Below are 260985 nucleotides of genomic sequence, written 5' to 3' on the forward strand. Positions count from 1 at the left end.
GTATGGTTAGGGTATGTTAGATTATGTAAGTTTATGTTAATTTAGGGCAGACTAGCTTAACCTACGTACGAGAAAGAAAAGTTCTTAGCTGTGGAGCTCCCCCACCGCCTCAACCATCGCTCTTGAAATCCCTTGAATTATGTTAGAGACAGACAAAAAGTTAGGTGTATGGTTAGGCTAGATTAAATTATGTTAGGTTAGGTTAATTTAGGGTAGACTAGCTTAGCCTACGTACGAGAAAGAAAAGTTCTTAGGTGTGGAGCTCCCCCACCACCTCAACCATCACTCTTGAAATCCATTGAATTAGGTTAGAGACAGACAAAAAGTTAGGTGTATGGTTAGGTTAGGTTAGATTATGTTAGGTTAGGTTAATTAACGGCAGCCTCTTTTGTTAAGGTTTTTTATTTTTGGGAGGGGCTCCGCCCCTCAACAAAAAGTTAGGTGTATGGTTAGGTTAGATTATGTTAGGTTAATTTAGGTTAGACTAGCCTACGTACGCCCCCCCCCCGGGGGCCACGGGGACCGAAAGCCTACCACGGGTGGGACCCCCACCACCAGGTTAGGTTACCTAACATTTCAGGTGACCCCCCCCAACCCCGGGGCCATGGATCGAAAGCCTGACACGGGTAGGACCCTCACCACTAGGTTAACTTACATCAGGTTAACTTACATTTCTAGGTTAACTTACATCAGGTTAAGTGGCGCGCCACTTAACCTGTTGTAAGTTAACCTAGAAATTTTAGGTAACTTAACCTAATCTAAACTAACCTGACCGTGGTGGTGAGGGTCCTACCCGTGTCAGGCTGTCGATCCCGTGGCCCCGGGGTTGGGGGGGGGTCACCTTGAAATTTTAGGTAACCTAACCTTGGTGGTGGGGGTCCCACCCGTGGTAGGCTTTCAGTCCCCGTGGCCCCCGGGGGTGGGGGGGCCGTACGTAGGCTAAGCTAGTTTAACCTAAATTAACCTAACCTAACATAATCTAACCTAACCTAACCATACACCTAACTTTTTGTTGAGGGGGGCGGGAGCCCCCCCCCAAACTTTTGTGTGTTTTTGCAACAGAATGGCTCATATTTAAAACACTTACCCTTAGCTAGTTGAAAATGTGTATGAATTCTTCATTTTTAGCCGTTTTGCAGAGGTAATAAAGGAATATTTTGTATTTTTTCTAACTTTTGTGTGTTTTCGCAACAGAATGGCTCATATTTAAAACACTTACCCTTAGCTAGTTGAAAATGTGTATGAATTCTTCATTTTTAGCCGTTTTGCAGAGGTAATAAAGGGATATTTTATATTTTTTCTAACTTTTGTGTGTTTTTGCAACAGAATTACTCATATTTAAAACTCTTACACTTAGCTAGTAGAAAATATGTATGAATTCTTCATTTTTACCCTTTTTGCAGATGTAATAATGGAATATTTTGTATTTTTTCTAACTTTTGTGTGTTTTCGCAACAGAATGGCTCATATTTAAAACACTTACCCATAGCTAGTTGAAAATGTGTATGAATTCTTCATTTTTAGCCGTATTGCAGAGGTAATACAGGACTAATTTGAATTTTTTCTAATGTTTTTGTTTTTTAGCAACGACTTGCACATAATAAAAACACTAACACTTATCTAGTAGAAAATGAATGTGAATTCTTGATATTAATCCGTATTGCAGAGGTAATAAAGGAATATTTTGTATTTTTTCTAACTTTTGTGTGTTTTCGCAACAGAAAGGCTCATATTTAAAACACTTACCCTTAGCTAGTTGAAAATGTGTATGAATTCTTCATTTTTAGCCGTTTTGCAGAGGTAATAAAGGAATATTTTCTATTTTTTCTAACTTTTGTGTGTTTTCGAAACAGATAGGATCAGCAATATAAAAATTACCCTTAGCTAGTTGAAAATGTGTATGAATTCTTCATTAAAGGAATTGTCAATGAAAGTATCATAAATAAATCTCTTAATCATGATTTTCATTGTTTTTCCAACGTAAAAATGAAAAATGTGACGAAATTATGGTCGCATGACTTGATTTCTTAACCTTCAATTATGGGGGTCAGGTCTAGGTATGAAATTGATATATTCTTTGAAAGACTCATTAATATAGCTCTTAATATGGCTTTTCAGTGTTTTTTTCCAACGAAAATAAGGCAAATACAACGAAAATACGTTCCCATGGTTATAATTCATAACAATTAATTATGAAAAAGCTTGAAAAAGTGATTTTACGGTAAGATTTCAGCTATTATTTGCACCACAAGGACAAGATACATATCAAAAGCACAAAAATTAAAAAATGAAAAATGTATTTTCCAATGAAATAATAACCTCCTTAATAATCTAAAATCCATAAATTGAGTGAAGTAGTTTTCATTACTATCTTTTTTGACTGATTAAAAGATGATGAGCGACAGAAAAAATTTGAAACTAAACGAAACTTTAAATTTGGTAAATTGGCAAATGTTGTCAAAATGCAATTTTTTCCTAAAATTTAAACCTCTTAGTTTAAATTATGTATTGTATCTTTGGTAGATATAATGGTTTAAAAATAAACCATTCCCGAACTACAGAAAATTTAAGTTTGCACAATTATTCTTTATTAGTTCATCATGTCTATTATTTAGTATGATAGCTCTTTATTTCTACTCAAAAAGTGTCATCTTGTGAGAAAAGTTTTTTATCACTCTAATAATTTTTTCGCTGAACATAACTTTACGTTTGAACGATTATTAGCTATTATTTAATCATATCTTTGATTAAGTATCTGTTTAATTTTAGATTAAAATTGTCATATTGTGGGACAGTGTTTTTGTCACTTTAAGGAGTATGGAATTGGACATAATTTTAAGTTTGAACACTTACTTAATTTTATTTCTGCTCATCTTTGATTTAATGTAGTAGCTCTTTACTTTTCTTTGAAAAACTTATTTTGTGGAAAGTTTATATATATATATATATATATATATATATATATATATATATATATATATATATATATATATATATATATATATATGATATAGTAGTGTGTGAGTTTTCGTGTGTTTGTGTGTGTAAGTTTTGTGTGTGTGTGTGTGTGTAAGTGTTTGTGTTAATGTAAGTTTTTGTGTGTTTGTTTGTTTTTGTGTGATTGTGTTAGTTTTTGTGTGTGTGTGTGTGTTTGTTTTTTTTTTTTGGCGTGTGTTTGTAATTGGTGGCGTGTTTGTGTATTTGTTCGTGGGTTTTTGTTGTTGTGTTGTGTGTGTGTGTGTGTGTGTGTGTAAGTTTGTTTGAGTTTGTGTGTGTGTTTTTTTGTGTTAATGTGTTAGATTGTTTTTTTGTGTTTGTTTTTTTTTGTGTTTGTGTGTTATTGTGTGTGTGTGTGTGAGTTTTGGCGTGTGTGTGTGAGTTTTTGTGTGTGTGTGTGTGTAAGTGTTGTGAGTGTGTGTGTGTAAGTTTTTGTGAGTGTGTGTGTGTGTTTTTTTGTGTTAATGTGTTAGTTTTTGTGTGTGTGTGTGTGTGTTTGTGTGTGTTTGTGTATTTTTTAGTGTGTTTTTTTTTGTTGGTGTGTGTGTGTGAGTTTTGTGTGTGTGTGTGTGTAATTTTTTTGTGTGTGTGTGTGTAAGTTTTTGTGTGCATGTAAGTTTTTGTGTGCATGTAAGTTTTCGTGTTCATGTGTAAGTTTTTGTGTGTGTGTGTGTGTGTGTGTCAGTGTGTGTGTGTGTGTGTTTTGCGTGTGTGTGTGTGTTTGACGTGTGTGTGTAAGTTTTCATGTGTGTGTGTGTGTGTTAGTTTTTGTGTGTGTGTCAGTTTTTGTGCGTGTGTGTAAGTTTGTGTGTGTGTGTATGTTTTTGTGTGATTGTAAGTTTTTGAGTGTTTAATTTTTTTGTTTGTTTGTGTGTGTATAAGTGTTTGTGTGCATGTAAGTTTTCGTGTGCATTTGTAAGTTTTTGTTTTTGTGTGTGTGTGTGTTTGTGTATGTTTGGTTGTGCGTGTATTAGTTTTGTTGTGTGTTCTTTATTTTTCGTGTGTGTGTGTGTGTAAGTTTTTGTGTATGTGTGTGTAAGTTTTTTTGCGTGGGTATAATTTTTTTTGTGTGTGTAAGTTTGTTTTTGTGTGTGAGAGTGTGTGCGTGTGTGTGTGTGTTTTCGTGTGTGTTTTTGTTTGAGTTTTGTGTGTGTGTGTGTGTAAGTTTTTGTGTGCATGTTTGTTATTGTTTGCTTTTAAGTTTTCATGTGCTTTTGTTAGTTTTTTTTTTTGTTTGTATGTCTAAGTTTTTGTGTGTGTGTGTGTAAGTTTTGGCATGTTTTTTTTATTTTTCGTGCGTGTGTGTGTGTGTTCTCGTGTGTGTGTAATTTTTTGTGCGTGTGTGTAAGTTTTTGTGTGTGTGTAAATTTTTGTGTGCATGTATGGGGACGGGGCGCGGGCCTTTGGGGCACAGGGAGGGCTTTGGGGGTTCCGGGGGGGCAGTCGGGACCCTGGGGAACATTTGGGGGCCGGGGGAGGGCCTTTGGGACCCCGTTGGTCCTTTGGGAGCTCGATGGGCTTTTGGGGGGCCCGGGGATGGCCGTTGGGGGTCTGGGTAGGCCTTTGGGGGCGCCGGTGGCCCTTTGGGAGCTTGGGGGGCCTTTGAGGACCGGGGGCTTCCTTCGGGGTTGGGGTAGGAGGATTGGAACCCTTTGGGGTTGGGTTAGAGGACCTCACAACACTGTTCAAATGAAACTTGTGTATTATAACGACCATAGAGTTTCACCATTAAATTCTCTTCTAAAATCTCTTCAAAAATCATCTTTTAAAATGTCTCTAACTGTTTCGCCGAAATAGTTCCATAACCTGTCTAAAACAGTTTCGCCCAAATAATCCCTAAACGTAATTCAGCGTGTTCCTTTTGTTTTTGGCATCTCTGCGCTAATGCATTTCAAATTAATAAGAACCCTGATTTCCGTACTAAAACAATTCATCGCTAAGATGTTTCTTGGGGAATTGTTTCCATGGCCTTTGGCTATTAATATCCTTTGGAGTTCGATCAAAAGAGTTGTTTCCGAGGCAATGTCATTAATGACTTGGATCTATTCCTTGAGAATAGTTTCTGGGCGAAAACTTTTAAAGTCTGACAGATGATGTAATTGGTTGATTGATCTGTCAAGAAAGGGGAATTAATTTTTTGTTTCTAAGGGGAATTATTGATTCACGATAGGTGAATTGAGGTCGACAGCAAAGGTGTTCCCCGGTCGATGTTGTTGTTGTTGTAAGTGCACGCTCTCAGCGAATGTCAAGGTCGTTGTCGTTGTTGTTGACTTTGAAAGTTCGGTCATTGACCGATTACACAATCAAGTTCTTTGGAATTCACTTACCCCTTGAGTCCTAGATCAATAACATTGTTCCCGTTAGAATTCAATGCGCATGTGCAACCTTTGTTCCGGAGTTATTACACTTACAACAACAACAACATCGACCTTGGAAAAAGAGGTCATTGACCGATTACGCAATCATTCTCCCTAGGGAGGCTATGCCCATATTTGGTGTACGTACGGGACTGACATTACCACATGTTGTCCCTAATGACTCTATGCCCATATATGGTGTACGTACGGGATCAATAGGGTCACTTCTACTCAAGTTTTGAAGTTTCTACGACAACGCCTTCTATGAAAACCTTATATGCCCCCAGGGCATAACTTAAAAACCTTGCCCTGAGGGTTTTGGGGGAGTATCCTCCTCAAAAACATATTTTCTATCTGGAAATCAACTACGCTGAACAAAATGGCTATCTCAAAATTTTGATTGGCTGTGTTTTGGGAAATGATGGGCGTGGGGGGGGGCTGGGTGCCCTCCAATCTTTTTTGACTATTAAAAAGGGCACTAGTCCTTTAATTTCCAATCGAATGAACCTGTGTTGAAGTTTCTACGACGATGCCTTCTATAAAAACCTTATATGCCCCCAGGGCATAACTTAAAACCCTTGCCTTGATGGTTGTGGGGGAGTATCCTCCTCAAAAATATATTTTCAATCTGGAAATCAACTACGCTGAACAATAATGGATATCTGAAAATTTTGATTGGATGTGTTTGGGGAAATGATGGGCGTGGGGGGGGGGGAGGGGGCTACTTACACTCCAATCACTTTCGACTATTAAAAAGGGCACTAGCTCTTTAATTTCCAATCGAATGAGCCTGTTTTTGAAGTTTCTACGACAACGCCTTCTATAAAAACCTTACATGCCCCCAGGGCATAACTTAAAACCCTTGCCCTGAGGTTTGTGGGAGACTATCTTCCTCAAAAATATATTTTCTATTTGGAAATTAACTACGCTGAACAAAATGACTATCTCAAAATTTTGAGTGGATTTGTTTGGGGGAATGATTGGCTTCGGGGGGGGGGGTAGTTGCCCTCCAATCATTTTCGACTATTAAAAAGGGTACTAGAACTTTCGATTTCCAATCGAATGAGCCTCCTTTGAAGCTTCTACGACGACCCCTTCCATATGAAGTGCCTCTGGGAAAAAAATAAATAATAATAAAACATTGGAGCCGTATGTCCTTTACTATAGGCAACGCTACAGAGTTGCCTCTGAAAGATCGATGTGGGTATAATGTATTATTTTTTTTGTATTTGTTGTTGTTTAGACCAGGGCACTTCGTATCGAAGGAGTTGTCGTAGGAACTGTGAAAAGGGCTCATTCGATTGAAAATAGAAAGGGCTGATGCCCTTTTCAATAGTCGAAAGTGATTGGAGGGAAACTAATCCCCCTCCCACATCCACCCTCCCATTTGACTTTATGTTTAAAAACCAAATGTTGCCGTAAGATTAAATCAAAATGCACTGTGTTAATGCTAATACGCAATAAGGCACCTCAGAAGTTCCCAAAAACGATTGAGGGTGTTACGTTCAAACTCTCATGGCTGCTTATGGTCTTAAAATTTAACTAAATCAATATAGTGTGCAGGAATCTAAGATATCAAATAAAGTAAATAGATTTTTTTGCGAATGGTATCAAGTTCAATCCACAAATAAACACAAATCAACCACAAATCAACATCGATAAATAAATGAAACCCAAAACGAACAGAAATTACAATAAATAACCGAGTCAAACTCAAAATAAGCAGAAATTAACATAAGTAGGGCTCAAAACCCCTATGCCTTCTCAAGGCCAGAACATAATTTGCACTTAACTGAAAAAAATATAAGTGTTTTTACTTTTATAACTTTAATAAATCAAATAATATTAACACTTTTGATTACTAAATATCAGTATATGTATATTAAACTGACAATGCACATCCATTTGTTTTCAAATGTTATGATTTGAGATCAATTTAACAAAAAAAAATCATCTCCTTTAACTACCTACAAAATTTTAATACAGAAGTAGATTTAGTGTTAAGACCTTTAAACCACGAAGCGACGATTTTGCCTGGGGGGCATTCAGTTCAGAGGGAGAAGACATTCTGATTCAGAGAGATTGATTATTAAGTATTCAGATTAGTTCATTAATAATGGTAACTTGTGTCTTATGTTTCCAAAAATATTTAAGATAGTTTATTTTTATAAATACAAAAAAGTTTGGTAAAATTCTACGGTACCATTCTATTAGCTGTAAACCATGCAAGAAGTGAAGTTTGATTAATGCTAATGAAATAAAACAAAATAGGATACAAATATAATAGTTTAGAAAAAATTTGGTCATATATTTGCTCATTAGGGGGGGGGGGGGTAAAGCATTGCATATATTAAATACGTAACCTAACGTAGGTACCCTTTCCCTCCCCCCTCTGAACCGCAAAAAACTAAAGTTTAAATATTGTAAACACAGTTAGAAACCACTGTTTACAATCCATGTCTTTGTTGAAAGAACCTGTTTGACTAGTTTCTTTTATCATATATCTTGCGTGGCTTACAACTAATAGAACAGTACCAGTTCTACTTTAGCTACTTTTAGCTATCTTGGAAAAGGGTTAAATTAGGAAAATAAAACTTTCAGGGGCGGGTCTACAGGCTAAAGTATGGGTACTTATCTACTATCTGGAACACACTCGAAAAGTGAAGTTTGGTTGATGCTAATGAAGTAAAACGAAATAGGATAAGAATATAGTAGTGTATAAACAAATTTTGGCTATATATTTGCACATTAGGGGGGGGGAGGAGGTGGAGGGTAAAGCATAGCATATATTAAATACCTAACCAAACCTAGGTACCTTTTCCCCCCCTAAAACCCAAAAACCAATAATTTAAATATTGTAAAACCAAATAACAAACCACGCTTTACAATCCATTTCTCTATTGAAAGAAACCCGTTTCGAAAGAAACCCGCATCTCCCCTATATAATATTAAATATAAAAAAAACAAGTTTTTTCAACTGAAGGTAAGGAGCAACATTAAAACTTAAAACAAACAGAAATTATTACGTATATGAAGGGGTTCACCCCCTAGTCAATACCTCGCCCTTTTCACTAAAGTTTTTTTTAGTACTTTCGAAAGAGCTATCTATCCTAATTAACCGGCCTTTGTGATTCAGGGGTTTGTGATTCGAACAAAATTCGAAATTTAGCGTAAAGAGCGAGGTATTGACTAGGGGGTAAGCCAAAATCAAAGCTGCATTAATTCAAAAACGTTCAGAAATTAATTTTAAAAAATACAAGTTTTTTTTAACTGAAAGTAAGGAGCGACATTAAAACTTAAAACGAACAGAAATTATTCTGTATATGAAAGGGGTTGTCCCATCCTCAACCCCTCGCTCTTTACGCTAAAGTTTGACTTGTCATACAACTTTATTTTTTAAAACAATAAACAAAATTTAGCGTAAACAGCGAGGCGTTGAAGAGGGGACAGCCCCTTTCATATACGGAATAATTTCTGTTTTTTTTAATTCCTGATCGTTTTTTAAATAATGCTAGGAAATCCGGCTCCCCCTTCATAGAAATGTCCCTTCCCCCAAGGAAATATCCTCCATGGAAGGATCCTCCCCCGTAACCCCCTCTTCTGACCCCTCCACCAGAAAAAAAATCCCTCCTGAAACGTCTTTATACTTCCTATTAACCAATACTATATGTAAACAATGGGCAAAGTTTATAACTTGCAGCCCTTCCTCCGGGAACTGTGGGGGTTTAAGTCATCCTCAAAGACATATTTATTAGATTTTTGACACTGCTGAACAAAATGGCTATCTAAAAATTTTGACTAGGTGACTCTGGGAAAAAAATGAGCGTGGGAGGGGGCCAAGTTGCCCTCGAATTTTTTTGTCACTTAAAAAGGGCACTAGAACTTTTAATTTCCGTTCAAATGAGCCCTCATGCGATATTCTAGTACTGCTGGATCGATACGATCACCCCTGGGAAAAAAACAAAAAAAATAAAATAAAATAAACACGCATCCGTGATTTTTCTTCTGACAAAAAATGCAAAATTCCACATTTTTGCAGATAGGAGCTTGAAACTTCTACAGTAGGGTTTTCTGAAACGCTGAATCCGACGGTGTGGTTTTCATTAAAGTTCTTTGACTTTTAGGGGGTGTTTCCTCCTTTTTTTAAAAATAATGCAAATTTTCTCAGGCACTTAACTTTTGATGAGTAAGATTAAACTTAATGAAACTTATATATTTGAAATCAGCATAAAAATCTGATTCTATCGATGTATCTATGGGTATCAAAATTCCGATTTTTAGAGTTTCAGTTGCTGTTGAACCAGGTCGCTCCTTACTTACAGTTCGTTACCACGAACTGTTTGATAGCGCGTATGTTCCAGATAATACATAAGTACCAAAGTATGTCCCGGGAAGGTATTTTGAAGTACCTACCTCCACTCATTCTCCCTCTAGATGGTCCTTAAATTTGCCTACATGATAGGTCTATACTTATTGAAATACTGACAAACAACATTTTACCCTAATTTTCAGTTATCAGTTTCTTTTTCTCAAGGTTTAATTCCGAAAATGCAATTCCTGTTATTTGAGTAGAATTTTAAGCCATATCAATGTTTTTTTTTTTCTTCAAAATTTAGGAAATGTATTTGCATGTCTTTAAAACCTTATAAATTGGGATTGAGCAAAGTTGTGAAGCTGAAAACAATTTTGTTGTACTTCACCTAAGCAGAAGATGTACTTTGCAACGTTTCAATTTTATAACACAGATTTGATGAGGTGGCGAACAAGAGATTTGATTTGATCTGATGAGTAAGTCAAAGGTGTTCAGAAAAGGCAGGATTCGTGGCATTATTATTGCAACCATTCAGCTCTAGAGGTAGAAAAAGGGGGGAAGTCTTTATTATATTTGTCGCTCGATTTGATTTCATCTTCATTTCGGGTCCATGTGTCACTGTTTTCCTGATTGGAAGATATTTTTTACTCAAGTGTCTTCTGTCGGCCTGCTACTCCACCATTGATTTACTGATTTCCACCATGAAAAATGCAGCCGTTAAGAGGTGTCATATTGTCTCGGAGAAATTTTTTGTTGTAATTTTCTGTTCTTGTAAAATAAATGTGATTATTTTTTTTGGCATTTATTGATGCTTCAGAAAGAGGAAAGGGAAACTGAATCCTGAGAACTAGATATTAGACTGTAGAGCTAGGAAATTGAACAACGCTAGTGATGGAATTCCAATAAGAGAACGGGAAATCCAGTAAACAAGATGGAAATCCAATAAGGATCTTAAGATCCAACATGTTGTTTTGTCAACAAATTGACAATTCAAATCTGGTATGGCAATTCAACTTTTTTGTTTCTTAACGAATTGAAAATTCAATAATGAACATGGAATTCCAAAATGGTCTCCAATATTCAATTTCAGCTGTTGAAATTCCAATTTTGTTATTGATAAATATTACAAACAATTTTTGTTTAATCACAAACAATTTTCTTTACACTGTGGGCTATTCGGTTAGCAAAACTTACAAAGGTGATGTTTAATGACTCATTTGAAAGCTATTGCTATTATATACGTGTTTGTTCTTCCAATTTTACATTCGTAAGTACGATATAGCGCTGAAAAAAAAACTTATGGTGCCACTTCTCAAGTGGAAAAGCTCTGAAATACAAAACAGGTATCATTGTAATAGTTATGTTCCAGAACCCTTAACTGGATGTTCACAAGAGCCCCTCCCATACACTCCCCTCCCAGCCTTCATAGTAAGTTTCATAAATCGTTAGTTCATCAGTGAGCTACTGAAACATTAGCAGGCTACCACACTGTCGTTGATATATGTTTAATGGCTCAATTAAAAACTATTGTTTATATTTACTAGGTTTTTAAAAATTCTACCATCTATTAGATTTCACAGATTTTAATATTAAGTAGTTTCTGAGGGGAATTTGTAATTAACTCTTAGTCATGGTTGAAGCATTAACTGCAACCTAGCAAAGAGCGAACAAGAGCGCATAGAAGCTAAAAGTTAAAAATGTTAAAACGTTCGTTTTTTCTTCTTTATTCCACACCTATTGAGTTATAATATCAGCATAGATATATACTTATGAACTTAATCGATGACTATTACTCATATTCGCTGGGCTTATATAAATTTCATCATCTAAAAATGTCACAGGGCATAGAACCGGACACTTTATATGTTTTGCCTTAAGGGGTAGGGTTAACAACTTACTAGAATATCTTATATAGATTTTTCGTAGCTCATATAAAAAATATTGCTCATTTTTACGTTCTTCCTTTAACTTCCGCTATCTGCAAGTTTCAAATAGCATCAAAAACGGCACTTTTGGTGCCATGTCTCAAGTGGAAAAGCTAGGGCGAGTGGGCGACTAGAACTTTTTAGAGTGATGTTTAATGGCTCATTTGCAAACTTTTGCTCATATCTACGTGCTTTTTATCAATTCTACCATTCTTAAGTGAGATATAGCACTGAAAAGAACAAATCTTGGAAGCATAAAACGGTATCATTGTAATAATTACAGGCCAAAACCCTTAACTGGAGGTTTGCGAGAAAACCTCCTGCAACTTCCTTCTCCACTCCTCCTTAATAAGCTACACAATTAAAGTCCTACAAACACCAATATTATCAGAGGCGTGGTTCTGTCAATACAGCACTGGACTTCAAATTAGATTATCATGCTTTCGATTCCAACTTGGATTTGTTTTCAATCATGGTTTGTCCCTTCTTATGATTTCTTTTCAGATAATCGACTTTTTTTGTAAGCGTGATGCACTCATTTTATAAGGCATATCCCGGGACGGCATATTTTAAACGTATTACTCATATGTTTTTTTTTTCAATTTTACCATCCAAAAGTGCCATATAGCACTAAAAACGGCACTTTTGGTACCACTTCTTAAGTGGAAGAATTTGGAAGCATAAAGTGATACCATTGTAATAGTCACGGTCCAAAGCTCGTAACTGGATGTTCATAATGTCCCTCAAATATACTCCCCCTCCAGACCCTTTTAGTAAGTTTCATAAGTCAACTAGTCATATTAAAAGTAAAAGATTATTGCGAAAACAAATTAACTAAAACTAAAAACTTTTCAACTCAACATCTACCAAAAATTAAGCTCGATTGATCTAACAGTTTTGAATTGAACCTTCAAACTTCACTATGTGAGGAAGCCTTTGTACTAGTTCTAACGGCTGTAATTGAGGGGAAGGGACGTCCTTGCCCCCCTTAGTTTTTGCTCTTGCCTAGGTTTTGAAATCACCTTTTTTTTGGTCATTTCATTAGAAAAGGCACTTGTTTCATTTAAAAAAGTTGGGGAAACAACCGAAAGTGAACTTTGTGGGAATGTTCTATCAAGTAAAATTTATAAAAAGCAATTAAGTATAAACATAAGCTTCTAAATGAGCCCTTAAACAGCTTTCTTTTGTTACAGTAGCCTTCTAGTTTCGGCTTGTCAGTAGATGATTTGATAAAACATAAAATCGCAAAGAAATGAAGAAAACTAGTACAATTAACAGCCAGTGAAAAAATTAAAAAACTATGCAAATGTTTCGGTCAAGACCTCCGCTTGACCGTCCTCAGTACAGGGGTTTGACTCATCCTCAGTGGTCTAATTTTACTTTTGTGTTTTTATTCTAAGGTTTGGTTTTTACATTTTTATCAGTCTTATTCTGCACTGAGGACGGTCAAGCGGAGGTCTTGACCGAAATATTCGCATAATTTTTCAATTTTTTTTCACTGGCTGTTAATTGTCCACGTTTTCTTCCTTTCTTCGCGATTTTATGTTTTATCATGATTAGCCAGTTTGGTCTCAGAAATGATTTAGTAGGTGATTTTTAAAGCCCTTTCTTCATTAAGACTTTTTCAGGCGAAGTCGGCCGAGTAAAAACATCTTTTTGCTACATGAAAATCCACCGTTCCCGAAAACATGCAGCGTTTTGCTAAGCGGGTATTATGAAGACTATTTTGCAGACTGAAAGTTTTTCGTAGCTGCCAAGGTCGCTCACGGCATATTCTATAGGTGCTTCATCTCCACTAGATTGGTGACAATTAGAACTTATATTGAAAATAAGTTTTCAACTGAAGTTAAGAAGTGGCATTAAAACTTAAAACGAACAAACATTATTCCGTATAAATAAGAAAGATCATGGTAGCGTTGTTTCTGCATTAAATTTTAATCAAAAACGAACAAAGATTAATTTCAAAAAACAAGTTTTTCCGAGGGAATTCGAAACTTAAAACGGACAAAATTACTACTTCACAGCCTATTTAATATATATTAATATAACTAGTACAAATAAACCAACTAATTATGTTTCCCTATGCTTTTATGATTATACCAAACTAGCGCTTTACTGAAGACACAAAATAATTTAGGAGTTTTGGTACAGTAAAAGCAAACCAATTATGGACACTTTTTATAGAATCAAAATATTATCAATCCCTTTGAGGATCAATCCCTTTTAAAATAAAGCAACAATCAATTTTAGGATTTTGCTTTATTTTCTGTTTTACGTTAAATTTGGCATCACTTCTGCACAATGGCAAAGTTCAATAACTGACTCTCGTTTTGGTTCTTAAAAGGACATGTCATGATTAGTTTTTACACAAGTTCAAATTAAGGCCATCTTGATAGTATTAGGACTATAGACTAGCTTTAGAATTTGTATCATAGCTTGAAATTCACTCTCGTTTAGAGAGAAATAATTGAATTTCCAGAGTTCATATTATATCTTCATTTCAAGTGGTACTAAAGCATATTTCTTAAAATTTAAGACTGTATATTACTCACTATTGGTATTAAATCTGGTGAGAGAAAAATGCTGCTTGATAAATCAAACAAATATTTCTGTATGCTGTTCAATTACTTCGCGGTTATTAAAAAATATTCAGTTTTACGCTTATGTTTTTAAGATAATTTTTATTTTATACTGAAAGTTACTGATGGCACGACTGGTGTAAGACTATGAAAAGCTTTATAGATTCGTTTAGTGTTGTCAGGCTACATACTCACTTTTGACTCTTAAATCAATAATCCTATTTTTTATACTTGACTTCGGTGTTTTCAGTAAAGCGCTAAATATCTTTCCCAGAAGGCAGAGTTGGATTCAATGCATCAACTAGGACAGGATCTTTTGCTCTCTAGACATAGGTTGCCAAGACTAGTGATATTTTGCATTGTCTGTAGAATTTAAAAAACTAGTGCTTTACCGAAAGCACAAGACTGACACACCTCCCAAAAAAACAGGAGACTGTCTGGTTGGACTAATCCGCGTAAAAAAAAGATTACAAATCTTTCAATAGTCCTTCAATAACAATGATACCCATAACTTTCAGAGTAAAATTATAATTCTCTTAAGAATTCAAGCAAGCTCAGTTTTAGCAAAGAACTAGTTTTTAGAATTTTACAGATATTGGAAAATAATACGAGCCAGTTTATTTGAGAAAGTTTTTCAGATGTATCTTACGTAATCAGAGAAGCATTAATTTTTTCTCGTTTTTCTTTCAATATACATAAAAAAAGCTTTAAAAAGATTTTAGTTTAATTGATGGTGAAACTAAACAGGTGATCATAAATTTTTTAAGGTAGCTAATTGGGGTGGGGTTGGTTTTGGTGCCATATGACGGCGTGGCACTTAAAGGAGGAGTTATAAAGACCAATTTACACAAGGCAGTACCTTTAAAAACTAATACCGTTTTTTAAGATGGGGGCATAAATCTTCTATTTGGAGTTTAATACCATGAAAAATTGGGCCTAAAGGAATTGACATTCTTCAGTATTTTAACCCTCTTTAATGAATCATTAATATTTTATGGTTCAAAGTGGCAGAAAATACCACCTTGCTGTGGCACGATCTCTTTTCTTACTTAAAAATGTTAATATCAGATGATAATTGATAAACAACCTGGGTAGTCACTGCAGCACGCAGGTCAATTTCAGCTGACAACTTATGAAAAAACATAGAACACACACTGACATTCAGGTCATACTGTAAGGTTGAGTCGACACAATCTAGTTCCATTTTCCAAGAGGTGGACAGGGACTTAAAACGTCCTACTTAGACTTTAGGACATTAAAATTGGTTGCCCGTTTTAGAATATGTACTTCCTAGCAACTTGACCCTCTTTGGCCATAAATAGATGTTTATGGTACAAAGTAGCAGAAAACGCGATCTTAAGGCGGCATGATCTGTTTTATAATTTTAAAGTATCAGCATCTGCTGGCGATCTATAAAAAAGCCTTAGGCATAACTACAGATTCAAGTCATTATCAGCAGACAGCTTATGAACAAATGCAGAGATCAGTGTAGTCATATTTTAGAGGCATTTTTCAATATGGGGGGAAGGGGCGGGGGAACAAAATTTCCTATTTAGGTTTCTAGACCAAAAGTTGCATTTTCAGTAATCTGACCCTGCTTAGGGAGAAATGATGTTTTGTAGAAAAAATGGCAGACACCACTTTGTTGTTGTTTTGGCAAGATGGGGGACTCAAAACCTCCCATTTAGGGTTTTGGACCATGAAAAATTGATAGGCTATCTCAAAATATCTATTCTCTGGGATTTAATCTTTGGTGGTACGAAATAGCAAAAAAATACTTTGCTGTAATGTTGGTGGAATTTTTAATTCTCATTGGAAGAAAACCTAAATTAAAGGAACTGAACTGAACTGAAAGGTGTAGTAAGGTCTAAAAAAATTAGAATAAATATAATTTATTTTTTTCAGTCATCGGGCTGCATACTTGTTGAAAATCTACAATGCCATTTTTGGTTCAATTTCCACAATAGCAAAGAACCCTAGTATGTAGAAGATTGGATGGGTGAAAACCGGGACTCTTGCCCAGAATTAAAAACCACAAAATACTTTGTTTAAGCGATCTAGATCCCGAGAATGGGATGATTTTTTTGTTTGTTTTTGCAGCATTTTTGTCAAAATTCCCCTTCCCAGGGGCACTTGAATTATTGAGGGGGGGGGGGACACGAAACCTGAAAATTTCGATTAAGATATATTGGTATAATGAAAAATAAAGAAATATATATAGCCAGAAGTTAGAATCAAACAATAAGAATGTAACGTTTATCTTCTCTTCTTGTAGCTGAACTTAGTTTTCAATAAGTATTGCATATTCACCTGGGCAACATCATATACAATGAACCTGAAAAAAAAAAAAAAAAAAAAACAATCAGACTCAAACTTCACTAAGGCTGTAAACTTTCTTCTTTTTCTTCTATGTTTTGTGAAATGACCAGGGAATTTTTAATTTTGCAACACTAAGCAAGTCATTTTTAAAACCTAAAATCTAATACTATTATCAAACAACCGGTTACATCTCTGGTAAACCCTATTTTTAGTAGGACATTCTTTTGTAAATATTATTTTTATTTAAATGTGATAATTTAATGATTTCAATATAATAATACGATTTTGTATTATTAGTTAAATTTCATTACATTAATAAAACATAATATTGCAAGAACTAAATGTAATCATAAAGCATAAAAATATACCTATTTAAAGTTGATACTATAAATACAATCTAATAAAATAATATATCTCTGCTTATAATTTGCGCTAATTAATCATCTATCCAGGACTGGACTGTGGATGCAGCTGCTTCATTTGGTGCTGAACAATCATATGAAAGTAGCCCCCCCCCCATTACGATGCATGATCGTGGTTGAATCAACAAGAGAAGCAGTTCTTTCTCTATTGCAACTTTTTTTCTACAAAAAAAAAAAAAAAAAATCATTTTCTTTTCTCCATTTTACTGTTATTTTTCGATCGTCCAATCTCAAAAATTAGTTTCTGCTAAATACCCATTTTATTTTAAGGAAAAGCTGCGATCTAGTTTCGCATTTATAAATCAGAGCCACTCGGTAATTGCAGGAAAAGGTCCCTGAAATACAGCATATTTTAATCCTGGGTACATTCTGTTTTCAAACAGTATGTATATATTACTATGAATGTCCAAAATTGGAGTGTCGACATTCACCGGTGAACGTCCGAAATACCTTTTTTCTCCTTGGATTTAGTTAGCTTTGTCAGTTTTATGCAAGGTTTGATGATGACAAGTTAGGCTAGGGAAGGTTGGAACTCTAACCCATTTCTGAGATTTATAACCTGGCCTAACTTTAACTTTTGCCATCAAACCTAGCATAAGACTGACAAAGCTGATTGGATCCAAGCAGAGAAAAAGGAATTTCGGACATTTATCAGTCAATGTCGACAACTACCAGTTTTCGAACATTCACAGTGATTATATATATATATATATATATATATATATATATATATATATATATATATATATATATATATATATATATATATATATATATATATATATATATATATATATATATATATATATATATATATATATATATATATATATATATATATGTATATATATATTGATTTTGAATTGAAGTTATAAATTATTTTGGGCAATAGGTTGCATCAAGACTGGGCTGGGTAATTGTAGACAGAGAAAAGCAAAGACAGATAGTCCAAGTAATTGCGAGGCAAATGTTTAAATGGCTGGGGCACGGGTAAATGGCAGGAGTATGAATGACTCTCTTATTGGACACATACTTGTCAGGTTAGTTTTTGGAAAGGCATGCCTGCCTAGAGTCTTATGCATGCTGATCAAGAATTTAAAAAAGAGGCAAACAAGGCACACCCGCCTAATCGTTTAAAGCCATTTTTGTCTTTCAAATAGTACCTATTCGTTGCCTAAGCTTATATATATATATATATATATATATATATATATATATATATATATATATATATATATATATATATAGCAAGTGCGGCCCTAAGATATAACTAGTTATTCGTTCGCTACAATACACCACTCCAATCTCCACTCTAGTCTGTTATGACAAGAAGTCAACAAAACAATGGATGACAAAATCAATAGAACTAGATCGAAGTGATGCCTATACAGGCATTATAGTAATAAGTGTTCTTTTTTATTAGAAGTAAAGAGAGATGTTAAAAAGAGCAGAGATTCCCCTTGATAGATAGGTTTCAACCCTCTCGCAAGGTTAAATTATTGCTTGCTTGCACGTTACAGAAAACACACTTTCGACAAGTCCATTGAGAACATGAAGCTACTTCATTTGAGGGACCTCAGATAAAGCCCCCTCCCCTAAGTGCTAAACATGTAAGCCATGGTGTAAAATATTAATGCAATATTATTGATAACTAGAGCCCCTACAACTAACAACTCACTGCAGCACCAAGCTGCATGAGGCGCTCCACCTCAGTCTCACAATTGCGCACACTCTTCCTCCACCTCAGTCTATAGAAGGTTTCACTCTTTACCCCCTTCCTTTAAAATCCTCTACCCTTTCCCAACCTATTCGGGAACGATCTCCTTTTTCTTTGGAGATACATGGATGGTCTAAAAGCATAAGCTTTAGCAATTCGTCATCCTTCATCCATAAAACGTGTCTTAGCATTATATCGCCAGAAAGTAGAATGGAACCAGATATGTCGTAAACTTGTTGTTTGACACACGGTCAGTCAAACAGGTACCTAAAACCGTCCTTCGACAATTTCTCCATAAACTACTTAACAAACCTCCCGTCTGTCAAAGCACCCACACTTCAGAACCATAATTGACCACAGTTATTACCGTGTTGCTATTTAAGTAGCTTCTTTTAAATGCATAATAGAAAGTTGGAACCTACTCGTTATACAGTAGCTGCGATTTTTTCACACCCGATTTGACAGCTTTACCAAGTGGCACTTCTACATCCTTCTTTATCTTCATCGATTCAGCAGGGTCTGGCTCAGTCTGTCCGAGGCCTTTGACACTTTGATATCCTTTGGGAAGCTTCTCAATGTAAGTGGCGTCCGTTCGCTCATACCTTAAATAGGACAAAAATCACGTGGCTATAATTTGAGCCGTCCAAAATCGAAACAGAATATATGACATTTTCATAAATTCACAGGAGAACTTGAATAAGGTGTTACAGACTTACCAAAGTGAATGAGAAACCAATTGGGAAATCAAGTTTGTCTTTAAAAAACATAAAAAAAAATACTCTAAACACTGTTAATCACAAATTTGATTGTAAAAACATACACAAAAATATTAGTTGCATTTGTATATTATTTAATTTTTTTTCTTTTGCTTTATATAGATCCGAATATAATACCATATCCCTCAATATTTTGTAATCAGTGAATACAACTCGGTAGTTATCAATAAAAAGTAACAGTATCACTTTAATTTCAGAAAAGTTCAGGTTAGACCTTAAAGTGATTGATAAAATTAATCCCTATACAACTAAATTTTATCCCTAACTGATAATTAAATTGATATAACTGATAATTAATTAATTAATATTATAGTTAATTATAGCTTATACAACTTATTAATTATAATTAATTACTGACTATTCAGTTAATTAACTGATAATTGAATTTAATTCCTATTATAATAAATTTTAAGTACCAAGAAAAGTGAAAATGAAACCTGATTGTTTGACGGTTCAGTTAAACCTACACTAGCATGTACTATGTCTTGAAAATTAGGAAAATTAAGAGAATCCAATTGTTTATGAAAAAGACTTCCATAAGCAGAAGCAGTTATACAGTTTCTGGTACTAGTGCAAAAACAATTAAAAAAAAAATAAAAAAATAAAGGAGAGAAACGTGGTTGACAAATCAGCAAAAAAAGATAAAAACATATGGGACCTAAAATAAGCTAACATTTATGTTTTAGCAAAAATAAGCAAAGACATTTTCTTTGAAGGAGAAGTTGTCTTTGAAAATAAACAAAGTTTCGCTTGTTTATTTTCACAGGGCAACGTGGCCGCACTGCATAAAATGAAACTTCATAATTTTGATACAATCAAAAAGAGAAGCAACAAATTGAGAATCTATTTTTAATGAAAGAATTCCACATTGACGTATGTAATTTTTTGAATTAGCGGGTACACAGTTCAGAAAAAGAAAACGCGGGTATAAAACCAAGAACATTAAACTAAAAACACATGGTAATTGTCTTTGGTACTTCAAATTCAGTTTTTTTTTTTGCTTTTTCTAGTTCTTCTGGGTTATCTATTAACAAGCGAAAATACATCATTTTTATACAAAGCTGAAGAAGGCTTATGCCAGCTTTGCCTCTCACTCAGACTATCTTGATTTTTTCTCCAGTTAGCAGGCTCTAAACTTTTCATCACATTCCACCAAGTTGATTTTAATCCAATTTGACCTGGACACAATTGAGTCACCTTTTGCAACTGCCAGATTCCAAGTTTTTAAATTCAAGTGAATCAAAATCCTCATGGTTGCGATTTCATTTTTCATGTTGCTAAGCCAATAGATTTTTCAATTTATAATGTTTGTTTTTTTTATGCAGAAGTCATAAAAAACATCCTGAAAAGTTCTCACTCCTACCTTCACTACTAAAAAGCACAAGAATACAAGATGGCTTAACTTTGCAATTGAGGCAACGTGCGATTGAGCTGCCTCCTCTAGCTTGCAGATTCTACAAGACAGCCAAGATAAATAAACCAAAAGTATTACGATTTTAATTTCATTTTTCGTGTATTAATTCAGATTTTTTTTTTAAGTGAAATTTTTCTTTTCTGAAAACGAAATAATCATTTCTTATTAACAATGTCTTTATTAATTGCACAACGTTAAAACATTGGTCTTCAACTTTACTAGCTTTTCGGATCAATCGAATACACTTCGGAATAAAATCGGCATTTTCAAATTACACAAAGGAGAAAAAGGTTAGACTCAAACAACATATATAAAAAAGATTGTGATTATGATCTTTATTTAAGGATACATGATTTCTGATAACCCCATACCGAGGGTCGAACCTATGTGTACGGTATATATGCATTAATATTATTCAGTGGGTCATTCGCTTTAATCAAACAAGGATGAGCATACACGCAAAAAAGCAAAAAGGGGGAACAGGGACACTTACATCCAAGGCCGTATCCAAGTTTGGTCTAAATGATCTACCCAAGAGAATCTTAAAGATATTGGTACCAAACAAATTTTTTATTCAATATCCTATAACCCGCAAAATCCTTTTTGACAAACATCGAGCCCATTCACAACAAAGTTTACTTGTTATAACTTCTAAAAATAGAGTCATATCGAACTAAAAAGTGCACCATTAGAACCGCCTTGTCTGAAACCCCTATAAAGAAAACTTACAGCCCCTTGGTTTGAACAATAAAGAAAATCCATTGACTTGAAAAACAAGGAAAGTGCTCATTATCATGATATTTTCTATCAACAATCTTTTTTTTTCTTTTTTTCCCCTTTTTTATTGTTCTTCGCAACTAGCTAGGAACATCATAGAGAGCTGTTAAATGCTTCATTTTAAAGTAAATTGCCACATCTAGTGCATTTTGTTATTAAAAAAAAATACTTAAAATAAAATCAATATCTTTACAAAAAACAACATTTTCGTATACTAGATGATGAATGTCGTCATAATTATAGATCACAACCATATATGACATATAGAGTAAATGCTATGATATAATGACGTCAGTATATTATGACGTTATGCCAGTAACTTACAAGATCATACGAGTACTTACATTTTACCAAGTGCCACTTCACAGAGTAGCAAAAATCCAAGAGAATTAGCACGAGACGTGTAACAATAATTAGCTGACTTCGACACCATATCTGCAAAATAGATACCCTTTCCGAACATGTAACCCGTAACTGGTGCTTCTGGCGGTGCAATTTTCAAGCCTTGAGACATTATACCAGCCATATTCGTAAGTCTAGAGCCATGCCAAAGAAGTTTCTTGTTGTCCAGCTTTGAGAATGGTTTGTAACGTTTGTCTTCACCGTTTCGTTGGACTTTAAAGACATCTTCGATTTCCAAGCTGTACTGCGAATGGGTCTCAGCATGTGTGTTACGAAGGTACTTTTCAATAATTTTAAATTCTTCTGTGTCCTTCTCAAGAACCTAAAAAAATAAAATAAGAACTTTCTAACGCTTTCAGAACATCTGACCAGGGAAGTCTAAAATCTTTTATTAGCTGGGACAGGGGATTGAAAAGTTCATCAGAATATGTGCGTCCCGAAGTTGCAGTCACAAATTTTATCAAGACCTCATCCTTTGTCTAGGGGGTTTTCTCTTATTCTCAACTTGGCTAAGAAATTTAGAGCATTCGTCAATGATTATTGTCAATTCCTAAATATTATCAATCATTCACGTGGATAATGCGGTGGGGTGTCAAATCTGTTAGTCATCATTACACCTTTTTCAGGCAGTCAGCCGAGTGTCCTGTCAGTAAGAACAACCTTTTGATTGCAAGATTTGACTTTTCCTGGAAAAATCCATTTCAAATGTGCTTGATTTGCGTTTTGAGGAATTAAAAGTCCCATCCCCCTAAAAATATCCCTTAAAAATCCCCCCTAGAAATCGGAGGAGCCAGAAAAAGTAAGAAGCATCTCAGCCAATTTCACCTGAAGAAGTCATGACGAAAGGACGCCTATATCTGCTTGAAGAATTTTTCGGTGTCGTAGGGACTAGCTAGGGGAAAAATTAGTACGAGTGAAGTAGTAGTTATAAACACTACCAACTGGTCATCATCAGAAGAATAATTAAAATCTTGTCTTCTACTGACTTCTTCGGGATTCTCTTCATTTAGATGTCATTTGTTTCAGTGCTATAGAGAGCTAGTGAATTTATGGAGCATGAAGACTGGCGCACAAGTTAATTTACACGCACCAAAGCACTGTCATTCCAAATATCCTTAGTTTACTCTTTATATCGGCCAATTTAAAAAGTTACCTCTGCATTTACACTAGAGTGAGTGCACAAAGAAAAAACCTAAACCTAGATGATTCATGATGGGTTTGCGCTTGGGATGTTTGATATGAAGCAGACTTTCCTACCACACTGAGGGTGACATGCTTTCAGATCTTAAAAGAGGTTTTTTTAATCTCAAAAGCATATTCCCCAACCAGAAAAAACTTATGGTATCATCAGCCACTGCCATCTACCACTGATACTCCACTCCGTTATGGACCTTTTCTAATCCTGTCTGAATAAGACCCAACTCTACCACTAAAGCTAAAGGGACTATAGCATTGACAGCGCCATCTAAGACGACGTTCAGGAACGGATATAGATACAACACTGATTTCAGGGCTGAGTACTATTCCTTTGTTTGACTTTAAAAAAAAAACTGACAGGGAATGGATTTTTATTGATTAAAGAAGAAAGTGCTTCAAGTCAAATTTAGCTTTCACAAAGCTTATAAATACATATCATTTCAGCTTGGACTGCGGTTATGATTCCAATGCACTTAACCTACACCTGGGGTAAATAGAAAGGGTATCTAGAAAGAATTAAATTTTAGACAGAGGATATAAAAATTAGTTTGGCCTAATTTATACGCCTGTTCTCTTTCTTCATGGCTAAAAGAACTTTCCCTCTTTCTTAGATTTTTTTTTCAATGCAAATACCAACACGAAAAGCTATTTTTCAAAAATCTCAGGGCAATGGCAAAAAATCGAGGGGAACAATTGCCACTTGTTAGGGGGAAAATTTCAAAATGATGAGAATCAAAATTGGCTTAATATCACAGTACCTCTTACAACGAAAATTTGGCAGAATAAAATATTTACATGGGAAAATTGTGGGAAAATCTTGGTTCTAAGCAGAGATGTCAAGTACAAACACAGATAAGTGTTTTTTTCTTGGTTTCTTACAATCTAACTGTAGGATAAGAAAGAGGAATAATGTTGCGATTGACAATATAGGTGATTGGTATTAATGAACAATTCGAATTACCACACACATTTTTTTCTTCCATGACTGTTGCTGCTGTTAAGATAAAATTCAAAGCAACAAATTACTAAGTTACCAAAGCCAAATTCCGAATTTTAATTAAAACTACTTTACAAAATCTTTGTAAGTTCAGTATAATCGTGGAACTTTCCATGTCATAATAATAATTAATTTCAACCCTCCTTACATGCATGAAATGCACTTAGAGGAGTACAAAAATGTAGAAAAATAAAATAAAATGGAAACAATAGACAAGAAAAAACTCACCAAAAAAAAATAACATCTCAGCTATTTAAGGCAACACAATTAAGCTAAACAATTAAGTGGAAAGTCGACAATATTTTCTCGACGCTTGCGGAACCTGTCCACAAGCTGATCCATTTTTGAAGAAATATCAAAAACGCCATATCTACTCGAAATGTATTGCGAGTCAATTGCAAAAGACATTTGCAAAAACGGAAGAATAGAGAGAGATTTGATTTTCTTCCGCTAACATATTGTGAAAAAACTCCACAAAGGGACCAAGAAGAAGACATGCAGTGCAAAAATAGCGTTGTCAAGTCTGCCCACGGTTATTTTGTTAAACTGGCCTTTAACTCGAGCTAGCAGCCTTTATTGAAAAATAGCTTTTCGTGTTGGTATTTGCATTGAAAAAAATCTACGAAAGAGAGAAAGTTCTTTTAGCCATGAAGAAATAGAACAAGCGTATAAATTAGGCCAAATTAATTTTTATATCCCCTGTCTAAAATCAAATTCTTTCTAGATACCCTTTCTATTTAACCCAGGTGTAGGTTAAGTGCATTGGAATCATTACAGCAGTTCAAGCTGAAATGGTATATATTTATAAGCTTTGTGAAAGTTAAATTTGACTTGAAGCACTTTCTTCTTTAATCAGTAAAAATCCATTCCCTGTCAGTTTTTTTTTTATCCAAACAAGGGAATAGTATCCAGCCCTGAAATCAGTGTTGTATCTGTATCTGATCCCGAACGTCGTCTTAGATGGCGCTGTCAATGCTAAAGACGATATCCTTCGATTTTCAGATGATCTCCAGGTCCTCCAAAACACAGTTCATACAGTTTGCTCTGGTCTCAATGAGATTGGGCTTCTAAGAGTCGCCTCCTCTAAAACTGAGCTTTTTGTCTACGGTCCGGCTCAACAACCTTCCAAAACTATCAATGTTGGCCCAGATACTATTTCTGCATCGTCCTCTCTGACTTATTTAGGTCTCCCGTTTGGATCAAATGTTCAAACTACTAAAACACTTGTCATCTCGACGTTGAAAGAAAAGCTTAGAAAATCGTAAGGGATGATAGATAGATGGATAGATATTTATTGGCAAAGAACTATCACAAACCCTAGTGGGCCGAATTCACATTGCTTAGTAAAAAACTATAATCACAAAATAGTAGAATAACAGCACATAGTTACCACTGTAACGAAAACACAACGATCAACTGAAAATCCTTCGATTTTCAGATGATCTCCAGGTCCTCCAAAATACAGTTCATACAGTTTGCTCTGGTCTCAATGAGATTGGGCTTCTGAGAGTCGCCTCCTCTAAAACTGAGCTTTTTGTCTACGGTCCGGCTCAACAACCTTCCAAAACTATCAATGTTGGCCCAGATACTATTTCTGCATCGTCCTCTCTGACTTATTTAGGTCTCCCGTTTGGATCAAATGTTCAAACTACTAAAACACTTGTCATCTCGACGTTGAAAGAAAAGCTTAGAAAATCGTAAGGGATGATAGATAGATGGATAGATATTTATTGGCAAAGAACTATCACAAACCCTAGTGGGCCGAATTCACATTTCTTAGTAAAAAACTATAATCACAAAATAATAGAATAACAGCACATAGTTACCACTGTAACGAAAACACAACAGGTAACAGTCAGAAAAATACAAAATTCAAAACTCAAATATAGGTCATAATTATAAAATATTTTATAAGTCATAATACAAAAAGATAAAAAGGGTAACAAATAAAATAATCAAATGTTCAAAAATGAAAAAATAAACTATACAAAACAGTTTAAATTTTTGGCAAATTTACGGGTTGTGATTTTGTTTGATTTTATTTTGTAAAAGAGGGAATAAAAGTTTTTTTTAAACGTAAGGGAGAAAAGGATATGGGAGAAAGGATTGGGATGGGTTCGGACACTATACGGGGGTGGCGATTTCTTATGGGTGAGTGGCGGCTAGGAAAGAGGTTTTCAGTACGGGGGTTTATTTGTGCTGACTTCCCAAAACCGAGGCATAAATTTTTTCTTCTCGACTCGAGGGTATCAAGTTTTGAAGATTCAAGGAGGTAAGAATAAGGGACCTTGCCTTCCTTATAAACAATCCTCAGGGCTCTTTTTTGAATATTTTCAGTTTTTTTGTTGCTTCAATTGAGAGGCCCGGATGTCAGACAGGAAAAGTGTACTCGACCGAAGGATGTACAAAAGAAATATATACCTTTAGTAACTGAGAAGGGGAGCAACTAAATTTATTTAGAAGAAAAAGTGACAAGTTTGCTTGACGGAGGATGTTATTTACATGGATGCCCCACTTCAAATCAGAAGATACGGTAACACCTAGGAGTTTAAAGGAAGAAGCTGGAATATCAGGAGGAATAGGATGAAGGAAAAGAGGAGGGGACTTTAGGAAACTGACAGATACTATGGTGGATTTACAAGGATTAACCGTCATATCAAACGAAGAAGCCTCGTCTGCAATATCACGGAGGATACCCATTGGATTGCTATAAATATTTTTATAACAGGTCTCTACAACTGTTCGGTCGTCGACAAATTTCCACCTGTCAGGGCAATCCATTTTAAGAGAGAGAAAGAGAGAAAAAGGTTTTATTAAAAAAAAATACAACACATTAACAACAAAACCCGAAGTTTATTAAACTTGTATGGGTACACATCACCTTTTACAAAACCCTACATACACAATTACTACCAGCCAGCCTTAGACCCCCCCCCATTGAAAGGCTATTGATCATGACGGAAAACAGGTGGGGGCCAAGAATATTACCTTGGGGAATACCATTGTGAATACGAAGGTGGCTGGAATAGCAATCTTGATATTTGACTGCCTGTGATCTGTTAGAAAGGAATGAGGCAACGAGCTTTACTAAAAATGTCTACACCTGGAATTCTTCGATAGGTTTTTCTATCAAAATATTATATTTAACCAGATCGAAAGTCATTTATAGGTCAAGAGAAACTAGGTTTAGCCAGGGGTTTGGTCTCTCAAATAGTCTCCCAATGGAGTCAACGAGGTGGATAACGTAATGTCAGGTTGAGGTAGATTTAACATTTCCAAATTGCCTAGGATCAACAAGGGGATGGACTTGGTCCCTAAGCCAGTCAGCAAGAAAGCTTTCATATGATTTCGAAAAAATAGAAGTCAGAGAGATAGGACGAATGCCATCAAAGCCAGGCTTACCCTTTTTCTTTTTTATTGGAGTTATGAAACATTGTTTCCAAAGGGAAGAGACAGTCCAAATTGAGTGCATTGATTGAAAAGAATAGAAAGGGGCTCTGAGAGGTAATCACTAAAGGCTTTAATAAGTGGGACAGGAATATCCAGTGGGCAAGTGCTTGTTTTTTCCAGTTTTTCTTTTTTTTTTATCACGTCAAATGGGGAAATGTTAGGGAAATTAAAGGGGGTTGCGACACTAGGAGTAACATAGGATAGGGGAGGGGAGAGAGGCTTTGGACAATTGAAGCAAGGAACTCCTTCAAATTATTTGCTGTTCTCTTTGGAGGTTCAGCTAAATTAAAGTTTAGTGGTTCTGGTGAAAAATAGCATGTGAATGGATAATGCGTGGAAACATTTCCAAAAAAAGATTAAGTACGGAATTTTCCAAGGAATGCATGGAAATATTTCCAAAAAAGAGTTAAGACTGAATCTCACGGAATTTTTCGCAGAACTTTCCATGAAATGCGAGGAAACATTTCCAAAAAACGAGCAATAACACAAAGATTACTTAAAAGGAAGCGCATGCATAGTCTGATATTTTCATATTTTATTTCCCTTTATTTTTTATTGATTCTTAGTTTATTTTTAAAGGACAAATTTAAGAACGTGGAGCTGATGAGTTTTCTTTGTACCAATTAACCAATTTTCCATGTAATTAGATCTTCCTAATTAAAAAATTTAAAAACTATTAGAAACTAAGTAATTAATAGCTACTCGCGTTTTATATTAATTTACGTATATCACAAATGTATAAACACATTATTTCTATTACTACTTCCTCGTTTTTATTAGGAAAAGAAATTAAATTACTACACAGGGTTAGAAAAAAGAAATTATACATATTACAGAAGTAAGTTCGTTACAGAAATAATTTCATCTTTTTAATATAGTAATAAAAATTAATCATATTGCCATTTTCATTGTTTTGTCTTAGACACAATCATTACAAACTTATACAAAAGTTATTTAAAAAGAAATCAAGAAGAATGCTGTTGTGACAGGTTTCCTTTCTACCAATTTTTTCAAGCATTGAAGTAATTTTTCTAATTAGAAAGTCAAATAGTTAGAAGATACTATAAGTAGCAACCCTTTTTTCAATATTAATTTAATCTAATATATATCATAAATGTATAAACAAGGTATGTCTATCAAGTCATTACTACTTCTTGGGAAAAGAACTTGGAATACTTTAGGAGGCTAAACAAAAGAAATTATGCATATTTCATGCAAATTCGTTACAGAAAGAGTTTACACTAGTGATATATTGATAAAAATTATTCTTAATGCCATTTTTTCTGCTTTGTTTTAGACATAATTGTTTTGTTTTCCAGATCTTGCCAACGCTTGGCTATTCTATGACTATCCCGTTTCCTTTTGAAGAAGCGTTTTCTTGATGATGGATAATCACAGCCGTTCAGAGGGGGGTGGGGATGGGTCAGCTACCCCGGGAATCGCAGCTGGAAGAAGACGGGGGGGGGGGCACATCGGCCAGGGGATTGCCCACTTTGATAAGATTTTTCACTTTGACTTGACTATTTTTGCTTATATTTGAGTTGAGAGAGGAGTCATGTAAATAATTTTTTCAGGGTGCCACCGACACAAGGAAAGGCTCTGTGGATAATTATGTAGGGGCACATTCAAGTAGGCCTACATGTCTTTTCTAGTCAATAAGAGCGTACGCTTGCTGCAGTAACAGAAACAGTTCTATCCATTGTCGGGGTTTTCTTCAACTAATCCAATTGCATACCTCTCTGTGGGTTATTTCTGATTTCTTCTTTCTATACACATACTTGTTAATTCATTTTTCAAATTATTTTGAAATAATAATATAACGAACTTTCCGTAATAGTTTTATCGCAAATTAGATGGAAGTGACAAACACATTAGGCCCCCCCCCCCGAAATCCTAAATTTATCCAAATATCTGAACACTTCATATTAGGATTTTTGGAGTAAGTCGTTTTTAATATTACATATCCCCCCCCCCCCAAAGGAAATCCTGCATGCCTGCCTGAAATAGAAATTTCTAGTTTTTGTTTTATTACGTTATGCAAACACGTTAACAACACGTTATGCAAACACTATGTTTATCAAGCCATTACTACTTCCTCGTTTTTTTGGGGAAAAGAAATTAAAATTGTTCTTTTTACGCAAGGTTTTCTTTAAGAGATCAAAATTGTTTTTTTTACGCAAGGGTTGCATTGTAATAAGGGTCTGAAGATCAAAAAATCATCTTATATCTCGACAATTACATTCTAATATTACTATGTCAAAGAAAATTAGTGGCAGAAGTTAAGAAGTTAAGACCAAAAAGAATTGCTTCAATAATAGCTAACAAGAGGATTATTTCGCAACATAATAATTAACTTCATTTCAAGTTTTATACTTTTTTACTCAGTTGCTTTAGTGTTCTCATCGAAGTAACTCTAATAGCTCTGTGACCTCCGTAGATCAGTTGTGACAATTCTATTTTATTAATATTGGTGGTGTTTTTATTTGTTTTTAGTTTATTTTAGCTTAATTTCTATTCACAGAAATTAAGAGGAGGAAAATGATTTTTTTTTTTTCAAAATCTAGGGAGAAGGGGGTAACTTTATTGCTTTTACAATTATTTTAATTAGAGCGCAAAAAAGCAATTTTTCAGTTGAAATACCAAGAAGTTCTTTCCAAAATCTAGGATTGACAAAAAAACTGAGGTGGGAGGGGGGGAGGGGAAGGCAAGTCTTTAATTCTAATTATTAACGTTTTTGATTATTTATGATTAAATCAATACAAATTTTTTACCGTATTTTAGCACACCCTAAGAAGACAAAACTTGTCTGAAACTAGAAACATCTTTTTATTTCTTGATATTTTTTATTTTAAACAAGTTTTTCATTTTAGCTTAAGAATGCGGTGTTTAAAAATTTACCTTTTTAAGATCACTTTTCGAACGGACTGACACTTTTGATTTAAAATCAAATGTCATTTCTCAAGAGCGAGGACCGAGTTTATTTTCCCGTTTGTTAAGAATGTATGAGTGAGATCAAGTTTCAGGTATCAACTTCTTTTCATTGCGAATAAATACTACTACAATTACTAACAATTCATCGCAGAACCAAGCCACCTGAGTCCAACACAGCTACGCTCACACCTTTGCTATCCCAATCTATTCAAAGCCACCCTCTTTAATCCCTCCCAAGAAGTTCCATTTCCCTTAAATCTTTCCTTATGGCATCCTCCCACCCCATTTGGGGACGACTTGCTTTTGTTTGGCTCTAGACGGTTGGCGGAAAAGGACAATCTTTGGCAATCTGTCATCCTTCATCCACAAAACGTATCTTAGCCATCTCAACTCAACCTTTCTCTTATTATAGCCCTAGAAAGCGGGATTGAAAAGCATTTTTCGTAAAGCTTACTGTTAGTGATACAGTCAGTCAGTCGGGTACCCAAAACAACCCTTAGTCAATTTTTCTAGAAAACATCTAGCAAATTCTCCTCCGTCTTTCGGAGAGCCCACGTTTCAGAACAATACTTGACCCCTTTCATCACTGTAGCTTCCAATATTCTAATCTTGGTTCGCGGACTTGTCTTCCCGTTCTTCTAAACTATTTCAACAGTGAAAAAACAAATTGGGTATTTAAAGATGATGGTTCTTCCAGCTTGCAATAGCGAACTATTCTAATATTTTCTATGTTTTTAGAGATTATCACACCTATCTCCAGTTACCTTTTTTTCTCCAGTTAGCCCCCCTTCGCCTTCTTTTCTCTTCTTTTTGTTAAATCTTAGTTGTCGGTTTATTTCTTGTGCTAAATGAGACGAATTGAATTTTACCTCACTGTCTGCCTCGTATGTTAATTCACTGTATTTGTTAATTCAAAAAAGAATTAGATTATTAAATTAAGTGAATGCTAAAACTTGATAAAAACGAAGCAGAAATAAAATTGAGACCAATTAAACAACATTGATTCACTTTTTCCTTTATTTTTGATAAGTAAAGGAAAACGACTTACCTCAATTTTAGAATTAAGTTGTTCATAATGCCTGTCAATAGGATCCTTGGTTTTGTCTTCCTCCCCACTCTTAAGCAGCTTATAGGCAACTTCAATCTCCATCAGACTATCCAGCATTTCCAGCTTGGACTAAATGAATATACATATATAAACATATTTACAAATATGTACATACATAAATACAAACATTATAAAATATACAATGTACACATGTGTTTCTATATATATATATATATATATATATATATATATATATATATATATATATATATATATATATATATATATATATATATACATATATATATATATATAGTATTTGTATACGAATATAAAACAAATAAACATATATAAGGATATTTCCTTATAAAATAAATTTGGATTAAAAAATAATTTTGCTCACAATTCAAAAAACTTGAAAAAACAAAACTTTCAAATTAGTTTATTTAAGAAAAAAAAACTGCGGGAAAATATTTTTTTTTAGTTTTATATTACACTTATTTATTCAGACCAATTAATACATTTAAACTAAACCTATATATTCCATGAATTGCTAGAAGCAAAGCTGTTTTTGTGTTCTGTTTCTAGGAGCAAACAAAAAACTATATCTTTATAATAATTAAAAAATTAGTGGTTGCTTATTTTTTCGACAGTAATTTACTTCTCATGTATACAATAAATGCAAGAAAAAATATATGCCTAATTTTTTCATTATGATTTGTTTTCATTAAAAATAAATTTTTTGGTATTTTAGGTTAAAAAAAAAAGAAAAAAATCCCTTTCCCTTAATTTTTGAAAAATACATTTAACCCCCCCCCCCCAGTTTTCTTGAATTTGCATCGCTGTTAACCCTATGGATCCCATAATAAGGCTTAGCATACCCTCAAATAATTTTGTAATTAAAAAATTAGTAGTTACACATTTATTTTTTCTTATATTAATTTACTTTGAATAATAATTAATTAATTAATTACTTATAATTATTTTTACTTTTTTTATCAACCATTTGCTACTTCTTTGTTTTGATGCGAACGGGTTAAAAAAAAATCTTTCATATTTCATATCTTTTGATCTTTCATCTCTTTGGAGAGCCACGGTTTGCAAAAGAAATCTTACATCCAATATGAACCAGCCTTAGTGTTTTTGAATTAGAACAAATAATTCAATGTTGAAAAATTCAGAATACACCCATTTTTACTTAAAAACCCCAAGTTTAAAAGAATTTCAATCCCAATTAAATTATGAAAAATTATTAATATACGAACATATGTATTTTAATATATGTACTCTTCTCAAGATCCAAAGTTCAGGACATAAATCCCGAGATCTTTGGAGAAAAAAAAATCTCAAAGAGTGGCAGTCCTATTTGATATCGTATTATCAACCATGGGTTCGTGGATCAGTCTGCGCCAATTGTATATATATATATATATATATCTTTTTTTTGTGGTGGTTTTATTGGTTTTTTAGTTTTAGCTTGTTTTTTTTTTATCTTGTTCCTCTTGTGTTTCTTTTCCGCGTTGTTTTTACATTTTTCGTTTCTTTACTCTCCACTGACCGCAGTCTCTTTTTTTTTTTCACTGAGATTTTTCTCTTTGTTGGTTTCTTGTCATGGCTGGCCAGTTCGGCTTAGGATCTTTCATTCGTTAATTGCAACTGATCCATAGTGGAAATTGTCAGTGTCAACGAAAAAACACCAACACCATCTAGCATTTGGCGTGATATGGAATTTTTTCACTTACTAACAAAGCAAACTTAATGTAGTGAAGTCTCTAAAAAAACACAATTAAGGACCTTGAAAAATGCCAAGAAACACCAAAACTAGATGGCGTTAATTTTTCTTCCAGCCCTGCAAATTGCCAAAACTGCATGGGTTGATAGGAGAGGATCTCGTTCCTTGACCTTTTAGATTCAGAATATATAAGACTGAAAAAAAATACGGTTTTGAATTTGGTGAAAACTTTTTCAACAATGAAAAGTTTTTTTCGAAAAACGAAAAATTTTCACGATAAACCTCGTTCCTTGTCCTTTTAGATTCAGAATATGTAAGACTAAAAAAAATACGGTTTTGAATTTGGTGTAAATTTTTTCAATAATGAAAAGTTTTTTCCGAAAAACGAAAAATTTTCACGAAAAACCTCGTTCCTTGTCCTTTTAGATTCAGAATATGTAAGACTAAAAAAAAAATACGGTTTTGAATTTGGTGTAAACTTTTTCAACAATGAAAAGTTTTTTTTCGAAAAACGAAAAATTTTCACGAAAAACCTCGTTCCTTGTCCTTTTAGATTCAGAATATGTAAGACTAAAAAAAAATACGGTTTTGAGTTTGGTGTAAATTTTTTCAACAATGAAGTTTTTTTCGAAAAACGGAAAATTTTCACGAAAAACCTCGTTCCTTGTCCTTTTAGATTCAGAATATGTAAGACTAAAAAAAATACGGTTTTGAATTTGGTGTAAACTTTTTCAACAATGAAAAGTTTTTTCGAAAAACGAAAAATTCTCACGAAAAACCTCGTTCCTTGTCCTTTTAGATTCAGAATATGTAAGACTAAAAAAAAATACTGTTTTGAATTTGGTGTAAACTTTTTCAACAATGAAAAGATTGCTTGGATACTCGGACTAACACACTCATGCCTTTACGGACTGGTATTCTAAATGTCCATCTAAAACACATCCTTACATGCTCAAGGAATTCAATACAGGCTTTAACTGAAGAAATCAGTGGAAAATAAGGGGAAATACGAATAAACTCAATAGCATGTAAAACAGCTTGCGTTAAAGTAATTTTTACAAAAAGTGAGTACTTAGGGTAGGTAGATTATGGTGAAAACATATATAAATAATAATTTTACATAAACGACCATAAACTTGCATCATCGAAGCCGTTTGTTGTTATTACATATTCTCTTTTCTCCAGGGAGAAACTTTCTAGGGCTTTAATAAAAAAGCGTTAAGATGGATAGGCCCAGTTTTACTGATGATGATAGATCATCAAAAATCGTACGGTCTGGCCATCTATCTGGGGCCAAACGAAAAGCAGGCCGTTCGCAAATGGCATGGGAAGAGGCCATAGCAAAGAATTTAAAGGAAACTGGAAAGCCATGGGAGGGAATGGTGAGCTAAGTTTGAATAGCAGAGGCGCTGTCTACCTCATGTGACAATACTTCAGTGTGCTGTTAGTTGCAGTCATATCCTGCAGCTACTGTAGTTACAGTAGAAATTAATAGCCTTGCAGATTATCGTCCCATATCTCATTTATCAGCGTTTAATAAAATTTCTGAAAAGCTATGTTTTCTTGACTTCTTGATTTTCTTTATTCTAAACATTTCTTTCATGAATGTCGGTTTGACACACGTTGTCGGATAAACACACTATTTCGGATGGTAATGTAGGCCCAAAATTCGGATAAACATTTCGGGGGGAGGGGGTCAAACACCCTACCCCCCCCCCTCTCCCTGGATACGGCCTAGCTTATTGATTTGTCCATTTGAAAAGATTAGTATTACATTCGTCTCAAATTTGACCAAAATAAATACTGGGTATATTTTATCTAAATTTTTAAATCAGACACGTCATTTGCATTGAACCCATTGGGAGGTCATAAACTCGAGCGTCCACCAGTTTTGGTTTAAAACATATTGAAATGAGAATGGGGTTCTTTTGGTAACCTTCTCTTGGAATACGACTCTATTGAGTTATGTGCGAAGACTTATATTTAGTAGATTCTCAGTTATTTCTAGTCTCAGTTTTCGTGCCTATCTCGAAAGCTAGAAATATAGAAGTAAAGGAAGAATTTGCCCCACCTTGACTATTTCATGATTGTCCAGCAGAGGAGGTTGATTCAGCCCAAAGTCATGCGGAATAAGGGTGAAGAAACGGTTGGAGGCATCAATAAACTTCGCATTTCCCTTATTTGATGATTCTGCGTCACCTTCTTTACTTTCCAAAAGCTCTTCAACTTCTTTAAGAACGGAGTAAGCCTGTTCAATTTGTTTGCGACTTAATTTGCCAAGTGGCATTTTGGTGAGATCAAGCTCAAACTCAGCCATTTGTTTTTTCATATTATCTATATCAAATAGGAGGCAGATAAGTTCTTTAACAGGTTTTGGTAGTGATGACTTTGAAGCTTCAACAGACATTTTCTCAATTGAATCCGTAACCTGGAATGATAACAATAGTGAGAGGCAACAGCTAATACCTGAGTCCAAAAGTTCTTTATATCTAAACTATCTGTTTCTTTCGGAATTTAAATCTATTTTTATATAATTGTTTTGATTATTTTTATCATTTTACTTTTTTATAACATGCCCACATAAAAAAATAAAAGTGGATTAATAAAAAAACAAGATAAAAACATACCATCAACAAAAATTGGATCAGAAGATGGTAAGGGGACAAATGCACTCACGACATTCCCGAAAGTTTCCTATGGCTTCGAAAAAATATTTGAAACACTAAAATCTTTCACCAGGAATCGTTTTTTGTTCACAGTGGAAGATAGAAAAAATATTTACATCCCTGTTAATCCTTTGAGTTTTAATTGTTTTATATTTTTTAACATCTTTTATAGCCTTGACATTTTGAAAATTTCTTCTTTTTTTTGTTTTAATTATAGTTTTTTTGGTGTTTATTGACTCGAAAGTGCGAATTGGGCCATCATAAGAAATGGTTATAAAATAAAATGACAATATTAAGGAAAGGGAACCTGAAGATAAAGGACTTGAACCTGAACGTAAATGACCTGAAACATAAAAGACATATTGGTCACAAAAGCTGTCCAGAGTACAGTTTGTTTAGAGCACACCCGTCATAGCCTACCTACATTTCCACGTCACGACCATAAGAAATGATGATTCATTTTTTTGACAACTGTTATCTGTTCCGCATCGCCGAATTCTAAGAACCGAATTCCGAACCATAAGAACATTTCTATTCCATGTTTATACAATAATCCATGATTTCTGACTCTTGTCGGAAGGCGAATTAAAAATGTGCGGGATCAAAGTAAGTCTTAGCCAAATGGAAAGTTGACAGAACTCTGTGTATAGAATATTTCTGTCAGTAAAATTAAGAGCACACTTCAGTCCTACAGTGACGCACTGGGTTTGATCTGAGCTTGGTAATACTGGACCAAGAGTTCAACCTCAACTGCAGCAACACAGCAGGGCTCGGAATTCGATTACGGTGACAGGATTATATTATGCGAAAGCATTTCCATATTAGTCTAAAAAAGAAGAAGAATGCATTACAGGGCTTGGAATTTGATCTTGGTGATGGAATTATGGGGAAAGTGTCTCCATATTAATACGAACAAGGAGAAGAGAATCTTGAGGTCCTATAGGTTCGCAGTGGGATTGGTCTCAGCAGCAGCAACACACTACAGGGCTTGGAATTTAACTTCTGTTATGAGATTAGCTGAAAGTGTCTCCATACTAGTCCAAATAGATGATGTTGAGGTCAAAAAGTTGAGGATGATGTGCTAGATGTTTTCCAGAGATGTTGACTAAGGATAGACTCTGGTATATAAATATTGACTAAGGATAGAAAAGTTGAAGATGATACGCTAGATGTTTTCCAGAGATATTGACTAAGAATAGTCTTTGGTATAGAAATATTGACTAAGGATAGAAAAGTTGAAGATGATACGCTAGATGTTTTCCAGAGATGTTGATTAAGGATAGGCTTCGGTATAGAAATATTGACTAAGGATAGAAAAGTTGAAGATGATATGTTAGATATTTTTCCAGAGATGTTGACTAAGGATAGAAAAGTTGAAGATGGTATGCTAGATGTTTTCCAGAGATGTTGACTAAGGATAGACCTCGGTATAGAAATATTGACTAAAGATAGAAAAAATTAGGATGATATGCTAGATGTTTTCCAGAGATGTTGACTAAGGATAGTCTTCGGCATAGAAATATTGACTAAGGATAGAAAAGTTGAAGATGATACGCTAGAGGTTTTCCGGAGATGTTTACTAAGAATAGTCTTCGGTATAGAAATATTGACTAAGGATAGAAAAGTTGAAGATGGTATGCTAGATGTTTTCCAGAGATGTTGACTAAGGATAGACCTCGGTATAGAAATATTGACTAAAGATAGAAAAAATGAGGATGATATGCTAGATGTTTTCCAGAGATGTTGACTAAGGATAGTCTTCGGCATAGAAATATTGACTAAGGATAGAAAAGTTGAAGATGATACGCTAGATGTTTTCCGGAGATGTTTACTAAGAATAGTCTTCGGTATAGAAATATTGACTAAGGATAGAAAAGTTGAAGATGATATGCTAGATGTTTTCCAGAGATGTTGACTAACGATAGGCTTCAGTATAGAGATATTGACTAAGGATAGAAAAGTTGATGATGATATGCTAGATGTTTTCCAGAGATGTTGACTAAGGATAGGCTTCGGTATAGAAATATTGACTAAGAATAGAAAAGCTGAGGATGACATGCTAGATGTTTTCCAGAGATGTTGACTAAGGATAGGCTATGGTATAGAAATATTGACTAAGGATAGAAAAGTTGAGGATGATATGCTACATGTTTTCCAGAGATGTTGACTAAGGATAGGCTTGGGTATAGAAATATTGACTAAGGATAAAAAAGTTTAGTATAACATGCTAGATGTTTTCCAGAGACGTTGACTAAGGATAGGCTTCGGTATAGAAATATTGCCTAGGATAGAAAAGTTGATGATGATATGCTAGATATTTTCCAGAGATATTGACTAAGGATAGGCTTCGGTATAGAAATATTGACTAAGGATAGAAAAGTTGAGGATGATATGCTAGATGTTTTCCAGAGAAGTTGACTAAGGATTGGCTTCGGCATAGCGATGTTGACTAAGGGTAGAAAAGTTGAGGATGATGTGCTTGATGTTTTTCAGAGATGTTTACTAAGAACATGCTTCGGTACTAGAAGCTTCGGTACAGAGATATTGACAAAGAATGGGCTTTGGTACTGTAAGCTTAGGTACAGAGATGTTGACTAAGGATAAACAAGTCAAGGATGATATGGTACATGATTCCCAGAGATGCTGTTAAAGGACAGGTTTCGGTACTTCTTTGAATGATCTTATATCAAACAAGAAGCTATAAATAACTTTTACTCTTCTTATTAATTCAGTTATTGAGGTTAGTTTTGCTTTTATTTTACCTTTGAGACTTTTATTCGTAATTTTTTTAGTCTTTACGTACTTTTGTACACTGTAGACGGTCGAGCGAAAATCTCGACCTAAATGTCTGCATTCTATTTTTTGCTGACTGGACTTATCCTCGTTTTTTCTTCTTAACATTTGTTTTTTAATTAATCTGTACAAAACACGTGATTGAATCTCGATTTCTAGGGCTATACTGAACAAAAGGTCAAGATGGTTGAGTCGCATTTTGCATCTAGATGATGATAGCCCCACCCTCCCCCCAAAAAATACTTTTAGCTGCAATCCATCTGGGACCAAACAAAAGCAAGGAGTATTCAAGCATGTAAAGGGGGTCACAGAAAAGGATTTAAAGGAAACAAGAAACCGATAGGAAGGAGCATAGATAAAAGCTCTGAATTATAATACATAAGGAGTATGAAGCATAAAGTAAGAGTATAAAGTATAGAAAGCATAATTAGGAAGGTGTAAAGAGAGAGGCTTTGAATAGATAAGATTGGAGGAGGAGCATGTGTAGCTGTGTTAGCCTCAGTTGGCTTGGCGCTGCACTAAGTTGTCAGAAGGAGTAGTAGTAGAGAAGTGCATACAGCAGTTTTGGTCTCATGCCTCTTAGTGCTGTAATTATTTCTTGTGGTAAACATTTCAGAGGAGAAGAATTCTGCTAAAGACACGACAACTGCGAGAAACATATCAACTACGAGAAAGAGCTACATATTTAAAACATGTTGATTAAATGTGACATCAAAAAGCACTTAGACGCATTACGTACAATATGCTTACGAGGGATGGCGTCATAACATCTAACCGCCAGGACCATTAACGTCAGGACATCGACAAAATCCGTCATAACATCGACAAAAATATCCATCAGAACCACTAACCGTCATAACATCTAAAATCTTAAAAGTTTAGTTTTTTGAGGTTTAGGGAGGAAAAGGTACCTATGTTAGGTTAGACTACGTATTTAATATATGCTATGTTTTACCCCCATCCCCCTGATGCGCAAATATATAGCCGAAATTTGTTTTTAAACTATTATATACTTATTACTATTATATGAAGTTATAAATTTTTGTCGATGTTATGACGGTTAGATGTGATGACGTTTAGTGCTTGTGACGGCTAGTCGAAATGGTAGCACCCTGCTTACGAAACATTTCTCATTGTAAATACTGCACATGAATATCATAGTACAAAATACAAACAGAAATATAAATGGAGTAAAATTAATTATAATTATTATTAGAGCAAATTAGAAGTTTAGAACCCAATAACTAGCTACTGTTTTCATATTTTAAATGTATTAAGAAGAGGAAAAAAAATCTTTCATTCCACTTTTCATTCCTTATTTACGCTGAGAATCAAAGCGGTATTTTGCACACCTTGCGGAAAATTCGAGCATAGGAATCAAAAGCAAAAAAAAGCAATAGTATTATGACAAATTTAGGGTCATATTTACTGACATCATTTTAGAAACACTAAGTTGATTATTTAACTCCCCTTCCTAATTGATCAACAAGAATATTTAAATTATTCAAAATGTAAATTCAATGGACTATCACAAGCATGCACTTGACTCCCCCCAAAAGCCACACTTTTCTCATTCATCATCAACGTTTTCAATCAGCAAATCTCAACGAAATCACAAAAATTTCGATGTACCCTAACCAAACAGCAACAAATGCAACTGCCAGAAGGTATCTTAAATACGAAGGGGAGAGCCAACACTGAAGGGAAAAGATACATAGTGAAATAGATAAGGAAAATAAATGAGTAAATAGAGAAGATAATAGAAAGAAGTAAGGAAATATACCTGTAAAGACGTTTTAACTACAGGTTTAGTTCATGGCATAAACAAAAATCCAACTTACATTTAGGCAATATTAAAGAAAAAAATTACAACTCAAGACATTGAATGAATCCTGTTAATGAACTTTCTCATAGAGATCTAGTGAATGACGCGGAAATTGTTTGTGACCTGAAAGTAATTATTTTGTTCGTTATAAATACGTTTGTTTTAATTGTACGCTTTGGTTTATCCAATGATAATGACCACTGGTATATTTGGTAAAAAAAAATCCAGATTTTTTGTATTCGTTTCCACTGTCTAAAAAACCGCTTATCACCGTTTGAACTTTTATTAATAAAAAAAAAAAAAAAAAATAAATAAAAAAAAAAAAAACAAAAAACTGGTCTGGTGAATTTCTTGAAAAATAAATTGAGAAATCATAACCACATAATCTAATCTTACAAAGCATGATACATTTTTGTGCCAATATTTTTCTGACTGTAGTTCCATTTCTCCAGGTGTAAAGGTATACCCAGAAGTTATACTTTCTCTTCGTTCTTTTTTTCCAGTAAACGAAGGGAAATTGAAATCATAAAAAAAGAAAATTGAAATGAATGAAGATCCCTTACAAAGCTTTCGAAACCAAAAAAAATATAAGTAAAACGCTTAAATCGTCTCCTTACTCTACCTCTCGGATGAGATTTGGTCAATCTAAAAAAATCTGTTACCGTCAACAGCTCCAAGAATCTTATTTTCGCTTATCTATATTTCTTTTAAATGACAAATATGCTCTTAGTGTTTGAATATGACGATTTGGTCGGCATATTAGCTAGTTAAGTAGTTTTATTTTTACAGGAAACTTAGTTTAATTGAATATTTCACTCATTTATTTTACTAACCATTGATTTTTTTTTAATTTAATTACAAAAAATAGTAGGCCTAGAATTACTTACATCAGCGCCGTAGTCCAACTCCAGGGGGTACATTCTATCAGGTAACTTGACAAAGTTATGTCTATCGCTCCATTCATTGCCACTTTTCTCAGCATACAATCTTTCAAAATGCTGCTTGGCTTCGAAGACTGAATCCATTTCCTCAACCTTGTTGCCACCAATTGTGGTTCCAATTCTTCCCCATGAACGGAAGACCCAATACTTTCCACCTAAAGGAGAAAAGAAGGTAAAATCTGACATTATTGCCAAAAAAGAAAACCTGATGAGGTAAGTTATGATAATAGTTTGATAGCCCACAACAACCAAATATTAAAAAAAAATTTTAAAATAAATTTTCAGATAAAAAAAGAATTAACATTGGACACTGATTAAGGAATGGTAGCTCTTATCCATTACCATTCTTAAGATAAGAAGTAAAAAGTAGTAACGAAAACAAAACTTATGGTAATTTCGGAAGAGCTGAAAATAAATTTTCAGATAAAAAAAAGAATCAACATTGGACACTGATTAAGGAATGGTAGCTGTTTATCCATTACCATTCTTAAGATAAGAAGTAAAAAGTAGTAACGAAAACAAAACTTATGGTAATTTCGGAAGAGCTGAAAAACCTATCGATACATGTGTATCGACATAAAAAGCATACCGTTGGAATTAAAAAGCATAACCGTTATCGTATCAGAAAGGATATATTGCCCAAGTAAATCGATATTTCTAGATTTAAAAAACCGAGTAAGCCAATATTCACTAGGCCATCTTTTGTGCATTTTTATGATCCACATAACGGATTTTCTAAATCACCTTAGATTAATATATTGCCTCATTAAATACTTAATCGTTTTGATCGACTGAGTATGTGATAATCCCTGAATTTAATCTTCATTGAAACCCTTTGAATTATATAAGGTCAATTAAAATTCATATCGTTAAAAGGGATCTTACATTTAAATTTCAACCCCAAGATTGGCTAACTACAGGACCGACCTTGAGTGCTACACCCCCCCTCCCCCATTTTTAAAAATCCAAGTGTTTTAACTTAAGGACTTTGAATAGAATATCCCTAGAGTCCTAATATAACTTGATCTCTGTCGTTTTGTGTTCATGCCCAAAGGCTAGGGCAAGCAAGCCAGGAAAAAAAAAAAGCGCAATGGAAATCCTAGAATTTCAGAATAAAATTGAAACGCTGAATCCCGGAGTGGGGGTGTGTTTTCATTAAAAATTAAAATAAAAATGTTTTTCTTGAATAAAGAAAATTTTTTTTTTTGTTTCTTTGTCGAAAAGAGCCTTGCCCCAACTCTATATTTTCAAGAATTAGTGCCCCACCACTGAATACGAGGTTTTTTCATGGTCGCAAGTAATGAAATTTTTTGCATTGTCGCATCTATGTTGTTTTGTATTCATGCCTGATAACTAGAGCAAGCGACTGTGCAAAAAGGAAAAAAGTCCTTTAAGAAAAGCAGGACCTTGGCAATGGGGTTGCATTTTCATTAAAAAACTGAGAAAAAAATGCTACTAAAAAAAAAAAATATTTTTCTAAAAAAAAAATTGTATCTTCATCGAAAAGATCCTCTCCCCCCCCCCCCTAAATTTTCCCCTCCACTGAATGCAAAGTTTGCCATTGTCACTAGTATCCGCAACTTCCTCAATGATTACATAACTTGCAAAGCCACTGGTCTCATTGGAAAAATTTCAGAGAAAGCAAGCATAGAAGTTGCAACAGAAATATGTTGAACTTACCTTTGTCACTTTGAAGCACCTGAAGCTTATAAAATGAGTTTTTATCTCTTTGTATATCAACCTGACCTAGAACGGCACTGTATAAGGTCCCATCTTTATCTTTGTAGACATGTGCAATGCTGTCTAATCCAGATTCAGGATCAACGACACCTCCTCCTTTCAGGTGAAGACGAACTCTCTCATTTTCTTTAGAGTACTTTGCTGAAAACAAAAGGTAGGGTGATCTTATGCGTATCATAAAGTACTAGTAGAAGAAAACGGTTCAAAATTATTTTTTTAAAGATATCAAAATGCTGTTCAATTGACATCTGCAATTAAATATTTGTTGACTTTGATCAAAGCATAATATTGGCCATTCGTTCAAATGTAAACAAGTAACTTGAAAAAACGATATTCACAACTTTTACATAACTTATTTTGATCTCAGAGGGTCGTTGGACCCTAATAAATGCAGTTCGTCTTGCTAAGAACTGTGGGAAGGGGGAACCAATTTTGCTCAAATAGAGACTTTGATGTTTGGCAAGCCACTTTGCAAATATCGAAAGAAAGTTAGTAAAATCGTTTGCAATTACTATCACGTGATATCGAACCTAATGAAACCAATGACTTTATTCTAGGTCTATTTTTAAGGATTTAGAGATAATATTGAAAATTTTAGCAACGTTTTCACGATTTTTGAACAGAATATGCAGCGTAATTCAGGTGTTTTACCTAAATATTGGCGAGAGGCACTAAATTTTCTTGCTCTAATGCAGGAGTGAGGCATCTTACATATCACTTTACGTCTCGTATTATCGAATTGATCTTCCAACGTAATTTAAAAAATTTGAGTTAATTACTACAACTAATAATAACATATAACAGTAGCAAGCCGTTCGAAACTAATACAGCTGTGCATGCTCCTTACCAGTCTGTTCAATGCCTCACTCTTTCCTCCCTCAAATAAAAGTCATAATTCCTTTAAGTTCTTTTCTTATGACCTGTTCCCACCAAATCCAAGGATATACTGATAGCAGCATCTGGATTACCAAAATCACGACCTATGGTAGACTTCATCGGTAAAAAATGACCAAACAATTTCAGCCATTCTTTGCTTATAGCCTTATACAGTCGGAAGGAACCAAATTTCCTGAACGCTTACTGTATGATACATAGTCACTCCAACGGGAAACCTAGGATCATCCTTGAACAATTCCTCTGGAAAACAGCACAACTTCTTCAAGTTTTTGGGGCATGCACGCTTCAACGCCATATTTGAAAGCAACGTTTACCACAGCTTATAGCGTTATTAATTAATAATTAATTAATTGCGTTATTAATGTCTTAATTATTAATTAAATTCATTAATTCAATAAACATTAGTTAATTAACCAAAACAGTAATTAATTCTAGGATTGGTCTTCCTATCTGTGTTGCCACTTATACCGCATTTTGCGGTATAATACCGCAATTTCGAGAGAAATGCCGCACATTTTTCTGATAATACCGCATACCGCAATTATACCGCGAAATGACTGATCAGCGCATTTATGCTGCGAAATGACTTTTATGACTGAATTTATCCTAAGTAATGTCACCGTACGGGAAAAGGGACAAATGTTTCCTCTCTATTTCTAATGACATATGGCTGGATAGGTTACTGCGGAACTCGCGAAAATTCAAACTAGTAATTAACGTGCTTCCAAGAGCAAATATTTTACATATCAGTCAGGTGCCAGAATGAAAGCAATTTTCAACCATTGGTATGGTAAAGGTGTACAGACACTGCAAAGCAGAGCGAATACTATAGTAGAATTGAGTAAATAAGTAGTCCTGGGCTATCCTATCTTGCTTCTTTTGGGAATTACCTTTCCACTTTTACAGCCCAACAGACTGAACAGTATACAGTAAAAGAAGTTAAAGCTTATTAACAAAGAAATAAAGTTTCTTTGCTTTGGGGCGAGGGAAGGAATAAAAATATGCTGAACAATTAAAAACCGAATCATACTGAGGATTTTTTAAAGCAAGTAGATAATATGCTTTCTCGAAAAGTTAAAAATTGTAGAAAGGCATCACTACAAATTTTATTATTCATTACATTAATTTTTTTGAAAGCGTAGTTGTTCAGCGTTCAGCGTAGTTGATTTCCAGATAGAAAATATGTTTTTGAGGAGGACAGTCCCCCAGGGTATATAAGGTTTTTATAGAAGGCGTTGTCGTAGAAACTTCAAAACAGGCTCATTAGATTGGGAATTCAAAGGGCTAATTCCCTTTTTAATAGTTGAAAGTGATTAGAGGGCAACTAGCCCCCACATCCATCATTCCCCCAAACGCATCCAATCAGAATTTTGAGATAGCCATTTTGTTCAGCGTGGGATAGTTGATTTCCAGATAGAAAATATGTTTTTTAGGAGGACGCTTCCCCAGAGGACGCTCCCCCACAACCCTCAAAGCAAGGGTTTTAAGTTATGCCCTGGGGGCCAATAAGGATTTATAAGAAGGCGTTGTCGTAGGAACTTCAACACAGGCTCATTCGATTGGAAATTCAAAGGGCTAGTTCCCTTATTAATAGTCGAAAGTGATTGGAGGGGAACTAGCCCCTCCCCCACGCCCATCAGTCCCCCAAACCTATCCAATCAAAATTTTGATATAGCCATTTTGTTCAGCGGAGTTGATTCCCAGATAGAAAATATGTTTTTGAGGAGGACACTCCCCAACAACCCTCAGGGCAAGGGTTTTAAGTTATGTGGGGTATTTAAGGTTTTTATAGAAGGCGCTGTCATAGAAACTTCAAAGGGGGCTCATTTGATTGGAAATTCAAAGGGCTAGTGCCCTTTTTGATAGTCAAAACTGATTGGAGGGCAACTACCCCCCCCTACGTCCATCATTCACCCAAACACATCCAATCAAAATTTTGAGATAGTCATTTTGTTTAGCGTAGGCTAGTTGATTTCCAGATAGAAAATATGTTTTTGAGAAGGACACTCCCCCACAACTCTCAGGGCAAGGGTTTTAAGTTATGCCCTGGGCACATATAAGGTTTTTATAGAAGGCGTTGTCGTAGAAATTTCAAAAAAGGCTCATTCGATTGGAAATTCAAAGAGCTAGTGCCCTTTTTTAATAGTTGAAAGTGATTGGAGGGCAACTAGCCCCCCACGCCCATCATTCCCCCAAATGCATCCAATCAGAATTTTGAGATAGCCATTTTGTTCAGCGTAGGCTAGTTGATTTCCAGATAGAAAATATGCTTTTTAGGAGGACACTCCCCCAGAGGACACTCCCGCACAACCCTCAGGGCAAGGGTTTTAAGTTATGCCCTGGGGGCATATAAGGATTTATAAGAAGGCGTTGTCGTAGAAACTTCAAAACAGGGTCATTCGATTGGAAATTCAAAGGGCTTGGCCCTTTTTAATAGTCGAAAGTGATTAGTAATATTTTTTGTTGTTGTTGTTGTTTAGACCAGGGCACTTCGTATCGGAAGAGTTGTCGTGGGAACTTCGAAAGGGGCTCATTCGATTGAAAATAGAAAGGGCTGAGGCCCTTTTTAATAGTCTAAAGTGATTGGAGGGCAACTAATCCCCCTTCCACTCCTACCCTCCCATTGGACCATTATGTTTAAAAACTAAACGTTGCCTTAAGATTAAATCAAAATGCACTGTGATAATGCTAATTCCCAATAAGGAATCTCAGCAGTATCCCAAAAACGACTGAGGGTATTATGTTCAAACTTTCGAGGGTACTTCTGTTCTTAAGATTTAACCAAATCAAAATAGTGTAAGTGTATCCAAGCTATCAAAGAAAGGAAACAGATTTTTTTTTGTGAATGGTATCAAGTTTTCCATTTCAGGTCAAGTAGAGGAGGTATGAAACTAAGTTAAACATTACTATTTGTGTCCATATTTTTAAAATGGTGTATGTTGTTAAAAATTGCTGAAAATTTTTCTCCAGCATACAAATAGCAGGCCAAACTATGAAGTCTTAAAAAACGAAAAGATTTAAAGTGTTATTTTCTTTTTCCCTGAAAAGACTATGTCAATATATAACGAACAGAAAATAATTTAAAATTTTTTTTCCAAAAAACAAGTTTTTCAAAGAAAAGTAAAGTACTCAATTCAACAAAAAATGAGCAAAAATAAAATCAAATAATCTACCAAGCTCGAAACTACCACAAATCAGCATCGATAAATAAATGAAACCCAAAACGAACAGAAATTACAATAAATAAGCGATTCAAACTCAAAACGAGCAGAGATTAACATAAGTTGGCCTCAAAACCCCTATACTTTCTCCATGTCAGAACAAAATTTACACTTTACTGAAAAAAAAATACAAATGAATGTGAATTGTAAATTTAATTTGCAAATACTAATATTTATTAGTAGAAACCTTAATATTATTTGAATTACCAAAGTTATGAAACTAAAAACATTTATATGTTTTCAGTAAAGTGCAAATTATGTTCTGGGTTTCATTTCTGTTCGTAATTTCTGTTCGTTTTGGGTTTCATTTATTTATCGATGCTGATTTGTGGTAGTTTCGCGCTTGGTAGATTATTTGATTTTATTTTTGCTAATTTTTTGTTTAATGGAGTTCTTTACTTTTCTTTGAAAAACTTATTTTTTGGAAAGTTTTTTTAATTATTTGCTTTTAAAAAGCAAGTTTTTTTGTTGAAACTAGTGACAACGTATTTGCATTACTGGTATCAAAATATACCATGAATTGTGCCATGTTTCGGTAGAAAGGATACCGCAAAAACACCACTATTATCATCGACCGACACCGCTTTTTGGTATCGGTCAAGTGGCAACACTGCTTCCTATCTAAATTCAGTTCGAAAAACATACCTCACATTGGCTACTCTACATTTCTTCCTTCACTATATCTAAGTTCAGTACTAATCATACATCCTAAGTGAAGAATCAACTCACTAAGTGAAGAAGCAAATTTTATCGGTAAAAAAAAGGTTTTTTTTTATCTTTATTTGTTCATAATTTAAGCATTTTAGTCTTCTAACACAAATTCTTGAAGCTAACCACCTAATCCTAGACTTTAAAAACCTCGAAATTCAAGCAGTTTGATAGAACTCTTACCTAAGATACTTCAACCGTCTCCGTAATATAGCCCTATGAGTGTTACATACCCATAAAGAAAGAAAAACGAGCAAAAGGTTTTTAAAGGCCAAATGAAAATATTGAAAAAACACAACAAAGTGAATATTTCGAGAGGACAAACGCCTCTCTTCAGCGCGAAACGAAAATGTATCTAAGGAAATATTCGCTTTGTTGTTTTTTTTCAGTATTTTCATTTGGCCTTTAAAAACCCCATTTCTGCTCGTTTTTCTTTCTTTATGTGATGTCAGGCCGATGTGGTTTAAGAAATTATCTTTATTACATACCCATTTAAACCCAGGTTCTTCCTTTGTCTTTGTTGCGTTTCCTGTGACGGAATTCGTGAAGTAATCCGTACAAATAGGAAGGAAGGACAACCCTGCTTAATGCCTAATTCCCCACTAAACAAAAACTAACCTTGCTGTCCCCCTTAACATCAACAATATTACTTTCGTGCACAACCCCAAACACTTTTAAGTATCTGGTGTACTAAATGATAATGATAAGACCTCCAATAAAATTTTTGTATCAGCTGAATTAAGCATCTGTTTATTGTCTATAGAATTCCTGATACTTTACGTCCTTCTTAGTTATTGATCTAAGCCTGAATTTTAATAATTTTGCTAAACTTAGATCCCTTACCATAGCATACCATAGATCCCTTTAACATACTTACCTAGTACACTTAATAAGGACAAGACGACGAACTTATTTTCTTAATCTAAGATTAACCTATAATAAATATCCTTCTTCCTATAACCACTGTTTTTTTTTTTTTTTTTTTTTTTTTTTTTTCGTCTACGGAATCCATTAGTCCAGCCAGTACCAACATATTAAGTAATTTATTTCCTACTGAAATCAAGCTAGTATCTCTAGAAACAACATATTTGTTTTTATTCCCTTTTCTAATAAAAAGGTACTGTTTAAGCTGCTCTTAAATCCCTAGCCACTCCGATTTACCGAAATCATATTCAATTCTTTCAGCATTCTATCTCTAGCTTCATATACCTAAAATAAAATAAATAAATAATAGCATACGATAAAGAACAGCAGATTTACTAATTTGATTCTTTTAGTACCTTTTCTAACTTTTCCTTAGTAAATAAATGAATCTTCTCACTTCTACTACTAACAACTCACCACAGCACCAAGCCGCGTGAGGCCAACACAGCTACGCACGCTCCTCCTCCATCCCAATCTACGCAAAGCCTCCCTCTTTACACTCTCCCAGGAAGTTCCTATTTCTCTTAAATCTTTCTTTATGACATCTTCCCGCCTCAACCGCGGACGACCTGCTTTCCGTTAGGCCTAGACGGTTGGCCGAAATGGACAATCTTCGGCAATCTGTCATCCTTCATCCACAGAACACGCCCTAGCCATCTCAACCCTTCTCTCATTATAGCCCTAGAAAGCGGGATTGAACCACACTTTCCGTATACGGTCAGTCAGCCGAGTATCCATAACAATCCATGGACTTCTTCTTCAAGGACTTCCCCTTCTCTCATTATAGCCCTAGAAAGCGGGATTGAACCACACTTTTCGTACAGCCTACCGTTTGAAATACGGTCAGTCAGCCGAGTATCCACCACAATCCATGAACTTCTTCTTTCTTCTTTCAGCCTTGAAGTTTTTCGTTAATACTCCTAGCTGCTTTTGCAACCTTCGTTCCACCATCGTCTGCTACTTCACATACTATTTCCTTAAAATAGTTCTATCCCTGCAATGACAGCACTCCTGCATATCTTAGTCTCTTGTATCAATCCTGTCAGCCTGTCAGTTCAATAATGAAAATGTTTTTTTTTTGTCATGACCCAAGTAAGCTTTCTTGGGTCATGACCCAAGGAAGTGGACGTGCGCTGGGTTGAGAATTCTTTGTCCAATGGGCACGAGTTCGATCCCTGGCGTGACCAGTTATTTGGTTTGGGATGCGGGTCAGTGGTGTGACTCTGTAAGCTTAGCCAGAGTCGACCCAGCTCTAAATGGGTACCTGGAGAAATCTGGAGAAGGTAAGCAGGAAGGATGTGCGAAAGCACAGGATGGCTGGCCTCCAGCCCCCCATTGCACTTCCTGGCTGAAGGGCCACGAAACGGAGATCAGCACCGCCAGTTTGGATCTTAAGGGTCTATTACCGTCATACTTACTTTTTTTTACTTACAAGTAAGCTTTTGCAATAAATATATATCTATCTATCTAACTATCCTAACATACTAGATGACACCATACCACCATGCGACAGCCATGTCAGTTTTGGACCAGACATCGCATTAGTTAATCTAATACTATAAACAAACAATAATTTTATATATGTATATCTATTTATTTATCTGTGAATTTTTTCTCGAAAACAATACTAATATTTTTTTCCCCTGAAAATTGGGTTACTATAATTTTTCAGCGTGAAAAAAAAAAAAAAAAAATCTAGATAGGTTATAAATTAGGCGAAATTCCTAAACGGCCTTAATTACGGAGAAATGGTTTTTATATGAATGACGTCATGAATACCCAGACGACCAATACCCTTTACAACGAAAAAAGTAGCTTCGCGAAATGGATTAAATAACTTCTTTTTTTTTTTTCTTTTTTTCACTGAGCGAAGCTCAATCCCCTGGTACTATACTTAAACTATAGTAGTCTATTGCCATCGACCCCCCCCCCCCCAAATTGGACTAGGCTAGGATACCATCTATCCCAAACTGTGCCAATTGAAGTTTCCTAATAAAAACATCGCATTTCTACAGTCACTTCTATAGAGATGCACTATTATGACTACTGCCTTACAGTTTTTAGTCATAAAATGTTTTAATATTCATGATGAGTCCTCCTCCCCCAAACACCCCATCTTCTTAGTGAGCTTATGACTGACTAATTCCGAAGTCAAGTCAATTGATTTCCACTTTCTATTTTTTTTAAAAGCAACTAATTGATTCACAAGCATATTCCCTAAAACGGCTAATACCCCCCCCCTCCTCAGCATTGATTTAAAACAACGAAACACGATGAACGAACACGATGAAGTCCTACATGCTATAATAAACACAGTGAACCATGAAAATTAGTCTTTGCATGAGATGATCCATGCATCAATTATTTATAATATGCGATTTAAAACAACAGGCAAATAATGAAATAAACTTACATTTCTTTTCAATTTTGTTTTTTTCTTCTTTCAAACTTAGTCTCATTTTTACGTTTGCTGTTTTCCATGTTGCAATGTTCTTTTCCTCTAACAAAGCATTAATATTATCTGCTTTCGGAATGTCGTCTAGGAAATCTTCCGTAACAACATAAACGCCTCGACTTTCTGCTTTGTCAAACACTTTATCTCCTTCTTCAAGCTTTCCTGCAAAAGAAATATTTATTAAAAGAGATGTTTTTCCGATGGAAATTGCCACAATTTGTTCTGGGTACCCGACTGACTGACCAAAACTCAACTAGTAAGCTGTATGAAAACTATAGCGCAATTCTGCTTTCTAAGGTTATAATGAAAAAAGGTTCAGATGGCTAAGATACGTTTTACTGATGAAGGATGAAAGATTGCCAAAGATTGTCCTTGTCGGCCAAACAAAAAGCAGATCATCCCCGAATGGGGTGGTGGGATGTCGTAAGAAAAGATTTAAGGGAAAACCAACTTCTTGGAAGGGTGTAAAGAGAGGCTATGAATAGATTAGGATGGAGAAGGAGCATGCGTAGCTGTGTTAGCCTCAAGTGGCTTGGTGCTACAGTGAGCTACTAGTAGTATTACAATGCTGTCATTATTTTATAAAAGAATAAAATTTTCAACATTACAAAACTACCAGCTATCATTAAGTGTTTTTCAATTCAGTACCAAGGACAGTGAAATAAAGATTGGTTATTTGAAGTTTCGTTCCTGGATCAGAGTCCTTCTTCTTCTTCTCCCCTCGTTGTTATGCGCCATTCCAACGCCATACGCCATATACGTTGTTATACGCCATTCCAACGTTTTAGCCGATGGAGGAGTTGATGCTAATAATACTCTATTTTGTAACTCTCAAATCCAGCTTCAAACATCTTATCAAAAGGTTTATCCTTCAATTTTATCCATCAAAAGTTTCTGCTTTGCACAAAAATAGCTTTCGGCTGCTCCAGCTCTTTTTGCAAATTTATAATTTTCCATTTCTTTCTTCAATTTTTCTGTGCCTGACAATTTCTTTGTCCCTCATTTGTCGATGCGCCATTTGCTTTGCTTCTTGCTCAAAGAAAGCCCAGTAGCTCACCCTTGCTCCTCTTAACTAACTGAAGCAAACTTTTTATAAGGAACATTCCCTTCCCCAAAGATATTTATACCAAAGACCTTTATAGCTTGCAAAACTCTTTTAAAAAGCTAAACTAACATTAGAAGATTTTCAGAAAAAATTGGAAATCACCCCTGCGGTGAGGCATTTTTCTTATGATTGTTTTACTAATCAGGAGAAAATGAGACTGTTTAAAACTGTTATTGCTCACAAATTTCAAACTATATTGAAAGATTGCCAAATATGAGAAACTGGCAAGAATTAATAATAATAATAAAACAATATATTAAGTAATTTACTTCTTTGAGTTGACTCAACCATTGCTTTTATTCTAGACACCTGAGCTCACAGTGACATGTAGCGAGAATTATCATTACTTAAGCGGGAACTTATTTCTACTTGTTAATCTTCATATTATTGTCGAAGCTCACCCTAGCAATGAAATTGTTACTGTGTTGCGGCTATAGTACGAGTCAGAGATACATGCAGAAGGGAGGGGTGGGGTGCTCCCGAAATTTCCACCGATTTCTAGGCACTTCTTGTTCATACTATCATTCTTTTTTTTTATTATTGAACATCCAGCGAACAAATTCCTGCGCATATTAGTTCTGAGTCACAACCGAAAGCATATTTGGTAATCATGCGCCTGGTATTAGTTCTGAGCTCTTTTACTTGCCAATAGATTTACAGCAAAAGCCTAACAATCTCACCCATAAGGCTCGATGGCCAGGAAGGAAAAGAAGATAAAAAAAAAAATCCAGAATCCAGTCGCTTTTCTCAACAATCGCTAAAATCACAAGCCAGGCAGGGGAGTAGCGCATGATTTTATCAACTCAATCGAAAATCATACCCAATCCAGAGCCATTCAGTTCAAGGAAAACTTAATTATTCACTAGAAATTCTCCAACATACTTTTTGAAGATACCAAGCGAGTAGCAGCTTCGTGCAGACTCTGGGAGCATATTCCATATAATGTCGCAAACTATCGGAGGGTTGAAGTCAGACCGCATTGATTGAGTGTGAGGAGTCTGTAAGTTGTTGGAAGTGCGGAGATTATAAGTCGATTGATCATAGGCAGCGCCCTAGCGCTGCCTAAGTAAAGAACGATGCGGGCAGAATGTGTTTTTTTTTTGTGTTTTTTTTTCTCCATACCCGGGCACTTCGTATCGGAGTTATCGTAGAAATTACGAAAAGGGCTCATTCGATTGGAAATTGGAGTGCCTTGTGCCCTTTTTAATATTCGAAAGTGATTGGAGGGCAACTAGCCCCCCCCCCACGCCCATCATTCCCCCAAACACATCCAATCAAAATTTTGAGATAGCCATTTGTTCAGCGTAGTTGATTTCCAGATAGAAAATATCTTTTAGAGGAGGACACTCCCCACAACCTCGGGGCAAGGGATTTAAGGTATGTCCTGAGGGCATATAAGATCAATGTTGACACAATGTACACTTTATTATTTTTTCTTTAAAGCAGGGCACTTCATATAGAAGGGGTCGTTATAGAGACTTCAAAAGGGGTTCATTCTATTGGAAATCGAGAGTTCTAGTGCCCTTTTTAATTGTCGAAAGTGTCTGGAGGGCAACTAGCCCCCCTCCCCACGCCCATCATTCCACCAAACACATCCAATTAAAATTTTGAGATAGCCATTTTGTTCAGCGTAGTTGATTTCGAGATAGAATTAAATAAAAAAAAACAAGTTTTTTAAACTGAAAGTAAGGAGCGACATTAAAACTTAAAACGAACAGAAATAATTCCGTATATGAAAGGGTACATCCCTTCCTCAACGCCTCGCACCTTACGCTAAAGTTTTTTACTGTTTAAAAAAATAAAGTTGTGAGACAGAGTCAAAGTTTAGCGTAAAGAGTGAGGCGTTGAGGAGGGGATAGCCCCTTTCATATACGGAATAATTTCTGTTCATTTTAAGTTTTAATGTCGCTCCTTACTTTCAATTTAAAAAACTTGTTTTTTTTATTTAATTTCTGATCCGTTTTTTAGTTAATGCAGCTTTTATTTTGGCTCACCGTCATTGAATAAGTGAACAAAATTTGCATAAAAATTTTACTTTTCTTTTGCAAAATGGCTGTCGCTAAATTTGGTTCTGACGTAATTTACAAATTAACTTACGTATCTTCTGGCAAAAAATACAAAGTTGCAGATTTTTGCAGATATGAGCTTGAAACCTATGTAATACGGTTTTTTGATACGCTGAATTTTACGGTGTGATTTTCATTAAAATTCTTTCACTTGTAGGGGACGTTTCCCCCCTCTTTAAAATATCAGGTTTATTTTCTCAGGCTCGTAGCCTTTGATGAGTAATACTAAACTTAATAAAATTTATATATTTAGAATCAGCATTATAAGCCCATTCTTTTGATACATTTATTGACATCAAAATTCCGTTTTTAAAAGTTTCGATTGCTATTAAGCCGTATCGCTTGTTTTTTTTATTGTTTTGTTTATTACGTATATGTTATTACATATATGAGGGGGTTCTCCCTTTAGTCAATACCACGCTCTTCACTTTAAAATTTAAAAAAAATTTAATTCACAAACCCCAGAACCACAAAGGTCGTTTAATTAGAATAGATAGCTCTTTTGAAAGTACTAAAAAAAACTGTACTATAAAGAGCGAAGTATTGACTTGGGGGAGACCCCCCTCATATACGTAATAATTTCTGTTCGTTTCAAGTTCTTATCGTTTTTTAAATAATGCTTGAAAATCCGGCGCCCCCTTCATAGAAATGTCCCTTACCCTAAAGAAACATCCTCCACGGAGATTCTACCGAGTAACCCCCTCCTCCAGCCCCCCCCAGCCAGAAAAAATCCTTCCTGAAAATGTCTGTATACTTCCCAAAAACCAATACAATATGTAAGCAATGGGCAAAAATCATAACTTGCAGCCCTTCCACAGGGAACTGTGGGGAATTAAGTCATCCTAAAAGACATTTTTATTAGATTTTCGACTAGGCTGAACAAAATGGCTATCTCAAAATTTTAATTGGGTGACTTTGAGAAAAAAATTAGCATGGTAGGGGGCCTAGTTGCCCTACATTTTTTTGGTCACTTAAAAATGGCACTAGAACTTTTAATTTCCGTTCCAATGAGCCCTCCTACGATATTCTAGGACCACTGGGTCAATAATATTACCCCTGAAAAAAAAAAAAAAAAAAAAAAAAAAAAAAAAAAAAAACACGCATGATCTTTCTTCTGGCAAAAAATGGAACAATTTCACATTTTTGTAGATAGGAGTTTGAAACCTCTACAGTAGGGTTCTCTGATACGCTGAATATTATGGTGTGATTTTCATTAAGGTTCTATAACTTTTAGGGGTCTTTCCCCCTTTTTTCCAAAATCAGCCAAATTTTCTCAGGTGCGTAACTTTTGATGGGTAAGATTGAAATTGATGAAACTTATATATTTGAAATCAAAATTAAAAACTGATTCTTTTGATGTATCTATTGGTATCAAAAATCCGTTTTTTAGAGTTTCGGTTACCATTGAGCCAGGTTGCTCCTTACTTACAGTTCGTTACCACGAACTGTTTGAAATGTGTTTTTGAGGAGGAGACTCCCCCACAACCCTCAGAGAAAGGGTTTTAAGTTATGCCCTGGGGGCATATAAGGTTTTATAGAAGGCGTTGTCGTAGAAACTTCAAAAAAGCCTATTTCGATTGAAAATTTTTAATAGTCGAAAGTGATTGGAGGGCAACTAGCCCCCCCCCCCCCCCACGCCCATCTTTCCCCCAAACACATCCAATCAAAATTATGAGATAGCCATTTTGTTCAACGTATCTGATTTCCAGATATAAAATAGGTTTTTGAAGAGGACACTCCCCCACAACTCTCAGGGCAAGGGTTTTAAGTTATGCCCTGGGGGCATATAAGGCTTTTATAGAAGGCGTTGTCTTAGAAACTTGAAAACAGGCTCATTCAATTGAAAATTCAAAGGGGAAGTGCCCAATTTAATTGTCGAAAGTGATTGGAGGGCAAACTAGGCCCCCCCCCCACGCCCATTATTCCCCCAACACACGTCCAATCCAAATTTTGAGATAGGCAGTTTGTCAGTGTAGCTGATTTCCAGATAGAAGATAAATTTTTGAGGAAGACACTCCCCCACAACCCTCAGGGCAAGGGTTTTAAGTTATGCCCTGTGGCCATATAAGGTTTTTATAGAAGGCTTTGTCGTAGAAACCTCAAAACAGGCTCATTCGATTGTAAATTCAGAGGGCTAGTGCTCTTTTTAATAGCCGAGAGTGATTGGGGGGCAACTAGACCCCCCGCCCACGCCCATTATTAACCCAAACACCTCTAATCAAAATTGTGAGATATACATTTTGGTCAACATAGTTGATTTCTAGATAGAAAATATGTTTTTGAGGAGGACACTCCCCCACAACCCTCAGGGCAAGGGTTTTAAGTTATGCCCTGGGAGCATATAAGGTTTTTATAAGAAGTCGTTGTCGTAGAAACTTCAAAACAGGCTCATTCGATTGGTAATTCAAAGGGCTAGTTCCCTTCTTAATAGTCGAAAGTGATTGGAGGGGAACTAGCCCCTCCCCCAAATTCAAAGGGATAGTGCCCTTTTTAATAGTCGAAAGTGATTGGAGGGCAACTAAACCCCCCCCCCCCACGCCCATCATTAACCCAAACACATCCAATCATAATTTTGAGATAGCCATTTTGTTCAGCGTAGGCTAGTTGATTTCCAGTTATAAAATAAGCTTTTTAGGAGGAAACTCCCACACAACTCTCAGGACAAGGGTTTTAAGTTATGCCCTGGGGGCATACAAGGTTTTTTATAAGAAGGCGTTGTCGTAGAAACTTCAAAACAGGCTCATTCGATTGGAAATTCAAAAGGCTAGTTCCCTTCTTAGCAGTCAAAAGTGATTAGAGGGGAACTAGCCCTTCCCCACGCCCATCATTCCCCCAAACACATCCAATCAAAATTTTGAGATAGCCATTTTGTTCAGCGTAGTTGATTTCCAAATAGATAATATGTTTTTGAGGAGGACAATCCCCAAAAACCCTCAGGGCAAGGGTTTTAAGTTATGTCCTGGGGTATATAAAGTTTTATAGAAGGCGTTGTCATAGAAACTTCAAAAGGGGCTCATTTGATTGGAAATTCAAAGAGATAGTGCCCTTTTAAATAGTCGAAAGTGATTAGAGGGCAACTAGCCCCCCCCCCCACGTCCATCATACACCCCAACACATCCAATCAAAACTTTGAGAATGCCATTTTGTTTAGCATAGGCTAGTTGATTTCCAGATGGAAAATATATTTTTGAGAAGGACACTCCCCCACAACCCTCAGGGCAACGGTTTTAAGTTATGCCCTGGGGGCATATAAGGTTTTTATAGAAGGCGTTGTGGTAGAAACTTCAAAAAAGGCTAATTCGATTGGACACGCCCATCCTTCCCCCAAACACATCCAATAAAAATTTTGAGATAGCCATTTTGTTTAGCGTATTTGATTTCCAGATAGAAAATATGTTTTTGAGGAGGACACTCCCCCACAACACTCAGGGCAAGGGTTTTAAGTTATGCCCAGGGGGCATATAATGTTTTTATAGACGGCGTTGTTGTCGAAACTTCAAAAACAGCTCATTCGATTGGAAGTTCAAAGGGCTAGTGTCCTTTTTAATAGTCGAAAGTGATTGGAGGGTAACTAGCCCCCCCCCCCCACGCCCATCATTCCCCCAAACATATCCAATAAAATTTGGAGATAGCCATTTTGTTCAGCGTAGTTGATTTACAGATAGAAAATATGTTTTTGAGGAGGATACTCCACCACAGCCCTCAGGGCAAGGGTTTCAAGTTAATCCGTGGGGGCACATAAGGTTTTATAGAAGGTGTTTTCGTAGAAACTTCAGAAAAGGGCCCATTCGATCTGAAATTCAAAGGGCTAGGGCCCTTTTTAATATTCGAAAGTGATTAGTAATATTTTTTGTTGTTGTTGTTGTTTAGACCAGGGCATTTCGGATCGAAGGAGTTGTCGTGGGAACTTCGAAAGAGGCTTATTCGATTGAAAATAGAAAGAGCTGATGCCCTTTTTAATTGTCGAAAGTAATTGGAGGGCAATTAATCCCCCTTCCACGGCCACCCTCCAATTCTCCCATTAGGAGTAAAAACTAATCGCTTCCTCAAGATTAATACAGAAAGCATTTTGTTCGTTCTAAATCTCAATGTCGATTACATCCCGTGTCGCCAGGTCAACTGGAGGCATAGTGTTCCATCTTTCGACGCGACTTCTGCTCTTACGACGCAATCGAGTCGAAATTGCGCAAATTTATCAAATCTCTCAAGGAAAGTAAACAGATTTTTTTGTGAATGGTATCAAGTTTTCCATTTCAGGTCAACTAGAGGAGGTATGAAACTAAGTTAAACAGTACTATTTGTGTCGAGATTTTTAAAAGGGTGTATGTTGTTAAAAATTGCTGAAAATTTTTCTCCAGCATACAAATAGCAGGCCAAACTATAGTCTTAAAAAAAGAAATTATTTTCTTTTTCCCTGAAAAGACTATGTCAATATAAAACGAACAGAAATTAATTTAAAAAAACTTTTTCCACAAAATAAGTTTTTCAAAGAAAAGTAAAGAACTCCATTAAACAAAAAATTAGCAAAAATAAAAAATAAATAAATCAAATAATCTACCAAGCTCAAAACTACCATAAATCAGCATCGATAAATAAATGAAACCCAAAACGAACAGAAATTGCAATAAATAACCGAGGCAAACTCAAAACGAGCAGAAATTAACATAAGTCGGGCGCAAAACCCCAATGCCTTCCCAAGGCCAGAAAAAAATTTGCACTTTACTGAAAAAATAATAATGAATGTGCATTGTCAGTTTAATATACATATACTGATATTTAGTAATCAAAATGTTAAAATTCTTTGATTTATTAGAGTTATAAAATTAAAAACATTTATATTTTTCTCAGTAAAGAGCAAATTATGTTATGGCCTTGGGAAGGCATAGGGGTTTTGCGCCCGACTTATGTTAATTTCTGCTCGTTTTGAGTTTGACTCGTTTATTATTTGTAATTTCTGTTCGTTTTGGGTTTCATTTATTTATCGATGCTGATTTGTGGTAGTTTCACGCTTGGTAGATCATTTGAATTTAGTTTTGCTCATGTTTTGTTTAATGGAGTTCTTTACTTTTCTTTGAAAAACTTATTTTGTGGAAAAAGTTTTTTTTAATTAATCAGAAATAAAAGATATATTGCTACATAGGACAGCAAGAAGGTGACTATGCAGCTATAAAAAAGTGAAAGAAGCTCAAGCCAGAATCTAAAGCAATTTCAAATCAAGCAAGGGTTTAAGCAAGAAGCGGTTAGTGCCCTGTATAAGAGTCCTTGCTTTACCAGAAAGTTTTAAAAGTAGCCTCAGTGACGAGAGAAAAGTTGACATTCTAATAACAGAACAAGAACAAACATAATGAACTAAGCTGCATTATCGAATTCTAAGAATCGACCCTGGAAATGTGTGAGATTTTTAGAGATCCCGAGACCTATGGAGACTTTCATCAAGCAAGATGCCTATCGATCGAACGTATCGATCCTTAGGTCTATTAAGGGAACCTCTCGATACATGTATTCAATTTAAACCAGAGGAAGCCTTTGAAACTCTTGAGAAAATGAGAAAACATGACTTTTCAAAATTAAGAGAAGGTAGTTAACATCAAACTACTGAATAACTCTTTCAAAAAGGAATATGATCTTTGATCAGAGATCAGAATCAGTTCTACCGATTGTGCAAAGAGTACTATCATCAGCAAAAGCAATAAGTGTATCTGAAAAAGACGAACTCTTTGTCAAAGTTAGTGACAGGTGCTGGTTAACTATTGCATTTAACTATTTTTAGTTTTCCTTTGTATTCTTCCCCCACCAACCCTCTTCCTTCTATGCCCATTGCATCGATCTTTTCCTCAATACAAATTTCGTTTTTATGAACTTCACCTCCTCCAATTTCATAGCGGATGGCCAGCAAAAGTATGGCTTCAAGAAAAACCTCTTAATATTTTTTTATGAACGGGGAAAAAAAATTATCACAGTCATAGACCCTTTAAAAACAATTACTTTGTATGATATTCATTATAAATACGTTTAAAAATCCCAAAATCGTAAGACTAAAAGGACAATTGACATGCAAACTACTTTATCTTGAGTGTTTAATCCTCATGTCACTTATATTTATGCTCAAAATTAACACTAACATGGTTTCCTAGAAAAAAGAGGTTACTTAACCTATCTTATAGTCAGAAGCAAAGAGTATGGGTAACTTATAATAGCGGAAACTGGCGCTAATGTCGGCAAAAAACCATCGACGTCATCTAGCGTTTGACGATACTTAGCATTTTTCAAGCTTTGATATCGTTTTTCTGTCAGGAACTGAGATCAGACACTCAATGCTACACTAATTTTACTAACTACACACATTAAATTAATTATAGTTATTATTACACTGAAAAAATGCCAACTGTCTCCAAATTCTAGATGGCGTTAAGGTTTTTTTTTTTATCGACACTTAGCATCAGTTTCCACTCTTTAAATACTCATACTCTTTGGTAAAAAGAGGAGGTTTGAAAAGGTTAATTATGATACAAAATACAATATAGCATGAAAAAAGGGTACATGACAAAAGAAACCCAAGTATATAAGACTTAAATAGGCTCTATTAATTTACAGCATCACAACAAAACATAGGATAAAAAAAATTAAAGTTGCCTAAGAATTTAAAGAATTGAAATGGAAAGGAAGGTTACAAAACTTACATTTACCATATACATTTAAAATATCAAAATGATTACAAAGGGTACAAAGCTTAAAGTTACCATATGAATTTAGACCATCAAAGTGAAAGCAAAGGGTGCAAAACTTAAATTCACCTTATACTTTTACAGCATCAAAACGAAAACCTTGGGTACAAAACATTAATTCACAAAATCAAAACGAAGGGTTCAAAACTTTAAATCTTCCCCTACGAATTACAGTATACCTTTCTATTTCATCCTATACCCCACATACCCTAAACGTATATTGTACCATACTTTAGGGTACAGTACACCCTATTGTTACAGTAAACAAACCTGGAGAAGATATAACAGCCACACAATCAGCTGTCATCCTTGTAGTAACTTTACCCCCATATTTGACAATAATGTCTTTTACTTCTTCCGCTTTTCTAGAAAGATCTCCAACAATCATAAACGACATTTCTTTCAAAGGCTTGGAGCTTTTTGGAGGCCTAAAAACATTTAAAAGAAAAATTACCCTAGTGACTGTAATAACATAATCGACAATATTATCAATTTTTAATGACAGTTGGCTTAAACTGCTAAAAAGATCCAATTTTCACCTGCATCCTTCATTAATAAAGAATCCGAAAAAAATCCTCTTCCGAGAGGAAAAATATTAAAGAGAAATTTCACTTATAACATCAAATTATAATACCATAATATAAAAAATTGTTAAATGATTTCCCTGAAACAGTTAGTTTGAAGTTTTCTTAGTTAAGTTTTCAATTGACGGTTTTCACTTGCTCGCATCTAATTGTGCTTTTTCAGATATATTAATATCAAACAGTTCGTGGTAATGAACTGTAAGTAAGGAGCGACCCAGCTCAATGGTAACCGAAACTCTAGAAAACGGGATTTTGATACCATTAGAATCAGATACCAATAGATCAATGAATAGATCAATAGATATTTGATACCAATAGATCAAAAGAACCAGATTTTAATGCTGATTTCAAATATATAAGTTTCATCAAGTTTGATCCTACCCATCAAAAGTTACGCGCCTGAGAAAATTTGGCTGATTTTCGGAAAAAGGGGGAAAGACCCCCTAAAAGTTATAGAACCGTAATGAAAATCACACTATCATATTCAGCGTATCAGAGAACCCTACTGTAGAGGTTTCAAGCACCTATCTACAAAAATGTGGAATTTTGCTATTTTTTGCAAGAAGACAGATCACGGAGGCGTGTTTATTTGTTGTTTTTTTTGTTGTTTTTTTCCAGGAATGATCGTTTCCACCCAGTGGTCCTAGAATATCGGGAGGGCTTATTCGTATGGAAAATAAGTTCTAGTGCCCTTTTTAAGTGACCAAAAAAATGGAGGGCAACTAAGCCCCAACGCTCATTTTTTTCCCAGTCATCCGATCAAAATTTTGAAATAGCCATTTTGTTCAGCATGGTCAAACATATTATGTTTAAGAGGTAATTACTTGGCAAAAAAAAAAAAAAAAAAAAAAAAAAAAAAAAAAAAAAAAAAAAAAAACTGCCGTCCTAATCCATCAATTGAAACAAATGTGCACGTGAACGAGGCTCTCACCTTACACATCCATCCAACTACCTAGGAACAAACAGTATACCCAAACCATCAACCAAATAGAAAAGTCCAAATCCATGCACAGTTGTCATCAATAAATGTAAGTCGTTGTAAAATTACCCGCAAAAGCACCTTAAATCTAGCAAAATATTTCCAAGTAAAACCTTCCATTGAGGGCTCATCAGAAGAATACCACCGGCCTTAACGGGTTTCGAGGCTTTACATTCTTTACCCAGCACGGTGGCGCCTCTACCATAAGATCTATATGGTAACCCTATGTCAGGTCAAACCTGTGAAATACATGCATACTAGTCAAACTATTAGAAATTACATACAAAAAGTGTTTCAATGCTTCCACAATCCCCTCCCAGAGGTCACTGAGAGGCATTTCTGGAACAAAAGAACACTTACAGATGTATCTTTTATTGGTATCTTGAACCAATTACCAATTTAAAGAATCTGAAGTTTGACTGAAACCCCTAGAAACTCAAACTGCAAGAAATTATATTAAAATATCTTTCAGTATTTCCTTATAATTTTTTGTATATTTACTTAAGAGTTCATGATACATGAAACTAAATTTTTTGAATTGCCAACTATTTTTTTGGCAGAAAAACCTCTTAAGATCAGTTTTTCGCTCACCTTTTTACATCTATTTTTAAAAATCTGTGTTATTACTGCATATTTTTGCATACCTAAATAATTGGGAATAATAAGCCGAATAAGTAATATTTGAATGTATATTACTTTCAAGATATGGAAAATTAATTACTTCAAAATTAAAATCATCCGTTTTATTATATAATTTAAAAACTAATTTATTATTATTTGAAATATTAATGTTTAAATCTAAGAAATGGTCGGAGTATCTCATCCCATAGCTAGGCTCAAGAATTAACTCTTGTGGATAAATATTTTTTGAAATCTCAATAAACTCTGCACAATTTATTACCAAGAGATCGTCCAGATATCTTTTATTATTTGAAAGGTTATATTTTACATTGTTTGAGCTATTTTTATTTATCATATATTCATATTCTAATTGACTTAAAAACAGGTCTGCTATGAATGGACTTGCATTCCCACCCATAGGAATACCTACAGTTTGTTTATATAAATTCCCACTAAATCTTATAAATGTATTAAATAGAACAAATTCCAATAAATCGCATACCATATCCAAGCTATAACATCTTGAATTAATAGTGCTTCTAAAGAAATTCGTCCATCGGGCTTTTTTATTAAAAGTATCAATTTTCAAAAATCCGATATTAGACAAAAGAAAAGATTTCTTTATCACCGTTTTCAATTTTTCTAATACTAAATTTAGTGAAAAATTTGTATACAAAGTAGTAAAATCAAATGCCTCGACTCTTTTAGCTGAAACATTCACCTAAAAATCTATCCCTTGTAACGAGTTATTAACACTCCAATATGGGTTAAAGTTGGAAAATTTTTTTATTCCAGAGCAAAATGTTTTAAATTGATTTCTAATTTCACCTAAAATTAAATATAAATCAGTAGCCACAATTCTGGTAGGACACCTGGCTTCCCCAGCAATAAAACGTGGTTTTGGTGGATTTTTGTGAAATTTTATCGTCCAATATAAGAAAGGAAACTGTTTGTCATTATCATTTATTTTAATATTAAAATTTCCAAATTGATTTCCAGTCCTTATTAAAAAATTTTATTACATCTAGTCCTAAGCATCAGATTTCCGTTATGAAAATTTCATAAGTTATGAATTACTCAAACAGGTTATGTTAATTACCGAGGGATAGCCTTTTGACTAACCCCTTTGAAGCTGCGACTACACCCTGCGTAAAAATCGTTGGTTTTCCATGTAATGGGGATTACTCAAAAATCATGCGGATTGACCAAATATTCAATTAAAAAAGGCAGATAAATTATGTTATGATTTCAATCAAACATTATCAGAGCCTTGACTTCATTATCTGCAGCTAAAAGTATTTAAAATTATTATCAAATATGTGATCGTCCTATATATGCATGCGTTTTTTGCACTGCTAGAGTTTTTCTCTAGCAAGAATCAATCGTTGCGTTTTGTCATGAAGTTTTCTCGAAAAGGCATGGTTTCACGCTCCGTCAAATAACACAAAACCCCAATTTCGAAAACTGAATTGAAACAGTACTATGAAAAACCAGATCATTGATTTTTGAATTAAAATCAAGTTGCCATAAAGCCATGGTTAATCAGAGGCAGCGCTATAGCGTTGCCTATAGTAAAGACCATACAGCTCCAATTTTTTATTAGTATTTTTTTTCATAAACTTCAGATAAACGGTCGTCACATAAACTTCAAAAGGGGCTAATTCGATTGGAAATCGAGACTTCTAATGCCCTATTTAAGAGTCAAAAGTGACCAGAGGGCAACTAGCCCCCCCCCCCCACGCGCCCTTCTTTTCCTAAATGCAACCGATAAAATTTTGAGATAGCCATTTTGTCAAAAATAGTTCACAGATCATATAACAAAAACTCCGGTGTCGACACAAGCCCCCAGGGCCCGGGGGCAGGCGTTGTAAGTTATGCCCTGGGTGCATATGTGGTTCTTATGGAAGGAATGCTCCTTTAAACTTCAGACAGAGGTAATTAGATTGAAAATTAAAAGTTCTAGTTCACTTTTAAAGAGTCAAGATATCAGAGGGCAACTAGCCCCCCCCCCCTCCACACCTATTTTTCCTGAAGCCCATCCGATAAGAAATTTGAGATAGCCTTTTTTTAAATAGTTCAAAGATCATATAATGAAAACTCCGGGGCAACACGACACCCCAGGGCCTGAGGGCAGGCGTTGTAAGTTCTGACCTGGGGGATTTATATAATTCTTATGGAAGGGATGCACGTACAAACTTCAGATAGGGCTCATTTGATTGGAAGTTGAAAGTTCGAGTTAAGTTCCAAGAGTCAAGAGAGGTCCGAGGGCAACTAGCCCCCCACCCCCACGCCTTTTTCCCAAACCCATCCGATGAAAATTTTTAGTCATTATGTTAAAAATTATTCAAACGTCAGATAAGAAAAACTCTGGGGGCATATATGGTTCTTATGGAAGGGATGCTCGTATAAACTTCAGAGAGGGCTCACTTGATTGGAAACTGAAAGTTATCGTTCACTTTTTAAGAGTCAAAAGATATCGGAAGGCAACTAGCCCCCCCCCCTTTCACGCCCTATTTTCCTAAACCCATCCGATAAGAATTTTGAGAGAGCCATTTTTTTAAAATGGTTCAAAGATCATATAACGAAAACTCCGGGCTCGACACAATCCTTCAAGGCCCGTGGTAGGCGTTGTAAGTTATCCCTGGGGGGGGGGATACATAGCTGTTATGGAAGGGATTCTCGTATAAACTTCAGAGAGGGCTCATTTGATTGGAAATGGAAGTTTTAGCTCAATTTTTAAGATTCAAAAGAGATCAGAGGGCAACTACCCCCAATCAATGCAAACAAACATTAATTTAAAAAAAAAATTCCGAGGGAAGTAAAGAGTGAAGTTGAAACTTAAAACGGACAAAAATTACTTCAGAGCCTATTTAAAAATATATATATATATATATATATATATATATATATATATATATATATATATATATATATATATATATATATATATATATATATATATATATATATATATATATATATATATATATATATATATATATATATATTAAATAGGCTGTGAAGTGATAATTTTTATCCGTTTTAAGTTTCAATTTCGCCCTTTACTTCCCTCGGAAAAACTTTGCTTTTTTAAATTAATCTTTGTTCGTTTTTGATTAAAATTTAATGTAGAAACAACGCTGCCATGATCTTTTTTTTTATTTATAAAGAATGATGTATGTTCGTTTTAACTTTTAATGTCACTTCTTGAGTTTCAGTGGAAAACTTATTTTTAACATAATGTCTAATTATCACCGATCTAGGGGAGATAAAACACTAACAACCTTGACAGCTAAGAAAAGCTTTAAGTCTATAACATAAATTTCATTTACAATGTTTCACAAAACAATACATGTGAATGAAGACAGGGCTTTTTAAATCACCTACTGACTAGCACTAGCAGAAACAAGCAGACTATTGTAACAACAGAGCTGTTTAAGGGCTCATTTAAAAGCTGACATTTATACCTAATCGCTTTTTATAAATTTTAAGTTTCAACTTCGCTCTTTACTTCCCTTGGAAGATCTTTGCTTTTTTAAATTAATTTTTGCTCGTTTTTGATTAAAATTTAATGCAGAAACAACGCTGCCATGATCTTTTCTATTTATACGGAATAATGTATGTTCTTTTTAAGTTTTAATGCCACTTCTTAGTTTCAGTGGAAAACTTATTTTTAATATAATTTCTAATTATCACCGATCTAGGGGAGATAATACAGCTCTAAAAAATACTAAAAACAACCTTGACAGCTAAGAAAAACTTTCAGTCTATAACATATTAAATAAAAAAAACAAGTTTTTTAAACTGAAATTAAAGAGCGACATTAAAACTTAAAACGAACAGAAATTATTCCGTGTATGAAACGGGCTGTCCCCTCCTCACCGCCTCGGTCTTTACGCTAAAGTTTTTTATTGTTTTAAAAAATAATGTTGTAAAACAGAGTCAAACTTTAGCGTAAAGGGCGAGGCGTTGAGGAGGGGACAGCCCCTTTCATATACGGAATAATTTCTCTTCGCTTTAAGTTTTTTATGTCGCTCCTTGCTTTCAGTTTAAAAAAATTGTTTTTTTTATTTAATTTCTGATCGTTTTTTAGTTAATGCAGCTTTTATTTTGGCTCACCGTCATTGAATAAGTAAACAAAATTTGCATAAAAATTTTACTTTTCTTTTGTTAAATGGCTGTCTCTAAATTTGGTTCTGACGTAATTTACAAATTAACTTGCGTAACGAACTTCTATATTCGTATATTTTTCTTCTGGCAAAAAATACAAAGTTGCAGATTTTTGCAGATTTTTGCAGATATGAGCTTGAAGCCTATATAATAGAGTTTTCTGATACGCTGAATCTGACGGTGTGATTTTCATTAAAATTCTTTCACTTGTAGGGGATGTTTCCCCCCTCTTTAAAAAATCGGGTAAATTTTCTCAGGCTCGTCGCCTTTGATGAGTAATACTAAACTTAATAAAATTTATATATTTAGAATCAGCATTATAAGCCCTTTCTTTTGATACATTTATTGACATCAAAATTCCGTTTTTAAAAGTTTCGATTACTATTGAGCCGTAGGCTATCGCTTGTTTTTTTTTATTGTTTTTTTTTTATTACGTATATATTATTAGGTATATGAGGAGATTCTCCCCTTGGCCAATACCATGCTCTTTACGTTAAAATTTAAAAAAAAATTAATTCACAAAACCCTGAATCCCAAAATCCTTTTAATTATAATAGATAGCTCTTTTGAAAGCACTAGAAAAAAAAACTGTAGCGTAAAGAGCGAGGTATTGACTTGGGGGAGAACCCCCTCATATACGTAATAATTTCTGTTCGTTTTAAGTTCTAATGTTGCTTCTTACTTTCAGTTGAAAAAACTTGTATTTTTTAAATTTAATTTCAGATCGTTTTTTAAATAATGCTTGGAAATTTGGCGCTCCCTTCATAGAAATGTCCCTTGCCCCAAAGAAACATCCTCCACGGAAAGATTCTCCCGAGTAACCCCCTCCTCCATCCCCCCACCATAAAAAAATCCGTCCTGAAAAGGTCTATACTTCCCAATATAATATGTAAGCAATGGGCAAAGTTCACAAATTGCAGCCCTTCCCCTGGGAACTGTGGGGGATTAAGTCATCCTAAAAGACATATTTATTAGATTTTCGACTCTGCCGAACAAAATGGCTATCTCTAAATTTTAATTGGGTGACTTTGAGAAAAAAATAAGTGTGGGAGGGGGCCTAGTTGCCATCCATTTTTTTTGGTCACATAAACAGGTCACAAGAACTTTTAATTTTCGTTCTAATGAGACCTCCTACGATATTCTAGGACCACTGGGTCAATACGATTACCCCTTGAAAAAAAAACAACAAAAAACAAACAAACAAATAAACACGCACCCGTGATGTTTCTTCTGGCAAAAAATGGAAAATTCCACATTTTTATAGATAGGAGCTTGAAACCTCTGCAGTAGGGTTCGCTGATACGTTGAATATGATGGTGTGATTTTCATTAAGGTTCTATAATTTTTAGGGGGTCTTTCCCCCTTTTTTCGAAAATCAGCCAAATTTTCTCAGGGGCATAACTTTGGATGGGTAAGATTAAACTTGATGAAACTTATATATTTAAAATCAGAATAAAAATCTGATTCTTTTGATGTATCTATTGGTATAAAAATTCCGTTTTTTAGAGTTTCGGTTACAATTGAACCTGATCGCTCCTTACTTACAGTTCGTTACCACGAACTGTTTGAAAGTTCATTATCCATACTTCACAAAACAATACATGTTTTTCAGGAAAGTTGGTTTTTCGATGAGAAAAAAGTTGTTTTTACACGGCCGACTTCGCCTGAAAAAGCCATAATGAAGACAGGGCTTTGTAAATCACCTACTGACTAGCAGAAACTAGAAAGCTATTGTAACAAAAGAGAGCTGTTTAAGGGCTTATTTAAAAGCTTATATTTATACCTAATCACTTTTTATAAATTTTACTTGATAGCACATTTCCATAAAGTGCACTTTGTGGGAATTCTAAGAAAAAAAAGACAAGATCAGTACTACCGATGCAAGTGATTTTCCTTGTTTTTTAGGGAGGGGGATTGTAATTTCCCTGTACACAGTTTTTAACCATGCTGATTCCAATGGTACACTTTTCATTTTGATCTGACACCATTTTCGAGGGGTTTGAGGCTTTTTTTTCGAAATCACTATGAATTTCTTTTCGCAATGAACTTTTACTTTTAAGACAAACCGAAATAAAAGTTAACGTTCCTGAATCAGTGCAGATGACAATTTTTTTCACTAGGTAGTTTCTTTTTCAAAACGCGCTTTTTAGCTTTTGCTTACTATGAGCTGTGGTTCATTCTTTACTTGGTTGCAGCTACCGCTGCAACCATGATACCTTGCCGGGACAAGCTTTGAAAACTGGGCCTAAAAAATGAATGAAAAAATAACAACGGATAACGCTACCGATATTCCCGATACGATACGTGCGATACCATATACAGCCCTTCCCCAGGGACTATGGAGGGCCATATCATCATCAAAACCATATATATATTATATATATATATATATATATATATATATATATATATATATATATATATATATATATATATATATATATATATATATATATATATATATATATATATATATATATATATATATATATATATATATATATATATATATATATATATATATATATATATATATATATATATATATATATTTGACCTTTGAACTATGATAAACAAAATGGCTATCTCAAAATTTTTATAGGGCTAGTCTCAGAGGAGGGAGCCTTTGGGGAGGGGGGGGGGGCTATTTGCCCTCTAGTCTTTTTGGTAACATAAAAAGTCCCCTTGCAAAATTATTTTCCCTTCGAATGAGCTATTACACATCTCTGTATGATGTTCTGGTCGCCCCCTAGCCCTGCTAGAAAAAAAAGGGAGACAGATCAGTGCTACCCACGCAAAAGTCATTTTCTTTGTTGCTCAAGGAGGGGGACTGTAATTTCCCTGTAAAAAGTTTTCGACCATGCTCTTTTTGAAATCACCATAAATTTCTTTTCGCAAGAAAATTTGACTTTTAAGATTAACCGAAATAATAGTCACCATTCTTGATTCAACTTCAGATGGGAATATTTTCTCACTAGGCAGTTTTTTGAAGACACAATTTATAACTTTTGGTTACTATGGGCTGTGGTTCGCTCTTTACTAGGTTGCAGCTGCCGCTGCAACCATGATACAACGTATTCTAATGTAAAAGTATAAATAAATCTTAAAACGAGTGAAACTTAAATTGAATATGCAAATCAAGCTTGAAACTAACAAAAATAGCTACAAACTAAAGTGTGGGTATCGCCTTCTTCTCTCACTGTAAAAGTCTAAAACCTACTGCGTCATTGGTGCTTTACTGAAAACTATATGTGTCTTGAACAGTCTTGGAAAGTATAAACAAAATCAAACTGAATATTTGACATATAATGATATTAATTATTGAATGATCCATCAGTTCAAGATTTTTTTTTTCACTGTAATTTTTATTTTCATTTTCAATGCTGTAAGAACTAGAAAAGAGAATATTTGTAATATAATTCGTTTCAGTGAAGCGCCAACGACGCAGTAAGCTTTAGATTTTTACAGTTAAGGAAGGGGGCAGTATCCAAACTGGTGTTTGTAGCGAAACTATATTCGTCTTTAACAATCTTACAGAGAACTAATAAATTAAACCAAAGATTGGATGTGTAACGATATTTATTGCTGAAAGCTTTCAGTTCAAAATTTTACTGTAATCTTAATATTTTTTTCAATATCAAGTACAAAAGAAAATATTTGTAACATAATTCGTTTTCAGTAAAGCGCCAATGACGCAGTAAGTTTTAGACTTTTACAGTGAGAGGGGCCGATACCCAAACTCTTGTTTGTAGTTATTTTTGTTCGTTTCAAGCTTGATTTGCATATTCAATTTACGTTTCATTCGTTTTAAGATTTATTTATTCTTTAATATTAATAACTATTGTATGTTTGTTTGCATTGATTGTTTATTAATTTCTGTTCGTTTTAAGTTTCATTTATACTTTAATAGCAAAATATTTCTTTTTCGTTTTAAGCTTCATTTGCATATTCAATTCAAGCATCACTCGCTTTAAGATCTATTTATTCATTAATATTATTACTTGTTGTATGTTTTTGCAATGGTTGTTTATTTAATTTCTGTTCGTTTTGGGTTTCATTTATTCTTTAATAGTGATTTCTGGTCGTTTTGAGTTTGAAATTTAACAGGTATTTGTATATGCTGATCTTAAATTTAAAATGGCCTTTTCTTTTCTTTGAAAAACTTCTTTTTCGGAAAGTTTTTATTTTAATTAGTTGGAGAAAAAGCCAGGACGGAAAGTCTGAGCGGAGGCACAGCTGGCATAAAACTTTTTCAGATTTGTATAAAAATGATGTCATTTCACTTGTTGAAGATACATTTTAAATTAACGCTGACACCGAGTTGCTTTAACCTAAGTCCATATAATTTTTCCATATAAGAGAACTCATCAAACTACAAAAAAAAATCTGAGCAGAAGATTCTCTCCTTTTCCGCTCTGTTTAAATTCCCTCGCTTGTTGACTCTTGTCCTAATTTATATATATATATATATATATATATATATATATATATATATATATATATATATATATATATATATATATATATATATATATATATATATATATATATATCTATCATCAATGCGAAGGGAAATTAGTTGATGATACCAAAATATACCAGAAAATTTTTTTTTCAGTTTTCTAATCAGTCTTTTTTAAGGAAAGTAATTTATAAAAAGACAAAACCATAAATAGAACTAATAATTGCTGAAACTGTGATGATCTATTTAAATTTAGAAGGACAACATGTTCCGTGGTGACATACACGTTCCGTTACGCTACGTTATGTCATAGTTCGGTTCCAATGTTTATTATTAACCGCATGGAGATTCTTTATACAAAAATTAAGAAAAACAATAAGATCGACATTAATAGCGACATTGTTCTTGATAATAAATTTAAACAAGCAAAGAGTAGAGATAAACTTCCTCAACTAATCATTCATTATACAAGGATATGGTTCTCATTTTAATTAAAATACCTGTTTCTGTAAAAAAGATGCATCAACTTTAACATCGATTCGACACCCTAAGCGCCATCAATGGCTTCAGAAGATCCTAATACATAAACACACAAGAAAAGGCCAGCGGCTTTTCTTATTTTCTTCTTTAACTATATGTGTCTTGAACAGTCTTGAAAAGTACAAATACAATCAAACTGAATGTTTGTTATATAATGCTATTAATTCTTGAAAGATCATCAGTTCAATATTTTTTTTTTCATTGTAATTTTATTTTTATTTTCAATGCTGCAATGACTGGAAAAGAAAATATTCGTAATATAATTCGTTCTCAGTGAAGTACCAATGATGTAGTAGCCTTTAGACTTTTTACAGTTAGGGAAAAGGGCAGTATCCAAACTTACAGTTAGGGAAGGGGGCAGTATCCAAACTCTTGGTTGTAGTGAAACTATATTTGTCTTGGACAGTCTTGGAAGATTAATTTACTCATTTATATTAGTAACTATTGTTTGTTTATTTGCTATGATTGTTTACTTAATTTCTGTTCGTTTTGGGTTTCATTTATGCCTCAATAACAAAATATTTTTGTTCGTTTTAAGCTTGATTGGACTTAAGCTTTACTCGTTTCGAGATATATTTATTCCTTTATATTAGTACCTGTTGTATGTTTTTTGCTATGATTGTTTATTTAATTAATTAAAAAAACTTTTTCCACAAAATAAGTTTTGCAAAGAAAAGTAATTAACAAGTAAAAGAAATTAACATAAGTTGGGCTCAAAACCCCTGAGCCTCCCCAAGGACAGAACATAATTTGCACTTTACTGCAAAAAATATAAATGTTTTTACTTTTATAACTTTAATGAATCAAATAATATTAACATTTTGATTACTAAATATCCGTCTATGCGTACTAAACTGACAATGAACATTCATTTGTATTTTTTTCAGTAAACCGCAAATTATGTTCTGGCCTTAGGAAGGCATAGGGATTTTGAGCCCAACTTATGTTAATTTCTGCTCGTTTTGAGTTAAACTCGGTTATTTATTGTAATTTCTGTTCGTTTTGGGTTTCATTTATTTATAGATGCTGATTTGTTGTAGTCTCACGATAGGTAGATTATTTGATTTTATTTATACTAATTTTTTGTTTAATGGAATTCTTCACTTTCCTTTGAAAATCTTATTTTGTGGAAAGTTTTCCTTAATTTATTCTTATTCATTGCATACTGACATAGTCTTTTAAGGGGAAAATTCAATGATAGTTCCAATATTCTAGTTTTTTTAAGACTTTATAAGTTTGCCTGCTATTTGTATGCTGGAAAAAAATTTTCAGCAATTTTTAAAAACATACTCCCTTTTAAAAATGTGGACACAAATAGTAGTGTTTCATTTAGTTTCATACCTCCTCTAGTTGACCTGAAATGGAATACTTGATACCATTCGCAAAAAAAATCTGTTTACTTTCTTTGATAGCTTGGATACACTTACGCTATTTTGATTTGGTTAAATTTTAAGAGCAGAAGCAGCCCCGACAGTTTGAACATAATACCCTCAGTCGTTCTTGGGATACTGCTGAGATGCCTTATTGGTAATTAGAATTAACACTGTGCATCTTTATTTAATCTTATGGCAAAATTTAGTTTTTAAACATAAAGGAAAATGGGAGGGTGGGGGTGGAAGGGGGATTAGTTTCCCTCCAATCACTTAAAATGGGCATCAGCCCTTTCTATTTTCAATCGAATGAGCCCTTTTCGAAGTTCCTACGACAACTCCTTCGATACAAAGTGCCCTGGTCTAAACAACAACAACAACAACAAAAAAATAATACATTATACCCACATCGATCTTCACTATAAAAATGTTATAAATGTTACAAGAAATTGGATAGTGTTAGTCACTATCCAGTCACTTTCAACTATTAAAAAAGGCACTAGCCCTTTCAATTTCCAATTGAATGAGCCCTTTTGAAGTTTCTATGACAGCGCTTTAAATAAAAACTTCATATGCCCCCAGGGCATAACTTACAACCCTTGCCCTGAGGGCTGTGGGGAGAGGGGTTGTCATCCCTAAAGACCTAATTTCCGAAACTTTACTACGTTGAATAAAATGGTTATCTAAAAATTTTGATTGGATGTGTTTGGGGAAAAGGTGGGCGTGAGAGGGGGGTTAGTTGCCCTCAAACCACTTTCGACTATTAAAAACGGTACTAGTCATTTAAATTTCAAATCGAATGAGCAACTTTTCAAGTTTCTACGACAAAGATTTCAATACAAACCTTATATGTCCCCAGGGCATAACTTATAATCCCCTGAGGGTTGAGGTATGAGCCCTGAGGGTTGTGGGGAAGTATCCTCCTGAAAAATATGTTTTCTATCTGGAAATCAACTACCCTGAACAAAATGGCTATCTCAAATTTTTATTGGATGTGTTTGGGGGAATGATGTGTGTGGGGGGCTAGTTGCCTTCCAATCACTTTCGACTATTAAAAAGGGCAGTAGCCCTTTGAATATCCAGTTAAATGAGCTTATATTGAAGTTTCTACGACAACGCCTTCTTTAAAAACCTTATATACCCCCAGGGCATAACTTAAAATCCTTGCCCTGAGGGGTGTGGGGGATTGTCCTCCTCAAAAACATATTTTCTATCAGGAAATCAACTACGCTGAACAAAAGGGCTATCTCAAAATTTTGATTAGATGTGTTTGGGGGAATGAAAGGCGTGGGGGGAGGGCTAGTTGTCCTCCAATCACTTTCGACTATTAAAAAGCGTACTAGCCCTTTGAATTTCCAATCGAATGAGCCTATTTTGAAGTTTCTACGACAACGCATTCTATAAAAACCTTATATGCCCCCAGGGCATAACTTAAAGCCCTTGCCCTGAGGGTTGTAAGGGAGTGTCTTCCTCAAAAACACATTGTCTATCTGGAAAACAACTATGCTGAACAAAATAGCTATCTCAAAATTTTGATTGGATGTGTTTGGGGGAATGATGCGTGTCGTGGGGGGGGGGCTAGTTGCCCTCCAATCACTTTCGACTATTAAAAAGGGCACTAGCCACTCGAATTTCCAATCAAATGAGCCCTTTTCGTAGTTTCTACGACAAGGCCTTCTATAAAAACCTTATATTCCCCCAGGGCATAACTTAAAACCCTTGTCCTGAGGGTTGTGGGAGTGTCCTCCTAAAAAACATATTTCCTATCTGGAAATCAACTACGCTGAACAAAATGACTATCTAAAAATTTTGATTGGATGTGTTTGGGGGAATGATGGGCTTGGGGGGCTAGTTACCCTCTAATCACTTTCGACTATTAAAAAGAGTACTAGCCCTTTGAATTTCCAATCGAACGAGCCTGTTTTGAAGTTTCTGTGACAACGCTTTAAACAAAAACCTTATATGCCCCCAGGCCATAACTTAAAACCCTTGCCCTGAGGGTTGTGGGGGTGTGTCCTCCTCAAAAACATATTTTATACCTGAAAAACAACTACGCAGAACAAAATGGCTATCTCAAAATTTTGATTGGATGTTTGGGGGATTGATGGGCGCGGGGGCGGGGGGGGCTAGTTGCCCTCCAATCACTTTCGACTTTTAAAAAGAGTACTATCCCTTTGAATTTCCAATCGAACGAGCCTGTTTTGAAGTTTCTGCGACAACGCCTTCTACAAAAACCTTAGATGCCCCCAGGCCATAACTTAAAACCCTTGCCCTGAGGGTTGTGAGGGAGTGTCCTCCTCAAAAACATATTTTATACCTGAAAAACAGCTAGGCAGAACAAAATGGCTATCTCAAAATTTTGATTGGATGTGTTTGGGGGAATGATGGGCGTTGGGAGGGGAGCTAGTTGCCCTCCAATCATTTTCGATTTTAAAAACGGCACTAGCCCTCTGAATTTCCAATCGAATGAGCCTGTTTTGAAGTTTCTAAGAAAACGCCTTCTAGAAAAACCTTATGTACCCCCAGGTCATAACTTAAAACCCTTGACCCGAGGGTGGTGGAAGAGTGTCCTCCTCAAAAACATATTTTCTATCTGGAAATCAACTACGCTGAACAAAAGGCTATCTCAAAATTTTGATTGGATGTATTTTGAGGAATGATGGGCGTGGGGGGGGGGCTAGTTGCCCTCCAATCCCTTTCGACTATTAAAATGGGTACTAGCCCTTTGAATTTCAATCGAATCAGCCTGTTTTAAAGTTTCTACGACAATGCCCTCTATAAAAACCTTATATGCCCCCAGGGCAGAATTTAAAACCCTTGTCTTGAGGGTTGTGAGGCAGTGTCCTCCTCAAAAACATATTTTCTATCTGGAAATCAACTACGCTGAACTAAATGGCTATCTCAAAATTTTGATTGGATGTGTGTGGGGGAATGATGGGCGTGGAGGGGGGGGGGGGCTAATTGCCCTCCAATCACTTTCGACTATTAGAAAGGGCACTAGCCATTCCAATTTCCAATCGAAGGAGCCCTTTTCGAAGTTTCTGCAACGACTCCTTTGATACGAAGTCCCCGGGTATGGAGAAAAAAAAACAAAAAAAAAACAACACATTGGGCCCACATCGTTCTTTACTTAGGCAGAGCTAGCGCGCTGCCTATGATTTCTGTTTGTTTTGGGTTTCATTTATTCTTTAAAAGTAATTTTGGTTCTTTTGAGTTTTAGTTATTGTAGGTTTTTATTGCTTCTGATCTTAAGTTTAATATTGCCTTCACTTTTCTTTCGAAAACCTTTTCGGAAAGTTGTTTTTTTAACTTAATTTCTGTTCGTTTTTTACTGCCAAAGTTTCAAGTTTTTCAAAATTCCCTAATCCATAAGTAGAAAGGGGGGTACCAGTCGTGACCCCACCACGTGGTTTATGGTTTTCTCAGTGAGAATGAAAAAACAGGAATTTTCTCACATGGAAAAACAGGAATTTTCTCACATTTATGTCTGTTTTCATGGATGGTTATGTGTGTTGATCAATTTATTTGATGTTTTTCATGGTTGTCAACATCAAATTATGGATGTTTTATGGTTTTTGTCAGTGAGAATTTGAAAAACAGGAACTTTCTCACATTTATGTCTGTTTTCATGGATGGTTATGTGTGTTGTTTGATTATTTGATGTTTTTCATGTCTGTTTTATGGATGATTTATGTGTGTTCGTTGTCAGTGAGAATGGACATGCTCGACGCGAATGCTATGAGATTGTTTGGCTAACCTAACCTGAGAACTTGATTTACATAATCGATGTGGGAATTATTGGTTCACGAAGGAGGAATTAAGAAACAAACATGGCTTCATTGTTGTTTGGCTTGCCTAACCTGAGAAATTGATATACATAATCTGCTGGGAAATTATTGATTCAAGAAGGGGAAATTAAGAAACACTCTGGCTTCTTTAATCTTAGGTCTGAGGGATAAACATTCTTTAGGTCAGAGAGAAAAATTAATATTCTATTTTTAAATTGGGCTTCATTGATCTTTATTGTCAGGAATTATAAATGACATAACATGTTATCTTGGAATTATGAGGGAGTCTAAAGAGATAGAAATTCTATTTTTAAATACGGCTTCACGGAGCTTTAAGTCGGAGAGATAAATTGATATTCTACCGAAACCCTAATAGTTTAGCTAGGAAAATTTATGAGATGAAGAGATTAACGTAGGAAAGGGTTTCCTAGAAATTTGAAATGCGTTAGCGCAGAGATGCCAAACAAAAGGAACACGCTGAAATTACGTTTAGGGATTATTTGGGCGAAACCGTTTTATCCATTTTATGGGATTATTTCGGTGAAACAGTTAGAGACATTTTGAAAGAAGATTTTAGGAAAGGTTTTAGAAGAGAATTTGAGGGTGAAACTCTGTGGTCGTTATAATACACAAGTTCCATTTGAACAGTGTTGTGAGGTCCTCTACCCCAACCCCAAAGGGTTCCGATCGCCCCCCCCAACCCCGAAGGAAGCCCCCGGTACTCAAAGGTCCCCCAAGCTCCCAAAGAGCCCCAACCCCCCAAACGCCCTCCTCAGACCCTCAAAGGCCCTCCTCTGGTCCTCAAAGGTCCCCCAAGTTCCCAAAGGGCCACCCGGCCCTCAAGGGTCCCCCAGACCCTCCGGACCCCAAAGGGCTCCTCCCCCCCCTTGACCCCCAAAGGGCCCCTTCCCCGCCCTCTCTCTCTCCTCCCCCTCCTCAACTCCCCCCTCCCCTCCTCCCCCTTCCCCACATCCCCCACCACTCCTCCCCTCCCCCTCCCCTCCCCATTCCCTCCCGCATTTTTTAATATTTTTTTGTGCATTGAGACACAGAAGGACCCCCCCCCCAGAAAATTATGATTTGGGATTTGTAGTTTGCATTTTGGACTTTTCAGAGCTAGGATTCTTAGTCCCTCATAGGTGTTTGTTGTCTGAAGCCTATAGTTTGGGGTGAGTAGTTTGCTATTTCAGACTTTTCATAGCCAGATTTCAGAGTCATTAGTAGCAGTGCGTTGTCTGAAACCTATGATTTAAACTGTGTGGATTTCTATTTTTTTACTTTTCATAGCCAGATTTCTTAGTCTTTCGGAGGTGTGTGTTGTCTGAGACCTATGATTTGGATTGTGTGGATTGCTATTTGTTGACTTCTCTGAGCTGGATTTCATAGCCTTTCGTAGGGATGTGTTGACTGAAACCTATGATTTGGGATGAGTAGTTTGCTTTTTGGACTTGTCAGAGCCGGATTTCTTAGCCGTTCATAGGTGTGTGTTGTCTGAAACCTATGATTTGGTATGGTTAATTTGCTATTTTTGACTTTTCTGGGCTAGGTTTCATAGCCTTTCATAGGTGTGTGTTGTCAGAAAATTATGATTTGGGATGTGTAGTTTGCTATTTCAGGCTTTTCTGAGCTAACGTTTCCTAGTATTTCGTAGGTGAATGTTGTCTGAAACCAATTGTTTGGGATGAGTAGTGTGTTATTTCAGAAATTTCGGCACTAGGTTTCTTATCCTTTCATTTGTGCGTTTAGTCTTTTACATGCGTTAGGGATTAGGCACTTTGATATTTCCATCAACACAGTAAAGTACTCCTCTTCCATCAGTAGGTGTGTGGTGTCAGAGAACTCTGATTTGGAATATTCAGTTGTATATTTTTTGACTTTTCTGATCTAGGTTTAATAGCCTTTCGTATGCGTATGCTGACTGACACTTATGATTTGGGATGGTTAATTTGCTATTTTTGACCTTTCTGAGCTAGATTTCTTAGCCTTTCATAGGTGTGTGCTTTCAGAAAATTATGATTTGCGGGGAGTAGTTTGCTATTTGGACTTTTAAGAGCTAGAATTTATAGTAACTCAGAGGTGTTTGATGTCTGAAACTTTTAGTTTGTGATGAGTATTTGGCTAATTCAGACTTTTCTGAGCTAAGTTTTCTTAGTATCTCTTAGGTGAGTGTTGTCTGAAACTTATAATTTTGGATATGTAAATTACTATTTCAGGCTTTTCTGAGTTCGATTTCTTAGTCTTTCATAGGTGTGTGGTGTCTGAAACCTATGATTTAGGATGAGTGGATTGTTTTTTGGACTTTTCTGATCTTGATTTATTAGCCTTTCGTAGGTGTGTGTAGACTGAAAACAATGATTTGGGTTTTTTAGGTTGCTTATTTTAATTTTTTGATCTATGTTTATTATCCATTCATATGTAAGTGTTTTCAGAAAATTATGATTTGGGATATATAGTTTGCTATTTCAGGCTTTTCTGAGCTAAGGTTTCCTAGTATTTCGTATGTGAATGTTGTCTGAAACCAATAGTTTGTGATGAGTAATTTGCTATTTTTTACAATTCTGATCTAAGTTTTCTTAGTCTTTAATAGGTGTGTGTTGTCTGAAACCTATGATTTGGGATATGTAGTTTGCTATTTTTGAATTTGCTTAGCTCCATATATTAGCCTTTCCTAGGTGTCTAGTGTTTGGAACATGTGACCTGATTTAGTGTTGTGACATTTTTGACATTAATTTGCTAGATTTCTTAGCCTTAAAATGGCATGGGTTTTAGGAAATTTATTTAACTGGCTGGGTCGTTTGATACTTTAAAATGTAAGATCTAGGTCTAATTGTCAGTCGTTTGCGGGTTATTACTGAAAATTCTTGTTTGGGATGAGTAGTTTGATATTTAAGGATATTCTGAGCTAAGGTTTCTTAGTCTTTCATAGGTGAATGTTGTCTGAAACCTATGATTTGGGATATGTAAATTACTATTTCGGGCTTTTCTAAGCTAGATTTCTTAGTCTTTCGTTGGTGTGTGTTGTCTGAAACCTATGATTTGGGATGGGTGGATTGCTACTTTTGACTTTTCTGAGCTCGATTTCATAGCCTTTCATAGGTGTTTGTTGTCTGAAACCTATAGTTTGAGATGACTAGTTTGCTATTTTTGGCTTTTCTGAGCTAGGTTTATTAGCCGTTCATAGGTGAGTGTTTTTTGAAACCTATGCTTTGGGAATATGTAAATTACTATTTCGGGCTTTTCTGACTTGGATTTCTTAGTCTTTCATAGGTATGTGGTGTCTGAAACTTATGATTTGGGATGTGTGGGTGGCTATTTTATTACTTTTAAGAGCTGGATTTTTTAGTTGTTCATAGGTGAGTGCTGTCTGAAACTTATGATTTGGGGTGGTCAATTTGTGAATTCTAGCTTTTACTAGCTAGGTTTCTTAACCTTTTATAGGTGTGTGTTGTCAGAAAATTATGACTTGGGATATCTAGTTTGCCATTTGAACTTTTCAGAGCTAGGATTCTTAGCCCATTAGAGGTGTTTGATGTCTGAAATCAATAGTTTGGGATGATTAGTTTGCTATTTCTGGTTTTTCGGAGCTAGTTGTCTAAGCCTTTTATTGGTGTATGCTTTCAGAAAATTATGATTTGGGAATATGTAAATTACTATTTCGGACTTTTCTGAGTTGGACACTTCTAAATTTTTCCGTAGAAGATAGGAAAAGTTATACTATGATTATGATTATTTTCCATGAAGATATAAAGTTTCGCTTTAATTCTAAATTTTCTTACATTCAATTTCAACCTTTCTCATAGAGATGAAGAAAATTAAAGTTATGTTCCAAATATTTCACCGGAAGAAGAAAAGTTCAACTTCAATTCTGAATTTTCTCATTGAAAATGAATTAAGTAATTGATCAAATCAATTTTCCCAAAATAATATAAAAATTTCCACTTCAGTTCAGATTTTTTTCTGAAAGAGTTGAAGAAATTTTAAGTTCTGTTCCAAATTTTTCATAGAAGGTAGGAGTTATACTTTGAACGTGAATATTCGAGCTCTATTCTGAATTTTACCAAAGAACACAATTTAATTCTAATTTCCCCAATAAAATATTTAAAGTTCAATTCTAAATTTTTCGGTGGAAGATAGAAAAAGTAATACCATACATGTGAATATTTTCCCGGAAGATAGAAAGTTCTAGTTCAATTTAAAATTTTCTCAACGAAGTGAAGAAGAATTCAAGTTCTCTTCTGAATTTTACCAAAGAACACAATTCAATTCTAATTTCACAGAGAAAATAAAAATCTTCCACTTCAGTTCCTTGTTTCACAAAGACATAAAGAAATTCAAAGTTCAATTCTAAATTTTTCGGTGGAAGATCGAAAAAGTAATACCATACATGTGAAATAGTTTCATGGAAGATAAGAAGTTCTAGCTCAATTTAGAATTTTCTCAACCAAGTGAAGGAAAGTTAAAGTTCTCTTCTGAATTTTCTCAATAAAAAACAAATTAGTCATTGATCATTTCTGTTTTTCCAAATAAGATAAAAAGTTCCACTTTAGTTCAGATCTGACTCAAAGAGATGAAAAATTTAAATACTTTTCCAAATTTTTCACTGAAGATAAAAAAGTTCAAATTCTCTTCGGAATTTTACCAAAGAACACAATTCAATTCTAATTTATCCAGAGAAAATAACAATCTTCCACTTGAGTTCTTTATTTCACAAAGACATAAAGAAATTTAAAGTTCAATTCTAAATTTTTCGGTGGAAGATAGAAAAAGTAATACCATACGTGTGAATATTTTCCTGGAATATAAAAATCTCTTGTTCAATTTAAAATGTTCTCAAAGAAGTCAAGTAAAGTTCATGTTCTCTTTTGAACATTACCAAAGAAAAAACTTCAATTCTAATTTCACCAGAGAAAACAACAATCGTTCACTTCAGTTCTTTATTTCACAAAGACATAAAGAACTTTGAAGTTCAATTCTAATTTTTCGGTGGAAGACAGAAAACGTAATACCATACTTGTGAATATTTTCACGGAAGATAAAAAGTTCTAGTTCAATTTAAAATTTTCTCAACGAAGTCAAGGAAAGTTCAAGTTCTCTTCTGAACTTTACCAAAGAACACACTTCAATTCTAATTTCTCCAAAGAAAACAAAAATCTTCCACTTCAGTTCTTTATTTCACAAAGACAAAAGAAATTTAAAGTTCAATTCTAAATTTTTCGGTGGGAGATAGAAAAATTAATACCATACTTGTGATTATTTTCATGGAAGATAAAAATTTCTAGTTCAAGTTAAATTTTCTCAATGAAGTGAAGAAAAGTTCAAGTTCTCTACTGAATTTTACCAAAGAACACAATTCAATTCTAATTTCTAAAGAGGAAGTCAAAATCTTCCACTTCAGTTCATTATTTCACAAAAGAAATAAATAAATTTAAAGTTCAATTCTAAATTTTTTGGTGGAAGATAAAAAAAGTAATACCATACTTGTGAATATTTTCGCGGGAGATAAAAAGTTCTAGTTCAATTTAAAATTTTCTCAACGAAATGAAGAAAAGTTCAAGTTCTCTTCTGAACTTTACCAAAGAACACACTTCAATTCTAATTTCTCCAGAGAAAATAAAAATCTTCCATTTCAGTTTTAAGTTCCCCAAAAAAATAAAGAAATTTAAAGTTCCATTCTAAATTTTTAGATGGAAGATATAAAAAGTAATGCTATGACTGTGATTGTTTTCCATGAAGATCAAGTTTCACTTTATTTAAAATTTTTCTTAAATTCACTTCTAATTTTTCTCAAAGAGATGAAAAATTTAAAGTTCTGTTCCAAATTTTTCATTAAACATAGAAAAAATTATACATTGATTTTGAATATTCAAAATGAAGATATGGAACTCCATTTTAATTCTGAGTTTTCTCGAAGAAGTGCAAATTGTTCAAGTTGTCTTCTAAATTTTCTTAAAGAAGAGAAAAAATTTAACTCAATTATGAATTTTACAAATGAAAATGAAAAAACCTTCCACTTCAATTCCTAATTTCTCAAAGACATAAAAAATTTATATTTCAGTTCTAAATTTTTCTGTAGAAGATAGGAAAAGTTATACTATGATTGTGATTATTTTCCAGTGAAGATAAAAAGTGTCACTTTATTTATAATTTTTCTTAAGTTCACTTCCGATTTTTTGCAGAGATGAAAATTTAAAGTTCTGTTCCAAATTTTTAAGAGAAGATTGCAAAAGTTATACTTTGATTTGAATATTTGACATGAAGATAAGGAGCATCACTTTAATTCTGAGTTTTCTCGAAGAAGTGCAAAATGTTCAAGTTCACTTCTTAATTTTCTTAAAGAAGTGAAAAAAGTTAGCTCAATTCTGAATTTTACCAATGAAAATTAAAAAAGCTTCCACTTCAGTTCTTAATTCCTCAAAGACATAAAAAATTCAAAGTTCTCTTCTAATTTTTCCAAGAAAATAAAAAGGCTCCACTTCAGTTCTGGTTTTTTTTTCTCAAAGAGATGAAAAATTTAAAGTTCTTTTCTAATTTTAAATTCAATTTTAGCTCTTTTGTCTTATGAATTTGCCCATCAAATTTTTAAATTACAAAATGAATGACTCGTTATATTATTAAAGACAATCGTGCAAACTCGGTCATCTAACCATCAAAACAATAGATTCGGTTAGATATAAATAAATATTGATAAATAAATAGACACATTTCTAAATGTTTAAGTTAGGTTAGGGTAGGTTAACTTATCATGAGTGCTCATGATAAGTTAACCTAACCTTTTCCGGCGAGTATGGTTAGGTTAGGTTAGACTAGATTAAGTTAGGTTAAGTTAGGTTAGCACACGTATGGTATTACTTTTTCTATCTTCCACCGAAAAATTTAGAATTGAACTTTAAATTTTCTATTGGGGAAATTAGAATTGAAATGTGTTCTTTGGTAAAATTCAGAATAGAACTTGAATATTCACGTTCAAAGTATAACTTTTTCTATCTTCTATGAAAAATTTGGAACAGAACTTAAAATTTCTTCATCTCTTTGAGAAAAAAAGCTGAACTGAAGTGTAAATTTTTATATTATTTTGGAAAAATAGATTTGATCAATAACTTATTTCATTTTCATTGAGAAAATTCAGAATCAAAGTTGAACTTTTCTTCTTCCGTGAAAATATTTGGAACAGAACTTTAATTTTTTTTCATGTTTTTGAGGAAGGTTGGAATTGAAGGTAAGAAACTTTATAATTAAAGCGAAACTTTTTATCTTAATGGAAAATAATAATAATCATAGTATAACTTTCCCTATCTTCTACGGAAAAATTTAGAAGTGCCCAACTCACAAAAGTCCGAAATAGTAATTTACATATTCCCAAATCATAATTTTCTGACAAGCACACACCAATGAAAGGCTAAGAAATCTAGCTCAGAAAAGACTGAAATAGCAAACTACTCATCCCAAACTATTGGTTTCAGACAACAAACACCTATGATGGACTAAGAATCCTAGCTCTGAAAAGTCCAAATAGCAAACTACTCATCCCAAATCATAATTTTCTGAAAGCACACACCTATGAAAGGCTAAGAAATCTAGCTAATAAAAGCCGGAAATAGCAAATTAACCATCCCAAATCATAAGTTTCAGACAACACTCACCTATGAACGGCTAAGAAATCCAGCTCGGAAAAGTCAAAAAATAGCCAACCCACACATCCCAAATCATAGGTTTCAGACAACACACACCTATGAAAGACTATGAAATCCTAATTCAGAAAAGCCCGAAATAGTAATTTACATATCCCTAATCATAGGTTTCAGACAACACTCACCTATGAACGGCTAAGAAACCTAGCTCAGAAAAGACAAAAATGGCAGACTAGTCATCCCAAACTATAGGTTTCAGACAACAAACACCTACGAAATGCTAAAAAAACAAGGTCAGAAAAGTCAAAAATAGCAAACTACCCATCCCAAATCATAGGTTTCAGAAAACACAAACCAACGAAAGACTAAGAAATCTAGCTTAGAAAAGCCTGAAATAGTAATTAACACATCCCAAATCATAGGTTTCAGACAGTATTCATCTATGAAAGACTAATAAACCATAGCTCAAAAAATCCTGAAATAGCATACTAATCATCCCAAACTAGAAGTTTAAGACAAAAAACACATATGATGGACTAAGAATCATAGCTCTGAAAAGTCCAAATAGCAAACTACACATCCCAAATCTTAATTTTCTGACAACACATACCTATGAAAGGCTAAGAAATCTAGCTCAGAAAAGTCAAAAATAGCAAATTAACCATCCCAAATCATAGGTTCCAGTCAACACACACTTACGAATGGCTAAGAAATCCAGCTCAGAAAAGTCAAAAATGGCAAACTACATATCCAAAATCATCGGTTTCAGTCAACACACACCAACGAAAGACTAAGAAACCTAGATCAGGATGGTCAAAAATAGCAAACTACTCCAGCAATCCAGCTCAGAGAAGTCAACAAATAGCAATCCACACAATCCAAATCATAGGTCTCAGACAACACACACCTACGAAAGACTAAGAAATCTGGCTATGAAAAGTCAAAAAATAGCAACCCACACAATCCAAATCACAGATTTAAGACAACAAACAGCTACAAAATACTATTAAATCTTGATATAAAAAGCCTGAAATAGCACACTACTCATCCCATACTATAGGCTTCAGACAACAAACACCTATGAGGGACTAAGAATCCTAGCTCTGAAAAGTCCAAAATGCAAACTACAAATCCCAAATCATAATTTTCTGGGGGGGGGTCCTTCTGTGTCTCAATGCACAAAAAAATATTAAAAAATGGGGGAGGGAATGGGGAGGGGAGGGGGAGGAGGGGAGGGGAGGAGTGGAGGGGGATGAGGGGAAGGGGGAGGAGGGGAGGGGAGGGTAGTTGAGGGGGGGGAGGAGAGGGAGAGAGAGGGAGGGGAAGGGGCCCTTTGGGGGTCAAGGGGGGGAGCCCTTTGGGGTCCGGGGGGTCTGGGGGACCCTTGAGGGCCGGGTGGCCCTTTGGGAACTTGGGGGACCTTTGAGGACCAGAGGAGGGCCTTTGAGGGTCTGAGGAGGGCGTTTGGGGGGTTGGGGCTCTTTGGGAGCTTGGGGGACCTTTGAGTACCGGGGGCTTCCTTCGGGGTTGGGGTGGGGGGAGCGGAACCCTTTGGGCTTGGGGTAGAGGACCTCACAACACTGTTCAAATGGAACTTGTGTATTATAACGACCACAGAGTTTCACCCTCAAATTCTCTTCTAAAACCTTTCCTAAAATCTTCTTTCAAAATTTCTCTAACTGTTTCGCCGAAATAATTCCATAAAATGGATAAAACGGTTTTGCCCAAATAATCCCTAAACGTAATTTCAGCGTGTTCCTTTTGTTTGGCATCCCTGCGCTAACGCATTTTAAATTTCTAGGAAACCCTTTCCTACGTTAATCTCTTCCTCTCATAAATTTTCCTAGCTAAACTATTAGGGTTTCGTTAGAATATCAATTTATCTCTCCGACTTGAAGCTCCGTGAAGCCGTATTTAAAAATAGAATTTCTATCTCTTTAGACTCCCGCATAATTCCAAGATAACAAGTGATGTCATTTTTAATTCCTGACACTAAAGATCAATGAAGCCCTATTTAAAAATAGAATATTAATTTTTCTCTCTGACCTAAAGAACGTTTATCCCTCAGACCTAAGATTAAAGAAGCCAGAGTGTTTCTTAATTTCCCCTTCGTGAATCAATAATTTTCCCGCCGATTATGTAAATCAATTTCTCAGGTTAGGGTAAACAAACAACAATGAAGTCATGTTTGTTTCTTAATTCCCCCTTCGTGAACCAATAATTCCCCCATCGATTATGTAAATCAAGTTCTCAGGTTAGGTTAGCCAAACAATCTCATAACATTCGCGTCGAGCATGTCCATTCTCACTGACAACGAACTGACATAAATCATCCATAAAACAGACATGAAAAACATCAAATAAATCGAACAATACACATAGCCATCCATGAAAACAGACATAAATGTGAGAAAGTTCCTGTTTTTCCAATTCTCACTGACAAAAACCATAAAACATCCGTAATTTAATGTTGACAACCATGAAAAACATCAAATAAATTGACCAACACACATAACCATCCATGAAAACGGACATAAAAGTGAGAAAATTCCTGTTTTTCCAAGTGAGAAAAATTCCTGTTTTTTCATTCTCAGTGAGAAAACCATAAACCACGTGGTGGGGTCACGACTGGTACCCCCCTTTCTACTTCCATAATATTTTTTTTTTCATTACAAAATAAATTAACAGTTTTGGTGAGAACTAATACATTATACTGAATATTGGATATACAATTATATTAATTGCAGGAAGCTCACCCACTAAAGAATTGTTTCACCCAGGCCGGATTTAACACTTTGACGCCCCTAGGCTCAAGCGCTTATGCCGCTCCGTTCTGGTGGGAAATCCCGAAAGCTTCGGGGATAGTGAAAGCCGCAGGGCCTATTGGTAAATCCTGGTCTGGTATCACTGCAATTTTCATATTTGTATTAGGAACAAAAAAAATATTTGTAATATAATTCCTTTCAGTAATGCGCCAAATACGCAGTAGGCCTTATACTTTTACCGTTAGAGAAACGGGCAGTAGCCATACTCTTGTTTGTAGTGAAGACACGATTTAGTAGAAGTGCAAAGCCCCTACTCCCTGAAAACGACCGCGGTCTAACAACCAATCCTTAATCCAATTCTCACTTGTGTTTGAATTCTGTTCTCCCAATAACCAAAAAGGTAAACTAATTTTGCAGAACTTTGTAACCACTTAAGCAAGAGAATGATACTTTTATGATACTCTTGTTTATAGTGAAGACACCATTCATTAGAATTGCATAACCCCTACTCTCTGAAGACGACCACAGTCTAACAACAAATCATTAATCCAATTCTCACTCGTCTTTGAATTCTGTTGTCCTAATCATTATAATAAAAAAAGGTAAACTAATTTTGCAGAACTTTGTAGCCACTTAAGTAAGAGAATGATAACCATAGGCAGCGCAATAGCGCTGCCTACGTGAAAAACGATGTTGGCACAATGTATTTTTGGTTGTTTTAGACCAGGGCACTTCTTATCGAAGGAGTTGTCGTAGAAACTTCGAAAATGGCTCATTCATTTGAAATTGGAAGGGCTTATGTCCTTTTTAATAGCCGAAAGTGTTTGGAGGGCAACTAACCCCCCTCTCACGCTCACTATTTCCACAAACACATCCAATCAAAATTTCGAGATAGCTGTTTTTTTCAATGTAGTTGAAAGTTCTGGAATTTAGGTCTTTGAGGATGATAAGCCCCTCAGAGCCCTCAGGGCAAGGGTTGCAAGTTATGCTCAGGGGTCATATACGGTTTTTATAGAAAGTGTTGTCGTAGAAACTTCAAAAAGGGCTCATTTGACTGGAAATTGTAAGGGCTAGTGCCCTTTTTAATAGTCGAAAGTCCTCAACAGTCCTCAATAGTTTTAACAGTCCTCAGGGTAAGGGTTCTAGGGAATGACCTGGGGACATAAGGTTCTATAAAAAGTGATGTAGTATAAACTTCAAAAAGTGCTCATTCGATTGGAAACTGAAAGGGCTATTGCCCTTTTTAATAGTGAAAAGTGATTGAAGGGCAACTAATCCCCCTCTCGCCCACCATTTCCCCAAAGAATTCCAATCAAAATTTTGAGATATCCGTTTTGTTCACCGTAGTTGAAAGTTCGGGGAATTATGTCTTTGAGGATGACACCCCCCCCCCCACCCTCAGGACAAGGGTTGAAAGTTATGCTCTAGGGGCATATAAGCTTTTTATAAAAAAGCGTTGTAGTAAAAACTTCAAAATGGGCTCATTCGATTGGAAATTGAAAGGGCTAGTGCCCTTTTTAATAGTCGAAAGTGATTGGAGGGCAACTAACCCCCCTCTCATGCCCACCATTTGTAGCGATAAAAATTTTTATGGCTGTCCTAATTGCGGTAATGAAGATTGACAGCGTCGAATGTGATATTGTACCTTAAGGCTGCGAACTTACACCTTATAGCGCTAAAGTGCCGCTTATAGCACTAAAGATTGTGCTGTTTGTGGCGTTAAATTTGATTGATATTGTATTATTTTATATTTTTATTTTGGCTTAATCAGGAGTGCTAAAAAATTTTCTCTATTGCTTTTTCTTATTTTATTATATATCTCTTTCTAAAGTTCACCTACCGGACTAAGATTATCTGTAGTTCTATCCTATCTACTATACTAAAGATTTATTTTCTTTTTCTACATCTAACACTGATTACTTTCACATGTCCAACGAGGTAGGGGCTGTTCTACCTTTGCATAAGATTTATTTTTTTGAGAATTCACCTTCCACAAGTTTATTTTTTATTTTGTTGTATATATGGCCCCCTTCTTTATATATACGCTACAATCAATTAATATTACGAGAACTCTACGCCTAATTCTATCTGAACATCTAACACTACATATAAGAACGATTTAAAACACACAATATTGGGTTTACCATGTTCACTGGTAACATTAGAACACTTTCACTGGGGATGTTTACTACGCAACGTTAATGATAGGATATAAGAATCTTTGATTTATCAAAGTTATTAAGAAGTAACATATGTAAATTCACCATTCACTATTTCATCACCATTCATGTCTTTTTAGCGTACTCCATCCTTCTGTTGTAAATTATGGTCCTTCACTCCATTCGTCTTGGCAAAATTTTTAAAACACTTACGATATAGTTTCTTCATGGAACAGTTCGAGCATACTTGTGTTAACACGACGAGCTTTCTCTAATTGTCAATTGGGAAATGATGCTTCCAACTACAGGTGTGGGAATGTGCTATCAGAGTTCATTCTCACTTGCTTTTTGATAGTTCACAGGGTGCCTCATCATTAAGGGGTCGAACACTGGGAATGCGTTCATTTTCTTCTCAGCATATTATTTTTGGGATATTTTAAGGCACATAGAGAATGTATTTCTCATATAAAATTGCTCATTCGTGCACTTACAGATTATAGTTCTCTTATAAAATTGTTCGTGTCTGGCTTTGCCTCTATTAACTTTTGCGGTGATTCATTGGTTAGTCACAGGGGAATTGATTTTTTGGATTTGGAACAGGTCGACATCAAACTATAGTAACTCCTTCAACATATTGTCTTTAACTTGTGGGAGGGGTATATTGTCACTAAGGGGTTAATCACTGGGGTTAATTTTGGCTTCCGTAATTCAATTGTTGGTTTCCAGGTCAATTTTTCAGAAATTTTCTCGTAACATTTATGGGATAATGGAGATATGAACTTTTCACATAGAGGGGATAGGATGAATTCCGAGAGATGGTCAAAGGGATTAGACGCTTGAATCTGCGTCGTATACATAATTTTTGGGATCATCAAATATCATATCTATACAGTCGTGTGGTACATGGGTCCATAATGATTGTCAAGGGTGATATTTATGTACTTATATCTTGTACCGGTCGATGGGGTTCTCAGGATTTATGTGATTATATAGTTCGATAATGCACTAGATATTGAGATTCAAATATAATTTTACCTGATGCGTAATATGGGTCATGGTCGAGGAAACAACGATCAAAAGGTAACTGTAGTTTCCGTGGACGAAGCTGGGATGAAAATTGGCTGGAGCCTATGGTGTGTACTCTTCGTTGGTGGAGGTATGGTGAAAATAAATGCTACTAGGTGGTATCTGCACTGGATAACTCATTGTATTGATCAATATGCAATATGTCGATCCACTTCCTGTTATAAAAATAACGAGGCAGAATTACACGTTGTTTAAAATCAAGTAGTTTTAATGCTTAACAAACAGAAAATGACATTGTTGCTGTAAATAAGGTCACTTAATATTTTTGCTCGTATACTTTAATAGACATATTTCTCTTTTAATTTCCTTCGGCACTTATTTCATACTACGTTAGATTTAAAATAACCATTTAACATAATTTACGCTACATCGCTTAGTTTGAAGTCTCAATTTACAACATATTTCATGCCTGCATTGTTCACGCACGTCCGTGCTGTTTAAGAAACGCATGTTGCAGCGTCATAACCACACGGTTTTACGTAAACGACACTACAATGAGGGAACAAGACAAAGCAAGGACGAGTGAAGACCTCTATACCCACTCGTTCTCTAATGTCTTCCCTTTTTCTTGGCTTAGACATTCTCATGGGGTTCCGGGTTTAACTTCTGCATTTCGGGTAGTTCCCCGTGTTATTCTCTTGGTTTTCGCCTTCTTAGTCTCAGGATTTTTCCGTAATTAAAAGTAAATACGGTTCTTATGGTCAGGGAAATCACAAATGCGAAACATGCGGTCAGTAGCATGTTCCTACGGCAATTGGTTGAGAACAATCCGTATCTATTATCCACGTATGTTAATCTCGGGTCTTCATTTGTAAATAGGGGAATCTGGGAGTCTAATACTTCTCTTATTTTTGTAAGCTTTAATGTCCCTTCATTTTTTTCTCTTTTGGACCATATTGAGGTTTTCGTTTCATCATTTTCTATATTGGGAATAGTGTACGACAGGTTAATTGCCTTGAAATTGATTATTTTGGGACTTATTATCTTTGTGCTCGTGGTAATTAACGGAGTTCGAACAGTTGACTCTTTAGTTACAAGTCGACATCCTTGTTTTATGGTTATCGTACCCACATCTTGTAACAGTAATTCTGTTTTATAACTTGGGTCTATTTCCTCTGTATTATTGTAACAAGACGAAGTTTCAACAGTTTCTCTTGGAACAGAAAATAACCAAAGATCATTTCTAAGGTGTATGAAAATTTCTCGCTTAGTACTTACTATCACGGCTTCTTTCAGCTGGACTGGATACATCGTACTGGAATGGTACGGGTAACTTTTTATACTAAAGGAAATTATTCGAATTAATTATATGCAGTGTTACTTTTTAATTAGAATTTGTTTTCGGGAATTGATATATGTTGAACAAAATTTCTCTACAGCATTTTTATAATTGTATAATTTTTACTCGTAAATTAAAAGTTTTTAAATTATTATTCCTTTATGACGCCTATCCATTAAAATCTTTAATGCTATACTGATTAAGTGTAATTTCATCTATCGGGTTTTTTAACCGTTCTACCCGATTGTGTCGTTACTTTCTCCTCGACTTCTTGCGGTTTTTTCTTTTTCGGTTTCTCTAGCGAAATAAGATAAAACTTTTTGTATTGTTTTTTAAAAAACTCTTGACCTTTTAATTTTGTTTCTTTCGCATGAGCAGTTGCTGAAGACGGTTTTGATTTCCCTATTTCTTTAACTAGTATATGGTCTGATTCACCGTCAAACTCTTCGGAACTGGTTTCCGATGATTCTGTATTATAAGTTTTAGAAGTTGCACTTCGCATTTTTGAGGTATCACCTCCCCTTTCTTCTTAAATTTCTACTCCTCTGGAAGTAGAAGGTTTATTCTCTAAGTCCTCGCTTTGAGTTTTCAACTCGGGAGATTTGAAAGATTCTTGAGAGCTTTGAGAGGAATCAAGAGTTTTTGCGGGATTCCTCCACTGTTTAAATGCCATGCCTTCAGGGGGGTGGGGCATTCTTTGCACTAGTGTTTTCCTCCATGAACTCCATTGTTTAGGTTTGACCTTGGACACAGTTATATCATGATATTTTCCTTGCCAGTCATCCTCGGGAGTTTTATTCTTAGGCAATGTACTTTGACTCGTTTTTATTGGGATATTTATTAAATCCAAAGCTTCTCACAGATTTGTTTTAGTTGAATCTTTGGGAGGAGTTTTCTTTACAGTAATACCCGGAGTTTCTACCGCTCTGTTCAATTCCTCCTGCATTGACAGGGGCCTTTCTATTGGTGTTGCAGGGGAAACCATATCATCTGGAAATCTTTTGGGGGGGGACAAGGGGTCGAAATTCTATAACGGAAATATTGGGTTTTTGGAGATATCGTATAATCAAAGTCTCCTGCGCTCTCCGATGACGAGCTTTCTGAACTTTTCGGTGTTTTTATTCTTACTGGTATTAGGTATTTTCTCTTGGGAATAACTAGATTTTTAATAGCCAAAAATTCTTCAAAGTTTTCCTCGTCACTCTCATCCTCGAAAGTCTTGCTTGAAATTAAAGGGGTTTAGCTCTGCCAATCTTGATTTAGGGGGCTCATTTTCGGCATCTGACGAATCAGTAGAGGAGGGACGTGATACCCATCTCTCAGGAAATTTTGATCTTTTTATTCGGCTAACATGTGCCTTGTAAGTTCTTCCGCTATCGGGGTTCTCCGTTTTAAAAGTATATTCGTTATTGTACTTTTTGACTATTCTGTACGGTCCAGAATTTTTGTTAGAAAGTTATTTGCCTTCCATTTTTGCCTAGTTCTTTAGGTAGACGCAGTTTCCTATTTTGAAGTCTATGCTCCCCTTGACTTTGGATTGGTTTCTTAGCTCTTGGTTTATTTTATATTTTTCCAACTCTTGCCTAACTATCTTATAAGTTTTCCTCATCCTATATATGAATTCTTGTTTGTAATCCTCTGATTTATTGTAATACTGCCGAGATTCAATAATATCATCATACGGGATTCTAAAACCACGACCAAAAAGTAAATAAAATGTATTGTCTTTAGTTGTTTCTGAATAAGCAGTATTGATTACGTTAGTTAAATAAGGTAAGAATTGATTCCAATCGTTCCTGTTGTCTTTTGTATAAATGTTTAAAACATTCGAAAATATTCTATGCCTATTTTCTATTTTACCATTAGCTTGTGGGTGATACGGGGATGTCACCATTATCTCTATTTTTAAGAAAACTCATTAAATCATTTGTTACCTTTGAAACAAAATTGCTTCCGTTGTCACTTAAAACCTTTATTTGGAATACCAAATTCTAAAAATAATTTCACCAACGCCTTACTTGTGGCGTAAGCGCTTTGATTTTTTAATGCTTTTGCAAAAGTATATCCGAAAAAATGGTCTATAACTGAAAGAATACAAGTATGGCCTCTGTTGGAAACAGGCAAGCCTCCGCTGGTTCCATATAACTCAAATGAGACAATATCGAAGGGGTACTTTGCTACTGGGACCCTTCCCATTGGAGGATTAGGATAAGCTTGGGGGTATTTCTTCTTAAGCTACATGCTTCGCATGTACTTACAAATTCTTTAAGTTATGTTATTGCCGACAGCACGTAAAAATATTGTTTTAATTTATGGAAAGATTTCGCTACTCCTAAGTGTCCACATATATCTGAATGGAAATATTTGAATGCAGGTGTTATTAAGTTTTGGGGCAATACAAATATTTCAGATGTTTGGTTTATATTTTTTTCAGCAGTGAAGATTTCGCATAGTTTTTCTTCATTAAGATCATAGGAAAAATTTTCTATTTCTTTTTTAAGAGTTTTGAATTTATCCGGTAACACTTCATCATTCGCAGAATAATTAATAAGTGCTACACACATTTCGTCCCTTTTTTGCTTTCTTTTTATATATTCTAAAGACAGGGGACAATAGTTGACCTTATTTTCTTTTACTGTGTCTTTGACATTGTTTTCCTTACATTCATGTTTGCTCTTAGCATTGATAGCGTTAACTTCATTTTCCTCAGCTTCCGACGGAATATTTTCTGGGTATCTACTCAAAAAGTCGCAAGCTGCATTTTGTTTACCTTATAAATATTCAAATTCGTAATCTAGGTCTTGGATTTTCATAATCCATCTAGCTAGAATGTCCGTGGGGTTTTTAAATGTGCGCAGGTACTGCAAGGTTTTATGGTCTGATCGTAGTATAAATTTTCTACCAATTAAATATATGTCTAAATTTGTCCAAGTGGTGGATTATAGATAATAATTCTAAGTTTGTGGCGGAATAACTACTTTCGCCTATTGATAAAGTTCTACTCGAATAGCATATAGCTTTTTCTATTTGTTTTTGTTTAGGCGTTCCCTCTAGAGGATTAGGGTTTTCTACCGGGATCATTTGCGAAAGAATAGCGTCAATGCCCTTTGAACTAGCATCGGTTGTGACCATAAATTGTCCATTTTCGAAATCAGGAAGTGATAATGTTGGTTCAGAAGTGAGTGCCTTTTTGAGACGGTCTATGGAAGTTTGAGCTTCCTGGGACCAGGTAACATTTAGGGAGTTCCCTTTAGTTAATTCCGTGAGGGGTTTCGCAATTTGGGCTTAATTGCACACAAATTTTCTGAATTAACCGCTAAGACCGAAAATTCCTCTTAATTCTTTCAAACTTCTTGGGGGTTTGAGGGTTTCAACACATTTTATTTTCTCTGGGTCTGGGGATATCTCTCTTAGCGTCACTACTACTCCCAAAGATTTAATTTTAGTTTTAAATAAATTAGCTTTTTCAGGCCGGCATTTCAGATTGCCTTGTCTAGATTTCTCGAACACCTTAGCTAATGTTGCTAAGGATTGTTCAGCGTTCTCTCCCACGCATATAACATCATCAACAAAATGAATGATATTTTTTAATCCTCTTAATAGATGCAATAAGGGTCTTCATAGTGCGCTTGAACTTGTCTTAGGTCCAAAAGGTACTCTTAAATATTCATATGAACCACATTCAGCTGTTGAAAATGCAGTTTTGTGGACATCTTTTTCGGCTATTTTCACTTGGTGGTAGCCTTGGGTAAGGTCCAAAGAAGTAAAAATTTTATTTTTGCTTGAAATAGAGTCAAGAATTTCATCTATTCTTGGTAAAGGAAATTTATCGCTAACTACTTGTTTGTTGAGGGCTCTATAATCTACTACAAGTTTAAGATCACCATTCTTTTTTGGTACCAAGATCACTGGTGCAGAATACGGACTTGTACTTGGGTGTATAATTTAATTTATTTTCTAATTCACGAATTTTATTTTTTAACTTCCCTCTGTGCTTATACAACAAGAAATAAGGCTGTTTCGTTACATAAGTGCCAGTTGAAAAAGTTTAGTAATCATAAAATATTAGCAGTCCGACGTCATATTAAGATTCGGAAATACAAATTAAAAATTATATAATACTTCAGACAATTTTTTCTTAACTTATAAGTCTGTAATGTGTTCCCCATTTAATTTTTCTAAGAATTGCGGGTTCGTTAGCGAATCTTTATTTATTAAGGTTTTAATGCCATCTACCAAGTTGCTTTTATAATTCTCCCATCTATTTAAATCATTCTCCGATAAAACTTGGATTTGAACTAAACACGTCCCCTTTTTTATTGTAATTGTGTCATTTTAGTGGTTATTAGTTACCCAAATAAAACCTTCTCCTTTGTCGTAAGATATAATCTGTTCCTCGCATAACAGATTTTCAGGAATTTCATTTGACGGGGTCGCAAACCATATTTCAGATTTGCTATCCACTGGTTCAATCATCTGTGATATTTGAATTCTTTGCATCGTTTTGGGAGGGACTTTTGTTTTCCTTATCGCGAATCCGTAATATTTTTCTTTATTTTCATTGTCTATTAAATTTAGACTGGCGCTATCCGTCAATAGCATTGGCTGTGCCTGAACTGCAATGGGGGTCACTACTTTTTTCCATAATTCCACTATTTTCTTGATTCCGTTTGACCTGTACTGCCGTATATCTCCTATTTTTATTTTTCCAGATTCAATACCCTTATTATTTAAATTTACTTCGTTTCTGCAATGTCTCTCAGAATATTTGAACAAATTTCTGATTATACCACCAGAAATTCTATTTACTGTTACTCTGTTACAATTTCTTAAGGTAGAAATTTCTTCCCCTACCTTAGCCGGGTAGACAAGCTTTTCGTTAGCCACGTCTAATAGTATTCTATTAGACCTCAAAAAATTTGTGCCAATGATGGCTTCGTACGGAAAGTTATCGCATATTATAAAATTTGTCGGAAAGATTCTATTATCTCTTTACGTTTAGGCGAATTGAACCTTTTGCATCCAATTTATGCCCTGTTACGCTAGTGAAATTATTAGGATTATTAGGCTTCCTGTGTCGCCTAATATGCCGTGGCAACATATTAAATACGCATGAGTTTATGATACTAATCGTTGCACCAGAGTCAATCAAAGCTTTAAAGTAAACATTTGCCACACAAAAATCATTAAATATAGGTAACTTGTTATTACTATCACTACAAGACCGTACTACTATCGGTTTGGACCTATAAAACATTTTAGGCGCCCTCTGGGTCCAATTTATTCTTCCCAGGGGCCTGACACGTTTTCCCTTGGATTTATTTTGTACGTCGGTGTCTGCAATAGAGATTCAGAAATGTGAGAATCCGTAGGCATATCTAATTTATTTACATTTGTCTGCCTATGCCATGTATTATTACTGTAGTTTGGATTTCTTGCGCCAGTGCCGGGTGTTGGCGCTGACAGCAAATATCGTTGGCTTGAAAAATTTGTATTTCCCGTCGGCCGATAATTATTTTGTCTATTGGGGGGAGGGTTATACAAATTTGGTTGGTACGCGTTGTAAGGTACTGATTGGCGCGATCTTCCCTGGCTATAGCCCAGTGAACCACCGGCGCTAAAATTTGTTCTTGCGAACAAACGGTTGCCATAATTTTGCATACTGCCGACAGCAATTCTTGGTGTGCTATTGGGGACATAACGGCACTCCCTCGCGATGTGCCCAGGTTGATTACAAATATTGCATCTTATTGTTGTATGGTTATTTTCATGATTAGATTATTTGACAGGCTGAAAACGTACTGTTTTCTGCATAGCGGGTTCTTGCGTTTTATTTCTTTGTGGCACTGGGGAGTTATCCCTTGAAAAGAAATTGGGAGACGCCTGATCGCCCTTGAAGGTCTTGTTTGCGTTTGATTCGCCTAGGCTATTTATTTTTGCTTTGCTGTGATTAGCTACGATCGTATCAACTTTGATCAATCACTCTACCTCCTGAACGGCAAGATTCAACGACTGAATATTTTTGGATATTACCATTCTATATAGTTTTGGGGGTAGCCCTTGCAAAAATGTATGTAATATGACTTTTTCATATAACTCTCCCGAACCTTCTCCGTATTTTGCCTCTACTGAAATACGTATATCATCAAGATATTCTCTTATATTTTGTGAATGGTCAAAGCATACCATTCCGTGTTTTAATTTATTTGTAGAACTGGTTTCGATAAATCTGTCTTTAAATGCCGTTAACAATGTGTCCACCTTATTTATTGGCAAGTTGGCGTCATCACCTATAGTACGTTCAATCTGCTTTAGAAAGGTTAAGGCCTGGGCCTTTTAATCTTAATAGAAGCATGCCAACTAACGTTTCTAGCTCTGTTTTTGTTAATTCTAGAAACTGGGCCAATTGTATATTAAATTCGTCAATATCCGATTGTCCATTGTACTGTGGAATAGACTGCTATTTCTATATTTTTCGCGACCAACTTTTGCGCCTTTAATTGTTCTTCTAAATCTTCTGACATTTTTTTTATTTTTTTGCGTTTGAATAACTCAAAATAAATTTATTTTTTCACTTAACCTATTTTGGGGGAGGCTATTATCTCCAATGAGATATTTTAAAGGGTTTTACTGTAATAGCTTAGCGGTTATAGGCCTAATCACTTTACTTATATGTCTGTATCTCTCCAATAATTAAATTTAAATTACAAAGTTTATAGCCTAATTAGTTCGCATGATTTTCTCCAATTTCCGACCGTGCCATTTGTAGCGATAGAAAATTTACGGCTGTCCTAATTGCAGTAATGAAGATTGACCGCGTCGAATGTGATATTGTACCTTAAGGCTGCGAACTTATACCATATAAGTTCTTCGAGTGTCGCTTATAGCGCTAAAGATTGTGCCGTTTGTGGCGTTAAAGGTCGCGCCGTTTCCGCCGGGTGAATTTTTCTTAGGTCAAGTGATAGGCTAAGCAAACTATAAAAATGATAAGAAAATCAAAGGTTCCGCCGGGTAATTTTACGATCGCATCGTCCAAGCCGTTATAGCTTGTCTCGTGTCGTCGAGGGCTGCACCGGCTGCGAAAAGGGGGGATAGATAAATGGGTAGCCACGCCACTCGCTGAACGCGAGAAAATAAAATATGTAATTATATAAATGTAACCTCGTTTCCTCGGGTTATCACGAAATCAATTACCTCTAATGTTATGTAGAAATCAGATCCCTGGGAGCGCTACCTTGGAGGCATACGAACTAATTACCTGTCGTGTGACTAGATACAGACATATAAAATAAAATAAACACAAATAGAAAAACAATAGATTTATTGTGACTTACATTTGAGGTGTACAACAGGGCTCACTTCAATTGACGGCAAATGATAACCAAGTCTCTACAATGACTGCATAATAATTTGAATCACAATGCCTGAGTGCCAAAATAATTCTGATCTTAATAATCTTCCAAAAAGCACTTTTACCACACTATCAAACATAGTCCTCGTCCTGCGCTATAAGAGCCGACCCACAATTGGCCTAAGTCCTGAGGCGGGCCAAACTTTCCGTCCAATAATCTGTTTTAAATATTTTTGATGATTTAAACGTTCACACACTCTTATCAATTAGACTTCCAGCGAAACATTGTATTTATTAGTTTTTTTATTACCACTCTTCTCGGCGAAATTCAAAACCGTGATTAGCGCTGAGATTTGGCTGGAATTAAAAGGCAGTTTTTTTCTTTTGCTGATTAAGAACTTTTCTTTTTTGAAACGAGATTTAACTTAATTAGAGGAAGTCGGAATTATCTTTAGAAAGAAGGAACTTTATTTTTGTATTTTAAATCTATCACATTTTACTCACGGTACATTCAATCAAAATCCTCAAACACATTCAATCAAAATTTTGAGATTACTATTTTGTTCAACGTACTTGAAAGGTCTACAAATTACGCCTTTAAGGATGACAATAACCCTGCAAGCCCAAGGGCAAAAGTTGTAAGTTATTCGCTGGGGGCATATAAGGTTTATTTTTATAGAAAGCGTTGTCATAGAAACTACAAAAAGAGTTCATTCAATTAGAAATTGAGAGGGCTAGTAACACTATCAATAGTCAAAAGCGATCGGAGGGCGAATGCCCCCCTCCACGCCCATCCTTTCCCCAAACACTTCCAATCAACATTTTGATATAGCCATTTTGTTGAACGTAGTTGAAGGGTCTGGAAACTATGTCTTTGAATATGACAGTCCCCCCCCCTCAAACAGCCATCTGGGCTAAGGTTGTAAGTTATGCCCTGGGGGCATATAAGGTTTTTACAGAAAGCATTGTTGTAAAAACTTCAAAAGGGGTTCATTCGATTGGAGATTGAGAGGGCTATTGCCTTAAGTCTAAAGTGGTCGGAGGGAGAATCACCCCCCTCCCCCCACGCCCATCAATTCCCCAAAAATTTACAATCAACATTGTGTAATAGCCATTTTGTTCCACATAGTTGAAAAGTCTCAAAATTATGTCTTTGAGGATGACAACCCTCCCCTTATAGCCCTCAGGACAGGGGTCGTAAGTTAAGCCCTTAGGGCATATAAGGTTTTTATAGAAAGTTTTGTCGTAAAAGCTTTAAAAAGGGCTCATTCGATTGGAAATTAAGGACTAGTGCGTTTTCTATTAGTCAAAAGTGATAAGAGGGCAAATCCCCACCCCCACGCCCATCATTTTCCCAAAGACTTCCAATCAAAATTTTGAGATAGCCATTTTGTGCTACGTATTTGAAAGGTCAGGAAATTATGTCTTTGAGCATAACAAATCTCCCCAGCCCTCAGGGCAAGGGTTGTAAGTTAAGCCCTGGGGGTATATAAGGTTTTTTATAGAAAGCATCGTCATATAAACTTTAGAGGGGGCTTTTTTTTTTTAAAGTAAAGAACTCTATTAAACCAAAAATGAACAAAAACAGAATTAAACAATCTACCAAGCATATAACTACCACAAATTAGTATCAATAAATAAATAAAACCCAAAACAACCAGAAATTAAAATAAACAACACAGTCAAACTCAAAACGAGCAGAAATTAATATGAGTAGGGTTCTATACCCCTATGTTTTCTGAAAGCCAGAATATAATTTGTATTTTACAGAAAAAATTCTTTTAAATTATTTAATTTTTATAACTTTAAGAAATAAAAAAAAAATTTAGATTTTAAGGAATAAATATCAGCATATGCATATTAAACGAAAAATGCACATTTTTTTCAGTAAATTCATTTGATTTCTTTTTTTCAGTAAACTGCAAATTATATTCTGGCTTTTAGAAAGCACAGGGTTTAGAACCCTACTCATATAAATTTTTGCTCGTTTTAGTTTGACTCTGTTGTTTATTTTAATTTCTGTTTGTTTTGGGTTTTATACGACTACTCCTTATGCGCCCCGGGCATAACTTACGAAGCCCCATGCCCTGGGGGGTTGCGTCGACCCGAGTTTTATATATATGATATTTGGACTATTTTTAACAAAATAGCTATCTAAAAAATTTTTTATCGGACGGGTTTGGGGGAAAAAGGGCGGGGGGGGGGGCTAGTTGCCATCGGATCTCTTTTGAGTCTTAAAGTCAACTAGAAATTTCAATTTCCAATCAAATGAGCCCTCTCTTAAGTTTATAACGAGCATCCTTTCCATAAGAACCATATATGCCCCCAAGGCATAATTTACAACGCCTGCTTCCGGGCCCTTGGGGGTTGTGTCGACACTGGAATTGTTGTTATCTGACCTTTGAACTATTTTTAACAAAATGGTTATCTCAAAATATTTATCAGATGCATTGGGGGAAGAGCGGCGTGGAGGGGGGCTAGTCGCCCTCCAATCTCTTTTGACTCTTAAAAACTGAACTAGAACTTTCAATTTCCAATCAAATGAGCCCTCTCCAAAGTTTATACGAGCACCCCTTCCATAATATCCATATATACCCCACGGCATAACTTACAACGCCTGCCCCTGGGCCCTGAGGGATTGTGTCCACCTCGAAATTTTCGTTATATGATCTTTGAACGATTGAAAAAAAAATGGCTATCTTAAAGTTCTTATCTGATGGGTTTGAGGAAAAAAGCGTGGATGGGGGGGGGGGCTAGTTACCCTCCAATCTCTTTTGACTCTTAAAAAGTGAACTATAACTTTCAATTTCTAATTAAATGAGCCCTCTCAGAATTTTATACGAGCATCCCTTCCATAAGAATCATTAATGCCCTCAGGGCATAATTTACAACACCTACCCCCAGGTCTTGGGGGGTTGTGTCAACGCCGGAGTTTTTGTTATTTGTGATCTTTGAACAATTTTTAACAAAATGACTATCTCAAAATTTTTATCAGATATATTTGGGAAAAAAGGGCGAGGGGGGGGGGCTAGTTGCCCTCCAATTACTTTTGACTTTTATAAAGGGCACTAGAACTTATGATTTCCAATCGAATGAGCCCCTTTCGAAGGTTGTGCGACGACTCCTTACATATGAAGTGTCTCTGGGAAAAATAAATAAATAAATAATAAAACATTGGAGCCGTATGGCCTTTACTATAGGCAGCACTATAGCGTTGCCTCTGAAACTACTCGAAATTCATAATTTAGAAGATATGATAACTTACTTAGATTGCTTCTATATTTCTGTTTTACAATTTTATTTATATTTGCATTTCTTTTTATATCTCAATAAAACCGACACTGCAAAATCATCTTTATATCTAAATCTTTACAAAACATCGTCAAACATAACAATACATTATTTATAAACAGTTTCTACAGTACAACAGCTGCAGGATTCTCCACCAACAAATGGGGGATTATAATCGAGTCGCTCTTTAGTAATGATGTCGAATATCAACGAGAATTTTATGCCAAAAATGGCATTATATTGGAAATAATATACTTTTTTGCATAAAAAGCACGTAGATATTGCAACTTCCTTTAAAATGAGCTCTTAAACAGCTCTCTAAAGATGTTAGAGTGACCCCCATACGCGGTAAAAAGAAAAAAGAGGGCGACAGTACTACCTATGCAAAAAAGTGGTTCTCCTTTTTGTCCAGGCCAGGGGGCGTTTTCGGGAAGGACGACTCCCATGGCGTAATTTTTGTTACAACCTGACGCTATTTTCGAGGTTAAGACGATTTTTCGAAATTCCCATACATTGGTTTTCAAAATAATATTTTATTATTAATACTAATCGATATAATATTTACCATCCTGAATCACCTAAAAATGGCAATTTTTTCTCATTCACCATTTTTTTTTAGTTTTTCTATACGCGCTTTTAATTTCTGTCTGTTGTCGCTGTCGCTGAAACCATGATCAGACCAGTGAACAGGCTGCATTAGTTGCTAGGGAAATAATTCTTGCCCAATGTAACCTTTGCATGTTTTCTTTAGCGTTTTTTTGTAACAGTTAACTTTTGAGCAATCCCGACGTTGTTCGAACGAGTATTAGTGAAGATACAACTTCTCAGCCAATCATAGCTAGACTTAGATTATGTTGAAACTGTTCAAATTTTGTTGAGAGGGGGGAGTTCACTACTTACCCCCCTCCCTTCCACTAAACCCAACCCCCTTGGTAGCGGAATGCAAACTTGCAGTCATATAAACCTGCGCAATATCACTAACTACTGATAAATCAAACCCGTAGCGCGTTTGATTTACGCGCTACGGGTGAAAGATCTATTAAAAAAAGCAAGAGAGAAAGATAAAATCAGAACAGCAAGTAATTGAAGTCTACAAAGAGGAATGGATGATTCTTATGCACATTGCAAGTGGATTGAGCTAACAAACTAGCTTAACCTTCTTTAAATTCATCTTCAACTTACGTTTAACCCAGGCCAAATCAAAAGGGAAATCTTTGCACTGCGAGCCCAATTAATGATGAACATTACAGAAACTTACTTGGTTCGTGGTTGTCCAACGGCCGGGGTAGGAAGCGGCGCTTCCCTTATATATCTTTCACGGGGTTTATATTTATAGTTGTTCCTGGAAAACAAATAAGAAAAACTGAAAGACAGAACTTTCCATGAACTAGCGCTTTCAGAATTATACTTATTGTCCCCGTTTGTCCGTAAATGTTGCGGGTCATGAAATTAATACTGGGCATCCAATTATTACTTCCCTCAAGCAGATACGTCTATATCTATATATATATATATATAAATATATATATATATATATATATATATATATATATATATATATATATATATATATATTATATCATAAGCCCTTTTTAGGATTGTATAAATATGAAGTCATTTCACTTGTGTATAGATAAGTCTATCATCAATCCGTCCATATATCATTCCTTGGGCAGAACTAAGGTGTACAATATATATATATATATATATATATATATATATATATATATATATATATATATATATATATATATATATATATATATATATATATATATATATATATATATATATATATATATATATATATATATATATATAAAATGAGTTTTAGCGCTTAAATTCCTGACCCAGGTAAAGCGGCGCGCCAAACATAAGTCGTTGAATATGATATACCTGCTTATTAATAAGCGTAATAATTTTCAAAGGTGCAGGGGGGTATTTTATATGGGAGGAATTTCCCGCAGAGGAAAGGAATTTTCCATGGACGGCCCATATCCAACCAGTGATATTTCCTGTTCATGAAAGCCAGATTTCCGGGCCTTATTTGAAGAATGATCAGAAATTACACATAGAAAAAAGTTTTTTCAACTGAAAGTAAGGAGCAGCACTGAAACTTAAAACGAACAGAAATTACTCCGTATATGAGGGGGTGCTCTTCCTTAATAACTGGCTCTTTACGCTAAAGTTTGACACTTCCTGGCGATTTTTTAAAAACATATCCTGAAACACAAGGACCGTCTACTTAGATTAAAAAGCTTTTGTAAAGGTTCTAAAAAAAATTAGCGTAAAGAGCAAGGTATTGAGGAGAGGGCGACTCCCCTCATATACAGAATAATTTCTGATCGTTTTGTTTTAATGTTGCTCCTTAATTTCAGTTGATAAAACTTGTTTTTTGTTTGCTTGTTTTTTTGTTTTTTTTATTATTTAAGACTTACAAGAGGAGATTGGATTTGTCTCTGTTACGAGGAAACAAATGAATGGACACAAAAAATTTTCTAGGACAAATCAATGTTCAAAAAACCAAGGGTGGCTTTAGAAAATAAATCGTTTTATTGGCTGTATTGGAAACCCTTATACTTTAAAATCCCTTCCAAGCTGACATGGACACAATACACCATTTGCAAAAAAAGAACCCGAATCAGAGAGAAAGAGAAATTATAAAAGAAATTCTCTTCATATTATTTGATAACTTTTTCCGTATTTACCGAGAAGTCCGTCATATTGAAGACATTTTTTTTTTGAATTTCCAAGTTATTACATACATGGGCAAACCTCTCGAGTTAAGTTTGTGGCTTAAAATTTGACATCTATTTATAAAATCCGTCAAATTACAGCATATTCTTGCATACCTAAATAATAGTGAGTGAAGGACTGAGTAGGTGATGTTTGAGTGTATACTACTTTCTAGCCACCGGAAAGAGGTAGTTTTAGGAGGGGGAAGAGCAGAGGCAGAGGAGGACAGACCTCGGGGACAGACATTTTAGAGACATAAAATTTTAAATTAATAATTTATGATGATTTTGAAGTGTTGAAATTTTATATTTATTAAGCTAGGTAGAGGGCGCAGTTGCCAATGTATATGCCAATTGAATCCAAAATTTCCATTTTCTCATATAATAACCCATATAAAGTAAGAAAATTCAGATTTAAATAAATGAAATAGCTTGTTAATAAATGAAAATTTTGTTAATAAATGCAAATTCTGTTAACATTGGGCCTGAAAATTTTTTTAGACAGAGGAGAGGGTGCTAAACAAGTTTTTGCCCCGGGCGCAAGAGAGGCCAGAACCACCATGGAACTGAAATTATTTGAATCAAAATCGAAATCACCCACTTTTCAAAAGCTGATCTATTTATATGCATGCAATTCTCAAATTACGCATTCGCATCATCATCCTGCTCTTCTTTAGTTTTAAGTCATGAGGTGACAATTCAGCAATTTTAATTGATTTAAGAAATTTGGCGAGAGTTCAGTTCCTTCAAAAAAAAAATGCTTCCGAGAAAAATACATAATACGTAAATTTTACGTGTTACTACACGTTTTGTAGAATGTACTTACAAGAATAAATATTCCTTTTTGAGCTCATCTGAAACTTTGAATGGCTTTATTTTTGGCTTTTTAGCAGTATAATTGTATTTTGTCCATTTTTGTAAAAAAAAAAAAAAAAAAAAAAAAAAAAAAAAACACGCTTCCGAGAAAAATACATAAATTTTACGTCTTACTACACGTTTTGTAGAATTTACAAGAATAAATATTCCTTTTTGAGCTCATCTGGAACTTTGAATGACATTTTTTTTAGCTTTTTAGTAGTATAAGTGCATTTTGTCCATTTTTGTAATAATAAAAAAAAAAAAAAAAAAATAGAAATATAAACCATACATTATAATATGCTTTCTAGAAAAATACATAATACATAAATTTTACGTGTTACTACACGTTTTGTAGAATGTACTTACAAGAATGAATATTCCTTTTTGAGCTCATCTGGAACTTTGAATGGCTTTCTTTTTGGATTTTTAGTAGTATAAGTGCATTTTGTCCATTTTTGCAATAATAATAATAATAATAATAATAATAATAAAAAAAAAAAAAAAAAAAAAAAAAAAACAGTTCCGAGAAAAATACATAATACATAAATTTTTAATTTTACATGTTATTACACATTTTGTAGAATGTATAAGTGCATTTTGTCCAAAAAAAAAAAACACTTCCGAGAAAAATACATAATACATAAATTTTACGTGTTACTATACGTTTTGTAGAATGTACTTACAAGAATGAATATTCCTTTTTGAGCTCATCTGGAACTTTGAATGGATTTCGTTTTGGCTTTTTAGTAGTATAAGTGCATTTTGTCCATTCTGTAATATTACCCAGGCAAACATAACCATGTCCACTCCTAAAAATAAATCAAAGAAATGCAGATAAGTCTAACAAAAGCGGCGAAGCAGCAATCTAGAAATACAGATAAGCATCTTGAGCTTGGTATTAAAAGGGTAAAGATAGATAGATAATTTTATTCACCCACTCGATAAAAAACAAAAAATGGAACTAATTTATTATAAATAATAAGAAAAAAAAAAAAAAAAAAAAAAAAAAAACACTTAACTGCAAAAACAAAAACAAACGTTACGAAAAACCGCCAATAAAAAAAGACATTATTAAAAAAAATCACTAAGGACGAATTGCAATTGCCAGACTAATAGGCCCAAGCGACCCCAAAAATTCAGAACGACGTTTCATCACAGCAGCAATCGGATCTGTGATACCGAACCTTGCAGACATCTTGGAATTATTAACCCACGGTGGGGTATTTAAAAGAAATTTTGCATATTTGTAAAAAAGTGATCGAAGGTTTCTTTTATCACTAACACTAAATATATGCCAAAACGGTGATAAAGCCAGAAAGTGTGGGATCACCAGTGCATTATATAGCCTAGCTCGAGTTTGTCGATTATATTTCGCTTTAGTTGAAGATAGCGCCCCGTAAGCCTTACGTGCCTTTTCTGCGAAATTACTTATTTGGCGAGCACGTGTAGATGCCATGTTATGACCTATAGGCATTCCTAAGTACATTATGGAGTCAGACAGTGGAACCTCTTGAGCACCAAATTTGACAGCAAGATCTATACAATCTGCATTTCTCCTATTGAAAGCAACAATCTCGCTTTTACTTGCATTAAAAGATAGGCCTATCTCTCTATAAGCATCATCTAGAATCTGAAAATTTTCGTCAATACGAGACAAACATCTACTTAAATTAAGAATATCATCTGCGTAATTAAGTAATGTTACATCCAAACCTCGGAAAATGCAGCTCATTTGCACTAACTTTTGGGCCTCGAGAACACTATTATTATACAACCGGGGTGACGAAATTGCACCCTGCCTAATGCCCTTTCTAACCGGAATAGCATTTGGTAATACAATCGGCCCGTTAGGAGACGGGACTTTAACTTGGACTCGAAGCTTCTTATACATATCCCGAAAAGGCAAAATAACCGATCGGTCCACACCACGTTTATGAGCAGACACTAATAACTGGGGATGTATCCCAGAATCAAAAGCACGTCTAACATCATGACTCGCTAGAATAAGGGATTCATTCAGTTCATCAGCTTCTATTAATATATTAGCAAGAATATAATGGACGTGCTCGCGACCAACACCTTTTTTAAATCCGAACTGATTATCGGGGGTAGAACATTGAAAAGCAATATGATCTATAACTAGCAATTCCATAAGCTTACATAAAACCGGCGAAACAGTTATAGGGCGGTAAGATACGCATTCAAACGGATTTTTCCCTTTTTTCAAAATAGGTGTAATTACTCCAGTACCAAAAATGTCGGGAACGAGACCAGAATTAAAGATAATTTGGAATAGAAGCTCTAAATGACTCAGGAGACCAGCAGTACCATGTACAAGATGCAACCCACACAACTTGTCGACACCTTTCGATTGTTTCTTTTTTAATTTTGAAATTGCACGAATCAGATTAGGAACAGTTACTATGTAGCCAACACCAGAACTAGGCAATTCCATGAACTTATCAAGTTCGACTTCATATTTATCTTCAAGATCTTGTTCGGGTGGAGAGAACTCAGAAGTAAAGTGGGACACCCAATCTTGCTCAGAGATCACAGGTTCGACACTATTCTGATCACCATTACGTTTAAGAAATCTCCACACAGCATTTGGATCATTACTTATCAATTGACTATGTTGATCGATCACTTCACATTTATGCTTGGACAAAATCTTAGCAAATCTGCGTTTGCTGAACAGCCGAACTTCATTTACAACACCTGATTTCGGACGACCACACTCGTTCCAGAGCCTAAGCCAAAATTTTGCACGACCACATGCTTCACTTAGAGCAGGGTTTTCGGACCACTTTGGAATTTCCGTTCCCACTCGGACTTTACGAATGGGGACCGCAGCGGCCTCGGCAGATAACAGTGCGTGAGATATTTCACTACAGTAGATGTTTAGTAGCAGCTGTTTCTCTTCATCTTGAATACATACACTCTGCTGTAGTAATTGGAACGGCACTTTAATCTTTGTGAGAATCTCATCCAATACGTAATGATAAGTAGCCAGGTCAATTTTACTCCAATTAGTTTTGATTTTCCACTTCTTTTCATTAGTTGGGGGGTTAGGAGAGGCAGGAATTACTCGAAAAGTGTTTATAATTGGAAAGTGATCAGACGCGCTTACGCTCAGATCTACGTGCGAATTGCCGCAAGCTGGAGATTGGATGGAACTTAACATGAAGTCGAGAGATGAAGTCGAGCCTGAGTTATGGATATAAGTAAAACACAGATCATTGTTAGCAAGACGAAGACCGTCACAGGAAGATAGGAGGATCTGTGCTCGAGCGTTAGACTCATCAGTCAAGTCACAGTTCACGTCACCAGCGACTATACATACAAGGCCCTGGCTAGAACAGCTGCCCACCGAACTCGATAGCTTACTGCAGGCTTCACTAAATTTTTTTTTCTGATTTACTGTCTCTGTAGTCTGTTGGCATGTACACAGAGTGGATAACAGTTTTGTGCACCTTAACAGCAACAAAAAAGTCTGAAGATTTATACAGAATGGGATTTAACCTGCTGCTAACAAGAATGGCGATTCCACCGGACGGCCTTCCCCTGCCCGATGACTTTGCAGGAGTAGCAAATACTTTGACGCCATCGTTTAGCTCAAGCAGACTAACGGCTTGATTCGAGAGGAAGTGTTCCTGCACACAGAGTACATCATTATAACATAACAATCCTTCTAACAGTGGCATTTTATCAACCACTCCACCATTTAAGTTCCATGAAACAACCCGTATAGAATCACCGATCATTGTTTAGAAATTAGCTTCTGAGCTACTGGACAGTGGAAGCTGTAGCACGGGGGTCGAGAAGAACCACCCAGCGCGCAGGTGGGGGCAATTGGGCATGGATTGTCCCGAGCGCAGGAAGGATCTCCACCGCACATTGAACATTTCGGGGGATCTACACAAGATTTTGCTGCATGTCCGTAGGACTGACAGTTGTAGCACTGCATCGGTAAGAATTTAAATTCTGTAATGGGTAGTCGCTCGTAACCAAAAATGGGCGGAGAGTTCATTGCGATAAAGAGATGAGCTTTGCTTTCAAACTGTAATTTGAATGACCGAGTACTACCAATTTGTACGGCCTTAACACAGTTCGGTACAACTGAGCGCAGTTCGTCATCTGAAGTTTCAGTGGGAACGTGGCGGATTATTCCGAAGAAAGCGGGAGTTTTTACTTTAACACTTATAGTTGAGTCACTTTTACCCACTGCCTCAGCCAGGGACTCGGCAGCATTCTTGTTGTTCAAGACTACTCTCCATTCAGATTTCCTAGGTTTCAGCTCCACAATGTTCGAACGAGTATCACCACATACTCTGTCCAAATAGGATTTCCGAGCGCTAGGGTTCGAAAGATCTTTCGGGGGATTCTTCAAAACAACCGCATATGACAGTTTCGACATGATCGTGTTGGTTTCTGCCGCAGGCATAGCAGAGACAGAAGGAGAGGGATTAGAATCCACGTAACTATCGAACTTAGCACACAATTCGTTTACTTTCCGGGTTAGGGTAGCCGTCACTTCTCCCGGGATTATCGGAACTTCATCAGGTTCGAAAATCACAAACCGCGGCAACGAGATATTTTTATCTTCACAAACCCGAAATACTTTTAATATGTCCAGGATATCATCGGTGTTCTTCGATCGCGCAGTAACACGTGTGGTAATTCCTGCTAGGGGCCACAATAACTCCTTCGCCATTGCAATTGCGTCCTCTGAGAAAAACTCGACTGCTTTTTTCGCTATATCCTCCGAGCGATTACCAGCTTTTATCGCACGGAAAGCATAATTAAGTAACGCATTCCAAACCAATTTCTCATTACTCCCCATCGCAACAGCCACGTCACAATCCGTAATGCAAAATCAAAGTCCGAGGGGAGGAGCCAGTACAATAAACTACGACGTAATACAGAGCTATTTAAGCTAATAAGCGAGGGAAGCGTAGTCTCTTGCTACCTGATCCCCGCAGTTTAAGGGAGTCACACTCCCGGCAGTTACAACGGCCCTTGCGACAAGAAACTCCCCTCTTCTTCTCACTTATTAGTAAAATTTAATAATATGAACGCACTCTAGAATCCGCTATTAAGAATTATTATTAGTAATTCAAACTGTAAGAGTATTTCAAGGTGTAAGAGTATAAAGAACAAAGTATAAAATTCGATCCAAATGTTTTGACAGCAGTTTATTAGCTGTTTTGAAGCTGAAAAGAAGTCAAGTATCAAGAATCTATATCATCAAAAAAAGGTGTCTCCAAGGGCGTATCCAAGATTTTTAAATAATATCAATCATGATACTATTGTACAAGCCAAAAAGACAAGCTCAATATCTTTTTTTATATTTTCTTCTATAATGCTTTGTCTTGTTGGGTCATGTGTTTGTTTTGTTTATTCAAAGGTAGTTTATTGTGCATTTTTTGGTTCTTCCTTTAACGCTCCGTCCTTTCTATGTTGTTGTATACAGGTTTTCAATAAATAAATTAACAGATTTCTCGAGATTGTCATTGAACCTTCATATGTTCACTTTTTGGCATTTAGGTATGTTAACAAGTTACCACAAAAAAAGGTAAAAACAATTAAATGAAGTGGCAAATGTTTTTTTTTTGGGGGGGGGGGGCATATTGTACTAACATGGATTCAAACGGTAAAACTAATTGTATGCTTGACATTGAGTAAACAAAAAGTGATTACAAGATTGATGTCCCCTTTACAAAGCCCCAATAATGTTTTTTAGCTTTTAAGTTCTATTACATATGGTTTAGTCTTCACTGCTCTAACCTCATTGCTCTTTTAGTCTTCCCCTAAACGCGTATTTTCGGAACAAGACATTAAGTGTGCGTATTTGGTTAAGCTCTCTTGGTTCTCCAAGTTTTTCACTGATTATAAAATATTAACGTCAGTCAGAGGCAGGGTGGATCCCGGATATTTAGGAGGACATTTAGGGTCCACAAGAAAGATATAAAAATGACAGTCAAACGTCAGTCGTCAGTCGACAGTCAGACGTCAGTCAGAGGCAGGGTGGATCCCGGATATTTAGGGGGATATTCAGGATCTACAAGAAAGATAAAAAAAAATGAGCAGCCAGTAAAATGTGGAAAATATATATTTTTCTAGGCCGGGTGCCATAAATTTGGAAAAAAAATCATCATTCTTCAACCAGTGGATTTCCAACAAAAATATACTGAAAATTATACCAAGTGGGATTTAATTATTTAACCACTTTACTCTCGTAGGGTGAAAAAACGCAAAAAGAATACTTTCCAAGATAAAACGCTGCAAAAGATGAGGAGATTGCTTATAATCTAAGAATTATACAGCCCTTTAGTATATCAACTTTATTCAAGGGTAAAATCAGTTCAAGTGACATACCGGAACGTAAGCTGCCCGCCACACTCAGGACATGGCTCCAAAGCACCAAATGCCATAATGTCTGCAATTCTATCCATCATCTATAAGAAATAATATAGAAAATAAATAAAAACAACACTTATGGCAATGTACTTGCTCCCAGCATGCTACTACAGCAGTAATACCTGGTGTCTTACTTGCCGCTAGAATCCGAAGTTTTTTATAACATTTCTAAGCAAAACACTGAGTGGCTAGAGGTGCTGTTACGTAGTTCAATGATAACATATACTCCGACTCAATGAGAAATAAGATGATGATAAAGCCTATACAGATAATATGGATTTTAAAAATACGTATATGCTTTACATTAGTATACAAGTTTCGAATACAATAATATACAATGTTTTGAATTTGAGTACTAGAAAGCATATTTTTTTAAAGAAAAATGTTTTTAGCAATTGATAGCTGTTATACTATCTTAATAGTCTTTGCTTAAAAGTTTATTCATTTTTGTAACCTTTATAGACATGCATACAAAATCAAATAAAAACATATTCACCCGTTCCTGCTTCTCCTAAATGTAAGCTTGTAAGGCGCTCACTAAAGAGAAAACTCAAGAGAATCAGCAATCCAGATCATATCTGTATCTGAATTAGCACAAGATCATACCAAAACGATTTCATCGAATATATTATTATAATCATGCTTACCCTTATTTAAGAAGACTTAAAAAGATAGAAATTACAAATTATAATTAATAAAAAGCCAGTTCTTTCATTGTAGTACTTATAAAATATCACCATTATTTTCAATAAATAAAAAAAAACATTAAACAGATTTCTTTCCACGTCAAAATGCAAACTTCATGCTCAACTCTTCTTTCATCATTAAGTCACAATAGCAAACCCAACAAAAAAGAGACTGGAAATACTCAATGCTCACCCCTATATCCAAACAACCATTCACATAACACAAAATCCGCATACTTACACCCTTAAGCAGACCCTAACAATTACACTCCAACGCCAATCTAAAACACGGATGCCTTACTTCGCTCACCTCACCACCGAGAGATACGTAAGTCTTTAGTGAAGTACGGCGAATTTCCTTGAGTGAAATCACATACTTAAGCTAATAAACATTCCTCTAAGAATCACACTCCCACATGAGTCGAAAACACAATGCTTAACTTCACTAACCTCGTCACCGATAGCTACCAAAACCTTTTAGTGAAGTACGGAACATTTCCTGAGTGAATCCACATACTTACTCATAAACATCCCTCTAAGAATAACACTCCCACGCCAATCAAAAAACACAATGCCTTACTTCACTCACCTCACCACCTATACCTACCTAAACCTTTTAGCGAACTACAGAAAATTTTCTATGTGAATCCAAAGACAAACTCACAAACATCCCTCATCTAAAATTTTATTGTAAATTTTACGTTCCATTTGCATCTCGTCTTTAAACACAGGATATTTTTTATACAATAAAGAAATAAACATATATAGAACATTCGGTACTTGTATGATATACCCCCTGTAGCTCAAGAAGTGAAGCTAGGTTAATCCTAATAAATACCTAAGTATGATAAAAAAAATATAATACTTTGGAAACAAATTTGGGCTATATACTTGCATATTAGGGGGTGGGGTGGGGGTAAAGCACAGCGGGTCTGCATGCAAAATGTGTTAGCTACAATTATTCTGATATTATGAAGTAAGAATTGTTTTCTGACTTCACACTGTTCAAATACTTTACCCCCCCCCCCAATGTGCAAATATATAGCCCAAATTATATATTTCCCATCTATTCTGTCAATTCTCTTTGTCTCTTCTCACGCTAAGTTGAAAGAAACTAGCGAAAGAAACCGGTTTACACTGCGTCAATGCATGAACAACTTGAGCTGCAGGGGGTATATCATACAAATACCAAAGATTCGTCAGGTATATCTATTTTTTAACGTATAAGTATATCACGTGTTTACAGAAAATATAAATTTGATCTTATCCTATAGACGTAATTCAGTGAAACAAAATATATATGATTGCCAATTATTTTTCTTAGTCTCTATAACTGTTTCTACCTTAGTTCTGCCCTAGGATGGATGGATGGATGATAAAATATCTATCAACAAGTGAAATGACATCATTTTCATACAATTCTCAAAAAGACTTATGCCAGCTTTGCCTCTCACTCAGACTATCTGTTTTGGCTTTTTCATCACATTCCACCAACTTGATTTCAATTCAGACCAAGATAAAAATTTCCGCCTAATTGTTTATTAATATATAAGGATATTTCGAAAATTTTTTTTTTTAAGTCTGAACTATTTTATAGATAACTCATCAACTTCCAATAAATAACTGCGTTGGAGGCATTATTCGAATGTTATTCACAAGCTGGCTGCTCGCAACTAGCAGAAAGCTGCCAAACCGACATTCGCAGTAAGACGAGAATTGGTTCAAGATAGAAAGTGAATTCGAGGCCCTAGTAGAAAGTGTTCTTGGATAGTGGTCAGGTCAGGCATATCCATTTCAGGGGGGGGGGGAATAATTGTATCCCCTATATTTTGAAAAAGCCTTTTTTTTTTTTAAATACCCTTCTTACGTTTCAAAAAATAATCTTATTTAAACAAAAAAAAAAAAAAAAAAAAAAAAATCATTGCCTCCCTACATTTTCGTGAAATGGCGACCCTAATAGTGGCTTATAGGTCAAAATTAAAATTATTGAAACTATGTTTTTTAAACAAACTAAAAATGTTACATTTTTTAATATTTTTTAAAAACAACATTATGAAATGAGTAATACTTTTGAACACCTTGCTGGCTCATAGCTGAGATCAACCACTGAGTTTTTTTCGAATTTTGAGTTCGTTTATTTAACAATAAATTTTATTGTCTAAGTTCGTTTATTTAACAGTAAACTTACAACAGCAAAAAAAACGTCAACATAGTCTCCCCCGTAAGGTTCCATTGCCAGGATGTAACAGGAGAAAAAGCAAAAAATACGAAAAAAAGTCTCCTATCTCAAAATTCCCTAGAATCGCAAGCTAGGCAGGAGAGTAGTGCATGATTGCATGATTAGTAGTGCCATTTTACTGCCATGATTGTATTAAGACAATGGACGCATACTCCATTTTCAAACAAATTACTTTTTCAGTCAATTTTTTTCGGTATTTTTGATTAGTCAGTCTTATAAACCAGCTTGCTTTTCCATTATGAAACCTCTGTGGTTCCGTTACGCACGCATTAGTAAAAACATACCATGCTTTTGACGTGACACGATGGAAGAAGAATAAGGGCGATTTGAAGATTGGTGTAAGAAAATCTAAAACTATTGCTATTGTTATTGAATATTCAGGTTTATTTTAAGTTTTCCGATTAGATTATTGGATTAGATAAATAATTGGATTAGGACAATGGAAGCATACTCGATTTTAAAAAAAATTGCTTCTTCAGTCAATTTTCGTGATAATTTCGACTAGTCGGTCTTATAAACCAGCTTGCTTTTCCACTACGGAACCTCTTTGGTTCCATAATTCCCGCATTAGTAAAAACCAATACTTTTGACGTGAGACGATGGGAGATGTATCGGGGCGATTTAAAGACTGGTGTGAGATAATCGGAAATTATTGTTGTTATTATTGAATATTCACGTTTATTTTAAGTTAGTTTTATAGTAGGCCTGCTAATCGACTGTGGGAATAAATATGAAACCCGGGGCAAACTAGTCGAGGAGGTTGGGGTCGTCAGTTCATCATCATCAAAAACCAGTATTGCATATAATTTTAATTCTTTCTCATGAGCGTTTTATAACACTAGCCAAATGGAGAATAAATAGGAAATTTGGGGCAAAACAAATCAAAGAGGTTTGGGTTGTCGTTCATTTTCAGGACGACCCGTATTGCATATCCTTTAATTTATTTCTCGTGACCATTTTAAAACACTAGCCGAATGAAAAATAAATAGGAAATTTGAAGCAAAACAAATCAAAGAGGTTTGGGTTGTCAGTTGATTTTCATGAAAACTAGTACTGTATTATAATTTTTGCTCTCGTGTTCGTTTTCTTACAATCAGCCGAATGGAGGAAATAGGTAAGGAATTTTGGGAAAATTTTCAAAAATTGTCAAAGAGGCCTCGGAAATTAGTTGTATTAAAGCTAGTATTAAAGCTAGTAATGCTCACCTTTCTTTTCCAATGTTTTTCTTTTATGGAATTACCCTAATTGGGATGGAAGTAGCTAATATCTGAGATGATCAAGCAAAACTACTATTTTTCCTGCAAAAACATTCCTTACCGCCATGTTTCCTGACGGAATTTCTTGACCATTGTACTCAAGGAGATCTTGTAGCTCATTTCTGCTCAACTGCTGAAGATTATCACGGAACTTATAAATTAAATCAGACTGTTTCTTCAATATCTCTGATTCTTCTTTTACTTCTTTTGTGCCTTTTTCTGTTGCTCCTTCCTCTACTTTCTTCTTTTTTGGGCCATCTACCCCTTCTGCTATTTCTGGCTTTCTCTTGCTAAAAACATAAAAAGGTAAATTAAATACATAAAATATATGAAAAGGCAAATATAAAAAATGTAATATATATATATATATATATATATATATATATATATATATATATATATATATATATATATATATATATATATTATATATATATATATATATTATATTTTATATGAAAAGGTAAAGTGGAAGAACAATAATGTAATAATTATTTTGTTTTCGATATTTTACTTTCAGGGTTTTTTCCATTTACAACATTCATTAAAATTTAAATTTTAAACACAAGAGAAAGATAAGACACATCTGATCTATCCCAAAGGGTACCAGAAATTGATACATCGGATGGGTTCATTTTTAGGTCAAATTTTAAGCCCCTACGACTACAAAGAGGTTGTCCTTTGAACCAATTTTAAGAGCAGGGTAGGTGGTGCAATCATTTTTTTTTTTTTTTTAGCAAAAGGGAAAATATAATTAACTCACTTTTCAAATGGTCATGGGCAATATCAAAACTGTCAAAATTTGAGTGATAAATTATAATAAATACAAAATTATGGAAAGATCAATTATACAAAAAGAAAAATTATCTGTACTTTCCGACTTTTCTTAAGCCAAGTATAGACAAATCTCGGATCTCCCAACATTTCTGAATTCGTCAATGAATTTAGAGTTGTTTGCAGAAACAGTTTGTCTCTCACGAAGGACATCCTGTATCCCGTTGTTTCAACTTGGTTTAATTTCTCACACTGAAATACCGTCCCCGAATTCATCGTCTGCTTAGAAGAGAAGAAGCCCCAATAGAGCCACAAAGGCCGGACGGGTCTTAAGTCAAATCATAGTCATAAATAAGCGATTCAGATCATAAAATGGCTGAAGATTTTGTGAATTAGATGCATTAAATGCATCTAATCTAAATACTAATATACTGACTGCAGGCCTAGTATTTCACATATTAGGAACTGAAAAAAGAAATATTAAGTTTTAGGGTTAGGAGAAGTTCAAGGGCTTAAACCCACTTTAAAATTACCAGATTTTCTTGAATTTTTATTTTTATTTTCGCATGAAGTCCCTATTTTTTTATTGTTTTGACGAAATTGCTCCTCCATATTTATCAGACGGTTTCACCCTCTTCAGAAAGCTTTTTTTTCCTTTTTACGCATTTATCATGCTTAATACATGTCAGCTTGTAATTAAACTACAGCCGTAAGATCTATTCCACAGTCCCTGGCTGCAGTCGATTGCTTAATCTGTCCACTGGGCGACAACAGAAAAAATAAGCAATTTTTTGAAAATTGCCTACCAATTGCCTTACTTTACTATTTGAACCCAGGTCACAATAGTAGTTTGTAAATCCGAGGTATTTTCGGGGCAAGAAGGTCTGTGATGGCGACGGTCCCAATTTACAAGTCGAACTTAAAACGAAATCAAGTCGAACTTAAAACGAACAGAAACTACCACAAACAGAAGTAGGGCTAACACCCACTATCCCTTCTAAAGACCAGTACTTCATTGGTGCTTTACAGAAAACAATTTTTATCTTGAGCTCTGTATTTTTTTTTTTATTTGTAATAACATCAACAAAAAAAGAAAAAAGACAATCGCGATAATAAACAAGATTACCGAAAAGAAATAATGAAATTTGGTAAACATAACTGCTGAGACATTTCTGAAAGTCTTTACAGTTATGGATTTATTAACATTATACACGAGTATTGTACATTTAAAATAAGTTTTTGGTAAAGCGCGAACAAAGCTCTGTTCTTAGAAAGTATCGAAAGCATTCGCCCTACCCCGGTTTGTGGTAGTTTCTGTTCGTTGTGCGTTTTATTTATTTATTGGTAGTAATTAATACTAGTTTTACGCTTGAAATTGATTTTATACCCGCTCGTCCTACGCTTACTGTAGCTATTTATGTTTCTTTGAAAAACTTTTTGTGGGAAAGTTTTTTAAATCCATTTTTGTTCGTTTTTTAATATCAAACTTAGCCATTCCTTAGATACCGTAGAAATGCCCTATTGGCAACCTTCGATGCACGTGTCTTTTGATTTAGTTCAACACCCCCTGCGACACGCCCTGAAAATTTCAATGTAATACCCATAGCTGTTCTTGGGATATCACATACTATACTATTTTGACAACCTCGATGCACTTAAACTCTTATGAATTAGTTCAATAGTTGTAGTAGTATTAGTAACACTAAGAGTAGAAGCAGAGTCACAGTAAACAACGCAGTAGTAGAAGTCGTAATCGCAAGTAGCCCTAGTCACAGTCGCAAAAAGTCGCATTCTCAAGTAGTCGTAGTAGCAAGTAGTTGCAGTCGCAGTCGCCACTATTTGCAGTCGAAATCGCAAGTTGTCGCAGTCAAAAGTAGTCACAGTTGTAAGTGTAACAGTAGTAGTAATAGTCGTATTAATAGGATCTATAGCAATCGTATTAATCGTAGTAGCAGTCATAATCGCAAGTAGTTACAGTCGCATGTGCAAGTAGTTACAGACGCAGTCGCAAGCAGTCTGAGCTGCATGTTGTTGCAGTCACAATCACAAGTAGTCGCAGTCATGATCGCGAATAGTTGCAGTCGTAAGTGATGTATATTACTACTGTTATTACTACTTGTCATGGTCACCGCTTAGCAATTTTTTGAAAATTGCCTACCAATTGCCAGGAACCAATTGCCTTACTTGCCTACTATTTGAACCCAGGTCACAATAGTAGTTTGTAAATCCGAGGTATTTTCGGGGCAAGAAGGTCTGTGATGGCGACGGTCCCAATTTACAAGTCGAACTTAAAACGAAATCAAGTCGAACTTAAAACGAACAGAAACTACCACAAACAGAAGTAGGGCTAACACCCACTATCCCTTCTAAAGACCAGTACTTCATTGGTGCTTTACAGAAAACAATTTTTATCTTGAGCTCTGTATTTTTTTTTTATTTGTAATAACATCAACAAAAAAAGAAAAAAGACAATCGCGATAATAAACAAGATTACCGAAAAGAAATAATGAAATTTGGTAAACATAACTGCTGAGACATTTCTGAAAGTCTTTACAGTTATGGATTTATTAACATTATACACGAGTATTGTACATTTAAAATAAGTTTTTGGTAAAGCGCGAACAAAGCTCTGTTCTTAGAAAGTATCGAAAGCATTCGCCCTACCCCGGTTTGTGGTAGTTTCTGTTCGTTGTACGTTTTATTTATTTATTGGTAGTAATTAATACTCGTTTTACGCTTGAAATTGATTTTATACCCGCTCGTCCTACGCTTACTGTAGCTATTTATGTTTCTTTGAAAAACTTTTTGTGGGAAAGTTTTTTAAATCCATTTTTGTTCGTTTTTTAATATCAAACTTAGCCATTCCTTAGATACCGTAGAAATGCCCTATTGGCAACCTTCGATGCACGTGTCTTTTGATTTAGTTCAACACCCCCTGCGACACGCCCTGAAAATTTCAATGTAATACCCATAGCTGTTCTTGGGATATCACATACTATACTATTTTGACAACCTCGATGCACTTAAACTCTTATGAATTAGTTCAATAGTTGTAGTAGTATTAGTAACACTAAGAGTAGAAGCAGAGTCACAGTAAACAACGCAGTAGTAGAAGTCGTAATCGCAAGTAGCCCTAGTCACAGTCGCAAAAAGTCGCATTCTCAAGTAGTCGTAGTAGCAAGTAGTTGCAGTCGCAGTCGCCACTATTTGCAGTCGAAATCGCAAGTTGTCGCAGTCAAAAGTAGTCACAGTTGTAAGTGTAACAGTAGTAGTAATAGTCGTATTAATAGGATCTATAGCAATCGTATTAATTGTAGTAGCAGTCATAATCGCAAGTAGTTACAGTCGCATGTGCAAGTAGTTACAGACGCAGTCGCAAGCAGTCTGAACTGCATGTTGTTGCAGTCGCAATCACAAGTAGTCGCAGTCATGATCGCGAATAGTTGCAGTCGTAAGTGATGTATATTACTACTGTTATTACTACTTGTCATGGTCACCGCTTACTTACAGTGCGTTACCAAGAACAAATTGAAAAACCATCTTGTAACGTTTATTGGATAAAAAAAAAACGAATAAAAATTAGTTTACAAAAATTTAAGTTTCTCTTAAGGAAGTAAAGAGCGAAGTTGAAACTTAAAACGAAAAAAAAAATACTGGAATTGTAGACTATGCAACATATATAAAACTAACTCGAATAAACCTACTCATAAAATTTCCTTAAAGCTCAGCTTGTTTTTTTTAGAGGATTATAGCCATAAAATAAGATTTATTGATATAATGGCCAGTACGACTATTAAAAGCCTTGTATCTTGATATGTTATTTTCTGTAAGCTATTCGTGGACCTTTCTGCTCCTAAGGGAACAGCCTGTTCTTTGTGTTGGCTTTATGTTCTCTGCAAAACGCTAGTTTTTAGAATTCTACTGATATAGGGAAATATCACGAGTTAGTTTATGTCACCTAGTTTATAGAAGTTTTTCGCATAATCTATAGATATATAGATTATAGATGTATGAAATTTAGATGTACTTCACATAATAGGGAAATATCACAAGTCAGTTTATGTCACCTAGTTTATAGAAGTTTTTCGCATAATCTATAGATATATAGATTATAGATGTATGAAAGTTATATGTATTTCACATAGTAGGGAAATATCACAAGTCAGTTTATGTCACCTAGTTTATAGAAGTTTTTCGCATAATCTATAGATATATAGATTATAGATGTATGAAAGTTATATGTATTTCACATAGTAGGGAAATATCACAAGTCAGTTTATGTCACCTAGTTTATAGAAGTTTTTCGCATAATCTATAGATATATAGATTATAGATGTATGAAAGTTATAATAGATGTATGAAATTTAGATGTACTTCACATAATAGGGAAATATCACAAGTCAGTTTATGTCACCTAGTTTATAGAAGTTTTTCGCATAATCTATAGATATATAGATTATAGATGTGCAAAGTCGTATTAATAGGATCTATAGCAATCGTATTAATCGTAGTAGCAGTCATAATCGCAAGTAGTTACAGTCGCATGTGCAAGTAGTTACAGACGCAGTCGCAAGCAGTCTGAACTGCATGTTGTTGCAGTCGCAATCACAAGTAGTCGCAGTCATGATCGCGAATAGTTGCAGTCGTAAGTGATGTATATTACTACTGTTATTACTACTTGTCATGGTCACCGCTTACTTACAGTGCGTTACCAAGAACAAATTGAAAAACCTTCTTGTAACGTTTATTGGATAAAAAAACGAATAAAAATTAGTTTACAAAAATTTAAGTTTCTCTTAAGGAAGTAAAGAGCGAAGTTGAAACTTAAAACGAAAAAAAAAATACTGTATGAATAGATACAGTGTATGATAGATAAAGTGAATAGAAATAGATGTATGAAAGTTATATGTATTTCACATAATAGGGATATATCACAAGTCAGTTTATATCACCTAGTTTATAGATGTTTTTTCTTTTTCGCACCATCTCCAAAGCAATCATTTTTGTTCGTTTTTTTAGTTTTGACTTCGCTCTTTACCTCTGTAAGAAAAGCTGTTTTTATATGAATTTTAGTGAAACGGTAATCTAAAAAAATTGATTTGATGTCATCTGGAGCTCTAGGGATTGGCAGTATTCTTCCATCACTTTCACCCCCTAAAAAGTGTAGTAAAACATCAATATCCGATAAACGAACCCTCCTGAATTTTTAAGATCGTCCGTTGTGTGTAGCAGACAGGAAAAAGAGATATACATGGTATATCTCTTTTTCATAGACATACATGGTATATCAGAGATATACACGCTATTGCGCTGACTTGGTAAAGAAATTTGCTTAGTAAAGATTTGCTAAAGCTTAGAGCTACAGTTGGGAAGCTTTCTTTGCAAAGCATACCATATATCAAATAAGTAACGAAATCTAACCTAGCCTAGGTACCTTCCCCCCCCCTCCCTAAACCCCAAAAAACAACAGTCTAAATATTGTAAACGCAATGAAAACTACTCTTTGCATTCCAATTCTTAATAGCGGTGTCTTGAAATAACCAGTCTGGCGGGTATCTGTCCAGGTATCTGTAGCATCTCCAGTTTGACATTCCATATATAGTATATAAAAGAGTATGTTTAATGCACTTGTACCGGTACTTGTGTATTATATGGTACACAATCTAGAAGTGAAGTTAATCCTAATGAAATATACCAAAATACGATGAAAATGCAATACTTTAGTAACAAAATTATGAAAATTACAACAATCAATACTACTGTTCTTTTATCTGTAAAAAACGCGTCGGGAAAAGCAAAGCTCAGATAGCCATTACCTGGCAATTGCCTATCTGACGCTGTACAACAAGGGGTTTCTCACTCCAGGAACTATATTTAAACTTTAGTTTTTTGGGGTTTAGGGGGGGAAAAGGGGTATTTGTGCATTATGCGAGCCCACCGCTATAGACTGTATCAAGGAAACCAGTCACGAAACCCGTCAAACGGGCTATTTGCAAGAGACCACTATAGATAAATGATTGCAAAGCCATGGTTTCTCAAAGAGTTACAATATTTAAATGATTGTTTTATTGGTAAAATTCCACTTTAGCTACTTCTGGCTATCTTGGATAGGGGTTAGGTTAGGAAAATGAAACTTCCAGGGATGGGACAACAGGCTAAAGCATGTCCCGGGAAGGTATTTTGAGGTACCTACCTCACTACTTCTCTCTCTAGAGGGTCCTGAAATTTGCCTACATGATAGGTCTACCTATTGAAATTTTGACAAAACAACATTTACCTTAATTTTCAGTTATCAGTTTCTTTTACTCTGGCTTTAGTTCTGAAAATGCAATTCATGTTATTTGAGTAGAATTTTAATCCATATCAATGTTTTTTTTTTCAAAATTTAGAAAATTTATTTGCATATCTTTAAGCCCTTATAAATTGGGATTGAGCAAAGTTGTGAAGCTGAAAACAATTTTGTTATACTTCATTTAAGCACAAGATCGATTTTGCAAGGGTTCACTTTCATAACATGCAAATTTTTAAAGGTCATAAAAGGTCAGGAACCTCTAGAGGCAGAAGGGGTGGAGGTAGGTACTTCAAAATACCTTCCCAGGACATATTTTGGCCTGTAGACCAATCCATGAAAGTTCCATTTTCCTAACCTAGCCCCTTTGTAAGATGACCAAAAATTAGCATAAGAAGAATTTTACCGTTTTGGGGGTTTAGGGGGGAAGGTACCTAGGTTAGGTTACGTATGTAATATATGCTAAGCTGTATCCCCCCCCCATGTGCAAATATATAGCCCAAATTTGTTTATAAACTATTATATATTCATCCTATTTTATTTTATTTCAAAAGCATTAACCAAACTTGACTTCTTCACGGTGCCCGCATAATGCACCAGTACCGAAAAAGGTACCTAGGTTAGGTTAGGTCACGTATTTAATACATGCTATGCTTTATCCATGCAATTTTAAAAATTTATCCATGCAAATTTTTTAAGGTCGTCAAAGGTCAGGACCCTCTAGAGGGAGAAGGGGTGGAGGTAGGAACTTCAAAATACCTTCCCAGGACATATTTTAGCCTGTAGACCCATCCCTGAAAGTTTCATTTTCTTAACCTAGCCCCTTTCTAAGATGACCAAAAGTAGCTAAAGTAGAATTTTACCGTTTTTGGGGTTCAGGGGGGGGGGGAGAAAAACGAGCAAAAATGGGGCTTTTAAAGCCAAATGAAAATACTGAAAAAACACAAGGGAGGCGTTTGTTCTCTCGAAATATTCGCTTTGTTATATATTTTCAGTATTTTCATTTGGCCTTTAAAAACCCCAGTTTTGCTCGTTTTTTTTTTATGTTATGTCAGGCCAATCTGGTTTAAGAAATTATCTTTAGGGGGGAGGTACCTAGGTTAGGTTAACCAAACTTGACTTCTTCACGGTGCCCGCATAATGCAGCAGTACCGAAAAAAGGTACCTAGGTTAGGTTAGGTCACGTATTTAATATATGCTATGCTTTATCAACACCCCCCCCCCCCACCCTTGATGTGCAAATATATAGTCGAAATTTGTTTCTAAACTATTATATTTTTATTCTAATGTTTTATTTCATTAGCAATAACCAAATTTCAATTCTTGCATGTTTTACAGATAATAGAACAGTACCCAAAGAATTATACTACGGGGGCCGCACAGAACGCATTACATTAAATACCTAATATAACCTAACCCAGAGTGGTGTGATTTCGTCAAAATCCTGGGAGAGGGGGGGCAAAGTTGGAGCCAATTCTCCCAAGTCAAGTGAAAATGACAGTGAAAACTGAAAAATGAGCCATATATTACGATAAAGGCAAATATATACTAAAGAAAACTGACCTGTTTCTCTAGATACTTGAATTATGCAGGCTTATCTTAATTTTGACAATATTTTGTGCAGAAACTATATTTCAGCTGTGGGGCAAACTGAGAACGGGAAGAGGGGAAAACCTGGGTCTGGAGGGGGCAGTTGCCCCCCCCCCTGACCCATAGCAAATTACACCCTGCTAACCCAACCAAAATATCATCTCTATACATTAAATGTTTAAAAAAATATTCCTACAACGTAGATTTTAACTGAACCTAAGCTAATTTTCTTCAGATACTGACAGGTATAAACCGGTTATTGTCTGATCTGTAGATCGAAACTCTCCGAGTGTGTACCATATAATACACAAGTATCGACATTTATTTTGATTGTGATAAAAATGGAAGGGAACATGATAATATGATTAATAGAAACATGCTGCATATTATAAAGTAAGAATTAACTTAGGGGTGAAGAGCTTAAAAGGATCAGTCAAACTATGCGACTTATTACCAGTGAATATTTTAAGCAGCCCACATGTATGTAAATGCGAATGGAATTAATACAGAATTGAAAAGGAAATTGGAAAGAGAGATTAGTTAAATACACAGGATGCCCCCTTGGCTCTCAAGGTAACCCCGAAGTGTAATATGTATGTCTTCCCTCCTCCAGATGACCGTAAATATATAAAACTGGAATGGTCTGACAGACATGGTTCGTTGCTGGCAAACCAATCCTATCTTCCCTCCCCGAACAAAAACAAATGCTGGTAAAATTCTACTTTAGCTACTTTTGGCTATCTTGGGAAGGGGTTAGGTTAGGACAATGAGACTTTCAGGGATGGGTCTACAGGCTAAAGTATGTCCCGGGAAGGTATTTTGAAGTACCTACCTCCACTCCTTCTCCCTCTAAAGGGTCATGAAATTTGCCTACATGACAGGTCTATACCCATTGAAATTTTGACAAAACAACATTTTACCTTAATTTTCAGTTATCAGTTTCTTTTTCTCTGGCTTTAGCTCTGAAAATGCAATTTCAGTTATTTGAGCAGAATTTTAAGACATATAAATAGTTTATTTTCAAAATTTAGGAAATGTATTTGCATATCTTTAAAACCTTATAAATTGGGATTGAGCAAAGTTGTGAAGCTGAAAACAATTTTATTGTACTTCATTTAAGCAGAAGATCTATTTTGCAAGGTTTCACTTCTATACCTCACATATTTTTAAAGGTCATCAAAGGTCAGGACCCTCTAGAGGGAGAAGGAGTGGAGGTGAGTACTTCAAAATATCTTCCCAGGACATACTTTAGCCTGTAGACCCATCCCTGAAAGTTTCATTTTCTTAACCTAACCCCTTTCCAAGATAGTCAAAAGTAACTAAAGTAGAATTTTACCCAAATGCTCACAGACTATTCTAAAAATAGTTGATTTTACAAAAAAATAAAAAGCTTGTTCTATGCCTTATTCAAAACGTGATACCTCAAAATTCGAACCATTTTAGCTTAGAACCTATCATAAAACTACCGGTGTAACGTAGAGCAGAGACGAAAGTTGTAATACGCAACTTCAACGATTGCATCTTATTTTCATTGAATAATCGCAATCTAAGCGTACTGATTGAACTTGTTTCGTTTCATGCTGACAGGCGGCAAATAGACAAAGCACAGTAAAAACTGTAACAAATCTTTCTTTGGAAATGATACGTTGTAGGAATATAGGATACCCAAATACAAGGGCTCGGAAAACAATTTTCCCAAGAAGGCGAGTCTGTTGAATATTTTCCAGGCTTGAGGTGGAGGGGGGTTAAGGTTCAAAAAAAGTTTTCCCAAAGAGGTCAGGATTTCTGGGGAAACGAGCTGACCGACAACACCATCCGGTACATGTGCATAATATGGTACCCACAAAAGAAATCAAGTTTGGTTAATGCTAATAAAAAAAAAAATAGGATGAATATATATAGTTTAGAAACAAATTTGGCCTATATATTTGCACATTAGGGGGTGGGGGTAAAGCATAGAATATATTAAATACGTAACCTAACCTAACCTAGGTACCTTCCCCCCCCCCTAAACCCTCCAAAAAACAGCAGTTTAAATATTGTAAACACAATGAAAACCACGGTTTGCATTCCATTTCTCTATTGCAAATACCCCTTTGGCGGGTTTCGTGTCTGGTTTCCTTGATACAGTTATAGCGGTGGGTACCAGATAGTGCACAAGTGCCCACCTGCCCTTCCCTCTGGGCGCCTTTGCCCCTACCTGACGGCGCTATCAGTCTCCTGCCAACAAATATCTGGCGTAATCGTTTTAATCATATTGCAAATAAATAAAAACAGGTGTTTGAAATATTTGCCAAGTTCCACAGGAATGTGGTCAAATTTTATATTTGGACCTTGCCCAAAAAAGGGGGGTACATTTAACCCATAAAAGATCTTAAGTCGAACTGGCCAGTCATGACAAAGAAAGAAAACTCAATGAAGAAAACAAACAAAACGAGACTACGGACAGGAGAGAAAAGATACAAAAAAAATACGACGCGGATATTTCGCCTAAACAAAACGAGGCGTCTTCAGGGCAAAAGAAACAAAGATTAAAAAACTAAAACACATAAGAACCAATCACCAATAGATATAGATAGATCGTGTATTATACCACCAAAACTAAAATCATAGGCAGCGCAATAGCGCTGCCTAAGTAAAGAACGATGTTGCCACAATGTTTTTTTTTCTCCATACCCGGGCACTTCGTATCGAAGGAGTTGTCGTAGAAACTTCAAAAAGTGCTCATTCGATTGGAAATTGGAGTGGCTAGTGCCCTTTTTAATAGTCGAAAGTGATCGGAGGGCAACTATCCTCCCCCACGCCCATCATTCCCCCAAACACATCCGAACAAAATTTTGAGATAGCTATTTTGTTCAGCGTAGTTGATCTCCAGATAGAAAATATGTTTTTTGAGGAGGACACTCCCCCACAACCCTCGGGGCAAGGGTTTTAAGTTATGCCCTGAGCGCATATAAGAACGATGTTGGCACAATGTACTCTTTATTAATTTTTTTTCCTTTAAAGTAGGGCACTTCGTATCGAAGAACTTGTCGTAGAAACTTCGAAAAGGGCTCATTCAATCGGAAATTCGAGTGGCTTGTGCCCTTTTTAATAGTCGAAATTGATTGGAAGGCAATTAACACCCCTTCCACGCCCACCATTTCCCGAAACACATCCAATCAAAATTTTGAGATAGCTATTTTGTTCAGCGTAGTTGAGTTCCAGATTGAAATTATGTTTTTGAGGAGGACACTCCCCCACAGCCTTCAGGGCAAGGGTTGTAAGTTCTGCCCTGGGGGCATATATGGTTTTCATAGAAGGCGTTGTCGTAGAAGCTTCAAAACAGGCTCATTCGATTGGAAATTCAAAGGGCTAGTGCCTTTTTTAATAGTCGAAAGTGATTGGAGGGCACCTCGCCCCCCCCCACGCCCATCCCTTCCCCAAATACATCCAATCAAAATTTTGAGATAGTCCTTTTATTCAACTTAGTTGTCTTCCAGATAGAAAATATGTTTTTGAGGAGGACACTCCCCCACAACCCTAAGGGCAAGGATTTTAAGTTATGCCCTGTGGGCATATAAGAACGATGTTGGCAAAATGTATTATTTATTATTTTTTCCTTTAGAGCAGGGCATTTCGTATGGAAGAAATTGTCATAGAAGCTTCTAAAAGAAATCATTTAATTGGAAATTGGAGTGGCTTGTACCCTTTTTAATAGTCGAAAGTGATTGGAAGTGATTGGAACACCCCTTGCAGGCCCACCATTTCCCGAAACATCCAATCAAAATTTTGAGATAGCCATGTTGTTCAGCGTAGTTGATTTCAAGATAGAAATTATGTTTTTGAGGAGGACCCTCCCCCACAGCCTTCAGGGCAACGGTTGTAAGTAATACCCTTGGGGGCATATAAGGTTTTTACAGAAGGCATTGTCGTAGAAACTTCAAAAAAGGCTCATTCGATTGGAAGTTCAAAGGGCTAGTGCCCTTTTCAATAGTCGAAAGTGATTGGAGGGCAACTACCCCCCTCTCATGCCCACCTTTTCCCAAACACATCCACTCAAACGTTTGAGATAGCCATTTCATTCAACGTAATTTTAAGTTCTGTAAATTAGGTCTTTGAGGATGACAACCCCCCCCCTCAAAACCCTCAGGGTAAGGGTTGTAAGTAATGCCCCGGGGGCGTATAAGATTCTTCTAGAAAGCGTTGTCGTAGAAACTTCAAAAAGGGCTCACTCGTTAGGAAATTGAAAGGGCTAGTACCTTTTTTAATAGTCTAAAGGGTTTGAAGGGCAACTAACCCCCCTCTCACATCCACCATTCCCCAAAACACATCCAACAAAATTTTCAGATAGCCAGTTTGTTCAACGTTGCAGAAATTTCTGGAAATTAGGTCTTTTAGGATAATAACCCCATCAGAGCCCTCAGTATAAGGGTTGTAAGTTAAGCCCTGGGGGCATATAAGGTTTATATAGAAAATTGTTGTAGAAACTTTATAAAGAGCTTATTTGATTGGAAATTGAAGTTGCCTTTTTTAAAAGTCGAAAGTGAGCGGAGAGTAGTTAACCCCCCTCTCACACCCACCATTTCCCCAAAAACATTAAATCAAGGATTACAGATAGCCATTTTGTTCAACGTATTTGAAAGTTCTGGAAATTATCTATTTAAAGATGAAAAACCCCCCAGAGCCCCCAGGCCAAAGGTTGTAAGTTATGCCCTGGGGGCATATAAGGTTTTTATAGATAGAGTTGTCGTAAAAACTTCAAAAGCGGCTCATTCAACTGGAAATTGAGAAGGCTACTGTCCCTTTTAATAGTTGAAAGTGATTGGAGGGTAACTAACCCCCCTGTCACACCCACCATTACCCCAAACACATTCAATCAAAATTTTGAGATTGCTATTTTGTTCAACGTTGCAGAAAGTTCTGGAAATTAGGTCTTTCAGGATGACAACCCCCCCCCCCCAAAGCCATCAGGGCAAGGGTTGTAAGTTATGCCCTGGGGGCATATAAGGTTTTTATTGAAAGTGTTGTCGTAGAAACTTCAAAAGGACTCATTTAATTGGAAATTGAAAGGGATAGCGCCTTTTTTAATAGTTGAAAATGATTGGAGAGCGACTAAAGCCCCTCTCACGCCCACCAGTTTCCCAGACACTTCCGATCAAAATTTTGAGATAACCATTTTGTTTAAGGTAGTTGAAAGTTCTGGAAATTAGGTCTTAGAGGATGACAACTACCCTCACAGCCCTTAGGGTAAGGGTTGTAATTTATACCCTGGGGGCATATAAGGTGTTTATAAAAAGCGTTGTCGTAGAAACTCAAAAAGGGCTCATTCGATTGAAAATCGAAAGGCCTTGTGACCTTTTTAACAGTCGAAAGTTATTGGAAGGATTGATGTTTTTATAGTAAAGATCGATGTGGGTATAATGTATTATTTTGTTGTTGTTGTTGCTGTTTAGACCAGGGCACTTCGTATCGAAGGAGTTGTCGTAGGAACTTCGAAATGGGCTCATTTGATTGAAAATAGAAAGGGCTGATGCCCTTTTTAATAGTCGAAAGTGATTGGAGGGAAACTAATCCCCCTCCCATGCCCACCCTCCCATTTGCCTTTATGTTTAAAAGCTAAATGTTGCCTTAAGATTAAATCAAAATGCACAGTGTTAATGCTAATTCCCAATAAGGCATCCCAGCAGTATCCCTAAAACGACTGAGGGTATTATGTTCAAACTTTTGGGGCTTCTTCTGCTCTTAAAATTTAATCAAATCGAAATAGCGTAAGTGTATCCAAGCTATCAAAGAAAGTAAACAGATTTTTTTGCGAATGGTATCAAGTTTTCCATTTCAGGTCAGCTATAGGAGATATGAAAATAAATTACACACTACTATTTGTGACCAGATTTCTAAAAGGGTGTATGTTGTTAAAAATTGCTGAAAATTTTTCTCCAGCATACAAATAGCAGGCCAGACTATAAATTCTTAAAAAAAAAACGTAAAGATTTAAAGTATAATTTTCTTTTTCCCTGAAAAGACTATGTCAATAAAACGAACAGAAATTAATTAAAAAAACTTTTTCACAAAATAAGTTTTTCAAAGAAAAGTAAAGAACTCCATTAAACAAAAAATGAGCAAAAATAAAATCAAATAATCTACCAAGCGTCAAACTACCACAAATCAGCATCTATAAATAAATCAAACCCAAAGCCAACAGAAATTACAATAAATACCCGAGACAAACACAAAACGACCAGAAATTAACATAAGTTGGGCTCAAAACCCCTATGCCTTCCCAAGGCCAGAACATAATTTGCACTTTACTAAAAAAAAAATACAAGTGAATGTGCATTGTCAGTTTAATATACATGTACTGATATTTAGTAATCAAAATGTTGATATTATTTGATTTATTAAAGTTATAAAATTAAAAACATTTATATTTTATTCAGTAAAGCGCAAATTATGTTCTGGCCTTGGGAAGCCATAGGGGTTTCGAGCCCAACTTATGTTAATTTCTGTTTGTTTTGTTTTTTTCGGTTTTTTTTCGTAGGGGGGGGGGAATTTTGGTACTTGTGTATTATGCACCACTCACTTAAGTTTACGCTGTGTAAAATTCGAGAGCACACCAGTTTTTTCGTTAGTTTCTTCGTTACTTTAGAAATAAATTTGGGCTATAGATTTGCATATTAGGCGGTGGGGTAAAGTATAGCGCGTCTGCATGCAAAATGTGTTTGATACAAGTATTCTGCATTTTGCATTGAGAAGTATATTTTAAAGCCAAATATACGGCCATGAACACAGTAAAATAACATAAATGAAAGGCACATATAATATAGACTTTGATCATAGATCATCATAAAACACTTAAATGAAACAAGACATTAACCTAATAATAGTGCTTAATGCTTGGAAAAACGACCATTGAGAAAAAACCACTTAACACTTGAAAAAAAAAACACTTAATGAAACATTACATTTACTTTATGCTGGGATTTTTTTCAGGGAGGGGGGGGGGGGTTAATCGCTGGCCACCGAGAAAATTTGCCTGATTTTCGAAAAAGGGGAAACACTCCCGAAAAGTCAAGGAATCCAGATGAAACTCACACCATCAGATTCAGCATATTCGAGAACCCTTCTGCTCCCATCTGCAAAAATGTTAAATTTTGTCTTTTTGCCAGAAGAAAGATCACAGAAGCGCATTTATTTGTTTGTTTTTTCCCCAGGGGTGATCGTATCGAACCAATAGTCCTAGAATATCGGGAAAAGGCTCATTCGAACAAAAAATTAGAAGTTCTAGTGCCCTTTTTAAGTGACCAAAAAGATTGGAGGACAACCAGCCTAGACCCCGGCACCACACCGGCGCATCGACCGAACGCCGCCTACGAGAGGCTCAGTTGACCGCCACCAAAGTGTCGCAACGTCGCCGGAACGCCGCATACACGCCGCCGCCGGCAGAGGAGGTGACGTTTGGCTGACATTGAATTAATTTTGCGGCAATTCTTTATTGCGTCAACCGCAAAGTCAGAGCTTTTCTTTCCTCGTGAGGTTGAGTATTTCGATTTTTCCTGATTAGAAATCAAGCAGGGCTTGCACTATCCCTGAATTTTCAGGGACTTCTCCAAAAATCGTCCAATTACGGTGCCACCCCTAGTGATTTATCACTAGTGACTATCCCTGCCAAATATTACTTGTATACCATATTCCTTCTTTACTCTCTTGTTCGTTAATTTTCGTCTCTTGTGTTACTTTGCATATAAACCAGACAGATACAATTGTAATAAACACGGTTCTTCATATGTTGACAGAAGTGTCGTCTTTATGAAACTAAATAAAAAACTAAACAAGTTTTTTAAACTGAAAGTAAGGAGCGACATTAAAACTTAAAACGAACAGTGATTATTCCGTATACGAAAGGGGCTGTCCCCTCCTCAACGCCTCGCTCTTTACGCTAAAGTTTTTATTGTTTTAAAAAGTAGAGTGGTGAAAAAGAGCCAAACTTTAGAGTTAAGAGCGAGGCGTTGAGGAGGGGATAATTGCTGTTCGTTTTCAGTCTTAATGTCGCTCTTTACTTTCAGTAAAAACAAACTAGATTTTTATTTGATTTCTGAACGTTTTTCAACTAATACAGGTTTGATTTTGGCTCACTGTGTAAGAAAAATTAAACACAATTTGCATATTAATTTTGGCTGATTTATTTCGGATGTGAAGGGTTGCCCCCTCCTCAATACCTTCCTCTTTACGCTAAAGCTGTTAGCACTTTTAGAAAAGCTTCTTATTCTAATTAAACGGCATAATTTCAGTTCGTTTTTCAAATAATGCCGTAAATATGGCTCACCCTCTATGAAATATACCTCTCCCCCTCAGGGAAAGCTCCTCCGTGGAAAATTTCATCCAACGTGAAGTGTACCCCCTCCCCGTCAAATTCCCTCCACAGTTCCTTCCTCGCTAAGAATCTCCCCCCCCTCTCTGTAAAATTGCTTGTGGACGATTCACCCTGAAAAAGCATTTTTTTAGCATTATTTCATTGGAATAAGACTTTAATCTCTAATCGGTTTCTCGATCAGGGGCGCCAATTAGGGGGGCAGGGGGGGGGGGGCATGCCCCCCCAAGACATTTAAAATTAACTTCTTATTTTTATTTTACAGCTATTTTCTATTTTAGCTATATGCTATTTTAAACCAGCAACTGGTCCAATAAATAGAACCAACAACCTGGTGCCCTAATTATGTAATCTTGTTTTGAAATGTCTAAGAGCGAGCGCGTCTAAACTATTTTATTTCCGAGTAGGGTTCATTCAAAACTAAGCTTCATGTGGTCAGTACCCGTTTTGTTATTGTTCTTGTGACGAATTCGTTGTAAACTATGAGTTTTGTATATTCCCTTTTTTAGTAGCTGGGAAAGGAAATGTGTTATAGGGTTTCAAGGGGGTTTTGGTCAGCAGATTCTTGATGTTGTTGAATAGTTTATGGGATGCCTAGTCCCAGTGGAGTGTAAGGGGATGTCGTGAACAGGAAATGTAAGTGATTGGCTTATGGGGCTTCTATGCGGGGTAGTTTTACTGTGGAGTAAGGGAGTGATTTTCTGAGTGAGTTTCTACATGTTTCTTCAGTTCTTCTCTTGCCGTGTCTGAGTGAAGTCCTTGTCTACAACTCGTTTAAATATGAGTAAAAAGCGACAACAAACTTTGGATTTTTTTTCGGTGAAAATGCGGAAGTAAAATGAAGAAACTTTAGTGCAAGAAACTGGCAATAGTGTCAGCGCCCAAAGTCTCGGGTTAGTTGAGATAAATTCCCCCACCTGTGACAGAATTTTGGAAACAATAAATGGCTCAGATAAACATGAATGTTCAGTCTGCAGCGTCGAACCCCTTGCGGGTTCCAGTAGCAGTCAAGAAACTCTCTCAGATATCTCTAGGACGCGTCATGGCAAACCAACTCAACCTATTCTTGATAGATATCTGGCTTCCACTTCTAACGGAAGGTAATTCAGTGCACATTATTATAAGACTTATGAATGTATTGAATGCTCAAAAAATTTGAATTCCGTGTTTTGTTTTGCTTGCTGCCATTTTTCGATGGGGACTCTAAGAGCTGGAGAAACTGCTGGAAAAAGGGCTTTCATTGAGTCAGCATTTTGCAAGAGGAAAAACGGTTCTGCTCTATTAAAGCAACATGATGGTTCTGAAAGACATAGGCATTGTATGTCAGCATGGACGGAATTTAAGATAATGAGTACTGATACTTCGAAATCTGTAGCGAATGCCTTAATTCAATCCAGATCTCAAGAGGTTCAGGAAAATAGAGATCATGTGAAGTACATTTTTCGCGCTATTTGCTTTCTTGGCCGCCAGGGTCTTGCTTTGAGGGGTCATGACGAATCAGAAACATCTGCAAACCAGGGTAATTTGGTTGAATTGATGGAGGAAATGTCTAAAGGTGACGAAAAGCTGAAGGCCAAGTTACAGCGCCGATATGGTCACTATTGCAGTAATCAATACCAAAATGACGCAGTTATACTGATAGGAAATGCCTTGCGCCAAGATATTATTTCAGAAGTAAAATCAGTTAATTACTTTGCTATTCTTGTCGACGAGACAAAAGACGTTTCTAGAAAAGAACAATTAGCGATCCTACTCAGGTACATATCAAATGGAAAAGTAGTGGAGCGACCAATCGGCTGCTATCACATACACAAATTAGACGCCGAGAGCTTATCCAACTCGATTTGTGAAACTATAGAAAAGCTTGGTGTAGATTCGATGCTGTGTATTGCCCAATGTTATGATGGTGCATCCGTCATGAGTGGGGAATTTAACGGAGTTCAAGCAAAGTTTAGGGAGAAGGGGCCTCATGCAGTTTATGTACACTGTCACGCCCACAGATCAAACTTGGTTTTGACTGACTGCCTAAAAAATATCGGCGAACTTTCTGAATTTTTCTCTGTGGTGCAAAGACTTTACGCATTTATAGAGAGAGAGAGAGAGAGATAGAGAGAGAGAGAGAGAGAGAGAGAGAGAGAGAGAGAGAGAGAGAGAGAGAGATACAAACACATAGTCAGACACACAACGACAGACATAGAGAAAAGAAAACAACCGCTCAAACACAAAGACACAGATAGATAAGCGAACAGCCGCTCAGACACACAGGCAGAAAGAGAGAGAGAGAAGCAAACGGCCACACAACCACAGAGAGAGAGAGAGAGAGAGAGAGAGAGAGAGAGAGAGAGAGAGAGAGAGAGAGAGAGAGAGAGAGAGAGAGAGAGAGAGAGAGAGAAAGATAGAGTTTCTCTCTCTCTCTCTCTCTCTCTGTGGTTGTGTGTCTGAGCGGCTGTTTGCTTCTCTCTCTCTCTTTCTGCCTGTGTGTCTGAGCGGCTGTTCGCTTATCTATCTGTGTCTTTGTGTTTGAGCGGTTGTTTTCTTTTCTCTATGTCTGTCGTTGTGTGTTTGTATGTATGTATTCTCTCTCTCTCTCTCTCTCTCTCTCTCTCTCTCTCTCTCTCTCTCTCTCTCTCTCTCTCTCTCTCTCTCTCTCTCTCTCTCTCTCTCTCTCTCTCTCTCTCTCTCTCTCTCTCTCTCTCTCTCTCTCTCTCTCTCTCTCTCTCTCTCTCTCTCTCTCTCTCTCTCTCTCTCTCTCTCTCTCTCTCTCTCTCTCTCTCTCTCTCTCTCTCTCTCTCTCTCTCTCTCTCTCTCTCTCTCTCTCTCTCTCTCTCTCTCTCTCTCTCTCTCTCTCTCTCTCTCTCTCTCTCTCTCTCTCTCTCTCTCTCTCTCTCTCTCTCTCTCTCTCTCTCTCTCTCTCTCTCTCTCTCTCTCTCTCTCTCTCTCTCTCTCTCTCTCTCTCTCTCTCTCTCTCTCTCTCTCTCTCTCTCTCTCTCTCTCTCTCTCTCTCTCTCTCTCTCTGCCTCTCTGTCTCTCGTCTCGTCTCTCTCTCTCTCTCTCTCTCTCTCTCTCTCTCTCTCTCTCTCTCTCTCTCTCTCTCTCTCTCTCTCTCTCTCTCTCTCTCTCCTCTGTGCCTGTGTGTCTGAGAGGGTTGTTTGCTTTTCTCTTTGTCTGTCTTTTTTTGTGTGTGTGTCTGACTCTGTGTGCCTGTTTGTTTGGAAGTCTGTTGCCTGTCTGTGTGGATTTTGGACAAAAATTCAGCTCATCTCTCTCAAACTATGGTAAAAGCCCTGTTAACCTATCTCAGATTCTAATACACCCCCTATGAGCCCGTTAGTAGTGCCTATGTCTCTGAAAATTCCTATTCTTACATCTCCGACTTTTTAATAGACATTCTAACCGTTCGACATGCTAGTGTACTCTAAAAATAATGGAAACATATAAAAGTAATGCGTAAAATATTTTTATTGAAATAATGGCATGTAGAGTATCATCATAAAAAAACGAATGCTTCGAATCCATTTCATAAAATACTTCATTATATATTCTCTTGATATGGCACTTATTCTATTTTGGAGTCATACATGAGTTTTAACGTGGATTCAGCTACAACATGCACAGATTTCATTATTGGTAATATTGGGTTCATTGAGTATATCTGTTGATAAACTGTCGATGATAGTAGTTACGTTTGTAGGTACTTTGTTTTTCATCATTACATTCCTTTGTTATAGTGTCTGTCAATGCCCTTTTTATTTTACTTGTAATTTCGTTGTCTTTTACCACATCATTTTTACACAGATTGCAGTTTCGCACATCTATAGGATATGGCTTATGATATTGGTGCAGCAGTAGGCCTTTCTTTTTCCCTTTGCTTTCATTTGAATACTAATACCAGAAAGACGGCGATAGGATCTATCAATGGGTAACGTGTTACCGCCAGCAGTAGCAAGAAGCTGGCCTTCGTCATTAAGTAATAACTTTATGTTTGCACTCTCTTTTAGCACTAACATCTCTGGAAATGTTACTCTTACAAAATCACCATCATAAGAGTTAAATCTTTTCGGTACTCCAAAGGATTCTAATCTCTCACTGTTATGAAACGCACGCATACATTTCCAATAGTGTTACAACTAGTAGTTCTTTCATGGTTCAAATATTTGTCTTTGTCAGCATTCAACGCAACAATAAATTTATCATAAGCACAAACTTTCTTGGAATATTTCATCTTCACTTTTTTTTAATATGATGTAAGTGTTTATTCTTCCAGTGCACAATTAATATTTAATAAAACATACAATAAACCTTCTACTGTTGACTACCATAACATAACAAAGCAATTCATTGGAAACATAACAAAGCAATTCATTGGAAACATAACAAAGCAATTCATTGAAATATTCTTATTGAAATAATGGCAAAAACAATACTACATATGTACATAAAAAATTCATATGACGTAATGTAGTACTCCAAAAGCTTTTATCATACTCAAAGATCTTATAATTCACTTTCTGATGATAACATTCAATTCTTTCATGTTCCACAGCCAATGACAAAAGTGCAAATTAAAAAATAATATCACAAGATGATTTTTAAGCCAATAGCAAAAGAAATTCACTTGTGATATTTCTGAAATACAAAATGAAAATGGTATACATATGTTACTCATATTTTTTTGTTTTAGATAAAACATATTTGTAATGACATTTTTTTTTCTTTTTCTTCTATGTTATTAAAATTTTATTATCGGCACCTTTTAATATAATACATTTAAAATCCCGCTTCATGTTCACTCAGTTAAGTAAACTTTTGACAAATAAACTGTTCATTCAACCCAGACAAAAAATTTATTCATAGAACTGTCATGTGAATACAGAATATTAAGTACATACATTACAGTATAGGATTACTGAGAAATTAGTTAAATTCATGATAAATTTAAATTAACATCTTTCATTCAACCCATATAAAAATTTATTCATAGAATTGTCATGGTAATACAGAATATTAAGTATGTACCCTCTGTAATATGCAAATCAAATTTAGGGTATATGCAAATAGAGCCTCGGGTGTAACATCAGTACCCATCTATGCCATACCACTATTAAGAACGACCTTTTGGTGTATATGCTTAATGATTTTATCAGCCTCCCCGAAAACTTGTATAAGACCTTTAACTTGGGCATTAATGGAGGCGTTATCAAACAGAATGAAATGGTATAGACTGTCATAGACGTTCTGAGCCAAAGTGGATTCAAAAGTCTCAGACCTTTGGCGTAGCCCCATGGCTTTGTCGACTGAAGACCTGAGTTCCGATAACCTCTTCCCAAATTTTTGGTGGGTCCTCCTAATATAGAAACAGCACAAGAACAGGGAATTCTGTAAACACCACTACCCAGAATGGGGCTGGTTTTATCCTTGCTGTAGTTGAAAAACCTCTGTATTTTATTTGAACTTTAAAAGTGACATTAAGTTAATGTTTTGTTAAGATTCTTCCCAGTTTGTCACTTAATTTAGGAATATAGAGTAGAACAGTGAAAATTCCCTTATCACCCTCCAAAGGGATGCTATCTGTTGGGGTTGTGGAGTTGATGCATCCATTTCTGTCTTTTTAGCCGTTTTTCTTTAGTGGATTCAAGTAAGTTAATAGGACATCCATCGCAAAACAAAATGTCCTTAAGATAGTTCATTTCTGGGACTGTGTGAGCTTCTGGGCATATTCACAGCACACAATCAACCAAAGATATGACTACTCTTCTTTTTACATAAGAGGGGGGGGGGGGTGGACGAATAATGCAAATACCTACCGTTATGTGTGGGCTTTCTATACACCGAGACACTCAAGGCTGAGACTTATTGAGAATTAAGAAGTCTATAAAAGGCAATTTATGATTATCTTCTAGTTATAAGGTGAACTAAAGTTTAGAATCTAAAGTGTTCAGATGGGTCAAGAAGGAGTTAAGAGACGTCTCTCTATGATCCCACACAGAAATAACGTCATCCAGAAACCGACCTCAGAAACAGTGCTTTTGTTCTTCAATTTTGCATATTCATATTCTTTTCTACATTTCACTGGCTTTTATTATCCTCGTTATCTCCCCTTTACAATTTTTTCCGTTTCATCATGCTTAGAAAGTGTGGTTTCAAAAATTATTTATTACCCCCCCCCCCGGAGATGCCACTCCCCCTCCCCCCAAAAAAAGAAACCAGTCCCCCAGTAGAGATGAAATAAGGTAGACTTTCGAAAATTATAAATAAAATTCGGCACAATTTTAATGAAACCTAATGTTTGTATAATAAATAATACTCGCTTGGCTTCATGTAGCCGCTGTAAAACATCAAGGAACAATTTCCAGAGTTATCAACAAAGGCAATTATAGAAGTACATTAAAAAATACACATCAGACCCTTTATTACGCAAATATATTCATCGCCAGGACAATAAGTATAATTAATTGATAATTGCAGAACAAAAACTTCAAATTCGAAAAATTTCTTACCCCGAAATCGCTTTCAGTTTTCCCTTCAACATTTTCCTGTCGTCTGGAGACAACGCGTGGAAGCCAGGGATGACCTCTACTGAATCGACAAAACCCAGATCTTCACGCAAGTTGGTGAAACAGTCAACGTGATGCCAGTCATCGTGTGGACCATATCGTTTAGCGGCATCAGAATCATAGTTCTTTTTTGAAATACGAATATCATCCTTTTCGATTTTTTCCTGACAACCTTTACAGGCAGCACGACTGGACTTAGCATATTCTACTGCATAGTCACGGAGTTTGATATCTCCCTTTTTGCCCTTCTTTGTTTTTGCTGGGGCTGCAATGGCAGCAGAACCTTCAAAAAGAAACAATTATGAACCGTTCCTCATTAATTATGTTCAAGGAAGATTGGGGTGACAATGGATAGTTTTTTCTTCCTTTTGTTCATGTAACTATGGTTTGTTGAAAGTAGATGTCTCGGTACTATTGGAAAGCTCCGTTAGGACTGAATTAACTGGGAGTTTTCCAGATTTTTGAGAGTGGACATAAAAGCACGAGTTCACATGAAATGTAAACACTCGTTTAAGGTCCATTTTTTAAGGGTTTTCCAGATTTTGAGTGCACACAACAGCACGAGTTCACATGAAATGTAGACCCTCGTGGCCCATTTTTATTAGGTTTTTCCAGATTTTTAAGAGCGCATACAAAAGCACGAGTTCACATGAAATGCAGACCCTCGTCTATGGCCCAATTTGTTTTTTAAGGTTTTTCCAGATTTTTGGGAGTACACACGAAATTGTTAGTTCGCATGAAATGTAGACCCTCGTCTAAGGCCCAATTTTTTCAAAGAGGGAGGTGTTCAGGCTAACATATTTTAGCAAGTCATGCCCCGACCCTCTCACTTCTGGACTGGTAAAACATGAGTATACTCTTAAAATCAACATATTTTGTTTTATTTTTTATTATTTTTTTATGAATTATTTTTAACATTTTGTCAGGATAAAACAAACGAATTTAAATTTACAGGCATTATAAGGACTTTATAATATATATATTACACCGTATGTGCCGTAATATAATGTGTCGTGCATATCTCAGGAACAGATTTGCCTTTCTGAAAACTCATTATTTCCTTTCCCTTTTGCAATTACTCTATTAAGATTATTGTATACTGTATATGCAATATGATATTTACTGCGAAAACGTCCACAAGGCCATGGCAAAAGACGAACTAACGGGAAATACTAAATGAATGAACATTTAAAAACAAAAATAGATATAAATAAAAACTAGCCTATAATATTCTACGATCTTCAACACTCGCTCTATGCTCACCCTGAGGAATCTCCCCAGAAACCTAATAATATAATAAAATTCACTTCCAATTATGCTCACCAGGGACGTATCCAGGACTTTTGTTTTGTTACACAAAAAAAAACTTTAAAACATTCATCAAAATTTTGTGCATATGCATTTTGTTACGTTTTTACGTGCTGGGTGAAATTTCGAGGGGGAGGGGGGGGGGGTTGTAATACTCGGTAGCCCCCTCCCTGGATACGGCCTTGCCAGTCACTGTTTGCCACATTTCTCACACCCAAAGACATTGTCTCTTATCTCCTTCAATATTTGGCATTCAAGCATCGAATGGGATCCGCTTCATTCATACACCTACACATTGGGCACGACTATATACCTTACCCTTCTAACCTTACTTTTCTCTTACCTTACCAATATATCTTCTTCCTTATCTGAGAGGCAAACATTTATACCTTGATTCAATAGCCCAACTTAGAACCTTTCAATTTAAAACTACCTTCGAAACGATAGACTTCCATTTCCTGACAATATATTTGCAAAGTTCCCCTGCTTCCTCCTATGCTTGCCATACCTGAAATTCTAGGCCTCTCAAAATATTATTCATCTTTTTTTTAAATACTAGCATTTTCCACATCGTAGCGTTTACCTTCATTTACACACAATGCACTTATTGAGCATTAAATATTTTAGAAAACAGAATTAGTGGATCTACAGAGAAGTTGATAGCGTTTGAGGAAAATATATATATATATATATATATATATATATATATATATATATATATATATATATATATATATATATATATATATATATATATATATATATATATATATATATATATATATATATATATATATATATATATATATATATATATATATATATATATATATATATATATATATATATATATCGCAATGAATAAATTTTTAATATATTAAATTAATTTTTAGATGTTACATCTTTAAAAATAAAAAACTAAACAATAAGATCCTAGCTGATCAGTTGCGAATTATCCAACTTGGTTACTTCAATCTTTATTGTAATAAAAGAATAAAAGGATTATCGAGACAAACGTAGAACAAAGGTGCCAATTGGAGGGAGGCGGGGATTTTTTCTCTATCTTCATTTTAAAAGTCAAAAAATCCCAATTGGACAGTTGGAAGTCAGAAAACAATTCTTTGTTCATAATATGCAGAATAATTGTACCTAACACATCTTGCATGCAGACCCGTTATAGTTCATAAAATGATGTTATATATTCCCCCGAACTACCAACCCCTCCTTCCAAACCTCCGGCTCCTTTCCCAAACCTCCGATCCCTCTCCCAGCAGTTTTTATTTTTTTATTTTTCAATAGTTTGAATGTAAATTCCAAGTTTTTAGCTGTTTCAACGTGTGCATATAAAAAAAAAGAGCGTTTGAGGATACTAGCAATCGAATAAAATGAAAGCAGCGTTTGAGGATACTAGCAATCGAATAAAATGAAAGCAGCTTACAGCAGGCAAAGCAGACACAGAACAATATATACTACCCTCAATAACATGTTAAACTAAATCTAACTCAAACCATCACAATATGTTATCATGGCATAAGAAGTTGATACTAGATACAGGATTCTTTGGACAGTGTCCAAAGCTGCCTTATAATTGTTGTTCAACTTCGGCCCTTCTCAACCCACTTCAAAAAATAGCGTTTGAGGATACTAGCAATCGAATAAAATGAAAGCAGCTTACAGCAGGCAAAGCAGACACAGAACAATATATACTACCCTCAATAACATGTTAAACTAAATCTAACTCAAACCATCACAATATGTTATCTTTAAGCATATTCTCTGGGTATGCTTAAAAATACATCTGGTTTGAAATACATCTTCTTTTCAATCTATCAATAGGTCAAGTATATTGTTTTGAGCATACCATTTTTCCAAGAGGATTACCCATGCTTTCACAATTGATCCACATCTCAGAGCGCAACTTGTTTTGCTAAGGGTGGAGCACTTCTGCCACGCCTCTTTGTGCCAAGCATCGTACATTTTGCAGCACAGGCAGTAAATTTATCCAGTGCATGGTTCACAAAACCTGGTTTATAACCTTTCTAAAAGTGGATAACCCCTTGCCTTTTCCATAATTTCATAAAATACTAATTCTTCAAAATTAAAACTTCTTGTATACTATTGCCCCTGTTCATTGCCACACTGCCTTGTTCTACAGAGAATTGTTTTCAAGTCTAAAAAAGAAAATTTTATTAATCTGCAATATGGCTTTTAGACAAAAGAATATGGAAGTGATTGAACCATCAATTGGATGATTCAATGGAAATTATATCATGAAGTCTATATTTCATCATGAACGTCAATAGCTTTATATAGTTATATTACTCTGCATGCTCCAGTCTTGGGAATGAAATCACCAGGAACCCCACCTGCATAAAAAAGAAAGAGCTGAGCCCCCCTCCCTCTACATAAGCATGTTAGCCTTTCTGCAAAATGTTGACCAATAGCATATGACAAATCCTCTTCCACTCAAGAGGCATCCAAGAACCCCCCTCCCCCTTCTCCTCCAGGAAAATGCAGATGTATAACATAATTTTTCTAAATAACAGGACTTCCTCAACCTTAGCAAAACCCTCTGATACTCACCCCTCTAAAATGGATGTGCAGACATACAAATTTAAAAACACCTTAAAGCTAACAGAAATAACTTACTTGTGACTCGGACTCGTATCTTTTCCTGATCTTCATATCTTAGTGACTCAAAGTGTTCAATTTCAGTAACACCCTTAGGTCTTTGTCTTATAAAGAAGCAGTCCATGTGATACCAGTGGGCCATCTTTCCATCAAACTTTGTTGACTAGAAAAGGGAAATTAACATTTTCAGGAGGTTTTTTTCACCTCAGAGGTTCAGGAATTGTCTTTGCAGGGGGGGGGGAGAGGTTGTTTGATACTTACAAAATCGCACAAATAATCATAGGCAGCGCAATCGCGCTGCCTAAGTAAAGAACGATGTTGGCACAATGTATTGGTTTTTTTTCCATACCAGGGCACTTCGTATCGAAGGAGTTGTCGTAGAAACTTCGAAAAGGGCTCATTCGATTAAAATTGGAGTGGCTTGTGCCCTTTTTAATATTCGAAACTGATTGGAAGGCAACTAACACCCCTTCCATACCCACCATTTCCCCACATCCAATCAAAATTTTGAGATAGCCATTTTGTTCAGCATAGTTGATTTCCAGATAGAAATTATGTTTTTGAGGAGGACACTCCCCCACAACCGACAGGGCAAGGGTTTAAAGTTATGCCCTGGGGGCATATAAGAACGATGTTGGCACAATGTATTATTTTTTTATTTTTTTCCTTGAGACCAGGACACTTCGTATCGAAGAAGTTGTCATAGAAACTTCGAAAAGGGCTCATTCAATTGGAAATTGGAGTGGCTTGTACCCTTCTTAATAGTCGAAAGTGATTGGAAGGCAAATAACAACCCTTCCAAGCCCAAGATTTCCCGAAACACATCCAATCAAATTTTTGAGACAGCCATTTTGTTCAGCGTAGTTGATTTCCAGATAGAAATTATGTTTTTGAGAAGAACACTCCCCCACAGCCCTCAGGGCAAGGGTTGTAAGTTATGCCCTGGGGGCATATAAGGTTTTTATAGAAAGCCTTGTCGTAGAAACTTCAAAAAAGGCTTATTCGATTGGAAATTCAAAGGACTAGTGCCCTTTTTAATAGTCGAAAGTGATTGGAGGGCCACTAACACCCCTCTCACGCCCACCTTTTCCCAAAACACATCCACTCAAAATTTTAAGATAGCCACTTTGTTCAACGTAGTTGAAGGTTCTGGAAATTAGGTCTTTGAGGATGACAACCCCCCCCCCTCCACAGCCCTCTGGGCAAGGGTTGTAAGTTATGCTCTTCGGGCATACAAGGTTTTTATAAAACGCGGTGTCGTAGAAACTTCAAAAAGGGCTCATTTGATTGGAAATTGAAATGGCTAGAGCCCTTTTTAATAGTCGAAAGTAATTGGAAGGCTACTAACACCCCTTGCACGCCCAAAATTTACCCAAACACATCCAATCAAAATTTTGAGATAGCCACTTTGTCCCATGTAGTTTAAAGTTCAGAAAATTATGCCTTTGAACAGGACATCCCCCCCAGCCCGGAGTACGAGTTATAAATTACGCCCTGGGGGCATATAAGGTTTTTATTGAAATCTTTGTCCTAGAAACTTAAAAGAGGGCTCATTCGATTGGAAATTCAAAGGGTTACTGCCCTTTTTAATAGTCGAAAGTGAGTTGGGGGCAACTAACCCCCTTCTCACGCCCATCTTTTCCCCAAACACATAGAATCAAAATTAGTATGTAGCATTTTATTCAACGTAGTTGAAAGTTTTGGAAATTAGGTCTTTAAGGATGACAACCCCTCCCCCCCCCCCACAGCCCTCAGGGCAAGGGTTGTAAGTTTTACCCTGGGGGCATATAAGGTTTTTATAGAATGCGACGTTGTAAAGACTTCAGAAAGGGCTCATACGATTGGAAATTGAAAGGGGTAGTGCCCTTTTTAATAGTCAAAAGTGATTGAGAGGCTACTAACCCCCCTCTCACGCCCACCCTGTCCCTAAACAAATTCAATCTAAATTTTGATATATCCATTTTGTTCAACGTAGTTTAAAGTTCTTGAAATTAGGTCTTTTAGGACGATAACCCCCTCAGAGCTTTCAGTGCAAGGGTTGTAAGTTATGCCCTGGGGGCATATAAGGTTTACATAGAAAGTTGTTGTAGAAATTTCAAAAAGGGCTCATTTGATTGGAAAGTGAAATTGCCCTTTTTAATAGTCGAAAGTGAGTGGAGAGTATTTAACCCCCTCTCACCAGTCTCACAATTAACGCCCACCATTTCCCCAATCAAAGTTTAGAGCACATTCAATCAAAGTTTAGAGATACCCGTTTTGTTCAACGTAGTTGAAAGTTCTGGAAATTATGTATTTAAGGATGACAAACCCCCCATAGCCCCCAGGGCAAAGGTTGTAAGTTATGCCCTGGGGGCATATAAGGTTTTTATGGATAGAGTTTTATGGATAGATGGATAGAGTAAAAACTTCAAAAGGGGCTCATTCAATTGGAAATTGAAAGTGCTAGTGCCCTTTTCAATAGTCAAAAGTGATTGGAGGGTAACTAACCCCCCTCTCAAGCCCACCATTCTCCCAAACACATCCAATCAAAATTTTCAGATAGCCATTTTGTTCAACGTAGTATAAAGTTCTGGAAATTAGGTCTTTGAGGATAACAGCCCCCCCAGCCCTCAGGGCAAGAATTGTAAGTTATACCCTGGGAGCATACTAGGTTTTTATTGAAAGCGCTGTCGTAGAAACTTCAAAAGGGCTCATTTGATTGGAAATTGAAAGGGCCAGTGCCTTTTTTAATAGTTGAAAGTGGTTGGAGAGCGACTAACGTCCCTCTCATGCCCACCATTTCCCCAAGCACATCTAATCAAAATTTGAGATAGCCATTTTGTTTAACGTAGTTTAAAGTTCTGGAAATTAGGTCTTAGAGGATGACAACCACCCTAACAGCCCTTAGGGTAAGGTTAGTTATTTACGCCCTAGGGGCATATAAGGTGTTTATAGAAAGCGTTGTCGTAAAAACTCAAAAAGGGCTCATTCGATTGGAAATTGAAAGGACTAGTGCCCTTTTTAATAGTCGAAAGTGATTGGAAGGATTGACATTTTTCTAGTACTTGACATTTTTACAGTACTTGACATTTTTACAGTACTTGACATTTTTGGTCCCAAGACCAGAACATAATTTGCACTTTACTGAAAAAAAATGAAAATGAATGTACATTGTCAGTTTAATATACATATACTGATATTTAGTAATCAAAATGTTAATATAATTCGATTTATTAAAGTTATAAGAGTAAAAACATTTATATTTTTTACAGTAAAGTGCAAATTATGTTCTGGTCTTGGGAAGGCATAGGGGTTTTGAGCCCAACTTAAGTTAATTCCTGCTCGTTTTGAGTTTGACACAGTTATTTATTGTAATTTCTATTCGTTTTGGGTTTCATTTATTTATCGATGCTGATTTGTGGTAATTTCACGCTTGGTAGATTATTTGATTTGATTTTTGCTCATTTTTTGTTTAATGGATTTCTTTACTTTTTTTTGAAAAACTTATTTTGTGGAAAAAGTTTTTTTTAATTAATATCTTTAAAAAGGAGTCAGAACATTTTTCTGGAAGAGAGTGGGTCAAAACTTGGATAGATACTGCTGCTATGTGCAGGTATGGGGAAAACATGGTGCTGACCCTTTTAGTATGAGTATACTCCTTTAAGTTCATTTCCTTTAATAGTTGGAATTTTCAGAAAGACTGGAAAAAGCTGCTTTATTTCCTAAACTTTCTGAAAGTCAATAGGTAAATAGACCTCTTGCAATAACCAACAGGCTACATTTGCAACACTTTAATAAAATTTATGCAAAACCCAAGTCAAACTTGCATTTATACAAGCAAAAAAAATGGTAAAATCCATCATGACAAATGAGAATAAGATTACTTTTTTCTACTTGAGGTTAGATCATACCATGTGAAGAGTGTTCTTTCTGACCATATTAAGTTGTAGACTATAATTGAGGTCTGCTAAACAAACAAACAGATGTTTCTTTTTTTCAAACATAGTGTTGTTTATATTTAGCCCTTTGGGGAATAATTAATACCAAATTTTTGAAGCAATCTAATTTTTCTAATCTTATTTTTGTAATGTAATTTTTGAGAAATGAAAATCACCATACAAAATTTTTAAAGTAACACTGCACACTTTCATGGCCAAAATAGATTTGTTAACCAAGAGACAAGGTCTGAGTATTGAATGCTCAGGCTATCAACATTGACATCATTAATGGTGACACCATTCGTATTGTTCTTTGTAGTGTGTAGTCTTTTATTTTTCCATTCATTTGCTCCATTTGTAGTCATATGTACTGTTTTGGATTGAACAATAAAATTATCAATAATTCAAGCTTTGATAGATTTCAATACACAAGGATGCCTTTTGGTCTTGTATATACTGGAAACACATTCAAACAGAATATTTAAGACACATTCTATAGTTAAGAAGAGTTGAGCATGATTATTAGCCATGTAGTGGTCTCTTGAAAATAAAACAAACATGATGAAACCCTTTGTGCATGCTTGAGAGGGCTAAAGCAAGGGAGAAAATAAACCCAAACAATATGTATTTTCTGCTGTCAATACATCCTATTTGGGTCATGTTAATACCAGCTGGAGCTATACACAAGAAATGCTGTTTCCTACAAAAAAGGAAAAACCAAAAGATAATTTTAAAAATATTTCATTTTCTAACCATAACCAGTTTAGATTTAATAAGTACATTGAAATAAAATCGAAAATCTATCATGGAAAGCACACTTATAGTGTTGAAATTATAAAGATCTCTGGAAGAGCTTTGTTAAGTGGAAAATCTTGTGTCATATAGAAACCTTTTAGTGCTTTATTTTTCCTATTTTTTTTGCCCATGTATTTGCTTTGGTTGCTGTATATGGGCAAGTAATGTTTGTCACGTTAAAAAAAATACACAGAGTCCAAATAAATAGAGCCATTAAACACTGGTCTTCTACAGCTTTAACTCCCCAAATTAGCAATGAATTTTGCATTTAGAACTAGTCTCTCAATATTTCAAAACTAGGGATTGTCAAGTTGGTATTTTCACATATGAATATTTGAGTAACCTGCTTCCCTCTTCCTTGGGAAACTTTTTCTCCATTACAAGTTACCTTCATAGTCATGATACACAAGAACCCTCAAACATTGTACACCCATTTATAAATGTAACTAGTATCATTTGATAGTAGAAATTTTGCGTCTTTTGAATGAGATATAATTGCAGTTGAATCACCAATACATCCATGGTTAAAAATTCAACCTATACACAGATCCCAACCATGTTGAAAACGTTCTGCCACATTATTATTATTATTATTTATTTCTAACCCACACTATACGAAGATATAATACGTGGAGTAACACGAAGAAAAACACATAAAAATACAACGAAAATCAATATAGAAATCAAAGAAAAGCAGTTACAGAGTTACACATAAAATTTAAAAGAAACTAAAACAAAAAAGAAATAACATAAAAGGAGGGGAAAGGAAGAACAGAAAAAAAACTTACAACTTGCAGAATCTAATAAGCAGTAGCATACCAAAATATAGACACAAGCTGTCGTAATTGTTATCATTATTAGATTTTTTACTCACTCTTTACAATACTAAAAAATGTGGAGTACCCAAAGAGAGAAAAACAAACAAACAAATTAAGGAAAAATAACTTACGACTGAAAACCTGATAAGGTGATGGTGCAGAGAAAAACGTAAACAAGCGGTATTTGAAAGCTTTCTGTGTAGTGCTTCCAGTTTTATAATAATATCGGGAACAAGAAATTTGATAATAATTACCCGGTTTTTAGTCCGAGGTGGAAGATACAACAAAAATTTACAAAATCTAAAATAAATTATCCAGATTCTATTTAACTCTTTTTTCTTAAGAAGGGGAAAAATTCCAGAAGCAAAAAGAGTTGAATGGCCGCAAAAAGTTGAGTAGAGCTTGGCCAACGCAAGTTTATTACATTTACCTTTATTGGCAACAATCTTAGCATGTCCTAATTGAATTTTCTAATTAATATTGGAGACTGTGCACTGGTGCAAGGTTGGAAAACTATTAGTAATAGAAATACCGAGCCATCAAAGAGAACCTACAAGAGGGATAGTGAAGCCACTACAACAAAGGAGAGTACTAGAATTGTTGTTAAAAGAAAGATATTTACATTTATCTACATTAAGAGAAAGGCCCATGTCTGAAAAAGAAGTAGCAACACATGAAACCACATTAGATAGACCAGTTTTAGTACGGCTTATAAGAAGCAGGTCATCAGCATAGGCAAGGTATGAAACATCAGAAAAACCAGAGAGATAGGTATCCAATATCTTTGCCAGAACTCCTGAAATACATAAATTAAATAGGGTTGGAGATAAAACTCCACCTTGCCTTAAACCTCTTTTCACTTTAATAAGAGAAGCTGGCACCGACTTCAGCTGAAGAAAAGAATTAGAGTACCAGTAACGAAGAAGCATTATAACCGATAGATTGACACCACAACCATGAAGAGCAGAAAAAAGCTGACTATGACATACAATATCAAGAGCTTTTGTTAGATCTAAAGCACAGATATATACTCTTTCCCTTAGAAAAATTCTCAAGGAACAAAGAAGATAATACACAATGTGCATGCTGATAACCTACTCCGGGCTTAAATTCGAACTGGTTATCTCTCTCAAGCATATTATTAGTCACAAAAGGTAGTAATACATGCTCAAGAACTTTATTAAAAGTGCAAGAGACAGTAATAGGTTGGGAAGAACAGCAAATTAAAGGAGAATTTCCCCTCTTTAAAATTGAAAAAACAATACCACACAAAAAACTCTTCAGTACACTATAAGTACAAATACAAATCTGAAAAAGTAGGTGTAGATGGTCAATAAGGGGGGTGCAATTTAATAAAAGGTGAAATCTAGATATACCAGTATTATCAACATTATCTGATTTAAGTTTCTTAATTGCTTCAACTACAGATGAAAGAAAAATGGGAAAACAAAGACGTTGGGATAGGGAGGTTCTAAAAATAGCAGAAAGAGAATGAGTATACATTGAATGCACACGGTAATTAACATTAGAAAAAATAGACGAGTAATGGCCATGCCAAGCAGATCCAGGAAGACAAACACTACTTGGTATTTCACTTCTAATTGACTCAGAATTAATAACTTTTTTCCATTTTCTCTTTGAAACTGGAAAATCCATACCACAATAATGCATTGACTTAAGATATTTTTTATATTCACTATGCATCTTATGCTTAAGGTCAGATACAATTCCAGAAGACAGTCTATCACATTCATTCCATACTTTTAACCAAAGCTTTGCTTTATTTTTCAAAGTTTTTAAATCAGGATTTAAAGACCAAATACGTTTTTGCATACCACATCTACCACGTTGCAATGGCACTATAACTGCCTCAGTATCTTTTAGACATTTAATTATTTGATTATAATAGCAATCCAGGTCCTTTTTGCGATTCACTGGTATAGAGCACTGGAGCAGATGATAGGGAACTTGTATGGCAGACAGCAGGTTTGTTAGTGTAAACATATAGAGACGGACATCAGCTTTCTTCCAATTACTTTTTTCAAACCGTTTTGAAGACTGGTACTTTACAAATACTTGCAAGGTTTATATTAAGCATAAGAGTAAATGAAATAGGGAGATGGTTTAAGTCTTGTTCTTCAACACATACAAACACTATTGATGTAGTAATATTAGATGAACAAATAATGTGGTCAATATTGCTCTTACTGCCTAGATGGTGAATGTAAGAAAATGAATAAGTTTTGGGTATAATATGATAAGATGGAAGACAATCTAATAACATATCACTTCTCACTGACGAATGATTTATATCTGTATTGAGGTCACCAATGATCATATAATCTAAAGAAATAGAAAGAATTTTTCCATTAAAAACTTCAATGTGTTGTAAGCTTTAGCATATCTAGTCATTGATCTGGCAGAACAATCATCATAAGGTAGATAAGAATTAATAAAAAATTTAGTGCCCATACAAACAGCCAAAAAAACTCATCAAATTAAAAAGTCACCAGATAACCCAATATCAATTGTGCTTAAAAACACAAGCTAGCCCACTGGATGGGTGGCCTCTTGTGGTTTCAGCAGTAGTAAAAGACAAATCATGATGAGGGCTCCAATGCAAAAGGTTAATGCTAATGTCTGTAAGAAGATGTTCCTATAGACAGACCAAATCAAAATCATTGTAGAGCTCATCAATAACAAAGTCCTTATCCTTAGTATCATTAATATTAAACAATATTGTTGAAAACTTCAAAGACATTGCAAAATTAGGGAGCACAACATTAGTTCCTTAGATACTGGGCAGGACAGACTATAAGAAGCATAATTTTTACCACAGTTAGCACACTTGAGAGCAGCACTACAAGGACTATCCTTAGTAGAAAGATGTGGCCCAGCACATCTAGCACATTTCAGGACATTACTGGCAAGCACTTAGAAAGTGATCATATAACCAGCATTTGAAACAGTATTTAGGTATTTCCTTAAATTTGTGAATTAAAATAAATTCATATCCAACATTCCTTCTTTGAAATAAGCAGACTGAGTGAAGGAGTCTTCAAATTCAAGCTTGACTGACAGAGTCTGGCCCAATAAATTTGCACTTTTTATACCTTGCAGTCTATTAATAACTGAAAGGTTGACATCAACTGGGAAACCTCTGAGAATCCCAAAAAAGTGCTTGGATTGTACTTTAACTGTTGCTCTGGCAATAAAGTTCTGAACTGATGTACAAAAATCTTCAGCTGCAGATTTATCAATATTGACATACCATCTGTCATTAACAGATTTCATGCTTTATCATGCCCAGCTATTTGATCAAGAATTGTTTTGCCTTTAATCAGGTCAGACATATCTGAAGGCACTTTGAAGACAATAACTTTTGCATGAGTGTCAATTGCTGGGGTAGGTTTGGGTAGTTGAGGAAAATTCAACTGATAATTGTCAAGTTTCCATGACACTTCAACAACCACTTATTGCAGCTCATTAAACTTAGAGTAAAGAAGTATAAGCAGTGGCAGGGAGACATGGCACTTCAGTAGGTCGCTTTATCACAAACATAGGTACAAAAGTGTTGCTACTGTCAAGAGAACTTAACAGATAAATAATGTCACTAAAATGACCAGAAAGTGCATTGTTCCCCTTGTGTACTGGGCAATCCAATTCAGGTGTACTTATTTGCCACAATAAACTTTTAGCTTCTTTGACTATGTTCACGTCAAAAAACTCCATACCATGTCTTTTGATAACATCCTCCTCAATTCCACTTAAAAAATTGCTTTGAATAAAATTCAGCACTGGAGAATATACAAGTTCAGGCGTTTTGTCAGTACTTTTCATTACTATTGCAATTGCCAAACAAATTAAAAAGTTGCTGTATTAATTCAAGAAAAAGCACTAAATTAATGAATATTGAAATATAGGTCAAATTCAAAGCAATTAGTATCAATTTATAATCCTCTTAAAGTTAACTCAGGTCAAGAGCTCACTTGGAATAAATTATGACCTCACCAAAATGAATTCAGACAGGCAATAATATTCAATACAATTTTGGTGTTACCTCATTGAACTGTGAATGCCTGTCCATGGCTTTGAAGGATGATTCATATTCGTATTCGTTTAATCAAATAGCTTTTGTAGCAGACAAAACTGAATGCTAAATTATGCTATTTTTACAGTCATTTAAGAAAAAAAATATCACCTATTTAATACATTAACAAAATATGGTATGAAGGAATTTGCAAATCTGTTCATTCAGCACTTGACGGGTTGTAGTCTGTTCTGATGCCTGGTGAGTTTGGGGGTCAGTGCAGTTGGAGGAAGAATTGAGTGATGTTTCTTGTTTGACATGAGTGATTTCCTGAATCTCATTATCAAATCATGTCTTTTGGCAAACAAAGTGGGCAAGCTCATAACCACAAGGGCATGCTTGTAACTCTCATACCTAGGTCCAAGAATTATTTTAGTAGCACGTTTTTGAACTTCTTCTAGTTCCTCTGACATGTAGGCAGTGTTTTGTGCTTTGGGACCCCAGACAGGACAACAATATTCAAGGATTAGCCTGATGTATGTCATGTAAGTTAGTAAAAGCTGACAATCTGAGAAACCCAGCCTTCACATACTTGTTAGACTTTGGATTGAGTAGTGTCCTTTGCACACAATATTGTCTATATGCAGTTTAAACAAGCAATTGCTTATAAAAGTCAAGCCTAGTATTGTTGCAGATAAAACAGTTGGAAAGGGAACATCTGGTATTGTAATATCTTGTTTGAGCAGGTTAAAGCATAGAACTTTCAATTTCTGCTTGTTCAGTAGCATACTATTAGATTTACACTGGTTAACAAAGTCTGAAAAAAGTGTTGGTTTGAACTGCTGTTTTGCTACTGCGTTTTGTATTATGTATTTGAGAAGCAAAGACAAGTTGTCAATGAACTTGAAACACTCCTCAAATTCTGAAAGGATTTTATTGATGACTGCAAGGAATAAAAGGGCAGCTAGTTTTGTTCCTTGGGGACAGCCACAAATAAGTTTGGTCCACTCAGAGCAGATATCATCAGCAAATAACAGATATACCAATTGCCATCACCCTTGCAGAAAATCTCTCACTAATAGCAGCAAGTTCTTTCCAGCTTCCATCTGTTTTAGATTTGCCAGTGCAATGAGGTGCTCTATAAGGTCAAATGCTTTCCTGTAGTCTGCAAAAAGTAAATTGATAACACTGTTTGGGCTTTTCAGCCACTCAACTATCAAATGGTAAATCTGCCCTAGGTATATTGCCGTGCTACTGCCTTGTATACAGCCATACTGGTAAGTGTCTATTGAAGGTGCAATCTGTTGTAATAGGGCATGGTGGATAAAACCTTCAGCCACTTTAGCCAAGTTGGGAGTTATGGATATAGGTCTCAGCTGGTCACAGGACTGGGGCTTTACTTTTGGAATGACCCACACATAGGCAGCTTTCCACAATTTTGGAAATGATTGTTCTGAGAAACTCTTATTTATGATTGATGCCAAGGGTTTGGCTAGAAAAGTTGAGTACTCTTTCAGTAGCTTCACAGAGTTCACCTGGGTATGTGGCACAGTTGTTACATAGTCATTTGATTTCATGGAAGACTAATATTTCAGACACTTCTACAATATCATCAGCACTACAACTGTTGATGATATTACTCATCTATTCATCACTTATGGTGGGGTCAGAAGTGCAAATTTGTGTAAAAAACTTGTGAACATCTGAGGCTCTGATTAAATTCCCATCTATGTTGCTAATTTGTACTTCAGTCCCTTTCTGTTTTCCAGTAAGCCTTTTTACTATGTCATGCCACTTGTGGGAACCTGACTTGAGGAGTGGAGCTACTTTTTCCCATATATACCTTTTCCTAGATATGCGCAGGAAATGATTTTGTTTCTCAACTTGGTCCCTTCTGATACTTCTCCTATGGCATGGAGATTGCATTGTTTTTTTTTATCATTATTTTGAGCTCTGAGTTTAGCCATGGCTTATTTGTTTCACAGACCAAGTGCATTTTGACAGGAAAGAATTCCCTGGATTTTTGTTGCAGAGTCAAATATAGTGTCTTGACCTTTTCATTGATGTCAGTTATAGCACAGATTGCATCAAAATTGAAGTTTGTAATCCATCTGCCAAAGGCTTGTATGGAGCTTTCACTCTCTGGTCTGTACAGTTTTCTAGTCTTTTTTGGTTTAGGTATACAGTTTCTGTTCTTCAACTCCCAGCATAAAATGTTGTGATCAGATTTTGCAAGTGGTCCTAAGGAAAATGGCGGTTCATAGTACACTTTGAGATTTGTCAGTATAAGGTCCAGTATGCTTCCACTTTCATGAGTGGGAACATTGACAACTTGTTTAAGGTCCAACAGATGTGACATCCATTTTTTGTTGGTTAAGTTGAAGTCTCCTGCTATGATAAATGCTGGATTGTTGTACTGTTTCTGAAAACTGTCAACTTGATATTCCAGATATGTCACAAATTCTCACCTATTATGTGCACCTTCTGGATAGTATACTGCTGCTAATATGATGCATGAGTAAGTCCTTGGTAGCCCCTTTGGCTTGCACCAGAGCCAGATTGTCTTGTGGCACAAATCTGAGGGGATACCAAGTTGTTTGCATGGTAAGTCTTTGCAGCAATAGATTTGTATACAACCTCCAGGTTGGTTATGCTTTCTATTGCGTCTGGTATTAGAAAAGTTCAGATATCCTTTGATTACACCTGTTTTGGTTTTCATATCCCAGCATTCAGTAATTACTGCTAATGGTGCTAAGTTTATGTGCAAGACAAGTTCTAATTCATCAAACTGGTTGGTTAGGGACTGGGTGTTGCAAAGAATCAGGTTTGGAAGATATGTTTTGGCATTCAGCATTACAGGTTTTAGCATGGGAGGGGAACTATTCAGGGGAAGGTGGTCCACAGGATTATCAGGAGAGTAAGGTCTCAGGGTTGGCATAAGTGCTGAATACTCTGTACTTACTACACACGTCAAGTACCAGTTATTTCTTGGCCTTTTGATTCTGTTGTTGTTCTAAACAATGGATATCATCAGTATACAGTGGTCACCACCTTGAAGTACACAGCACTCTCTACATGCTTGGACTCTCCTGCCTGTACATTTCCCATGCTATCTCTGCTTTGCTTTAGATTTGTGTTGAATGGGTGCAACATCTTTGCTAAGTTTGTGGTTGGTAGGTAAATTTTCAACTATAGCCTAGATAGCACCATCTGATATGCAATTAAATTTTTGACAACAGATGAAAATAATTTTATTTCTGATATAAATGAGAGGTAAGTTTGAACTTTCCCCCCACCCCCCTAATGTGCAAATATATACCCTGAATTGGTAGGCTATAGCCTATATAGGGGTGGGGGCTAAAATTCATTTCTGACAAAAATTATAATTATATGTGTAAACAGCATAAAAAAGGCATCAAGTGGTAGGCTATATTCACTTTAGTTGTAACTCAATAATATGATTTGGTAAATATTTACCAAAATGTGTTTCCAAGACAAATAGGCCTAAATGTTAAATTTGGATGGAATTCTGACTATATAGATAAGTTTATTTCTTAGCTACCTGAAAAGTCTGTTAATGTAAACCTTACCCTAGATTGCTGTACCTACAAAACTGCAGCAGTCTGTAGCCATTACTGTTTTCTTTTCCTATACCAAATTACAACAGATGAATTTGCTAGGAAGAGGTTTTTCAGTCTCTAACTAATTTTAATTGGCTATTCTGCGTTTTTTAGAGGAGCGAGGGTTCCCAATCACCTACAGCAAGCTTAGCCAATACAGTGTATAGACTCAATAGATCTACACTACTATAGAAATTCATATTACTTGAATCATGACAGCCAATCGAAGAGACCCTTCCTGAATTCCACTCTTGCACATACGGCAAGAAGCTCTGCTACTTTTAGCATATTCAGCTCGAAAATTCAAGTCATCAGCCATTGTGCAAATCACGTTTCAATATTCGGTTTGAATTTAGAGCAAATAAATTTTCAGATTGCCAAATGAAACATTTATAAGGATTAAGAAATGGCTCAGAGCCAAATTACAAATTCTAAAGATCACTGGTCGTGCTTCGTAATTTTAGGTGAAATATTTTGTCATTTCCTAAAAAACTTCTTTTGATTATTCCAGTAAATCCTGTCTTTCTTATGGCTTTTTCAGGCGAAGTTGGTAAAAAAAAATTTCAATGATCGAATAACAAAACTTTCCTTGAAAAGGCGACTTCAAATGCTCCTGATTTGCCTTTTTGAGCCTTAAAAAGTATCAATACTGACTGGAGCTGCCTGAAAAAGTTAAAAAGCAGAGGCGACTTTGCCTGAAAAATCTATAATGAAGACACAGACTAACACATAGACCAAGGTATTATTTTCTGCTTTAAAAGCTGAATGCTACTAAATGTATAATTGCCAAGGCTTATTAAAAATATTATGAGTCAGATTACAGCAAGGAATTATTTAATTTTAGATCTATATGTATTTTTCTTACACTTTCAAGAAATAAAAATAATGAAGCTGTGAAGCGATAATTTTTCTTCATTGCCCAGCATCATTTTAAAAGTAATCTTAAAACGATCTCAAACTATTAAAAACTTTCAGGCAGAAAACTTTGATAATTATTATTCCGAATTCCAGTGCACGTAATGATATACAAATAGTATAAAGCACGCAATACGGTATTTTATGGTATTATCTTAGACCTTAGATCCGCCTGTGACTCCAGAGGCACCCAGGACATCAAGAAGGAGCCGCCAATCTTCCTGCCGGTGTGCTGCTGCAAGTATGTCCTCCCACTGAGGTTGGATTGATGTGTGCAGGTTACGGAGATCTGTCTGGTACGTTCGACGCAGGGTGTTATTTTATGGTATAGAACCACTAAAGACCCGACGAAAATTTATTTAGTGAGAGTTTCCAAAGATTTATTGAGACAGAACCTCGACAAAATTCGACTAAATTCATCTGTATTTACTCCACCTGATAATGCCCCTCTTCCAGAGCCCCCCCCCCACCTATACCAGCATAACCCCTCAGCCCCCGATTACAGTCCAAAGGGGAGATGTAGAGGCTCGCCGAAAAAAGATGAATCCATAGAAGTCGGTGGACCCTGATGGTGTACACCCAAGGCTTCTTAAAGAATTGCATGTTGAACTATCAGGCCCGCTCACTCACCTTTTTCAGAAATCCCTTGATGAAAAGTGTATCTCGCAGAATTGGCGACGGCCCACATAACCCCCATACATAAGGGTGGCAGCAAAGAGGACGCAAGCAATTACCGGCCAATCAGTGTCACCTCTGCAGTCGGGAAGCTACTAGAAGCGATTGTTAACACTGCAATCCTGAAACACTTGACAACCAATAAACTATTCTCATCAAATCAGCATGGCTTTAGGTCTGGTCGGTCGGTTGAAACAAACTTGATTGATTCTTATAATTATATCACCGATCTTCTTGACCAGGGGTTCCCAGTCGACATCATACTACTCGATTTGACAAAGACGTTTGACAAAGTCTGCCATAAAAGACTTCGAATCAAGCTCCAAGCTATTGGGGTGAGTGGTGGTGTGGTTGAGTGGGTGATGCAGTTCTTAAGAGATAGGAAACAGACGGTTAAAGTATTTGGCGAGGATGGAAGGACGTTTTTCTCCGAGGTGGCCGCTGTTGGAAGTGGTGTCCCCCAGGGAAACAGTTTTGAGTCCGACTTTATTTAATATATATATAAATGACGTGCCAAAAATCCTAAACAACAAAGTAAGCCTCTACGCTGATGACTTGAAACTTATCGGTCGTGCAGACACAGCGGAGAATATTAAGTCGATCCAACTGGACCTCGATACATTCACTCACTGGACTAATATTTGGAGGCTTGAATTCAACGCATCAAAATGCAAGACTCTCCACCTTGGGAAGAAAAACCCACATACTCAGTACCATATGGATTGTAGGGATGGGTCCCGAAATGCCATTTCCAGCAGCCACGCGGAGAGAGATCTTGGTGTCCTGGTAGACAACGAATTGAAATTTCATATTCATGAACAAGTGACTATTGCGAAGGCTAATCAGACTCTTGGCTTAATCAAAAGGACGTTCACTAGCAGATCTCCAACTGTTATGACCAAGCTATACAAGAGTCTAGTTCGACCAAGGCTAGAGTTTGGAATGTGTATCGCACGCCCAATCAATAAGACAGACCAAGCAGCTCTAGAATCAGTCCAGAGGAGGGCAACGAAATGTATTAGAGACCTGTATGATGTCCCTTATCCATCCCGTCTCCGTAAGCTTAGAATATCATCTCTAACATATCGTCGCAAACGAGGCGATGTGATAACAGCATACAAGCTCCTAAATGCTGAGGATACCATTCCTGGCCTTTTCCGACCGGACAATTCAAACAGAACTGGTGGTCATTCTCAAAAGCTTTTCCAGAAACGAGCCAACACCAGACTAAGGAAAAAGTTCTTCTCAAATAGAGTTGTCACCTTGTGGAACTCCCTTAGTGAAAAAACAGTAACCTCTACCAGCGTGGATGCGTTCAAGTCATCAGTGGATAGGGAGTGGCTCAACAAACCGTGGTTTACCATTTGGGACGCCACAGATGATGATTAACTATCATCACTGAAGTTGGCGGACACAGGATTCGTCCTATCGCTAGCAAGTGCGATTTTAGGTAATTTAAGGTAAATTTTAAAGAACTATTTTCAGTGCTTTTAGCTGCTAATTCAAAAGAAACCTGAATTCCTTTACTTGACTTTTAAGAATATCTTATATAACTGCATTCACCAATGTAACACAATAATTAGAAACAGTGAAACTTGGATTATTTCTAACTGAAAATGATTTGAAGTCACAAAATATGTTATTACAAACTTATTTGACAGACCAAACCAAAATATTTTATTAAGTCCTTCAAGGTGACGATTGCTCTAATAAGAATTTAAAAAAGAATTCTGAGCAAAAAATTTAGTAGCGTCAAAAACAACTTTAAATACTGATAGTTTTACATTGTTTAAAAACTCTAAGTACCTTGATAAGTGTTTAGATAATCAATTATAGCTAAATTAAGAAGAATTTTTTGACATTAGTAAATTAATCTGAATAGAATTTCGACTGGAAGATTTCTTCTTCACGCATGCTATTTTTCAACATGTTCAATCAACTTTATTTAAAAAGTTAAAACGTCCGTTGGCAGTATGAGGTTTTTCTCTGTGTGATGTTTGTAGCGCAAATGGTAAAAAATAATTTTAAAGTGTCTTTATTTTATAAAAACCTATCACTTACCGCGTTAAAATAGGAAAATTTATTGCGTACGATTCAAATTTTTGTGGCACCTAGGGTCCACGTACTTCTTTTTGCAAAAAGGAAAAAAAATAAACGAATTCAACAGAATCTACGAAGACGTTTTTACATGTCTTTTTTCATTTTCAAGAAAAAAATATTTTTTTACTAAATAAATCCAATAAATACCATGTCCAAAGCTTAGTTTATTTAATAAAAGAAGAATTTTTTACACTGGTACAAGCACTATGTACATAAACACAAAATATAGTGTTTTTTTTTTCGTGGAGAGTGATCAATGATGCATATTCAATAGTTTTTTTTTTAGACGTAACTTTATCGAGCCAATGGTTCTGTTATATCAAGATAGGTATCAATTGAAGGGAAATTGGTAGTTCTTGTACCCTTATTAATTATTAAAATTGATTTATCGTATCAAAATGGCGTTTTCTGCCAGTAAGCTACACAATACAAATATATCGGTCCAAAGAATGCCAAAATGCAATCGTGCAAAAAGTTTGGAAATAGCTTGCCGAATGCCTCAAAATTTATCAGTTTTATTCAAGTTCCTAACCCCAATTGAGCCTTTAGATGAATATAGAAATAAGGTTGGAATTGGGTTGAAAATTATTATTTAATATAGCCTGCCAGTCGATTCTGATATTCCATTTGTTTCTAAGAACAAGAAAAATTCATAAAGAATTAGCCATTATAATAAACCATTTATTCAACAAAATTAACAGCTACGTACCATCACAAAGTTGTAAACGCCTTATAGCGTATTGGCTAGAGGATTCTTTTATGGTGAGTACCATAACAAAATTTTATGGTGTCAGGAAAAAATTTTTAAGCCATATTTTCAAAACGTCAACAAAGGTGCTTCAAATGAATAGAATGAAAATTAAGATCATTACACCTTTCTTTACCAAGAAATTATAAATAGGGGTGAATATAAAACGAAGAGTGCAGTGTCAGTAATTAGGGTCAGAAGCCCTCTCATTGTGAACGTAATAGCTCATAATGGGCAACTTGCATAACTTACAGCCCCTGTACTGGGGGCTGGAGGGACGTTGTCAATTTTTGGCTTGGACCAAAGTTATTTGACCTTAGAAATATTTTGAAAAAATGGCTATCTCAAAATGTTAATCGGAAGCATTTGGGGGGAAAAGGTGTAGGGAGTGGACTGGTTGCTGGCCAATCACTTTTGACTCTTAAAAGAGAACTAGAAATTCAATTTCCAATCGAATGAGCCTCCTCAAAAGTTTATAAGATCACCCCTTCCATAAAAACGTTATATATTAACAAAAAGCAATTTGCAGAACTTGCTCTTTGCTCTTAGCAACACTCCCTTGCTCTGGGAGTATTGCCATTTCTGGAGACATAGTCAGTTGACCTCTGGGTTTTTTTGAACAGAATGACAATCTCAAATCTATGACAAGATGTATTTTGGGAAAAAAGGACGTAGGAAGGAGGACGGTTGCCCTCGATCACATTTGTCTCTTAAAAAGGGCAATAGAATCTCTAATTTTTAATCAAATGAATCCCACCCAAAGTTTATGCGAGAACTTCTTTTCCATATGAAATACTAATGGATAAAAATAAACTGAACCCTTATGGCTTTTCACTATACGTGATTTTGCAGCACTACCTTTGACTTGTGGAATATCTGGGGGTTCAGTAAGCTCTTATTTCCATTTCCTAGGTAGAAAACAACATCGACAGACTTTTGCAAGGTTACTTAGCATATTGAAATAAAAAAAAATCACTGCTAAACAATAATACTAAATATAGACAGACTGTTGGCACACCGGTGAGCTGCAGAAATTCTTTTCCACGCTGGCACTTCTTCCAACGGCGGCACGCCGCAGATAAATAAGCGTGATGGTGGGGTCTATTACTCTATTAAGAACAATTGCATAAACATAGCTGCTGATTTCGAACAAAAAGGTTTTTAAAGTACTGAAAAACTTTAGCGTAATGAAAGAGGGGTTAAAGAGGAAGGAAACCTCTCGTTAACGGAATTATTTCTGTTTATGTTTATTATGTAATTAAGTTGAATAATAAAGTTTAATGTTACTCTACTTTTGATCTGAAAGAATTTTTTTTAATTAATAATTTGGTAGCGCTGGAAAACAAATAAAAATTCAAAATTTGCCCTTGCTGTTTTCTAGGGTTGTTTTATTTTTTCTATTTATGCCGCTTTTCTACTATTATTTTGGTTTTTGGTAATCCTGGCAATAAAAGTTGTGGTAAATATCTACCAAATCATATTATTGACTTACGCATAAAGTGAATATACCACTCGATGCCTTTTTTATGCTGATTATGAATATAATAATCATTTCTAGGCTATCGGAAATGAATTTCAGCCCCCCCCTATATATGCCAATTCTGGGTACATATTTCTAAATTCGGGGGGGGGGGGGGTAAAGTTTAAAATTACTACCCAATTACATCCTAAAAAAAATTTGCCCCCCTCCCTAATGTAGAAATATAGGCCTATACCCTGAATTGGCATATAGCCGATAGGGGGGGGGGGGCTGAAACTCATTTCCAATAGGAATGATAAGTATATTCGTAATCGGTATATAAAAAGGCATCAAGTGGTATATTCACTTTATGCGTAAGTGAATAATATGATTTGGTATATATTTACCAAAGTTTTCTTGCTGCGTAATATCCTGGTTAAAGTCCTTGACTAGGTTTTTTGTTGCTAGTTCATCTTAGATGTTCAGCTAAGCAAACGAAATTTTCATGAATGCTTCTAGAGCCTAATTTATGCTTCAGAAATATCTTTTAAAGTATCTGCCTCTATTCTTTCCTGCTGAAAGTGGTAGTGGCCTTTGAAGAACCTTAGCCAAATTTATGCAAAAATTGAAATCTTTTGAAATAGATCAAGTCTCAAACTTGCAGGAATAAAAATAAGCATGAACCTCCTTGAAATAGGCATTACAACAAAACAAAGATTATACTATTGGAATCACCATTGTCAAAAACATTGAATAAGAAACTTACAGTGCTATATAATAGAAATCACAGAACAAAAATATCATAGGCAGTTCAATAGCACTGCCTAGGTAAAGAACAATGTGGGTACAATGTATTATTTTTTTTTACCAGGGCACTTCTTATAGAAAGAAATGTCTTAGGAACTTCAAAAAGAGCTCATTTGATTAGAAATTGAGAGGGCTAGTGCCCTTTTAATAGTCAAAATAATTGGAGAGAAACCAGCACCAATCCCCCACACCAATCATTTCCCCAAACACATCCAATCCAAATTTTGAGATAACCATTTTGTTCAGCATAGCCTAGTTTAAAGGTCTGGGTGATAAAATCCCCCCTCCACAACACTCAGGGCAAAGATTGTAAGTTAAGCCCTGGGGGCATTTAAGGTTTTTATAGAAAGGGTGGTTGCTTAAACCTCAGAGAGGGCTCATTGGATTGGTATTCAGAAGTTCTAGTGGCCTTTTTAACAGTCAAAAGTTATTGGAGGTCAACCAGCCCCTCCCCCTATTTCAATCATTTCTCCAAACACATCTAATCAAAATTTTGAGATAGACATTTTTTTCAGCATATTTGAAAGGTCCAGAAATTATGTCTTTAAGGATGAAATTCTCATATAAACTTCAGACAGGGCTAATTGGATTGTAATCAGAAGTTATAGTGCTCTTTTTAAGAGTTAAAGTGATCAGAGGGCAGGTATATCCTCCACCCACCCACACACACGCATGTTGTAATTTCTTGAAGTGCTTCTGATAGATATTTTTGAGATGGTAATTTGTTCTTGTAAAAAATTTGAAAAGGTCTCATTTGGTTGGAAATTGAAAGGGCTAGTTCCTTCTTTAATACACAAAAGTGATTGAAGGGCAACCAGCAACTCCCCCCCTCCATGCCTATCATTTCCCCAACACTTACAATCAAAATTTTGAGATAGCTATTTTGTTTGATGTAGTTTAAAAGTCCAGAAATTATGTATTTGTTGATGAGACTCCCCTCCTCCCCTAGAGCCTTCAGGGCAAGATTTGTAAGTTATGCCCCAAGGGAATATAAGGTTTTTAGGGAAAGTGTGATTGTATAAAATTTGAAGGGGGCTCATTGGATTGGAAATTGGAAGTTTAAGGGCCTTTTTAAGAGTCAAATTTACCCCACATCATATTTTCTCCAAATGCATACAATATAAATTTTAGATAGCTATTTGTTCAAAAATAGTCCAAAGATCACATAACAAGGCCTTCAGGGTTAATACACCCCCCCTCCCTTATATCCTCTTGTTGCCAAACACATTCAATCAAAATTGCAAGACAGCCATTTTGTAACCAATAGTCCAAAGAGCATTAACAATGCCTTCAGTAATCAAATATAAAGAATATTTAGACAGACATTAAACTAAATCAAAACAAAGTATGAGCATGTGGACAAAAAGGTGACAAAGCAATATCTGAAGAACAACTTATATTATTAAGTTAGACCTTAAGAGAAAGCTGTGGGGGATTTTGAACTAGCCAGAAGGCACCATGTATATACTTTTAATGCTACCACTACAGTTACTGTATTTAATGACGCTAAGAGTATAAAGGTAAAACTTCTAGGAAGCGTTTAGGGGGAGGTTCAATTGAAAGAAAAAACTATATGCATGCAGGTTTTCAAAAGGGCATATAAGCAATATGATAGGCAGCACCACTCTATAATAGCTAGAAATATCATTGAAACATTTAAAGGAGCTAATTCAAACAAAAATAAAAGTTCTAGTGTCCTTTTTAAGAGTAAGAAGAGATTAGAGGACAATCAGCCTGTCTCTCAAGGCAATTCATTTTACAAAGAAATCCAGTCAAAATTTTGAGACAACCATTTTGTTCAGCATACTAGAACAGTCCAGTAACTATGTCTATGTCTTATTTGGCATGTCAACCCCCACCCCTCAATTATGTAATTGACCTGTTATGCTATAAAACTAAATGCTACTTTAAAACTAAATCAAAAGGCATTGTGTTTATGGTTGCCAATAAGACACTCCATCAATATATTGAAAGATCTTAGGCCAAATTTGCCAGCCATGACAAAAAACAAACAGAGAGAAAAAACCCAATAAAAAAAACACAATAGATGAGACTGCAGCCAGTGGAGATAAAAGATGAAAAATGTAAAACAGCATAGATATTTTGCCTGTATCAAAACAAGGCATCTTGAAGATGCCTTGTTTTGATACAGGCAAAGTATCTGCATTGTTTTACATTTTTTTTGTCTTTTCTCTCCACTGGCCACAGTCTCATTTGTTGTGTTTTGTTTTTTTTCATTGATTTTTTTCTCTCTGTTGGTTTTTCATCAATATATTGTGAACAACTGGGGATATTAAGTTGCAGTTTTTGGGGCTACTACTATTACTACTTCTCTTACAATTTAAATAAATAAATAGAGTGTAAGTGTATCCAGGTCGTCAAAGACCCTATATAGAATCTTTGTGGAATGATATTAAGTTTTATTTTTCAGGTCAACTTGAGGAGATATAAAATTAAATTAAAAAATACTATTGTGTCAGGATTAAATATTGCTGAAAGTTTTTCCCAACATGCAAATAGCAAGCCAAACTGTGGATTCTTATATAAGGAAACTGAAAAGATATAATTTTTTTTTTGTGAAAAAGACTATGCCAATAAAAAACGAACAGAAATTAATTAAAAAAAACGTTTAACACGAAACAAGTTTTTCAAAGAAAAGTAAAGAGCTCCATTAAGCCAAAAATGGGCAGAAATAAATTCAAGTAATCTTCCAAGCATAAAACTACCACAAGTCGTTATCAATTAATAAATGAAACCCAAAACAAGCAGAAATTAGAATAAATAGCCAAGTCAAACTCAAAACAAGCAAAAATTAACATTAAGTAGGGCTGATAACCCCATGCCTTCTAAAGGCCATAATATAATTTGTACTTTACTGAAAACAAAATACGTTTTAAATGTTTTCACTTTTTTTTACTTAAATAAATAAAAAAAATGTAGGACTATAAGGAATAAACATCAGTATATGGATATTAAACTGACAATCCATGGTCATTTTTTTTTCTTTTTTTTTTTTTTTAGTAAAGGCTCAATTATTTTCTGGTCTTGAGAAGGCATGGGGGTTATCAGCCCTACAAATATTAAGTTTTGCTTGTTTTGAGTTTGACTTGGCTATTTATTCTAATTTCTGTTCGTTTTGAGTTTCATTTATTTATGAATAGTAATTTGTGGTAGTTTTACACTTTGAAGATTATTTGACTTTATTTCTGCTGATTTTTGGCTTAATGGAGCTTTGAAAAAATTGTTTTGTGGATTTTTTTTTTAAATCAGTACAAATATAAGGCAGCATCATTCAGTCAGGGGGGGGGGTTGGTGCCCCCCCCCCGTATGGGCGCCCATGTCCCCACCTAGATCAACAAGTAAATTACTATTCTTAGATGCATGCTCTTTCTCCTTTTTTTGCTGTTTTTTTCCTTTGTTGCTAACAGAGCCCTGAAACATCATAGTATGTTCTTTAAAACCTTTAGCAAAATCAAATGTTTGTATCTAATTAGTTTTTATCTAACTTTTTAACTTTACAATATATTTTAAAACCTAATGACAAGGTAACAAGTTACCTTTTGGACTTCATTAAGGGCTCAAAGTGGAATTTGCCCCAGAAAAAAAAATTGAATTTGGAAAGAGCATAATAAAAGGCACCAACTGATGTATTTACTTTCTTCCTAGCTAAATTATGTGAATACTACTACTACTACTAATAAGTCACTACAACACCAAACTGCCTAAGGCCAACAAAGCTATACATGCTCCTCCTCCATCCGAATCTGTTCAGAGTCACCCTTCCAAGAAATTTTTATTTCCTCTAAATCTTTGTATACAATATCCTCCACCACATTTGAGGATGACCTGCTTTTTCTTTGACTCTTGATGGTTGGCTGACAAGAACACTCTTTGGCAATCTCTTATCCTTCATCTGCAGAGCATGTACTAGCCATCTCATCCTTTCTCTTATTAAAGCAGAAAACAGGATTGAAGCATAGTTTAAGTACAGCTTACTGTTTCAGATATGGTCAGTCAATTTGGTACCCAAATCTATCCATATGCAATTTCTCTGGCAAACATCTAGTAAATTCTTCCCTGTTATTTGGAGTTTCATAATATTGGTTTCCAGACCTATCTTTCTATTCTTCCAAATTTTTTTCCACTTAAAAAAAAAATAGTCCAGTCCTTGGCTGTTCTACTTTTAACATCTTCACTGCTCCCACCAACTTTACTAACAACACTAACTAGGTACGGTAAGTGAAGCTGCCTTCTTGGTCAATCTTCTCATTACCTAACATTACGTCTTCACTTTCACTTATTCCTATCCTTGGCAGCCTTATCTTCTTAACTTTTTAGTCTTAACTACTTAGCCTTTTTGTAGTAGAAAGTTTTTTGTTCAACGTAGTAGAAAGTTCTGGAAATTAGGTCTGTGAGGATGACAACCCCCCCCCCCAGCCCACAGGGCGAGGGGTGTAAGTTATCCCCTGGGTGCATATAAGGTTTTTATTTAAAGCGTTGTCGTAGAAACTTCAAAAGGGCTCATTTGATTAGAAATTGAACGGGCTAGTGCCTTTTTTTAATAGTTGAAGGTGATTGGAGAAAGACTAACGCGACTCTCACACCCACATTTTCCCCAAACACATCCAATCAAAATTTTTAGATAGCCATTTTATTCAACGCAGTTGAAAGTTTTGGAAATTAGGTCTTTAAGGATGACAACTCATCCCCCTCACAACCCTCAGGGCAAGGGTTTTAAGTTATGCCCTGGGAGCATGTAAGGTTTTTATAGAAAGCGAAGTTTTAAAAACTTCAAAAAGGGCTCATTCAATTGAAAATTGAAAGGGCTAGTGCCCTTTTAATAGTCGAAAGTGATTGAAGGGCAACTAACCCCCCTCGCACGCTCACCATTTCCCCAAACACATCTAATCAAAATACTGAGATATCCATTTTGTTCAACGTAGTCGAAAGTTCTGGAAATTAGGTCTTTTAGGATGATAATCCCATCAGAGCCCTCAGTGCAAGGGTTGTAAGTTAGGCTATTCCGTGGGGGCATGTGAGGTTTATATAGAAAGTTGTTGCAGAAATTTCAAAAGGGGCTCATTTGATTTGGAAATTGAAATTGCCCTTTTTAATAGTCGAAAGTGAGTGGAGAGTAATTAACCCCCCTCTCACGCCCACCATTTCCCCAAGCACATTCAATGAAATTTTAGAGAAAGCCATTTTGTTCAATGTAATTGAAAGTTCTGGAAATTATGTATTAAAGGATGACAAACCCCCCAGAGTCCCCAGGGCAAAGGTTGTAAGTTATGCCCTGAGGGCATATAAGGTGTTTAATGATAGAGTTGTCGTAAAAACTTCAAAAGGGGATCATTCGATTGAAAATTGAGAGGGCTAGTGCCCTTTTTAATAGTTGAAAGTAATTGGAGGGCAACTAACCCCCCTCTCTTCCCCACCCTTCCCCCAAACACATCCAATCAAAATTTTCAGGTAGCCATTTTGTTCAACGTAGTTGAGAGTTCTGGAAATTAGGTCTGTGAGGATGACAACCCCCCCCCCCCCAGCCCTCAGCGCGAGGGTTGTAAGTTATCCCCTGGGGGCATATAAGGTTTTTATTGAAATCTTTGTCGTATAAACTTCAAACGGGTTCGTTTTATTGGAAATTTATAGGGATAGTGCCCTTTTTAATAGTTTAAAGCGATTGGAGAAAGACTAACGTCCCTCTCACGCCCACCATTTTCCCAGACACATCCAATCAAAATTTTGAGATAACCATTTTGTTTAACGAAGTTCAAAGTTCTGGAAATTAGGTCTTAGAGGGTGATATCCACCCTCACAGCCCTTAGGGTAAGAGTTAGAATTTATGCCCTGGGGGCATATAAGGTGTTTATAGGAAATGTCGTTGAAGAAACACTAAAAGGGTTATTCGATTAGAAATCGAAAGGCCTAGTGCCCTTTTTAATAGTTGTAAGTGATTGGAATGCTTGACATTTTTATAGTAAAGATTGATGTGGGTATAATGTATTGTTTTTTTGTTGTTTTTGTTTTGACCAGGGCACTTTGTATTGAAGGAGTTGTCGTAGGAACTTCGAAAAGGGCTTGTTCGATTGAAAATAGAAAGGGCTGATGCCTTTTTTAATAGTCGAAAGTGATTGGAGGGAAACTAATCCCCTTCCCACGCCCACTTTCCCATTTGATTTTATGTTTAAAAGCTAAATGTTGCCATATTAGATTAAATAAAAATGTACTGTGTTAATGCTAATTCCCAATAAGGCATCTCAGCAGTATCCCAAGAACGACTGAGGGTATTATGTTCAAACTTTCGGGGCTGCCTCTGCTCTTAAAATTTAACCAAATCAAAATAGCATAAGTGTATCCAAGCTCTTAAAGAAAGTAAACAGATTTTTTTTGCAAATGGTATCAAGTTTTCCATTTCCGGTCAACTAGAGGAGGTATGAAACTAAATTAAACAGTACTATTTGTGTCCAGATTTTTAAAAGGGTGTATGTTGTTAAAAATTGCTGAAAATTTTTCTCCAACATACAAATAGCAGGCCAAACTATAAATTCTTAAGAAAACTAAAAGATTTAAAGTATTATTTTCTTTTTCTCTGAAAAGACTATGTCAATATAAAACAAACGGAGATTAATTAAAAAAACTTTCCACAAAATAAGTTTTTCAAAGAAAAGAACTCCATTAAACAAAAAATGAGCAAAAATATAATCAAACAATCTACCAAGCGTGAAACTACCACAAATCAGCATCGATAAATAAATGAAACCTAAAACGAACAGAAATTACAATAAACAACCGAGTCAAACTCAAAAACGAGTAGAAATTAACATAAGTTGGGCTTAAAAGCCCTATGCCTTCCCAAGGCCAGAACATAATTTGCACTTTAATGAAAAAAACACAAATGAATGTGCGTTGTCAGTTTAATATACATATACTGATATTTAGTAATCAAAATGTTAATATTATTTGATTTATTAAAGTTATAAAAGTAAAAACATTTATATTTTTTTCAGTAAATCGACGTCGATTTTCTCAAATCGACGCCGATTTCTTTCAAAATCGGTGCTGATTTGAAAATCAGTTCTCGAAATTAGCCTCGTGTGCCCAGCCCTTTAATCTAAGAGTGAAAGTTGGGTTGAATCCTGTACCCTTTCTAAAATTGCTCTGTTCTTCTGTTAAAACTGTATCTACATCATCTCTAAGTTTAAAAAGTATAATAATACTAAGTAATTTGTTTTCTAGAGAAACCAGGCTAATACCTCTGTAACTACCACACTCACTCTTATTCCCTTTCTTATAGAGAGGTTTAATTAAAATCTTCCTAAAATTGCTGGATACTTCCCCTTTTCAAAAGTCAGATTCATAATCTTCAGTAAGTAATGTCTAACCTCACAACCCCCCTATTCAAAAAACTTATTTGCCACACTATCAGCACCTTGGGGGTTTAGTTCTTAACCCTTTTAGTAACGCTTTTAGTAACCCTTTTTATCTCTCTCTAATTCTTCATCACAAAATAAATCTTCCTTTACATTCAAAGTGATAAAAACTTTTTTTATTGTTTTCTAAGTATGAGTTTGCGGATTTTCTTGGTTTGCAATGATTTTTGTGCTTGTTGTTATTGGTTTATAATAGTAGTTGGTTTATAATAGCAAATAAAGCCAACTTAAAAGAAAAATTAATCACTGTTATATACAGCTTACTTTTGATAAGTGATAATTTAGAATGTTTACAAAAAGCTATTAATGCCGTGTCGTCTGCACTTGGTGATATTGGGCTAACAATAGAGCCGTCTAAGACTGAATTCGTCGTTTTGAATGACGAAACATTGCCAAATCGTGCTGTTGATGTTTGCGGGAAGACAGTTCTCCAAAAGGATAAGTTTGAGTATCTCAGACTCCGGTATTGGAATTCTATCAGAGCTACTAAAAATCTTGTTATTGCAGCACTTAAAGAAAAACTGTGGAAAACTTACGGTATGCTAGCACGAACTAAAGGTCAATTTGACAAAATTACGCTCGGTCGTCTCTGTAACGCCATGTTTGCTCCACATGTCTTTTTTTTAACCCCCTTATGGAATTGCTTTAGTAAAACCGAACGTAACCAAATTCGTTCAATTTTTTTTCGGTATTGCAAATATTTATTGGAAATTCCCATATGGTTCAGAAACTCTTATGTTTCGCAGAAGTATTATATTTTTGAGTTAAGTAAGAAAATGGATGAGTTGTATAACCGTTTCAAAAGTCGAAATAGAACAATACACGACTTTCCATTGGCTAGTCTTGTGCATTAAAATCGTGATTTTGATTTCCTTTGTTTTGTCTTTTACATAGTTATCGCAGTTTAATTTTGTTTTGTTACGTTGTGTGATTTTTTCGTTATCTTCTTCTTTCGTTTTTATAACTCCTTCGAGCATTTACATGTATTTGTATGAAGGGTTGAAATAAAATTATTATTATTATTATTATTACAGCCAATGGCTATATCTGGCCAAGTAACACTTCTGTGCATGGCATCATCTGAACCAAACACTAAAGTAACAAAATTGTAATCCCGTTTGGTTTCCATTCAACACTGTTTCCAAACATAATGGTAGCTACTGTGATATTTGTGTCACATCATCTTTTTCAATAATGCAAAATAATGAAAAATACGCTGCCTATGTTATTTAAAAATATTTTTGATTTGTATAAAAAACCTTGTATAAAAGAGTTCAAGAGAATGTGTTGGTCAATGATGCTCAGAAATGATAAGAGAAAAGATAGAAAATAAAGATCCTTGAGAGTCATTGATGCCACAAAAGGTGCCAAATAGATATTGTATATAGCCAACTATGTAGCTAGACTGCTTTGTGTTTTTTCTAATCATAAAAGAACAGGGATTAGTAGCACACAACCGTGCATCACCAGGTGTCAATCACATGGCCCCATATTTCCTAGCAGAGCATTGATCCCCACAGTGTGATTCTAATCATAGTATTAGTTCTTTATACCTAAAAGTCTCAAATTTCAGGTCAGATATTTTTATAAATCAAGAACCCCTTCAAACTTGATAAATCAAGCAATTTTATCAGCAATGGATGGAAGCTTGAACCCTTATTTAAAAAGGCCTATCTGTGACAGTAGTATTGGAGAAGTTACACAGGGTATTACTAGAAGAGGATGTCAAGCAAATGTCAAGAACTTGAGAAATATAGATGATATAAGTTCTAGGTAAGGTATAATCCCAACTACTAGATAGTAATTCACTGTTGAAAAAATTAACAATAATGGGGTAATGATGCACTTCGACTGCTTTTATTTAACTTCTTCATTATGAGGACATGAGTAAAGGTAAACTTGTGGAAAAGCTTTTATCAAGGACAACCTCTGTTTATTATCAACCTCTTAACAACCTCTGTTTATTATCAGTGTTATCTTGAAAAAAAAACGCTTTCCACATATACTTTTCCAGATGTTTATGTGTACTTCTAGTGTACCAGAGAGTTTTTTGTGTGGTACTATTTCTTCAATTTTAAAGAAGGGAAATTCTCCTTTTATTTGCTGTTCTTACCAACCTATTACTGTCTCTTGCACTTTTAATAAAGTTCTTGAGCATGTATTACTACCTTTTGTGACTAATAATATGCTTGAGAGAGATAACCAGTTTGGATATAAGCCCGGAGTAGGTTGTCAGCATGCACATCGTGTATTATCTTCTTTGCTCCTTAAGAATTCTTCTAAGGGAAAGATTATATATCTTTGTACTTTAGATCTATCAAAAGCTTTTGATAGTGTATGTCATAGTCAGCTTTTTTCTGCTCTTCATGGTTGCGGTGTCAATCTATCGGTTATAATGCTTTTTCGTTACTGGTACTCTAATTCTTTTCTTCGGCTGAAATCGGCGCCAGCTTCCATTATTAAGGTGAAAATAGGTTTAAGGCAAGGTGGAGTTTTATCTCCGACCCTATTTAATTTATGTATTTCAGGCAAAAATATCGGATACCTATCTCTCTGGTTTTTCTGATGTTTCATACCTTGCCTATGCTGATGACCTTCTTATAAGCCGTACTAACACTGGTCTGTCTAATATGGTTTCTCGTGTTGCTACTTCTTTTTCAGACATAGGCCTTTTTCTTAATGTAGATAAACGTAAATTTATTTCTTTTAACAACAATTCTAGTACTCCCCTTCGTTGTAGTGGCTTTACTATCCCTCTCGTAGATTCTCTTCAGTGGCTCGGTATTTCTATTACTATTAGTCTTCCGAGCTTGCGCCTGCGCACAGTCTCAGATATTAATATGAAAATTCAATTAGGATATGCTGAAATTGTTTCCGATAGAGGTAAATATAATAAATTCGTGTTGGCCAAGCTCTACTCAACTTTTTGTGACCATTCAATTCTTTTTACCTCTGGAATTTTTCCCCTTCTTAAGAAAAATGAGTTAAAACGAATCCGAATTAATTATTTTAGATTTCGTAAATTTTTGTTGTTTCTTCTACCTTGGACTAAAAACCGGGTAATTATTAATAAATTTCCTGTTCCTGATATTACTGTAAAATTCGAAGCACTGTGCAGAAAACTTTCAAATACCGCTTGTATAAATTTTTCTCCGCACCATCACCTTATCAGGATTTTTCAGTCGTAAGTTATTTTTCCTTACTTTGTTTGTTTGTTTATTTCTCTTTGGTGTTTTTAGTGTAATATTGGTACTTTGATTCGTTTGTTTGGTTGAAATTGATGTCTGATATATCTGAGACTATCACAGTAAAGAAGGGAGTCTTGCAAGATGGTGGGCTGTCTCAATATATTTCTAAAACTTTGCTTGCAGACTGTTTGCGAATGTTGTCTCCTACTGTGTTTTTAGAAAATGTTGGTGTTAGTTATATTGCTTATGCTGATAAAAATCAAATAATAATAATAATAATGACAGCTTGTGTCCATATTTCTGTAAGTTACTGCTTATTAGATTCTGCATGTTTTGAGTTTTTTTTTCTCTTCTTCTTTTCCCCATCCTTTTATGTTATTTTTTCTTTTGTTTTAGTTTCTTTTAAATTTTATGTGTTACTCTGTAACTGGTATTCTTCGATTTCTATATTGATTTTCGTTGCATTTTTATGTTTTTTTCGTGATTACTCCACGTATTGTACCTCTTTATAGTGTGCGTTAGAAATAAATAATAAAATAATATGAAGTTTTTCAAGGATAGTCAAGAGCTACATTAAACCTCAGACAAGCAGAAATAAAGTATAGTAGTAATTGAAGTGTAAATGAACATAAGTTACTATCAATAGATAAGTGAAACCTAAAAGGATTAGCAATTACAATAAGTATTCAAGTTAAAATTAAAATAAACAGAAACTATAGCAAACTTGGAGTAGGGATAGTGCCCCATATGCTGTGTAAAGACCAGAATGTCACTTGCGCTTTACTGATAACAATTTGTATTTCGAGCTGTGAGTTTATTTTTGTCATAATATCATCTTAACCAAGATTACTGAAATGATCTGATGAAATGCAGATTGACAGTTAACAGCTGAATTTATGTTGATATTCATTCCTAAAAATCTCAGCAATTTCGAATTTATTAACCTTATAAAAGATAAAACGTTTAAAATGTATTTTAGTGCAAATGATGTTATGATCTTTATAAGGCATAGATGTTGTTAACCAGCTACTGTTTGTTGCAGTTTGTTTTTGTTATATGTTTAACTTGATTTTTATAGTAATTTCTGTTCGTTTTGGATTCCACTTAGTTATTGATTGTGATTTATGTTCGTTTTACACTTGAATTACTATTTGACCTTTTTTTCGCTCGTCTTAAGTTTAATGTAGGTCGTTACTTTTCTTTTAGAAACTTCATCTGTGAAAAAAAGTTTTTTTTTTATATTTACATTCTGTTTGTTTTTAATTCCCATAATTTTTATTGGATAATAAAAGAATATTCATAAATTTTTTTTTCGATTTTAAGAATCCAGATTTTGGATTGCTATTTATATAGTAGATACAATTTTGCAACAAATTTTGATAATAGCTGTACTACAGAACTTCGGATGAATTGATGCGTGGAATATTATTCAAATAAATCGATTGAAACTCCACATGATCTTTTGGCTTCTATAGGATTGAAGGCATTTTGACCTTGTTGTGATTGTGCGTTTTGATTTGGTCACCCCCAACATTCCCTTTAAGTTTAATTCTTATAGCTTTAGCCTTAGTAGTAGTAGTAAATATGCAAATAGTGTGTTTTGGTTAGTTCAAAGTGCCTTTGAAGTTTTCAGTTAGTAGTCTAAGCTGTTCCTGAGATATTGCTGATATGCTATTTAGACAATGTACTTGCACATAGTGTGTTTGATTTAGTTCTGCATCTTACTCAACAGTCCCTCAAGGTTTCACCTTCATACTCTTAGGCTTAGAAACAGTAATAGCAGCAGTAGTAGTAGCGGTAGTTGAAGTAATATGCTTGTAGTACCTTTTTGTTAGTTTAACATCCCCCTCAATATGCCCTGAAAGCTTCAACTTTATATTCTAAGTCGTTCCTGAGATGTGGCTGATATGCTCTTTTGACAACCTGCGTGCATATAGAATGCTTTGACTTATTTCAACAGCCCCCTCAACATTCCTGATAGTTTCACCTTCATATCCTTTGCTTTTTTGGAGACTCATTATCAAACATGAGTCCATTTTCCAATAACATATCATAGGCAGCGCAATCGCGCTGCCTAAGTAAAGAACGATGTTAGCACAATGTATTATTTTCAATTTTTTTCCTTTAGAGCACTTCGTATCGAAGTAGTTGTCGTAGAAACTTCGAAAAGAGCTCATTCAATCGGAAATTGGAGTAGCTAGTGCCCTTTTTAATAGTCGAAAGTGATTGGAAGGCAACTAACACCCCTTCCACGCCCACCATTTCCCGAAACACATCCAATCAAAATTTTGAGATAGCCATTTTGTTCAGCCTAGTTGATTTCCAGATAGAAATTGTGTTTTTAAGGAGGACACTCCCCCACAGGCCTCAGGGCAAGGGTTATAAGTTATGCCCTGGGGGCATATACGTTTTTATTGAAATCTTTGTCGTAGAAACTTGAAAAAGGGCTCATTCGATTGGAAATTTAAAGGTCTAGTGCCATTTTTAATAGTCACAAGTGATTTGAGGACAACTAACCTCCCTCTCACGCCCACCTTTTCTCCAAACACATCCAATCAAAATTTTGAGATAGCCATTTTGTTTCACACTGTTTAAAGTTCAGGAAATTATACCTTTGAGCATTACACTCCCCCCCACAGTCTTTAGGGCAAGTGTTATAAGTTATGCCCTGGGGGCATATAAGTTTTTATTGAAATTTGTGTCGTAGAAACTTGAAAAAGAGCTCTCTCGATTGAAAATTCGAAGGGCTAGTGTCCTTTTTAATAGTCGACAGTGATTTGAGGGCAACTAACCCCCCTCTCACGCCCACCTTCTCCCAAAACACATCCAATCAAAAATTTTAGATAGCAATTTTGTTCAACGTATTTGAAAGTTCTGGAAATTAGGTCTTTAAGGATGACACCCCCCTACAACCCTCAGGGCAAGGGTTGTAAATTATGTCCTGGGGGCATGTAAGGTTTTTATAGAAAGCGATGTTGTAAAAACTTTTAAAAGGGCTCATTCAATTGGACATTTAAAGGGCTAGTGCCCTTTTAATAGTCGAAAGGGATTGAAGGGCAACTAACCCCCCTCTCACACCCACCATTCCCCAAAATACATCCAATCAAAATTTTTAGATATCTATTTTGTTCAGCGTAGTCGAAAGTTCTGGAAATTAGGTCTTTTAGGATGATAACCCCCTCAGAGCCCTCAGTGCGATGGGCTGTAAGCTATGCCCTGGGGACATATAAGGTTTATATAGAAAGTTGTTTTAGAAATTTAAAAAACGGCTCATTTGTTTGAAAATTGAAATTGCCCTTTTTAATAGTCGAAAGTGAGTGGAGAGTAATTGACCCCCCTCTCACGCCCACCATTTCCCGAAACATATTTAGTAATAGTTTTGAGATAGCTATTTTTTCAGCGTAGCTGGAAATTATGTATTTAAGGATAACAAACCCACCAAAGTCCCAAGAGCAAAGGTTGTAAGTTACGCCCTGGGGGCATATAAGGTTTTATAGATAGAGTTGTCGTAAAAACTTCAAAGGTGCTCATTCAATTGGAAATTGAGAGGGCTAGTGCCTTTTATAATAGTCGAATGTGATTGGAGGTTAACTAACCACCCTCTCACGCGCACCATTCCCCCAAACACATCCAATCAAAAGTTTCAGATAACCATTTTGTTCAATCTAGTAGAATGTTCTGGAAATTAGGTCTTTTGGGATGACAACCCCAGCCCTCAGGGCAAGGGTTGTAAGTTATACCCTGGGGGCATATAAGCTTTCTTATTGCAAGCGTTGTCGTAGAAACTTCAAAAGGGATCATCTGATTAGAAATTGAAAGGGCTAGTGCCTTTTTAATAGTTCTAAGTGATGGGAGAGTGACTAACGCCCCTCTCACGCCCACCATTTTCCCAAACACATCCAATCAAAATTTTGAGATAGTCATTTCGTTTAACTTGGTTGAACGTTCTGGAAATTATGTCTTAGAGGATGACAACCACCCTCGCAGCCCTTAGGGCAAGGGTTGTAATTTATGCCCTGGGGGCGTATAAGGTGTTTATAGAAAGTGTTGTCGTAGAAACTCAAAAAGGACTCATTCGATTGAAAATAGAAAGGGCTGATGCCCTTTTTAATAGTCGAAAGTGATTGGAAGGAAACTAATCCCCCTCCCACGCCCACCCTCCCATTTGCCTTTTTGATTAAAAACTAAATGTTGCCTTAAGATTAAATCAAAATGCATAGTGTTAATGCTAATTCCCAATAAGGCATCTCAGCAGTATCCCAAGAGCGACTGAGGGTATTATGTTCAAACTTTCGGGTCTACTTCTGCTCTTAAAATTAACCAAGTCAAAATAGCGTAAGTGTATCCAAACCTTCAAAGAAAACAAGCAGATTTTTTTTGCGAATGGTATGAAGTTTTCCATTTTAGGTCAACTAGAGGAGGTATGAAACGAAATTAAACACTACTATTTGTGTCCGGACTTTTAAAAGGGTGTATGTTGTTAAAAATTGCTGAAAATGTTTCTCCAGCATACAAATAGCAGGCAAAACTGTAACTGTAAAGTCTTAAAAAACCGAAAAGGTTTAAAGTATTATTTTCTTTTTCCCTGAAAAGACTATGTCAATATAAAACGAACAGAAATTAATTAAAAAAAAACTTTTTCCACAAAATAAGTTTTTCAAAGAAAAGTAAATAACTCCATTAAACAAAAAATGAGTAAAAATAAAATCAAATAATCTACCAAGCGTGAAACTACCACAAATCAGCATCCATAAATAAATGAAACCCAAAACGAACAGAAATTACAATAAATAACCGAGTCAAACTCAAAACGAGCAGAAATTAACATAAGTTGGGCTGAAAACCCCTGTGCCTTCCCAAGGCCAGAACATAATTTGCACTTTACTAAAAAAAAATACAAATGAATGTGCATTGTCAGTATACTGATATTTAGTAATCAAAATGTTAATATTATTTGATTTAATAAAGTTATAAAAGTATAAACATTTATATTTTTGCCAGTAAAGTGCAAATTATGTTCTGGCCTTGGGAAGGCATAGGGGTTTTGAGCCCAACTTATGTTAATTTCTGCTCGTTTAGAGTTTGACTCTGTTATTTATTGCAATTTCTGTTCGTTTTAGGCTGCATTTATTTATTAATGATGATTTGTGGTAGTTTCATGCTTGGTAGATTATTTGATTTTATTTTTGGTCATATTTCGTTTAATAAAGCTCTTTACTTTTCTTTGGAAACTTATTTTGTGGAAAGTTTTTTTTTAATTAATGTAAACAATGGGCAATATTGAATAACCTACAGCCCTTGGCCCAAGGGCTATGGGGATCATTTCATCATCAAATGCATAGCTATTGGACTGTTCAATTATATTAAACACAATAGCTATCCCAAAATTTAGATCAGACGTCTTTGGGGGGAGGGCAGCAAAGAGGGGCATGGGATTCAGACTGGTTGCCATCCAATCAATTTTGACTCTTGAAAAGATCACTAGAACTTTCAGTTCCCAATCGAATGAGCCCCATCCAAAGTTTCTACAGCAGATCCTTCCATAAGAAATAGCTTGGTGAAAAACATGAAAACAATTGATGCTTAGAACCCAATTTGTTTTTTATGTAAGCAGCACTGTTGTGCTGCCTATCATAACTTTAGAGTTAGCATATTCGTTTTGTCTTTTGTAAGCTCTATTTCTTCTGTGCTCATTTTCATAGTATCTAAATAAACACTTGCACAATGGACATCAGTTTCAGCAGGAATCTGTTTCTTTGTATATATATTAGGCTGCTTTATTCTGAGTTGTGAAGCTTATTAACCTGCATGCAATTCAGCTGAAAAAATTCTCTTAAATCCTTTCTTACAATTTCCTCCCACACCATTAGGGGACGACCTGATTTTCATTTGACCCTAGATGGTTGACTGTAAAGGATGATCTTTGGCAATCTGTCATATTTCATCTGCAGAACGTGTCCTAGCTATCTCAAACCTTTTATCATAATAGCCCTAGAAAGTAGAATGGAACAACATTTTAGTACAGCTTACTGTTTGAAACACGGTCATCCAGACGGGTGCCCAAAAGAATCCGTAGACAATTCTTCTGGAAAACATTTAACTTCCTTAAACACCAATTAATTAGAAATTAGAGGATATACAGCCATGTATCCTCCTTAATTCATACACTATTGACGATTTAGAGATGCTACTTGTAAATGGTTTAAGAAGAATATCCATGATTATAGTAACAATTCTGGGACTATGGGACTGCGGTGTGTCGCAAGGCACTCAGGGAGTGATGGTCATTGAGGTAAATATGACTAAGAAACTGACATGGCTTTGTGCAATGTGATTTTTGTGCGCCTTTGTACGGCGACGAATTTTTTTTCTTTATTTTAAGTAAATTTTTCTGAATTCAAGTTTTGATACTGAATTCAAATTTCGAAAAGGTTATAAGGCCGGTTTCGGTTCGACGGTTGTAAGGTCTATTGTTTGTAACAGACATTTCACTTACTTTACATTTGGTAATAATAGTTATGATAACTGTTGCAAGCAGTATGACACGGAGATCAGCACAGTCGGTTTGGACTGTGAAGTTTAGTGCTGTTTCTTTACTTTTACTAAGCAATTGGTGAGTTTTTTGAAAAAAGTCCATTTTTGCCTATAAAGTCAATACAACTAAATATTAAAGGGGTATGAGGACTCAGGCAATTTTCAAAAGTTGTATTTTTTTTTTTTTTCATTTGTAGCTAAAATAGCTCTTTGGATTTTCTAATAAAAGTATACATTTCTTAAGTTTTTCTCTCTCAGGGATATTCCATCAATGCATAGTTTCCCAAAACCTGGAGGACCTAGTACAATTGTATTATATGAAAAAGATGGCTATTTTACACACGTTCCCTCAGGCAGCTTAGAAGCAACTAGAAATCCGTATCTGGTATGTTTTTGCTTTAATATATATTTATTTTTATTAAATATTATCTATTTTTATTTATAGTACGTCTTTCAATTTGATTCCGGTCTTTTATTTCAGTCTCAGTCATGTAATCATGCTTGTTGTTCCTCTTTTCATTCTATCATATTATATAATATATTATATTTATATATATTAATTATAATATATTATATATACATACATAATATTATGTTAATATATTGTATTTAATAAATATTATATTAATTATCTATTGTATTATATTAAAAATAAAAATAAAAGAATAATGTTGCCTCGTAATTTATTTGTCGACGATCCTCAAGAAGAAGTAGAAATTCAAACTTCTATAAGATTTCCCTATTAATATATATTATATTACTATATTTCCGGTCTTTTAATTCCAATCCGGTCTTTTAAAAAGGTGACGTTGGGTAACGAAAAGATTGATCAGGTGGACAGCTTCACTTACCTTGGTAGTATTATTAGTAGAGACGGCGGGAGCAGTAAAGATGTTAAAAGTAGAATAGCCAAGGCTCAGGGTGTGTTTTCACAGTTAAAAAAAAGTTTGGAAGAATAGGAAGATAAGTCTGCAAACCAAGATTAGATTATTGGAAGGTACTGTGATGACAGTGGTCAAATATGGCTCTGAAGCATGAGCGCTCCGAAAAGCGGAGGAAGATTTGCTAGATGTTTTCCAGAGAAATTGCCTATGGATTGTTCGGGGTACCCGGCTGACTGACCGTATTTTAAACAGTAGGCTGTACGAAAAGTGGTTCAACACCACTTACTAGGGCTATAATCAGAGAAAGATTGAGATGGCTAGGGCACGTTCTGCGGATGAAGGATGACAGATTGCCAAAGATTGTCCTTTTTGGCCAACTGTCTAGGGCTAAACGGAAAACAGGTCGTCCGCGGTTGGGCTGGGACGATGTCAGAAAGAAAGATTTAAAGGAAGTGGAAACTTCCTGGGAGGGTGTAAAGAGGAAGACTTTGAATAGATTGGGATGGAGGAGCAGCATGAATAGCTGTGTTGGCCTGAGGCGGCTTGGTGCTGCGGTGAGTTGTTGTTAGTAGTAGTAGTTTGCCTATTAAATGATTGGGAACTATATTATAGAAAATATTTGTATTTTAGAGAGGAGTAATCATGCGAAAAGAAAGAATCCGTTGCAGTTTTTAATTTCCCCTGGAAATATTTTGCGTCCAAATGTTCAAGGGTGTATCCAGTATTTTTGTTCAGGGGGGGGGGGGTACAGAATTTTTTTTTAAAAAACATCAAAAATTTGTTTATATGCTTTTTTGTCACTTTTTGTGAGTCGGAAAAAATGTAGGAGGGGGAGGGGGGTGTTCAAACCCTGACCCCCTGGATACGGCCTTGCAAACGTCATTTTATTCTTCTAGATGTCTTCTAAAACTTATTAGGATAGATTTAGAGGCAAAAGTTTAAGATTTTGCATCATATTCCTAACCAAAGTTTAAGTATAGCTCCCTGGAAGCTTAAAAAAAGATAAAAAAAAGGGTAAAAATATTAGGCATCTCCTGAATTATAACTGACACCCTGGCAGGACATAATTATGTACGGTTTCTTATAAATTATTTCGTATCACTTTTTGTGCTGGTTAATCAAAAGTTTCAATATAGTAAAATAATTTTTATACGAGCCTATTGAATTTGCAATGTAAATTTGTAGTTTGTTTTTTATTATAAGCGAGGTTTTAAGTACACTGTTTTTTTCGTTATCATTCTTAAAAAGCAAGTTTTTGGAAATAGTAATTTTTTATTTATTTAGAATTTAAAAAATGCCCATATGCAAATACAAGTTTGAACGTACGAAGAATATAGGATCTAGGATATCAGAATAAAGAGCCTATAAAAATTCTAAATGTATTTTTGTTATTACAATATTAAAGCATAATTTTTTAACTAACATTACTGCGTTATTTCTCTTAACTAAAACATCAACACTTATGAAGTTTCTTTTTCACAAACTTCCTGTTAAAATGAAGATTTCTGAGATAGGCTATTAATAGCAGAAATTTCCGAAACTTACCTATTGTGCATGAACCTACCATAAACAGTGCATTTAGTAGGCAGAATGATGACGATTAAGCGTTTCTCTTACACCTAGTCTTTATGGTCTTAAGATTATCCTCTAAATCTGCGTGTATCTGTATCAGGACTGTATCAAGGGGAAGGGGGATTACACTCCCCGCATTTTTTTTTTTTAACACAAGTACGCATAAACAAGTTTCAGCAGTGCTTTGGAAATTTTTTTGTACCCCCTCCCTTGACACGGCCCTGATCTGTTGCTGGCTTTTTAATCTTTATATTTCCATTCCTCGTCATATTCACGTCCAACGAGTTTTATTCCCTTTTTAGGTTGAATTCATATAACGGACATTAAAGAGGCGTTAAGAATTGTTGCAAGGGAAGAAAAAGTACCATATACCTATCTCCTAATTACGTCCAAATTAAAGATCTTGGAAGGTAGATACAGGGATTTGTGTCTCAAACTTTTTAGCGTTCCTCCATCTTCCTAAACCCACGTGTCCCACTGTGTCTCCATCTTCCTATACCCATGAATGGAAAGTATATCTTCGTGCTGTCAAAATCCGGAGAGATGACCACTTCCAAGGGAAGTAAAGTGTTCCTACCCCTAAATGAAACATGTTCTGGCAAAATAGAAAAAATTGCACTTATAGGGCAAAGTATTTCCATTTTTCTAGGAAGAGGGTCCTTTCAACAAGCACGTGTTCCGGGGGGGGGAGGACACGCTGGTATTATACCACGACCTGCTACTTTTATTATAAGGGACAATTAAGAGAGTGAATCATTACAATATAATTCAAGTATCATATATTTATTCAAAACAGTGTTAATGCACACTCTGGCATGCTCGCAGAAGTTGATTTGGGTAGAGGGTATAAATTGGAAAACGCAAAAGGATAGTTGGATTACATCGAAAATACTGGAAATCATCAGATTTACCCCTTTCCTTCTTTTGTATATGTTTCTGTGCATAATGGAGTAAGTTTTTTTTCTATCACTAGATAAATTATTTCAAACCCTTGTTTTCAATCAAGCAAATTCCACAAACCAGACGGTGAAACTGTAGACTGAAAAAGAAATAAACTGTGCTATACTTTTTTTTTACTGTAATTTATTAACAATTCTTTTTTGGCTCTGAATTTACTTTGTGATATTTGAAACTCCTGATCCAGCACTGCACAATCAGGCATAACCGATCAGAGATCATGGTCTCTATTCCTACTTATTGCAAATGCTCCAAAGAAAATTCATATTATAGTTATGACAGAGCACATTGGTGAACTCAGTGCATGATGGGTGGAGACATATAGAATATTGTCCTAAGACTAGAGAAGGGGGGGGGGGCTATTGATCTTTAAGGTTGGGGATTCCCGGAAGGATTTATAGGAAGAACTTCTGTCCCGTCGGGAGAAAGAACTCTCCATCATGAATTTCTGAAGCTCTCCCCGTAAAGTGGTTAATACGGGATTCTGTCTTCTGTCGAATTCAAAATTTGTTTAAATGTATAAAAACAACTGGGGGCTCAGCATATGCTTGCAGACTTAATAATTCTGTAAAAGAGTTCTGTGTCATGAAAATTGCCATTTATGCATAAATGGCACCTACTCCCTGTGTCCACCCACCAGCTATATAGAAAAATGGACATTAGGACAATGCTACTTATGCTGTGAAAAGGGGATAGTAAATAAAAGATACTTTAGTGCTTTCAAGGCCTTATCCAGGTGGGAGGGGTATCTTCGATCTACAAAGAAGATCATAGGTTGTGTCTCTTATTTTCGTGTTTTAATGGCTATCATTCAACAGGCTTCACTGCTAGTAAGTCAAATGTGTGAATAGTAAACAACGGCATAAATGCATTATAAAGGCGGCCAACACAGAACAGTTATAGAGAGGCATAAATGCATTATGCCTTACAAACATTCTATAAGGGCTTCTGAAAAGTTAGCGTCGTTGCTCGAAATTGAATACTAAAATATATTTTTAGGTTAAAATGTCTCTATTTTAACTAAAAAACCTAATGCTGGCTGAACTCAGAAATTTTAGGGATGAATTGCCAATTTATGTTACTGCAAACTTAACCCTTGCTATAGCACTTTTGTATTATAAAATGAATTTGAACTTAAACTCCTTTCAAAGTTGATAGTGCATGAAGAAATGGATTTGTAAATCGTTTAAAAAGTACAGTGTCCTTTTGCATTGCAGTGCAACTTTATGAAAGTCTTTTTATTTTTCAGACCGATTACCCGGAAATTTTTTTGAGCAAGGAGGCTTTGAAGGGCTCATCGAGAGATAGCTTACAATCTGTATTTCTTGTGCATCATGATTCAACCTTAAAAAATATTCTAGTAGCATGGTATGTTTAGCTCATTTTTCAGTTTCTACTCACCAATTTTGTCTAATTGCATTTCTTTTGGCCTACTCTTGTGTTGAGTCAATTGTTTCGGCATAAATGCGTAGATAAATAGAATATGACCTGGAACAAATAATACATTAACCCATTTACTATATCTAATCTTGTAGTTACATAGATTGATATTGCAGACAGCGATAGTGAATAATTTCTTAGGCCATGCTGGCTATCTATTTATAAATTAACTAAAATAACAAAATATTTAAGCCAGAAAAAAATTTAAATAGAGACAGTGAAAAAAATATATGCGAATGTAAACCCGGATATTTCAGCTTCACGTCAGGGAGCCCAACGAGAAAATGTCATACAAAAAAACAGGTTATACAGCAAAAGAAGAAAGGGAAAAAAGAAGGAAGTTTCATCTGAAAAACAAGTTGTTCTTTGGTAACAGTTCTTATCTTAATATAGTGAAAGTTCAATATAAAATTCAGTTTGGTGACAAAATACTACATAAATCCAATCAAAATATGATATTATATTGCGTAGGTAGAAAGGTCAACTTTAATACATACAAGATTAAGGAGCTAATACTCACTCGATCGAACGTCCCGCGTCGACATTTAGACTTTATCTTCGACAATGAAGCTCTCAAGAGAGTTAAGTCACTTCGTCTCTTTGGAATTAATATGTCTTCGGACGTCTCTTAGGGCACACATATCGATTGGGTCCGATCCTCCTTCACAAGAAAGCTTGATGTGGTTCTTTGTTCTAATTAAATAAAAAAAATAAGTTTTTTTTAACTGAAAGTAAGGAACGACGTTAAAACTTAAAACGAACAGAAATTATTCCGTATATGAAAGGGGCTGTCCGCTCCTCAGCGCCTCGCTCTTTACGCTAAAGTTTTTTATTGTTTAAAAAAAATAAGAGTTGCGAGAAAGTCAAACTTGGGAGTTTGACCCCCTCTCAAAACGTGGGAGGGGGCCTAGGTGCCCTCCATTTTTTTTGTCACTTAAAAAGGGCACTAGAACTTTTAGTTTCCGATCCAATGTGTCCTCCTACGATATTCTAGGACCACTGGGTCGATACGATCACCCCTGGGAAAAAAAAACAAACAACAAAAAACAAATAAACACGCATCCGTGATCTTTCTTCTGGCAAAAAATGCAAAATTCCACATTTTCGTAGATAAGAGCTTGACCCATCTATAGTAGGGTTTTCTGATACGCTGAATATGATGGTGTGATTTTATTAAGTTTCTATAACTTTTAGGGGATCTTTCCTCCTTTTTTCGAAAATCAGGCAAATTTTTTCAGGTGATTAACTTTCGATGTGTAAGACTAAACTTGATGTTATATATTTGAAATCAGCATTAAAATCTGGTTCCTTTGGTGTATCTATTGGTATCAAAAAAGCTTTTTCTAGAGTTTCGGTTACCATTGAGCCGGGTCGCTCCTTACTTACAGTTCGTTACCACGAACTGTTTGAAAACCATCTACTTGTACCGCTGGTTGTCAACTCCAAAATGGCAAACACGTAGAACGATGGTATGGTCATATTACCTTCGAGAGGAGATAGAGTGCTTAAAGAATAGATTTGTAAGATGTTGTATCTCCATTTGGAATGATGCCTCGAGGAATGGTATCCCTCTCGAACCCTGAAAAGGAAAGGCGAACACAACCCTAGACAGAAAGTATAGTTAATTAATGGACTAGTGCTAAATCAGACCCTAGTAGAAGTTTCTAGCAGCCTGACGCCATGTATTTTGACATCAATAAAATTTTTCTGGCGTTTCTAACGTTTCAATAAAAAAAAAATACTTGTAAAAAAAAGACATAAAACGTTTAAATAAAAAGATCGTTGGGTTGTAGAATAACGCTACTGCTTTCGCAGCTGTTTTTTGTTCTGATTGTCAACGGTCTGCAGCTCCAAAGTTGTAATCACGTTGCTGTCAATCACTTTGTTGTAATCAAAGTTGTAATCACAAAGTTGTAATCACAAAGTTGTATATATATATATATATATATATATATATATATAGGCCTATAACTGGGTGTTCGCCGGTCCCACACGAAATATTCAGCCAACTTCGCCGGAAAATACTATAAGAAGGCACAGAGTTATCCAAAAACTATTTAGAATACAAAAAGCCACAACATTTCCTGTCTCGTGTATAACTACAATTTGGCTATTAAATATTACAAAGTAGACAATAAGTGCTAGAGAAATACATTGCTGATGAGAGTCGAGTCCGCGAGCTGTTTGCTCTTCTACCCAAACTACTCTGTCTTATAAATGGATGAAGCATCTACCACAAGGCTAAGACGTACCCTTGGAAATTTGTTCATGGTATTGTAATATAGAATTGACCGTCGAATCACGGGTAAAATTGTAAAGTCATAGTAATCGTGAGTTTTTAGGGCAAACAATATGTGGCACCCACTCACGCAGAAAAATTACTGACTCACGAGTGTACCAGGTTCGTAAGTGAGTAGCTGGTAGAAATTATTCACAAGCACCATCTATTTAGTTCTTTATTAGTGTAGTTATTTAGATTCATATTTAAAGTTGAACATTTAGATCGGAGATACCATAGATGACTGATAATCATTTTTAGTGTTTGATCTTTAGATGACTATATGTAAGAGAATTTCTGGCTAGTTTTATTCTATCTCGTTAGTTAGTGTACTAGAAAGAAGCGCTAAGAAGCTGTTGCTTGATTAAAGACTTTTTTGGGCTATCAGCTAAAGTGATATAAACTTTATATACCAAATTCTTGCTCTTTTGATATTCAGCTTCCGTGTGTACATATATTCAATTCAATTCAATTCAAACTTTTTATTTCCTCCGAATACGAAGAGTAAAAAAGAAATAAATAAAAATAATAACCGCTAATCAACAGGCCATAAAATTATCTTAAACTATATAACAACAAATACGCAAAGGCCTTCAATCAAAATTACAACACAAATTAACACTTCATTCATTATATAATAAATTAACAGTTCACAAATTAACACTTCATTCAAAAATTAAATCAAATAAAATACATTAAGCTTCGTGCGCAGCTCTATATAAATTATGAGAAAAAACATTTAATTTGGATAAAAAATTCTTTTGCATTTTCTCCAATACATCAACAGGGTTTTTTATTTTATATACATTCTTTAAAAAAAGTGTTAGATTCAGATTTAGAAAAGCGGCAAATGAAATTAGCAAAATTTAAAAATGGGGTATTTTCATGCGCAATATTATTAATTCTAAAAAACGGGAGCAGCGATGAAAAAAACTAATATCTTAGGCAAAGTGACTGTATTATATACCCGAGCCAGTGATTTCCGAGAAAGAAGATCACGAAGACAAATTACTGCCCCGAAACTAGACGCTATTCTACTCTTAACTGCTTTAGAAATAGAAGCACGGCATAGAGCTAAAGTTGGTCCATAAGGTACACCAAGATATAAAAAAGATTCCAAAGATTTTAAAATACTATCATAAATACGAACAGAAATTTCTGAATTAACGAGATCATTAGCCTTAGGACCAAGAATTAAAAACTGACACTTTTCAGGGCGAAAACGAAGTCCATGCTCACTACAAACCTTTGCTAAAAATCTACATTTTGTTGAAGTGACTGAAGCGATCGACTCAAAAGGAGTAAATCATCTGCGTAAGCAATCCACGACAGAACATAACCTTTACCATAAATAAAAGTCAACTTAATTTGATCAAACAGCCCCGAAACAGTAATATTGAAAATCAAAGGAGAAATAATGCTTCCTTGTCTCAGCCCCCTACATAACTTAACATTATAATCACTAAACTGATTCTTCCACTTAATACGAATACAAGAGGAGCCATACCACTTTTTTAAAACCAAAACTACTGGTAGTGGGACATTATTCTTCAGAAGTGCAGTCATAGCCCAAGAATGGATAATTGAATCATACGTCGCCGCAAAATGTAACGCAAGTGTATAAACTCTATCCCATTGCTTACAAAAGGATATTATCCTTGAAAGAAGGGTATCAGCAACATCCATATTTAGACCCTTACGGAACCCAGTTTGATACAGGCCTTGGTTACAAGGCTCCAAATACTTTAATAAAACTAACTCAAAAACTTTGCTAATCTGGCACGAAACAGTAATTGGCCTGTAATCAGAACATCGATTCGTATTCCTCCTTTTTTTGAAAGGGGTGAAGTGGTAGCACGAGAAAAGCTAGTTGGAAGAACTCCAGAAGAAAGAATAGTAGTAAAAAGAGTAGCGAGGAGAAGGATTGCTTTGGGGGATGCCCATTTTATATGGTTTGAATGTATACCATCATGATCAAAAGAATGCTTACTTTTTAGAGCTTTATATATGTGACATATATAGTCACACTATTGTTGCAGTTGTTGATAAAGGAATTGCGCTCGACAATATAGAATAGAATATATTTATTCACGACAATAGCTGGAGCTAACATGAGCATGTCAGTGTAAAAAAACAAAAAAACAAGCAAAATAAGGGTTAATACTACTACTACTGCTAGCAGCTCACCGCAGCACCATGCCGCCTGATGCCAACACAGCTTCGCACGCTCCTCCTCTATCCCAATCTATTCAAAACAAGGATTAAAAACAAAAACAAAATAAAACAGAAAAGTTTAAAGCAGTAAGTGCTGCTTCAAGGTCAAGAATTAAAATAGTCATAAATAAAATGTATATATGTCAAGAGTCAGGTCACACGGTTCGTGGTTATAATAGTGACTGTATATTATACAGACTACGTCAATTAAAAATATGAATGGGTATAAAATACTTTATAAAAGATACGTCATGTACACAGGCAAGTCAGTTATACCCAACATAAAAATACATTCAAAAACATTACCTGGCAAATTCCTGAAATAAACCACATCAAACATTAAATACTAAATACTTCCTAAGGTGAAACTATCAAAATTCCGAGTAAAATAAGGGACAATTGATTTACGATATCTCTCAGTACTAGAGACTGGGTAAGTCAATAATTGTGGACATTTATTTATCGGGGTCTAGTGTCTGGTCCTTCAGTAGGGGGCTCTCAAGGTCGGATAATAAACCACGATGAGTTGGGGAGTTGAAACAATTTAGTGGAAATCGACATGTCAACTCATGTGAATTCAAGTTGAGTTGAATCAGTTCATCAACACATGTTGAGTATTTGAGAGCAAGTATAATTTTTACAGCTTTTTTTGGTATCCTCTCAAGTCTACCTGATTGATCTTTCGTCAGCGCCAGATGCTAAGCTGTCTATGTATATTAAAGAGGAGGTCTAACGTAACTCCAGCATTCAGACTCTAAAACCTCATTTGGCATACCATATCTCTTCAGGTTGGAAAAATAATGAAAAAGTGAGGTGCCATTTTTAGTCAACGTGCGAGTTCCATCTTAAATCTTCGTCCAAAAGTATTCCAAGTATTTTAGCTGTTTTTCCTCACATCGGTAAAAGGGAATTATAAGAAGTCTAAAGGCTGTCAACCTTTAGGAAGCAAGAGTCATAAAAGAGCTCTTAGTCTCACTAGCCTTCTGCTTTACCTCTCCTAATTCACCTTTCAAATCATTCAAAATTCTCCAGTAATCAGTCTCTTCAGTAATCGGAGTTTAGTGTCAATGATAAGGCAGTTAAGTCGTCAGCAAAGTTAAAGCGTTTATGAATGGATGCCAAGCTGGACTCAAGAGAAGGTCTAACGTAATTGCAGTAATAAAACCTTGTGTACAATTTGGTGAGTCTGTCTATGCCCAAATTTCAAATGTGATCTCTACGATCGACCAATCAGAGGGAAGATATATAGCTGATTATTCTGACAATAGAATAAATAGAAGTTTAGAATATCAGGTTTGTGGTCTGTATGCTAAATCTAAAAAAAATATACTAGTACATTGCATTAATAGAAAATAATTGGGAAGCACCCAATCGGTTTCCTTGATGCTTAATGAAAGATGTTATAAATATTTTTATCATTATCGTAGCAAATTAGTGGTGATATAAACTCTACATACCAAATTCTTGCTATTTTGAAATTCAGCTTCTCTTTCAAGCGTAATAAAATTACGCTTGAAAATCTAAAAGTTTTCACCATATTATAAATATTTCTTTTTAGGAGAGAAGGTGGAATCATTCATCTTCTGGAAGAAGCTCTTAAAGCGACTGAAGGTGGCAAGACCCCTCCGGCGGTAACCACTATTTTAGATGCTACGTTGTCTCTGTTTCGATGGTCTCAGAGCGTTTATAGATCATTATCGCCACATAAAATGGTTTGATATACCTTTTTATAGCATATCTACTTTGCAAGTTATATTAGGAGTGTTATCTTTATCTCCGGTGCATCTAGAAAAAAAACGAACTTACTAACTTTGTGAAATAGTTGGAATGTTTCCACCACACTTAGAAACTAGTGTGTTTAGGATTGGATCTTACCAAGGGGCAGTAGCCTATAGTAGAATTTTTTTTCTTTACCAGTTAAAAATTATCGGAATATTTTCCGACGTTTTTGAGAGGAAAGGGAGGATACATTTGAGTTTTTTTCTATTTTATCAGTCGTCCTCGGGAGGGTTGTGACAGAATAAAAGATTGTCAAGTTAACAGAAAAAAAAGGAAAAATTATTATTCCTCGAACTGTTTATACTCCAATACGGTGCAAAACATTGGTCTGGTGTCTGAACAAGACCGTGCTAAAAATAATTGAAGTCATATCTTAAGATTTTGAACTTAGTTACTAATTAGAACACACGGTAAGATGCCAAAATATGCAATAAGCAAACTTGGACGCTTGGTTGTGATTATTTTCCACCTAAGATTAATGCGACAACTCTTACAAAATGTCCTTTAGACTAGGTATAAGGCAATATGCCCCCATTCCATCTCCATGTAAAGCTATTATCTCTGCTACTATTCCGATTCTACTAGTCACCTGTCGCAGTACATAGCCGCCTGAGTCTAACGATTGCCACTTTTTGAGTGCCTTGCGACAGGCAGACTCCTTAGAGTCTCCAGGCGAATCTATTGTCACAATTTTTACTGGTTTTAGTTAAAAAAAAGAGGTGTGCTATCAGGGTCGTATCCGGGATTTTTTTTTCGAGGGAGGGGGAGACTTTACAGAAAGAAACTTTACAAAATGCAAAACAATATGTTTACATGTAGTTTTACTACTTTTTCAACGAGACGGACAAAATTTCGAGGTGGGGTCAAACGGAGTCACTACACTGGCTGCGGGCCTGTGTACCATGAGACAAAACAACTTGGTTCAGAAAAGATGGCTTGGTGAATTTATGACCATAAGCGCAATAGCGCTGCCTAAGGAAAGAGCGATATGGGCACAATATTTTTTTTTTTATTTTAGACCAGGGCACTTCGTATAGAAGAAGTTGTAGAAACTTCAAAAGGGGCTCATCTGATTGGAAATTGAAAGGGGTAGCGCACTTTTTAATAGTCAACAGCGATTGGAGGGCAAACAGTCCCTCCCCCACGCCCATCATTTCCCCAAACATATCGAATCAAAATTTTGAGATAGCCATTTTGGTCAGCGTAGTTGAAAGGTACGGAAATCATGTGTTTGAGGATGACAGTCCCCCCCCAGCCCTCAGGGCAAGGATTGTAAGTTATGCCCTAGGGGCATATAAGGTTTCTTATAGAAAGAGCGATTGTATAAACTTTGGAAAGGAGCTCATTGGATTGGTAATAAGAAGCTCTAGTGCCCTTTCTAAGAGTCAAAGGGATCGAAGTGCAGCTACCCCCCCCCCACACCCATCATATTCCAAAATACATCCAATCAAATTTTGAGATAGCCCATTTGTAAAGCGTAGTTGAAAAGTCCAGTAACTATATTTTTGAAGATTAACCCCCCCCCCATAGCTCTCGGGGCAGGGGTTGTAAGTTTTGCCCCAGTGGAATATAAGGTTTTTATGGAAGGGTGGTCGCATAAACTTCAGAGGGGGTGGATTGGAAATTGAAAGGTCTAGTGCCCTTTTTAATATTCGAAAGTGATTGGAGGGTACCTACCTCCCCTCCCTCCCTCCCCGCTCATCATTTCCCCAAGTACATCCAATAAAAATTTTGAGATAGCTAATTTTTTGAGCGTAGTTGAAAGGTCCAGTAATTATTTTTTTGAAGATTAAAAATCCCCCAGGGCCATTAGGGCAAGGCTTGTATGTTATGCCCCGGGGGACTATGAGGATTTTGTGGAAAGGGTAGCCGAAAAAACTTCAGAGGCGGCTCATTGGATTGAAAATTGGGAGGTCTAGTGCCCTTTTTTAAATTTTGAAGGGATTGGAGGGTAGCCAGCCCCCCCCTGCCCGTCATTTCCCGAAACACACCCAATCAAAATTTTGAGATATCCATTTTGTTAAGCATATTTGAAAGGTCCAGTAATTATGTCTTTGGGGATGGCACCCCCTCCTTCTCCCCCCCCCCCCACGGCCCTCAGGGAAAGGTCTATAAGCTATATTAGTTGCGCATTTTTAACATTTAAGGTTTTTATGGAAAGGGTGGTCGTTTAAACTTCGGATGTGGCCTTTTTAAGAGTCAAAAGTGATTGGAGGGCAACTAGCCCCACCCTCCTTTTCTTTTCCTCAAGTGTATCCGATAGAAATTTGAGATAGTCGGAAGTGATTGGAGGGCAACTAGCCCCCACCCCCTTATCCATCATTTCCCCAAACATACCCAATCAAAATTTTGAGATATCTATTTTGTTAAGCATATTTGAAAAATCCTGTAATTATGGCTTTAGAGTCGTCAACCCCCTCACAGCCCCCAGAACAAGGGCTTTAAGTTAGGAAGTTTATTCACTGTTTACATATAGTATATGTTATCGAGGAAGGTATGCATGTTTGACCTTTACTTTCCAAAAAGAAGACGGGAATTCAGGTGAGTCTTTCAGAGAATGTCTAGGGGGGTGTTGGACTAAATCAAAGCACGTTATGTGCATATGGGTTGTCAAAAGGGCGTAACTCAGGAATGACTGAACGTATTAATTTAGAACTTTCAAGAAAAAATAAGGGAGATGATCAATTGGCCAAAAAGGTAATATTTGTACGCTACTACTACTGCTACAACTACCACCACTACTACTGCTTCCACTACTACCACTACAACCTTAGTACTACAATTAAAATATTGAGGGCAAATTTGAACTAAATCAAAAGACACTATGCTCATTGTCAAAAGAGTGTATCTCAAGCATGGATTTGAGTATTAAGTTGCAACTTTCAGAAAATGCTTAATGGAGAAGTCAATTAATCAAAAGGCATTTTGTGCATGCCTCTACTAATGCTACTGCCGCTTCTCAATTTACTACTGCTCCAACTGCCTTTACTTCAACTCCTCTTGCAAGTACTTGTAAGGCTAAGAGCATTAACAGGAAAATCACAAAAGTGTATAAATATACAGGTTATCAAAAGGATATATCAGCAATGTCATAGTAACGACTAATTGTTCTAAGTTGAAACTTCCAGCACTTGATAATAATGTTGTCCAAATCACCAAAAGGCAATACGTATACTATTAATACTACCATTACATTTACTATGACTAATTGAGAGTATTAAGGTGAAACTTTTAGGTAACCTTTTAGGGGAGTTTCAATTAAACAAAAAAAACTATATGCATGCAGGTTTTCAAAAGGGCATATAAGCAATATCATAGGCAGCTGTGGAATGAAATATCATTGAAACTTTTAAAGGAGCTAATTTGATTCAAGATTAAAAGTTCTATTGCCCTTTTTAAGAGTAAAAAGAGATTGGAGAGCAATCAGTCCTCCCAAGCCGATTCATTTTTCAAACATATCCAATCAACATTTTGGGGCAGCCATTTTGTTCAGCATAGTAGAAAAGTCCAGCAGCTATGTCTCTAGGGATATTGGGTATGTCAACTCCCCACAATTATGCAATAGACCTATTATGTTTTCAAATTAAATGTTGCTTTAAAACTAAATCAAAAGGCACTATGTGTATAGTTACCTATAAGAAACCTCAGCAATATATCGAGAACGACTGGGGGTATTCATTTGAAACTTTTGGGGCTACTACTATTACTACTTCCGCTCTTGTATATCGACAGAGCCTAAATGTATTTAGGTTGTCAAAGAGCATAGATAGAATTGTTTGAGAATGATATTAAGTTTTATTTTTCAGATCAACTTGAAGAGGTATAAACTTAAATTAAACAATACTATTTGTGTCAGGATTAAAAATTGTTGAAAAAATTTCTCCAACATACAAATAGCAAGCCAAAATATAGTTTCTTATAAAGAAAAAAACGAAAAGATATTAAAATATTATATTTTTCATCAAAAAGACCGTTTCAATAAAAAAAAACGAACAGAACCTAATTTAACAACTTTTTCCACAAAACAATCTTTCAAAGAAAAGTAAAGAGCTCCACTAAGCTAAAAATTTGCAAAAATAAATAAAGTCAAATAACCTTCCAAGCGTAAAACTACCATAAATCGCCATCAATAAATAAATGAAACTCAAAACGAACAGAGATTACAATAAATAACGGAGTCAAACTCAAAACGAGCAAAAAGTAACATGAGTAGCTCTACTAGTAGCCCCTAGAGACATAAGTAGATTATCTTATTGAATGTGTTGAATATACGTGCGGAGTAATGCATGTTAGTAACTGCATGAAAAAGAATGAAAGAATGAATGAGATGAAAAAGGTACTAAACGAATTATTTTGCTACAAAGTTTCAGTATAAAAGGCTATTTTTGACTTCTCTGCGATTGATTCTGTCTTCTCTTGCTCTTTCCGCAATGGAAATAAATGTGAGACATACCGATAATAACTTTACCAATGTAAATAGGACTTGCTTATCGGCTTTTTTCGTACAAAGCAGGAAACAAACAAGTTGACAACTTTATATATTTTGAATTGTTACCGCTCAAGTCTACCCCTCCTAAAGGCTGGTGTCTGAAATCAATATGTGTGAATTCTGAAATCGCTTTACTGAAAACGAGAAACATTTTAAGGAGTGTTACTGCCTTTTAATTAAAACATTAAAAAAAATGCCAGTCAAACTTATGAAAAAACTTCTTTCTGGATATATACGTTCCTGTGACAATTAATTAAATTTTTATTTTTATGAATTTCTACTTTTCATCAATTTCGTCTCCTTTTAAATCCAATCGTTTCAAACGTCTAGGAAACCAGAGACTAGGGAAAAGTTTCAGACCTATCAATTTGTATGTTTTTGATTTCAATTAGCTGCTGTTTGCGAAGGTTATTAAGCTCTTTTTTGAAAATTTTATAAATTTTGTTTTCGTCTTTACTTTTAAGCTTTTTTATGCGCCAAACCCCCCTTGAATGTTTTCCCTCTAATGATGTTTGTTGCCCTGATATTTACCTAGTCCATGACAGTAATTTGGTGGAGAATAAGAAGGATATTACCAACCCTCAAAATTTTTTTGCCCCCTCCCCACAGAATTAGAAAAATAATTTTTTTCGGTATTTTCATTGAAAAATGTTATTTATGAAATTTTCACTGAAAAAAAAAACAGCAGCAAGTTACCCACCCCTTGATTTTGAACGTTTTTGTGCCCCTTCCTAAATTTTCGTCAATTGGCGTCCCTGCTAAGGGGGGCAACCTAGGCATCGAAGAACTGACTTCAGTTTTACCGTTAAACATGCTTCTTGCAGGTATCTGACCTTCTAACTCTTATGAGTCTTGCTGTTTCTACCACTCATTATTTGTATAATTTACAACATTTTTTTTTATACATTTATTTAACATATTTTAACAGAAATAAAAGAACATATAATTTAATGGGAACTAATTCATCCGATAGAATTTTGCTCTGGCGATATGCTTCTGTCATTAACGTCATCACGTGTTTGGTGGAAGTTTTGAAAATATTCTTTTTTAAAACCTTTGGTTCCATCTGGACCTCTTGGCTGCCTAATTACCTCAACTCTGGGACCAGTATATTGCTCTTCTTTTTTGTAGTTGGCGCCTCTTCTTTGCGGTGGCACACACATATTGGTAGCTGGGATTTCGTCTGTGTTACGATTGTCGACGATTGATTTTTCCATTGAACTGTCTTTTTTTATGACAGTATCTAAATTTCCATTGTTTTCTGTACTTGAAGTATTGGCTACAGCACCTTTTTTACTACGCGAGGGAGGATCTTTTTCTAAGTTAGGGTTTGGACCACGCCTCCACCAACTATCTGATGATGAGCCTTGGACAAAATGTTTTCGTGTTTTTGCTGAAATATTTCTTTTGCGCTTTTTTGAATTTGAGGTGCTGCCACTCTCATCCTGCTCACCACTAGAAGAAGGCTCTTTCCTTGAGCTCAGTGTTGGGGTTGATAGCCACCAATATTATACCGGAAGGCCACGATGCCACCAGTGTTATAGTGGTAAGTTACATTGCCACACCATCTGGAAAACACTGCAGATTCAAAAGATAATTTTGTTAACTGGAAAAAATAGACGATAAAACAAGTTTTAGGACCGGTGGTATTTCCTCTTTTTTGAGCCAAAATTATGATCCTTGATGATAATTGACTATGTAAAGGCTGAACCTCATTAGAGTTTGTTTATTGTAGTGTCAGTAATACTGCTGGTTACAACTTAAAAAAAATTAATGTTTTTAAATTAAGTAGATATTTTTACGTGGTCATCTGGTACCATTTCTCCTTTTTGGTCGAAATTATTATTCTAGATTAGGGAGCTACATGGGGGAGGGGGGCTACCACCCCCACCCTCTCCATCTAAAATCCTAAATTTTACTGAAAGGGCACTTCTTATTCAAATTATCAAAAGGCACCCCCTGGAAAATACAATCCTGTTTACGCACCTATCTTAAATGATGTGTAGCAATGTAAAGGTTTCTGCTCATTAAAATAGACTTGTTGCAGTGTCAGTAACAACCTGCCGGTCACAGCCAAAGACTTAAGAGTCCTCTAGACACATTGTAATGCTACTTAACAGATCCCTGTTCATTTTGCCTTTGCGAAGAGACGCTACTAGCTGCCTGTTAAGACATGAAAACTTACATGTTCCATGTTGCTCACAGGAAGTCCAAATCCTCTCTGATACTTCAGTGGAATTCTGTCAAAATATGATGTCTAGTAATTTCAGATCCAGATTTAGCGCTTTTGCAATAATAACCTGCTATAATAAACATTAGTGATAACTATACAATATCTATAATGTAATCTAATAAATACAAAATATGTCTAGTATAATACTAACTTTTCCCTCTATAACTGCTCCTCTATTAAATGTTCTATATGATATAATATTTGATATTTTTCTCTGGTTTTTTTTTGCGTATTTTATTTAGTTATGTTGTAAAGCCTATTGTGAATCAACGCTTTGTTTCATTCATGTATTTTATGTACTCCTCAATTTTGAGGGACGTAAATAAATAATATAACTGTATAATAACTATAATATTATAACTATCATATGGCATATAATAAATACAAAAAGCTACTGCTAAAATCTCATCGCGTTACATATCCACCTGAGGCCAACTGTAAAAAGGTGCTCGGCCAACATAAAAGATATGCTCTGCCATATTTGCATGCGGGGACACCCCTCTTCGGGGAAAAATCCTCGCGACGGGGATGTTGGAATCACAGTCTCCCATAGTTTTTGCGCACAGCTTTACCCACTGATTTATATAGAATGCGTTTATCACTTACTCATTTCGTATTTTGTAGCTGCCTTTAGACATGATGATTTCAACATTTTCCACAACAAAGGATTGGTCTACTTCTTGTATTCGATGTATTGCATGGCATCCACAATGCAAAAAAATTGCTATAGGCTTTTCTGATGATTCAGTCCGAATTTATGGTCTTCAGTATATAGTGCCTATGCTCAAACATCGACGACAGAAGAAAATTGGAGCTGTAGCTTGGAGGTAAGTATTTTCTTTTTGGATTTAAAAAAATGTTGACATTGTTTGCCTTCTGGACCCATCAAGTTGTATTAACACCTAAAAACTGTAATTTTCTAAGATTTCCTTTTAATTAGGTCATGATTATGATGTTTTAAGGACAGTATCTCTTTTTCGTCAGCGTTGCCATGCTGAACCGTGAAAATAAATATGAAAAGATGATTTGTTAAATTCGACAATTTTTTCGTCGTTAAAATTTCAAATAACCTGATTATTATAACCTGATAATTAAGGTTTTCAGTGTTATGAGTTTTAGCTCTCTTTTTTTTTGCTGATTTCTTACTCACGTTCCCTTTTTAAATTTGGTGCCCGGTACTGCCAAGAACTGCAGAACTGTATAGAGAGGTTTGATTAAAAATTTTGATTAAAATTTATATTAAAAATTCAATTAACAATTAAAAATTCGAGCTCCTATTTTTTTTCTAATTTTTAAGATATATACGGCTGCGTAAGAATCCATTTAACGAAATCAAACAATCAGGTTTCATTTTCTCTGTCTTTGGTAATTTGAAGATTATTGAAGGTATTTATGGGTTTTTTGGATCATGTTCTGATAATACCCAAATTGCATTGAGAGAGCCTTTAAAAGAAAGGGTTGTCACACCCAAAGCCCAAGGGAGTATCTGAAATTTTCACAATTTCACAAGAGAGCGAAAATAAAGTTAATATAAATATATTGGCTCGAATCATGTTTTTTTCTAAAATTGAATTCTAATTTTTGCAATTTATAATTTTTAACTTAAGGAACATGAAAAAAATGTAAAAAGTACGACTTTGAGTAACTTAAAAAGAAATGCAATGGCCTTTTCTGTTTGTTTTACTCACAGATTTTTGGTAAGTGCAAATACCTGGAAGTGGAAATATATCTTTTTTAGCTTTGAAATTTATACCAAATGTTGAAAAAACCACAGAAGAAGATTTATGGCTTCCTAAACCAATGATGTGTGACAAATTCGTAATTTCACAGGAGAGCAGATATAAAGCTCTTTAGCTTTCTTTAGAATGGTTTTGTTTGTTTTTCCCGCTAAAATTTGAATCAGGCCAATTATATAAAAATAATAACGCTTAACCGAATAATGAGGCTTCGTTTTTAACCTTCATAATGCTTAGCCGAAATCATAATCCCTAGCCGAATAATGGGACTTTGATTTGAGGCTTCATAATGCCTAGCTGATTAGCCGAAATCATAATGCTTTACTGAATAATGAGGCTTCGTTTTAGGCTCCATAATGGTTTGCCGAATGCTTAGCCGATTAGCCGAAATCCTAATGCTTAGCTGAATAATTAGGCTTCGTTTTAAAGCTTCATAATGGTTAGCCGAATTCTTTGTCGATTAGCTCGAATTATTATTCATAGGCGAATAATGAGGCTTTGCTTTGAGGCTTCATAATGCTTAGCCAATTAGCCGAATTCGTGATGCTTAGATGATCAGCCGAAACCATAATGCTTAGCCGAATAAAGAGCCTTCTTTCTGAGGCTTCATGTTTAGCCTAAGGCTTAGCCGATTAGCCAAATAATGATGCTTCGTTTTGAGGTTTCATAATGTTTAGCCAAAGGCTTAGTCGATTAGCTGAAATCATAAAGCTTAGCCGAATAATGAGGCTTCGTTTTGAGGCTTCATAAAGTCATGCCAGATTGTCTTGAGCCAAAGGTACTGAAAAACTTTTGTCCCCATCAGTACCTATTAAAAAACAAAACAAAAAAACATGAAATCCGCCCTTCGGTCTCCAAATTTGACGCGTGGATTAACACCCATTAGAAAACTCATATGAGGCTATCAACTCATTTTCGGAAATTTTGGACTCGTTTCGGAGATACGAGATCCTTTTTGTATTGGATGTGCAATTTAAGCTCACTCAATAACAGTAAACACATACACCAATCCGGATTCAGTAAAACATTTTATCTATAACACTCAAGCTCTGGATGAGTCGCAAGTCTCTATGTCGCACGTAGCTACACTTGGATTTAGACGCTTCTTCTAAATGACCATATTTGCCTGAAAGTTGCTATTACAGTTCAATTTTTAAGGGAGACAGGGATGAACGCAGAAGGGAGTGGGACTTGGGACCTGACCCTCCCCCTCTGAGAAACTAAACTTTATTGAATTTCTGGGCATTTTTTATTTACAATATCAAATAATTTAGTTTCGTTAACTATCCCCCCATGACTTTTTTTTATTTCTGTCCCCCTTGTGAAGTTTTGTAAAGTTTAAGGGACATTATATATCACCTCATTTTTATTGAACTGTCCCTAAAATGCCTGAATAGAAACACTGTGTTCGTACTTAGACCCTACTATTCAATAATAACATCTGTTTCCTTTTATCGGTGTTAATGAATCTGAAATAAGCATCATTAGACCTTAGTTCCTCCTGAGCCATTGGTGGCGCGTAGGGCGTCGACGAAGCCTCTCCACTCATCCCGAAGCAATGCTGCAGCGATGACATCTTCCCATTCAGGTATTAACGAGGTCTCAGCCGACCTCAGATCTCGATCAAAGGTTCGGCGCAAAGTGTTCTTTGGACGACCTCGTCTTCTTCTACCGCCTGGTTTCCAGTCGTACGCTGTCCGAGGAAGGCAGCCTTCTTACATGCGGAGTACATGACCTAAATATGACCACCTCTTCTTCCCTATAACAGCAGTAATGAGAGGCTGTCCCGTTCTACTCCGGATTTCAAAGTTACTGACTCTGTTGCCAACTTACTTTTAAAATTCTCCTCAGGCACATATTTTCAAATTCAAGAATTCTCTTTTCGAGCTGCTGATTCATTTTCCAGCACTCACTAGCGTAGAGAAGTATGAAGAGCACATTACGTAGCTTCAGTCGCAAGGAATAAGCATAAGTTTGATAAATGCTAGTAAGTGTTATTTTGAGCCTAGAACTTTATCATATAAAGAAAAGAAATGAAAAAATAATGTCGTAAACGTATACGAGAATCCATAACTGATATAGGAACAAGGTGGACACAGTGCTTGATTTCCTTTTTTATGCTCTTTCCAAATATAATAATCAATTCACTCGCAAATGCACCCCCCCCCCTCACCTGATGGTCATATGTATACCAATCACTTGATGGTCACCTGCTGGAATTACCTGAATCACCTGATAGGTGCATTTGTAATAGTTATTGAATATGTTTGCCTCATTAAAGCCTCAGCAATAACCCTAAAATAAGGTAAGCCGCGAAAAGTACTCGACTGGGTTTAACTCCATATGTAGTTACAAGTTGGGCCGCGTCCCCTTCCCTCACGGATAAGCCCACGGCTTTGGTAACAAGCCATGCTTTTTCAAGGTATAATTCGAGTTGCGACGTTGCTATTGGCTGTCAGGGCTGTGTTCTGTTGTGGCGTCTGGATCCAAATACTGTTGCTGCGAAGCCATCATCAAGTTTTCTCACTGTCATCAACCATCCGGCATCCACCGGGCCAATTGTTAGTCTATCTTGGAATCCAAAGGTAAGCCGTCAATTTTATAAGCATATAAATTAGTCAATATAAAAGTTATTTATATATAAATCAGTCATGATATCATAGAATCAGTTGATGACTCTGACCTTTTGGCATGAACAAGAAGAAAGAGGAAACGATGAAAAACAAGTGTCTCATGAATTTCTGGAAAACAAAATTGTAATGCGATCAAGCTGCAGTCAGTCACGATAGTGTGACTTGCTATTGAAAATCTGCCACTCTGAAAAGTTTAATAAACGTGGGTCATATGATAGTTGTTGGTGCTATGTTTAGCGACTCTATATCATTGGAATATCAAAATGTTTTGTTTTCCTAACTAAAATTGAACAATCGATTTTGATGTTTTAATATATATTACACGTAACGCTGGGAAGGGAAATATGCATGGGCGGGGGGGGGGGTAGACGGGCTCTAACTAGACATGAAAAAGGAACAAATAAATTAACGATGGGGAAAATGTAAAAATACAACAAGGAAAGAAAATATCTTAAATTTCCAAAATTAGTAATTTTAGGAATATGAAATTTTAGCCCAAAATGGAAATGCAAAAGGAAATAAAGAAATTCAGAATGTAAAAATATAAATACAACATGGAAAAAATATTTGAATTTTCACCGTTTAAATCTGTAATGAAAAAAGGGTAAGGTGCAGGCAAGTATGCATAATGGAGGCCGAATATGAAGTCGAACCATTTAGGTCTTCACTCTTTTGTTCCGTCAATTAAGTCTCAACGTCCTTTACATCCTTTCTTATAACCTCATTCCACCCTATTTGAGGACACTCTGTTTATCGTTTAACCCCTAGCTGCATTGCCAAAAAGATAATTATTGGTAAAACATAGCTGGTAAGTTCTATTCATTGTTTGTTATGACAATTTTGGTAATTTATGGACGTAATTTTTCGTAAACTAATCATAATTTCAGTAAAAAATAAATGATCCGAGTTGGATTGCAAAACAAAACATAATTTTTGGTAATGCCTAACTGGTAATTTGTTGGTATTTATTAATTTTGGTAATTTTGGTAGTTTATGGACGTAATTTTGGTAAACATAACATAGTTTCAGTAAAACATCGCTTTATAGATCATTGGACCTAGATAGATCGTTTTTTAGGCTAGAAAATCCCTGGATGCCAATTTTCCAAAACAAAAAAACTATTGTGGGAGCCGTTGTGGAGAAAAAATACATACATATACAATTATTACTCGTTTAATATATGTGTATATATATATATATATATATATATATATATATATATATATATATATATATATATATATATATATATATATATATATATATATATATATATATATATATATATATATATATATATATATATATATATATATATATATATATATATATATATATATATATATATATATATGTATATATATACGCCCTAATAGTTAAACATTAGAAATAGTATGTCATTTTACTATTTGGCAAATTATGGGCATTTGTTTTTTTTAGCAATTGATGTTGAAGCATTCTTTGCACTCCCAATTTTTGTAACATGATTCATTTTCTTCTTTTTGTAATTGAATGTTACATTTTGTAAATAGTAATTTTTTCTCTCCCCCCCCCTCTCCACCATTATCTCCTCTCACACTCTCCCTCACTCACATCCAAGGATAATAAATTTCCTTCAAATTGAAATATATTTAATTAGGTGTATCTATTTGAATTTATTGCACATAACTTTCTCCTTTAGACCGATCAACTTGCATTTGGAACTTGCACAGATTCAACGTTGGCAGTTTGGGATATTCAATCAGAGAAAGAATTTTCAGTTCCAGCGGCTGGAAGTGGGGGTATTACGCAGCTTCACTGGTCTTGGGATGGACAGAAACTAGTTTCCACGTCTCCTTTGTTACCATTTAGGTACTTTAGTTTTTATATTTCCCTGTCATTTTGGATTTTTTTTTATTGTATTGCTTCTTTTACTAGTGTTTATTATTTTGGCTTTTGGGATGGACGGAACCGGTTACCATTTCTTCGTTGCTCAGCGTTCCATTTGTGATAGCTGCTGTTTAGCTCTTGTTTAATCCATTTCTATATACAGGCTTGGTATTATAATAGGTCCAGATGTTCAAAGATCATATAACAATACCGAGGTTGACTCAACGCCCCCGAGCCCGGGGGAAAGAGTTGTAACTTATGCCTAGATTGCAGGAGCGTAGCTCCAGAATTTTTATTGGGGGCAAGAGGGGTCTACATCCTGAAAATCAAGGACTATGAGCTATATAATAATTTTTTCTCCAAATTACTTGGGGGCAACTGCCCCCTCGCCCCTCCCCTCCCCCTAACGAAACCATTTCTGGAGGGCATATGAGTTGTTTATGGAAGGGGTGGTCTTATAAAAAGGGTCTTTCAAAATTGAAATTGAAAGTTCTAGTCGTTTGATTTTTTTTATTCTATTTCTTGTTTTATTGCTTTCTAAATATCGACGAAGACCACCATAAAACATGAAAGATAAAACAACAAGGAATTATTGTAAGACAGGGAAAATTTTTCCTGAATGAAAATTTTGGCTTTTTTGTCTAAGAGCCGTTATCAGCTAAGCATACATAAATATAAAATAAGATTTACTAATATAAAATACTACTAATACTAACAACTCACTGCAGCACCAAGCTGCCTGAGGCCAACACAGCTACACACGCTCGTCCTCCATCCCAATCTATTCAAAGTCTACCTCTTTACACCCTCCCAGGAAGTTCCCATTTCCTTTAAATCTTTCTTTATGACATCCTCGCACCCCAGACGAGGACGACCTGCTTTCCATTTAGCTCTAAACGGTTGACCGAAAAGGAAAATCTTCGGCAATCTGTCATCCTTCATCTGCAGAACGTGCCCTAGCCATCTCAACATTTCTTTCATTATGGCCCTAGATAGTGGGATTGAACCACATTTTTCGTACAGCCTACAGTTTGAAATACGGTCAGTCAGATGGAACAATCCGTAGGCAATTTCTCTGGAAAACATGTAGTAAATCTTCATCCGCTTTTCGGAGCGCCCATGCTTCAGAGCTTTATTTGACCACTTTCAATAAGATTTGATAAAGTACGTGACCGTTAAAAAAAAAAAAAGAAAAAAAAAAAAAAAAAAAAATTAACTGTCCTAACATCATCACCAAGGAAGTTCATCCAGAATTTGTTTTATGGTCACGTATTTTATTGTATTTATTTTATTTTTATCTGTGCTTTGTTGATGACAGCTGTTAAATATAGATAGAAAAAGTAATTTCTCATTGTCTTACCTTTTGATATTTGTATTACTATATAATTGGAACTTCATGGGATAGAGTAAAGAGTAAAGCTTTGAACGGATTAGGATGGAGTAGGAGTGTACGTAAGTTTGTTGGCCTCAGGCGATCGCTTGCTGCAACGGGAGTAGCAGAGCAAGTGAAATACACTTTACAACAAGTCGCCCTACAAATTATTTCGGTGTGGAAGTTTTTAATTGAAGGAAATTTCCACCAATTTTCCTATAGTGTATTTTCTGGTGCAACGCTTATTATAAGGTCAATACAATTGATTTCACCCAAAATGGTAACGTCTCCTTGTGGAAGAAAGAGTCTCGTAACGTTTAGAACGCTGTTATTGCTTTCCTGTGTGATGGGTTCCTTAGGGTTTTATTTTTGGAGAATGTGTGACTTAAGAGAGTGATTGTCATCGTTTGACATTTAACGTTTCACAAAAACAGAGAGCGTTTCAATGGTAAAAGGTGAATCCAAAAAAGACTTGCTTTCTTTCATGATATTAAATAAAAAAAACAAGTTTTTTTTAACTGAAAGTAAGGAGCGACATTAAAACTTAAAACGAACAGAAATTATTCCGTATATGAAAGGCGCTGTCCCCTCCTCAACGTCTCGCTCTTGACGCTAAAGTTTTTTATTGTTTAAAAAATAGAGTTGCAAGAAAGAGTCAAACTTTAGCGTAAAGAGCGAGACGTTGAGGAGGGGACAGCCCCTTTCATACACGAAATAATTTCTGTTCGTTTTAAGTTTTAATGTCGCTCCTCACTTTCAGTTAAAAAGACTTGTTTTTTTTTATTTAATTTCTGAGCGTTTTTTGAATTAATGCAGGTTTTGATTTTGGCTCACCGTACATGAATAATTAAAAAAAATTAGCATATTAATTTTACTTTTATTTGGTTAAATGGCTTTCTCGAAAGTTGTTTAATTTTATTTAAGAACGTTTTTATTAATAATAAATATACTTAAATTACGGATTACCATACGTAACGAACTTCTAAATTCATATATTTTTAATACGTATATTAGGAAGTTCGCCCCCCTAGTCAATACCTCGCTCTTTACGCTAAAGTTAGAATTTTGTTCAAATTCTTTAAAAATGACACCTTAATCACAAAAGCCGTTAATTAGAATAAATTGCTCTTATGAAAATACAAAAAAATCTTTGAATTAAAGAGCGAGGTATTGACTAGGGGGCGAACCCAATCATGTATGTTATAATTTCTGTTATTTTTAAGCTTCCTTACTTTCAGTTGAAATTTTTTTTTTTAATTTAATTTCTTATCGTTTTTTTTTAAATAATGCTGGGAAATCCGGCGTACCCTTCATAGGAATGTCCCTTCCCTTATGAAAACTTCTTCCATGCAAAGATCCTCCCGCATAACCCCCGACCCTCCCCCCTGAAAATGTCTGTATACTTCCCAATAACAATACAATATGTAAACATTGGGTAAAGTTCATAACTTTCAGCCCTCCCCCCGGGGACTTTGGGGGATTGATTTATCGTAAAAGACATAGTTATTATATTTTCGACCATGTTGAACAAAATGGCTATCTCAAAATTTTGATCGGGTGACTTTGGTAAAAAAATGAACGTGGGAGGGGGCCTTGTTGCCCTCCATTGTTTGTCACTTAAAAAGGGCACTAGAACGTTTAATTTCCGTTGGAATGAGCCCTCCCACGATATTCTAGGACTACTGGGTCGATACGATCACCCCTGGAAAAAAAAACAAAATAAAAAACAAAAACAAATGAACACGCTTCCGTGATCTTTCTTCTTGCAAAAAAAAAAAAAAACTAAACAAAATTACACATTTTTGCAGATGTGAGCTTGAAACCTCTACAGCAGGGTTCTCTGATACGCTGAATCTGATGGTGTGATTTTAATTAAGGTTCTATAGCTTTTAGGGGGTGTTTCCCCCTTTTTTCGAAAATCATACAAATTTTCTCAGGCGCGTAACTTTTGATGGGTATCTCTAAACTTGTTGAAACTTATATATTTGAAATAAGCATTAAAATCTAATTCTTTTATTGTATCTATTGGTACCAAAATTCCGGTTTTTAGAGTTTCGGTTACCATTGAGCCGGGTCGCTCCTTACTTACAGTTCGTTACCACAACTGTTTGATTAATTAAAAAACTTTTTCCACAAAATAAGTTTTTCAAAGAAAAGTAAAGAACTCCATTAAACCAAAAATGAGCAAAAATAAAATGAAATACTCTACCAAGTGTGAAACTACCACCAGCATCGATAAATAAATGAAACCCAAAACGAAAAGAAATTACAATAAATAACCAAATCATACTCAAAACTAGAAGAAGTTAGCATGAGTAGGGCTCAAGACCCCTATGACTCCCCAAGGCCAAAACATAATTTGCGCTTTAATGAAAAAATATAAATGGTCTTACCCACATAACTATAAGAAATCTAATAATGTTAACAATACAATTACTAAATATCAGTATATGTATATTAAACTGACAATGCACATTCATTTGTAGTCCCTCTCATGAAGTCCCTGTCTATGAGAGTAAGACTAAAGAGTGAAGCAACAGGACTGAAGGAAGAGTCTGCGCAAGTGTGCTGGTCTCGGGCGGCTTCTTGCTGAAATGAGCTGTTACTAGTATTAGTCAATAATTACCCATAAAGAGAGAGAAAGCCCAACTAACTACGATGGGTTTTCCGTATATTTCAAAAACAGTACTTTAGTGCCCCTACCCAACGTACTAGTGGCACTTCTAAGTATCATCGAACGTATTAAGCTCAAAGTTACATTAATATATGTTTATACCCAACACTAATGGGCATTTTTGACATTTTTGAGAGGTGAAAATCAAGTTTGAGGAGTTGTATGTGGGAGTCTGTTTTCCTCTCAGACGACTTAAAAAGCAAAATCATTAGACTAAGTTGGGGTGTATTGCCGAACAAATTGGCTTCATTTTAATTCCAATGCGTAAGGTAATGTCAAATACTTTTTGTAGCTTGAGGTACTGGGTCTTCATCTCTGTGTTTTTTCAGGTGAAAATATTTTTTTTTAGTTCTGACAGGAAATGGTGAATTATGAAGCGAAAATACTAAGTGACATCATAACGTAAATTCTGTCTAATATGTCCGGTTGGAAGCAAAAATTTTCTGATCCTTTTTGAAAAAGTTCTCGAAAAGAAAATACCTTTGAATACCTATCTAAAAGTCTCAAGAATGCACCTTTACTACGGTATTAAATTAAAAGATTTCATTTATAATATCAAAATGATACTAGCCTGTAAAACGAATGCTTCTATCCTCATTTAAGACAGAAATGAACTAAATATTCGTCCGAGTAAAGACATTTTCTTCATCGGGTGATCCGAAATCTGGCTATCAAAGTGAAAATCGATGCTGCTAGAACAGAACCTAACTTTATTGCTACTACTACACACATCGTCTAGACTTTTTTTTCTATCTACTTTTTTTTTCAACGTTTTCTGTCAGTATTATCACCCGCATTCATTCATACGAGTGTCTTATTTATTTTATTCGTCATTTTACCTATTTTAGAAATTAGGGTGACAAAATCCCAGTGTTTATCAACTGGGCACTAGATTCCAGTGGCCATCTTCTTAATTCATCTCATTCATTTTATTCTTGAGTTTTTATTGCACCTAAATAGTGAGCCAGTGAAACTGCAACGCTTCGCGCCAACATTTTGCCTCCAAATAAAGAAAGTGAAGGTAAACTCGCCTACTCTCTTGATTGGTCAATCAAAGTTGCCAAGGTGCATCTGTCCATGTCTTTAAAATGAATGAATATTTTGTTTTTCTCCTTTTCAGGATATTCGAGTTCGAACCGATTCTAAAAAATACAAAGTTTTGTGCAGAAGCCGGTAGAGTTCAGTCAATAGCATGGAGTCCTTGTAATCAGCATTTGATATTTGCTGACAGCGAAAATCCAAGATTGTTTGGACTGAGCTTCGGGAAAGTTGAAGGAAGTTTTCGGAAACTTGTGACAAGCCCTCTTGTTGTAGCTGATACTACGGAAGTAGCTCTAGAAGGCCAGTCTGGTGATACATTTAGGTACTTGGTTTTTCTTACCTTTCATTTGTCTGTTGTCTTAACATTTGACAAAAAAAAAACGAGAAAATATGGAAAAAAAAGTAATTAAAAAATAACCTAGAGGGTGATTTTCAACTAGTGGAAGATCCGAAGTGAAAATACAAAAACAAAAATTTTGAGAAGGACCTCCTCCTAGCCATCCTCAGTGCTCAAAATAAAACAAGTACAAAAAAATTAACTTTTTGTAATGAACATCAACAAATCAGAAGAACACATCTGAAACAAACAATATATATATATATATATATATATATATATATATATATATATATATATATATATATATATATATATATATATATATATATATATATATATATATATATTTTAGGTCCTCCTACGCCTGGGGGCGCATAAGTCAGCAACAGTGGTTCGCCATGACGACCTGTTCTGAGCCTCCAATACGAGTTTCTCTAACCAGGACCTTGCCAGCTTCGCCTCCTTCACTAGCAACCTACCCAGGGTCGTTTTTAGTCTTCCTGATTTGCGGAGAACGGAGGGTTTCCAAGACCATGCGTCGTGCGTCAGCCTTTCTTCCCTTATTCACACCATATGCCCCCAGTGTTTCTTGATTAACTGTTCTAACATTCCAGTATCCAATACGAAAACAATCGGCCGTTTTCAAGAATCCTGTCCGGGGCGTGCATTAGTCGTCTTCACAGAAGAAGAAGTCAATCCGAGGCTATCTGTTGCTGTTTCTTGAGTAATTAGTTTTTACGGTGGCGGGTTACTAGCCCACCGACTAACCAACGAATTGGAACAAAATAGTCAGCTTAGATTAGTATAAGCAGGGGTACCGCGAGCAGGTTGCTGACCACCGCCCCCGTAGTCATATGCCCATACGCCCCCGTATATATATATATATATATATATATATATATATATATATATATATATATATATATATATATATATATATATATATATATATATATATATATATATATATATATATATATATATATATATATATATATATATATATATATATAAAATTAACCAAGTAAATGAAAGTGATTTTCAGCCAATGGAAGAAACGAATCGTAAATACAAAAGCAGATATTCCGGCAAGGACCTCGGCCAAGCCGTCCTCAGTGCTCAACACAAGCAAAAAAAAAAAAACTCTTTGAAATGAGCATCAACGAATCAGAAGAAACACTGAAACAAACTAACAAAAACCAAGCCAGAATAAATGAAAGAATAAATAAAATAAATAAAGTTCACAAATTAGATTTGGCGAAAATAATTTTTGCTTGTCTACTGACCTGATTTTTATTAATACGCTCATATGATCTTGGTTTAAAATTAGAAAGAATATTACTTGAATGTCTTTGTATTAAGTTTGGGTATACTGAGTTTATAGGAATATCTCCAGTATCTTTATTTCAACCCAAGGTTTTTTTGTTACCCTAAATTCCTATACCCTACCCTATTCCTTTACCCTTCATTCCTATATACAACTTTTTGTGTAAAGCTACAATATAAGAAACATATTTTCTTTGCGATAAAAGTGTAAATGAACCGGGGAAAACAAACTGTTATTGAGAAAAACTATTTTATTACAGATTAAGTTAATTTAATGATTAAATCATTATTGAAATCATCAATTGATTAAATCAATTTGATGATTAAATCAATTGATTAAATCAATTTGATGATTAAATAAATGATTAAATCAATGTTTATTTTTTAAAAGAAACTTAACTTTTCAAGATTGTTTTTCTCACACATGTTGAAGTATGTCATCATAAACTGGGCCGGTATTTTTAAGAAAAATCTCCTCAAATAAATGGCCGTTATACCAGAGAGCTGTGCTCTTTTTCACTATGTAACATATTGAACAATGTAAGTCTAGATACATTTTTGTAGGGAACTTCATGAGAGGAAGTAAAGAGTCAATCTTTGAACAACTTGAAGTGGAGGGGGAGTATTTCGTCAGTCGGGTATCAAAAGGACGTATCTCCATAATTGTAAATTTTCAGAAGAGCAGAAAAAAAAACTCGCAGCTTTTGTATTTCCCCTCTGGTAACCGTAAAATAAAAATGGATTGACATGTATTGATTTTATGTACCGATCCTTTTTTGTTTTATAGTTATCGGAGGGGAAATAAAAAATTAGTGTTTTTTTTTTCTTTGCTCTTCTGAGAATTTACAGTTATGGAGATACGTCCTTTTGATACGTGACTGACGTTTACAGTTAGGATAGGTCGTGAATAGTTGTTATATATTTTTAAAGGGTTGGTATTCCTAAAAGTTCTCTTGTTATTTGTACCATTGACCTATGTAAATTGATTGTAATGTGCGTAATATGCTACTGTAAATCGATTGCAATATGCGTAAAATGCAATTGTATACGTCTAACTCAAGAGGAAAGATAAAGAATAATATCATAGTTATAGAGAAGTTAGGAAAGTATTTCCGTAACTGTGTTAACCTGTTATTAATTGTGTTAATGTATGTGTATCCGTGTTTGAGAAGTGTTTCTCTGTGCATTTACTGGTGGCTTCCAGCTGAAAAATGAATGTAAGGAATTATGCTGCTGCTCCTTAGAAAATAAAACAAAGGGTGGCGATTTTTCCCTTTTAGCTGGAGAAAGTTATCGGAATATTACAAAGGAGAAGGATATGAAGTAAATACTTTTCTAACCAGGGTTTTGCTTTGAGACAAGTTGGCATGAATCCATGTCTGGGGGTGGGATGAATTTCAAGAAGCTAAAAAACGTGCACGTCGTAAAGAAATTTTAAAAATCGTGGACAAATCCTAGAATATCCTTGAACTGCTGTCAGTTGGCGGGCTGGTTCCAGTAATAATATCAGGCTTTTGTTTTGAAAATGAATAAGAAAATGGGAAAAATCTGGCCGTGCTGTGGGCCGTGAGTCTCTATCGATCAGTGTTTTAAAGAGTGGCATTGCTCATCAAGAATTTTTCACTGACTTGTGATTTAATAATTGGAGTCGTGGAGACATTTTTATGAAAATAATATAGGCAATTTTCTGAATCAAGATGAGAACTAAAAGAAGATTGTTTGTGGAAGGGCCTCTCAAGAAAAACCTTATCTATAATCGCCTAAGAATGGACGTTTTGTGTTCTCCCCTCTCCTGTTTGGGATTTGGGCTCTGCGCCTATGACAATGCAGATACATAAATAATAAGCCAAATATACATGATTAGTTCAAATATGTTCAGCTGGATTTTTAATCATACATTTTCTCCAGGAATACCGAAAGAAACACGCACAGAAATAGAGTAGTTGATACATTTTAATAAATAAAATAACAGAAAAAAACACATGCATCTTTTTCTGAATTAAGTTTGAAAACTTAAAAGAAAATTGTTCGTGGAATGATATTTGAAAGAGCCTTCGAAGGAAAAGCTTATATATAATCATTGTACACACTGTTTTTAAGGAAAGTCCATTTTTAGGCCACTATTTTATAATAATGGCCTAATTGTACGTTTTCTCGAGAATTACTGAAATAAATTGGAGGGGAAATGGGAAAAAGTCAACAAATCAAAATTGTTTATACAAGTTCTGCTGAAAACAAACTGAAATTTGGCCATATATCTTTATGGCTAATTATGTCACATCTTACGAACTGTCTCACTCAAAGTAGTCCCCATAACATATAATACATAATTCCCTTTATGCCTCCCGGTCCTGGAAAGCTCCCGGGAGCGCACTTTTTGGGATGAGTTATTTTTGTTTGAAACCTTTGTCACACGCTTACGCTAGTTTTGTGCTATTATCAAATAAGTCACACTCCTTTGTAAAACAGTTTCGGTTTCCATTTGATTTCATCCCCTGCTTTTGTTGTTTTTTTCAGGGTTGGTGGCCTAGTTCAGTCGATCGTGTGGAGTCGCAACGGTGACCGTTTGGCCGTTCTTTTCAAAGAAACGAAATGTGTAGCCATTTATAAAGTCAAAACTAAGCCAGTTCTTCTTCTGGAGCCACTGTAAGTCTCGTGTTTTTTGTTTTTAGTTTTACTTTTAGAATTCCTTTCTACAATCGTTTGAAATTTTGGATATTAACGAGGTTCAGTGGTCTTTTTTGTGAATATTACGGCCATCGTGCGTCGTTTTGCCGTCGTGTAAATATTATGGCCGTATGGTTCTTGTGTTAATCTTAATATTTTGTTTATAGTAGTTTGGCCTTTTTTGTGAATATTACGGCCGTCGTACGTCACCGTGCCGTCATGTGAATTTTACGGCCGTCGTCTTATTCTTTTTTTTTACAGTTTTACTTTTTATTATTCGTTTTCAAGATCATTTGGAATGTTTTTGGTATCTTAATTTTCGTTCAGTGGTCTTTTTTGTGAATATTACTGCCGTCATGCGTCGTTTGCAGAATTTGAAATCGTCAAATTGCATGTGGGTAATTATTTCGCATGCTACGTTTTAAGCTAGATACCCACATAAAGCGAATTCGCTGACGCTAGGCGAATTCGTCGTCGTCAAGCGAATATTTTCAGCTTAGCACGTCCAAAATTCGCAGTTCGCACCTTTCAACTCCGAGTCGAATTTTATTCGCACGATAGATATTCGCTAGAGGAAATACAATAAACTTCTAAAAACAAGTAAATGCCTGACCCAGAACTTTTTGATCGTTTCAGCTTACCTCTCCGACATCTTAAAGACAAAAGCAGTAAAAATCCACAAATCTTTTGTTTCTGTCTTTTAGAGATCATATTTGAAATTTCGCGTTCTGTGAGGCATACCTCGCGAATTCGCTGTTGGGATGCGAACTGACGAATTCGACTGCGAAAAAAAAAATTTGCTTTCTGTGGGCATCTAGTTTTAGTTTTTCAGACGAATTTTTGAATGGAGTTTGCAGACAAATTAAATGTGAAGGACATCTGCCAAGGTTAAGCAAGGAAGTTGCTGTACGACAGCTATTGGTCTTTTCTCCGTTACAACGTCGGGCAGAGATATCCATGAGGCGTCGCCTCGTGACTACGTCCGTTGGATCGTTCACAAGCTCATCCGGCAAAAACCGAGACTGTAAACAGCCTTGTATGGTGACAGTGAGGAGTTACACTCCTGAATGAAATTATAGCCTAGTTAGCGAATTCGCACCGAACTAGATTTAAGTTATCTTTGTTGAACTCAGGGGGCTTGGTGCCGCAACAAGTTGTTGTATAACAGGTTAGGCGGAATCGAGCTAAGACTTTTTCGGTATGTAGTTTTTAAGCCTTTTCAAATAGTAAAAAAAAAGAATTTGTTAAAATTGTTACCAATAAGAAAATATGAAACATGTCTGTATCTGGTGAATTCCTTACAAACGATCCACTTTCTAATATTAACGACTATATTTAAATACACCTTTTCCTAGGATTAATAGACCACATAAATCACCATATTAGAGATTTCCTTACAAGTTATCCACTTTTTAATATTTACAACTAAATTTAAATATCACCAAAAGGGAAATAAAAAAAAAAAAAAAAAAAAAAAAAAAAAAAGAAAAAAAAAAGGGAAATACGAGACCTTTTTGTATGTGACACATTTCCTGCAAATCATGCACTTTCTAATATTAACGATTATATTTAAATACATTGTTACTTGCGATTAATGCACTGTTAATGCACCCTATTAACATTTTCCTTACAAATCATTCGCTTTCTAATGCTAACAATTATCTTCAAATACAATGGATCCTAACAGTCTTTCCTTGATTACAAAATCTACTTGTATGTTCCTGTACTGTTGTATATTGTTCCTGTATCCTGTATGATGTTCCTGTAGGCTCTTGTATGTAAAATGTTCCAAACTAGCGTTAAAGTATTGAGGAAACATTTTTTTTTATATTTGTGTACTCAGTAACGTGCAAATGAAGCTCGTGCCTTCAAGAGGGTTTGAGGGGCTCTTGACCCCCTTCGGCTTTTAGATAGTAGAGATTGCAAATATTTGCCTCATTCTAGATCAAACAAATATTTTTCTGCTAAAAATTTGGTTGTGGGAGGATGGGGGGGGGGGGGGCTGGTTTGGTCACAGGTACACTATATACCTTTTCTTTGCTGGTGCACCAAAAAGCCACATCGGTCCACTCTAACATATTCAAAATAGAGCAGTGCGTGCAGCAACCTCTGGCAACAGGAAAGGTAAAACCCCGCAGCTGATCCAGGAACGCTTTCATGTGGCGTCCATGTCAGTTTTCTGTAAGTACTTGTATAGCCCTCCATCGGAGGAGCTATCGAAGCTTATTACCGATAAAACAAAGCCCTTGCGATCAACTTGCCGAAATACAGCACGTTAGGATTAGCTTGAGCAGGGTACTCCCCGCCAAGAATATATAAAAACGATTTTCGCCCGGCGATCGGTTGCCACATGGAATAGATTGCCGGCAGAGGTAATCACGAAAAATCCTTCCCTTGACGCATCCAAGAGAAGGTATAACAAGTGCCTCAGTGTTAGAAAATGAGGTAAGTACCACGACTAGCGGCAAATCATCATTTGTGATGGAGCCGTGAAGCCTGTAATAAAAAAAAAACCTTCAGTATTATAGTTTCAAAACCTGTCCGTGATTTCGGTTCTAAGAACGTGTAACATGCCCACTTTTTTTCTAAACAGCTGATGGTGAGAGAGAGAGAGAGAGGGGGGGCATTTAAGGAGCCACTGTCCTAATTTGTGTTTCCAATCATTAAGATTCATAATCACTGTATGGTTAGCGTTTAAAAAAGGCTCCAGCTGCTTTTCTTTCTGCTAATAAGTCGGCGGTGGGGAAAAACCAAGTGAAGCTTGGACTTAACCCGTTTTTACACCAAGTCAGGACTTAGCTTATTGTTACATCGAGTCAAAACTGAGGTTGCTTTCACACCGATTTGTGGTTTCTGCACTGAACTATGGCTTTTCTCACCCTTTGTTGGAACGAAACAGAGCCTTAGGTGTTTTTCACCGAGTTTGTTATCGCACCAAGTTACCATGGGCCACCTTCTTGTCCCCCAATTTTGAAAACCCTGTTGCGATTTAGTTAAAACGACATGCAATATTCCTAGCTTTCTGCTAAAGGAATTGGAGCAAAGGGTTTGGAGGAGTCACTGGGCCAATTTATGTTCCAATTATACAGATTTAAAGCACTTATATATTCCAGGTTCTAACAAGGTGCGACATATCCACTTTTTCTACTAAACTGTATTAGTGAACAATGGCTCATTTGCGTTACATGGGGCATCGCCCTCTGTACTAAATGGATTATACCTCCCTCCAATTGGCAATTTTTTGCGCTTACACCCATTTTTATTGAAAAGTCTATCTTGAAGTTTTGATCTGACAGAATGGTGGCCCTGGCGAGGGGAGGGCTGTCCGGGACAGAAAAAGACACAGGAGAGAAGGTAATAGCTCTCCGATCACCTTTGATTCTACAAAGTTCACTATACCCTCCAATTCGGAATGATCCCCTTCCAAAGTTTATATGACCATCCGTTCTGGACGAGGGGACCAAAAAAAAATCATGACAGACGCATATCTCTTTACTAACTAAACTGCATTAACTCATAAGATCTTAACGATGTTGAAGGTGAGACAGAAGTCCCCTTATTGGACTAAAGTATAGCGGTTAAAGGCTCAGAGAGGCTCTATCTTTCAGGGGAAAACTTCATCCTTGAACTTACTTTAATGTTTTTCTCCTATTTTATATCCTGCTATAACACTGGTAATTCCTTTGAAGCAGCATTGCAATAACTCTTTAATTCTTGTCTGTTTTAGGGGCCTGATATGTGGAAGTGATGACTATTATCCTGTAGCCGTATCATTTCAGCCTAGTTTCGAGAATGGAAGCCTTTTAAGTGTCGTAAGTCTATTTGATCCAGTGTATTCCAATTGCGCCCTATTATTTTGGGGCACAGTGTTTTTTCATTGTTTTCTTTCTTTAGCATAGTACACCCCTTAGCAAGTTTTTATCTTAAATACTAGTTGCCCATGAATGTATTGATAAGTATTAAGAAACATTAACAAGCTTCAAGCTTCGAAGAAAAGAAATAAAAATCAAAACAAACAAGGAAAATTTCTCAAGGCGGTTGAAAAACTAAATTACCAATCAAGTAGTTCCTACTTTTTTTCCATGTTCTAATATATAATAGATGATCAGCAACCAAAAAGAATCATATATAAAAGACAAAAACTTACAAAAGCCAAAAACTTTATACAAAAGAAGGGAAGAATCCAAGATAAAAAATAAATATTGAAAAATTACTAGATAATAGAATTAGTTAGCAATATGGGGCCAAACTTATAAATCCAACTACGAGCATTACAATTAACACTAGATTCTCAAATTTGTTTTAAGCAGAAACTTCTTTGTAACTGATATCAATTAGTATTGATGGTTTTCAGGGATTATTTTAAGCCAAAATCCAGTGTGCACAAATTAGATCGAATTTGGTTCGATCTTTGTGCACAATTATTTGCGCACAAATTAGATCGAATTTAGATCAAAGATATCGTTATTGGTTATGTAAGGTAGTAGAATTTAATGTGATAGGTCTACTGGCCTATGGGCGGTTATCGGTCAAATCGGCTTATAGGCTGATCTGGCGGTTTTTACTCACCCCTACATTTTAAAATAGCTTAAAAATACAAGTACACAGCAGTTGAAAGTCAATCAAAACCGACAAACGGTTGGTGGCGTTAGTGACTTTTCCATTCGACACAATCAGTTCTCGTAATTTTCACATATTCTCTGGTTCGTTCTATAAACACAATACTTTTTTAGCTTTCCAAAAAGTATTTTATCGTTTTTTTATGTTTTTAAAGCGTTTTCTTCTTTTACCTTTGTTGAAGAAAAATTTAAAAACGAAGAAATCAAAGAATGAATTTGAGTTGGTTGGAATGAATTTTGAATTAAAATCAAGTAGTTGCAGGCATCAAGCCATGGCTAATTGTAAAAAAAGCGAAGACAGATAGTCCCAGTGAGTGAGGGGCAGATCTGGCATAATCTCCTTTTAGGATTTTTTTTTTATGTCCGCATGTCTGCTAGCATACGCATATATTCTATATTCTATAGACGTATAAACCGTATAGGGCCAAACTAAACCGTAAAGGGCCAAACAAAACCGTATAGGGCCAAACAAAACCAGGTCGTCCCTGAATGGGGTTTGAGGCTGTCATAAGGAAGAAGTAAGGGATTTGGGAACGTCTTTGGAGGGTGTAAAGAGAGAGGCTTTGAATAGATTGGCATGGAGGAGAAGTGTGCATAGCTATGTTTGCCTCAGGTGGCCTAATGCTGCAGTGAGTTGTTAGTAGTAGTAGTAGTAGTAGTAGTAGTAGTAGTAGTGTATTCTCCAAGTGCGGATCCAGGATTTTTTTTCGGGGGGGGGGGGGTTACTAATTTTTTACTTTTTCGGGGGGGGGGGGTTACTAATTTTTGACTCAGTTTTCGACTAATTTTACTGATTTTTACCTAGGTTTTACTAATTTTCGACTTATTTTCGACTCGGTCAAAATTTCGGGGGGGGGGGGTCAAACCGGGTACCCCCCTGGATACGGCCTTGGTATTCTCTTATGTTGCTTTTATTATTGCATATTTTATATTACTGTGAGTTTCAAGTACGTTTCTTTTATTTTCATAATTATTGTATATGTTTTCATCTTTATCATTATTATCATATAGCAATTGCTATGTTCTCCTCTTAAACGCAAAACAAATTTTTCAAGAACCTCCGACGAGTGATTAGAACCTACTTAACTTGTGTCTTATTTTTCGTTGATACTTTAGAAGCATTCAATGCATTTATTTTTCAAGCCTGGATTTACAACTCACATCTTCTTAATAAGGAAGTTCCATCGATTGACAAAATAATAATTGCAATAAACCGTTTTCTTCAATTGTTTTCTATAATAATGATAAATTGCAGAGACGCCTTGTATTTCAGAAAGAAAGGTAATAGGGTTTTGATGTAGATTTCGACTTCAAGGAGAATTTTGTGCTTTTGCTAAACTGTAAATTTGCAAGTTTACTCGGAATTCATTTTGGCTTTTTGTTTCCTTTTTTTGCTATTTTTGGCATTAACGTAGATGATGATTAGCAGAACATTTTATATTTAAAATTAGCCTAGGCTTATAGGATGAAGACACTGGTATGTTAAAAATAATTATGATTTTAGTGATTTATGAGCACACCTGCGCATCGGAAAAATAAAAAAATAGTTGCCTATAACTGACCTTCTTCCGTGTTTTCATTGTAAAGTTGTACAAAATATCCCGCTTTGAATCACTACGCCTGGACTGTGAACTGTGACTGTCTTTCAAAATAAGGACTTGATCGAAATTTTCTGGTTTATGTTTAACTGAAATTCTGACAGATCTTATGTATGGAAAATTGTTATGCGCTCTTACTTAACTAACTAATAAAAATTCAACTATATAATATAAATCTTATATAAATCTAACTAACGAGATTCGTGTTCTTTCTTGTACAAAAATAAGAATTGAACGAATTAAATTAAAATGTTGTTTTGTTACGAGGAAATGTCGTTATATTCTGTAACTCTAAATGACCCGGTTCTAATGGCCCAGGACAAATAAATTACTATATCGGTTCGTTCTAATTCTAAGTAACTTGTTTTCAAGTTTTTACTGAGATTTTTACTAGTTTTTCTACCAGCCTTTTACGAAATTTCAATATATATATATATATATATATATATATATATATATATATATATATATATATATATATATATATATATATATATATCGGATATATATGTATATATATTTATATATATGTATATATATTTATATATATATGTATATATATGTATATATATGTTTATATATATATGTATATATATGTATATATATATATATATATATATATATATATATATATATATATATATATATATATATATATATATATATATATATATATATATATATATATATATATATATATATATATATATATATATATATATATATATATATGTATATATATGTATATATATGTATATATATATATATATATATATATATATATATATATATATATATATATATATATATATATATATATATATATATATATATATATATATATATATATATATATATATATATATATATATATATATATATATATATATATATATATATATATATATATATATATATATATATATATATATATATATATATATATATAAGTATATATATATCCGTCGTTAATGATTACATGTAATAAAATGGTAATTTGCTGTCGGAATTCCTAAAGATAAAATATTATCTTTCGCCTATCCTCGATTTTTGGTACTGATTATACGATTATAGTATTAGTTTTAAAATATTAGTATATAATTCGAGTTATGCTAAGTACGCAATCTCTCCCCCCCCCCTCCCCTCCAAAGAACCGAGTCTTCTTTCTTTTTCGTTCTACATTCCTTTTTCAACCCTTGATATAGATTCATGGTAACACCTGATCTAGAGACTTGTTATGAGTAAAAGAATAGATGACACTTAGGTGTTTTTCCTTTGAAAAATGGCGCTTAAACTTTTCGTTTAAGCGCCTTTCACTCGATGCAAGAATAAGGTAGGGTAGGGGGTGCGATTGCCCTTCTAGATTGTTTGTCCCCCCCCCCCCGAGATTTATAAAAGCACTTTTTTGGTACTTCCATTCGAAAAAAATTGCCCCCCTCCCCCCTTACATTTCCATGAATGTTTTCCGCTGCTTTTACTCTTTAGTCTTAAAAAGTCACGGAAAATAATATAGAAACGCCAACATATACCTAACGATAGACTTGTAAAATAAATATTTTTTTTCATTTCCAGAAAAAGTAAAAAAAAACAAGGAAAATGAAAATGAGAAGCAAACGTACTCTATGAAGTCATTTTCGAAGACAACAGTTTAATTTTTGTTTTTTAAATTTCATTGTTATGCCAAAAGAAAAAGCCGAGTCCAACTCGGCTGCTGTAATTCAAAGCCGATATATTCAACTACATATATTTTGTAGAAACGCGGAAAAACTGAACATTGTGTTTCAGTTTCTTTTTCCTTTTATTTAAAGCTTATGTTTCAATAGTAATGAGAGAAGGGGCCCTAATGGGGTGGTGGTGGCAGGGAGAGGCTATTACCCCTCTCCCTCGTAGATTTTGAAGAAAATACCCTTTTTGGTATTCTTATTGGAATACATTAAAAGCAGTACCCTTTTTCTCCGACATTCCCGTATCTTCATAAATAAATTGAAAAACATCCTTGCCCCTCCCTACAATTTTCGTGAATTAGCGCCTCTGAACGAGCGAACCGGAAATGCCGTATTTGGGAAAATAACTATGGAAACATATTTGGGAACCCTATGGGAATTATTTTGAGAAACAAATAAGATGGAAGTAAAGGGCCTAAATCAATCTAGAGAATTTTCTTTGTTTCAGGGAGTGAGTTGTAAATTCAACTTTAAATAAAAAAAAATTTAAGGTGGTATGTTACAGAACATAAATTCTACAAAAACGTGAACAAAAGAAAAATATATTGCCCTTATTATATTATAAATCTATTTTCAGTTATATAAATTGAACATAAACAATTATATATAAAATTAAATATATTTCCTTTTTTATTTTGTTACATTTTATTAAGAAGTAGTTGTTTGTAAACGGAAGATTTCTTTTTAAAAATTCCAGTTTCCAAATCTTTCTGCAAACAAGAGAAGGGGAAATATCTTATTTAGGAAAAAAGAGAAACTTTTGATGATTTAGGTACCAGACGTGCGGTACGTATGGTACAAGATAGTAGAAAATGGATTGAATCGATCTCGAGAATTTTCTCGAGATCTCAATCTCGAGAAGTTTATAAGGACGAGAATTAAATCCAACGTAGCCAAAAAAAAAAAAAAAAAAAAAAAAAAAAAAAAAATCGTTGGACGCAAAGTTCAACTTGGTTGCAGTAATTTAAAGCCGATATGCTGCACTATATAAAATTTGCCGAAATTGTACATTTCACAATTTTCGTTTTCTGTCTGTATAATTAAGTTTTTTTTTGCATCCAAGATGTAACAAAAAAAGATTGCATGTCAAAAGTTCCAATATTCGATTATTTTTGTAAACAGAAGAATCGGAGATATTGCATTTAGGAAAAATAGGGACTTTTGACTTTTTTTAGGTACCAAATAAAATAGAAGGAAATGGATTAGGTCAGTCTAGAGTTTTCTTTGTTTAAGGGGATAAGAATTTCTAACTTTTCCGAAAAATGTCGCATAGCACCTTTTGGAAAACTGCATCTGAGATTTTGTTTGTCAGTAGCGATCTATTGCAAGAAAGTAAATTACAAGATCCATTATTCATTATCCAGCAAATTTTTATATTGGCTATGTGCAGAGTATAGTCTATATTTATAAAACGAAAGTGTTTCTTTTTTTTATTAATTTAATTATTTTTTAGATTTAATTAATTAATTTTTAGTTTTTTATTTAATCTGATTTAAAACTTAGTATTTAAAATTTTAGTATTTTATCTAAAAGTTTATTTTATTTTGGATTTTAAAAATAAACTCTTAATTTTTGTAATGAGTGCAAAATACACTTTTGATATTTTTTATTTGCAGGCCTGGTCTGTCGGTAAAGTTCAGCATATACCTATGTTTGCATCGAAGGAGGGATACTACGATGGATTATCTATTGAGTCTCCTCCTTTTACTTTGTATGGAAGTAGTATTCTGTCACCAAAGTTGTATTCTCAACCCTAGTGTTATGATACACGTGTTCATATGCTTTTCCGTGTCTATTAACTTCCCCAATTGACATTTTTGTTTTATATTCTAAAATTTATTTCGAAGTTCCATTTCTTCGACCTGATAAAGAAACTGTCCAACTGCTTAAAAGCTTGATCCAAACAAAATGGGATTAAGGATTTTGAACAATCCTTTTCGAAGGCTCTATAGTCCGGTTAATAAAATTGTATCACCTTAGTTTTTTTCGACTATTAATGGCAGTCAATACAAATAAGCGGGATAGGATAGTTTTCTTCATAGGAAATTTTCTCTCTAGTAAAATGCCGACGTGTCGATTAGTTTGAAACCGAATTTTGTGCTGCTAAGCAAGAGGCAGAATCCCCGCTTAGATCATTCAAAAGAGTCGAAAAAATTATTTGAAAGAACTAGTCAAAAATTAAGAGTAAAAATATAGGATAATTTCGCTCTCCGGTTGTAATTTGTTGAAGAAAAAACATAATTCGGTGGAATTCAATGCAATAGGTATAAGCACTGCTTTCACTTTTAAAGTTTTGTTGTAGATCTAAATTATTTCAATCTGACTGCAATTAAAAATATTTTTCACCAGTTCCTTCCTAGGAAGGCTAAAAAGCCTAGGGAGGCTCCTAGCCAAGTGGATTGGTGCGCTGGATTTAGGATTCATTGTCCGAGAGGACGAGGGTCCGAATCCTAGTGTACTCAATTATTTGGTTTGGGGCGGAGGTCAGTGGCGTGACTCTATAAGCTCAGTCAGAGTCAACCCAGGTTTAAATGGGTACCCGGAAAAATCTGGGGAAGGTGAACAGGAAGGGTTTGTGAAAGCATAGGATGGTTGGCCTCCAACCCCCCATTGCACTTCCTGGCTGAAGGGCCATGAAACGGAGATTAGCACCGCCTATAGCGACTGTAAAGTCCAATGCCATATTCTTTACCTTGTCTTACCTTCCTCAAAGTTGTATTAAAAATTCGTCCCCAACCCTTAGTGTCATATGTTCCTAGGCAGTGAATGCATATTTTCGTGGTTATGCCCAATGATCTATTTTCCAATTGATAATCTTTAGATTAAAATTCAAAATGGTTGGTACGTTTAAGAACATATTTCTGTATATTGAATTGAACTTTCTAAGCTTATACATTTCTAGTATAAATATAATATTTCATAAAATATGTAAGTATAGCATCTAGATATAGGTATACCTAGATATGTAGTATCTTAAGTAAGATTAAGTATTTAGGATTTTAATTATTTAAGTATTTAAGATTTTTAATTATTTAAGATTGAGATTAAAGTAAAATCTATAAGTAAGACTTCTTATACTTATCAGGAAACATTGTGAGAGATTTGGTATAGCGGTTTGAAATACCTTTGAGTTGTTTGACGATTGTATAATTTTTATGCGATCAAATCAAAATAAAATTTTCAATTCTAAATATATCTAGTATTTATATTAGATTTCTTATACATATCTAGATACTTGATAAGTGTTTGGGTTCAATTGTTCGAAATGACACTGACTTGTTTCATGACTGCGCCATCTTACAACCAAAATTTTAAAATTACAATTATAAGGTTCGAACAATATCCCCGTTTTTACTATATTATTTACAGCATCTAGCTGTAGTTATACTTTTGTTAAAACCCCTTCCAATAGAAAATCTATATTATTTCAAGTTTTGACCTTCCATATTGCTACAACCCTAACTGAATGTTTCGGAATTACAAGATTCCAATAAACTAGAATAGGAACTTTTAGTTTTTCTCCTCTGTCGATTGATGTATAAACTAGGGGTGGCGAACGTGATCCCCATATATCACGATCGTTTCAAAACGTAACCCCTAGTATTGCTATTTTGGACCAATGCACTTACACACTGTCAAGCACTTGTGCGTGTATGACGGGTATTAGAAACAGTGCCATCTGTCTTGAATCTGCACCAGCAGTAGTTTGGAATGGCTTTTTATTTGATGAAAGTAATCGCATGACATCACTTTCAACTAAGCTATTGACTGGGAAAGTTGTATTATATCCCTTTAGTCGAAGCGTCACTAACAGCAAATGAAAACCACTCTTTCGAGTAACATCAGAATTCTACCTTATTGTTGATTCAAATCTGAGACAGATGGTCTCAAATTTGAGACAAATGGCCGAAATAGCGATACTGGGGGATTATTCAAATGAGACTGGCGGACCGCGTTCGCCACTCTGGAACTACTGATGACAATTCATAACGGGAACAGATTAAAATTATTTAGAATACTGGGTTTCTGAATGTCTATAATTATTTGTCAGTCGACTAATTACTTTCCCGTAAACGAATGCGCTAATTAGTGCAAAAATTGCACCAATAGCTAGTTTTCCTGATTCTCTGCTGACGGGGTCCCCGCTGATTGTCTTTATTTAGCTCGTTTTCGCTAAGGTAAGAACCTTGTCTAAGGAAGAATCGCTAAAGCCAATTTCAAGGCTGATATTGGTGGTGTTTTTGTAATCTACAGAAGTAGGTTGCACTGCAGATGAACAAATTCTAAGAAATGTCCAATTGCTAGTCCGTAAAAGTCCGATTGATCTCCGATTGGCCAATCTTATTTAACCCTGACGCCGAAATTCAAAACAAATTGTACGATTGGAAGTCACGCAATATAAGGTATGATAATAAGATTTATTTGGCTAAAAATTCTCACAGCTGCCTGGAAAAGAAAGCAAAAATATATAAAACAACAGGCAGTAAAATTAATAAAAAAATTTCATAATATTAAAATAGATAAATAATATTTATATTTATCTATCCAAAATCAATATCAGCAAAGAAAGTAAACAAAGTTGACAAAATATTTGAGGTACACAGCCTTGAAGATTCACGTTCAAGAACCGTACTCGTACAAGATACACCTGCACGGAGATAAGCGGACAAAAACAAGAGGTATTGGCTCATAATAGACTACAGACAACACGAGTTTTCGCGAACTCCTAGCGCTTTTCTTTCGACGCCATAAATAAATTTGCCCTAGGGTGTTTGAAGCAGGCGAAACGAGTTACTTTGGTTTTAAGGTTTTTTCACACTACGTCGTAAAGCCTTTTATAGACCAGCACAGCTTAAGACTTTATATTACATTATGTCATCTCAGGGAGTAAGTTTTCTTGGGAACATAGCGCTAAGTAGACTCGAGCTCTGCTTAAAATTTTACGTTAAGTATGGAAATGTTCAACATAGCAGCAATAAAGTAGAATTTATGGAATAGCTAATGATAAATTTAGGAACCCGATTGGTAGATTTTTCTTAGAAAGCCTTTAACGCTTGAGCAGAGCTCGAATCTTCATCTTTATTCCACGTTTTCCATTTTTGAATAGTTTGCTTATGATGACTGTGACGTCTTTTTTTTCTTTATATATATATATATATATATATATATATATATATATATATATATATATATATATATATATATATATATATATATATATATATATATATATATATATATTTAAACTTATTACCTAGGGATAGCTTAGTGAATAAAGTCACACTGGAAACAACTGGGATAGTAGTTCAATCTTGCCTGTCGCAAGGAAGTTTCTTCAGAGGTTTAAACTATAACTAAATTTGGTCCAAACAGGTCTCTGATGCTGATGCTGGGCAACAAAATCCCTGATGCAAACAAGATCCCTGACGCTGGTCAAGGTGGAAGTGCCTGATTCCCACCACAAGTACAAGTTATATACACTTCGGAGTATACAAGAAAATTACAATAGGCTTTATTTGATTAGAATATTTTGTAAGCCATGTTTAAATAAACTGGTAATAGCAAGGATGAAATATACTTTCAATCTTTTATGTGACTTGAAAGGCTGGTTGAGATGGATTTGTCTATTAGTTGGATTGATGGAAATTCACCTTGTTGTTGAATGTTTGACCGTTGGTTGTTCAGCGAACCTTTATGTTGAACGAAAGGTTGTTTTAACGAGGTAAAAAAAAAGAGTTGAAATACTGAACCCGTGAAAATTGAGCCCTACGAATTCTTCTCTATTGCCATCATTCTTGTGTTTTGTATTTATTCTGGTTTCTATGGTTTCTGGTGTTCTGGCTTCTGGTTTGTGTTTAATCTGGTTTCCTTTTTCTATGCATTCTGGTCTCTATTGAGGTAATAAATGTGTTACAGGACGGAAGAAAAAAGGAGATAAACAGTTTTATTCATAGAGGGATATGCCAGGTGGCAGCTTTGTTACCTTTTCGTTTTATGTTTCAGTTTTGAGATGGGACATTCTGCAGGCCCTTGTAAAGGTCAGCTGTCTACCTTTGCCTTGCCTTCTAAAGCCTCCCTCAATGAAAACAAAAAGAAATGGAAAGCGAAGATCAAATAATAGGAGAAAAGGGAATAAGCCTAAAAAATGACAATTGTTTAAAAAAGTACAAGTTTATAGTAAAAAAGAGGGGATAAAAAAAAGTGATAAATAACCTAAAAAAAATACTGATTGCGAGAGTTAATGGATAGTACCTCTTTAAGATTGAGGGTCTTACTCTGTCCCCTTTTAATCTTAAAAAAAAATCTATACTGTCTTTTACTATACAGTGGCTATAAGATGAACTCATCCATAGTTAAGCGCCTCCCTAATCCCCGTCTGAGCCGAAACAAAATATGGGCTATGCTCCTGCCTGAAATAATATATGTAGCAAAAATAGGGGTGGATCCAGGATTTTTTTTTAGGGGGGGAGCGCAAAATTGTTTGATCCGATAAACTTGCTTTTGGAATGCAAGTTTAATCAACGCAAACTTGCGCTAATTAAGTAAATTACACTACTTTAGACTACGTTAGGGGGGCGCGTGCCCCCCTTCGGATACGCCACTGAGCAAAAACTACGTGATTGTTGTTAGGGGTTTCGGCTATATTTATTTCATGCTCGGGTTTTAAAGACAGTCAAACCCAGCATACTCAAATTATCAGTAAAAATGTGCGTCTTTTGCGGCTATGTTTTAAAACCCCAAAGCTTGAATAAACTTTTCAAACTTAGTCGTCACCATAGGCAGCGCAATTGCGCTGCCTAAGTAAAGAACGATGTTTGCACGATGTATTATTTATTTTTTGTTCCAGACCGGAACAAAAATTTTTTGTTTTTAATCATTCGATTGGAAATTGTAGTGGCTTGTGCCCTTTTTAATAGTCGAAAGTGATTGGAAGGCAACTAACACCCCTTTCACGCTCACCATTTACCCAAACAAATTCAATCGAAATTTTTGAGATAGCCATTTTGTTCAAAGTAGTTGATTTCCAGATAGAAAATATGTTTTTGAGGAGGACACTCTCCCACAGTCCTCAGGGCAAGAGTTGTAAGCTATGCCCTGGGGCATATAAGATTTTTATAGAAAGTGTTGTCGCAGAAACTTCAAAAAAGGCTCATTCGATTGGAAATTCAAAGAGATAATGCCCTTTTTAATAGTCGGAAGTGATTGGAGGGCAACTAACCCCCCTCTCACGCTCACCTTCTTCCCAAACAGATCCAATGAAAATTTTGAGATAGCCAGTTTATTCAAAGTACTTGAAAGTTCTGAAAATTAGGTCTTTGAGGATGACTACCCCGCATAACTCTCAGAGCAAGGGTCGTAATTTATGCCCTGGGGACATATAAGGTTTTCATAGAAAGCGTTGTCGTAGAAACTTCAAAAGGGGCTCATTTGATTGGATATTGAAATGGCTAGTGCCCTTTCTAATAGTCGAAAGCGATTGGAAGGCAACTAACACCCCTTCCACGCCCACCATTTATCCAAACACATCCAATCAAAATTTTGAGATAGCCATTTTTTTAACGTAGTTGAAAGTACTGGAAATTAGGTGTTTTAGGATGACAACCCCGTCAGAGCCCTCAGGGCAAGGGTTGTAAGTTATACCCTGGGGGCATATAAGTTTGTTTTGTTTTTTATAGAAAGTGTTGTCGTGGAAACTTCAAAAGAGGCTCATTCAATTGGAAATTGAAAGGGCTAGTGCCCTTCTTAATAGTCTAAAGTGAAATCAGAGCAACTAACCCCCCCTCTCATGCCCACCATTTCCGCAAAACACATTAAATTAAAATTTTGAGATAACCATTTTGTTCAACGTAGATGAAAGTTCTGGAAAATAGTTTTTTGAGAATGACAAAGCCTCCAAACCCATCAGGACTCAGAGTTGTGTGTTATTCCCTGGGGCATATAGAAATCTTATTGAAAGCGTTTTCACAGAGACTTCAAAAAGGGTTTATTCGATTTGAAATTGAAAGGGCTGGTGCCCCTCTAAATAGTCGAGAGTAATCGTAGGGCAACTAGCCCCCTGCTCAAGCTCACCATTTCCTCAAACACATCCAATCAAAATTTTGAGATAACCATTTTGCTCAACGTAGATTAAAGTTCTGGAAATTAGGGTTTTGATGATGACACTCCCCCCAAAGACCTCAGGGCTAAGGTTGTAATTTATGCCCTGGGGACATATAAGGCTTTTTATAGAAAATGTTGTCGTAGAAACTTCAAAAAAGGCTCATTCAATTGAAAATTAAAAGGGCTAGTGCCCTCTTTAATAGACTAGACGAAACTGATTGGAGGGCAACTAACCTCCCTCTCACGCCCACAGTTTCCCCAAACACATCCAATCAAAATTTTGAGATAGCCATTTTTTTTTCAACGTAGTTGAAAATTCTTAATATTATGTCTTTGAGGATGACCCCCCCGCTACATCTTTCAGGGCAAGGGATGTAAGTTATGCCCTTGGGGCATATAAGGTTCTTATAGAGTGTTGTAATAGAAACTTTGAAGGGTTAGTGCCCTATTTAATAGTCGAAAGTAATTGGAAGGCAACTAACGCCCCTCTCAAGCCAACCATTTTCCCAAACACATCCAATCAAAATTTTGAGATAGACATTTTGTTCAACGTAGTTGAAAGTTCTGGAAATTAGGTCTTTGCCAGCGTTGTCGTAAAAACTTCAAAAAGGACTCATTCAATTAAGAATTGAGAGTGCCAGTGCCCTTATTAATAGCCAAAAGCAATCGGAGGGTGATTGCCCCCTCCCATACCCATAATTTCCCCAAACACTTCCGATCAACATTTTGATATAGTAATTTTGTTGAACGTAGTTGAAGGGTCCGGAAATTATGTTTTTGAGTATAACAGTGTTTTTGAGTATAACAGGGCCAAGGTTGTAAGTTATGCCCTGGGGGCATGTAATGTCATACAGAAAGTGTAGTCGTAAAAACTTCAAAAAGGGCTCTTTCGATTGGAAATTGAGAGGGCTATTGCCCTTTTTAATAGTCGAAAGTAATCAGAGGGAGAATCCCCCCCCCCAACGCCCGTAATTTCCCCAAACATTTCCGATCAACACTTTGATATGGTCATTTTGTTCAACGTAGTTGAAAGGTCTGGAAATTTCTCTTTGAGGATGACAACCCTCCCCCCATAGCCCTCATGACAAGGGTCCGTAAATTATGTCGTTGGGGCATATAACATTTTTGTAGAAAGTTTTGTCATAGAAGCTACAAAAAGGGATAATTCGATTGGAAATTAAGAGGACTAGTGCCTTTTTCATTAGTCGAAAGTGATCAGAGGGCAAAGGTCTCCCTCCATGCCTATCATTTCCCCAAACACTTCTAATCAAAATTTTGATATAGCCATTTTGTTAAGCCTATCGGAGAGGTCTGGAAAGTATGTCTTTGAGGATAAAAAATCCTCTCAGCCCTCAGAGCAATGGTTGTAAGTTGTGCCCTGGGGACATAAGGGTTTTGTATAGAAAGTGTGGTCAAATAAACTTCAAAGGGGGCTCATCGGATTGGTAATCAGACGCTCTAGTGCTCTTTTTAAGAGTCAAAGTGATACGAGGGCAGCTACCCTCTCACCCCTACACACACGTCGTATTGTCGCGAAATGTGTCTAATAGAAATTTTGAGATAGCCATTTTATTCAAAATAGCCTAAATATCATATAACAAGACGTTTGGGGTTGAAACAAATCCCAGAGATTAAGGGCAAGGGTTGTAAGTTATGTCCCGGGGGCATTAAAGATTTTTATGGAAGCTTAACTTCAGAAGAGGCTCAGTTTTCTCCCTGAAAAGGACTATGTCAATATAAAACGAACAGAAACTAATCAAAAAATTCCGCACAAAATAAGTTTTTCAAAAAAAGTAAAGAACTCCATTAAACCAAAAATGAACAAAAATAGAATCAATTAATCTACAAAGCATACAACCACACATCAGTATCAATAAATAAATGAAACCCAAACCAAACAGAAATTAAGTTAAGTCAAACTCAAAACGAGCAGAAAGTAATCTGACTAGGGTTCTAAGCCCCATGCTTTCTAAAAGCCAGAATATAATTTGTACTTTACTGAACTTTTATTTTTAATGTTTTCACTTATAACTTTGAGAAAACAAAAATTAATTAAGATTTTAAGGAATAAATATCAGCATATGTATATTAAACTGACAATGCACATTTTTCTCAGTCAATTCATTTGGATTTTTTTCAGTAAAGTAACAATTATGTTCTGGCTTTTAGAAAGCATAGGGTTTGGAACCCTACTCAGAATAATTTCTGCTCGTTTTGAGTTTGACTTCTTTTAATTTCTGTTTTTTTTTTGGGTTTCATTTATTTATTAAGATTGATTTGTCGTAGTTGTATGCTTGGTAGATTAATTGATTCTATTTTTGTTCATTATTTGAAAAAAAAAACTACGCTTTCTAAAGAGTTAAAGAGGCTGAGTCACAAGTTCGAACCTTAAAACGTACAGGTATTAGGAGGTAAAGTTAGGGGGCTGCCGCCCCCCAAACCCCCCGCTTTTGCAGCCTTTAAATAAAAAAAAGTTTTTTAAACTGAAAGTAAGGAGCGACATTAAAACTTAAAACGAACAGAAATTATTCCGTATATGAAATGGGCTGTCCCATTTGGTTTTTGGAAAGCAGGGAAGGAGTGATCGGATTGAGCTTAAATTTTGAGGATAAGCTCCCAGGCCCTAGGAAAGCTTATCCTCTAAATTTCAGCCCGATCGGACAACGTTAAAGGGGGGCTGGAGTGGGAGGTTCGAAACTTCCGGCCCACTTTCCCCTATGAAGATTAAGTCGGAGGAGGAAGGGGGGTGAAATTTTGCATGTTTTTTAGTTTGAGCTTAGGCTACAAAATGCGATCACCGCCGTCTTTCTGCGACCGCTAGGACCGGAAATCGCTTAACATTGTGGTGGGTCGCCTCTTTAAAGAGGCACAAGTGTGCCTCTTTGATTTTTGGTTTAATGGAGCTCTTTACTTTTTTTGAAAAACTTATTTTGTGCAAAAAGTTTTTTTTTGATTAATTATTAAAAAGAATAATTTTTTTCCTTTGTTCTTGCAATTATTTGTGTTATATACACATTTCAATTCCTATTGTTAACAAGATTTGAGGTTAGCCTAAATGTTTACATAATTTTACTCAACCACTCGCAGGATGTTTACTCAGTTTACTGCCAAATAATGGCTGTTTTCGCTAACTTTTTGCTGATTTTTTATTTTTAAATGTGGCAACCGCGAGTGAAAAAATCTGAATCAAAAATTGAAGATCATTTTACTTAAATTGAATTACAGGTTTTTCTTAATGTTTAAAAGACGTATATAATTGTGTAAATTTCCACTTAACCAATTTAAAGAGTTAGATTTAATTTTTAGTGTCCTTGGTACTTTAATACCGCAAAAATTGTATAAACTCTTCAAACTTAGTCATCGTCATTTAAAAAAACTATTCTTGCAATTATTTGTCTTTATTTTTATTTTAATACCATTCAGTTTCATTAAGGGAAGGGGGTGTTATTCTGTCTCCCAGGTGTGCTTAGTATATTTAGAATTAAAAAATTTGAATACTTGTATGAAATACCCCATATCTAATATTCTCCATCTAAGTAGAACCTAAGTGTTACCGTTTTTTTGTCGATTTTTTTTTAGCTATAACAAATTTGAACTATATATTTGCACATTAGGGGGGGGGGGTGGTAAAGTACCTCCGTAGTTTCTATAATTTGGTTAATAAATTATTATATTCTCATCCTATTTTTTGATATTTCATTAGGATTGAGTGTCAGAGAAACAGAACCACTATACTTCCCCCCCCCCCCCCCTAATGTACAAATATATAGTCCAAATGTTTCTAAAGTATCATATTATAATCTTACTTTGATATATTTCATTAGGTTTGAGCGTCAGAGAAACATATATGAAGAATATTAGGTAGGGGGTATTTTATGCAAGTAACAAATATTCGAACTTATCCAACCCCTCTTGCTTTGGCATTACCTACCCATTTTAGGTATTTATGTATTTTACCAAACAAACTCTAGAAGGGAAGTTAGGTTAATCATAATGAAATATACCAAAACACGGTGAAAATATAATACTTTAGTTTATATAATAATATAATTTGGGCTATATATTTTAACATTAGAGAAGTGGGGGTAAAGCAACCTAACCTAATTTAACCCCCCCCTCTAATGCGCATATATATAACCCAAATTATACAAATCCAATGCATTCTGTCACCTGTCATTTGTGGCTATGAAACCGGTTTTCTCAGATCTTACATTCAGCAAACTTCTCGACTGTATTTTGTATAATATATAAGTACCCCATTTTAACCATACCCGTTTTGACCGTTTTATAGTCGCATTTTCCTTCTTAATCTACAAAGTGATGTGAACTCGCCAGCCCCTTGATTGCATCTACGAAAGAAACAATTTGAAAATCCATAACGTTTATTTTTCGTTAACGATATTTCATCTGTTTCGGCAGATTTGCTATCAAAGAACTCCATCGCGATAATCCGTATTCCCAGCACGACTTAATCTCGTCGCACCTAATAGTTCGATTTTATCAATAAGTACCTCAACGACAATGGCAAAGCCTCTATTATTATAAATGACTCTTATATTTGGAACCAATTTGCCGCTTTTTATTGATCCGACTTCAGATAAAAGCTACCAGGCCATTCAGTGTGTTGCACTTATTGTATCTCTTTGGCTGAACATTTGGGGCGTTGTTTAATCATGAATAATGAAAACTTAGTAATTAATGAAACGCTCGCTTTTTTTATCTGCTTCCGAGTTTATTTTTAAAGACTGTCCGGGGCAGGGCTTGACCCTTCTAATTATTTATCACTATTTCTAGTGATTTGTTATATTGCCTAAACATAAAACTCACTAAATCAGCACATAAATCACCAGATTATTGAAGAAAATCACTAAATCAACCGAAAAATCACTAAAATCTAGGGATTTTTTTTCTCATCTTGTGGTAACCCTGGTCCGGAGGTTATCGACTTTCAAAAATCGTAAATACTAGGAGGTGCGAGGAGGCATGTCCCAATAGACGTGTGCCACGTGTGGCGTTCAATGAGTCCTTCGAGACTGCCTTGGCCAGCCATAGAGATAAATTACTTGCCCCATAGTTAATTTTTTTGTGTGTACTTTTTTCTCTTCTTTTTAATAGAAAATGTTGCAAAAGGAAGTACATAGCCCTGTTTTCATTTTGTATTTTATGGATAAAACACCAAACAAATCTGCCAATAGAAGAACCAATTTTCTTGCCCTGAGTAAAAAAAAACATTTTATCGTGTTTTCATTGGATTATAAATTATCCGTTTTGTCTATTAAACTGTGAATGAAAACATGGCATTTGAAATAAAACTCAGAAAGTGAGTGAAAACTAATGTAAAACTTAATTAATTGATTAAGATTAATTTAATGCCAGAAATTCAAAGAAGAACTAGATTTTGTAAATACTTTGCCTGTGTAGGCAATAAAGCGTCCTCGCCGCAGCCAAAAATCTAAAAATAATGCTAAGAAGTGCGAATTCAAGAGGTTGAAAGCCAAAAATGACAAAGCACTAAAAATAAAAATTAAGTAAAAGCAGAACGTAAATAATTATTGAAATATTGGGTAACACATACCTACGTAAATATCCGAAGCCCTAGAAAAAAAAACCGTTAAAAAGAAGACCGTTAAAGTCCAATTCCCAATAAAACTGTACTAATACCGAGATTTAGTCTGCGCTATTGTGAGCCATCATATTTTCATAGAATTTTCTGATTGGCTAAAAAACCCTGATTGTTTCAGATTAGCGCTAGTTAAATATCGATGTCCGTAAAATTTCATTGTGAATGGGCCTTAAGTAATATGCTTAAAGACAGGTTAACTCAATGGGTAGGAAATTGGATTTTCAAACTTGTGGTCACTGACTCGATTTTTTTTCTTCAGTAAAAATAAAACATTGAGAATTTTGAGTAAAAGCTGTATTTGTTGAATCGTTCGATATTAGACAAGTTTACGCCTAAATAAAGAATTTGTTTAAAGAGGGAGGGGGCAAAGTATTTCTGCTAGTGTTCTGCTTATATATTCTGAATATTTCCATAGTTATACCTTTGGTAAATATATCCTGGACTTACCAAATCTATCCTCGACCGTGTTGAAACTTTCACGGAAGTTTTTTTCGAAGAGGGGGTTGGGAAAGTAGCTTTCAATTTTGTGGTGGAGGTAAAACAATCTTTATCCAATCATAGGTAGCGCAGTAGTGATAATTGTTTGATGTTGACTTACGATCGACTTGCAATTTTCAGGGATATTTTTTGGACAAAAATAGTCAAATAGTGTGCTATTAACGGGTGAGGGGCAATTGGTGAAGGTTCCAAAAGTTTCACCTGCACCATGTGAATCTGATTTTGAAATTATTTACGACACATCAAGAATGGCTGAAACTGTTACGGAGCATTAGATAGGGGGAATTCAGTGTGATTTGAATATTGACCTGAGGAGGGGGGGGGTAGAGGTAAACCGAAAGTCACTACTTATATCCCGTTCATCCAAATACCGTGTTTATAATATCATTGGAACGGCTTTGGGGATGGAGTCGAAAAGTTTAGGTACTGGCAGACAACGAAGGGGAAGGGGGCAAGGCAAATTGAAATTTATTATTGGAGAGGGAGAGGGGGAGTAAAAAAATTGTATCCAATCCAGACTAAAATAACGCTTTTGCACAATAAGTTTTTATGGGACTTATAATTTACTCATGGCTAACTAGTAAGATAAATCAAAAGCACTATGTGCTGACAAGTTGAAAAAATAGCATATCTGCAATATCTCAATGACGGCTTAGGGTATTAAGCTGAAACTTCTAGGGAATCTTAAGGGAAGGGGGAGCATGTGGGCATTCGGTTTTGATTTAGGGGAAATGGTAGAGCGAATATTATTTTTATCCAGGTTATCAAAACGCATACCTGCAACATTCCGGGAACCCGGGAAATGTAAAATTAGAAGTTATAGTTCTCTTTTTAGTAGTAAAAAGCGATTAGGGTAATCCCCCTTGCATTGCCGCTTTTCTTACCTGCCCTCGACAATCCCAAAGGCATCCGATCAAAATTTTGAAACAGCTTTTTTGTTCGAAAAAGTCGAAAGATTCAATAGATATGCCTCCAGGGATAACAAGACCCGCACTGTTTTTGGGACAAAGGCTGTAAATCATTCACAAATAACGCTCTGGTCTTAACAAGGCTTACGAGCGTTAGCCTTGCTCCTGTGTGTAGTAGTTTCTGTTTGTTTTAAGCGTGACTTGATCACTCAATGTAATTTTTGCTCGTTTTGGGTCTCATTTATTCATTGTTAATAATTTGTGTTCATTCTAATTTTCAATTAGTACATGACTTTATTTTTTATCGTTTTTGGTTTAATACCGTATAGCACTTTACTTTTTTTTGAAAAGCTTCTTTTTTGGAAAAGTTTTTTTTTTAGTGAATCCTCACATAAGAGTATAGGCTACGTATTTTCCCCCCTTTTCATTCCTATCTATCAACAAACATCGTAATCGGTGTGGGCCAGAGCCGTATCCTGGATTTTTTCGGGGGGGGGGAGGGGTTACACAAAGTTTTTTTTTCGTGGGGGGGCTAACAAAAAAATGCATTAAAAATTTTGTTTATATTCATTTTTGTTACGTTTTTACGAGTCGGACAAACCTTTCGGTGGAGGGGGAGAGTTCAACCCCCCCCCTTGGATACGGCCTTGGTATGGGCAAATTTGCAGGAATGTTTCCGAGGGGGGCGACCAAGGGTGGGTCGACTAGATGTGGGGCCCGATTGGATTTTTTTTGCGGGGTCCCCTCTATATATTAAATTTTTAAAGCAAAATTTAAATCCAGCATATAAATAGATAAATGTACACACACACAACCATATATATATATATATATATATATATATATATATATATATATATATATATATATATATATATATATATATATATATATATATATATATATATATATATATATATATATATATATATATATATATATATATATATATATATATATATATATATATATATATATATATATATATATATATATATATATATATATATATATATATATATATATATATATATATATAGCATAGCTGTTTCAGTCTGACAATATTTCTTCCTACAGATCTGTTACGACTGATATACTACTACTACTGCTAACAACTCACCGCAGCACCAAGCCGCCTGAGGCCAACATAGCTAACACGCTCCTTCTCCATCCCAATCTATTCAAAGCCTCCCTTTTTACGCCCGCCCACGAAGTTCCCATTTCCTTTAAATGTTTCTTTATGACATCCTTCCACCTCAAGCGAAGGCAATCTGTTACCTGCTTTGCCTTAGACGGTTGGCCGAAAAGAGCAATCTTTACCAATCTTTCATCCGGTACACACAAAACTTGCAATAGCCACCTTAGTATTTTTTTCATTACAATTCTGAGAAGTGGTATTAAACCACATTTTTGGTCCAGCCTATTCTTTGAAATACGGTCAGAGTAGGAAAAGGGGTACCAGCCCCACGAGAACACCGTGCTGCCATCTACAATTGAGTCTAACGCCGATGGGACATAATTTATTCAAGGATTATCGATCGAGTCTAATAGGGTCAAGGTCAATTGATTTGTTGTTGTTTGTCTAGGTTTATTGTCTCCGGGGCGAAGTTTGCACATGCGCATTGACGGTGGGGAGAGATGTATTGATCTAGGGCAAGAGTGGGAAGTGGATTTCCGAGAAATTGATAACGTAACCGAGGGGGAAGTGGATTTCCGAGAAATTGATTGCGTAATCGACTAGGACAAGTGAATTTCCCAGAAATTGATTGCGTAATTGACTAGGACAAGTGGATTTCCGAGAAATTGATTGCGTAATCAGTGGCGGAATTTATTGATCCGATAATGGGAAACACGATCACGTGTCTCCTTCTAAGCCAATCAGGGTGTCGGAAATATTAGCGAGGGAGGATTGCAGAGAATATAAGTAAAGGATTTTAGCTATAGTTTTTATTAATCTGTGAATAGAATTCAAAGGAGTGAGAACAGTTTGGATATATTTGTGTTGATGATCACGAGTGGAATGTTTACCCTATTAGAAGTTGATAGTGGAGTTGGTAGCAATAATACAAGAGTACCAAACATTGCGGTGGCAATCACGAGAGGATCACGGCTTTGTCTGGCATGAGATGAAGTATATGCAAGATATGTGATATCCTTGAGCAAATTTAAAATGGAGGATCAATTATGTTTTGCTGCTAAAGTTGATATAGCGCATGTGAATAGACTTCAATGTGCTTTAAGTGCATTATTGAAACATATCGAAGACAATAAACTGTATCGCTAATTGTACTTGTCTACTATTATTGTTGTAATTATCCAATAAAATTGTTTCGAAATCGAAAATGCTCCCTTTCCTTTTGTTAGAATGTTAGACTAACGATTAATCGTCAGTCTAGAGTCAGCAGTCAGAGTGATAGGATTGAAAAATGAATAAATTTGAGAAAGAGAGAATTAGATCGAATCTAGTGTTAATGGAAAAACATTTGATTTTGGATGATGGTTTTCTCGAGTTATCTCTTCAACGCAAGATATTCTCTCGGGGAACACTTGACAATATAATGAAAACTGATTCTCCCCCATTGGACTATTGTATGAAGCTTTTTCGACGTGACTCAAATGCTTATATTCAATTTATTCATATACTAATTGGAACAAAGCAGAATAATATCGTGGATATACTTTTGAAAACATTGCCAAAGATTCAATTTAGATGGCTCCCCCACCATTCGAAAGAGGTGATGTCACAGAGTTACTCTTCTCACTTTACCTCCACCATGAATTTATCGAACAAGGATGATCAGTTTCGTTTTAGCTGTAGGAGAGTTGATACGGAAACCAAAAATGTTCTATACATGTCAACTATGCATGTACACTCTTGGCAGTTGGACACAATGTGAGAATTGTACAATCATTGATGACTATAATGAAAAGTGCAGATTATGTTATCCTTGTAAATTACATAGAGGCTATGCGGTACAAATTAAAGGATGTAATTCATGTCTTGAAGAGATTTGTGACTCACCCTAGAGGACATCTGTGCTCCAATTGTCACTATGATAAATGTGATCAGTGGGAGAATACTTACCCCGCTATGATTGGAAAGAATCCCAAACGTGATTTTAGTTTATTTCTACAAGATTGGTATCGTCGTGGATTTAAATTATTCTGGGAGGAAGAATCTGGTCTACGATTCAATTATTGGGGTAACAAGACAATTTGGTTTCTACGCCATTGTTGTGACGACACTGTCTATTATGACTATAAACCTAGTGATTTTTATTTGGCAGTTACCGAATGTGATTCACCATTTGAAAACACTGTATGTGATATTGGTTGAGATAGACAGTTTTAAACTCGTGAATTTCAAAATATGAATGCAAATAATATAATTGACTATACAAAAAAATATGATAAGAGTGAAGTTACATTATGCTGTAGAAAATGTGACCTTGACTTTGTAGTCAATCAAGATCAATATACAGTGAATCCAAATGATTTACCAGCATTAGTGGTTCACGACAGTTGCCTATACACCGAAGAAGAAATCTAAAGTGAAGATTTAAAGACATTGTTGTATACATACATTTTATTAATAAACAAATTCACATACATTTTCTAAGCACCTTACTCTTAGGGCACCGAAATCAATATTATACAGGTCTGAGAGGATATTTTTCACCAGAAAATCATTCAGACGTGGATTGTCAACATAAATGTTGAGAAACTGCTTGTAAGTATAGCCACAATATCGGAACATAAAATATAGTAGTGCATGGAAGCCACAGCTTTTAGTCGTCAGATCCTGCACTCTCTTCTGATTTTGAATAATAGTTTTTCCATTGCTCTCAATATAGTTGCTGATGTGGGGTGTGTATAATGTATAGCGTAGACCAAGAGGATCAAAATATTCAATCGTCTTCATTGTTTGAAAGATGCACAGCCAATGACCCGTCAGAACAGTCGACGGACTGCTATTAACAATAATTAGGGTATTGTTGCCACTTTGAATTTTTCCCAGAAAATCTGAGGGCAGACAATAGGATTTGTACTGGGACATGTAGGGATCCATATTAAATACATTGATTATTTCACTGGTGTTCATGGTGCCAAGTCTAGTAGAACACTGCCTTCGGGTGTGATTTTCCAATAGGTTTCATATTGATTTAGTGAGATTAGTGCAACACTCTCAGCTAATGGGTCAGCAAATGTACACTCTAGATGCACACTCCCGTACGTGCTATATTCATATCCTGCGTGCCAGACAAATCCAATACAATGATACCATGTTTTTTAGCAAACATTTTTTCGGTTATACCATTTTCAAATAGTTGTGAATGATGATCTAGGGTTTGCACGTTCAACTCATACAATGTTCTGTACGATTTATCAAAAGATAGATTGTAGAGTGAGCTGCCGTTTACTTTGCACACAAGAGATGAAAGTCCAAACATTTCGAATTTATGTGGGGGATCCAGTCCATGATCCTATTGCACTAGCGCTTTTTGAAAATGCCAAAGCGAGTTTTGATAGGATTTCACCATTGATAAAGGATGAGTGGGTGAAGGTGCGTGACCCCATTGCAATATGACGTTGATTGGTGATTGTATGAGGAGCAAGTAGTTTAATATTATTTCCAATGACTCTCAGTTTTTCCACTGCCAAAGCAACAGAACTCATGACTTGTTGTTTGCGTAAATGAAGTATTGCCGAGGTGAGGGAGAGAGTTACATCAGGATTGGCAGGAAGTTCCTTTCGTAAAATGAAATTGGATGGAGCCAGTGTCAATTTTATATCCACTTTAACATTGGGTGGTAGCCATTGGGGTATATTAAATATTTCATGATATTTTTTTCCAACTAGATGTAATTCACTAGTTGTAGTGTTTTTAAGTGCATCGGTGCTATCAGTATTAGTAATATATTCATATCCATTGAAGGTGCTCCTCAAATCTTTGTATGAATTGGGTGTCATCAGTATCAATTGCATATAGCTTGTATAATCTGAGGGATTGTTGCTTTTGCTCACCAGCATGCCATTGATGTAGACACTGATTTGACGAAATAAATTATGTAATATACGATTTTCATAGGATATTCCATAGGCAAGAATTGGCAATGTATTATCGGATTTCTGGACTTTCATTTGTAAATCTATAAGTGTTGAAGACATATCCATAAAGTAGTCTTCATTGGAATAAATTTGAAAGTGGATATTATTGGAAAGGGGTTATTGAGGATAAAATTGTTCATAGTATCCGTGTTTTACACTCACATCAACATTTTCTGCATTGAATAGATTCAATGAGGAGGTGATTGAAGGTTGAGAATCCTTATGCGGTAGGTATGACATCTTAGGAAAATAAATCTAGTTTTGATCTAACAATTCTCTACCTGGGGCTTCTTCTTTTACTGTTTACAGTACGTGTCGGCTTTTTCCTTCTTTTCTTTGACAGGGGTGATGTCTTTCGTTTCTGACCTGAGTAGAGACTGATGTGTGGTGCATTGTGTCTCGACCTTTTTAAACCTTTTCCATTTTGTTTTAATCTCTCGCCAAGGGTTCGCGCACTGGACCTAAGATTTTCTGTAGCACTTTTTTTTAAATCCTTACCATCCCCCCAATCGTGTAGTGTAGAGGATGCAAAATCTGTCGCAGCCGGTACAATATATTTTCTAGCCAGAGGTAGTGCAGAGCGAAACAGCTTAGCAAACCAACTGCCAAGACCATAGCCAGACATTGACGAGCGACCTTTGCAATAGTCTATTCCATTACCATGTTGTCTTGGGCCAAGAGTATTAACATAGCAGTCAATATCAGGACAAATGAATATCCTTTTTCTATTAGACTTCTTGTTGAAAGATGGGTCGAAACTAGCATGTTATCAGAACCAAACATATTAATATTGCAATGGGATCACCTAACTCAGTTCTTGGTGCTGACCGACAGAGTTCCAAATAGGAAGTGTTTACGGGAATATACTGAAGATGCTTTATATTGTAGTTGTGAATATGTTCTTGATTGGTTTTTCGTTCAAGAACCCGTAGGAGGAGAAAATTTGAATTGCCCATTCGAGATGTTTCTACAACTGAAGAGTATAGATATATACATTTGTCCGTGGAGAAGGCAGGCAGATCGTCTTCAAAAACTAAATTATTGTTTCCGGCACTTTTACCATTGATTATATTGAGCTTAAATCGATGAACGTCCTTTAGGTTATCATTGAGAATAACCTTTTCATTGGCAATAGGTGAAATAATGTAGATCTTGCCCGCCTCCTTTGAATAGTTGAAATGAAAAGCTCCTTTTTTACGAGCGGAAATTCTTTTATTAATAGAACGACATAAATCATTCATACAGGTGAGTTCCTAATAGGGTAATTCAATATATGGATAATCCATCCAATTGATCTTTTGAATTTGTTCTTGATCACCTGAGGGTGGTGGCGGCCAATCATAGGGTCTAATTTTTGTTTCATATTTACGATCCTTTCTCAGGATGTCGTAGGTATTTTTGAGAATACAGTCGACAAGAGCCATTTCAAACGCGCCGTCGAATTTGATGGTGGGAGAGAGTTTCGTCCAAAAATCACTTGTTCTATTCAAGTCATTGTAGAGAGGATAAGAAACATTGGACATGAAAGTCACATAAAAATCATTGGGCATTGTTAATATCGTCAACACGGACCCTAGAATCCAAATCAGAGTTGTATCCTAGCCAGCGAACAAGCAACTGTGTCTTGCCCCAACGAGTACGACTCTTTAATATCTTTTCAATTTGATAGATTTCACTAGTGTTTCTAAATTTTTGCAGTTCATATTCATAAAAACCGCCGAGAATATCATCATCTTTAGTGTCTCGCAGTCGATATGTCGTGGGTTCAGTGTCCAGGATTTTGGACACTTTAAAAAGTTCAGTGCTCCATAAATAAAAACCCCTTTTCAAAAATATTGGTGGTTCTATTAATTCGAACAGTATCACCAACATTGAATTTCTTCCTTTTCTTTTACTTCTCATTACCACCATTGGAATATTGCCTTAGAAAAGTACCAAATGTATTTTCACTGAAATGAACTCCCCGAGGGCTTGAGTTGGACAATGATCTATGAGGTCGATGGTTATATATCTGCATGATTTTATGTAAATCATGAATAAAAGCAGATGTGTTTTTCAGTGTACAATATCTTGAAATTAATAGACGAATCGTTCTTATCAATCGTTCAGCCAATGCAGCCTTTATCGGGCTGTGACTATGATAAAGTGTTGTATTATATTTCAATAGAATTTTTTGCACATGGGGATTAACAAATTTGCTACCGCGATCTGATTGAATTTTTCTATAGAAATCCAGTTCAAGAATACTATGTAAAGCTTGAGCAACTTCAACCCCTCTCTTTGATTGTAATGGAATGGCATGGGTATAATGAATAAAGACACTGATTGCCACTAGAATATATTTACAGGGTATAATGTGAGGCCATTGAATCGTGTTTAGATATAAAAGGTCTGTTCGCATTATATGCAGAGGAGAAAAGGCTTTAGTTTGTCGATATTGTTCGCCGCAAAGCCTGCAATTCCGATGGAGGGTGTCACTTGGCTCATTCTGTAGATACTCGTTTGCTTTTCTTAATGTGCTGTCAGAGGCAACTTTAGAAAGCGTTTTGGGGGAACTTCCCGCTTCACCAATATTTTCATAGACATGCTTCAGAACTTCAACCATTTTGAACGCAAAAACGTAGTGTAAGGTACACTTCACTTGTGCGCACTGGAGCATGAATTGATCCATCGTCGCTTTTTACAAGCAGCCATTGGTGTCATAAGATCATTGCTGCTGCTACTGCTGCTGCTAGTATTTTCCAATATTGAATCTTCTTCTTTTTAAATGGTGCTGGTGTTGGCGTTGTTGGAGGACTATATTCTCTTAGTTTCTTTAGAATTTGCTTATTGCCAATAAGACTTTTGGGGAAGTTTGATGCATTTAGAAAGGCGTATAGATTATTATCAAATGATAAAAGTCCTTTACGATTCGTCACCATATCACAAATTAAATCAACTAGATTATAACTTTTCCCCTGAATTATAATTCGTTTCCCTGTGCTGTCAACTTGATCTTGATCACCACCACTTTCCAACATGAGATATGATAATACTCTTTTAGTCTGTTCTTGATAGGTCACTGGCAATAGGTTTCGAATTGTTGTCACTATGGAATTCAATTCCTTCTCCTTTGATTGCACAGAATCTTGAGGAGATGTTTCCTGTTTAGAGGGATCTGTGACGGCGATTGTGGCGGATCGCTCACGATAAGGTCATGTTTGTCCACACTTCGCAATGCATCTTGAAGTAAAACTAGCTGTTTATAATTCGGCAATATCCTCATCATTAATGAATTTTCTTAGATTGTCTTCAAAATGTTCCATGGGTGAGAGGACAACTTCAAATTGGATCAATTTATATGGTTTAGCCATTCTTTAGGAAAAACTGTTTACAAGTCCTGCAAATATCGGCAATAAAAGTGTAAAAAAGCTACAACCACCTTGAAGGAGGCATTTTCTTTTAAAAAGTTTTCCGTTCATTTTGCAGTCCAATGCACGTACAAGAGAATGATGTTGCTTTTTCTGTTGTCTAACATCTTCAGGCAAGTATAAATTGCCCTCAGTTAAATTGAAACAAAGTTCAGATATTAGATTAATGAAATCATTGTCAACACCATGTTTGAGTATGGCCTTCCTGAGTGGAAGTTTTGAAGTGCCTAAAACGGAAAATAAATTCCGTTGTTCGTGTAGTTTCTTCAGTGTCATAATGGCAACTAATAGATTTTTCTACTGTTCACCGGAACATATACAGTAATTTCTTTGTCGAAAATGTCGGTGACTACACGTAGATCCTCGGGTGAGCTCTGATTGAGATGTAACCAACTGTAGCCCTAGGGCTTATTAGTTCCCTAAGTGGACGCTAACAACAGACATTTGGAGGTGCGTTAGTATTTCTTCTCATTTAAGGTCATTGGTAGGCTAGACGTCTTAAGGACTCAGTCCATAATAGATGTGGTGCACTTCAATGCAAGAGCTCTAATAAATTTGATCTGATGAAACAGATTGTGTAGAATTAGGATTATGAAAATATTTTCATGATGAGAGCGAACGGTAAACAGCTGTAGCATTTCCTGTGAGAACTGGTCAATGGATTCAGCCAAATCATCAATAATCAGCCATGAGTTTGGTTCAATACTATTGAAAACATCAAGTCCCCGTATGAATTGTATTGGTATGGGTGTGGCAATAGCTTTTATTTGATCATAGGACTCCTGCCAAATACTATAGCAATAGTAAATTTTCTTTGGTTTTTCAAAGAACATATTATTACAATTTTGAATTATTTTAGTTAAAAGTGTCGTTTTCCCTGACATTGATGGACCGCACAGAAACAATCTGAATGGTGTTTTAAATAGATACATGCTGCTGCTGTTAACAACAGTCGGATTACAACTAACTGTAAATCATACTTGTCCAATGAATAAGTAGTAGTAATTATTTCTTAGATCTATCTAGTACAAGAACAACAAAAACGGTATTTCATTCATTTATTCACATAAAAACACTTGTTCAAAAATGAACAAAACTTATTATAAAAAAAATAATTCTGTTCAAACATGAATAACAACATTTATTAAGATAAAAAAACACTTTTGTTCAAACATTAAAAACAACATTTATTATCAAAACACTTCTGTTTCAAAAGAACAACGACACTATATCTACAACACTTATTGTCATAAAAAAAACACTTTTTGTTCAGCAAGAACATACTATTTGTACAACATCACTTTTTGTACATTAGCACTTTTTGCAAAACACTTGAAAAAAACATGAGCTTGAACAATAGCACAGTTGAAAATTATGAATTTAAATACCCTCTACACTCAGGGGAGCCACGGGCCGAAAGCCGGCCGCAGGCGGGACTCCCCATCCCCCGGGAACCACGGAGCCGGCTGCGGGCGGGACCCCCCACCCCCCAAGGGACGCGGTGGAAAAAATGTATACAATAGTCGTCGTCACTGCTGCTGCTGCTGCAGGTTGGGTTAGGTTGGAGCATGAAAGGTTTGGGTGAGGTTTGGGTTAAGTTTAGGTTGGGTTAAGTTTAGGTTAATCTATCCAGAACAAGTTGATTGCGATAGTCCATGCATTCAACCCGGTCTGAAATACGGTAGTGGCCATGGGGCAGTACATTTACACCATTCTCGAGCACAAAGACTTTGTCGGATATACATGACATAGCATTCTTTTCCACTCTTACAGTATAATTTTTATACTGTAGAGAATGAATTACAAGCACTTGTGCTCTCCGCACTAGGCTACTCTCTACACAGTCTCTGTACACACTCATGTTGAAATTGTTCTTTACAAAATGTGTAGGCACCCTTTTACACGCCTGCTTTACATCCCTGTTATGAGTTTCCATACAATAAACTTTAGGACCAGGGAGCACCCCCTTGGAAATCAAATCACTCCCCGTCTCTGATTTTAACAAGAGTAGCTGATTGGGAGCCTAACATTTCACCATCTTGGGGTAGAGGTACGGATTCCAGTTGGTGAAATCCATCCGGGAGCTGATGTGTTCCTCAATTTCTAAATCTCGGAATAGGTCCTCGATTTTTACTTTTAACCGCAGAGACTCTGTATCCCTGTAGTAAACCTGAACCTCCCCCTCCCTTGGTCATTGCACCTTGCACATATTGTAAAAAAACGACAACATGAGCTTTTTGGAAATTTCAAGTACTGAACTACCTCCTGCTATATTATTGTTCAGTACCACATTTCTCTTTTTCCTGTGTAGAAGAACCACGTTCGTCTCTATGCTCGTGAACGTTTTAAAATTAGGGCCAGCAATAATTTGTGCACACTCTTGAGGGTTAGTCAGGACGTCGCAACGAGATCTGTTGCGTACGCTTTCACACATTTTGCCAAACGCTGAATTTTGAATGAGCTTGCACATTTCCTTCTCTACCTTAGTGTTTGCCCGTAGCGTTTATAAAAAAAAGTGTCGATAAACGTCTTTAAGTAGGGTTTTTGACTGAATTGCAGGACCCTATGTATTTTGGTGATCTTGAAACCATTGTTCACCATTCAGTGCAAAAGCACACGATGAAAAACGATATTCTCTTTAGGGTCCAGATCTGCAATCAGTTTTTGCTTAGAGGGGGTCCAGTGCATCCCCATATCTTCAACCAATGATCGAGTGTAGGGGCTCAGTGAGTCCCTAGTCACTGGTCGATTGATACAGGGAAAAACAAGATCTCTGACTGAATCATGAAGCGCCAATGGAATGTGACCATCAAATTCAAAGAACCATCCTTTTGGCCCATTGTCCTCGACGGTGTTAATGTTGGGGAACTCACAAGGATTCTCAAGCCATTTATAGTTCCCACACGGCAAAGAGTAGTGAGACATTGCCGAGGGGTACAATGAGTTCATGTCCAAGAACACTGCATTTGACTTTACACCGGTGCTGTTTTGTCCGCTTGGATCTGTTGTCAAAACGCGATCCCCATGAAAAACATACCCACCCCTCATTGATCTTTCTACAAAAAGGTGTCGATATACATCAGTTATTAAGCCTATTTCCTCCCTACTAATTTTTAAAATCAAGTCCATCCCTAAATGTGGCGTGGAAAAATAATAGCCTATATCTAGTCCAAACTCTGAATAGATTTGGTCTGTGTTCTTGCGGACAATGTCTAACAGAGTCAAAACGTCACTTGCCAAGTACAGTCTACAATAATCCCACCCATTTTTACAATTCCCCTTAGCCCACACCTTCTTAGCAAATTCATATTCCTCGACTGTGCATTCACTGTTGGTGAGTGAATTATAGAAAGCTTCAATTGGAGGCAGTTTCTCCTCGCTTAAGCTAGCGCCAGAACAGTAATAGTCGTATGCACATACACCTTTAAAGGTCAATAGGTCATATATTTCACTGTCTGGAAAGTGCTGTTTAACCAAAGAAAAACTATCAAAATTGTCACTTTTCTGCACTTGAATCAATTGACTCAATGCCTTGGGAAAAAAACTAAAAGAATCTAAGAACCTGATTTTATTCCAGCACATGTGCCAATTATTTACTACCTGTCATTTCAACTCGAGAAGCACCAACTTCTCTGCTGATTTGGAAATGATGTTATAGGTAAATGAATTATTTACCCATGGACTATCTACTCCCCCTCCCTCCCTGCGCATACGTGCCAAAGCCGGTAAAATAAATTTTAAATCATAATTTGAATTATGAATAAAAACTGCAATAAAAAACTGCTGGCTAACGTTTATGTTGCACGATTGATGTGCTACCGCTCTAAAATTACTACCCCCCGAGGATATTTCCTGCCACAAGTGATTGTGGTCTCTGACTTTCCCCGTCCCCCCTCTTTTCCACCTAGTCCCTTTCCCCTTATCCCCCTCTTCAAACTCCCCCTTACAAACCCAGCATATTTTTTGATTTTTAATCGCGAGACGATCTTCTGCAGACAACAACACAGGATAATGGGTTTTTCTAAAACGAGAAATAGCGCCATTAGCGGTGCCAATTAATTTATTCAGTGCCTTGACCATGCACTCTCTCTCATCCAACGTTTCAACTATTTGTAACAGCTGCATAGTGCTAGAACTGTCTCTTTGTGCTTGGGCGTAGGAGACTGCAATAGCTTGATGTTCTTTGATTCGATTTGGAAATCGAGGATCGTTCACTTCCACTAGCTTCGCTTCACAATCCAAAGAGATTTTATTGCTCTGGAAGAGGGTATTTTGAAAATTTTAAAGCATAAAATGGCCCTATCCCCTGAAACAGTTTTCACTGACTGGTAGCCATGCCGTCTACAATGCTTCATGTTATTCCGTAGTTTTAAATCGCTACGGAATTGTGACAGGCATGTTGGACAGTAGAAACGTACCCCTAGATCCCTATCCCCTCCCAGATCTCTACTAATGTCTGTAATTGGGTTGAAATTGCCAAGTGCATTGGGTACAATAGGTGGTATGTACAACAACAAAACCCAGTGTTTCACTAATTCAATCGACAGGCCTCTTACTGGGAACACCACCCCCTTCTTTTTAGAATGAACCCCATCCTCAAATTAAGTTTCATACTGAACCACAGTAACGCCGATGTTTAAATTGGCATTGGCCCTTTCAAAAATATCAATAGACCTGAATGTTACTGGGTATTCCCCTCTAAACAAGTGAAATCTACAATAGGAAAATCGGAACCCTCCTTCCCATGCACAGCCCAATATTCTAAATTCGTCTTTGTAGTGTCATCTGCTAGAGGTCGGAAAGCTGAACTGAGGAAAGTGTACTTGAAACATTTTGAGCTGTTTCAAAACAGATTTACTGAACACCTCTGCAACGCTCTAAATATTGATTATATGTTAAAACTATTGACCCCTCAGAACCTGCCCCCCTTAAAATAATTTTTTTTTAAATTTACAAATATTAACGCTTAAATTTTCAACAAATAAAACTACAGACCCACTTCCATTTTCTTTATAATTCTCGAGATGCGTAATAATATGGCCTATCCAATCTGAAAAAAACATCCTCAAAATTTTCTAAATGGGGATAGACCACTCGCATCTCGGTGTGTACATAGTGATGATAAACCTTACTTTTTCCCTCATTTAAATAAAACACCTTTAAAACAAAATTGAAACCTTAATTGAATCCCTACCTCTCCACAACTGAATCTGGTTTTATAGCAGTGCACTAATTCCATCTACATATTAATGGACAATTTCTACAGGTTCAAATACAAAATTACCCCCCAAAAGCGAATTAAAAAGGTCACCAAAAGTTGCAGTGTAAACAACTATTGTATTTAAAATTGAGTTTGACAGCTGAAAGTCAGGAAATGATGTAAATTGAATACTCTCCCTATTCCCCCTCTTGTATATTATCACCACCCCCTCCCCCACATTGTTCAATAATAGGGCTATGGGAAGCCATTTCATTCGATTGAAGTGTGTTCATGTAATCTGAGGGGGGAGGGTTCCCTGTTAATTCCTGGGGAAAATCGTCTAAAAGCTGCAAGGTGTTTGGACTCAGCAAAGGTAAGTCCCCCTGCTCAACTGTGCTACTATCTACATTAAAATAATCGGCTAAAAAATCATCAATATTGACATGAATTTCGTTCACAATACCATTCCATGTGGAATTGTTTGAGGGCTCCAAATATGCATCTTCTTCTTCTCCAACTGATGAACAGGGGAGAGATGGCGAGTAAGGCACCAATACAATCTATAAAAGAAAATAGCTTATTTTCAAAATCTCTAAATCATCCATATTTTTAAAATTGGATTATTATTTAAAATGCACTTAGTAGCATTTAGTTCCGTACTCTATATATACTCTGAAAGTTCCAGCTTGATACAATCTAAAAGATGACATAGAAGGTTTTGATTTGTTCAAACATCCCCTCAAAAAAAAATTTCATATTAATACTCTATATCTGCTTTGAAAAAAAACGGGGTCTTTACATGATAGCCTATCCCATTCAGGCCATATACAACTCTTTCCGATAGAAAATTGTTTTTATAATAAAGTAGTTTATAACGCAAAGATTTTGCCATTTACTATTGGGAAATTAAGTCCGGGATGTAGTGTCTTTTTTTGGCTTCGCTATGAGAATTCAGCAGGCTGAATGTATGAAATAATTGACCTGATTTAAAATGGGGAACAATGTCTTTTAATATCTCTGACACGCTTTTACTGTGTTGAAAAGAATGGCCTAAAAACAGGCCTTACTTCTAAGTCCCTTAAAACTATAATATTTTAGCGAAAAATAGCATTATTAGTTTCAAATGGTGAGATAAAGGGCTCTCTAACAGTAAACTAGAAATTAGCGAAAAATATTATTATGAGGTTGAAAAGATAGCGAAGATGCCTACAGTAGATGGAGAAAATAAGGTGATAGAAAAAAGAGCGGTTTCTTTGACAAGCAAAAAAATTACATTATATTTAGGTATCTCTGAGGGAAGTGAGCAGAGAAATTTAAAACAAGGGGTTTGGAGGGTGATTATAGCGAAAATAACATTTTTATATCTGTGACACACTTTTACAGTGTTGAAAAATGGTGAAAAGAAAAGGCTAACAAGAGATGGAAGAAATATATAGATATTTCTATATTCAGATAGAAAGTAGAGGTAAAAATGCTTACATTCCCATATTTTGGCTGGACTTGTGTGCCAGATGGTCCTGGCAGCGCGGTGACATCACACTCGTGTAATTGGTGCAGTATCAGTGGCTTGCATAGATGTGGTGGTGGCGGCGATGTCACTGGCTTGTACAGCGGGGTTCTCCATCCTTGTGGCCCATTGTCTTTTCGGTTTTTGACCAGACTGCAGAGGGGCTGCCTGCATGGAGAACACAGGGGGCTGGTAAAGCGTGGCCCTGGATGACTCAGCTATTACGGATTGTATAGATGGCGTGGAGACTTGGTGTAGTGCGCCCCTGGACAACCCAGCACACCTTATGACGGAAGGCCGTGATACTCCTACAGGAGTCACTTCATTTAACGTAGCCCTCTTGCTTGGTGGGTGACATTCCTAAAAATTGTCCTTAAAAGAAAAAAAAATTAGTATGGAATAACGATTCTCCTTTTTACTGAAGACAAATTAGTACCCCCACTCCTAATCAGACTTTATTGTCAGGCATAATTTTGTCTAGAAAGCATTTGTCTCAAAGAAGCCCCTCATCACATTTCAGTATAGCAAAAAGTAAAAACCCATAGCATAACTTTCGAAATGTTATAAGCTCAAGAAACAGAAGGTATATAGGCTTTAAATAAGATAAAAACGATTGTTAACACACAGCTTATAAGCCTAAAATTTGCAATCATAGGTAAAAATGCTATTCAATTTATGCATAATAAAGCTATGTATCTTTTTCTTAACCCCCCTTACTTTTCCCGCGAAGAAACAGTTTGTTTTCACCTTACAACGAAGGTGTTAGACTTGAGGCATGGACCCCCCCCCCTTTACATAATGTCCTAAAAATATTGTTAGGCATTAATTTGGAAATAACTCGTTTCCCTACTTCCATACAGGTTGCGTAAGCTTATCTTATTTAACGCAATCTATTTCTGCATGAAACTGTTTTAAATCAATGAGAAAAACAATTCTTTTTCATTGAAACCTTTGGTTAAACCGCTAACGTAATTCAAATGAATTAACAAGCAGGAAGTGCAAATGTGAGGTATCAATAATTATTTCCCTTATTTAAATCTTCGCGGTTTTAGCTTTATAAGGGAGTCGGTATATTAGGAGCTGATAGAAGTTAGTTGTCAAAATGAGAGTCCAAAAACATAGTTATTTCCATTGGAATAATTAAAGTCGTAAACAGAGGGGGGGGGAGGTTTACATGGTAAAAAAGAGCGTTTTTTACGCTTTCTAGCGAGTATAAACAACACATAGTGGATTTTGCATTGGGGGGGGGGATACCTGAATTTGAATATATTGTGGGGGCCATGTAAAATGATTTTATTTGGAAATTACCTAAGAAAATTTACTAAATAGAACTCACATTATAAATCGATGTTTTTAATTTGACTGGAAAAAGTATCTTCTCAGAGAAACCTTTTGGCTAAGCCGCTATCGTAAGGATTTAGCAAAGCAGGATGTACTTCACAGATATCAATAGGTTTTAAATCTTTGCGGAAATGCTTAAGTCATAAGAGGGTAAGTATATTAAGAGTTGACAGAAAGTTGACAGTTACTTTTAGGTAAGATACTGAATTATAAAAAAAACATAGTTATTTACATTGGAAGAATTAAAGTCGTAAACAGGGAAGGGAGGGGGGAGGTGTACATGGTAAAAAAGAGCGTATTTTACGCTTTCTAGCGAGTATAAACAACATATAGTGGAGTTTGTATTGTGTGGGGGTATACCTTGAATTTATTGGAGGGGTTATGTAAAATGATTTTATTTGGAAATAAACTAGGAAAATTTACAAAATAGAACTCACATTATAAATCATTGTAGATGAAGCTTCCAAGTCAATGTTCAATGCTTTATCCATGGTGTCATAGAACTTTATGAAAGTTTAATCACAACGCATGTCCGTTATATACGAAATCTCAAGGGCAAATTGTGATGTAATGGGAAACCTTATGTAACCGACTCCCTGATTGGCTTAGAAAGAGACAAGTGATCCTGTGTCCCGTTATCGGATCAACACATTCCCCCACCGATTATATAAATCAATTTCTCGGAAATCCACTTCCCTCTCTTGTCCTAGATCAATAAATCTCTCTCCACCGTCAATGCACATGTGCAAACTTTGCCCCGGAGACAATACACCTAGACAAACAACAACAAATCAATTGACCTTGACCCCATTAGACTCGATCGATAATCCTTGAATAAATTATGTCCCATCGGCGTTAGACTCAATTGTAGATGGCAGCACGGTGTTCTCGTGGGGCTGGTACCCCTTTTCCTACTGGTCAGTCAGCCGTGTACCCAGAACAATCCTTAAGCAATTTCTCTGGAAAACATCTAGCACATCTTCATCCGCATTTCAGAGTGCCCAAGCTCCAGAGCCATATTTGACCACTGTCATCGCTGTAGCTTTTAATATCCTAATCTTGGTTTGCAGACTTACCTTCCTATTTTTCCAAACTTCTTTAAATGTGAAAAAACTCCCTGACCCTAGGCTATTCTACTTTTAACATCTTCACTGCTCCCACCGTCATTACTAATAATACTACCAAGGTATATGAAGCTGTCCACCTGATCAATCTTTTCGTTTCCCGACGCCACCTTTTCATCTTCACTTACTCCTAGCCTTAGTGACTTAGTCTTCTTAGCATTAATTTTCAAACCTCTTCTAGCACCCTGAACTCGCAAAACGTCTAAAATTTCATTCATTTTGCTCATACTTTCATCTAGGATGCTTAAATCATCAAAATAATCTAAGTCCAGGAGATTGTTTCTTCCCCATTTGATTCCCTGGTCTCCCATTGCCTTTCCTGTGCTCCTTAAGACAAAGTCCATCAAAATAATCCATATAAAGGGGGATAGAACACAACCTTGCTTAACTCCTGATTTAATACAAAACCAACTGCTAACCTTATTTTCTACCTTAATTGCAGCCGTGTTATTCTCGTACATAGCACTAATCACTTTAATGTATTTGTCTGGTATACCATACAAGGATAAAACCTTTATTAAAGTACTTCTGTCAACAGAATCGAACGCTTGGTCATAATTTATAAAACTGAGGACCAAAGTTGTTAGACAACTTAGGCAGTTCTCAATTATTAACATAAGAGTGAAAACTTGGTTGTCGCATCCTCTACGTTTTCTAAAACAGCACTGTTCTTCTCTTAAAACTTTGTCTACGGCATCTCTCAGTCTAAAAAGTCTAAAAAGTATCATATTGCTAAGTAATTTACTACCTACAGAGACCAGATTAATCCCTCGATAATTACCACACTCACTTTTATCACCTTTCTTATAAAGTGGCCTAATTAAAGTTTTACTAAAATCGTTAGGTACTTCCCATTTTTCAAAAATCATATTCATAATCTTCAGTAACTTATTTCTAACCTCAGAGCTACCATATTTAAGGAACTCATTTACCACCCTATCAGCACCTGGAGTCTTATTATTTTTTAGTCCTTTTAGTACTGTCGCTAATTCCTCCTCACAAAACAAATCTCCTTCAAATCCAAGGTATCACAAACTTTTTCATTTTCCTCTATATCTCTTCCTTCAACTCTGTCTCGGTTAAGCAAATTCTCAAAATGTTCGGCCCATCTCTCTTTAGTTTTTTCCTTATCGCTAATTGTGACCCCATGATAAAATAATTTAAAAGATGTGAAAGATGTTCTTTACCATCTCCATTGGTAAAGCCATTTTGCTTTGTGGCAATTTTAACACTGACCCTACTATCCCTAGTTTACCGTGGTCCCAGATCTTATTATCATCACTTCCGAAAGGTCAAACTGTGGCAACGAATAGCATAATTCAGGTAGTGTGGCAAATTTGAACTTTATAATCTCAGATCTTGAATTGTTAAAAAAAAGTATCTTGTTAAAGTATCGGATGAAATGTTGATTAGTGATCATTCTTACCTTGAAGTTTCTGTTGGTTTAAATGTTTTCTCATGTGCATTGCAGTCCGAAAAGGTTTTAGAAACAGCGATGGGATAGGATAGACGATATGGGATGGGATAGGATGGGATAGGATAGCTTATATCAATGCGTATTAGATGATATTCTCAGTAGAATTAGAATTCCTTTTCACCTCCTATCACAGTCTCAAAAATTCATTCGTCGGAATTAGATATGTATTATGCTGAAATAGTTCATGCTTTGAAAGTTGCGGCTTCCGTTACGGTTCCTGTTATTAGAGTCCATAAAAATACACAAAAAAGGGATGGTCTGTTATACCTGGGTTGGGCGAAGCAAAAGAGAAATATCGGCTATGGTATCATATATGGGATCAATGTGACCGATCGAGAAATGGCCCCTTTTTCCAGATAGTTAAATCAACAAAAAAGAATTATATCAAGTTAGTGGCAGAATGGAAGAAACAACAAGTAAAAGATATATCAACCAAAAATAGGAATAATCCAACGTTACTTTATAACGAAGTTCATAGATTAGCGCAATAATCAGCTGATTTATCAGACCAAATCTCGCTGGATCAATGGTATGGACACTTAGTAGAAAGGGGGGTCCGACTCCCACGAGAACACCCTGCTGCCACCTACAACTTTTTTACATAATTTATGCATGTTTTTATGGTTTTTGTCAGTGAGAATGGAAAAGTAGAATTTTTCTCCCTAGAAAAATCATGAATTTTCTCACAATGATGGATGTTTTCTTGTATGGTTATGGGTGTTGGTCAATTTATTTGATGTTTTTCATGGATGTCAACAACAATTCATGTCGGTTTTATGGTTCGATGTCAGTGAGAATGGAAAATTAGGAACTTTCTCACTTTGATGGATGTCAAAAGCAATTCATTTTTGTTTTATGGTTTTTGTCCGTGAGAATGAAAATAAAGGAACTTTCTCAAATTTATGGATGTCAACAGCAATTTATGTTCCTGTTTTTTGATTCATTTTCAGTGAGAATGTACAATCTCGATGTAACTGTTATGAGATTGTTTGGCTAACCTAACTTGAGAAATTGATTTACATAAAGGTGGGGGAATTACTGGTCCACGAAAGGGGAATTAAAAAACAATCATGGCTTCTTTGATCTTTAGGCCAACCTAACCTGAGAACTTGATTTACATAATCGGCGGGGAAATTATTGATTCACGAAGGGGGAATTAATAAACGAACATGGCTTCTTTGATCAGTAGTCGACCCTAACGTGAGAAATTGATTTAAATACTTGGCGGGGAAACTATTGATTCATGAAGGGTGAATTAAAAAATATTATGGCTTTCTTTAATCTTAGGTCTGAGGGATAGACGTTCTTTAGGTCAGAGAGAAAAATTAATATTCTATTTTTAAATAGGGCTTCATTGATCTTTACTGTCAGGAATTAGAATTGACATCACTTGTTATTTTGGAATTATGCGGGAGTCTAAAGAGATAGAAATTCTATTTTTAAATACGGCTTCACTGAGCTTTAAGTCGGAGAGATAAATTGATATTCTAACGAAAACCTTAATAGTGTAGCTAGGAACATTTATGAGATGAAAAGATTAACGTAGGAAAGGGTTTCCTAGAAATTTGAAATGTGACAGCGCAGAGATGCCAAAAACAAAAGGAATACGCTGAAGTTACGATTAGGAATTATTTGGGCGAAACTGTTTTAGGGAATTATTTCGGCGAAACAGTTAGAGAGATTTTAAAAGATGATTTAAAAGGTGATTTTAGAAGAGGATTTGAGGGTGAAACTCTGTGGTCGTCATAATACACAAGTTCCATTTGCACAGTGTTTTGAGGTCCCCTACCACAACCCCAAAGAGTCCTCATACCCTACCCCGATTCAAAGGGCTCCAATCCCCATACCTCCGCCCCCAAGGAAACCCTCCGTCCCCCCACGGTATCACGGCGCCCCCCCCGCCCCCCTGCACCTCCAAAGCCCTCCCCGGGCCCTGTCTTTCGTTGATGTATATTGTCTGAAACCTATGATTTGGGGTGTATGGTTTGCTATTTTTGACTTTTCTGAGTTGGATTTCTTAGTCTTTCATAGGTATGTGTTGTCTGAAACCTATGATTTGGGATGGGTGGTTTGCTTTTTTGACTTTTCTGAGCTGGATTTCTTAGCCTTTCATAGGTGTGTGTTGTCAGAAAATTATGATTTGGGATGTGTAGTTTGCTATTTGGACTTTTCAGAGCTAGGATTCTTAGTCTCTTATAGGTGTTTGTTGTCTGAAACTTTTAGTTTGGGATGAGTAGTTTGCTATTTCAGACTTTTATGAGCTAGGCTTTCCTAGTATATCGTAGGTGAATGTTGTCAGAAAATTATGATTTGGGATATGTAAATTACTATTTCGGGCTTTTCTGAGCTAGATTTCTTAGTCCCTCATAGGTGTTTGTTGTCTGAAACGTTTAGTTTGGGATCAGTAGTTTGCTATTTTTGACTTTTCTGAGCTAGGTTTCTTAGCCTTTCATAGGTGTGTATTGTCAGAAAATTATGATTTGGGAAATGTAAATTAATGTTTTTGAATTTTCTGAGCTGGATTTCTTAGCCTTTCACAGGTGTTTGTTGTCTGAAACCTATAGTTTGGAATGAGTAGTTTGCTTTTGGACTTTTCAGAGCTGGATTTCTTAGACTTTCGTAGGTGTGTGTTGACTGAAACTTATGATTTGGGATATGTAAATTACTGTTTCGGACTTTTCCAAGCTAGATTTCTTAGTCTTTCGTTGGTGTGTGTTGTCTGAAACCTATGATTTGGGATTTGTAGTTTTGCTTTTTGGACTTTTCAGAGCTAGGATTCATAGTCCCTAATAGGTGTTCGGTGGCTGAAAACTATATTTTATGGTCAGAAGTTTGCTATTTCAGGTTTTTTTGAGCTAGGATTTCTTAGTACTTCAGAGGTGTGTGTTGTCTAAAACTTATTACTTGAGGTGTGTAATTTTCTATTTCATGACCTTCTGAGCTAAGGTTTTATAGTATTTCGTAGGTGAATGTTGTCTGAAACTTATGATTTGGGATATGTAAATTACTATCTCGGGCTTTTCTAAG

The 260985-nt window shown here is 35.5% G+C and overlaps 2 protein-coding genes across 4 annotated transcripts; one reads left to right on the top strand and one right to left on the bottom strand.

Annotated features, from left to right (window-relative positions):
• Positions 1 to 16342: 16342 nt before the first annotated feature.
• Positions 16343 to 158704, bottom strand: Parp1 (Poly-(ADP-ribose) polymerase). The gene is made up of 16 exons (XM_089090451.1): positions 158566 to 158704; positions 145199 to 145343; positions 141185 to 141524; positions 117746 to 117974; positions 113462 to 113541; positions 107767 to 107892; positions 104749 to 104832; positions 61689 to 61846; positions 51481 to 51684; positions 43258 to 43458; positions 41524 to 41732; positions 35424 to 35780; positions 31621 to 31749; positions 21940 to 22319; positions 19051 to 19230; positions 16343 to 16505 (listed from the first exon to the last, which is right to left on the bottom strand). Exons 1-16 carry the CDS (start codon positions 158677 to 158679, stop codon positions 16427 to 16429), a joined length of 3015 nt encoding a protein of 1004 aa, XP_088946577.1. The 5' UTR covers positions 158680 to 158704; the 3' UTR covers positions 16343 to 16426.
• Positions 158705 to 163938: 5234 nt separating this feature from the next.
• Positions 163939 to 229148, top strand: Aladin (aladin WD repeat nucleoporin). Of its 3 annotated transcripts, none has more exons than XM_089090010.1 (13): positions 163939 to 163955; positions 174068 to 174267; positions 182475 to 182601; positions 186879 to 186997; positions 193120 to 193273; positions 200687 to 200889; positions 204221 to 204383; positions 206113 to 206282; positions 211467 to 211709; positions 215571 to 215699; positions 219448 to 219532; positions 225278 to 225372; positions 229035 to 229148. In XM_089090010.1, the coding sequence occupies exons 2-13, from the start codon at positions 174131 to 174133 to the stop codon at positions 229111 to 229113; spliced, it is 1704 nt and encodes a 567-aa protein (XP_088946136.1). In that variant the 5' UTR covers positions 163939 to 163955; positions 174068 to 174130; the 3' UTR covers positions 229114 to 229148. The 3 variants fall into 3 exon arrangements, with proteins under 3 accessions (XP_088946136.1, XP_088946134.1, XP_088946135.1); XM_089090008.1 differs by lacking the exon at positions 163939 to 163955 and adding an exon at positions 164032 to 164052; XM_089090009.1 differs by lacking the exon at positions 163939 to 163955 and adding an exon at positions 164162 to 164180.
• Positions 229149 to 260985: the final 31837 nt, after the last annotated feature.

The sequence above is a fragment of the Artemia sp. Qi Xiang Cuo genome, chromosome 6 (genome assembly GCF_049724085.1).
Source record: "Artemia sp. Qi Xiang Cuo chromosome 6, ASM4972408v1, whole genome shotgun sequence".
Taxonomy (NCBI): domain Eukaryota; kingdom Metazoa; phylum Arthropoda; class Branchiopoda; order Anostraca; family Artemiidae; genus Artemia; species Artemia sp. Qi Xiang Cuo.

What these genes read in the sequence shown, in the direction of transcription:
- Parp1 (XM_089090451.1), bottom strand. Translation starts at nt 158,679, where the DNA reads ATGGCTGATGACTTGAATTTTCGAGCTGAATATGCTAAAAGTAGCAGA. An exon ending in GGCGGGCAGCTTACGTTCCG is followed by an intron (nt 107,893 to 113,461) that starts GTATGTCACTTG and finishes ATTTATTTTTAG; the next exon opens with GAGTGGACATGGTTATGTTT. An exon ending in AAACAAAATTGAAAAGAAAT is followed by an intron (nt 43,459 to 51,480) that starts GTAAGTTTATTT and finishes TTTTGTTTTCAG; the next exon opens with CAAAGTACTCTAAAGAAAAT.
- Aladin (XM_089090010.1), top strand. Translation starts at nt 174,131, where the DNA reads ATGGATGGAAGCTTGAACCCTTATTTAAAAAGGCCTATCTGTGACAGT. An exon ending in ATTGGAGCTGTAGCTTGGAG is followed by an intron (nt 200,890 to 204,220) that starts GTAAGTATTTTC and finishes TGCTTTTTCAAG; the next exon opens with GTATAATTCGAGTTGCGACG. An exon ending in TCTCCTTTGTTACCATTTAG is followed by an intron (nt 206,283 to 211,466) that starts GTACTTTAGTTT and finishes TCTCCTTTTCAG; the next exon opens with GATATTCGAGTTCGAACCGA.